The sequence below is a fragment of the Miniopterus schreibersii genome (assembly GCF_964146895.1).
Source record: "Miniopterus schreibersii genome assembly, chromosome: 12".
NCBI lineage: Eukaryota > Metazoa > Chordata > Mammalia > Chiroptera > Miniopteridae > Miniopterus > Miniopterus schreibersii.
The window spans coordinates 36,086,656-36,299,698 of NC_138112.1; the positions used below are offsets into that span (position 1 = coordinate 36,086,656).

At 39.3% G+C, this 213,043-nt stretch overlaps 1 protein-coding gene and 1 pseudogene across 4 annotated transcripts; both read left to right on the plus strand.

Moving 5' to 3' along the window:
• The first annotated feature begins 41,798 nt into the window (after positions 1-41,798).
• Positions 41,799-212,362, plus strand: FCHSD2 (FCH and double SH3 domains 2). 3 transcript variants are annotated; one of them, XM_081152977.1, is made up of 21 exons: positions 41,799-42,266; positions 43,988-44,085; positions 74,107-74,152; positions 119,825-119,901; positions 127,937-128,081; positions 136,468-136,601; positions 140,521-140,575; positions 141,417-141,545; positions 170,626-170,748; positions 177,017-177,112; positions 181,762-181,878; positions 184,253-184,357; positions 189,167-189,328; positions 197,942-198,076; positions 204,068-204,151; positions 204,272-204,449; positions 204,749-204,969; positions 205,967-206,096; positions 206,238-206,320; positions 208,168-208,287; positions 211,235-212,362. In XM_081152977.1, exons 1-20 carry the CDS (start codon positions 42,246-42,248, stop codon positions 208,249-208,251), a joined length of 2,223 nt encoding a protein of 740 aa, XP_081009103.1. In that variant the 5' UTR covers positions 41,799-42,245; the 3' UTR covers positions 208,252-208,287; positions 211,235-212,362. The 3 variants fall into 3 exon arrangements, with proteins under 3 accessions (XP_081009103.1, XP_081009104.1, XP_081009102.1); XM_081152978.1 differs by lacking the exon at positions 211,235-212,362 and adding an exon at positions 178,376-178,447 and having other exon boundaries at positions 208,168-210,319; XM_081152976.1 differs by lacking the exon at positions 211,235-212,362 and having other exon boundaries at positions 208,168-210,319.
• Positions 177,194-180,534, plus strand: LOC308564593 (large ribosomal subunit protein eL32 pseudogene; annotated as a pseudogene). Its single transcript has one exon. The product of its transcript is annotated as a large ribosomal subunit protein eL32 pseudogene (transcript).
• Positions 212,363-213,043: the final 681 nt, after the last annotated feature.

The window sequence follows — 213,043 nt, forward strand, 5'->3', positions numbered from 1 at the left end:
TGCATTTTCCTTTCCTCTTGCCAGGTCAGCTTTAAGACCTATTCCCTGGGGGACAGAGTGGGGATGGAAGCAGAAAGGCACTGATGCCCCTGCTTGACCTCCACAGACCTCTCTGCGTTTCTACCCAGCCCTGGAACCCAGGGGACACCAGGAGACCAGGGCTCCATCACTAGCTTGTGACTCTGGCCAAGACCTTGGCCCCTCTGCCTTTTTCCAAGGTGCTGAGCTAGAGCATTTTAAGTTCCTGAGCTTCCTGATCTCTGTGACTTCTGGGTTTCCATGGGATTTGGTTTGTTTGTCTGCAGAGGCTGAAAGCAGGACCAGTTCTCATTCCATCCTGCTGGTCACCACTAGGGGGTGCTCTCTAAGCAGTGGAGATGGTGGCCAGGGGTTAAGGATTCTAGTTTTATCTGTTGCAGCCAGAATTGAGGCTGGCCTGGTCCACTCTCCAACTGACTCCAACTGATCGCAACACTGAGTGGCTGGGAACTGACCCAGATTGAGCTGAAGCAGCTGTCAACACAGCCCTAAAATTAGCCTCAACAGGAGTAGGGAGGGGACACTGGCCCGGGCTTGAAGCTCCCACAGCATTGAGGGACTGAGCCCACACCTCACCCAAGGCAGGAAAGGTCAGCCCGAATTCTGCCAGTGAGCCTGCCATGGTGCTGAGTAGGAGAATCACAAGTGGATATGAACACATTTCAGTAGGGGGATTGAAGGAAGGCGCCACCTGCCAGTTGCTTCAGCCCTGAAGTGGCTCCCAGCCCCCAGCTGGTCAGAGGCCTGGGAAGGACCAGGGAGGACTTTGCTATTTATACTCTTCTAGAACAGGGTCGAGGGGGCCAGCCTGTCCTTCCAAAGCTGAGTTGGATAACCTTACACCTTGGCCCCACTCCCAAGCACAGAGGAGGAGACAGGAGGTATAGCAGCCTCTTATGAGAGTAGGTTGGAGATATGGGGACAGACCCAGGGCCAGCGCCCTCCCACTCAGGGAAAGCAGCTCTGCCCACTTCCCTCCCCCTCCTATCTGCCTTAGAGCTCTGAGGATCTTCCTAAATGCAGATTCTGATTCAGAAGGTCTAAGGTAGGATGTGGGAGAGATTCTTCACGGTTCTAACAAGGTCCTAGATTGGTGTGCAGACCACATGTTAATCATGAATCTTCCTTCCCAGCCAGCCTGGGTGGACCCCCCAACAAGGCTCCCTATCTTCTGTCCCACAGGTATTCCCCAACCCCACCAGGAGAGTTGGCACAGGCGCCTTGGCACATTATAGAGCATGGGCACATAGGTGTCCATGGCAATCCTTGTGGCCCTGTGTATATTGCATGTGGTTTGTTACATGTATAGGGAATGCACAAAGATGCACATGTACAATAGTAATGAAAGTAGCTACATTTTTAAAAATAGCTAAACTTTATTGAACACCCTGGCCAGGCAAAGTACTAACAATGTTACGTATAATATCTAATTTAATTCCCATAACAACTCTAATGAGGTGAGAAAATTGAAACTCACGGAAGTTAAGTGACTTGCTCAAGATCACATGCCTGATAAGTGGCCATCAGAGCTGCTGGTCAGGGCTGGGTGACACGTGCACCCATCTTGGTGCATGTGAGCTTGGGGGCACGTGTGCATGGGTATGGGTGAGTGAAAAGCAGCAGCAAGGATGAGTATGTGAGGGAGGAGCTGTGCACAAGGACTCAGAGGATGTGCAGGAAGCAGGTGGGGAGAAGGCCCAAGATAAAGGCATGTGTCAGACCAGCCTGGGCTTGAATCCTCACACTGCGGGGCTGAGCTCTGACTTCCTTCTCTGTGAAATGAGTGTAAAATTGGTGCTTCACAGGGGCTGTTGCTGTGAGAAAGAAATGTGATAGTGCATACAAAGTGGCTTGCCCATGGCCAGCCTGACATAAAGTAGATGTTCAGGATGTGAGCTTGTCCTTTCCTCCCCTCTTGGCTGAACTGCTTGGCCATCTGGGAGTGGCTTTTGGCCTGGCTGGTTGCAGCCAGTTTACTGGTTAAGAGGAGGCATCTGGGGAGGGCCAGGGACAAGCAGGGGCAAGGCCAGTAGGGTGGTGTTAGAGTCACAGAGGAAAGGGTAATCCAGGGAGAGACAGGCATCCAGGCTCAGAGCCTGGCCCACTGCCCCTTTGGTTTGGCCCAGACAGGAGAGGCTGCAAGACTAGAGATGCCCCCAATTCAGGAGAGGCCCTCTGCCCCTTGACTCAGCCTTCAGCTATGCCAGACACATCAGCCCTCATGGTTCTCTGCAGACTGTGCCCACTGGGGACCAAATCTCCTCTGGGCTGGGCTGGACGTCAGTTAGGCTGGGTCTTTGGAAGTTCCTGGTGACTAATTTTCTCTTCCTTGACCCATGACCCTAACCTTGCTGCTGGAGCTGGGATGTCCCTGACACTGCCCACACCTGGGTGGCTCCCAGCGTGGGCAGCTGTGAGGCATCAGTAGGCAGACCCCTTACCTACCAAGCAGGTGTGCTGCCTGAGGCCCTCCCAGGGTAATGAGCTGCCTCCTGTAGGTCTCTGTAAAATGTGGAAAGTTGCCTTAATGGGCATTCATCTCTTCTGGGACCCAGAGTGAAGGGACACTCAGATGGAACCCCTGGGATACTCAGAAGCAGGTGCTGCAGAGCGGAGCCCAAGACACACTGCGGATGAGAGCAAGCTAAAGGTGGGAGAACAGATTACAGCACTGGTAAGTCCAGATAGCTCACTGCATTCACCTCCTTCATTTCCACGCGAGGCTCCTAAGGCCAAGCGAGGGCCATCACCAGGCCAAGGGCACCCAGAGAAGGTGCACAACCCACCCCAGCCACTCACCCAGGTTGCAGGTGGTAGAGCTTCCCCAGGAAGCTGTGAATGACTCAGGTTCTGGCGCCCTCGTGTGGCACTAAGGAAGAAAGACAGGGGTGTGTGGCGGTTTGGAAAACCGGTTCCTTGGGTGGAGTGATTCCAGTGCGCCGAGGCATCCCTCCTGGGTGATAGGAGGAGGGTCCTCGCCAGGGACACAGTCCCTGCCCCTGCTGATCACAATCCAGTATATGCCTCCCCACCAGGCTGGGAGCCTCCGCACAGCAGGATGGGGCCTGTTCCATCTCATCCCTCGGGTGTGCCAGGAACGCATTGTGAGGGTTTGAGGAAGTGGTTTGAATTGAGTTTACTTTAGTATAAATGGAAGGAAACAGCATGGAATGTAGACAGAGATTTATGCACAAGAATGTTCATCAAATTCATGTCTGTAAAGGCAAAAATTATGCTAATAATTATTGAAGAGGGTGAAGGCTACAAGGGTTTGTTATATTATTCAATTCATTTTTTAGTGTGTTTGAAATGTTTTGAAACAAAGGAGTTAATAGAAAACATAAAGGTCCAACAATAGAAATCTAAATAAATTATGATGCAGCTGTGCAAAGGAATAATATCTAGAGACATTCAAAATGCTCTCATGGAGTTCTTTTATGTTTAATCATAACAGTTTTATTGACACATAAATCACATAACATAATTTACCCACTTAAAGTGTACAATCCAATGATTTTTAGTATATTCACAAAGTTTTGTAATTATCACCATAATCAATTTTAAAAGTTTCTTCACCACAATGAAAACCACTACCAGTCACTCCTCATTTGTTCCCAAACCTCACCCTCCCCACAACCCAGTCCACAAATCTACTTTCTATCTCTAATAGATTTGTTTATTCTGGATATTTAATAAAAATGAAATCATATAATATGTGGTCTTTTGTGTCTGACTTTTATCACTTAGCATAACATTTTCCAGGTTTATTCATGTTGTAACGTGTATCAGTACTGCATTCCTTTTTATGGCTGAGTAATATTCCATTGTATAGATATACCACATTTGTTTAACCATGTATTAGTTGATGGACATTCAGGTTGTTTTAATTTGAAGGCTATTATGAATAATATTGATAATAAAATTCATGTACAAGTTTTTGTGTGGATATGTTTTCATTTCTCTTAAATATATGCCTAAGAATAAAATTGCTAGACCATGTAACCCTATGCTTAACTATTTGAGGAACTGCCAGACTGTTTTCCAAAGGGACTGCACTACTTTACATTCCCACCAGCAGTGTACAGGGTTCAAGTTTCTCCACATCTTGGCCACATTTATTATCATCCATCTTGCCATCCTAGTGGGTGTGGCCCATGTAATCTCTAATGACATAGAAAATGTCCCTGGTATAATGTTAGATTGTTTAAAAAACTAAAAACAGGCTTTAGAAATGTTTATACAGTGTGATCTCAACAGTATAAAATATATCTACAAAAATTATGCTAAAATAATCTATTAAAGTGTTAACATAGTTATCTGTGGACAATTTGGGGTGATTTTTATTCTTTCCTAAATTTTTGACAAAGTGAACATATATTGAAAAGAAAAAACCCACAGTATTGTGAAAAAAGGTAAGAGAAAATCAATAAATGTTAGAAAGAGAGAGAATGCAAATAAATTAAAACATTAAAATGTATTGAATGAAGTGATTAAGCACCAGGGTGCAGGACCTTGGAGTGGGGGGTCTGAGTGGGGATGGGAGAGGTAAAAGAATCAGGCCACTGATTCCAGGGTACGGGGTGTCCAGATGAAGAACCTCATCCTCACCGGGAATCAGGGAAGGTTCATGCAGGAGACAACCTTGCTGGCTAGACTCTGAAGCAAGAGGCAGATTTAGACTCATGGAGATGGGGGGTAGGTTGCAGGTTCCAGGTACATCAGACACAGGCCGGACCTCTGTGCGCACCGCCCACTGGGGTCGCAGACGAGGCCTCCAGTGTCTCTATAGGCAGAGTCAGTGGCCCGAGCAGGCCTTGCTCTGCCCTAATTTGGGTAACTGACCTTGCCCAGTGTGCCGAAGATGAGCTTCCTAATCTGTAAAATGGCCAGGATAACCTCCCTTGGGCATTGTGTCATGAGCATTAACTGAAATAGGAGCGTGAAGTAGCCTCCAGCACTGGCTAGGCCCACAACAGGTGAGTGATTTGCTGCAAGAAAAGAGGGAGAGGCAAAGGTGACTCTATGGACTATGGACGGGATGATGTGGGTGGAGGTTTGAGGGGAGGGACCTCTAGCTGGGCCTTGAAGGAGGGAAGGTGGATTGGCTGACATTTCAGGCAAAAGCAACTGGAATCCTGAGTTCCCAGCAGGAGGCAAAGGGTTAAAGAAGAGGCAGGACTGGGGGTGAGGGTGTTGGAGGGAGGGATGCCAAGTCCTTTCACAATACAGTTTACCACATGTTATCTACTTTTACCAGCTAAGCCCAGAGAAGCCAGAACTGGCTCAAGGTCACATAGGGAGATCCAGGCCTCCCAGTTGAGGGCTCTTCTGCAGAAAGTTGTCCCAGTATTGGGGTGGGGGTGGGGGCTGCAGTGGGAATCCGGGGTTTGCATCTGAGCCCTGTGGGTCTTCCCCTCCCACCTCTCCTACATGTGGCCCCCCCAAGGGACCCTAGAGTTAGAATAAAGGGAGGAGGCAGTTTTATTTTCTTCTTTACTCCTCTGTTTTTTCCAAGCTCTCCACACTGGGCAAGTGTTGCCTTTGTCACCATAGTAAGTGTCACATGCTACCATTGCTGCTTTTTAAAGAACATTTCCAGGACAGCTTACTTAGACTTTACAAAAAGTCGGTGTTACAAAATTCTGCTACTTAGTGCCAAATGTTCCTAGGGGGAAACCTATCCAGGGAGATAAAGCATATATGGCAAAATGTTAACAATTGTGGCACTCCAGGAGAAGGATATGTGTATGTGGGCGTTCACGGCACTACTCTTTCAACTTTCCTGTAAACTCGAAAAGTTTAAAAAAGTGCTTGGGAGGGAAGGCAAGATAGAAAATCCTATGCACAATGTGAACCCAAAATTAGAAGGAAGGAACAAAGCACAAAGAAAGAAAATCTTTGTGACCTTGAGTTAAACAAAGACTTTATAGCTACAATAACAGAAGCGTGATCTATAAGTGAAAAATACTGATAAATAGGATTTCATCAAAATTAAGAACTTCTGCTCTTTGGAAGATACTGTTAGGAGAATGCAAACACAAACCTCAAATGGGAGAAACTATTGCAAATTACACAGCCAAGAAAGAAATTGTATTCAGAACAACTGCAAAATAAAATAAAATAAAATAAAATAATAAAATAAAATAAAATAAAAATATATATATACATACATATTTGTATATATAAATATAAAGAACTCTGCCCTGGCCGGATGGTCCAGTTGGTTGTAGCTCCACCCCTGACACCAAAAGGTTTCAGGTTTGGTCCCTGGTCAGGGTTCAGATGGGAGGCAACCAATCGCTGTTTCTCTCTCACATGGTATTTCTCTCTCTCTCTCTGTTTCTCCCTTCAGCTCTCTAAACATATTTCCTAGTGAAGATTAAAACAAACAAACAAACAAAAACCCCACAATGAGCTGCCGCTACACACCCGTGAGAACGGCTGAAACGGAAAGGACTGACCATGTCGCGCCCCAGTGAGGACAGGGAGCATTAGGGCTCTCACACCGCTGGTGGGAATGTAATATGGTACAACCACTTTGGGAAACAGCTTAGCAATTTTTTGAAAAGTCAAACAAAAACCTACCAATAACCCAGCTGTTCCACTTCTTGGTATTTACTAAAGAGAAATAAATAAAAGCATATGTCCAAACAAAGACTTAAGTTCAAATATTCAAAGCAACTTCATTTGCAGTAACCCTAAACTGGAAATAACCCAAATTTCCATCACCAAAAGCTTAGTCAACAAAAGAAAAAATATATAGCCCTGGCCTAGTAGCTCAGTTGTGGGTTGGGTCCCTGGTCAGGGCATATACAAGAATCAACCAATGATGCATAAATAGGTAGAACAACAAATTGATTCTCTCTCTCTCTCTCTCTCTCTCTCTCTCACTCTTCCTTTCTCTAAATATGTCCTCAGCTGAGGATTAAAAAAAAAAAGGGGGCAAGAGATCTAACTAGACATTATTCTAAAGAAAATGGAAAATAAACAGACAAAAAATGAACAACAAATACAAGAAGATATCCTTGACATCATAGTCATCGAGGAAACCCAAATGAAAACCACGTGAGGCATCACATCCTTCCCTCAAGAATGGCCGTAATAAAAAGTCAGATATTGGCTGCAAGGATGTGTAGAAATCAGTCCTCATAGATGGCTGGCTGGAATGTGAAATGGTGCGATTACTCTGTAAACACAGCAGTTTCTCAGACAGTTAAATGCAGAGTTACCGTGACTCACCATTCTTGGATATCCACCCATGAGAAATTAAGTTGTATGTCCACAAAAAACTTGAACACAAATGTTTATAGCAGCATCATTCATAAAAGCCAACAGGTAGAAGCAACCCAAGTGTCCATCAACTGATGAATGGATAAACAAAATGTGGTGTATCTAAAAAGAAACGAAGAACTGATACACTCTTCCCCTCTGGAAGGGCTGTGCTCAGGGGCATGGGCAATGGGGAGAAGCCGCCTTAACTGGCATCAACCCGTGCCAGCAAGGCGCTAATATGTGGCTTTGTGTGCATTTTCTCATTTAAGCCTCACCACATCCCACGAGGTAGGCGCTATTATTAGTCCCATTTTATAATTGAGGAACCTGAGACCAGAGTTCAGTAACTGCTTGGAGGTCCTTCTCTTGGTCAAAGGGCTGCGCCTGGGCTCCCTATTGGCCAGAGAGGTCATAGGATTTTGTCCCTAGGATCAGCAGAGGTGGGCCTCTGAGCAGCACAGGGCCACGAGGAGAGGAATTACCATCACCTACCCCAGTCTTGGGGAAGGAGGGAGGCTCCAGGAATCAGGATCTCTAATGGGTAGCCTGACCTGAGGATGGGGTTGAAGTTTGAGGCAGGGGCCCTGCAGCATGGGGGGGACTGTATCAGCCACACATACCCGAGGCTATGGCCTTTCTGTTCTCATATTCTGGCACTTCTTCCCTCTCCTGTCACCCTCCAGCTTGCACACATACGCCCATGCCTTTGCACAGGTATGTTCCCTGGGTATGGAATGCCCTTTGCTCACAAGGCAAATTACTATCATTTTCCAAGACCCAGCTCCAAGGGTCTCTCCCTGGCTCCCACCTCCACTTCACCCCTCTCCATTAGATCATAATTGATTCTTTGACGATCCCCAGGACCCAGCCAGGACCTGGCCCAAAAGATAGTCAATGAAAATTATGGTGATGGTAATTCCTCTCCTCGTGGCCCTGTGGTGCTCAGAGGCCCACCTCTGCGCTGGACTTTCTGCTGTTGCAGTCCCTTCACCACTGGGGCCAGAATCTCTTCTCTATCCCAGCACCTACCACTGGGCAGCACAGAGGTCCCTTAGTGAGTGAAGGCTGACGGCGCCATTCCCAGTGAGGTTCCTGTTCCCCCGATTGGGCCCCAGGTGGCACTGTCAGCCCAGGCAAGGGCTGCAGAGCCCTAAGCCCCAGAGCCTTTGGCTCTAGTGCAGCCTGGCACGCAGATAAGCAGCAGATTGTCAAACCCTCAAATTCCAGAACTGCTTTCACTCATCCCATCCAGTGTGTCCACGCCTGATTTAAAAGCTCAGGGTGTCAGGGCTGGACTGGCAGTGGGGATTCCCCCTGGCCAGCAGATGCAGAGAACAGCGATCCTTGCAGGGCCACACAGAGGAACCAAGAGAGCCCAGGCCTCCTGATAGGTCTGGGGACGTGAGCAACCTCCCAGCAGCAGTCACTTCACCCAGACTCTGCCACAGTTGGCTGTATGATAGGCCAGCCCCTTTCCCTCTCTGAGTCCAAAGCCTGCTGCCTCCTGGCGGTATTGAGAGCGGAAAAAATGGCTGGAGTGCTGGGTTCTGGTCCTGGTGTGCAGCGCTGGCTTGTGCCCACCCCCCTGAGCCCCAGAGACCCTGGCTGTGAAACGGGGGCTGGACCCAAGAGCTTTGAGCTGTAGGAGTCCAGGATACCCAGTGGGCAAGAAAGGCCTGGGTGTGGGCGGTCGCCTTGGCCAAGATCGGCTGCTCGAGGAGCTGCCAGACGGGAAGCATTTTTCAGGAACCGGAAGGGCTGGCAGAGCCCAGGGCCAGGCTGAGCAACCACAATAGACCCTTGTGTGGAGGTTTAGTTTGGACCCACCCGCAGTCCTGGTCCCTGGGCTGGGGTGGGCCCTGCTTCCTGATCTGCAGCCAGACCCAGCTCCCAGACAGCCCATCCTAGGCCCAGAGACAGGAGTGGGAGATGGGAACCTAGTCTGGCTCCAGAGTGACACCTACCAGCTTGTCACCAGTGTCTGAATTTCCACCACCAGACTTCCTGGAATCCACTTGCCTAACTGACCTCACACAGAACAAGAAAGCCATCTTCCCAACCAGACAGGAGCCCCGGGAGGGCAGGTCTTGCCCTCTTCAAGCCAACTAAGGGAGCTCAGGATAGACTGTGGGCCAGTCTGGTTCGTGTAGAATGAAGATCCCTGGCTTGGGAGCATTGGGGGGACCTCGGCTCCAATCCTGGCTGAGTATTTATGTCCCCCACTGCAAATGAAAGGGCAGGAGGATTGGTCATATTCATTTGAAGGGACCCAAATGCTGGTGAGAGGACCTTCAAAAGCATCTGGTCCACCCTCTACCTTGGGAACAACTCCACCCAAACCAGACAGGCTCCCCCCACTCCCCCCTCCTCCTGCAGGTTCCTGATCACACTTGTTCCTGGAGTCCTGCCTGAGGGTCTGAGCTGCCCTCAAGACGCCCTTTAGACACCCCTGTGGGCTTTGCACTGTTTTCCCTTCTCTGGGTATCCATGGTCTTGTATCCATCACTCCTTGCAGCACAGGATCCTGCCTGCCAAATGCTCATCACAGCAACAGCTGCTGGGAGCCCTGCCGTGACCAGGCTCCCCAGGTGACACTTCACATCAGCCATATCTGTGGGGTCCAGTAAACTGTCCTAAGCATGAAAAGATATAATGCATTGAAGTGGCTGTATGTAAACTGTAAAGCATTATAACAACTATGAATTGCTAATATTTATATTTACAAAACCCCGTACTTGGATCAAATTTTAAAAGGTTTAGGGTCTGAGATAATAGGAACACAATGGGATGTGGCCACCACAAAGACAGACTTGATGGCTGGCTGCATTAGCAGAGGCATAGAGCCTAGAATGTGGGAGGTGACCAACCAGCTCTTCTCTGTAGCTTTGTGCTCGTTTCTCAGGAATGGCTTCGACACTGATGTCCCTGCCTAAGTAAAGTAGTTTCAGACCCAGAGCAAAGAAGAGGCAGAATAACTGTCCTCCCAGCTAACCAGGGCCACCAGGGCCACAGGACAGCTGACTTTGGGCACTCAAGGAGACAGTGGGGATGTCCCAGGAGGCTGGTTTCAGCTCAGAGTGAGAAAGGCAATGCTAGCAGAAGTGGCTGCTTCTAGAGATAGGTAATGAGAGCAGGGTTGGATGAGCCCAATTGGGAAATCTATGGAGAGGATTCCTCTCCTGCTGGGGTGGACTAGCAGCTTGGGAGGCCCCTCCAGGTTAGAGCTGTGGGAGAGTCTAAGATCCTGAACCAGCCTAAGAATCCTAGCTTCTGAGGCCAATGGTGCCTTGGCCCCAAGCCATTTTGTAGTATCTTAGCAACACCAGAGCCAAGACATCAGCTCTGTTTGTTTTGTGTGGCTTTGTTACAGGGTGTGGATCAATACACCTTTAAAAATAAAACCTGTCAGCAGGAGGCCAGGTCCTGCTGTTCCAAGGTCATTTCTGTTGATCTTTGCCATAGGTACAGTTGGAACCTGGGCAGTGCCTGGAGTTTGCCCTGACTTCTCCCTCCCCCCATGTCCTTTTATTGTCAGCCCTGGGTGCCAAACCCAACCTAGCCTGGGTAAGGACAAGAGCACAGGCTTTGGAAGTGGACAGAACTAAGCTTAAGTTTCTGCACTGCAGTCTACTAGCTGTGTGCCTTGAGCAAGTTACTTTGCCTCTCTGAACCTCTGTTCTCTAATTTGTTAAACATGTATATGAACATCACCTTCAAGACTGTGGAGATTGGAAAGAATGTGTGTCAAGGACGTGGCACATAACAGATGCTCAGTAAACTTGAGCTCCTTTCTCCTTGCAGTTTCTTCTCCTTGGGAGACATTGGTACAGTGAGAAGCCCTGGGCTGGAGTCAGGACACCTGGTCTGGTGAGTGGGCAAGTCCTTGTTCCTCTCTGATACTCATTTCATTATCTGAGAAATAAGGCAGGGGCACCAGATGGTCTCTCTAGGGGCCCTTCCCTTTCCCCAGCCTCAGAAAGAGAGCACTGCCTACTGGGTTTGACTTGCCTGAGTATGGGAAGGAAATGCTCCTGCCCAGGAGGCAGGACCCTAGGAAGGCTGGATCCTGTCCTCACATGCCCTCTTCCCTCCAGACCTTGGTCTTCTCTTCAGTGTAATGGATTGGATGCCATGGGCTCGTTAGCCCCTTTGGATCTGATGACCCAAGGTCCAGGGATCCCCATGGGGTAGGGCGAGGTCCAGGCAGGCTCTCTGTCCATGGGTACCTCATTCATCCACCCACCTATAGCAATATTCTAGAATTCTGGGTTCTTTGTGGTAGAATCCATCTGCATCTAGCCTCGTGGTCTTACCTTCCACGTGTCATCTAAGACCCTGTGAGTGACCGAGACTCCTACCCTACAGTTCCCTTCTCCATGCTCAGTGTTTCATGTGCCTTCAAATCTCTCTAGGCCATCTTCCCTGAAATCATGGGGTTTCTGCCGAGAGGGAATTATCTTGACTCCTTCCTACTCATCTCACAAGAATAAAAAGAATGTCCCTTGAGAAAAGGTCCCCAAGTACTGGGGCAAACAAGCACACTGCCTGCATTCCCACTGTCACAGAAATGTCCCTCTCCCTGAAGCTCTGCAGAAATTCCTGTTCTAGGTAGGGCTATAGGCCCAGAAGACTTTAGTACTTTGCATGTCCTTGGAGAAGCAGCCAGAGCACTTGAGAGAGTCCTGTACTTTGGTGTCACGAGCCCTAGCATTTGAGGTGAGAATAGGCCTGCTGGGTTGGTCTGATTCCAGACAGCTAGCAAATGGCAAGTTCACAGCATCACACCCATTTTGTGGGCTATAAAGATAGGTCACCTAGGATAGTGAGAGGCCCTCACACCTGCTGGGAGCCAAGACCCTGCTTAGGGTCACCATGGGGCTATCATGGGACCCTGCGCAGATACAACCCTCCAGCAGGAAGAGGGCTGCCCAGGTTGGGAGGCCTGGGTCACCCTGCTGGGCCCTTGGCAGGACCCTGCTGCTTCCTGGATCTGAGTCTTCTCCTGGAGAGGCAGCCAGAGTTATCGTTCCCACTGGGATGGCTGTCTGTGTTGGCAGCCCTGTCACCAAATTGGCAAGGCCTGGTTAAGTAGCCCCCTCACCCTTCCCCTGAGGCTGGGGGCCTCCTCTGGCCACCTGCAGTCCAAAGCCCTGTTTCTTATGGACTAGCTGACCACATTGTGCATTACAGGCAGCATAGTCCCCAGCCCGAGTGCTCCTAGGGGAAGGAGACTGAGTCAGCTTCATCCCCACAGCTTATTTTAGGGCTTGGCACAAAACAGATACTAAGTCGTTTCTCCCATCTCTGCCCTGTGTTGAGTCCTCCCAGCACTGACCCATAAAGGCCCTAGCAGGGACCTCTTTCCAACAGAAACAAAGAGGCCTTGGAGTAGGCAGTCCTCAGCTACAAGTGATGAAATGTTAACGTTAGCTTTGGGGCAGATCCTGAAGGGGAAGTAGGGCCCATGGAGTGGGATGCAAAGAGCCCTGTGCAGTCCACCCCCCTGCCCCCAATCCCTCTGCTTATGGTCACAGCCCACTCTCTGCACGGATCCTGGGCTCCAGTCCACCCAGGCAGACTACCTGTGAACTGCCAGATTTCAAAGTAGCCCATCTCAGTGCCAGGTCTCTCCCTATTTTTTCAGATCTCTTCATGCCCTTCTCCCTGGAGACCCTCCAGGCTCCACAGTCCATTGACTGTGGGACACGGAAATGACTGTTTCTCTCCGAGTTTTCCAGCACTCTCAGTTTTTTCTGCTTATCAACTCACCTGGCCCCAGAGTTATTGGTGCTATTTGTCTTAGTTGTCTCAAGAGGCTGCTCTGAGACAGATACCAGCCTCTGCGGCCTCTGTTTCATCGTCTATAAAATGGAAACAGTGATCCCTTCCCTCCCAGGTTAATGTAAGGATTAAATAAAATTAGTCTGATCAGAACCTAGTACAGTCACCTCAGTTGTCCACACATGAGGCAGGAGGTAAGGCAGAACCAATCTGCACTAAAGATGCAGGGACCGCAGGGCTGGGGTTCTCAGCCCTGTAGAAAAGCTCCACTGAGCAACTAAACAACTCACCTTGCCTCCTGGGCACAGGGAGGAGTGGCCCAGGGATATGCAAGGCCAAGAGGAGAGGGCAGGCATATTATAACATCTCCAGTTATGGGCGGAGCAAAGATTGCTAACCTCCACTGGGCACTAGTTATGTGCCCAGCCCTCTGCTGAGGGCATCACAGACTCCATCTCATCCATGCACGGCTGGTTCATGGGACCTGGAGGAGCTGTGGCTGGCACTTGGCTCTTTCCACTGCCCCTACCCTGGGCCAGTGATGCCATGAAACCTAGAGGCAGATGAGTGTTTATTTGTAATCCCACATGTGGTGCTCCTCCACACAGTAAGTGACTACACCATGAGAAACAGACCTTTTAAAAAATAAACTTAATTTTGGAATAATTTTAAAGTTATAGAAAAGTTGCAAAAATAGTAGAGATCCCATATACACCTTACCCAGTTTCCTCCGTTGTTCACATCTTCTGTTTCAATGGTACGTTTAACACAAGTAAGAAATTGATGTTGATAATTACTATTAACTACACTCCAGACTTTATTTGGGTTTCACCATTTATTTTTACTTTTTAATAATATCTTCCTTTGTCCCAGGATCCCACCCAGGGTACCACATTGCTTTTCAGTCATCATGTCTCCTTACTCTGGTCTCTAACGAGAAACTAACTTTTTAACTGATGATTTTCATATGGGAAACAGGAGAGGATTTTTTGTGTGGTTTCTTTCATTTTCACGTTCACAATTTCAGTTCAGAAAATCCCCGTCAAACATGACTTTGTTCCCTGAAGCAGCCTACTCATGGTGACACCCCTCACCCAGGACTCCCCTCAAGAGCTCTCACCCATCTCGTGTCTCTCCTTCCCCCCTTTTTCTTACTGCGGGGATATTTCATTCTGCCCTGCCACACCTACTCGCCACTTAACTTTGTCTTTAAATATGTCAATGGCTATTGTTCTGGGAGTTATAAAACACCAGAAATTTTAGTTTTAGTCCTACTTCCCTCCCAGGGCAGAAACCTTACTCTGTTAGAGTAGCGAATGGGAAAAATCCCCAATGCAACATTTCCCCCAAATGCATCCCCTCTTCCCTCTTCTCTGCAGTTCCCACATCCCTTTGGGGAATCCTGTGGGTCCAGGGATGCCAACTCCAGGGGCGGAAATATCACCTAAGCTTGACCAATCAGCACAGTCTATCCCTTGGCCACAGTGATTGGTTCAGAAGTGGCCTTGCCACCCAAGACGGTCCAGTCAGAGTGAATCTCAGGACTTTTGCAGGCATTCTGGTTCACAGACGCTCTCTTGCTCAGGTTGTGGCCGTTTTATCACTGCAACAGGCCGTTAAGGAGTTTCAACATGTTGAGGTAGACACATGAATCAATTCTGGGTCTTTTTTTCTCCTTGGTCACTCCTTTAGTATTTCCTCTTTTTAAATATTATAGGTAGTGTTAGATGGGCCAGGTAGAGAAACCCAGGTACAGAAACTTACCAGAGCAGGAAGCCCTGGATGCCTAGCAAAAGGCAAAACTGGGAAAACAAGAACCTTGTCCCCAGGGTAACCTGTCCTCCCCAGCATATTGCTGGTCATGCATTTAGACCCCCTGAGCAGTGCCTCCCTAAAGATAACATCTAGGCCTCAGTTGTATTTCAGCTCCAGGCCCAGAAAAGCAGGGAAACCAGACAGGTGGCTCCCTGGCTGCCTCAGGACCAGACCCTGAAAGAGCACACCTGGAAAGCTGATGAATATTCTATTGAGACCCTCCCCTGAGACCTCCCCTCAGATTGCCACCTGAAAGAAAGAGATAAATAAGCTCAGGACAAAGGACCCAGTGCATGCTCTCCAGCAGGAGAGACCCCAACGCCATTCCCTTACATCTTCTTCCCTCCCAGGGGACCCCACGAGACTTGCAACCAGGGAGCAATGGGCAGCGGCAGCTCATCCGGGGCTAACCGCCTAAACCTGTCTCCAAGACCCCCTTCTCTCTCTCTCAAAGCAGCCCAGCCTCGGCTCTCCTGTTGCCTCTTGAATGCTCTTCCTTGTTCCACTGTCCGATATTTTTGCTACCATCATGGACCCAATACCCTTTGGCTCAGTGCTGTGTGGCCCTTCCCTTTGGATATCCCCACTCCCTTTTCCTCAAATAAATTTAATTTTTCTCTATTCACCTGTCTGAGATGGCTATTTAGCCTACCCATGCACCACTACCAACCTTAACCTTTCAGGTAGAGTTCATATAACTTTCTAGTCTTGTTGAGTTATTAAAACTTAGACCAGTCTAGTTTAAAGCTTCAATTTCCTATTCAATTCATAACAATCCTCGTCCGAGCTAGAACTGTGACTAGCGGGGCTTGGTGTGGGGTTGGACCATGGTATGCCCAGGACACATTCTGCTCCCTTTTCTGGTCACTAGCTCCTGGGGATGGGGAGGAAACTTGGCAAGATCTCCTGCCAGCCGACTTCACTCTGCAGTGGACAGGAGTCCCTAGACTGACTGGTTCGGTCTGCCTCGGTGGCCTGTGATGTGGTGGTCTCCACAGAGGGGATAAGTATGGTTTCTTGGGTGCTGTTCAGCTCTACCTGGGACCCCTCATTGCCAAGAAGTCCTGCAGGTAGGGGCCTCCTGGCCTTACTTTGTCCCCACCATCTGTCTGTCCTCAGCCCCTCTCCAAATTGAGGGTCTCACTGGCTGCTGGTTGGCTCTCTGATTCCTGCCCCTCCTCTGACCTTCATGTTCTTTCATGTGGAGCCATGGGAAGTATGAGGAACTGGGAGTGGTAGTCCCATTTTCCTCCCAGGGCCACCATATTCTGGTCCTGACAAGCTTGCTGACATAGGCCCTTCCTTGGGCCTCCTACCCACTCTCTATGCTCACAAACACCCCCTGTCTCACAGGAACATGGCCCAGGACCTCTGTGCCCACAGCCCTGCTTTTTCACCAGATTATTCCAGCAGCAGCACCAGGATGAGCCTGCAGGGTTCCAGCTCAGTGACTGTCCAGTGGAGAAGCTCCTCTCCTTCTGCAGGCACCCCCAATCTCTTCAAGGGAGCCTCTCGGGTGCCTCCATTCTCTTGCCACCCCCATACACACACACTTAACTTTGATGGGAGAGAGAAACGGTGATTTGGAGCCACTGTTGGTTGAAATGTGGAAGTATTGGCATTAACAGGGGCCTGGCTGGCTGGCAGAATTTTCAGCCTGAACCCTCTCTCTCACTCCTTCTACCCTCAGAGACCAAGCTCAAGTCCCCACATCTTTGACCTCCCCCAGCACTAGGTAGGTCCCTGTGTGCCTCAGCTCCGAGCACCTCATCTCCTCCGGTATAGGTGGAAAAACAATGTATTTACTGAGCTTCCTCAGAGGTACATCTTCCACAAGGTGGCCTTCCTGGTCAGGGTGAAAATAAATGCTGGAGTGTTTCAAATTCAAGAATCCTTGGCGTTTGTTAGTTTGCCCTTCAATCTGACCAGCAAGTACAGCAAATGCCAATCCCCCTGGGTACCAGACTGTTCCCCAGTGGAAGAGAGGGTGCCCAGTGCTTTAGCCTGAGCTTCAGGCTGCCTCTGAAGAACTTCCTAGTAGTTGCTGGCCTCCTGCCTGCCCCAGCCCCATGTCTCCTGCCAGGGACTCAGACTCAGGAGGCTGAGTGTATCTGTACCCCATCTGCCTCCCCAGTGGGTACTGGCTCTTCCAGCCAGAGCTCTGCCATTTCTTCTTGTTCTCTGAGAACTGCCCCACTCACCTCCCCCTCTTCCTCCTCCCACTTAGTTAACAGGGAGAATTTCAGGGACAGTATTATCCAGGGCACCAACAAGCAACAGATGGCCCACTCAACTGAAAGTGGAAGGAGGTGGTTTTATTTATCAAAGGACTATTTACAAAGTGTAGGGGAATCTCAAGTGCAGTAATATCACTGGAGCTAGTAGCAGCAGGGATGTCACCACCTCTAGGCCTGAATGGCCGAGGGTGGGGGGAGGGGAGCCGTTACTGGAGCCTGGAATGACAGAGCCTTTTGGAGTCAGCCTCACTGAGTGGAGAAGTGACCTTTAGTTGAGGAACAGAGCCAGCCACCACAAGAAGGGAGCCAAGGGAATAAATACCCTGTCCTCACTCTCGTCCCTTCCTCTCTGGTCTCCAGCTGGGACTCTCCATTGGCCAACCTGATGCCAGAAGCACTTAATTAATCCTGTTAATTAAATCTACAATGGTCAGCTTCCTAGGACAGGGTAGAAAATGGAAGGTAACCACATAGGGAATCCAGTCTCCAGGGAATTCTGCTTTTTCTCGGTAAGATTTCCCCATCAGCTGTACCCATGGTTATCTTTTCTAGCAGGACCAGATTCTCCAAGCTGTGCCCAAGCATATCTTGTCCTAAGGTTCATGGCTCATAGTAAAGACCTCAGAGCACTTATCTCCTTCCTGTTATCTCTAAGTCATATGAATCCTGGCACCTCCTCTCGCCACTGCTTATCCCTTTGAGTGGCACTGCTCATTCCTGCACAGAGACAGAGGCATTCATTTGCAGCTTTGAATTCATGTTTGATTCCTGCTGCCAGAGCCTAAAACGTCTTAGTTTTTCCCCACTTCTCTCCCTCTTTCCTACCACCAACCTGTCTCATTCTTCTCTTGTTCCTAGCGCTACACGTCCTGCAATCATCTCTCCTTTCTGGTAACATGTGGCCTTGACCAGAGGTTTCAGTGCTGTCTGGTAGCCAGCTCCACAAAGCAGCCCCAGCTCCAGGAAATCCTGTCTCCGAAGCTAAGGCTAAAAGGGGAAGGAGTGGGGGCCCAAATCAGCCGAGGGTATCTGCCCCAGTCCACCTCGCTCCTTCCTGGAGACACTCTAGTTTCTTAATAAATCATGTGTCCTTCAAGGCTGAATTAAGCATCAATTCCCAGCCTGGGTTCACACAAGGAAGTCTGGGCTTGTTGCTGCGTTGGGTTTTTTTTTTTTACAACAGTCCCCTGAGCTGACTTCACAGGGTGCGTGTCTCCATTTCTCACTGCCTGCTGTTTTGCCATTCCCGTATCTGGTATCAGTGCCTCGATTTCCTTTGGGAGATTTTCCTGCCTGCACTGTCAGTTCAAGGAGTTTGTGTGTGGCTGACCCACCCTCCCAACTCCAGGGCTGCATAAATAGCCAGTTGATCCCATGAGACTTGGTCCTGGAACTTTCCTCAGAAGTATTGGGAAGGTAAGCCCTTTCCAGTAGGGCTGAGCTCTTGGAGGCATATTGCCACCACAAGGGGAGAGTAAACTGAGAGAGAAGCCAACACAGAGGAAAGCAGAGTGGTGAGATAGAGACAAATTCCTGGTGACTTGACTTGTGTACCTGGATCTAGCCATTCCTGAAGCTAGCTAGATCTACTCCTGGGCTTCACATTTATGTGAGCCAATAATTCTGCACTCTCCTCTCATGTTTTGGGGTTTTGTTTATTTGATTTGTTTAATACATTAGAGATGAATTTCCATGACTTGCTATCAAAATGATCCTGATTAATACAGCTAAAAAAAAAAAAAATCCATTCTTGGTCAGGCAAGAAAACTAACCTCACAGTCACAACTTCCCTCAGGCATTGAGATATATATATTCCCAGGCCATTTCTGCCTGGGCTAGATCAGCCTGCACTTGCACTTTGGCAGTGATGGGAGGGAGGGTTTTTGTTTTGTGTTTTTAATTGTGGTAAGAACATTCAACATGAGATTTACCCTCTTGAGAAAATTTCAAGTGCGCAACACTAGAGGTACAATGTTGTATGTTTGGTTCTTTACTTAGGGTAATGATTGAAACCCAGAGTCAGCTGAGAATTGAACTTCCCATCAAAAACCCTGGGCAAGGTCCCAAAATGCAGTTCAGGTGTGTCCGCCCTCCCACCACAGCCCCCACTCACTTCTCTCGCCAAGGAGCACTTCTCTTTCCTGTCAACCACAAGGGCTTAGCGAGAAACGGTCATTGTATTAATATTTCTATCTAGAGATGGAATTGGGTTCTACATCAAACAGCCCACAGCAGTTCTCTCTCCCCTGAAGTGACCCCAGGCCCCTCTCCTCTCCAGGGCCTCCCCTACCCCACTTTCTTGCCCCCTCTTTTTTGTAGCAGAAATAGCTCTGGGCTTCTCTTCTGTAATCTATTGTAGGAAAGTCTATCACCCTGAACAAGACTTTTTTAGCAAACCAAATCCCCTCGAGCTACTTGGATGTAGCTTCCTTAGAAGTCATGGGGGAAGGGAAGTTACGCATTTTCTGAAACAACTAATTTTTTTTCCTGTCATGTGCTGTTAATTCTTCAGAATCCAATATATAACCCGCTAGTAAATCACCCTCTAACTAGAGATCAGTTTCTGCAGGGCACCTAGAGTCCTTTTAAGAAATTATTTTTCTGCTTAAGTTGGTCAGTGTGTTTCTGTCACTTGCTCCCACGACCTTGCTGAGGTAGTTGGTCACTTCCTTCCCTCAGCCTCTGCTTTCTAATGGGTTGACTCCAGCACCTACCCACTCCCTTCTCTCTGTCCTCCTGCCTCATCTCCTTCAATGGCTTAGCTCCCTCCTCCGATCTCCACAGGAAAAATGGCTGGCCCACCCAATCCCTTGTTGCCCCATTTGGGCAGAGCTTTGTGCCAGCCCATCTCTGAAGTCTCAGCAAATCCATGTGCGGGTTGCCCTTGAGGCGCTCAACTATAGTCAAGGGAGATGGGGGCATGTGGAACAGGGTGAAAGGAGACCCCTTCAGAAAAATGGCAGGCATCAAAGACACTTGGGGTTTGGTATGTTCAGAACTGAAGGTGACTGTTCCCTTACCTCAGAGCTGTTCACATCACACTTGGAATGTGGCCTCCCATTCCAACCCCCAAACCAGGAGAGTGCCCTAGACTGAATGAGACCTGCCTGACCAGAAGAGAGAGACTGGAACTGGGAACATACCCACAGGGCCAGGTGAGGGAAAGAGGGAGTCCAGAGGACATAATCTTTAGCTTTACCTGCTGACAAGGGGAGCTGAATTGTTCTGGGTGGCCTGGAAGGCAGCACCAGAAGCAGATATGAATGTTTCAAGGGGCGGTCCCACAACAGTCCACGCAGCCTTTGAAGACAGTGAGCTTTCCATTGTTAGAGGTGTTTAATAAAGCCTGGGTGACTATTTGGCAAGGTCTGCAATGGAGAGGATTCCTACAAGATTGAATTGGTTGAACCAGATGGACTTTGAGGTCTCTTCCAGGCCTGACCTTTGATATTTGAAATACTTAGTTGAAAGAATGAAAACTGAATGACAACTTAGTGCTTTGTTGGTTGAATGAAGGTTGATTTGTTTAAAAAAAGTGAATAAATGAAGGAAATTAACTGGTTCTCCAATAAATACAAGATGTTTGAGTGAATGAAGACTGGTTCATTTATTGATTTGTCAAATGAAGATTGATTGGTTGGTTACAAGAATGATTTAGAAATATAGGTATTGGATGAGTAGACAGGTTGAATGGTTTGATGACTAATAGGATTCAATTCCTTGGTTCCTGCCCTATTCTCTTATCTTGCCCTTTATCCTACTTGTCTTTCTTTTCCCTCCAAATCTATTAAAAAAAGAAATGTTTTCCACACCCAGTGGAAAACTTTGCAGGCTAAAGATTCCTTTGGCATAAATCAGGATTTCACCTTAGGCAAATTTGGTTGCGTAGTCTCGTGCCCATTGTGACTTGTCTAACCTGCCTCAGGACTGATGGGAGATCTGCATTTTTAACTTCTTGGCCAGGGGAGTGGAACTGAAGGTCACAGCCGGGGCTGGGCCTTGTTTGGCCCTGAGCCCTGGGCCTCATCTGGGCTCCCTCACATGTAGGCAGAAAATGCTATCTTCTCTGTGGTTTAGCAGAGGGTGCCTATTTGGCAAGAAAATATTTTCCCAAACTTTCAAGGTGCCTAAAATTCCACCAATAGAATCACACCTTCTTTGCACAACGGAGCCGAAAGACTGTTGAAGTGATACATTCCAGCAACCTATTGTTCAGCTTGTTGTGTTTTGGAGTAAAATGTAAGTGGAATCAGGGATGGGATGTTTGTGAAACTCTATTGGCTAGATTACCCAACTATTACCCGAAACTCCTTAGGTCAATTTGATCTGTCATCTGAGCTCAGTCTCTCTAAAGAGGTTCAGAGGACTCTGGGCACAGGCTGGATATGTTTTGATAAGCAGAGTGAACAGGAAATAACCTGAGCACTTAAGTACTATCTTGGGCTGTAGACCTAGGCAAGGGGGCATGATGGAATCCTGGAGATGTGGAGCAATGGGGGAGCTCTTGAAGGGTAGCTGTTTAGCAGAGTGCCTATTCACAGGGAATCGAAGTAAGGAAAGAGGCCCAGAGACTTTCTCTTCCGCTTCCCAGGGTTGTCTTGAGCTGGCCTGGGTGCAGAAAGGGATAATATACTTGTCTCCCCCTCACCATCCAAACTGCATGTAACTGGCATGGTCACTCTACCAGCTTAGGGTACAAATTATGGTCACATATTTCCCCCATTGATTGTGTGAGCTCCCACAATAACTTATCAAGAGAAAGTCCAAACTGCCCCTCTGGAGGCCTTTTCTCCCACCTCATGACTGCTCAAAATCCTTGGACACTAGTTCATTTCAACCGAAGTCACTGCTGAGCACCAGCCTTGTTCCTCTTTACTGCTCAGAGCCCTAGCAGCTATGAAAACATGACTCCAAAGTCTCAGTTCTCATTCACACTCCTGAGCTCAGGCAAATCTCTCCAGGAGGAAAGGCCAAAGGGGCTTCTGGGTCCTCAGCTGCAGAGTTAAGCCTGGTTATCAGTTCAAGGCTCTTTTCCCACACCATTGAGCTCCCCTGGGGACCCAGGGGTCCTTTCCCACTGACCAGTGGAGCTCACCGGGGATTGTTATCTTGGGAGAGCGTGAAATAATTTTGAACCTCACAAGGGAAGGGTCTTCCATTTGTACCCTGGGAGCTCCTTTGTCTCTTGCAAGTATGTTACCCTCCTCCCCAGCTCTGCATCCCATTGATCTTGGGAGAGGCAGCACTTGTCAGCCCACAGAGAGTCCTGTTTTGTTCTGCCAAGGCCTGTTTAAATCTGATAACCTCAAGTGACTACAAAAGCAGAGAGGGCCTCCCCCAAGGTGGCCATCTAAGTCTTCTCCTAAAGACAGAGAGTGAAAAGATTCCTGCCACTGTTACACTTGGCCTCTTCCAGTTAGTACCCCAAAAGGGAAGTGACTTCAGTGACCATGAGTCAGGGTCATTTTACATTGTGCTGCCAGGTCTTTCAAAAAGAACTCAGGGACCTCTGGGTGGGACAGGACAGGAAAGGAGAGACCAAAAGAAAGTACCTCACACATGAGTGCCTCGCCCCTGCCCCCCAGCCTCTCTCTCCTCCAGTTAATCACTGCCAACTTCTCACTCAGGCTTCATGTAGCCTTTGGGCAACGTTTCCTTTGATAAAAGGACTCTGAAGCTAAAAATAAGTTGTGGTTTTCATTTTTTTTAACTTAAAAAAATTTTTAAACTATGTCTTTATTGATTTCAGAGAGAAGAAGGGAGAGAGAGAGGGAAAGAGTTAGAAACATCAATGATGAGAGAGAGTCACTGATCGGCTGCCTCTTGCACGCCCCCAGCAGGGGATCGACTCCGCAACCTGGACATATACCCGGACTGGGAATTGAACCTCAATCTCAACTGCTGAGCTACTCCGGCTGGGCATGTTGTGGTTTTTAAAAAGAAAAAAAAAAATCCAGGCCAAGCCCTGGCCAGTGTGACTCAGTTGGTTGGGCATCATCTTGGACACCAAGGGGTTGCTGGTTTGATTCCCAGTCAGGATGCCTGCCCGGGTTGCAGCTCAATCTCCTGTGGGGTCGTGCAGGAGGCGGCCGATCAATGTTCTGCTCTCACATCTATGTTTCTCTCTCCCTCTCCCTTCCTTTCTCTTTAAAAAATGAATTAAAAATCATTTTTTAAAAATCCAGCCCAACCACAGTAAGATACCACTTCACATTCATTAATAAACAGGAAATAATATGTGTCCCTAGCCTGTGGCCCTAGGAGAAATTGGAACCCTTGTGTATTGCTGGTGGGAATGTAAAATGGTGCAGCCACTATGAAAACAGCTTGGTGGTTCCTCAAGAAGTTAAACATAGAATTACCATATGATCCAGCAATTTCACTTCTAGGTACATACCCAAAAGAATTGAAAGCAGAGACACAAACAGATACTTGTATATCCATGTTCATATCAGCATTATTCATAGTTGCCAAAAGGTGGAAACTACTCAAATGTCCATAAACAGATGAATGGATAAACAATATATGTTATTTCCATATAATGGCATACTGTTCAGCCTTAAAAAGGAATGAAGTTCCATCCTACAGCATGGATGAGCCTTAAAAACATTACTCTATGTGAAATAAGCCAGACCAAAAAAGGGGAAATACTGGATGATTCTACTTATGTGAGGTACCTGGAATAGGCAAATTCACGGAGATAGAAAGTAGAATAAGAGGGTACCAGCGACTAGGGGGAAGAGGAATGGGGAGTCACTGTCATTGTTTGTTTCTGTTTGGGATGATGGAAAATTTTAGAAATAGATCATGATGATGGTTGCACAACATTGTGAATGTACTTAATGCCGCTGAATTATACACCTGAAAATGGTTAAAATGGTAAATTTTATGTCTATATAGTGTTGTTTTGTTTTGTTTTTACTATAAAACAAAACATATTCTGGCCAACCTTCTTTGCTTAGAACAAAATTTTGGTAGCCCTGCCTCAGCTCAAAGGCCCTCCCTGTCCACAGGCATGATTTCTGAAGGCACAAAACAGCCTGCACCCTCAGTCCCATCAGCTTTACTTGGGCAGTGATATTTCTTTCTTACTCTGTGGCTGTGAGATTAGATGTAATGAGAGATATTGGAGCACCCAGCCCAAACCCTGCACACAAGAATGATTTCTTCCACTTCATCCTGCCTACACATGGTCCTGAGTGGAGGGGCCCTTAGGTTCCACAGAGTCCACTGCTTCATTGTACAGATGGGGAAACTAAGGCCCAGAGAGGGGGCATGACCTGCCCAAAGCCACACACTTTCCTGACTTACAGCCTAGAGCTCTCTTCCTGGGCTGGGGTGCTGAGAACTGACCACCTTGGGGCTGGGCAGTGTTTCTCTGGGAGCGATGATCTATGACCCCTGGACTCTGAAGGCTCCTCAGCTGGGCCTGGGTGGGGAGCAAGTACTGAGAGCGTGAATGATCCCAGAGGCAGCCGCCCTCCCCCAGCACTTCCCTAGCCATGCTCCCTCCCTTGGCATCCTCCTCCCTCCATTCTGCCCTCTCCTTCCATCTGACTGTGCCCCCACCCACCTCTCTAGCTGGTATCCCCAGGAGACCCCTTCAGGTACAGGATCGCAAGACAAATTGATGGATCAGGACAGTAGGGTGCCCAGATTAGTATATACAGTCCACAGACTGTCGAGTACAAGCAAAGTCTGCCCAAGGTGCTGGTGAAAACAGCCTTGGAGGGCAGCTATGCCTGGGGCCCAAGGTCAGGGGCCCAGAGGACAGGCATTTCCTCCTACATCATCTGCTTATCCAGGCCTAAAATTCCCTGGCTAAGGGACAGAGCTTCGGACCTTTCCCCAGCGCCAGGCAGTGTGGCATCGACCTATGATCCACAAGATCTTGGTTTGATTCCGGGTCAGGGCACGTGCCCAGGCTGTGGGCTCAGTCCTCAGTTGGCAGCGTGCAGGAGGCAGCCGATCAATGACTCTCTCATCATTGATGTTTCTCTCTCTCTCTCCCTCTCCCTTCCCCTCTCTGAAATCAATAAAGATATATTTTTTAAAAAGAAAAAAAAGGAAACCTTTCCCCAGCAAAGTGAGAGAGATTTAACAAAAACCCACTCCCAGCCCCAGAGGACAAACAGCAAGTTTACACTACAGCAATCTGATGAAAAGCAGTGCCCAGCACAGAGCTGATTTCAGAAAAGTTTTGTTAAATTACAAAGCTGTTAGAATGTCATCTCCGCAGTGTCTAAATTCACATAGGCAGCAGGGAGTCTGAGGGAGGGAGGGAGGGAGGGAGGGAAAACTTTTACAGTGGATCAGTGCAGACAGATATCAATACAGATCATGGCTGGGGGGGGGGGGGAGGGGGAGGGAGATGAAGCCCTGACCCTGCCTGGGGTGGGGGATCTTGGAGGGCTTCCTGACAGAGGCTACTTCTAATTTGAAACCTAAGCCATCTATGAGAATTGGGCAGGCCCAAGGGGTAGGAGTTGGAGGAAGGTGGTCTAGTCAGAGTGTGTAGCTCTGGCACTGCCTGGGGACCCCTGTGTCCTGAGGCCCCAGTGTGAACTGAGATGGGGAGGGTATAAGAGAGGGTGGCTCTAAATCCCTTGAGGGAGGGGTGGGTGGGGTGGGATGGGGGAGCCTTAAAGGGGAATTCCACACAGGTGAGGGCTAGGCTCCCTCACCTAGAAGGAGCCCTGGATATGGACCTCCCAGGGTTAAGTCTCAGCTGACAGCCTGGCTGGTTGTAAGAGTTTTTTGGGCTGGTGGCTTTCTTCCTGATGACCTCTAACCCACCTCGGACTTTATCTCTGCCTGCCACCCATCCTCCTGGAGGCTCCACTTCTCCGCCCGTGTCTCTACCTACCAGTCCAGTGCAGCACTGGCCTCAGATGGAGTTGGGATGGGGGGAAGGCTGTGGGGATAAGAGGATAACTCATCAGGGTTTGGAATCCTGCCGTGTGAGAGTCAGAAGGGATCATGGGGATTGTCTAACACTAACTAACCATTTTACAAATGAAGAAACCTAGACCCAGATCTAGACTCAGGAAGGGAGTTATCCAAGGCTGTTCAGTGAGCTCGGAGCAGAGACAAAATTAGAACCCAGGCATTGTGACCCCAACTGAGAGCCTTATTTCTCTGCCCAGGATCTGGTAGGAAGGAAATAAGCATTTTAGCTGGAGCAGTGAGTTTCAAAATTGATAAGTCAGCTTGAGACGCTGCACTAAAATTAAATATGGTCACTTGAGCAGATTCTTGGGAACCAGTTTGCTGATAAAGCCAGACACGAGCACAGGCACTTTGAGCAGCCTCTTTTATAAGACACTTTGCATTCTAGCCAAGCCAGAATATTCTCATATTAATTTCTTTAGATTATTATTAAAGCGAAGCTACAACATTTAAAAATTCAGGTAGACAGTGGGGAGAAAAGGGACATCTGTAATATTTTGAACAATAAAAATTCAGGTAGAGAATTTTAGGACACTCATGACTGAGGCTGGAAACCCTCAGGAAACTGAGGAGCCTGGTTTGAGAAATGCTGGTCTGGAAGAATAGACAGGCCTGGGGAGGAGGTGGGGACAGGCCAAGTCGAAGCTGCAGAGCCAGTGGTAATGGAGCTCAGTGTGGGGATGGACTCCTGCCCTTTGCCCAGCCCTAGTCCTCTCCCTGTGACAGGTAGGCTTAGGAGCATACTTCTTGTGGTTTTGACCAAGTGGAAATCTGAAGGTTTCAGGCAGAGGTCAGAGTCCTTCCTTAGGCCTGCCTCCCTGAGGGATCCTGGGTCCCTTTCTGGGTCTGGGTCTTCATTCGTAATAAGATGGAGTGTACTTGCCTGGAGGGATTGGTAGGGATGGGGTGGGCACAGGAGCACCCATTCATGAGAGCTGCCCCTACAAACTGGGCAGTTTTTCTGGTAGTTGATAGGACTAGAACTGAACAGATCATCTTACCCTTTACTCCTATTCTGAGACATCGTCTTTCTGAAATAATGCAAGAAGAAAAGACATGGCTCTGGGAAAGGCTGATAATCACCCTTTAGTTATAACCCAGAGTTTGCCCCCCTCCCACACCCACCCTGTGCTGGCAGCTTGCATTTTTGTCCGTAGATAATCATCTGGTCCTTGTAGTGGCCCTGGGAAATCAACAGCCTCCCTGCCCCTTCCCAAGCTCCCTCAGACCCATATGTTTTCCTTTGCCGAAGAGATCTCAAGGTGTTATCACTGTCTGTGTTTCCATACCTGCCCCGCTCCCAGGGTTACCTCCTTTCTTATTAATTTTTTTTTAAATTGATTTGAGAGGGAGAAAGACAGAGAGAGACAGAGAGAGAGAGAAACATTGATTTGTTGCTTCACTTATTTATGCATTCATTGGTTAATTCTTGTATGTGCCCTGACCCTGGATGGAACCCCCAACTTTGGCTTATTGGGACAAAGGTCCAACCAACTGAGCTACCTGCTCAGGGTCATCTCCTTTCTATTCTGTATCCTAAGGCCCAGCAGTTCACCTGGACCACTGAAAGTACCCAAATAGCTAGCTGAGGGAATCAGTGGAGCCTCTCACTGAGGCTCTGTAACAGCTCTGCCCGTGACTAACCAGAAGGAAGCAGATCCAGTGGCAAGTCAGGGAAACCAGAGCTTGTACACACTAGTCCTAAGCATTGCCCTCTGGGGAAAAGGAAGACCAGCTGACCTTAGCTAAGTAAGAGCTAGGACTGGGGCCACCTTTTTTAGTTCACCCTCCACTGGCCTCCCAGCTTCTTTGGCTCAGCAACGCCCAAGATTCCTGGCATGTCTGCCTCTGGCCTTCTAAAAATACCCTGGCTGTCCAATGCCTCCCAGATGTCTGAGCGCTGAGTCTATGATTTCCTTGCTGGTAATGGGTCAGCCCTGACATGGGCAACCAGGGGTGGGTGGCTCAAGTAGCTCGAGCCACTTCCTCTGCCTCCCACTACCCGGCCTCCCAGAAGCTTAGCCCAGCCCCACCTCCTAACCCCTGCATGGCAAGTGGGGATAGAGGCCTGACTGCCTGAACTGAGAGACCACAGAGATCGTTGAATCCATCTTGGAAAAGATGGAATAGTTGAAGTCCAAGGACTTGTCCAGGGCACACTGAGCTCCTCCCCCAGCTGACTCCCAGGACTCTGCTCATGCTTGCTGCTGCTCCATTCCTCAATGCTGCCTGGAGTTCATGTCTGTGAGCCAGATCTGACTTCCCCATTCCAGCTATAAACTCCTGACAGCAGTGATGGAGAGGAGCTCTGTGATCCCCCCGGTGCCTGGAAGAGTGTCTAATCCAGAGCACGTGTCAGTAAATGTTGATCAGATTAAAAAATGCAGTGACAGCCACGGCTGTGCAAAAAGCCCTGGGCTGGGGACAGAACCTCTAGGTTCTAGTCCAGGGCTTGCCATTGTGATACTGTTTGCCCTCAGCAATTGCTCTGGCTGAGCCCCATTTTAATGAGAGATGAATGAGATGGTATCCAAGGGCTGGGTCAGCCCTGCTGTCCTGAAGCCGTGAGCTGCTGGCCTGTAGCGTATTCCTGTCCCTTCCTCTGCTCCACTGTGTGTGGGCGAGATGGCATGTCTTGCTGGTTCCACCCAGCTCCAGGCTCTCAGCTTCTGCTCCTCCCTCATGCCTCTGACCATCCCACCTCTGGTCCCAGCCCCCAAGGCCCAGCTCTTCCAGTGGTGCCATCCTCTGACTCCACTGCTAGATGCCTAGGAGTGAATATCCCACTCCACCTTCGCATACTAACCATGTGATTTGGGTGAGGCATTGACCTTCTCTGGGCCTCAGTTTTATCACCTCTACAATGGAGATAATAAGGCCACCTTAGAGGAACGTTAGGAGGAGCAAAGGAGATTTTACATCTCAGATTTTAGTTAGCAAATCTCCTCCTGCCGAAAGTCTTCCTTGATTTCCCAGAATGGTTCTCCAGTTGTATCCTTTCCTCCCCCCACACCATGTCCACAGTGCATGGTCATTGTCTCTCTATGTATCTATATGCATCTATGAATTAGGGTTGTGCAGGGGTTCACGAGGCCAGGAGTCCCCAGGGCCCAGTACAGTCTTCACAGGTGAAATGCATGGGAAGTTTGTTGACCAACAAAGTGAGTGAATAAAGCCTGGGGGGAAAGGCAAGTATGGTGCAGAAGTCAGGGAGTCTGGTCTAGGAGGGGCCTTCTTGATAGTGGGCTCTGATGGTAGGAATATAGAGAGTTCCTTGGAGCCCTCCTCTCACTTCTGTGGTGAACTCATCCTTCAAGATCCTGGGAAACATGTTCTTCTCTGAGAATCCTGGTCACTTTCTCTCCTGGGCCCACAACATACTCCACTGTAGGATTTCTTTACATGTGTGTCTCCCTCCTCGGATGGTGAGTTCTCTGAAGGCAAAATCCCATTGTATCTTATATACCAAACACTGGGTTCAGGGGAAAACTAGATGGAGAAAATGATTTCTAAATCTAACTTAGGGTTGAATTGTCTGATCTTTCTTTTTTTTTTTAAATTTTATTTTTCAATTATAGTTTATAATCAATATTATTTTGTATTAGTTTCAGGTGTACAGCATAGTGGTTAGAAAATCATATACTTTACAGAGTGGTTCCCCAATATTTCAAGTACCCACCTGGCACAGTACATAGTTATTAGAATATTATTGACTGTATTTCCTATGCTGTACTTTACATGCCTGTGACTGTTTTGTTACTACCAATTTGTACTTCTGAGTCCCTTCACCTTTTTTACCCAGCGCTCAAATGCCCTCCTCTCTGGCAACCATCAGTCTGATCTCTGTATATATGAGTCTGTTTCTATTGTGTTTGTTTATTTTGAGATTATTCTTGTATATGGTTTAAAGAGGTTGTATAGTTTCATATTTTTGTGGGTATCTGTCCAATTTTCCCAACACCATTTATTGAATAGACTACCTTTAACCCATTGTATGTTCTTGCGTCCTTTGCCATATATTAATTGACAATAGAGGCTTGGGTTTATTTCTGAGCTCTCTATTATGTCCCGTTGATCTATGTGTCTATTTTTAGCCAGAACCATGCTGTTTTGATTATGATAGCCTTGTAGTATAGTTTGATATCAGGTTGTGTGATCCCTCCAACTTTGTTCTTCTTTCTCAAGACTGCTGTGGCTCTTCAGGGTCTTTTGTGGTTCCATATAAATTTTTAGATTTGTTCTAGTTCTATGAAAAATTTCACTGGTATTTTGATAGGAATTGTGTTGAATCTATAGATTGCTTTAGGTAGTATGGGCATTTCAATGACGTTAATTCTTCCTATACAACAGCACAGTATATGCTTCCATTTATTTGTATCTTCTTTTATTTCTTTCTTCAGTGTCTTATAATTTTCTGAGTACAGGTCTTTTACCTCCTTGGTTATATTTGTTCCTAGGTATTTTATTTTATTTTTTGATGCAGCTGTAAATGGGATTATTTTCTTAGTTTCTCTTTCTGATACGACTGCCTGATCTTTAATGCCCTTCTCAGCCTTGAGAATATTAAGTTACCAAAGTTAGAGGAGTGGAGGGGCAAGCTATTGTCTTCCTCCTTCCAGAGGAACCCTCCAAGCATGTGTGGGGTAAGTGTGAGCTGGTGATTGATAAAGAGTGCCTGACAGTTTTTCTCTGCTGAGGAAGGGCCACAGAAACCAGACTTTAGGCATACAAGGTCCCTGGATACCCTGAAGTTGTTCCTCAAGCCCTTGATCTGAGCCCATTTACTTATATTTTACACATCAGTTTTATGTTCTTGGTGATCTGGTTATAAATAATTTAAAGGTTAATCGGCAGCCAGGTTGGGGTGAGAATTGCTTTTGCAGGCAGGCAGGCTGGCACCCACTGAGGCAGCAGAGAGAAGCACCTGATGGGCTGGTAGAAGGGAGATAGAAAAACAAAACAATATTACACGGGTAAAGTACTTCAGAGCAACACAGACTGTGACCACTTAGTTCAGGGTCAGGCCTCTCTACTAATAAATGCCCCTGAGTACTTCACTGAATTTTTGCTCTGGGAAAATCCTATTTTGACCTCAGTCTCCCCATCTGTAAAGTGAACAGGTTCCATCAAGGGCTCTGAGAGTTTATGGTTATGTAAGAGTTTCCTCATGTGAGGCCTTTCACCCCCCCAACTATTCGGGTCAAATGAGGTTTCGTTAAGGTCAAGACTTCAATCTCCCGGGATTTGGGATAATTAGGCTTTCTTGCTACAAACCCCCAAGGGTGAAGACTATCTTGGGCTATCTGGGCTGGGCTCCCAAGAGGAAATAAAACTGCCCAGAAGCTGGAACAGAGACTGTGGCCCTTGTTCTGGTTGCTGCCTATGGAAGGGGTGAAAAGGAAGCCAGGCTTTGAGTGAAACGGAAGTGCCTGAAGTCTGACAGTTGTTCTCAGCACTCTGCAGCCGGGGGAAGTAAAACTGTCTGGGCGTCTGGCAACTTCCACCCTGAAAGCCCATGGGACAGCAACAGGTGTGGCCTGGTACAGGCCTGCTCTCTGGTCCAGAGCTGTGGCCCTGGCTAAGGGAGGTCCCTGGAGAGTAGGCTGGCTCAAGGACTTGAGGGAGAACAGAGGGAAAAGCTGGTTCATGACCTTGGGCAAATCTCTGTGCCTCTTTGGGCCTAGTTTCCCCACTTGCAAAAATGGAGTTTGGGTTAAATTTGCCTGTGCCACAAGGATTTCTGGAATGGTGGGCACTGGAGATAGAAAGACAATTTGGTGACAAGGAACCTAGCCTGTTATCTTGCTGACAAGGTACTCACAGCCTGATGGGAGATAGATACAGAATTATGGGATAATCATAATTGTTAATGCATGTATAGGTGCTGAAATCTCTCCACAGAAAGCACTTAGTCTTGCCCGGGGGCTCAGGGAGAGTTTCAGAGAAGGTTAAGTGACTTGCCCAAGGCCACAGAGCTAAAAACCAGTCCAGCTGGGCCAAAGACTGAAAAAGAAGGGGAGTTCAGAAAAAGACATAACTAAATAGAAGTCTAATCAGCTTGTGCTTAGTGCTGTCATCAAGATCTAAACAAGGTTGTGGAGACTCCGAGGCAGGTGGATTTATTCTGACCTGGAGGCAGGAGGAAGGCTCTACAGAAGCAGGCGTTCTGAGCTGGGGTTTGAAAGATGAATATGATTTTATCAGGCAGAGAAAATAGGGAAAGGCTGAAGGCAGAGGGAATGGCATATTCAGAAGTATGAAGTTGCTAAAAGAACCTAACGAGTTCTGGAAAAGTGCACATATGTGTTGTGTTTGGAACAAAGGACACCTAAAATGGTGAGACTGAGAGATGAGGTCAGGTAGGCCAGTAGGAGTCATGCAGTGAAGGGCCTAGAATGTCACTTTAAAAGCTTGGGCTTAATTTGTAGAACAGGGAGAGCCATAGAAGTTTCTTGAGCAGAGGAGTGCATGGTCAAAATGGCACATTAGAAGGCTTGCTCTAGCTGCTAGGAGTACAGAAGCTAGGACAGAGCTGAGTTGGGGAAGAGGCAGGAACGATGGCCAGGAGGTGGTGACAGAGGATGAGGGTACATACCTAGGTCAGTGTCAGGCCCAACTTCTGTCAAGAAATTGAAACTTGCCCGGCCGGGCATGGCTCAGCCATTGAGCATTGACCTAGGATCCAGGAGGTCAGGGTTCAATTCCCAATCTGGGCACATGCAGGGTTGTGGGCTCGATCCCTAGTAGGGGGCTTGCAAGAGGCAGCCAATCAATTACTCTCTCATCATTGATGTTTCTCTCTCTCTCTCCCCCTCTCCCTTCTTCTCTCTGAAATCAATAAAAGATATATTTTTTTTAAAAAAAAAAGAAAAAAGAAATTGAAACTTTAGGAGCCTACAGAGGTATGGAGAAAACGAGAATTGAAACCTAGACACTGCTATGGCTCTGGTCTGGGCAGGTGCAGTTAGCTAGGGAAGTGAAAAGGTTGGGGTGACTGACAGCCCTCAGGCAGGAGCCCTGTTCCAGGAGAGGGCAGGGTGAGGGGCATGTTCTGAGGGAGGCCAAGGGGCAGCCAGCTACTGACAGTTGTGTGCCCCACCAAGTCCCTGCCCCTGGCTCCTGCCCTCTGGGATCCCACTTCCTTCTGCCAACCCTTTGCTGAACTCTCTCCTAAAGTAAGCTTTTCTTTTCTCTCCTTTCTGCTTATCCAGCACCCCATGGTTTCTCATCAGGCCCTGTCCAGCCCTCCAGGGAGCCTGCCCTGAGCAGCGAATATTCCTGCTTTCCGTGGCTCTGCCACCTACCCTGCCCGAGTGGTGGCATGACCATGTTCTGTCTTGAGGCTCGTCTTGTTCTGAGGTCTTGGCTTACCACACGAATCACTGTTACATTGCTGTAGGTGCCCTTCTCTCATCTGACTCTGCGCACAAGAGTACTTTGGGAGTGACTATAAGTCATAATCAGATCTGGGGTTCCCCAAAGAGGCCAGACTGCGAATGCCTGCCCAAGAGCAGGGGCATGGGAAAGATGTTCATGAACCAGGCTCACTGATTCTTTATCCTGGGGAAAGTCTTGACCTGATTGAGCCAAATAGGCAAGATCCAGGTTGAGGGTCCTATATTAGTCAGAAGGCTGGAAGAAAATAATTCAACGCCAACCATTCAAATGAAGAGACTTAATGACAGGACTACTGTTTTGAGGTATGGGCAGGTTAAGGGAACAAACAAAAAGATGGTGAGGCACCTACTCGGCACCCAGAGACTGGAGCTGAAGGAGGGGCGGGAATCATGTTACTGGAGCCCACTGAGAGGTAGGGCTGCCTGGCAGGAATGGGATCAAGGAGGAAATGGGGAAGGCACCAAAGCAGGGAGGGAGCAGGAGAAATAGCCCAACCTCTTCTCTCACCCTCAGTCTCCTGTTGTTCCTCATTGTCCAAACTCAAGTGGAAGTCAGTTGGCAAGGGGGCCTTGGTGATGCAGCCAATAGTGGCCACCTCTTAGGGTACAGTGAATGGCTGAAAGTCTGGGTGGGGGTGCAAATAGAGACTAACCATCGTCAGATATGCCTGAAAAACTGTCACCCAGAAAGCATCTGGATGATGCTTATGGCCTTGACCCAGTTATTTCTCCATGATCAGTGCTGGGCTGAAGATTTTTCTGGCTGCCCCAGAGAGAAAAGACCAAGCTTCACCTTTACATTCATTTTGCTACCATCTAGAAAGCACTGTCTAATCTTGATAGTTGTAGAACTAGAGAATGACAGGGCCATGTGGGCCTCAAGGGTAACCATCCCAAATACACAGTAATTGAGGCCTGGAGAGTGAGAGCTGGGCCCAAGGTCACAGGGCCAACGTAAGATGACATTGGAGAGATAATCAGTATCTAGATTACGCAGTTAAGGCCACATAACTAGAAAGCAGCAGAGCCAAAATTCAAATTAGTCAGTCTGACTTCAAATTTGACCCAAACTCTTAACCAAGACTGTAAGTTGAGTGACCCATATACGAGGAAAGGCACTGGAGTTAGTGTGACCCAACTCAAGGTGCCTTGTCCTTTAGACTGGTCCATATCCCCTTTATGGTGCATGCATTCACAAGTCTCCCCCTGGGAGGAGCAGCAGTGAGGTCACAGGCCCAGTGCAGTGTGTGAGGACAGAGGACTGAATATGAACAGACGACAGGCCCCTGCAGCCCTCAGGCACGCCCTCCCTTACGATGCTGTATTGGGCCTTCTGTTCTGCGATCTGACTGCCCACATTTAACGTTCCACAGCTGGTAAACCTCTGGGTCTTCAGGTTTTCAAATCCACCCATCCATCAGGCCTCATCCTAGGTCCAGGGGATACAGTGACAAATAAGATAGTGTCCCAGAGATCTATGGAGATGGGGAGCACTAATAGGTGAGATAGGCAATGTGTATTACAGAGCATGACAAACACCATAAAGAAGGACCACTTTTAAATGTTAAAGCAACCCTGGCTGGATTGGCTCAGTGGTTAGAGCATCAGCCCGCAGGCTGAAGGGCCCTGTGTTCAATTCTTTGCAGGCTTGATCCCCAGCACCCCATGTAGGAGGCAACCAATCAATGTGTCTCTCTCACACTGATGTTCTCTCCCTCTCCCTCTCCCTCTCCCTCTCCCTCTCCCTCTCCCTCTCCCTCTCCCTCTCCCTCTCCCTCTCCCTCTCCCTCTCCCTCTCCCTCTCCCTCTCCCTCTCCCTCTCCCTCTCCCTCTCCCCCTCCCCCTCCCCCTCCCCCTCCCCCTTCCACTCTCTCTGAAAAGCAATGGAAAAAAGTATCCTCAGGTGAGGATTAAAAAAATAATAATAATAAATTTTAGAGCAAACATCTAAGTGGGACACCCAAGGCATAGTCCGCTTTTGCAGGCTCATTTTCCAGGATTCACTACTCAGACTATTCCCAAACGTGGCTTAGGCCCACCCAACCTGTGGTTTTGTTCTCACTGTTTCCCTCCTGGGACTACCTACCTTCCATATATCAAGGCCCACTTCTAGTGCTGTGGTAATCATTTGCTCAATTAAACCTTGGCCACCCAGTTCCCAGGAGGAAGGTGAGTCCAGAAACTATTATAAAGTGGGTAACTTCTGGAATAGGACCATCTGGGTTCAAATCCTGCTTCTTACTATGTGATCATGGTCAAGTTACTTAACCTCTCTGAGCCTCAGTCTCTACACCCGTAATGTCGGGATACTCGGGTGTTGTGAAAATCAACCGGTTAACACAATGAAAGCCCTCAGAGCTGTGCTTGGTACTCCATAAGCATGCAAGAAATGTTAGCTATTGTTTTTAAAGCTATTATTAGGAGCCAGCCTGATGCACTGGTAAACAACTCCTCACACCCAAGCAGAGCTGGTGAAGACACATGCTGGCTCAAGACATAGCCACCCTTGGAGACAGGGCAGGGTGGAGAATTGTAACCCCATTATAAGTTGAGTGGAGGCTCCATGGAGGCAGGGGCATTCGTTCACTTAATAATTATTTGGGGGGCAATTTCTATGAGGCAGGTACCTCCTCTCTTTCTACATCAAACTTACTGAATCCTCAAAGGAGGGGCTGAAGGCCCTATGTTTTAAACAAGCATCCCTAGGTGGTTCTCAGCTCAGGCAAGTCTGAAAAGATGCTTGGATCCTAGAATTCTAGGGCGAGTATCTTGCAATATTCCAAGTTGGGACCTGGGTTTTATGAGGGATACCATCTTTGGTGGCAGATTTGCATAGAAGTTAGCAGCACAGATCCTGGAGCCTGATTAATTGGGTACAAACCTCAGTTTGCTACTTATTGGCTGTGTAACCCTAGGGTAAAATGGGGCTAATAGTATACCTACAACCAAGTTGTTGTAAGAATTAAATTAATTATTTGTGTGAAGTGCTGACACATAGTAACTATTATAAAGTATGAGCTATTATCATTACTCTGCCCAGTCTAGACAAGCATCAGAGAGAAGGCGGGGGTGGTGGATTTGCTGCTTTTTACCCCAGGATTGGCTCTGACTACAGAGCTGGCGGCGCCTGTCTCTTCAGGGAGATTTACCACCTGCTCCCTTCTGCTGGAAGAGCTTTCCCGAGCCAGGGAATTCCCTCCCATAGCGACTAATAGCAGCTCCCAGCATTCTGATGCCACGTGCTCTGCCCGCTGCAGCACAGTGAGAATCAGATCATATCTTGGGCAGAGGCTGGACTGAGAAAACAGACAAGTTTTGGTGTTGGAGGTGTCCCTTCAGGAGGACCGAAAATGAGGGGCCACCTTTGGCTGCGGGTGGTGCTCAGATCGCCCAGGTCACAGGACATGAGTGTGTGGATGTGCCGCAGACAGGGGAAGGGTGGGTGCATAGGAAGGAGAGGCAGGATGCCAGGGCATCTGCCAGCCCTCAGGACGCTCATTTTGGCCCACTGCCCTCCCACGGCAGGGAGCAGGCAAGTGTTTTGTTTTGGCATTAACTGGGCAGGCTGTGGGAAAATAGGCAGCAGGCTTCCTAAGCTGAGTGTGCCTGCTTCCTTCACAGGCCTGAGCACAATGGTTACAGAGCTGCCACCTCCCTGTCCTGCTGTCCCTTCCCCACAACTCCATCTCCCTCCCCTGGTCCCTGATTGACCCCCCACCCTCAGCTCAGCCTGGAGGGTCCTTTTCATGGAGGAGCTCAAAGAAGGGTGGCATCCCCTTTGCCAACTTCCAGGCTGGGTTTTGGAGAAACTCCCTGGTGTTACAGATGAGGAACTGAAGGCTGAAGGAGGGCTGGGACTTCCCAGGGCCTCACAGTGAGTCAGGGGCAAAACCTGGGACTGTAGTTGGGCTCAACCTCTTCCCATGGGAATTCCTCTTTTTGTGTTTTATTTTTTTAAATTCACAAACAAAAGCAGAACAAAATGAAGAGAAACTGAAGGAAAACATATGCACACACAAAGGAAAAACTCACATGTGTGGGCCAGCACAGTTGCAGGCATTTCATACAAACATTCCCATTTAATTCCCACTACAATCCTGCAAAAAATCATTATTCTCCTTTTATGGACAAGGGAACTCAGTTGAAGAGATTTTAGGACTCAGTCAAGAACCCAAAGTTAGGCAGAGGAGAAATAGGACACCTAACTTAGGAGTGTCTGACCCCAAATCCCCGAGATGTCACCCTTCCACCCAAACCTGACTGTTTTACCCATCCGTCCGAGTTCCACAGAGCTGTAACCACAGTGCAGCTCCCAGGGGAAATGCCCTCGTCGGCGTCCCACGTAGGCGGTCAATTGCTCAGCCTTTTCTGATATGTCCCATGATGGGCAGTCACTTGCTCACGTAGCTCCTCAGTCCTTTATAGATCATGTTCCTGTTACTTCATTTATCCCGCACCACCCCCAGAGGGAAGACAGGACAATATCTGATTTACCAAAGGTCACACTCAGCAAGCACCTGGCAAAGATAGAACTAGAACTTTGGTTTCCTGCCTCCTGATGTTGAAACCATGTGACTGCTGCCTCCTGGGACTGGCTGCCCTTTCATCCCCACCCCACGTTGTAACACTCCCTGACAAGGGTGCCAGCTGACCAGATAATTCCCTGTCCCAGTGCCTGCCTTTCAAGGACTCATCTCTGGTCTTAGACCCCTGCTACCACCTGGTGGAATTGGGGGCCCTACGAATCGCCTGGCCTTATGTGCCCTTGATTCACTGCTGTGACCTTTGGTCCATGTGTTGAGATTGGGAGCTCCTGGAATGCAGGGCCTGGGCCTCATCCCAGAAACCTGCTTATAACTGAGCCCAGAATAAGGGGCTTGTTGAGAGACGTCAGATGGAATTCAAGGTCTAGTTCTGCCATAGACTCACTTTGTGTCCTAGGGAGAGCCCCTGTCCTCTTCTGGTGGCCACCAGTCTTGAAGCCTCATTCCAGTGGGCTGTGACTCTCTGTCTTGAGAGCTGACTATTGGCGGAGACTGGCATACTCCCACACCAGGCTGACCGTGCTGAGGGGATTAGTTCAGGCAGGAGCAAAGGCTCTTCTGTGTGGGGGGGGGGATGAGGGGGGGGAGGTGACTAGGCTAGAAAGGAGGTGAACGGGAATAGGGTCAACAGACTGCATTGTTTGCAGCGGCATCCGCAGCTTGGCTCCGTGGGGTACAGCCAGGGAATAGCTGTGCCAATGTGAGCGGGGGATAATGACAGAGCAGGAAAGGAAGTAGGCTATGAGCAAGGCTATGAACCCCAGCTGCAGGAAGGGTAGGGTGGGTGCCTTGGTGCAGTATGGGCAGATGGGATGGTGGCCACCTTTTCTGGAGAGAGATTTGCATGGAGTGCATGTGGGTACCCTCTGGACTGGGGTGGAGGGCGGTTCATGTTCTAGTTATGTTCAAAGGCTGCTGCACACTGGTTTCTCTTGGGAGCCCTGTGGAATACTGGAATAGGTAGGTTATTATCCAATGCTCGCTCACATACCTCCTCCAGGCCAGCTTTCAATCCTGGCTATGACTTAAACTTAGAATCACATACCTTCTGGGAGACGGCATGGCAGTACATGTGCTGGAGGGAGAGCACAGCTTCAGAGCCAGAGGGAGCCAGGGGCCACCCCTGGCTCTTCTGTCCTAGCTATGTGACCTTGGGCAGGTCATTTCACTCCTGAGCCTCAGTCTGTCAAATCTGTGAAATGGGTCATAAATATCATGAGGGGTTGTTGTCAGGGTTAGAAAAAATGTAAATGACATGCCTAGTTCAATTCCTGGAACATGGAAGAGGCAACATAAATGGTAGCTGTTACTAATTCCTTCCCAGGCTAAGAATCCCATCTGTGGCCTCCTTAAGGAAGGGAGTCAGCACCTCTTTGCACAGCCCCAGGGATAGGGAGCTCATCTCCTCTAGGGGCAGCTTTGCCTGGAAAACCTCCTTCCCTAGATGCAGCTGAGATCAGTCCCAGTTCTGTCTCTGGGGCCACAGCGTATGCTGCTCTGTGGCCATGGGACAGCTCTGTGGCATCTCCCCCAAAGAATTTTAAGAGATCTTACTGGTAACATGGTGCTTGCCCAAGTTTCAGGAGCAAGGCTCTGGAAGTGCCTAGCCTGGTTCAAAGGGGTATATTTTAATTAATTAATTTATTGATTGACTTGAGAGAGAGAGCGAGACAGAGACAGACAGACATCGATTTGCTGTTCCACTTATTTATACATTCATTGGTTGATTCTTGTATGTGCTCTGACTAAGGATGGAGCCCACAACCTTGGCGTATCAGGATGACGCTCTAACCACCTGAGCTACCCGGCCAAGGCAAAGGGGTATATTTTAATCAGGCTTGCACAAAGCACAGAACCCCTTTCTCCCTCCCTGTGAGTTTAGAACATATGGATTTTACCCTCCCAAATCTGCTTTCTTTCCTGGGTGAACTCTCCCAATTCATTTGAAATTCTCCACAGAAGCAGATGAGAGAACTGGGCTCTGGTCCCAAATCTATCACATCAGGGAAAGTCATTTATTTTCACTGAGTCTCCAGTTCTCCATTTGTAAAATGAAAAAAAAATAATACTATCTCATAGGATTATAGTGAAGACTAGCTTGAAAAGGTAACATGAAAATATGGGGTTTGGAAAAGGCACTTGGTAACTATCAAACGTATTTTTTTAAATCACATTTTTGGAAAAAACAGTTAGTAGGTAAGCCCACCTTGTGTTTCCCCTTAGCTTTTTATAACATCTCCAAAGGAAATTATTCCAGAAAGTCAATGCCATTCCTGGTTTCGGAATAATGAAAAATTAGGTGGAGGATGCCCTCCTAAATTCATAAACTGAAGCCCCAAGGTTTGACTTAATCTGTGAAGAGCCTACTAAGTTCCAGGCTCATTCACTTACCTTATTCTGCAGTTGGGACCAAGGCCCAGAGAAGGCCTGCCAGATCAGTGGTAGAGGCTGGATCCCAAGTCTCCCAACATCTAGCACCTTTATACCCCGATTGCTTACTGCCAGAGGAGGGAGGTGAAGGGAGGATAGTCTCTGGGCCAGACTAGATACACCCAGGACTAAGATTCAGCAAATCTTTGTGAACCACCTTAGGAGTAAGGACCCCAAGGAAAGCTGGTACCCCTACCCCTAGATGATCTGGACAGAGCAGGAAGGTTGGGGTGGGGGTGGGGGGGTCTGCCTGGATCAGCATCCACATTGGCAGATGAAGAAGCCTGAGTTCACCCAGCCAGTTAGGAGCAGGCAGAGTAGACTGGCACCAGGTCCTGACTCCCAGACAAGGTCTTCCTTTGCCTTTGTTGCTTTCTCTACTTTTCCTCATGGTTATCATCTGCATCTGTTTCTTTATAACCCAAAGGGCCCTTCGTGATGCAGAGATTCTAGTCCTACTGTGTGACCTTTAGAAAGTCTTCAGTCCTCTATGGGCCACAGCCTCCCCGGATCTGTGAAATGGGGGCCCTGGCCTTAAGAACCTCACTGTTCCCTTCCAGCACAGAGTTCATGCTCTCTAGCTTGAATGCCCTGTAGCAGAGAGCCGTTTTTTTTTTTCTTTGCAGGGCATCTAGACCCCTGGCCCCAGGAACAGGCACCTGCGGCCCACTGCGAAAGGGCTAGTTCTTGCTCGCTCCCTTCGTGCCTATCCGCCCGGCCCATTCGCTCGGCAGAGAGGAGTGCTGGAGGACCCAGAAGCAGCAGAAACAGCTCTCCTACTGTCACAGTCATACTGCCCCCTCCTCACTGTAAAAACTTCACTACAAGCGTCCACGCCCCCCCGTCCCGCACAAACACTGCAGCTGCAAAAGCCAGCGGGAGGCGGGGGTGGCTTGTGCGCGTGCGTCGGCGCGGGGCCCTCGGTCGCCCACGTGCGCGCCCCCGATCGAAGGTGCGCGCGGCGGCGGGCTGGCGGGAAAGCGCGCGGGAAGCCCCCAGCTGGCTCCCAATGTGGGGGAGGGAAGACTGGAGGCGTTTGGAGCGTGCCACTATCGGAGAGGATTGGGGGGGATTTTCGTGCTCTGCTAGCGTTTCCGCCCCTCCTCTTTGCGGACAGATCCGTTAGTTTCCCCCGTCCCGCCAAGGTACCGAGCCCCGCGCTGCGGCCACGCTCCTTCCCAGCTGCCTGGCCCGGCCCTTCCAACCCGGCTCTAGCCTGAGCTGTCCCCTCAGCCGCCGGAGCGGGGCGCTGCGCCGCTCGGTGGGGCCGGAAATTCCCGCGGCCTGAGTGGAGGAGCCGGAGCCGAGAGCGTGGCGCCGCCTTTCCCCTCCCCGCGCCGGGCGGGGGCTTCGGGCCCAGCGAGGGCCGGGCTCCGTGAGTTGGGGCGGAGGGGGCCGCGTCTGCGGGGAGCTCCGGAGCCGGCGGCGGGCGGGGAGCCGCGCGACACGGCCGCTCCTCGAGAGCTGCTCGGCGAGCTGGAAGACCCTGCGCCCCAGCTCCCGGGCCCCCGCCCCCTCGCGGTCTCCGCCTCCTTCGCGCACACACACCCCGGGCCGCTAGAGCCCCGGGCCTTCCCGGCGCTCCTCCTCCTCTTTACTCTCGCCCGAGACCCGGGTCCTCCAGCCGCCTGCTGGCCTTGCTCCCTCCGGCGCTAGTCGCGGTTCTCAAGCTCTCCTTTCATACACGCGCTTGCTGGGCCGGTCCCTCTTCTCGGCCCTTCTCCTTTCCCTTGTCCTAGCTAACGCCGCAGTCGGGGGAGGATTGATGTCCCTTCAGCATCATGCAGCCGCCGCCGAGGAAGGTGAGGGTGCAGAAGGGAGGCTTTGGGGCTTTGGGGGGGATGCGTCCAAGGAACGTGGCTGGGGCGACCGCTGCGACCCCTCCCCCTTTCCGCAACGGGCCGTGACCGCTGTAGCCTCTGGCGTGTCACCGAGTTGCTGCCGGTTCCGGACCGGTGAGGTGCCTTTCTGACCAAAGGGCGGCCGGGGTTCGTCCCCTCCACCGCGCGGTAGACCCCCAGACATCTCACAAGAGTTTCGGGTGCACATTTGTATGTGTGCGCGCGCATGGCAGTGCTGCTAGCTGCAAAGTGCATTCTCGGGGCTGCACCGAGGGGAGGCGAGGGAGCCCCTGCAGCTTTGCAGAGCCTTGTGCTGCTTGTGTGATTGTTTAGTCTGCACCAGGTTTGAGCCCTCGAGCCGCTTGTCGCCACCCTCGTCCATTTGCAAATTTGCGGGGAATTGGTTTCCATTCTAGCCTTAAGGTTTGGCCTGCTTTTCCCACGGGGCGGGAGGAAAAGAAGTTGGAATAGTCATCGACCCCATCCTAGAGGAAAACAAGAAATTAAGCATTGACCAGTCTTGCCTTTCTCACCCCTACCCTCCCTTCCTGTCCCGTAGTGCACGAGAAGGCGGTGGTCGTGCCCCCAGGAGAAGGAGAACCCGGCAGTGCGTGGCGTGTATCGGGATCTGGGCTTGGGGTGGGAGTGACGGGTGCCCGGGCTTGTCCGCAGCTTCCCCGCTGCGCCCCTTGGAGAACTGTTTCACTGCCCCCTTCAGCTTTCCCAGAGGCTGAGGTTGTGTTCTTGTCTTTTTAATCTTGAGCGCTGGGTGGAGGAGGCTGTTCTGTCCTCTCCTCGTGGGCAAACATTTGCCGAATGCCTCGCTCGTCTGCTTCGTGTTCATTCTTTCTTTCTTAATCTGGGTTTCTCCAGTTTTGAGGCTTTTTCCCCTTCATACGTGTATCCCCCCCTCCGGTTAGCCCAGCTGCGGCGGTGGGGATTCCAGGCCCACTGGACCTGGAGCCCTGGGGTGCCGGCCTGGCGGGCGAGGCACTGGCCAGCTTGCATTTGCTGTTCTAGCTGTTTGAAGTGGAGCCGCCACAGGAACCGCCTTGCTGGGGTGTCTTAAAAGCGCTGCATATACTAGAAGGTCACTTTTGCTTTCTCCTTTGTGAGGAAGAGATTGTGATTTGATGTGCTGTCAGCGAGTGGAGGGCATCATCCTGAGACAGTGTGTCTTCTCGCAGCCATTTGGAATAATTTATGTAGTCGATTCAAGCATATAATTTCATTATTGTGTACATTTCGGTCATTAGATATTAGGCATTCTGATGCTCCCTTCTTCCCGCTCCACTCTGCTCACCTCTCCTGGTGGTTAATGTCTTCGAATGCTTTTTGGAAGAAATAGAAGAAAGACTCTTTTCAAACTTTAAGAAGACCTAGATATGTACTTGAGCTTGTGCGTGAAGTAGGATGATTGGCAGTTTATTTTGCACCTCTTTAATCTGTAATTTTTATATTTGCGTACTTATATTTAGCCTCTGTTTCAGGTGATTTGGCTAGTTTTTTCATTAAATGTCTTCAGTAAACAAAATTAGGTGGCTAATAATGGATTTCTGGTCTTTAGGGGAGAGGTGAGCAAGAGTTACATATTCTGACAAGTATTTAGTATTTTAAGTAGTTTTGTTGTTGTTGTTGGTAAAGTTACAGTAAGGCCTTCATAAATATATGATATATTTTAGGTGAAAGTTACACAAGAACTGAAAAACATTCAAGTTGAGCAGATGACAAAACTTCAAGCCAAACATCAAGCAGAATGTGATTTGCTTGAAGATATGAGGTAAGGTTATAGTAAATAGTTTGAGAACTTCTATATCTCTGTTTCAAAGAACCTTTTAGTTACCAAGCCCGAGGAACTGATGATGGAATTTCCTTTTGGATTTCCTGCTTTAAGGCTGTTAGAGCTTTGACTCAGCTAGAAATTATAACTGGAACTAACACAATACAAACATTTTTTCTTTTAGTGGGGGAACCTATAACGTACACATACTCTTATGAAAAAGTTTATCTGTCAAAATATAATCACTGAAGTAGAAATACTTATTTAAATAATGTTTCTACTGAATTGTAACATTTATTGACCTTAACAGTTTCACACAGATTTTTAGACTAACGCCTCTGGTTAATGGTTAATATCTGGCGGTGAGCCAGTCAACCTCAGATGATTATATCCTAGCATTATCTGTTAGAACATGACAAATACCACTTTGCCTTTGAACATTAAATTTAGTGGGAAATGTGTTTATCATATTTTATCACTAAAGTTCCCTGTATTCATAATCAAGGTAACGTTGAATTTAATAGATAAAACATTGTGGCAGCATTGTGGAAATGAGTATCTTTCTTTGTAGAGGAAAGCGTAACTCATTTTATTGAAAGAAACACCACAATCCTATAATACAAACCTACATTTTAACCAACATACCTTGGTAAAGGATAGAAGATGATTTGCATGTTGAAACAAGAGGCTGCAATTCTTATTCCCCTTTAGTAATACGTTTATCAAAATGGAATTGGCTCTGTAAGCCTCATTAGTTGCCGATTTTTCCTATGGTGTACAACTTCATATTGGTTTCATGAAAAATATTAACTATATGCTGTAATAATAAAATTGTATGTGTTTGGATAGCTGAATTGTTTATAGCTCAAAGATTTTAATTTAAAGAGTGCCTTTTCCCTCTCCCATATTTAATCTATTAGGTGCTATTTATGAGTGTTTCTACTATATGCCTGTATTTTCAGGGTTTCTAACTAAGCCATATAAATTTAGTCTCTTCCAGTCTTGGATGTACCAAGATCATTGTTTTTTTAATTCTGTATTTGTCTCCTTTACTTTTCTTGTGACCACAGGGATCTTTTTAGACTTAAATAATTCCTGTACAAGATACCTGAAACTCTTTATATGGTTAAAAACTTAAAGTATTTAATATCTATTAAATGAACTAAGGTATTTTAGTAGAAATCTCTAGATGAAGAAAGTAAAAAATTTTCAGAAGCAGTTCAGGAAGGCAAAATTAGTGTGTAAGTGAAGATACTCTTTGGGTTTTGGAAGGTCAATGGTCATTAAGTCCTGTTGAGTATATCTTATAAAGACTTCTTGCTTGCATTCTTTTATTTTTTTCCTTCATTGCGTATACCATGGTACGGATACACAATCACTGTTAAATTGATGTAGGTTGTTGTTCATGGCTGCTGTTCACATTTTACTTGCATTATTGCAATAATATCCTAATTATTGCAATAGTGTTCTCATATCTTCCAGCACCCCCATCCCTCCTTTTAAGTCCGTCTTCCACATTGTCACCAGTTAGCTTTTGAAAAACATGCTTATTATATATCAGGTTCTCTGTGGTTGTCTGGATAAAGACCAAACACCTTGTCATAGCATATATGGTTTTCTGCAACCCAGCTGCAAGCTTCCTTTCCTGACTTAATTACTACCATTTCATGCCCATGTACCCTTCCTCCTTAATCCCCCTGCCCTGGCCACTCAGGACTTCTGGTTATCTAATTGTGTTCTATACATTCATGCCCTCATTGTGGTGTTCTCTGCCTGTCAATACCCTTCCTCCCACTTTTTTACCTGGCAAGTTCTGGTTACCATTAAGTTTGTAAGTTTGTTGTTCTCCGTGATCTCAAAAGAATTTTGATTTTGTACATGCTTTTGGCTTTCCCCCTCATATGGATTCCTTAAAGGCAGGGTATAAGTTACTCATTTTGTATCTTTGTACTCTTTATTTAGGCTGGCAGAATTGTTAAATGTAACTGCACCACTTTTTTTTTTTTTTTTTTTTTAGAGAGAGGAAGGGAGAGAGAGAGAGTGAGAGAAAGAGAAACATAGATGTGAGAGAGAAACATTGATCAGTGCCTCCCATACCCGCCCAGACCAGGAATCAAACCTGCAGCCTGGATATGTGCCCTGACTGGGAACTGAACCCACCACCTTTTGGTGTATGGGACAGTGCTCCATTAACTGAGCCACACTGGCCAGGCCTGCACCTTACTTGTTTTTAAGTGAGATATTTTATAAGCTCCATTCGTAGGGGCTATAGTTGTATTTGTTGAGCTTGTGTTATACTTTGATTCACGTGAGCACTTTAAAATGTACTGTGCTATTTGATGTAGAGTATGTCTGCATTTGTATATAATGTATAAACACAGAGATTGTTGGTGCTCCAAGGATTAATGTATTCTACATTATTTTGAAGGAGTCAGTGTGTTCTTTCGTATTAATAGGATGAATTCCTTCACTCCTATGTAGTTGTGAGCAGAACACTGTATTACTTCCTAAAATACGAGTTTAGGTTTCTGTGTGCCTTTTTTTTTCGATGATAATACTGAATTGGAAGGTGAAAATTGCCTACTCTTGGTATTCATGATAACTTTAGTTACTTGAGGAGGGAGTTGGTCTGGCTTTTCTGATCTGTTGTAGCAGGTGGAATGACACTTTAAAAATTCATTAGAAATCTCTGAACTGGGCTTTTCATATGTATTATGCTGTAAAGGATCTTGCTTGCTTTTCCTTTTTTGAGGCCCCCACCTCCCTCCACCCCCAGACCCCATAGACAGCACTCATTCTAACCCATGGCCCCCCAAATAGTGTTATACTCAATTTAAGTTAGTATGAATTCACTCAAAAAGGTGCAAATAACTTTTTATTCTTAATGTAAAGAAATTAGTAGTAGAAAAGTTTTTATGACTTTAAAAAAAAGTTTTAAAAAAAAGACAAAAAAAGACCACAATACATTAAACTGTAAATAGGAGAATTTTATGCTTGGTTATTGCTAGTTCCCACCCCTCTCCCCTCTACACATCTTCTGGAATTTTGAAGGGAGGAAACCAATTATGATCATTTTTTCCTTTGCTCTCTTCCCCTTCTTCAGTTCGTTTGTTTCAGGGACGCATTTGGAAGCTAGTGTGTTGGGAGTAAAGTATTAGAAGGAGAGATAACTCATTTGTTGTTAATCAGGAACATTCCATGGTTTGGCGAGATTATTTTTTTGAAGTGTTTCCTGTTGACTTTTGCCGTCAGCAGTAGACAAGTACACTTCACTCTTTTTAATTTATTAATTTTCCCTCTCTCTGCTTTCTAAGGCCACTTAGAAGTAAGTTTCTAAATACTGTAGCCTATGTGTTGTTAGTATTATGTTTTCCGTGTTGTTTATTCCTATGATGTGCTACGTAGTCAGTAAAGAAAGTTCTTTGCAACCACCCACAGTGTGAAGAACTACCTTTGTAGCAGACATTTTAAGGCATCAGTATATAATATGGAAAAATCATGGCATTTTAGAGTCAGGTGGATACTATCACACTTGTTGATTTTTGTAGATGAAAATGGAAACTGAGGCACAGTGAAATGAAGTGAATCATGTTAAGGAGACCCTAAGATGTTTCTCCTAATTTCTAGACTAGTGCACTTATCTGTATTTCCCCAAGCTTTTAACCGAGGAACTCATCATGGGTTTCATTTTTTGGAACATTTTGCCTATCAAGTACATGTTAACTAATAGTTTGTTTTCCTGTTCTTTTACTTTTCATACATTAAGTTGTTAGTCAGCTTTGCATCAGTATTTTAAAACTACTAACATGAAACCAGTCAAAGGCAAAGATACCTAAAACTTTACCTCAGAGAAGGCTGAGTATATGGTTTCTCTCAGATGTTCTGAAAAAATGAAACTGGCTCAAGAAGCACCTGTTCTTCCTTTGATGACACCTGGAGGTCTAGTGACCTCAAGTAAGGAATTACTATACTATCTGATACTTTCTCTAAACTGTAGTTTCATGGGAGTCACTGGGGATTGGATTCTGAAGTCTGTTTATGGATGCTCTGAGACTTTTATGTCTAGAAAGGAACCTTAAAGGTAATCTGATCCAGAGGAATTTTTAAAAACAGGTTTACCAAAGAACTTATATGCATATATGCATTACCCATGGACACAGACAATAGGGAGGTAAAGGCCTGGGATGGGGTGGGAGCCAGATGGAGGGGGGGAATGGGGTGGGGGGGAAATGAGGGGCACATCTGTAATACTCTCAACAATAAAGATTAAAAAAATAAATTAACAAAAATAGGTTTATTGAGATATAATTCACATACTACACAATTAACCCATTTAGTATATTCATCGGGTTGTACAACCATCATCACACTTGAATTTTAGAACATTTTTGTGCTTCCTAAAAGAAACTCTGTACCTATTAGCTGTCACTTCCCATCACCTTCTCCAGCCTTAAGCAATTACTTGCTTTCTATATAGAAATGGAATCTGTATAAATGGAATCAGACAACATGTGGTCTTTTGTGACTGGCTTTTAGTTAGCATAATGTTTTCAAGGTTCATTCATTTTATAACATCAGTAATTTATTCCTTTCTATTGCCAAATATTCCATTATATGCATATACCACAATTTATTAATCTATTCATTAATCGATGGATTGGCTATTATTAATAATGCTTCTTTGAACATTCATGTACAAATTTTTGTGTGGACTGTTTTTATCTTGGGTATATACCTAGTGGTGGAATTGCTGGTTGATATAGTAATTCTGTGTTTAACTTTGTGAGGAACTTTCAAACTGTTTTCCAAAGTGGCTGTACCATTTTATATTCCCACTAGCAGTAATGTATGAAGGTTCCAGTTTCTCCACATCTCTGCCAATGCTTGTTGTCTATCTTTTGATTATAGCTTTTCTAGTGTATTTGAATGGTATCATAATGTGGCTTTGATTTGTATTTCTCTAAGAGCTTATGATTTTGAGCAGTTTTTCATGTGCTTATTAGCCATTTGTATATCTTCTTGGGAGAAATGTTTATTCAAATCCTTTGCCCAATTTTTAATTGAGTTATTGTTTTCTTATTGAATTGTGAGAGTTCTTTATATATATAAATAGATATATAATCAGCTTCATGATTCGCATATATATGCAGTATTTGCAGTATTTGCTGAGGTGATTTTTATGTGCACTAAATTTTGAGAACCACTGAAGTGGTGGAAAGAAGGACTTTGAAAGTAGACCAGAGATTAAAACCCATCTCTGCCACTTATTAGCTGGGTAATCTTGGACAAGTTACTAAGGTTCTCTGAGCCTCATATTTCATGTATATAAAACAAGATTAATGCCTACCTTTTTGCTTTTCTATAAGAGTTAAATGAGATACATGAAATGCCCAATGTGGTAGGTATTCAGCATTAGTAACTACTATTGTTAGTGGAAATTGAAGGCTGGGAAGGATGTTGTCTGTTTAACAAAGGATGTTACTGTTTAATTAATTCTAAGAGCAGCACTATTTTATATTCTTACTCTTCTGAAATCCAGATACTTCTTACAATTGCTTTTGGTCATGATGCAGTCATCATTGTCGCTTCATGAATAGAACTTACAGAATAGGTATCAGCAGGCTTGGAAGAAAATCCCAGAGATAATGATGGGAATACAGATCTTGGATCACCTGGGTTTTGGGTGGCACAGATTATGATACTGTGTGGAGCCCGCGCTTGTGTGGCTTAGTTGAGCGTTGTCCTGCGCACCAAAAGGTCACCAGTTTGATTCCCGGTCAGGGCACATGACCAGATTGCAGGCTCAGATGATCGATGTCCCTCCCTCCCTCCCTCCCTCCCTCCCTCCCTCCCTCCCTCCCTCCCTCCCTCCCTCCCTCCCTCCCTCCCTCCCTCCCTCCCTCCCTCCCTCCCTCTCTAAAGTCAATTTAAAAAAAACCTCATCAAACCATTTTATATTGTGTGGAAAAACATGGGTATCAATGACTGATTCAGAAGAGTTCAAGTTTAAATGTGACCAGTTTATGCACCAGTTTATTTTGTTTATCTTTTTTAAATTACACACAAGAGTAATACATGCTAAAAATCTAAGTTTAAGAGAGTTCTTTTAATAAGTATAAATTAAAACGGTAAGTATTAGGGCATTCTGTCAATTTCATTGGCAGCATTTTTCCATAGTGGAACGTAATGTGCTTTTCAACCAGTGGTGTTTTAGATATGATAAAAACTGGAAGCAGCCCTGGCTGGTTTGGCTCAGTGGTTAGAGCATCAGCCTGCGGACCGAAAGGTCCCAGGTTAGATTCCAGCCAAGGGCATGTACCTTGGTTGCAGGCTCGATCCCCAGCCCTGGTTGGGGCATGTTGGGGGAGGCAACCAATTGATGTGTCTCTTTCACATCTATGTTTCTCTCTCTCTCTCTCTCCCACTCTCCCTGAAAAGCAAGGAAAAAATATCCTTGGATGAGTATTAAAAAAACAAAAACAACAACAAAACTGGAAGCAGCAGATCAGGTACTAAACTCTGGTCTTTTTTTCATTTATTCAGCAATCATTGCTTCTCAGTCCTACTGTTCTTTCATATTAAAACTTAAAAATGATGCAAGTCATGAAATAGAGAATTTTTTAAAAACAGGGCTACAAAGAAAAGATCAATGAGGACCATAAATGTTTCTTTGAGAGAGAGGAAAAATAATGATTACCTGATTTTAAAATTAAAAGATAAACATGGAACTTCAACTGATTAAATGAATTTAAAATATAAATATATACTTCCACATTATGGTCAGTTATGGAGGAGACTAAGAATAGGAGATACAAACTAGGCAGAGGAAGAAATAGGGAAAGAGAGTTTGAGAGGGTCTAGTTAATAAAACTTTTTGTCACAGACCACTGCTTGCTTAAATTGCAAGAGTCAGTGTTTTAATAATACCTCTTCCTATTGCTGTTTAATGATTTATGAGCTCATAAACCATTGTTTATAGATCCTTATGTACTCCTAAAATTTGAAGATTTTGTTCTGGGTGGGATAGCTTTGGTAGCCTAGTGTGGGGAGAAGTTGTTTTATGATTTATAGACTTGAATGGAGATACTTTCAGGAGCCAGATGGAATTAAATTAGGGACTAATAGTGAAAGTTACCCACCACTTGGGTTAAGAATAGAAGAGTTGAAGAATTTTTGTGTGCACCCTTCCTTGATTTGGTCTTTTTAGCCACACCCAGGTATATAAGTAAGAGAGATGGTGAAGGTAATCTGTGTGGTAGGGTAGCTCTGATGTACTGCAACTAACACTAGCTTAGAGGCATACAACCTGGTTGAATTCTAGTTCTTAATCTCTTACTAACTGTGTGATTTTCGCCACAAGTCACCATAAGTCACGTAAATTTGTCTGAGCTTCATGTTTCTCAGCAGCATAATGGTAATAATTATAATACCTTATGGGATTATTTTGATAATTAAACGCAGTAATGCATTTAAAAGCTCTCTTGCATAGTGTGTGGAACATAATAGATGCTCCGTAACTGCATGTGGACGGTAATTTTGTTAAGTAATTGTGAACAACAGTTCCGAAATTACGGTCTGTGTCTTGTCATCCCCTAAAGAGTTAACCTGTGGATTAAAAAATGTAATGGACCTCAAAGATAAACTGTTCAAGTAATTCTAAAGAATTTTCTTCACCAAGTTCAGCTGTCCTAGGTACCTTCCATCTCTGTGTGTGGGTAATGATTTTTCTCAATACTACTGGATGGGTTCTGCAACTCCAAACATGCTATTCTCACGCAACAATGTTAGGTGGAAGAAGAGGAGGGAAGGACAGTTTCTCATGAAAATTTTCTCTCCCTTTCTCCCCTCCTTCTTTCCTTCTATTAGGGAAGACAATTTCTACCAGAAATTATCCCAATAGACTTTACTTTATATCTCATTGGCTGAGTTTGCTTCAGATGCCCATGCATGCCTAGCTGCAAAAGAGGCTGGGAATGTGATTATCTTCTTGTAGAGGTGGTCTTTGCCAGCAAGAAATAGGTATTGGTTACTAGTAATATGGCTTTTGCCACATTATTGTTTTGCTGTGTTTGCCACAGGTGCCCATTTCTAATTTTCTCCTAGTATTGTCCGTAAAAGTGTAAAAAATGTGTTGGGGTTAGATTGTGAAAAATATAGCTAGAATTCCAGTTGTCCCAGACAGACTGGGAATAAGGAACTCTTTAGGAACCATTGTATGCCCTCCTCTCAACTACTTCTGAATTAAATGTCTTAGGTCAGGAGTAGGTTTTTGTATTGCCATAGGTAATGGGTCAACAGGCCAGGGTTCTCTTAAAATTCTCCTCTTAGGAATACAGGAGTGGTTAAATATCTTGCCACTTTTGGTCTTCTGATAACTTGGAGAAATGGTGGTCTAAGGGCCCTCCAGGTAGTTGTATTTTTGCTGAATTCCTTTTACTTCTCAGGTGAAAGCATTAATACGTAGTGAAGTGGCTAATCTGAAAGCAAGGAAGGACAAATAAAGAACTAAACATATTCCTGGTGAATAATTTGCCCCTTAATTGAGGATTGGCAATTCAGTCTTGAAAGTATAAAGTATAAAGCCGTTTACCTGAGAAGGCCTGTGGTGGTAAGTCAGTGTTTTTCTTTGTAAATTCTTCGAATGTTCACTGGAATCCCACAGATGCTGTTCTGTTTTGTTTGTGTCAGTCTTCAGGAATGATCTGCTGCATAAGCAGGAGTTAGTTTCTAAGTCTGGTTTGTGCTGTTGGCTCTACAGTGATTAATTTGGGAACTAGGCACAGAAACTTGTAACCCTCTGCTTTGTTCCATTGCGGCAGATTTCCTGTCATGTGCTGGTCAGGACTAACTTAACAGAACTTTGCTGATATTTTTATTTCATTTTATTGTGTCCTCGAAATATCCCTTGGTCATGCTTCATTTTAACATTCCATTTGATCTCCTTTTTGGCATTCATGTACGAGTGTCTTGTCATCCAGATGTTTTCTGTTTTGCAAACTTTGCAGTAATCCCAATTCAAAAAGAAAATGTTATTTCTGGTGTTATAAAAAGTGTTACCATGTCTGTGGTCCCACAGGAAACAATAGGGAATATATGTCCCTCAATTATATTTTAGCGGTATTTGTCCCCCCATTGATGGCTGGAGAATGGGGGTGAGAGACAGAGACTTTTTATTATATACTTTTTTTGGTATGTTTTGAATTTTTGAACTATGTTAATATTACCTACTCTAAAAACTAAAATGAAATGATTTCACATTGGTGACATTTTATTGCACATCTGTTAACATAGCACATTGTAAAAGTTCATATTAGTTGATGCTAAAATGTCATTTTAGATTTTTAATTAGTTTTTAGTGAAGTTATTTTTATTATTAATAGGCTTTACAGTCTAGTTCTAATATATACAAGTATTAAGAATACTTGATTTAGCCCTGGCCAGTTTGGTTTAGTGGTTAGAGTGGCAGACCTCAGACTAAAGGGTCCTGGGTTCAATTCCGGCCAAGGGTACATACCTCGCCCTGGCCCTGGTCTGGGCGCATGCAGGAGGCAACCAATGGATGTGACTCTCTCATACCGATGTTTCTTTCTCTCTTCCTTCTACACTCTCTGAAAAGCAGTGGAAATTGCTTTGGAAAAAAAACGATATAAATCCTCTGGTGAGGATTAAAAAAAAGGAATACTTGATTTACAAACTTCTCTTCATAAAATGACTGGTCTCCAGCTGGTTGTAGCTTGGAGTTGGGGAAATAGGCTGTGTATGCTACTGCGTTCCTTTCCTTCTGTATTGTGGAATTGTTTTGTCCCCAAACAGGCAGACTTTTAAGGTGGTTAGATTCCTATTCAGTCTCAAATTTTATTTTATCTAACTTTATCCAAAGGTTTTACATCATAGTCAGTTGAAGTATTTTTCTATGGTAAAATGTATTTTGCATTATTAGCCAACTTGCTCCATGGGGAACTGTTTTGTCTGTTTTACTATAGAGGTATTTTATATAATAGTTTTCTCAGCTATATTGAGCTAATTGAATATTTTTAGTATTCTGTTTTCAACTTTTGCATTTTTAGCTCTACCTCTTTCTGTTTTTTATGTGGTTCTAGTTGTTACACCATGCATCTTTAATTTATCACTGTATACTTGGAGTTAATATTATACCACTCTACAAAGAAGCTTACAACAGTTCAATTACTCCATCCCAGACTTTGTGCTGCATACTTTATAAACCTTATAATACAATGTTAGTTGTGCTTTAAACACAGTTACCTTTTAAAGAGATTAAGACAAGGGAAAAAGTCTTATGTTTACCAATTTTAGCTCTCTTCTTTCCTTCCCGAGACCAACACATAGTTTTGAGTTTCAATCTGGTATCATTTCCTTTTGGGCTGAAGAACTTCCTTCAGTGTTTCTAGTGCAGTTCTGCTGTGATAATTCTCTTAGCTTTCACTTATCCTAAAGTGTCTTTACTTCACCCTTATTTTTGGAAGATAATTTTTGCTGGATATAGAATTCTGGGTTGACAGTTGGCCACTCCATTGTCTTCTGGCCTTCATTGTTTCTGATGGAAGTTAGCTATTATTTATTTATTTGTTCTCTTCTGTGTAATGTGCCTTTCCCCCATCTTTAACAGCTTTTTTCTCATTATCTTTGGTTTTCTGAACTTTGAATGTGATGTGACCAATGTGGTATCTTTGTAATTATCTTGCATGGAGTTTACTAAGGTTTTTGGATCCATAGGTGATGTTTTTCAACAAAAATTGGAAATTTTAGGGCCATTATCTCTTCAAATATTTTTTTCTTCCCTATTCTCTGTTCTTTGCTTTTTAGACTCTAATTACACATATGTTAAACTGATGATAATCTGTGTTCTTCAGACTGGATAATTTCTGTTGATCTCTCTTCTGGCTCTTTGGTTCTTTCTTCTGTAGTTTTCAATCTACTTTTTTGTTGTTGTTAATCCTCACCTGAGGATTTTTTTTCCATTGATTTTTAGAGGGTGCAAAGAAGGGAGTGGGAGAGAGAGAGACATTGATATGACTCACATCGATTGGTTGCCTCCTGCACATGCCCCTACTGGGGCAGAAGAATGAACCTGTAACCTAGGTACGTGTCCTTGACTGGGAATCGAACCCGTGACCCTTCGATTTTCGGGCTGATGCTTTAACCACTGAGCCACACCAGCCAGGGTAGTTTTCAATCTACTTTTAAGCCCATCCAGTATAGTTTGCATTTCTGATCTTGTACCTTTAAGTTCTAGAATATTTATAATATTTATAAAAGCTGTTTTAAAGTTCTTACCTGCTGTTTCCAGCATTGCGGTCGTGCCATGGTTGGTTTGTATTGAATGCTTCTATGATTATGGGTCATGTTTTCCTGCTTATTTGCATGTCTAGTAATTTTTTATTAATTGGACATTGTGGATGACACATTATAGGAAGTCTCTATTGTATTGTCTTTCTTTAAAGAGTGTTGAATTTTGGGATTTCAACTAAAAGTCTGAGCGCCCAGGGTGTGCAGCCATGTCTCCACCCTGGCGGAACTGGAATTCCAGTGTTTTGCAGCTGAGTGCAGCTTCTGGTATTTGTTCAGCTCTCAGGCCCGCACCAGTGACTCTACTATGCTTCATGGAGTCTCACCTTGGATTATGTGTAGCTCAGTACTCAGACAAGGGTGGTTAAGGAACTCCCATGAAGATTTCTGGGGCCTGCCCTTTTGCATTGTTGCTTTCTTTCTAGCATCCTGCCCTATCGATTCTAGTCCACTCCAGTATTCTAGAACTCGGATCTCTGCATCTCAGTTCAGTGAGACCATCATGCTTGGCTCAGGCTCCACTTCCGTTTGATATTGTTGGGAAAGTGTCCCAGGCAGAAAGCTGGAGCGACCATGGTTCACACCTCATGTGCTGCTAGCTGTTTCATACCTGAAAAGAGTAGAGTTATGTATTGTATCTAATTTTACAGATATTACTTGAGGAGAGCTAGTCTGGTATCAGTTACTTCATCGTGGCTAAAAATGGAAATACTTCTCAGATGTATTGGAGGAAGATATTTAACTGTCCTTAAGTACATAAGTAAGATTATGTATTTATACATATTTAATATCTATGTAATCTTAATCCTCTTCTTTTGGATATGTGAGTTTGAATATTCCATATCTAAATGTATGTATACTGTGGCACAGGAATTTTCTTAACAGCTTTATTAAGATATAATTCTATACCATGTAATTCACTCATTTAAAGTTTATAATTCAGTGGCTTTTGGTATATTCATAGAGTTGTGCATCCATTACCACACCAATTTTATAACATTTACATTACAAAAAAACAACAACACCCACACCCCTTACCTTTCCCTCTCTTTTTGTTTTCCCAGCCCTGGGCAACCACTAATCTACTTTCTATAGATTTAGTTGTTCTGGACATTTCATATAAATGGAATTGTACAATATGTGGTCTGTTGTGACTGGGTTCTTTCATTTAGCATAATGTTGGCAAGATTTGTTAATGTAGCATATATTAGTACTTCATTCCTTTTTATTGCTAAATAATATTCCATTGTTTGGATAAATCATATTTTATTAATCCATTTGTCAGTTGATGGATGTTTGGATTGTTTCATTTTTGGCTGTTGTGCATAACACTTCTATGAACATTCATGTATAAATTTTTTTTTATGTACATGTGTTTTCATTTCTCTTGGGTATGTGCCTAAGAGTAGAATTGCTGAGTAATCTGTTAACTCTTTGTTGAACTATTCTAGCAACTGCCAGACTCTTTTGCAAAGAGACTACTATATTATGTTCCCACCAGCAATGAATGACGGTTCTGATTTCTTCATATCCTTGTCAGCACTTGCTTTTGACCATTAATTATATGTCAAAGCCTCCCAGCAACTATGCATAATATTATTATTATTATCTCTATTTTATAAATGAGAAGACTGAAGCTCAGAGTGGTCAAGTGACTTGCCCTAGATCATAGAACTAAAAAATGGAAGAACTGGGTTTGAACCTGGGTTTATGTTTGACTTAAAAATTTAAGTTCTTTCTCTCATTGAGAACTATCTCTACAGCTATAGCAGTTGAAATCAAGTGAAATTTTCATAGTATTCCAAGCAGTGAGAGAGCCTGTGTAGCTATTTTCTCATCCTTTATTAGATCTTGGCAGGAATCCACTGAACCTAGAACATATTTTCCCTGTTTTGTTTTTAAATACGTTTTTATTGATTTTAGAGAGAAGGGAAAGGAGAGGGAGAGAGAAACATCAATCAGCTGCCCCCTGCACGCCTTCTGCTGGGGATCAAGCCCGCAACCCGGGCATGTGTTCTGACTAGGAATTGAACTGGTGACCTCTTGGTTCATAAGTCAGTGCTCAACCGCTGAGCCACACCAGCCGGGCTCTTCTCCCTGGTTTTGATAGCTTGTGCTGTACTCAGTTTTCTCTAAAGTGGAAGACAGGTGTCTTTCACTCAGGATTATTTTAAATAATTGGGGGCATATCATTTTCAATGCCTACCATATCCAGACATTGTGGATGGAGTATAGTATCTTGCTTCAAGAATGCTACTTAGAGTAGATACCAAAGAAGAGGTGTAAGACTCAGTGCTTTGCAGATCTTTTAGTCTGGCTCATTAGTACAGGAGTGGAAGATCATTGTTTGGAGTTTCATGTTTTTTCAGATCCAGGATTGGTGAAGGATTGTGTGAAACACTGAAACTGTAGGGATCTTTTGGCTCTTCTGATAGTTATATCTGGGGTTTGGTTTGATATTGAGATATTTTCATAGTTGAAAATGCCTTTGTGCACTAGCCAGTTTTGCTCAGTGATTAGAGCGTTGGCCCTCGGACTGAAAGGTCCCAGGTTCTATTCCGGCCAAGGGCATGCACCTCTGTTGCAGGCTTGATCCCTGACCCCAATCTGGGCGCCTGTGGGAGGCAACCAATCAATATCTCTCACATCGATGTTTTTCTCCTTCCCTCTCTGTCTCTCTCTGTCTCCCCCCCTTCCACTCTCTGAAAAGCAATGTTGCCTGTCTTTTTTGTTGTAAGTTAAGACCAGACAGTTTTGTGGTGACTGAGTGGAAGATACAAAGTTTCTGAAAAGAACTAAAGTCTTGTTTTGTAGCCAGGTTGTTGTTTTTTGTTTTTATTTTTATAGCTACCTAATTATATTTATTTTCAGCTTTTTGGCAATGTACATAAAATAAAAATACTCCACAAGTAGCTTAGAATCAGCTCATATTGGGTGGTAGAAATATATATAATATCATGATACTTTATATTAATTAGTAAATTTACTTTAATAGAAAAAAATTCTTTACATGTTTGAAACCAATAGGTTACAAAAGTTGTTGAAATGCTTCTTACCTAGAATATAAATTGCTGTTAGCCCATTAAATTGTTTCATTTTGTATAGCTATATGCATGAAAACATATTCTCCTATGGAGACATAATAATCCTAAATTTGCTTTCAGGAAAATAACCAGATTTTCAAAGTTCCATTAGTTTATAAAAAAATATAAAAGAGTAATAATAACAAATCGTAAAACTTTGAAAGACAGATATCACATGATCTCACTTATATGTGGAATCTAAAGAACATAATAAACTGATGAACAAAAAAGATTCAGTGACATAGAAGCATGGAACAGACTGATGAATCTCAGAGGGAAGGTGGGGAGAGGTTAACCAAAGAATTTATATGTGTATATGCATAACCCATGGACACAGACAATAGTGTGGTGAAGGCCTGGGGCAGGGAGTGGGTACATGGTGGAAGGGAAAAAAGGGGACATCTGCAATATTTTCAACAATAAAGATAAATTTTAAAAAATTAAAAATTAAAAAAAATTTTTTAATGGTTTTGACTATGACCTATTTTGTTACTTTGTCTTTTGTCCCTGATCTAGGTCTAGTCTTTATATGTTAGTATACATGTATTGAAATTAATTTTTCAAACCTCCTACCTGTTATACATCTGTATCAGTTTAAGGAAGGAGAAAGCAAGGAAAAAGACCTCAGTGTTTAATTTTATGTGAGTAGCTGCCAGGCGGAAGTCTGTGAAGGATTTGTGATATGTCTTTTAAATGTACAGTGTAATTCATGATAAGGAGTATGATGTATCTTGTAGTAAATATGTTTAAAGACAAATCATATAGTAAAAAATTGTTAACATTTATTTGTATCCTACAGAAATGGCAAACATTTTCATTTGATTAAAATGTTTGATATGCGTTGTCTGCCATGATCTGGAAGGAATGTGTGTTCCACTTTAATAAAAGATTACCTGACTAATGAATATCTCCCACTCTTTTTCTGGCAAAGAAAACTTGGCGTTTTAAATTAGATCTTAAAATGATATATCATAGATGAAAACATTGAAAGTCATGGTGTTCAAAGGTGAACTTGATTATGGAACCCCTGACAAGATGATTTGGCAACTTGATTAATGTTGATAAATCTTAATGGAAATTAATTCTTTTACGGTCATGCCCCATATAATGACATTTGGGTCAATGCCAGACTGCATATACAAAGATGGCCCTATAAGATTATAAAGAGCTGAAAAATTTCTATTGCTAAGTGATGTTGTAATGTTGTGGCACAACACATTGCTTACGTGTTTAGAATGATGCTGTGTAAACAAACCTGCACTGCCAATCATATAAAAGTATAGCACATATAATTATGTACAGTACCTAATACTTGACAATGATAATAAACAACTGTGTTACATGCTTATGTATTTACTATACTATACTTTTAATCTTTATTTTAGACTGTAATCTTTCTACTTATAAAAAAAATTTGTTGTAAAACAGTATGCTGTATTACACACAGCTGCCTCATATATCGTGTGTTTACCACATCTCTTGATTGCATCATTTTCTCTTGTGCTTGATTAAATCTTGTGTTATTCGGTACAGTAACATGCTGTACAGGCTTGTAGCCTAGGAGCAATGGGCTATACCATATAGCCTGGGTGTATAGTAGGCTATACTATCTAGATTTGTGCAAGTGCACTTAATGATGTTCAAACAACTATGAAATTGCCTAACGGCGCATTACTCAGAATATGTTCGTGTTGTTAAGGGGGTGCATGACAGTATTTAAAAATTCAGTTTTAGTTGGGGTTGTTTAACCCCTTTTTTCCTCAGGTCCTTTTTTTTGGTCTGTGCAATGTTATCAACACTTTTGAAAAATAAGAGGACATACTAATCTTCTATCATGCAGTTTTTACTAAAATGACCTGAAATTACTTAAAGAATGTAATGTTAAAAAAAGCATTTGAAGCCCTGGTTGGTTTGGCTCAGTGGTTAGAGCGCTAGCCCACGGACTGAAGGGTCCTGGGTTCGATTCCAGCCAAGGGCATGTGCCTCAGTTGCAGGCTCGATCCCTGGCCCCAGTCTAGGGTGCATGCAGGAGGCAGCCAATGGATGTGTCTGTCTCACATCAATGTTTCCATCTCTTCCTCCCTCCCTCCCTCCCTCCCTCCCTCCCTCCCTCCCTCCCTCCCTCCCTTCCTCTCTCTCTCTCTCTCCCCCTCTCCCCCCCCCCTTCCTTCCACTTTCTCTGAAAGAGCAATGGAAAAAATATCCTTGGGTGAGGATTTTTTAAAAAAGGCATTTGATGATTTCTTGTGACTCTCTTCATCTTAGGGTCTCTTCATAACAAATTTGGACTTCACTTTTTTTGTGATAAAATTATCTCTTTTCAGGTAACTCAGTTTGATGACATTTTTTAAATTTTTGGTGCATCAGGAGCTGAAAGGAAAATAAGATTAAAGGTGACTAATTAAAACAAGTTGGTCAACACTTGTAACTAGAAAATGGCAGCTCTATTTATTTATTTATTTATTTTTAAAATAAAGGGATTTTTAAGTCCTCACTGGAGGGTATATATATTTTAGTTGATTTTAGAGATAGAGGAAGGGGGAGAGAGAGAAACATCTATGTGAAAGAGCAACATGGATCAGTTGCCTCCCAAATGGGCCCCAACTGGGGATTGAATCCTCAACCTAGATATGTCCCCTGACCGGAAATCGAACCCACAACCTTTTGGTGTACCAGTAGACACTCCAACCATCTGAGCCCACCCGGCTAGGGCAGAGCAGCTTTGTTCAGACTGCATTTGATAAGTTTGAGAGGTGATGCTCCCCAACTACTTTGAAACCACTTTGGTGTTGGGAAGTGTGGAGTGGGGGAGGGAGCTGGGGAAGGATGGTTACATGAAGAGGTAGATCATAGAGCTTTTTCAAATTCCTGAATATTGCCGTCACAATGTAATGACACTGTCTTCGAAGTATTTTGAAATCCCAGAATTAAACATAGCTTATTCAAATGTAAGCGCCAACAATGCATTGTATTAGTAAGAGTCAACTGTGAATTTTACAATATTCCAGATGCTTAGGTCCTACTCTTAAGATTCAGAGTTGGTAGCTTTGGGGAATGGCCTGGACACTTAGTCCATATCTTGGCTATTGTGAATAATGGTACAATGAAAATGGGTGTGCAAGTATCTCTTAAAGATGGTGATTTCATTTCCTTCAGATATATACCCAGAAGTGGGATTACTGAATCATGTTCTATTTTTAATTTTTGAGGAATCTGCATACTGTATTCTATAATGGCCCTACCAGTTTACATTCCCACCAACAGTGCACATTGGTCAACACTTACTTCGTGTCATTTAAATAATAGCCATTCTAATAGATGTGAAGTAATATCTCATTGTGGTTTTGATTTGTATTTTCTGCATAATTAGTGATGTTGAGCTCCTTTTCATGTACCTGTTGGCCATTGTATATCTTCTTTGGAAAGCTGCCTTTATAGGCTTTCTGTCCATCATTAATAGGATAATTTTTTTTTTAAAAATATGTCTTTATTATTTCAGAGAGAGGAAGGGAGAGGGAGAGAGAGATAGAAACATCAATGATGAGAGAGAAACATCATCAATCAGCTGCCTCCTGCACACCCCCTACTGGGGATCGAGCCTGCAACTGGACATGTGCTTTGACAGAGAATCAAACTTTGATCTCCTGGATCATATAGGTCGATGCTCAACTGCTGAGTCATGCTGGCTGGGCAGGATACATTTTAAAAAAAAAAAATTTTTTTTGCTATATATTTTGGATATTAACCTCCTGCAAATATTTTCTCCCAGTCCATAGGTTGTCTTTTCATTTTGTTGATTGTTTCTTTTGCTATGCTGAAGTTTGATGTGGTCCCACTTATTTGTTTTTGTTTTTGTTGCTTGTGCTTTTAAAGTATCATACCCAAATAATTGTCACCAAGATCAGTGTCAAGGAGCTTTTGCCCTGTTTTTTTCTAGGACTTTTACTGTTTAAGGTCCTACATGTAAGTCTTTAATTCATTTCAAGTTAATTTTTTGTGTGTGATACAAGATAGGGCTCCAGCCTGGCCAGTGTGGCTCAGTTGAGTGTCACCGGTTCGATTCCCAGTCAGGGCACATGCCTGGGTTGCAGGCTCCATTCCCAGTAGGGGGTGTGCAGGAGGCAGCTGATTGATGATATTTCTCTCTCATCAATGTTTCTATCTCTCTATCCCTCTCCCTTTCTCTCTCTAAAATCAATCAAAACATACTTTAAAAAAGAGATAGGGCTCCAATTTCATTCTTTTGTATGTGAATATTTAGTTTTCTCAACACCATTTATTGAAGAGACTATCCTTTCCCTCCTGAGTATTCTTGGCTCCCTTGTTAGATATTAGTTGACTGTATATGCGTGGGTTTATTTCTGGGCTCTTTATTCTGCTTTGTGGGTCTATATGACCTCTTTTATGCCAGTATCATACTGTTTTGATTACAATAGTTTTGTAGTTTAGATTGACATTATAATTCTATTTGGAAGTGGTATTTGCTTCCTTTGTTTTTTGATTATTTAAGTTTTAAAAATTCATTTGAAATGTTTGGTTACATATTTCATCTGCTCCACAGAAGCATTTTTCTCACAAGCATCCTTTGGCTGCTACGTTTTTCCTGTTCTGTTTTTTCTTTTTAAAATTTTATATTTGTAGAAATTCTGTTCCTGCTGCCTTTTCAGTTATTTCTTTTTGAATGAAGAGGATTTTGGGGGGAGTACCAGAAGTAGGTATCTCAGCGTAAGCTATTGTCTTCCAAATTTACAGTAATTTTCTTTATTAGTAGGATTGAGTGTATGAATTTACTTCTCCTTAGCCAGAGAAGATTGCATGCTGCAGTGCCCTTCATAGTGCAGTTGTCTCACTATCGTTTTGCCACACTAGCAGCCTGATTTCTGCCAACATAGCTTGTTCGTGTGATTCTTTAATACTTTCTCCTCTACTTCTTCCTCCACCAGCCCATGTCCCCTGTTTTTGTTGTTACAAATGTGGTTGACAGTTTATACCTCAGGAAGTGCACTTGAAGAAATGTACTCTTTCCACTCGCTTTGCATTTTGGAGCTTCATGCCTTATATTTACCCTCATTTTTCAGTTCACTTGTCTCCCTTTTGGCCTATATTCCACTTATATTTTATGTTTCCTAGTTTTATTGGTGATCATGTTTGCATTTATGTTTTTTGTTGCTTTTGTGTAATTTCTGAGAGGAGGAGGGAGATTCTAACTTTGCTCTGTCATCTAAGAGCAGAAGTACTTAAAATGTATTTTTTTGTTAGTGCTTTGCATATTCGTTTAGTCAAAATATTTAAACTGGATTAAATTTTATAATTATAAACTGTAGAATGTTATATTTTCACTTACTTACCAAGTACTTCTCTAGTATTTACTGTGTGCCAAGTCTGTTCTAAGTGCTTTGCAAATATGGACTCATTTAATCCTTGTAATAATACTGCAGGGTAGGTGTTCTTTTTATTCCCATTTAATCGGTAGGAAACTGAAGCACAGTGAGGAAAATTAACTTGCCCAAGGTTACCTAATTAATAGGAAATAAGAACACTTGCTACTTTTCATTCTGGAACTCTAGCATTTGTGGTTCTTGGCATCCTCTGTTTATACCTCATGCTAATGAATCCCTTGAGAGCAGAATCCATCTGTGTCTCATTTCATCTTTATAGTCCCAGTACATATTTAGAAGAATATCTGTAATTCAGAAGATACTTAAATAATGTTGTTGGTGAATTAATATTCTTTATTAGGAGCCAAATAATTGCTTCTCTGCCAGATTTAACATAGCTTCAGTTGTTCATTCTACTTGCCTTGTTTAAGAAAAAATATTTGTTTTCTCATGTTATCATTTTAATGCTATTGCCATATTTGCTGTAATAATACTTTTATAAATAGCCATTGTATTTCAGAACAAAATTATAAAAGTTTCTTGTTATCCTATGCACCAAGGGGTCACTAGTTCAATTCCAGGTCAGGGCATATGCCCAGGTTGTGGGCTCGATACCCAGTAAGACGCATGCAGGAGACAGTCGATCTGTGTTTCTCATCGATGTTTCTGTCTCTCTCCCTCTTGCTCTAAAACCCATAAAAACATATTTTAAAAAATTATAAAAGTTTCTTTATGAAAGAGTTTCAATGTGCTGATAATATAAGCACTAGTTCCCTTACCCCAGTTTGCTGTCCATGCTAAAAATTTTATTTTTTATATTTTAATATTAGTTATATTTAAACAGTATCATTTGTAAAATAACCAAGGTCAGCTAATTCAAGGTGGTCATCTTGTAGTTCATTTATTTTTATTGCTGAGTTTTGTTTCACTGTAGAATATATCACCATTTGTTGATCTGTTACTCCACTGATGGACACCTGGACTGTTTCCTGTTTTTGCCTATTAATGAATAATGCTATAAATATTTTCATCAAGTGTTTTTATGGCATATGTTTTCATTTCTCTTGGTCAGTGTCTGGCGTTAGAATTGCTATGTCAAGATAGTTTGTTGATAAAGAAACTTTCAAACCTGTAGAGAATTTTTATAAGAGTTTATTTGAGCCAAACTGACAGCATGCTGGGAAGCAAGATCTCAGATGCTGTGGAGAACTACTGTGGTTTCTTTTATACATTTGGAATTAAGGGGGGCAGTCTAAGGACAATTACATGAAATTGGGAGAAAGCAAGGTGGGGAAATCTATGATTGGATTACAGGTTAGCAAGATTATGTGCTCCCTTGAGGGTTGTTACTCCTCTGAGGGGTCTGTAAAAGAGGCATTTCAAGGTTGTATTAACGTAGATACGCAAGAACAATGGACAGGGCTTGATTAGTTGAAGATAAACCTTTTATAAGCCTGGAGTGTGACTAGTGCCCACCATGCATGACCTGCCCAGTTAGGAATTTATGATCAGGTCACCCTGTGAGGTTACTTTTGGTTAGATTTATCAAAGACACCCCCCTTTTTAATCCATGAGTTATATAAGAAATAACCAAATTTTTTTTTCTTAAAGTAGTTGTTTCATATTACATTCTTACCTACAACATGTTAGAGTTTCATTGCTTTATATCCTCACCGATATATATATATATATATATCTATATATACACACACACACACACACACACACAGACACAGACATGCATATATATATATATATTTATCAGTCTTCTTCATGTTAACCATTCTCGTGGGTGTGTTTATTTTAATTTTTAACATTCATCATTGTGGTTATTGATATCCTATCTCCAATACCACCATTAATAATTTGATCATTAGGTATTCTGCTTATCCTGGTAATGAATTACAGAGTTTGGGAGTCCCCAAGACAACTCTCACTTCTGACACCAACTTTAAGTATGGAGGTTGCCAAGACCATCCTCATTTCTGACATGAGTGGTAAAATTGGGGGTCCCCCAAACCACCCTCGGATTTGATAGTTTGTTAGAAGGGCTCAAAGGACTCACTGAAAGTTTGCTTAAGATGATGGTTTATTGCTCAGCCAGGCGTGGCTCAGTGGTTGAGCATCGACCTAGGATCCAGGAGATTGCGGTTTGATTCCTGGTCGGGGCATTGCTGGCACTGCGGGTTCCATCCCCAGTCGGCATACAGGAGGCAGCCGATCAATGACAACTCTCATCGTTGATGTTTCTCTCTCTCTCTCTCCTCTTCCTCTCCCTTCCTCTCTCTCTGAAATCAATAAAGATATATTTTTTAAAAAAGATTATGGTTTATTATAATGAATGGATATATTTAAAAATCAGCCAGGGGAAGAGGTGTGGTTCCAGTAAGATTGACTGCACATTCGCTTGCCTTAGTCTCCAGCTCCTTCTGAGATATCCCAACCTCCATTCTCCCCTGCCTCCCTGTCCCCCAAAAGATCATATTGTTAGTAGACTATATGGCATGGCCTAAGGTCTGAGGTAAACAAAAACACTGTTATCAGGCATGACATTCCAAAGATTTAGAGATTAACCTGCCAGAAGCCAAGGGCAAAAGCCTCTCTTTGGGCAAGGTTAATCCTTTACTATGTACACTTATTTACCCTCCTTGGTTTTTAAAGCTCATGTACACAAATGGTTGTGTTAACTGATACAATTTGTGACCAAGGTCAAGAAACTTAACTGGTTCTATTGGATATAGATTGTGATCCTGATTCCGCCTATCCCAGAAGCTAACCTGCTGAGCCATTTAATTCAAACTTAAAGGAGTCTGAAATATGATTGTGTCATTTCTGTTCATTCATTCATTCATTCATTGACTCAGCAAACATTGAATATCTGCAGTGTTCAGGCATATAAATAAAAAGTACATGTAAATACAAAGCACACTCAGGGAACTTCATAGTCAATTTACAATTACAGTAGTTGAAGCAGGTGCTGTGTTATAGATGCTTAAGGACCTCAGAATGGGTGTTTAAATCACTAGTGGAATTCAGGAAGACTCCTCAGGGGAGGTCATGCATAAACTAAGTTTTGAAGAGTGAGGAAGATTTAGGGCAAATAATAGGGGAAGGGAATTTCAAGCAAAAAGGACCATATTTACTAGAGTATAAAAACATGAGCCTACTGGTTCTTTTAAGAAAGCTGTGCCTGGGGTGTTGGTTTACAGAGTTGAAGTCACATTAGCAGTTAAGTCCTGATGGTCAACAGCCTCTTCTGTCATGTTAAAGACATTTAGATTTTTACTCTGGGAGTGATTTCTGGAAGCCATTTCAGAAGTGTAGCTGGAGAGTGGTTTGATCAGATTGGTATTAGGAAAATTATTTGAAACATTAGATTTTATTAAAGAATTAATTGTTGCAGGGATTTATTCTTACTCTGTTCTGTATGCTATAAAATTTATATATTTTTTCACATAAGTGGGTGAGTTGACTGAAAATTAATGCTTTTATTTGTTTTAAATTTTTATTATTTTTTTTAAATCCTCACCCAAGGAGATTTTTTCCATTGCTTTTCAGAGAGAGTGGGAGGGAGGGGTGGGGGGGAGAGAGAGAGAGAGAGAGAGAAACATTGATGTGAGGGAGACACATCGATTGATTGCCTCCTGCTCGTGCCTGACAGGAGCCAGAAATTGAGCCAGCAACCAAGGTACATGCCCTTGGCCGGAATCGAACCCGGGACCCTTCAGTTCTCAGGCCAATGCTCTCACTGAGCCAAACCAGCTAGGACTGAAAATTAGTGCTTTTATATCTTTGTTTATAATTATAGAAATAATAGGTTATTAGAAAAAACATTGAATAAAAAAATAAGTATCATGACCCCTTCCCTTAACAATAAAATTTTGGCATATATTCTTTGAGTATCCTGCCCCCAATATGTACTTTCCTGGTATTTGTGAGTGTATGCAGGTCTTCTACCATTATTACCAGTTCCTTTCTTCATATGGAGCCATTTAGCCCTGTTTCATGTTAAGTATTTCAGGGAATTCTATCACAGTGATTCCTAAGGGGATCACAGTAGGCATTTTTGTATGGAACAGTTTTTCATTTGAGGAACAATTGTAATTGAGAAGTATTGTAATTATCATTTCAATTTTAGTATATGTGCTGCTGAAATGAGCACAGTAATTATCATCCAGCATATACATGTAAAACATTTTAATAAGAAAAGATAGTATGCTATATACATTATTCTGTAACTTTACTATTTAACATTGCATCTTCCTATTAACTTATCCCAATACCATTTACTAAATAATCCATCTTTGCCCCTTTGACTTGAATTGTCATCTTTATCAATTAATAAATTTTTATATGTATTTGTATTTTTGACCTATGTTTTGATTATCTCTCTGTTTACTCATGTTCTGTTACCAAGCTGTTTAAATTGCTGTTGCTTTTAAAATTATTTTTTACTATCTGGTAAGGGTAGATCTTTTTATGTATTTTTTTCAGAATGTTTGTAGCTATTCTTATATGTTTATTTTTCCATATGAATTTTATACTCCTAGTTAAAAGAAAAATACTTTTGGAATAATGGCAAACTTATCTCAACTCTCCAACCCTTGACAATCACTAATCTACTTTCTGTCTCTCTGGATTTGCCTATTCTGGACACTTTTTATAAATGGAATCATATAACATGTGGTCTTTTATACCTGGATTCCTTCACTGAGCATAGTGTTCTTGAGGTTCATATTGTAGCATGTATCAGTACTTCATTCCTTTTTACAGTTATATCATGTGAATATGCCACAATGTGTTTATCTGTTCATAAGTTGATGGACATTTGGGTTGTTTTTGCTTTTTTTTGGTGTGATGAATAATGTTGCTATGAACATTCCTTTACAGGTTTTATGTAGACATATGTTGTAAGTGTTCGTGGGTATACAGTAGTTGCCCCTTACCTGTCGTTTCGCTTTCCACGGTTTTAGTTAATCGCTGTCAACTGTGTCCAAAAATAGTAAGTGAAAAACTCCAGAAATAAGCAATTTATGTTTGAAATTGCATGCCATTCTGAGCAGCATGTTGAAATCTTCCACATTACTGCTCTGTCCCACCCAGGTCATGAATCATCCTTTTGTCCAGCATATTCACACGTATATACTACCTGCCCATTCGTCACTTAGTAGCAGACTGTCATGATATCACAGTGCTTGTGTTTAAATAATCCTTATTTTACTTAATGACCCCAAAGAGCAAGAGTAGTGGTTCTGGCAATTCGGTTATACCAAAGAGAAGCCGTAAATTGCTTCCTTAAGTGAAAAGGTATGTATTTATAGGAAAAAACACAGTGTATATAGGATTTGGTACTATGGACAGTTTTAGACTTCCACTGGGGTCTTGAAATGTGTTATCTGTAGACTACTGTATACCTAGGAATAGAATTGCTGGGTCATAGGTAACTCCTATGTTTAACCTTTTGAGGAATTCCCAGACTGTTTTCCAAAGCAACTGCACCATTTTGCATTCCCTTCAGCACCATATGAGTTCTAATTTCTCCACATCCTTGCCAACACTTGTTCTTGTCCATCTGTTTAATTATAGCACCCATTAATATTTTAAAAGAGGTTTTATGAGAAGCTGATGGTGAATTTTAACAAATTCTTTGCGTCTTATATGAAGATTATCAGAAGATTTTTTTGTTCTGCTCTCTTCATATGGTGAATCATAATTTATTTCCTAATATTGATGATGTTGATTTTGAGCAGTTGTCATCTTGGATTTGTTTTTTCTTTAGAACAGAAAATTCTTAGTAGACATGTAATTGTTTAATAACAAATAAAAATTCCATTGAGAATTTTAAAATTAGTTGCTAGGCATGCTCAGAGTAAGAGTTAGTTCCCATTTTCTTGCAGACTTCACTTATTTCATTCTTATTTCAAGATGACTTACTTAAGATTAAAAGGGTGCTAAATAAATAGTTTAAATATATACTTTTATTTTTTGTAAAATATTAAAAATACCATCTTCTTCAAAATATAGGTAAATTTTCAGTTTGTTTTTTTTAATGGTGAAAGTGTGAGCTAATTCATTTTAGTTCCTTTTGCCTGAGTATTTACATTGGGTGGGGAGATAACATATTTGGTAGCACTAGTCATAATAATTTCTAAGTCCAATTTTAATTTTACTTTTAAAAAAATTTTTATTTAAAAATATATCTTTATTGATTTCAGAGAGAGGAAGGGAGAGGGGGAGAGAGAAATAGAAACATCAATGATTAGAGAGTCATTGATCGTCTGCCTCCTGCACGCCCCCTGCTGGGGATGGAGCGCGCAACCTGGGCATGTGCCCTGACCCGCAATCGAACCGCCATCTCCTGTTCATAGGTCGATGCTGAACCGCTGAGCCACTCCCGGCCAGGCTTAATTTTTACTTTTAAAAACTAAATTTATTGGGGGTAACATTGGTTCATAACATTATGTAAGTTTCAGGTATACAACTTGATAATATATCATCTGTATATTTCGTTATGCTCTCAGCACCCAAATTCTGGTTTCCTTCCGTCACCAGATATCTGCCCCCTTTGCCTTCTTCATCCTCCCCCCCTTCCCCTCTGGTGACCACCGTACAGTTGTCTGTGTCTGTGAGTTTTTTGCTTTATTTGTTCATTTGTTGCTTTTTTATGTCCTGCATATGGGTGAAATCACATGGTTCTTGTCCTTTTCCATCTGACTTATTTCACTTAGCATGATGCCCTCAAGCTCCAGTCCCTTTTATATGTGTACCACGTCGTCTTTACCCAGGCATTGGTCGAAGGACACTTAGGTTTTTTTCATGTCTTGGCTCTTGTGAATAATGCAACAGTGAACATGCGGGTACATATAGCTTTATAAATGTTTTCAAATTTTTCAGGTAGGTACCCAGAAGAGCCATTGCTGGGTCATATAATAGCTCTATTCTTAATTTTTTGAGGAACCTCCATGCTGTTTTCCATAGAAGCTGCACCAATTTACGTTACCCCCCCCCCCAGGCGTACGAGGGTTCCCTTTAATCCACATCCTCTTAGACACTTGTTAGTTCCTGTTTTATTGATAACAGCCATTCTAAGGGGTGTCGGGTATCTCATTGTGGCTTTGATTTGCATTTCCCTTACAGCTAGTGAACTTGAGCATCTTTTCATGTATCTGTTGGCCATCTGTATCTCTTCTTGTGAAAAGCATTTCTTCAGGTCCTCTGCTCATGTTTAATTAGATTTTTTGTTGTTGAGTTGTATGAGTTCTTTATATATTTTGGGTATTAGCCCCTTATTGGAGGTGTGCTTTGCAAATATCTTCTTCCCTTCAATTGGTTGCTTTTTGTTTTGTTGGTAGTTTCTTTTGCTGTGTAGAATCTTTTAGTTTGAAGTAGGCTCATTTACTTATTTTTGCTTTTACTTCCCTTGCCTTTGGGGTCAAGTTCACAAAAACCAATTCCTCTGAAACCAAGGTCCATAAGTTTAATACCTATGCTTTCTTCTCTCTGTTTTATTGTTTTAAGTTTTATATTCAAGTATTTATTTTGAGTTAATTTTTGTGTATGGTGTCAGCAGTCTAGTTTCATTCTTTTGTATATGGTTCATCTCTGATGAACATAGATGTAAAAATCCTAAGCAAAATATTAGCAAATCAAATATAACAATACATTAAAAAGATAATACATCATGATCAAGTGGGGTGCATTCCAGGGATGCAAGGATTGTTCAGCATACACCAACCAATGTCTATGCACCACTCTAACAAAATAAAAGATAAAAATCATATGATCATATAAATAGATACAGAAAAAGCATTTGACAAGATACAACATCCATTTATGATTAAAACACTCAACAAAATGGGTATAGAAGGAAATTACCTCAACATGGTAAAGGTCATATATGACAAATCCTCAGCTAACATCATACCCAATGGTGCAGAACTGAAAGCTTTTACTCTAAGATCACAAGGATCTTAGAGTAAAAGACAAGGATGCCCCCTCGCCCCACTGTTAGTAGAGTACTGCAAGTCCTCGGCAGAGCAGCCAGGCTAGGGAATGAAATGAAACAAAAGGCATCCAAATTGGAAATGAAGAAGTAAAACTGACTATATGCACATGACATGATTCTATATAAGGAAAACCTTTAAGACTCCACCAAAAGACTAAGAAACAATAAAAATACAGAAAGTTGCAGGATACAAAATCAATATGCAAAAATGTGTTGTGTACCTATACACTAACAATAAAATATCAGAAAAGGAAGTGAAGTAATCAGTCCCATTTATAATCTCAACAAAAAGGATAAAATAGGAGTAAACTTAACAAAGAAAGTAAAGGATCTGTACATTGAAAACTACAAGACATTGTTGAAAGAAATTGAAGAAGACACACAGAAATGGAAAGATGTTTTGTGTTCATAGATTGGAATAATTAATGTTGTTAAAAGAGTACCTAAATCCAATTTTAGTAAAGCAACATAGGTATGAAAAGGTGTGAGCATATGCTTCTGAGTGTTCATTAATTTAAAAATAAGGACTATATAGTTTTCAAACACAATACAAATTCTTACTAAAACATCAGAAAATATAGAAAGCAAGATCAAGAGAAGAAAGTGAAAGCCTGTAATCCCACTGCCCAGAGAAAATTTTTAATACTGTTTTCCTATGTGCATGGTACGATGCTTTTAACCACTGAACACACCGGCCAGTGCTTTTTGCCTTTTTAAGGCTAAATATGTAATTATTCACCCAAAACAAATTTAGTAACATCTTAAATGGTTGTATTTCTTACATAAGAAATGAATAGCCATTTTGGTAAATTTAAATAATTGTTAAAGTGGGAATTTTGGCTTATTGCCTTTTTTTCTATTCCAGCTCTTTTCTTTATGTATTTTCACTTTTTACTCTGATATCTCTGCCTTGATGAAGTGCTTTTAAGAGCACACGTGTCTGGTGCAGCTGGCATGGCTCAGTGGTTGAGCATCAACCTGTGACCCAGGAGATCACCCTTTGATCCCAGGTCAGGGCACATGCCCAGGTTGCGTTGTGGGCTCAATCCCCAGCAGGGAGCATGCAGGAGGCAGCCAGTCAGACTTGCTGTCATCATTGATGTTTCTCCCTCTCTCTCCCTCTCCCCTCCTCTCTCTGAAATCAATAAAAAAATATATATTTTTTAAAAAGCACACATATCTGGCATCTGTAGAAAAGTCTTTAAACTCAGACTATTCAAGGTAAATTGTCCATATTATTATATTTCATGGACTCTACTTTGCCTATGGTTTATAAGGTACACTGTTATTTCATTACTGTTAAGATAGAAGAAAATACTACCAATCATTATTAAAATATGAATCGTAATAGAATCAATATTAAAATGTGAAAAGTGTTTACCATAGAATCTATGAAACATGCCTGTATGGAAAGTGTGCTCCCACCCTACCACAACATGTAGTAGCCATGTACTTTGTTTTGTAAATCTTGTAAAGACTGGAAAGAGCCCTGGCCGGTTTGGCTCAGCGGTTAGAGCGTCTGCCTGTGGACTGAAGGGTCCTGGGTTCGGTTCCGGCCAAGGGCACGTACCTCGGTCGCAGGCTCGATCTCCAGCTCCGGTTGGAGGAGAAAACCATTTGATGTGTGAGAGTCTCTCACTTTGATGCCCTCCCCCCCCAACTCTCTCTGAAAAAGCAATGGAAAAAATGTCCCTGGGTGAGGATTTTTAAAAAAAACACTGAAAAGAAGGAAATGATTTGACTATTTTTTCGTGATGAGAAGCTGATCAGAATTTGATTTTAACCTTATTTACTGTAGTTTCCTCTACATTGGTTAAGTTAGTAGATATTTTTAGTGCCTACTATGCACTAGTCATTTTAACGATAGTGGCTAACATTTATATAGCATTTATTATGTGCTAGGTACTGTTTTGAGCACTTTATATATTTTAATTAACTAAATTTTACGTTATTCCTGAAAGGTGGGTATAGTTACTATCCCTATTTTACCAAAGAGGAAACAGAGCCACAGAGAAGTCAAGTGACTTGACCAAGGTCATACAGCTAGTAAGTGGTGGAGCTAGGATTTGAATGTGGATTGTCTGACTCCAGAGTCTATTATGTCAGCAGTATTCCTAGGCACGTAAGATGAATGAAAATCGTCCTTTCCCTTAACACAGCTTACCAGGCAATATTTGAGAGTGTGTTGATAAATTTACATGAAATTATTATAATACTTTTGGTAATGAATTTTTGTTTGTGTTTTTAGGACATTCAGTCAGAAGAAGGCTGCTATTGAAAGAGAGTATGCACAGGTAAGCTTGGAAATGGAGGCCCCCATCCTAGGTATCCCTGTTCTTTATAAGGTATAAGGGCAGGTGTGTTGGAGAGAAGCCTTGGTATTCATTCCTGCGTTCCCCTTTTCTGCTTATTTCTGGCTAACTCACTTGGATTCCCTTTTTTCCTTCATTTGAATCTTCAGATGAGGAGCTAAGTTGTTTCTTACTACAAAGTAGATCATGAACCTTTTGGATGAAGATAATATTTTTAAAGTATTTACACATATTAATAATAATGAATGCATTTATTTATTCTCCCTTATTATCCTGTTCTCTGCAACTTTATGAAAGGTTAATTGTTGTTTTGTTCCATCAGGCATCTATTTCTTATTAGGTCCTTGTTGATAGAGAGTGGTATGCTTTCAGTGGATGGTATGGCACAGAAAATTTAAGCATTTTTTTTCCTCTTATTTTAATTAGAATCTTATTTGTTCCCAGACAGCCAAATATGCCCCAAAATATTATGTTGATATATCATTTAATGGATATGTAAGAATTAATAACTTCCTTGTACAAAAAACAGTTTAACATATTTGGAAATTTTGGCCCTTGTAAGCAATTATTTTCTATGTGGAGTAGAATTCTAAAATTGATCACCCCTCCAAAAAAAATATGATCTTCCCTTCAAAAAAATTATAAAAGTAGTATTTATAGCAAAAGTTAAAAATACAGGAGAATGTTAGAAGGAAAAGTTAACATCCAGGAAATGCTCTACATGCTAACCACTATTGCTACTGCTGCTATTGATATTCTTACTATAAAGAATAAAATTGGGCCTGGCCAGGTGTGGCTCAGTGGTTGAGCATTGGCCTAGGATCCAGGAGGTCGTGGTTCGATTCTAGGTTAGGGCACATGCCTGGGTTGTGGCTCGATTCCCAGTCGGGGGCCTGCAGGAGGCAGCCAGTCGATGTCTCTCTCATCATTGATGTTTCTATCTCTCTCTCTCCCTCCCCCTTCCTCTCCCTGAAATCAATAAAGATATATTAAAAAAAAAAATTAAACTGGGACATGATTTTTTTTGTACCTTGTCAAGTTTTGGCTTTAGTTTTATTCTAATTTCATTGTAGTTAACCAGGTAGCTGTCTGTCTGTATTTTATTTAATAGTCTTGGGAGACAATTAGCTATTCCTTGAAAGCTAGCTAGACTAATTAATTATAGTCATTAGTTATTGAGCGCTTATTATATATCAGATGCTTTATATAATGAATAGTATCAGTTCTAATATTATTCTGAACCTTTACTCTATGCATATATAATAAATAATAGTAATGATAGCTAACATTTATTGAATCCTTACATTGTACCAGGTGCTTTGCTGATTATTTGCATATTTATCTCAATAAAACTGTGAAATCAGGATAGTTATTATGCCCTTTACAAATATGTTTCGTAGGGATCAAAGTATATGATCTGCTTTTAAAGTTTAATATATAAAGGGAAACTATTTATATGATCTATTCTTCTGTAACATGATTTAAAGTTTTAATACTTAAATAAGTAGGACAGATTAGTGATTAAAATTATAAAATAGTACATAAAATTGTATGAAAAGTAGTAGTCCTCTGCCCTACTACCAGTCTCCTTGCTCAAAGAAAATGTTAAAAGAAATTAAAGTGTTCCAGTGTCTCTCTGCTTGGGACAGTAGAACACATTTATAGAGAGCCAGTTTGCTGACTCTTCTTGTTATTTGTCATTGTTGCCTTTTAGATTATTTGTCTTAGTTCTTATTATTCATTATTTTCACAATTTATTTTTCAGTTTATTTCTTGAGGATATAGACAAAGCTACCTCTACCCTCTTCTTTGGTTGGCAAAACAGTGTTTTCACTTCTTGTCAGTAGTAGAAAAACCCTAAAATTGACACATTCTTTCTGTGGATGTTGCCAGTACGCACTGATATGTCAGGCTCATTATTTGCAATCCCTATCTGAGGACCTACCCTTGTTGGTGACAGTGTGTGCTCACAGAGGACAACTGCACTATTTAAATAATTTCTTTTTCTTCTCTGGCTCAGTATAGAGTTGAAAATTTTTAAATTGAAATATAACATATACAGTAAGATGGGAATTCTTGAGTATACTGTTTGATAAAACTTTTATGAAGCAAACAGTCAAGTAACTACTACCCAGATTCAGATATAGAACATTACCCTGGACTCCAGAAGCAGTCATTATTCATACCGTCCAGTGTAACCAGTGCACTGACTTTTATCAGAGTAGTTGTTATCTTTGGATTTCTGGCTACCGTTTTTTAATTGAAAAGGAATGGTATCGTGTAGTGTGTATTCTTCTGTGTTTGATTTTTTTTATCCAGTATTATGTTTTTGAGCTTCATACATGTTGTTACATGTAGGAATGGTTCGCCCTTTTCATTACTCTATCGTATCCGCTGAATGAATATATCACAGTTTGTTTTTCCAGTTTACTGATAATTAAAATTTGAGTTGTTTTCAGTTGTGGATGATTTTTACTAATGCTTCTAAGCAAAGGTTTCATACATTTCTTTTGATGGACATATGGATGTATTTCTGATAGGTATGCACCTAGAACAACTGCTGGGCCATTGGATGTAAATATCTTTGTTCCACTTTAGCTGATACAGCCAGGTTTTCAAAATGGTTGGTACCAGTTTACACTCTCAACAGCAATGTATGAAAGTTCTAGTTACTGCATATCTTTGTTAACACTTGATATTCTCTAAAATGAAAAAGAGTGACATTTTGATGAGTGTATAGTCGTATCTCATTTTCTTATTTAAATAAGTTTTTAAAAATTAACGTATAGCATGCATACAGAAAAGTATGCAGATCCTAAGTGTACAGCTCCATGAATTTTCAAAGTGAACACACCCATGTAACTAGTACCCAGGTCAAGAAATAAAATATTAACCCTGCCCCACAAATTCCTTTTGTTCCCTGGCCATTAGTGCCCTCGCTCTCAGAAAGATATCCATTATACTGACCTTTTACAAACAGCCTTATTAAGATATATTTGATATACAATAAACTGAACAACTTACAATTTGTTAAGTTTTGACGTGTGTATACCTGTGAAACTGTCATTGCAGTCAAGGTAATGAACATGTGTATAACCTCCCAAAGTTTCCTCATGTCCCATTTATAATCCCTTCCTCCCACTCACCCCCCTTCATTCCCTTTCCCCATCATCCTCAGTCAACCACTCATCTACTTTCATCATTATAGAGTAGTTTGCATTATTTAGAATTTTAATTTAATTCTATATAAATGGAGTCATACTGTATGTACTCTGTCTTGTCTGGCTTCTTTCATGCAGCATAATTATTTTGCAATTTATCTATGTTGTGTCTATCAGTAGTTCATTTCTTTTTATTGCTGAATAGTATTCTATTGTATAGATATAGCACAATTTATCTTTTCACCTGCTTGGTGGACATTTGAGTTGTTTCTATTTTTTGGTTATTATAAATAAAACTGCTATGAACAGCTGTCTGTGTGTGGACAGATGGTTTAATTTCTCTTGGGTAACTGTCTGGTTCATTTTTAACTTCTTAAGTAATTTCCAAACTGTTTTCCAGGAGGTTGTACTATTTTACGTTCCCACCAACAGTATATAACTGAGAGTACCAGTTGCTCTATATCTTCCCTAAGACTGGATATAGTTAGTCTTTTCAATTTTAGATATTTTAATAGATTCATAGTGGTATTCATAGTGGTTTTAATATGTTTATCTAAAAACCTGATGATATTAAGCATTATTTTCATGTGCTTATTTACTGTCCGTCCATATTCTTCGGTGAAGTGTTTGTTCAAATCATTTCCTGATTTTTAAAAGTTGAGTGGTTTAAAAAAATTTTTATTGTGAAAAAGTTTCAAGCCTATGTGAAAGTAGAAGGATTTAGCTCTGGCTGGGTAGCTCAGTTGGTTAGAGCATCATCCCCATATGCCAAGATTACAGGTTTGATTTCTGGTCAGGGCACATACAAGAAGCAACCAAGGAATGCATAAATAAGTGGAACAACACATCAGTGTTTCTCTTTATCCTTTCCCCCCACCCCTACCCCCACCCCCCAAAAAAAGAAAGTAGAAGGGATTAGAGCAATGAATTCTTGTTAGCCATTACCCAGTTTCAGTTGTTACTAATACATTACGAAACTTGTTTCATTTATAGCTCCCCACTGGCTATCTTCTTGGTTACTTTTTACAAATACTTTTGTGAGGCATAATATATATACCTTTAAAGATTTATCCATTTTAATGTTTAATTAAATTATTTTTAGTGAATTTATAGACTGATGCAGCCATCAGAACAATCCAGTCATAGAACATTTCCATCAACCCAGTGAGTTTCTTGTACCTGTTTGCACTCAGTCTTTGTTGCCTGAGGCCAACCATCAGCTTTATATCTCTATAAATTTTCTGGACTTGCCATAAAAATGTACTCTTACGGTATATAGTCTTATCTGGCTTCTTTGACTTAGCAAACATTTTTGAAGTTCATACATGTTTTATCATGTATCAACAATTTATTCCTTTTTATTGGTGAGTAGTATTTCGTGGTACAAGTATGTATTAAATTTTCTTTACTCATGCACTAATTGATGGATATTTGGATTGTTTCTATGTTTAGCTATTATGTATAATGCTACATGTAGACATTCACATAGTCTTTATTTAGACATATGTTCATATAATCTTGAGTATATATACCTACGGTTAGAATTATCAGGTCATTAGGTAAGTTTATGTTTAATTTTTAAAGAAATGGCAAAACTGTTTTTCAAATTGGCTGTACAATTTTGATTCTCACCATCAAGATATGAAGGTTCTAGTTCACCTTCTCTTCTATATCGTCATTGAAATAACTGCATATTACAGTTTGGGGTAATTATATTTAGTTTTATTTGGTATAAATCATTTATTTAATATTTTGTTGGGTATTTAGATTGTTTCTAGTTTTACTTTTTTACATAACAAATGTTTATTTTTTTAAATGTAAAAGCCTATATATTCTTAACTGTTAACTTTATGTTCATTTTAAAATCAACTGAAAATGGGAGCATTGTCATTATTTTGAGAATTTCCTTTAGAGGGTGTGCTGGTTGTTAAATTGAAAGTATGTGAAACATGTTTGTTACCAACATAATAATAATATTTGATAACAACGTTATAAGCTTTTTTGGGGGGGGGAGTTCCATAGGCTTGGCTATTATTTGTCATTGGTACATCATCTAAATAGTCAAGACTATTCAAATACCTCAAAAGAAATGGAATCACAATTTATATGAGCAACTGCTGTGAACTTTTTATTTCCCCTGTCAATTTTATCGATTTTAAAATGGTCTTTAAAAAATATGGTGTTTGTGTTTTGGTTCCCTTTTAATATTTTTGTCTGGTGGTTCATCTCAGGAGCTCAGTCATGTGAATGTTGATGTTTCTTTACTTAGACCATAAGATGAATGGGAATCTATGCTCTGGAAAAGCTTGCTACATTTAATATTTTTATAAAGTACTATTTTAAAATCAGAAGTTTATTTTAAGATAGACCAGTTTTCATGCGTTGAGAATATTTATTGAGCACTCTTCTAGGTACAGTGACTATAGCAGTGCCCAAAGAGAAAGAAAAAGGCCTAGCACTCATAGAGTTTATATTCTATCGTTGTATGTTGTCTTTCAGTTAAATATATTAACTTCTTTCTCTTCAGAGCCACTGATGGCATTATAGCCAGTTGGAGAAAATGACCCTTATAGAATTATTGCTAGTGGTGTATGTTGTCATCCTCTATACAAAGGATTGATCGGCCAAAGAGATTGAGTATTATTTGTGAAATTTAGAGAGCATACAGTTGAGCCATCCCAATAGAAAAATATTATAAAGGAAAAGAATTCGAGTGGGATTGTTCATATGACAGCAATTTGAAAAGCAGTACCTTAAGCACATGCAGAGTAAACTTGTAATACTTTTTAGGGGAATGTCAGAAGAAAGAAAATAATATTATATAATAATATTAAGTAATATTATATAATATTATATACACTTGAGTGGATTTGAGCCCTGAACTTTTCAAGTTGCTTGGTACTTTCAATTTCCTATAAGAGTATTAATGTTTATTTTTAAGCATAATTTGTGAAATTCACTTTGTAATTCTCCAGAAATAACAGATGTGTTGCTATCTATTTGTACAGACAGAACAAATGAATCTCTGAAAGTACAGAAGCTATATATGCATCACTAAACAACATTAAATATTAGGGTCAAATCAACTCCGGCTTTTGACTGTAGTTAGCTAACCACTGAAGTGTTGGTAAAATCATTTGCAATACTCAAGCTGAAATTGCTAACGGCAAGTTCTGTGTATTAATATACTTCCTGTAGTCTTTGGCAGAATGCTGCTAGTGAAGGAAGCATACAAAAGGTTACTGTGGCTGGGGAGAAAGAGCAGGAAAAGACTGTGGACTTTAAGGGCGGCTCCTTGCCTGGGGACAAACAGCAAACACGGGCAACCTGTCAAATAGCCTGTGGTATCACACTCTTGCACTTAAAATTTTTGCTATTTTTATTATTTTAAGAAATAAATTTATAAAGAATTGAGCATACCACCCATAAAGTTAGTGTTATGTGTATGAGGTGAGGTTCTTTTTTGGTAAATTTCATCAGCATAGAAGTTTAAAGTGTAACTTAATTTAGCTTTTTGCAGTTAGCTCCCTGGCCATTGATATTAAAGAAGCATCGGTAAACTTACTAGAAATGGTGGACTGTATACTTGGAGCTTTCTGTCCTGCCAGTCTCATCATGTAGAACAATAAGGACAACTATCTTGAGAGAAAATTGAGGGTTATTTTCTGCCTTCATGTTGATAATTATTTTTAAAAATTATTTTATTTTTGTGTGCCTCAGCTTGCAATAACGGTTAGAAATACATTTGGAGAGAAGAGTAGACTAATTTTTTTCTCCCAAAATACTTGAAATAGTTTTTAAATTTAAAAAAATTTATAAACTATATTAAAAGAAGAAATGCTGACTATGAGTAAATGTTCGTATTCTTGGGCATATAAATTTGCTAGCAAATTTTGTCTTTCCATAGCTGTCCTGTAGCACACCTGAAGTGAGTGAAAGGTAGTTCTTGCTTATGCTGCTCCCGTTCTTTTCCTCCCCAGATATCATTTGTATTAATGAATTTAGTCTTAGGCCAGGATGAAACAGGGAGTAAAAACATAGGGGAGAATTCAAAGTAGAGCTGTGGTTTTGAACCTTTTTTTATGCTAACGTACCTCCCCTTACCTTTTCTTTTTACACAGGACACACTGGTCTACACATGTCTTCATTCACTAGTTGAGTTTGGGTCCCCTGTGCCAACCATTGATGAACAACCATGATTTTTTTTTTAATACTTTCCTGTCTCAAATCTCTCTATATAAGTTTCAGTTTATCTTGTGTACTCTTAACTTTCTCTAGGTTAAACAACATATATGAGATGTTTTGTGTTGGACACTATTCTGAGCCCTTTACATGCTTTAACTCATTTGTGATTTTGCAATAACCCTTTGGGGTAATAACTCTTATTTTCATTTTACAGCTGTGCAAGTAAAGTAACTTGCTCAGAATCTTTTGTCCTCTGCTCCTTCCTTCCCTTCCCTTCAAATAATCTAGTTCTGGGCACATTTTGAAAGAGACATTGACAACTAAAGGGCATCCAGAAGAAGAGGACCACAGATCTGGAAATCATGCTCTTTGTGAAAATGGTTGAAGGGACTGCAGATTTTCAACATCCTGCATTATAATTGCGTGTTTGCATGTGAATTGAATATGACTAATTTCTTTTAACTCTGAAGTGTAGAACTAGGAACAAAGAGTAGAGAGATCAAGATGACAAAAGATGTTTTCTAGTTCGAGCAGATCCAGAATGGAAGGAACTGTGTCTTCCAAAAGTGTTGAAGTAAAGTAATTGGTAGATCTTTATGTACTATATTCTTCTCCTTAAAAGTTTGTATTTAATTCTCCTCACTGCTTATAATATTATATGACAGATAAAACATGTGGAAAGGCTTTTCCTGTCTGAAGGTTGCCAATTTGCAACCTCTGATTTAATTGTTCTAGGTTTTATTTTTGAATCAACCTGAATTCTGAGTTTTGGGACCACAATATTTTCAGTCAGCAGAACTGCTTTCACTGAGGTAATGCTTAGACATCAGAGAGTCACCATTCACTTAGTAATTTGTTCAATCTTAATCTTTTAAAAATTCAACATCATTCAGCTATCAAGCACCTACTTCATAGCTGGCATGATGATAGGTGCTGGGGATGTGAAGAGTCTGAATGGTGTGTGTGTGTGTGTGTGTGTGTGTTTTCAGGAGGTTGGAATATAAACTGGTTAGTACTGGGATGTTATCAAGAAATACAGGGAGTGGTGTGAGGTGAAGCTGAGGAACAGACAGGAGCTATGTCATGTAAGAGCCTTATAAGAAATAACCTGGTGAAATAGACTGCATTTATTGTAGGGATATTTTTGTGGATATTGCCTATCCAATCATTAACAGACCATTTATTATATGAAGGTTAGGAACATCTTTGTTTATCCCATGCCTTCTCCTTGGGACAGTGCAGTTCTTATTACTGATAACTTTCCCTTTTTGCTTTAACCACCTGGAAGTTCATTCTGAGAAACTGTAGCCTTTGTATCTATATTCTAACTTTTTACCTGGTCTTTATTATTTTGTTTAATTTTCTTTGATTCTGTTTTTTTTTTTTTTTGTACATTTGTATATACTACTGTATTATACATAGTCTGATAAGCCATTTTAGATTCTTTGCAGAATAAAATTGTTGACCAATAAAGATCTGAGGTTATAAAACAAGTTAGACATTTATTTGGGGTCATAAAGGATTTGATTCTGGGAGACATAGATTCAGGGGAAAACCTGAATTGTGTTCTGAGGAAGACAAAGAAAGCTAGATGTTACAAAGGCAAAAACCACAAGTTGTAACAAAAGAAACTTCTCCTTTTGGCTGTTTAACATGGTGTGATGACTAGTTCAGGTCTGGGTGGTAAGACTCTGGTGTAACAGAGTTGCAGGATGTGCTTCTATGGCAGACATGAAAGTTCAAAAGTTAAAACCTCATTTAGATCCTCTATGCAAATGAAGGATACTAGCTAATGAAACAGATTGGCTCCTTGCAGTATGAAAAGTGCAGATGATCTGGTTGCCACCATGAGGAGGAAGTTAAAGTTAAGGTCTTACAGCTAGTTCAAAAGTTCATAGGTGGAATGAGCATAAGACAAACCTCTTCATGACCTCCTGGCTCCATTTTAGTTCCCTTGACATAAATGACTGTATTATGGCAATTTCTATTCACAAAACTAAGACAATTAACTTTACTCTTTGTTGAGGAGTGCTGTATTGTATATATGCACTTATAAAGAGTATAAAGCTTGAATTAAAAGGTAGAGCAAGTATCCCTGTACTGTAGAATAATCATTTTTTGTTTTTGCTTTAGAGTATCTGAACCTTCTTCCTAAGTATGGGCAACTTACCATTTATGAATCTAGGTGTTTCATTTACCTGTTAGGAATCCAGAGTCATTTGTCAGTCTGAGTCTACTCAGTTCTGGGGAAATTTCAGTTCTTTCTATAAATATTGCTTCTTCATTTTTCTTTCTATCCATTTAACTTTCATGTCTGTTAGTTACTCTTTTACATTTTTTATTCTTTGTTCTCTGTGCTGCATTCTAGATGAATTATCCAATTTGAACTTCCAATTCATCAGTTCTCTGTTCAGCTGTGTCTATTTACCTGTTGCTTTTTAGTGACCATATTATTTTTTTTCAGGATTTCTGATTTTAGTTCTTTTTAGATATAAATGTGTTATATACATACATATGTGTATATGTGTACATACATATGTGTGTATGGTTTCGTGACTTAAATTTAAGTCTTTTATTCATTTTGAGTTCATTCTTGTGTATGGTGTAAGTTGGTGGTCTGGTTTCATTTTTTTTCTTGTACCTGTCCAATTTTCCCACCACCATTTGTTAGATTGTCTTTACTCCATTGTGTGCTCTTGCCTCCTTTATCAAATGTTAATTGACCATAGAGGGGTGGGCTGATTTCTGGGCTCTGTGTTGTGTTCCATTGGTCTATATGCCTGTTCTTATGCCAGGGTCAAGTTGTTTTGATTACAGTGGCCTTGTAGTGATTACAGTGGCCTTGATATCCGGTATCGTGATAATTCCAACTTTGTTCTTCTTTCTCAAGATTGCTGCAGCTATTTGGAGTCTTTTTTGGTCCATATAAAATTTTGGAATATTTTTTCTAGTTCTGTGAAATATGCTATTGGTATTTTAATAGAAATTGCATCGAATCTATAGATTGTTTTGGGTAGTATAAACATCACTGTATGGGAGAATATATTCACCAATGATACATCTAATAAGGTGTTAATTTTTAAAACATATAAGGAACTTATACAATTCAACACCAGGATAACAGACTATCCAATTAAAAAATGAGTAAAGGTCCTAAATAGACAGTTCTCCAAAGAGGACATGCAGATGGCCAATAGACATATGAAAAGGTGCTCAATGTCACTAATCATCAGAGAAATGCAAATTAAAACCACAAAAGATATCACCTCACACCTGTCAGAATGACTATCACCAAGAAATCGCCAAACAAGTGTTGGCGAGGGTGTGGAGACAAGGGAACCCTCATACACTGTTGGTGGGAATGCAGATTGGTACAGCCACCGTGGAAAGCAGTATGGAGTTCCTCAAAAAATTAAAAGTGGAACTGCCTCATGACCCAGTAATTACACTTCTGGGATTGTATCCAAAGAAACCTGAAATATTAATCTGAAAGAATATATGTATTATTTCCATTGCAGCATTACTTACAATAGCCAAGATTTGGAAGCAGTAGATGAGTGGTTAAAAAAAACCTGTGGTACATTTATACAATGGAATACTGCTCGGCTGTGAAAAAGAAGGAAATCTTACCCTTTGTGATAGCATGGATGAGCATGGAGAGTATTATACTAAGTGAAATAAGCCAGTCAGAAAAAAAATAAGTACCATATGATTTTACTTATATGTGGAATCTAACGAACAAAATAAACTAACAAACAAAATAGAAACAAACTCATAGGTAGAGTACAGACTGACATATGTCTGAGGGGAGGAGGATTGCAGTGTTGGGTAAAAAAGGTGAAGCACTTAAGCAAAAAACTCCACAAAAACAACAAATAAACTTGTAGACACAGACAACGTTATGGTAATTACCGGAGGAAGGGAAGGAGAGTGGGAGGAGGTAGAAGAGGGTATAGGGGAGATAAATGGTGGTAGAAGGAGACTGATTTGGGGTAGTGAACACATAATACAATATACAGATGATATATTATAGAATTGTACACCTGAAACCTGTACAATTTTATTAACCAATATCACCCCAATTAATTAATAAGTAAAAAGGACATGGTTACTATCTCAGAATGTCTTAATCTAATGGAGAAATAGACCTATAAACAAATACAGCTAGCTCACCTGATTTTGCCTAGAATTATTCAGTATTAAATAAACGCACACTTAATGGTCTTCATTAGAACACCACTTCATAGTATTGCCCATGTGAGAGAAACTTCTGCACTTTAAGTCATTAGTTCAGGTGAGTTTGAATCTGGGGTTCATATCTGAAGTTACTTTTTTCTGTTAATATGTAATGTCATTTACAATCAACAATCACATAGGTCTCTTGTTTGTTGTATCTGAGAATCAGTTGTTCTGTAGTAGGACTGCCTATCTCTTTGATGCACTCCCTATAACATGCCAGAGTGAATTTTGGATAAGCCACATAGACTGTATTTCATTCATTCATTCATTCATTCATTCATTCATTCATTCATTCATTCGTCTTTTAATCCTCACCCAAGGATATGTCTTTATTGATTTTAGAGAGAGTTAGGGAGAGAGAAGGAGAGAAACATCAATGCGAGAGAGAAACTGATTGGTTGCCTGCCATATGCACCCTGACTAGGGATTGAACCAGCAAGCTAGGTATGTTCCCTGACCGGGAGTTGAACTTGCAACCTTTTGGTGTACAGGCGATGCTCCAGCCAACTGAGCCACCCAGCCAGGGCTAGACTGTATTTTAAACCAGCAGGTCCCAACCATAACTTCCAATTGAATAAAACCCTTTATTGTGATGTATGGGAAAATGTAATGAACAGAAATTTTATTTTATAAGCCAACATTACTCTAGCTTAACATTTTTTCCTAATTCTCTAAGTTAGCTTGCTTCATGACTTTTCTGAGAAAGGAGGAGGTGATCTAATGCTTTTACTTTAAAAGAGGTAACCATTAACAACAACTATCCAGGAAATGTTCCGTGATAACATCCACACCTCACTTCCCCATCTATAAATATGTCCATACAGGATAATATTTCCCTCATGATTTATGTCTAGTTCTTAGAATATCTGGCACATCGTAAGTGCTTAAATAACATTTGATGCATGAAATGAAGAATTTTTTTTCATGTCTACTGTGTTGGAAATTAAATTTCAGAGTGGGAAGCATTAAAATGTTATTTTTAAGCTGAGAAAGTGGTATTGCTAGAAGGAAGTCGAAGCACGTTTTTTCACCAATAATTGAGAGCCACAAGTAGCTCATGTAGTGTAAATTACTCCTGTATATTCTCAGAAATGAATCATTATGAAGTTTACATTTAAATAGTTTGCAAAAACTTTATATATTTCTGGTAGTAGGATTAAACCTTTATATCCATTTAATGACATTTATTTCAATTTTCAAAGCATCTTATATATACATGTATGTATCATTTAGCAGAATTATACCTTAAGTCTCCATACACTAATAAATGTAAAACAAACATTATTGATTCAAGGAACAGGCATTTTTAGTGGATTGTTATTAGTGTTATTAACTGTTAATGAACGGTTATTAGTTCAAATAATCTTTTTAGTTACTTAAACACTGAAACTCAGTGAATTGTTGAATATGAGCATATGCTTTCTTAAGTCAGTTTTTCAGGATAGATGCAAAGATAAATAAAACTTAATTCTTATCATCAAAGGGTTTATAACCAAATAGGATAAATTAATGTGTAAATGAGTATAATGTAAACAAAATGAAGTTATATGCAGCAAGATTATAAGCAGAGAGAAATAATCCATGCTAATAGTGAATGATCAGGGAAGACTGGGTAAGGCATTCGATATCAATTACTGTTGGAATAAGATAGCCAGTTCTTAAACACGGAGGCTTCCTTTATCCTGGTTGACTCAGCTTTTAAACACTGAGGCCAATTTTTAATTTTTTTTATTTCAAAAGCTTGACTATTTGCTAAAATGGGTCTCTGGGGGATAAGAATTTTCTAAATGGGCAGTATTGCCTGATGGTTAAGAATATGGTGTGAATCCCAGCTCATCCACTTGACTGTGTAACCTTGGGCATTTTACTTAACTAGTCTGTGCTTCAGTTTACTAGTCTGTAAAATGAAATAATAATACCATGTAGGGTTGTTAATTGTCTTTATTATTAGAGTAGGCTTTGTCATGGATAGACAACTTATAGCAGAATAAATGGATGGAATTCTAAGATGAACAAGACATTGTGTGTGTATATGTGTGTGAGAAAGAGAATGAATGTGAATGCGTGCACTAAAATCCAGTTGTAGTGCAGTAAAATCAGAACTATACTGAAAATAGGAGCAGGGGAAACAGTATTTTAGAGCACATTTTTAATCTGGGATTTTTATATTATGTCCCAGGTTTCAGGAAGAGAACAAATGCTTCTTTGCTACCAAAGATTTTTTTTAGAGAACATTGGCTTTTAGGTTTGGAACAATTCTGGAATTCTGAGGTTTCTAAAAGCCTGGATGCCAGGTGTCTAAATGTCTTCTCTGCTTTTAAAAATATTTTCTCTGACTCTTAAAAAAATTATTAGTGCAGAATTAATGACATCCCCCCTTATTCTATTTATTTTTCCATTATTTGTGTGATTTTAACTAGTTCTCTGTATTTCTGTTTTTGTAATTCATATCATGTAATCTGTTCTTGTGAATAAAATTGAGCACATTCCAAATTCTTTTTTTGTACCCAAGTATATTGTACTCAGTCAATTCTTCAGCTGATGTCATACTGAACAGATGTTAAAATATTAATATAATAATTTAAAAAATTTTTTAATATACTCTTGTTCCCATATATATATATATATTCAAATATCTATCAAAGTTGAAAGAATATGACAGTTAACACCCTTATATCCACCTACATTCTACCATTATCATTTGGTTTACTTTATTATATATATATCCTCCTATTGATTGTCATTTATTAATCTGTTTTGTGTGCATTTCAAAATAAATTGCAGATATCAGAAACCTTTCCTCTAAATACCTCAAGTATACTTTGTTTGAAAGGTTTATTTTCTCCCATCTTTACTTCATTCAGAGTTGATGTTTTAATACTTTTTCTTCTCCATTTATGTGCTTTATTTTAATTTTGGACTGAACCCACTGTGGTTAATTCTGTTACTAAGCATTCTTGTTGTTAATGCTCACAAGTAAATCTACTTTCTTTTTGGTTTGTATGTTTTTTTTAAAGGTACTTATAGTCCTTTCACCTAATTTTTGAAAGTATTTTATGGCTTAATATAATTGTAGCATTTTCCCCCTACAGTTTGCAATACTTTAGAATATGATTGCTGTTATGTGTATTGAAGAAAAATTCCTCTATACCATTAGATATTCCAAGCATCACTTACTTTTAACCTATGTATAAGGCCTCAACTAGGTTATGAACTGTTTGTAGCCAGGAATTATATATATCATAATTCCTGTGGCACATAGCTTCTTAAAAGGAAGAACCAAAACACTTGTTGATATATAGACTCTTTGAAATCAATGCTCAAAATATTTTGGGCACTATTTATTGCTATAAAGTTGAAAGTTTAAAAACAAATGCCAACATAGTTTTCAGCAGCTTTCGAGAATTTGTATTCATTTTATATATACGATTTATATTATAATGGAATTTTAAAAATCCTAATAGGAAATTATTCGAGAGGTATGTAATATTTAGGCATTGTTCTCAGATTAACAGGATATCCTTCTATTTTATAGGCTTTGCATTTCCAGCCCATGAAAGAATATAATGACCTACTCTGAGCATATGTTTTTACAAAAATAATTTTATTATTTTAAAATAATTAAACCATGAACATTGAATTAGATAACCATTATAGATTTAACATGTTATTTTAAGATTGGATTCCAAATAGCAAATAAAATCCAAAGCACGTCAAACTAAAATGATCTTCCCTACCATTTTCATTGTAGCTTTTTGAAATCTCTATAGGATAATGGTTTTTTAAAGTGTTGAAAGTGCAGTTAGATAAAAATTAGAGTCAGAGAAGATCCTTTTTCTCTGCTCCATACATGTTGTGCATGCACATGTGTGTGCGTGCTCTCATACACATGCACACACACCCCTATAGTTGGAACTCTTGTTATGTGTCTGGCTTGGAGATTCTTTTGGGTCTTCCAGATTTAGTGCTTCTTCTCCTATCTGGATCAGATTGTGATTCTTTTACATCAAAATTAGACCTGCAAATTAGAAATCTGGATACCACAAGACAGAGACCACGTAAAGGCGTTTACATGCCCTTAATTCCCTGTTAATGATAATACCTAAAAATGTCTAAACTTCAGTTTTCCAGCCCTCTGCCGGCAGGTAGAAATATTATCTTAAGAGTCCTGAGCTCCAGTGATGCCTCTTTTTTTTTTAATGATTGGGGGAGGAAAATAGGCCTTCCCAACGTTATGCTAAGCCACCTAGAGCAAAGGTTGGCAATCATTTTTTGTAAAGGACCAAATAGTAAATATCTGAGGCATTGAGGACCATATGGTCTCTGCTACAGTGACTCAACTTTGCTGTTGTATAGTGAAAGCAGCCATAGACAGTTGGTAAACTAATGGATGCGATGTGTTCCAGTCAAACTTCATTTAGAGAAATAGACAGTAGATATATAATTTGCCAACCTGTACACTAGAGCTTCTTGAAATACCTGTTGTGAGGACTTTCTTCTTTCTAGTAATTTGTGGATGGATGCTTTCATAAAGTACGATAAAAATGAATTACTGGAAAAATGAAATTTAAAAACATAAAATACAAGGTTAAAATTTTATATAGAATGGATAGCAAACTACAGTTCAACAAATACAATTAAAACAGTCATATGTAAGGAAAAAGAAAAGAATTAGAAAAACTAAATATTGTTACTTGAAATTCTTTTCTAGCCTATTAATATATAGAGTTGTTATTACAGTCATAACTTTTTTGTCATTCTATAGTACTAACTACACACAAAGTTGAGTGAAATTGCAACTCCAATTTATTAGATGTCTGTATGTGCACTTTAAACACTGTATATATCAATAAAAAATTTAATGTGACGAATAAATTTGCTTCTTGATGTTAATTTATCTGATCTAGGTTGGATTAACAACAGTGCTACTGACAGGAGATGATGTATATCTAAATTATTTCTATGTTTCAACAACATTCAGAATAAAGAAACCAGACTCACAGAGGTATATTGATGAGAATTGGAGAAGAGATTTAAAAGGAATTTCAGCAAACTCATGATATTCATTTCTAACTTTTCCCAAACTGAAGCAATTGATTTTTTCTTTTCAGAATTCGTTTTTCAATCTTTTATTAGTAGTGAGTATTAACAATATATCCTATAGAATTATAGTGACATTTAAATTGCCTTTCAATTGAAAAAATGAATTCTGGATTCATAAATTTCCAATATGTGGATATTCTTTTGATGGGAAAAAGATTGAAAATGTTCTATAAAATTTGTAAGGTGTTTAGTGATAATCTTTAAACAAATGTACAACTTCATTGAGAATTATTGTTAAATTATGAACCATGTCATAAGTATCTGTAGAAACTCTGATCTTTTATACTATTAACTTACTTTTTTGCTTTGATCTTATTGGCCATTGAGGAACATTTGTATGCCTTCCTTACATGGGAGTATGAAGACCATTAAACATATGTAAGACAAGTAAGTCTGGCTGTGCAGTTCACATGTTTAGAACATTGGTACCAATTCTTTTTTTTTTAACTTGTAGAAACACAAAGAGTTTATTTCATTGTTCATTTTCAACAGAACATTTCTCCTTGATATCAGTATATGATCAGATTCCATATTATCAATCAATGAGAATACTCTCTAATGTATTGCATTAACCTTTAAGTACATTATCTATGTCACTAAGCATACTGTTTAGACAGGTGACTTTAAAAAAATCCTAGCAAGAGTTTCTCAGTGAGAGAAAGCAGTGCATTGATTTACACTCCGGAGTAAAATTTTTATTTTTTTTAACCCTCTTCTGAGGATATTTTTTTCCATTGCTTTTCAGAGAGAGTGGAAGGGAGAAAGAGAAAGAGAGAGAAACATCCATGTGAGAGAGACACATCGATTGGTTGCCTCCCGCACACGCTCTGACCAGGGCCGGGATGGAGCCTGCAACCAAAGTATGTGCCCTTGGCTGGAATCGAACCCGGGACCCTTCATCCGCGGGCCAACGCTTTGACCAAACTGGCTAGGGCTGGAGTAAAATTCTTAATCTGGATAACTGTCCAGAATATATTTCTGTCATTACATTTGCACTGTCAGAATATACTATTACACGAAATTTAAACTCCAAATCACATTTGCTTACTATCCATAATCCTTCATAGATTTATACAGTTCAGAGTTAGTTATGTTTGGCAATGAAGCTGGAAAAAAAAAAATCTTTCACAATGCAATCATATTCAAATCACACATATACTAAAGGAATTGCCATATTTTCTTTGCATTTGTGAAGGTTCAATAAAAAACACTTTGCTAGGTTTTTGTGTTCTATAAATTAATTTTTTCATATTATTGGCCAGTTCCTGAATGTGTCAGACTATGCTATCATTAGAAATTGGTTCTTTGTTGCAGATTCACTGAATATTTTCAAGCAAACATCTTTAATGGAATGTTTCCCTAATGTCAAGATATATGGGGTTTTGTTTGTTTGTTTGTTTTTTAGTTTTAGTATCCTGAAGAGCTACTGTATAAGAAGCTTAGAAAGCACTGTTTATATGTGAAAGAAGGAACATCTGCTTTTCTTGGCTTTGTAATTTAATACTCCTCATTTTCAAATTTTTGTTTGTTTGTTTTGAACTTATTTCTTTGTTTTCTATATAAATGCCACTTCAGTTATGAAAACACACTGAGGCTTAAGCACTTCACTGTCAGTTATACATAAAGTAAAATTAGAATGAACTTTTGGTCTTCCATGTTTTCAAATAACTTCCATTGTTATCATTTGATTTACTACTCCTGTCTCATTCAGAGAAGGTGTATCTTTCCTTGTCCAAAAGACCTGTGAAGCGTTTTGCTCTCTGTAAATTAGAGGTGAAAATACCTATTTACTTACCTAATTTAATGGAAAATATTAAATGATAAATTACAGGCAGATTAAAATTTTAAATGATTATAAAACGACAAATGAGAATAAATGTTTACACTTTCTCAGATTGTTTTACCTATTGCCTTAGTTTGGCATTGACAAACTAATCAATGCCAAATTGCTATAAAAGTATCTATTTTCCCCGCCTTTAATTTCTGTACTTAATCCTATTGTGGACCAGTAACAATTAGTTTGAAGACCTTTGATCTAGAGATTACTGGGAGCCATTGGGGGATGTTCTGACTTTTGTATTACTTTTCCTAGGGTAGAAATTCTGGGTCTTTGTGAAACCCAATTATAACTTTCTTTTGCCTTTTTTGAGATACATTAGAATAAATTTCTTCCCATGTCTATGCATGGAAACGTAATATCCAACAAACATAAAGGGACTTTAAGCAGGCAGTTTGCATGTGCTCCTGTTGTCTCCCTGTGTAGACATGAAAAGCTTGCTTAAGGACTGTGGTCCTAGTCAATGTTAATGTCTTATTAGTTCACTTTGATACCGAAAAATCATTAAGGTGTGGTGCCTAGGTTCCTATGTCCATTTTATGATTAGTCAGTGTCCTGTCATAATGGGACCTGTTCAAGAGCTTTCTATGTTTAGCAGCTCTCTCTCAAATCAATTTTAATGAAGGTGACTATTTCATATTTGCTTATGGCAATCTTGTTTCTGTATATTGTTTATAAATATGTGCATACATATGTATATGATATCTCAATATATATAAAAATGTCTTTTTTGTTCCACCTATTTCTGTATATCATTGAATTGCTTTAATGCCTTTTAATGGGACCTCAGAGCTAGAAGTGGTATAAAGATTGTGTGTTCCAACCCTTTTTACATTCATTCTTTTTAATATAGAGGAGTGGTTGGCAAGCTATTGCCATTTGGCCTGACACTTGTTTTTGTAAGTAAAGTTTTACTGAACCATAGTCACACTCATTTGTTTACATGTTACCTATGGCTGCTTTCTTGCTACTTTGGCAGATTTGACACAGGGAGCATATGGCCTGCAAAGCCAAAAAATATTTACTCTCTGGCACTTTCCAGTAAAAATTTGCCAACCACTACAGGCGTTGCAGCCGCTTTCTGAATTCAGTGATCATAATTCCACTCTCTTTCAAGACATTCATCTTTTAGTTAGAAAGTTCCTATTTATATTGAGCAAAAATCTTCCCCTTGAAGTAACCTTCATGGATACATGATAGTCTTAGGAATCTGAAGACAACTTTTATGCTTGTTCTTATCTCTTTCTGCAGATCTAGGTCCCATTCCCAGTCTTTCTGGTCCTAAAACTCTGTAGTTTATTCAGTTTGTACTTGAATGACCTGTGAGGTTCAGTTTTAAACCTTTTATAGATCTCATTTTCTGTCATTATTCCTCAGATACTGATACTGAAATCACAACCCAATTTAATAATCCTGTAAGTGTGATTGGCTCAGAGAAGAGGAGACTGTTTCTTCTGTGTTTTTATTTCTTTAATTTTACTAGTGCATTTCATATATACTGGTCACTCAGTGATGTAATTACTTCTGTTAATATAGGCTAAGTTGCATTATCTTTTTAGGTAGCTTAAACTTGAAACCACTAAGTCTTTTATATTGCCATTAAATCGGATATTCTCCATCCTGTACTGTACCCATGGCAGGACTTTTACTCCATTGAGATTTCTTCGTATTGAGTCCACTGTGCCAGTATATTGAGAACGTTTTGCATGTTGATTCTGTCATTCACACATTTACTGTTTCTCTTAGCTCTTAGTCATGTGAGAATTTGATAGTAATGAGTTATTTGATCAACACTTTGCTATGCTTGCATGTTCATTATTGAACACAAATGAAGTTTTTCTGGGAACTTCTCTTGGAGTTTATGGTACATTGAGCTCATCCACTAATCATTCCTCACTCTTTCCCTTGGGATGAAATACACACCCCTGGCTCACTGACTTTGGACTTGGTCATATGGCTTACTTGGGCTAATAGAATGGAGGTGGAAGTGACAGTAGGCCATTTTTGAGATGAGGCTTTAAAAGGCCTAGCAAGTTTCTTTCCTCTCCCTTGTACTTCTGCCATTTACCACAAGAAGAGCTTGCCCCAGGAAGCTACTGCCCCTTCATACTAGTACCCAGAATGAAATATAAATGAAAGAAAACTGAACTTGACCCACAGCGTGGAGCAGAGATGCCCCAGTCAACCTGAGTTCATGAGTAAGAAATTAGCACTTAATGTAAGCCACTGGCATTTTTAGAGTTGTTTGTTATGCAGCATTAATTCAGCAATAGCAATGCATACATACTTAACCAAGCCATTCTGTTTGTGGGGAATCATCTTTGAAATGACTATTACCTGTAAAAATAACAAAAATATGCTGATAATAGGCTGTCATGAACCCTGGGTAAAAGATCAGAGGTAAATTTTGGGTCATGTATATGCTGAGGTGTGTGGCACAGGATGAGGTGAGAGATCGTCTTTGATGAAAGAAACTACAATTACTAAACTGAATACACAGGTATATCCTGCTGCTCTAGCCATGCCGAGATGCTTTGGGTCAGTTCTTTACTTTTTGCAGTTTGACTTGCTGCCAAGTTTTCCTACTTCTTTCTATTATGTTTTTCTGTTCTTCCTCATGTCCTGGGATTTTTTTTCCCTCTACTTCTTACTCTTTTGGAAATAGCTCATATTTTCACAGGCTATATGTACTATGTAAAGAAATAACAGAATAATACCATTGGGATTCTAATTCTGGGTCTACCAGTTGTTAACATAGTCACTCTAAATAAGTTACTTAAACCATTTTCTCTTCCACATAGTTGGGTTAATAAGTAACTAACAGTTGCTGCTAAGCTGAAATGAGGTGACATTATCCATGTCATTTGTGTGTACAGTCATTTAGCAAATACTGAGTGAATTCTGAGAGATGCCAGTGCTTTGCATGTTATGGCATTTTGAAAACCATAGTCCTATAAAGTACTCATTGGTATCACATTGATGCCAAGTGAAAAGAAAAGAGAGTTCCATTTCTATTTATAGAAGAAGGAAGGTACATAAATATTTGCCACTAGAAATCTTGGAACAGTTTTATAGATAAGTTTTATGTTACATCATGGCTTAATACTTTATTTCAGGACTTTCTGTATTATCTTTGGCAGTGAACATGTATTCTCAATGACTGGAATTTTTTGTTGTATATGAAGATAAGAATTCAAGGCGGAATATAAGATTGCTTGTGTTCTGTTTTCTCTTCTAGTTACATTTATTCAGAAAATAAATTCAAGTATATATCATGTCATTTAATATGGACAACTGAATTCTTATAACCTTGGATAAAATACAGTAAAAACAATGAAGCTAACAACTTTTCTGTCACATTATTTGGGTACATGTCAGACATTTTGACTGTGTTTCGTAAGAATTTTTTTAAATTTAAAAACTATGGTTTTAATAATTCAAATAATACAGACATATATAAGGTAAAATTAATTGACTTTTTAAATTTATTTTCAAATTCACCATCTTATGTTTGGTATGAATCTTTTCCTTTTATGTGTGCTCATTTAATATGTGGGTTTTTTATCCTATATAAATAGAATCATACTTAAACTTATTCTACACTGTATCTTTCATACTTAATAGTATTTTTATCATTGATATTTTTCTCAAGTGAATAAAGATCTCAGTTTTATTTGTAGCATCATAGTTCATATTATGGGTGTAAATTATTTAACATCCACATTGATATAAATTATTAAAAACAACTGCAATGAACATTTTTGTTTATCTTGTTATACTTATGCTTTTATTTTAATAATTCTGAAAATGACATCCCTGCAGAAAAGCATATGTGCATTAAAATTTGTAATAGATACTACTAGGTTAAACAATTACAAACATTTTTTTCTAATGGGTAAAAAATTTAAATGTTATAGCAATTTATACTTGCATTGATGATTTACGGTAGTGCCCCCCTTTACGTTCAGGGCGTATGTTCCAAGACCCCCAGTGGATTCCTGAAACTGTAGATACAGAACTCTATGCATACTACATTTTTTCCTATACAGTAGCCCGCCCCCCTGCATCTGTGGTTTCATTTTTTGTGGTTTCAGTTACCTGCAGTCAACTGTAATCTGAAAGTATTAAATGGAAAACTGCAGAAATAAACAGTTCTTAAGTTTTAAATTGCACACCATTCTGAGTAGCATGGTGAAACCTCATGCCACCGTGCTCCATCCCTTCCAGGGTTTGAATCATCCTTTGTCTCGTGTATCCATGCTGTGTACACCACCCGCCTGTTCGTCACGTAGTGGCCATCTGGTTATCAGATTCACTGTCATGGTATCACAGTGCTTGTGTTCCAGTGACCCTTATTGTACCTCATAATGGCCCCAAAACATTAAGAGTAGTGATGCTGGCAATTCACATATGCCAAAGAGAAGCTGTGAAATGCTTCCTTTGAGTGAAAAGGTACGTATGTATAGGAAAAATAAAAAATGTGTATATAGCGAGTTTGGTCCTATCTGCGGTTTCATGCATTCACTGGGGGTCTTGGACCATGTCCCCCGTAGACAAGGGGAACTACTGTACATACATACCTATGATAAAGTTTATAAATTAGGCACAGTAAGAGATTGACAACAATAACTAATAATAAAATTGAATAAATAAATATACCGTAATAAAAGTTACGTGAATGTGATATCTCTCCGTAAAACTAGTGCGAATTTCTTTTCCCTTCACAATTTCACAGATAGAAAATTCATTCTTACCATAGAGCTCAGCAGTGTCAGCATATGATTTTTTTTCTTTCCTTTTCGAGTCGAGAACTTTTGCCTTTTTATTAAAGGAAGCACTTTATGTCTCTCTTTGACAATCCGAATTGCCAGCATCACTACTCTTGAGCTTTGGGACCATTATTAAGTAAAATAAGGGTTACTTTAACACAAGCACTGCAGTACCTCAGAAGTTGATCTGATAACCTAGATGACTGCTAAGTGACTAATGGGTGGGTAAGAGTAACTGAAACTGTCGAACGTGAAACAGTGGATAAGGGAGGACTACTGTACAGGAGAATCTGGTGCATCTCACCCTTACCAGGAGTAGATATTGTCAGTCATTAACTTTTTTGCCAGGCTGGATCAGAAATAATATCTAATTCTAAGTTTCATTTTTCTGAATACAGTGTCTGTGCATATTATAATGTTTGTAGCTATTTGCAAAGCACTTTGCTGTATTTGCTATTCACTTACTCTTTTTATTGGTTGTTTTCTTTTTAAAATCAATTCATAGGGACTTCTCAAAAGTTCTTACAGAAATAAAGGCAAGAGGCCTTTTTTACTTCTCATCTTTTGTTTTAGAATATTTTTATATAAACATACTAGAAAACTAATGAATTATTTTTGTATATATATGTGCATTGTTTTATATACAGTATTTACCCACCATTTGCCTAATTTTAATGTATATGTCTAACATGCTTAACCTCTAAAAGACAGAGTTTGAATTCTGTTACTATAGACTGGTAAAATCTTGGAATTAAGATTTGGAAGTGACTTTGGAAATATTGTTTGTAAAGTGTTTTTTTTTAATTTAATGAATTCAACAATTATACTAGAGTCAACAGTTATAGAGTTTTATGGTTAAGTTTAAAAATGAAGTGATACTTATTCAGTATTTGTGTCCCAGTCACTGTGTTAGGCATTTTGTAGACTCAATTTAATACAATCTCTGGTTGACTTTTGAGGTATTACATTGCTTGTGTTGTATATCCATGTGTTGGACTTGAGGAAATTTGTAACAGGAGATATCCTGTTTGTAATTGGAGATATCCATTGTAACTCTTATTCAGATGAGCAGCCTCAGCTCCTAAAAAGCAATTGATTTTCTTGAGCAAGTAGTGCTGAAGCTCAAATGTCTTGGCCAGGCTGGATTCTTTCCACCATCCTCCACAGTAGTTGTTCTATCCTTAATTTTGCACAGTGTAAGGAAAACTGGAACTTGGGGGTAATTTTAAGCTAATAACAGTGAAAAGTATGTCTGTACTATGCTTGTAATGGATTTTACTTAATAGGATGAGAAACTTAATATTTACTTCATATTTTTTGAAAGACAATCTGGGTTTTTTCTTGAAATGTATTAGAAGAAAGGAATAATTTGACCATCTAAATTTAAATGTTTTATTTTAAATCTTAATTTTAAAAATTGTCTTTATGGATTTTTTAACCTAAAAATTACCTTGTATATATATGAAGAAAAATTAATATGTGCCTAGGTGAATTATAGTTGATATAGAAAATGTCCTACTTAGAAACTGTAGGAGCACCATGTTCCTATTGTTGGAAAAGGAATAGTAGAGAATTCAGGGCCTTCTAGAACACTTGTATGGTTGTGCCCTTGATAAGCTAAGGTTCAGCAGGACATTGAAATCTCGTCCTGGCTTTTCTGGGCAAACTGAATGCCTTATAGTCCCCTTGGAGGTGGAGTTATGTCCTCCCTGAGGAAGGGGTGCCTTTTCCTAACATATCTTCTAAAGTTGTCTCCAAACCATACAAAGGTGACATGCAGGATAGTTGCAGGCCCTGAATGTGTCGATAATAATAAATTTGGAAACATAAAAAAATTACTGGTAACTTTCATTGGTGAATGCCCTGAGTTCATCAGGATAGGCTCATTGCTTTAACCAACAACCAGAAAAATCTCTGAGGCTTAAAAGAAATTTATTTTTCATTCACTTAACACTTTATTGCAAAAATTTGTTGAATGGCTTTCATGTGATGAGTTAATGATTTAGGCACCTTTAATCTTGAGCTCCAAGGTTCTTAGGGCTCACATCTTCTGCATTCTAGTTAGCAGAAGGGGAAAAAGGAAAGGATTACACATGGGAGGCCAGACCTGAGTGTAGTACACGTTACTTCTCACATCCCATTGGCCAAAACTTATCAATGTGTATGCCTTGAAGAAGAGGAAAACATGGGTACCAGTAAAGTTACCAGTTTCTGATACGTTTGATTGAAAAAAATACAGAAATACTTTTTTTAATCTGAAAATATTATTTATCTATCTATACTGTGTTCATTGGGTCAGTGTTTTAAGAGAACAATGAAAGTTGTATGTAATTTAGCTGATTAATTCCTTTAATTACATAAACGGTTGGTGGATCTGGTAACGAAGAGAGGAAGGAGCAATTAAACAAATAGAAATTTTAATTATATATTACTTGGCAGGTTGCCCAGAAAACTGGATAGAGTGCTGAATACTTGCTCATGAAAACTAATAATATTTGTGTTCACAACTGAATAGAGCCTTTTAGTGGAATTTGATGTGTTAAGTCTTAATCTGCTGTACCTTTTTAAAGGTTTATGATACTAGCCTATATTCTTAAATTTCTCTAATGTTATTACAAGGTGATCTTTTAAAGTGATTCATGTGATCTTGTGATTTGGTACTCTTACGGTAGTTATCTTCTGAGTTAATTAAGCTCTGACTGAGTGCCTACCATGTATATACCAATGGAAGAGAGGAAATGGGAAAATACTATAATTAGGAAATAGGGTTCTTCCCATTTAGCATTTTAGTATAAATGTATATGCATAACTTTATATATTCCATCTAAGCTCTAATGATTTGATGGTCCAGTCATTTACAATCAGGAATTTTTTTAAATTGTGAAACGTAATAGAAGTAATTTTTAAATGCCAGCAATAGAAATGTACATTAAATATATAATTATGAAGCAAATCCCCATGTAACTGCCATTTAAGTAAAAAAATAGAAAATTTCCAGCACCCTGGAAACTCTTGTGTCTTTTTTAAAAAAATTCTATCCTCTTTATTTGCCTCCAGAGGGAACTGCTATTCGGATATGATAATCATTGCTTTTCTTTATAGCTGTGAATGCTTCCTTTCAGAATATAATGTAGTTAACCCCATTTTCAAACTTTAAGTGGAATCACAGTGAATGTATTCTTTGAGTCTTAAGTCATTCATCATGTATATAAGATTCAAGCTGTTATTTTATGTTGCTATAATTTGTTTCTTTTCATTGCTGCATAGTTTTCTATTGTGTGTATAAACCACAATTTATCCATTCTATTAATAGACATTTGAGTTGTTTTCATTTATTGCTTTTTATAAAAAATGTTGCTGTGATCATTTACATACCTGTCTCCTGTTGCACATATGTATGAGTTATTCTAGGTCATGTATTATGAGTGGAACTGCTGAATCATAGGGTTAAATGTATCTTAAATTTTACTAGATAATTTCCCATAGTGGTTGTATGCTATACCAGGGATGTATCAGAGTTCCCATATCATAAATCATCAGCATGCTTAATCTTGTCAGATTAGGTATTTGCCAGTCTGGTGGGTGTGACATGAAATCTTACTGTTTTTATTTGCATTTCCCTTATTAATGAGATTGAAAACCTTTATTTATTTATTTATTTTTTTACTATTTGGTTATATCCTCTTTTATGAAGACCTTCTTCAAGTACTTAACCCTTTCCCCATTAATTTTTATTTCTTTTTCATATTTATAGTAGTTCTGTATATATTTGAAATAAAAGACTTGGTAACATGAGTTAAAATATCTTCTTCCACTGTGTGGACTGTGGTTTTATCTTTTTAATTCACTCTTGGATAAGTTGTCAAAAACTATGAAGGGTCTGAGATTTTATCCTATTTGCAAGCTAAGATGTTTTTGGGTGTTGGAAGAAGAAACAAGACTCCTGTTCAGACACAAAAGCCTTTATTACTCATGGCAATGGCAATGGCAGTAGCCAAAGGGACAGCATTTGGTTGCTGGTTCCCTAAGCCCCAATTTTCATAGGCAATGCAAAGAGCACCAAATGCCATAGTGGGCTGCACTATAGGAGAGGAACCCCTAACTTAGGGAACCACAATCTTTTTAAATGGACAGGAAACAAATCTGACCATTCTCCTCGAGAGAACCATTATCTTTATTGCTGGATAGTAACCAAACCTGCCAAAAGGGAAACAGTATTTCTGTCCTTCAGTGCTGTTTGTTATACAGACATCTTTGAAGAGATAGTTTAGAATAAAATCAGTCATTGCCTCTGGTTACAAGACATGTAGAAATATAAGAGACCCATGGTCCCTTTTGATAAAAAGAGGCACCTTTTAATAAGCAGAAGCTATTTATTTAATATAGTTGAATTTATTAATATTTTGCTTTATGGTTATTTTTCATTACATAAAAGGTATTCTCCAATATTGTTTTCCAAAAGCTTTATAGTATATTTAGATATAGATAGTATTTTAGATTCATAATTTATCTGGAATTGATTTAGTATATAGTATGAAGTAGAAGTCTAGTTTCATTTTTCCCCATATAGATACCCAATTATGCTAGCATCACTTATTGAAGTTGGCTCTTTTATAAAATTTGTATTGATCTGCAGAGCCACTTTTGTCATATATTGTCCATATAGCTGTGCGTCTCTTGCTAAGATATTTTTTTTCCGTTTTATTGTATTGATCTTTCATTCTTGTACTAATACTGTACTATCTTAATTCATACAGCTTTCTGATAAATTTTAATATCTGGTATAGCAAGTCCTTTCATATTCTTCGTTTGGCAATTCTTGGCCCTTTACACTTTCATACAAATTTTAAAATCATTTGACAAGTTTTGCCAAAAGACCAGTTGGGATTTTGATTGAGATTACATTTATTTATAGATCAGTTGGAAGGAACTGACAGCTCCATAATGAGATGTCCACTCAATTCACTTTGCATGTCTCTCCATCTTTAATGCTATTCTTTAATGTCTGTCTTTAAGTAAAAATTTTATAATTTTCTCAATAGAGAATGTGAGCATTTTTGTTAAGTTTAATCCTAGGTACTTAATATATTTTTTAATGCTATAAGAACACAATCTCTTATCTCAGACCCTTCAGGGTAGATGTATTTCAGAATTCAAAACTTGGATTTTAGCAAAGTTATGCAGTGCATATGCCATATATTATATCTCCCACAATGTCTGGAACATGAAAACTATAAATAGGCTTATCTCAGTTCAGAGCAGGTGTTGCTGTCCAGTGAATTACAGATAAACTTTGTCCTCATTTCATATTTTGGACTTGTGGACCTTTATTATAATTGACATATTTTAAGATATTTACATTTTAACTTCTGATCATGTATAGAATTTTGAATTTGGATTTAGTAGTCTGCTAGACATTTTAAATTCTAATAATTTATCTTTAAAATTTTCCCTATGCATAATCATGCTATCTGAGAATAATAGCAGTTTTGTTTCTCCAATTCTTATAACGACAGCCCTCACTTTGCATGCTCGTGCAGGATTGTGCAAAGCCAAAACTGTGCAAAGTGATCTTAAAGGAAAAATTATGATTGTTCTGTGACTTTAAAACAATTTCTGTCAAATTTTTATTGTCATTTATAAATGTAAAAAGTAATAAAAAATAGTAAAACTAGTATTTAGTATGTATACTTAATTTGAAACATTGGAAACTATGAGACTTAAATGTTTTATTTCTTTGTAAAATATTCATTAAAATAGTTTGAACAGATTGGATGCCAGAGGCAGGGGGTTGGGAGTAGGCAAAATGGGTGAAGAGAGTCCAAAGGTTCAAACTTACAGGTATAGAATAAATCACAGGGATGTAATGTACAGCATGGCAACTGTAGTTAATAAAATTGTATTGTGTATTTGAAAGCTGCCAAGACAGTAAATCTTAAAACTTCTCATAAGAAAAAAAATTCTATAACTTTTGGTGACAGATATTAATTAGACTTATTGCGATTATTTCACAGTATATACAAATATTGAATCAGTAAAAAAAATAGTTTAAGCAGTTCGTTTTACACCAAAATTAGGATGAAGGTAGAGTGATTTCCCATAAACTACCTACCCCCCACACAATCATAGTCTCCCACATTATCAACATCCCCCACCAGAGTGGTACCTTTGTTTAAATTGATGAACCTACACTGACACATCAAAATCACCTAAAGTGTATGGTTTACATTAGGGTTCACTTTTGGTGTATACCCAGTGAGTTTGGGCATATGTATAATTACATCCACCCATCATTATTATATATAGTTTCACTGCACTAAAAATCCTCTGTGCTCTGCCTGCTCTCCCTCCCCCCTGACCCCAGGGATCACTGATCTTTTTGCTGTCTCCATAGTTCAGCCTTTTCCAAATGCTATATACAGTGGTACCTCGGTTTTCAAATGTAATCCGTTCCGGAGACCGTTCAGGTTCTGAGACATTCAAACACCGAGGGATGAACAGCCAACAGCTAGGCCTCAGGATCTTGCCCTCAGTGGAGGCCATGCGGCATGTTCCACTTCCGAGGCGTGTTCAAAAACCGAAGCATTTAATTCCGGGTTTATGTAAACCAAAATGTTCATCAACGGAGACATTCAAAAACCAAGGTACCACTGTAATTGGATTCATTCAGTATGTAGCCTTTTCACATTGGCTTTTTCACTTAGTAATAGGCGTTTCCTCCATGTCTTTTCATGGCTTGATAGATCATTTCTTTTTACCACTTAATATTATTCTGTTGTCTGCCTGTACCACAGTTTATCTATTCCCCTACTGATGGACATCTTGGTTTCTTCCAAGTTTTGGCAATTATGAATGAAGCCGATGTAAACATCCATGTGCAAGCTTTTGTGTGGACATATTTTCAGCTCCTTTGGGTAAAAACCAAGGAGTGTGATTGATTACTGTATCTTATGGGAAGGGCTGCACCATTTTGCATTCCCACAAGCAGTGTATGAGAGATTGTGTTGGTTCGTGCATTCACCAGCATTTGGTTTTGTCAGTGTTACACATTTTGGCTATTCTAAAAGGTGAATAGTGGTATCTCTTCATTTTAATTTGCATTTCCCTAATGACATGGTGTGGAGCATCTTATAAACTGCTTCTTTGCATTTGTTTATCTTCTCCGGTGAGGTGTTTGGTAAGGTCTTTTGTAAATAAGGTTGTTTGTTTTCTTATTGAGTCTTAAGAGTTCGAGGTATATTTTGGTTATCAGTGCTTTATTAGTGTGTTTTGCAAATATTTCTCCCAGTCTGTGATTTGCCTTATCTCTTGACATTGTATTTCACAGAGCACAAGTTTTTAATTTTAATGAAGTCTCTCTTGTCAGTTGTTTCTTTCATGGATTTCATGTTATATATAAAAAGTCATCATCGTACTCAAGGTCACCTGGGTTTTCTCCTGTGTTATCTTGTAGGAATTCTGTAGTCTTGCATTTTCCATGTAGGTCTAGATTTTCTTCCCTCCCTCCCTCCCTCCTTCCCTCCCTTCCTCCCTCCCTCCCTCCCTCCCCTCTCTTTTCCTTCCCTTCCTCTTCCCTTTCCCCTTCCCTTCCCCTTCCCTTTTCCTTTCATGTGGATATCCAGTTGTTCCAGCACCATTGGTTGAAAAGATTTTCTTTGCTCTATTGTTTTGCATTGCTCCTTCATCAAAGATCATTTGACTGTATTTATGTGGCAGTATTTCTGGACTCTCTCTTCTATAGCGTTGATCTGTTTTTTCCTTCACCAGTAATACCTCATTATCTTAATAAATGTAGCTTTATATTAAGTCTTAAAGTCCAGTAGTGTCAGCCCTCCAACTTTGTTCTACTCTGTCAATATGTGTTGACTATTCTGGGCCTTTTGCCTCTTCATATAAACTTTAGAATCAGTTGTTTTAAATTCTCACTTTGATTTTTTTTTGCAGAGATGAATGAAATTTATGAGTCAGAACCTATATTTTATCACACTTTTTCAATATTTTATAAAAATAGACCCAAATGTCCTAACCCCAAAAGTTTACAAAAAGGTTCTCAGCAGACATATGGGTACATAAAACAAACTTGTGTTTGTACAGGTTAAGCATAGAGATGAGTCAATTAACTAAATACTAATTCTCAATTTGATAATTCCATCATCTCTGCCATGTCTGATTCTGATGCTAGCTCTGTCTCTTCCAGTGTATTTTTTGCCTCTTATTAAGAGGCAACTGCTATAAATAGGAACTGCTATTAAAAGGAACTGCTATAATTAGGCCTTTAGTAATGTGGTGGTAAGGTGTAGGGAGGGGAAGCGTTGTATAGTCCTGTGATTAGGTCTCAGTCTTTTAATAAGCATATACCCTGGGTCTGTAAACTTTCTCAGTGTTTTTCAGGGTGTTTTCCTCCTCCCTTAGGTGGGAAGAGATGGCTAGGTATTTCCTTTCTCCCACATGGAAGGGTGGAGCTGACTGGAATTGGGTATTTCCCTTTCCCCAGGTCAGTTAGGCTTTACTCAGCAGGTTAGGGTTTGGTTAACTAGTGTCTCCTGAGGGCAGCTTGTTAAGAACAGAGTGCTCTTGCATAATACTCAAAATGGTTCCTTTTGCCCTCCCCCTGCTGGGAGAAGGAGGGTTATTTGTTTGTTTCTGATGTTACTGTGGGAACCTGGTTGAGCTCCTGGAGGTAATTCTCACAATATTGTGGGGTTCCCCCTATGACTGTGCCCCCCTGGATGTTTAATTTGGACTTGTTCACATAGAGCCTCCTGCAGTTTGTCAGTTACAATTCTTGTTTTCCTACCCTGGCGCTGGTTTCCAAGGAGGTTTCTGCTCTTGAGTCTCTGCACTAGTTAAGTTGCCTTTCTCCCCTCCAGTCTTGGGGGCACAGGTTTGCCCTGTTTCCTCCCTCCCCTCTTACATCTCCAAGAAGAGTTGTTGATTTTTCAGTCTCTTGAGCTTTTTACTTGTTGTTAGGATGAAGTGGTGACTTACAAGCTCCTTACATGCGGAACCAGAAACTGGAAGCTGCACCCTAGGGTCAGTGATTGCCTTTCTCTGTCATACGACTTGGTGAATTGTTATTCTCTTTTCCATATTTGTGTTAGCTTCCAGCTTTACCCTGAAGTATCTCTGAGAGTTCCTGTAATGTAAGTTTTTGTTTGTTTTTTGCCAGCAGCATTCATCTGGGGTAATTCCTCCCTTTTCATTACACTCACTTTATTCATTTATGTCAATATGTTTACCTTCAACCTCTGGCTGCATATCCACAGTCTTTAAAACGGCAGTGTTATCAATATTCTCAAAGTTAGCTATTTCTTCTATAGCTACATTTATATTTGGTTAGAATTTCTCTCCAGCATTATCACTTTTTGTTTTTTTGCTGCACTTTCAACTTTGTTGGCTAAATCGCTCTTTTGATTGTACATTTTTCTGAATTGTCATGTGGGTTTATCACTGTAAGACAAAGAGGCAGAGTAGTTACATCTTTATTGTCTCTGTGTGAACTGAATAACAGATGCATAGTGATCAATCACTGACAGACTTTGAAAGAAGTAAAGTGATTGGTCACTGATCATGATATACATCTGTTATTTGCAGTGATTTGTGGACCAAAGAGCTAGCAGTAAAGTCTGTACTTTATACAGTTGCTCACGTTTTAATATGAGTAACTAAAATTCAAACTGTGTTGTTGGGAGAGTGAATTAAGCTGTAAGTAACTGAAATTTATGCATATTGGAACCATGCAAAGTGAGGACTGCCTGCCCCTTTTTTATTTCTTTTTCTAGCTTTATCTCACTGTCAGGGACCTCCAGTACAGTGTTAAATGCAACATCCTTGTCTTGTTCCTGACCTCAAAGAAGATCTTTTAATTTTTCATCAATTACTATGATGCTTGCTGTATACAGTTTGTTATATATCAGCTTATAGTGTTCCCTTAGTTTGCATACTGTTTTCAGGGTTCGTCCATATTACAGCATGTACTTCATTCCTTTATATTGATAAATAACATTCCATTAACTGGATATACCACATTTTATTTATCCATTCATCAGTTGAGGACATTTGGGTTGTTTTAACTTTGGGGCTGTTATTAAGAATGCCGCTATAGCCCAGCGGGGCGTGGCTCAGCGGTTGAGCATCGACAGGCGATTGCGGTTTGATTCCCGCTCAGGGCACATGCCCGGGTTGCAGGCTCGATCCCCAGTCAGGGGCGTGCAGGAGGCAGCTGATCAATGACTCTCTCATCATTGATGTTTCAACTCTTTTTCTCCCTCTCCCTTCCTCTCTCTGAAATTATTAAAGATATATTTTTTTTAAAAAAGAATGCTGCTATAAACTTTCATGTACAAGTTTTTAAGTGAACATATGTTTTCAGTTCTCTTGAATATACAATTAGGAGTGGAATTGCTTAGGCCATTTGGTAAGTTTGTTTAACATTTTTGGGAACTGCCAAACTATTTTCCAAAGTGTCTACACCATTTATATTTTCACCAGCAATGTATAAGGGTTCCACTTTCTCTATATTGTTCCTTTTTTTTTTTTACTTTAGCAATTCTGGTGAGATGGTAGGAAATGTTTTGAACAGTAAACATAGTCTACCACATTCAACTTGTATGTACCTACTCTATACCTGCATCAGAATGTACTGAAAACATTTTAAAAGAATGAAGTATTTCTGTCACTAGAGTGTAAGTTTCTTGAATATAGAGACTATGACTTATTCACTTGTTTGAATTTAGGGCCAAGGAATGAATGATTGAATGAATGAGTGTATTAAAGTAAGGATATGATAAATGCTGTAAGAAACATAAGGAAAACACTTTGTGTGGGTTTACCACAAGGAATAATAATTTCAAAACTGGAGCTAAGTCATTTTTAAGAGTTTTGAATATGAACGTGTGTCATGGGCAGGGGGGTTTATATTAACTAAATGTCGTATCTGTAATGCTATTGAGGTGAAAGAAATCTACTTGTGTTTGGTTTAACTTTAACAAGTACATGAATTCTTAATAAACATTTAAAAATTCATAATGTCTTATTTTAAAATAATATATTTGACATCTATGAAGAATATCCTAATCTCTCTTTCTAAGCATTTCAGATAAATTCTCCCTTAAATAGCATAACATGATTTCTAGAAGCTATTGAGTGCTGTATAGATAGATGAAGTAATAGCATCTTAGCCTTTTACTAAATAAAGCAGGTAATGTCCCATTGTCTAACAGAGAAGGGAATTAAGGGGTGAGTAGGACAAGAGAGGTAAGAAAAAGGAAAAAATACTGTTTTTTGAATCCTGTAGAATAAAAAAATCCAGCAGCGGTAATATTTGAAATAACTTTAATTCCAGAGAGAATTGTAAAATCAGGTGTTAGAGCAGGAAACTTAAAAACTGCTAGTTAGAAACTAAGGAAGCTGATGACTTTATTCAAAATAAAAAACAAAGCCCTGGCCAGTGTGACTCAGTTGGTTGGGCATTGTCCCATGCACCAAAAGGATACTGGTTTGATTCCGTCGGGGCACATGCCGGGGTTGCGGGCTTGATCCCCAGTAGGGGGCGGGCAGGAGGCAGCCTGTAGATGTTCTGCTCTCACATCAGAGTTTCCCTTTCTCCCTCTTCCTTCCTCTCTCTCTCTCAAAATAAAAAATTAAAAACAGAAAACAAAAAACTTTGATGAGATAACATTAATTAATAAATGCTAGGGAACAGTGTTCCCTTGTCAGTGTTGTGCTTCAAACCTGATGGGTTTGTCTTCAGCCTCTTTCCTTATGCCCCTGGATGAAAAAGAAAAATGCTTTACATATATGGAGTAAGAATGGTTCTTATCCCAGCTTTGCCAGAGAATATTTGTTTCATACTTACAAGATGTAGTGGTCAAAGTTAATGCATTACTGTATGTATCTTACTGGCAAGGGAAGGTTTAACTATCAGAGGAGACTTGGTACTGTTCAGAAGGCAGACCCGCCTAGCAAGGAGAGCTTGGGGAAGAGCAAGGAATAAGCTGTATATGGTGTTTAAGAAATATACTCAAACACAAACACACATATGCACCCAGACTGACACCACCCCCACCCCACCCCAGTATGTAGCCTTCTTTCATTTAGTAAATATGCATTTAGAGTTCCTCCAGGTCTTTTCATGATGTGTGTTTGTGTGTGTTTGTATATCTCACACATATTGTAGTTGTGCCCTTAATGAAAACACTCTGCTTCCAGGAAAAAAAACCTGCTTGTTTTTCCACATGACTGCGGAACAATTATAGCTTCTAGGAGCCCTTCTCCTGTTCCTGGGAAAAAAGCTGGGTTGGTTGGTATTTGCATAATCGTCTTTAGGGCTATTGTGGGCGGGTTTGGGCTGCTGACACAGAGCTACAGACTGGCCACCTGTCCAGAACAAATGAACTCGGCCTTTGTGCAACATTATTATCTGTTTCTCCACAGTGTTATTTCTGAGTAATGAATAATTTGATTAAATATTATAAAACTATTTAGGAGATGTTTGTGTTGAACTCAAATCTTCCATTTTGGGGAGAGAGAAATTTTCTGCCTATTCCACTGGCACAACTATGTATTTCCATGTCTCCTCTGGCATAGTTTTTTATCTGCTTTTGTGAAATTATCCTCATGAATATTAATTAGGAATTGGAGAATTTAAAAAGAAACTTCAAAATGATTTGTAGTCATCCTTCTATAAGTTATAAATTAAATGTCTGTTTTCTAGGAGTCCATTTCACTTATGTAGAATAATTAATTAAATTTTTAAAGTCAGCAAAAGAAGAAGAAATGTCTAAGGTCTTGAAATAAACACTACCAGCCCTACTTTACTCATTATCTTTGATGATTAACCTCATTACTCATTTAGGAAGTTTTTGCCCCAATAATGCACACTGCTATGTTAACTAATTTTGTTAGTCATCTACATTCAGCCTGTAATAGGAAATTTCTCAGTTTTTAAAAACTTACATGTGAGCAGTGTTGGTATTTCTTTTACATAGTCACCAACTGAATTGAATTTTCATGTTAGAATTAACTTGTAGTTGCTAGACCCTGTAATCATACTATATAAGAAAAGTCTTGCCTTGGCTGGTTTGGCTCAGTGGTTAGAGCATCAGTCCGTGGACTGAAGGGTTCCAGGTTCGAGTCCAGCCAAGAGCATATACCTCGGTTGCATGCTTGATCCCTGGCCCTCATTGGGGTGCGTGTGGGAGGCAACCAATCAATGCCTCTCTCACACCAATGTTTCTTTCTCTCTCTCTCTCTCTCTCCCCCACCCTCTCTGAAAAACAATGGAAAAAATACCCTCGAGTGAGGATTAAAAAAAAGAAAGAAAAAAGAAAAGTCTCAATATCAAATAACTGGTCTGTAATTAGTAAGCATTTTTTAAAATTACTTACCAGAGTTATTTTTGGGCAAAACTTACATAGTTATGACAGTGATCACTTCTCTTAGTTCTCATTAAATATATATTAATGAATGAAAAATTAAATACTGCGAGGAGACATTATTGAGTACCTATAGTATATACATCAGGTGCTGTGTATATGTTATTTTCTTTGATTACCATAACTATCTTTTGGGGTAGGTGGTATTAATGTTTTTTTAATCTACTTTAATTTTTTAGCAGTTTTAGGTTTACAGTAATTTTGAGGAGAAAGTATAGAGTTCCCATATATCCTCTCTCCTCACATACATATCCTCCCCGACTATCAGCCTGCACCAGGGTGGTACATTTGTTACAGCCAGTGAACCTACATCTGCACATCACTATCACTCAAAGTGTTTTTGGCAAATGTATAATGACGTGTGTTCAGCATTATTGTATCATTCAGAATAGGTTTAAAAATCACTTTTTAAAGAACACTTTAAAAATCTCCTGTGCTTCCCTGTTTGTTTCTTCCCCCCACCTCACCCCTGGATACCACTGATCTCTTTACTGTCTGTAGTTTTTGCCTTTTCCAGATGTTGTATAGCTGGAATCACACAGCATGTAGCCTTTTGGACCAGCTTCTTTCACACAGTAAAATGCATTTAATTATCCTCCATGTCTTTTCATGACTTGATAACTCATTTCTTTTTAAGTGCTGAATAATATTCCATTGTCGGGATGTGCTGCAGTTTATTTATCTATTCACCTCCTGAAGTATATTATCTTTATTTTATAGATGATGAGACAAAAGGTGAGATCAAGTAACCTGCCCCTGTTCACATATGTAATATATGTCACGTCTGAGACCAAAGCCCGTGATTTAATCAGTGGTCTCTACAGTAGGTTGTTCACACTATTGGGGGTGTACAAAATGATCATATATACATGAAGGGGTTTTTAACAGCACTCTGTGTGCTGTACTGTCCAGCAGTTTTCATCTGATTAAGCTGATTTACAGATGATATTCTCTGATTTAAAATAAACTATTTTGAGACAACTAAGAGTCAAACACATGAAATTATTTGCTTGCTGATTTGATACATTCCAGTTTCTGCTTTGAAGAAGGAACTGCTTTTACAGCTGTCTCTAAGCTCAAGTGGGCAGTTTAATTATGCTGACTAATCTAACACTTTTCTTATTTAAAAATAACTACTAGCTTGCTCCCCCCCATTAAAACCTTCATATCAGAGAGGTATGCATGTCATACAAATAGGTATAATTAATCTAAGCCTTGAAATGTAACTTTAACCAAAAAAATTGTGATGTTTAGTGACTTTTTAATGTTCTAAATAAGCTAAAAATATACATTTTGCTCTAAAAATTGATAAGCCATAATTTGTTTTCTAATTGATAATGTTTAAATATTATAAAATAAACTCCACCAAATTCAGTTTTGCCAACAAATAATATTAATCTTTATTAGAAGATAACTATAACACACAGTGAAAAAATATGTTGCTTTTCTTACTAATAGCTTCCAGCAATTTGGAAAGAAAAATTCACAAAATGTAGGGGAAAAGAAAAAAACATTCATAAAAGTGTAACCATCATTTCTTGGTTAAACAATCTAGATGTGCAAAATGGAAAAATGAAATAATAGAGGTAAGCTAAGTCAATGCCTTTTAATTAGTAGGGCTTTCTCTTAATTAAAGCTTGCATATAAATTCCTTTGGGAATAAATGGAGGGACTCTATAGGAGAAAACAAGACTGGAGGGGGGGAAATCATTGAAGTAAATTTGAAAATGATTATATAACAGGCATTTAATATTTAACATTGGGTAGATTTGACCTTGTGGCTCCTGAAGGGAATATACCTTTTATTAAACAAACTTCTAGGTTATATACTCACATTGGCAACAGCATTATATAAACTGGATATTTAACATTTCCTCTCTGTTTAAAGTCCAACTGGACTTACATACTTTCTCTTATGAAATTGTCATACTGTTCAGTGGAGAACTAAGCGTATTTCAGGCAGATGACTTTTATGTCTCTTATGTATGTTAAAGGCAACACTGTGTTTTGTGTAAGCATAGTGAATTAACAAGATGATACATCCCTGTTCCAAGGAAATACCTTTTTAAATGTGTTTTTATGATTCTATTAGAAACATTATGATATAATGGTGCTTTTTTTTTTTTTTTTAAATGAGTAAAAGAAAGACATTGGAGAATCTTTCTTAAAGAGAATAACTTTATGTAAAACAGCTTTGAGAGTAAATATCTCCTGGACACAAAAAAGAATTCACTGTGTAAGTGTCAGCATAAGCTTCAAAGAACAAGTTGGGTGCTTACAAGTAAAAATTTACTCCGCCAACCCATCTCCCACATTTCCCCTACTATTTTTTACATCACCATTTTTTATTTTATTTTTTTACTTAAGTTATGCCAAACCCTTCTTCCTTTCTCAGTTGGTCAAATTCCTATTTGTTCTTTCAAATCTAGTTCGAATGTACTTAAGTTTATTGATTTGCCTGACATATCTCACTTAGGAGAGATAGTGGCTTTTCCTTTTTTCTTATACTTCTGCTAAACCTAGTATTGTTTGAATTATAATCCAACAACCCTTGTAATTTATAGGCTACCGGTATATTTGTCCCTGGGGGAGATACCATCATTCATCCAGTTGTATAAGGTCAAAATGCAAAGGGTCTTTTCTGTTGTCTTCTCCCTTTTCCATAACTAGACCATGAACAATCATATCAGTTTTCCCTGCTACATATTTTTGTAAACAGTCTAGTTCTCTCTGTCTCAGTGCCTCCATCACAGTTGAAGATGTTTTTTCTACCAGAATACTGCAATAGTCTTCTTTGGATCTAAAGAGTCACTTGTAGATAGCACATAGTTGGATCATGTTTTTTTTTAATCCATTCTGCCAGTTTCTTTTGATTGGAGAGTTTAATCCATTTACATTTTGCATCAATGTCTCTTGTGTTGAGTTTTTACAGTGAAATGTTTTAATTTTCTTATTTCCTTTTGTGTACATATTTTATAGCTTTTTTCTTTGTGGGTACATTTAACATTCTGAAGTTGTGACACTCTAATTTGAATTTATACCAGTTTAACTTCAGAAACATAAAAAAATTCTACTCCTGTACAGTTTCCTCTCCACCCTTGTTATTTATTGATGTCACAGAATTACATCTTTGTACGTTGCATGTCTAAAAATGAACAAAAAATTGGTTTTTTAATAATGCGACAGAATGTGAATTTACATACCAAAGCTATCTTTTGCAGTCTTTCAGACTAACAATTTTTTTTAAAAAGTGTTAGTCTCTTAAATAATGTAGAAAAAAAGTGGAGTTATAGACCACTTTTCTGATACTGCTAGCTTTTATAATTGCCCATATATTTACTTTTAGTGAGATCTTTCTTTCTTCTTACAACTTCAGGTTATGTCTAGTTTCCTTTTTTTAACCCTGCATTTCTTACAGAACAGGTCTAGTGGTCACAAACTCAGCTTTTGTTTATCTGGTAATACCTTTATTTCTCCCTCACTTTTGAAGGGTAGTTTTGCTGGATGTAGTATTCTTTGATTTGTATGTTTTTTTTGTTAATCCTCACCTGAGAATATTTTTTTTCATTGCTTTTTCAGAGAGAGTAGAAGGGAGGGAGGAAGGGGGAGAGAGAGAAACGTTGATGTGAGAGACACATTGACCAATTGCCTCCCGCATGTACCCCGAACCCACAACCGAGATACATGACCTTCACAGGGAATCGAACCAGAGACCCTTTGGTGAGCAGGCCTGCACTCTAACCACTGAGCCACACTGGCCAGGGCGGCTATAGTATTCTTAATTGACAGTTTCTTTCTTTTAGCACTTTGAATATTTGGACCCACTGTCTTCTGCCCTCCCATGATTCTGTTGCGAAAACAGCTGATAACCTTATTGGTGAGCCCTTGTGTGGTGATTTACTTCTCTCTTGCTGCTTTCAGGGTTTTCTCTTTGTCTTTAGTTTTTGACAGATTGATTTTAATGTGTCTCACTGTAGGTCAATGAGTTCACCCTACTTGGACTTCGTTGAGCTTCTTGGCTGTTTATATTCTTGTCTTTTGTCAAATTTGAGACATTTTTGATCATTATTTTTGCATATAATCTCTCTGTCTCTTCCTCTCTCTCTTCAACTCTAGCACTCCCTTGGTGTGTATGTTGGTCCATTTGATGGTGTCCCAAAGGCTCCTTAGGCTCTGTTTACTTTTCTTCGGTGGAGAATAGGGGTGCAACAATGGTTGCCCACCTCTCTGTCTCCACTTCCTTGATCAGAAGCAGCGATTGACAGTCGGAGCACAGATCCCTAATATTTGGAGGACAGGGTCTTTATTGCTCACCCTACATGCAGGCTGCTCTAAGAACTAGTGCTGCCTACCGCTGGACTGGGAGGTGGACTATTGAGTTAAGTACAGCAATAGGCCAAAATTAACTTCTTCAGAGTTCCATAACAGTTATATAAGACAGAGTCTGCCATTGAGTCTATTGTCTGCATTAGGATATAGATTGCGGGTGCTTCCAACCCCACCATCTTCCCTGGATCTTCTCATGCACTAGTCATCTAATTGGGGATATAATTCAGAGACAGGCAAGTGGAAGAGATACAAAGGGCAATGAAAAGTATTTCAAAACGTGCCTTAAGGGTGGGGTTGACATTTTCTATTACTATTAAAGTAACTTAGGAATAATAAAGACAATCATTGTATAATTTACATCAGTTTGAGTAGTATCCGATTTATGCAGTAGACTTGTTAATTTTTAAACTCATTTGCATAATGTTTGGAATTTCATGACAAAAAGTTATAGTATATAACACCATTTCCTATAATTTTGTGGAGCCATCTGTATGTTGGGAAGAAATGGGTACAGAATAACCTGTGGGAGAGCCATGGAGCACGCTCCTACTTAGCTTGCTGTGGTAAGTGGTCAAAAGGTTAAGCCCTCAGTCCGTTTCCCAGTGTCTACTGAATAGTGGCTTTCTGTGTGTTGCTTCACTTGTTAGAGCAACATTGAGAGATAAAACAAAGCAAGTCTTACATCAGACACTGATGGCTTTTTAAAACGTTGGAATGGGATGTTATTGGATGTTCCAAAGACTGTATTGATAGTAACTTTTTATGGAAACTGCTGCTTCAGAGTAAACTGTATTTGGAAATGAAATCAATATTATACACCAGTGATGTTCAGGTAAATATGAATACATATTACATGTCTAGTCCACCAGTTTTAGAGAGTAATATTGCGGGCTGAGGGAGTGATATATTTTCTTTTTTAAAAGAACAACAGTTTAAAACAGCCATACCTTTTTTCCCCTTAGACATTTAATTGGGATATATTTTCTTTCTGTATAAATAAACCTTTTATTTATAAGATATAGCTTTAAGCATAACATAAAAGGGAAACCAATTAAGTATAGAATGCTTTCCAAGGCATTAAATGTTATTTAGGACTTTTCCTATAATGGCCATGGAGTATTTCTTGAGTTTCCATGCAGATGAGATCTTGAACAGCTGCAAGGAACACACAGAAGTCATGATTCCTGCCTCTGTGAACTAACTTGAATAAAGTCTTTCATCTAAAGATCTCACTGTTTGTCTATTTCATGAATCCCTCATCTCATCTCTGAAGGGCTCATTCAGTTTAATACAGTTCAACTTTGTGGTGTAGAGCTCAAGAAATCACTGTTGTGACTTATAATGCACAAAAAAGATAAAGTAACTTAAGAATTCTTTAAAGATTAGATAAAATCACTCTAAAATGGTGGAGTTTTGTTTTTGCTTTTGCTTTTTTGCAAAGACTTAGAATAACTAGGGATTCTAATTCAAATATAACTAGTTATGTGATCTTAAGTAAATCCTGTATCCTCTTAGTGTGAAATTTCTCTGGTTATAACAAAGCCTAACAGAGTTCAGAGGAATAAATGTTTTGAAATGCTTGTTAAGTTCATTTGTTTTATTTAACTCAGTCCTGCTCATAATCAGAGGCTCATATCATATCTCATGTTCTGTATGAAGTGTTTGTTCACAACAACTTTAGCAGTGATTAAACTGAAAAAATCATTACCATATCATTTAGATGCAATTTGTTAAGTAAATATCAGGTGACCTTTCATTTGTGAACTTATATCATATATGCTGTATATTTGTCAGTAACCCATGTGTTACCTCCCATTTTACACTGTATACTTCTTATTCTTGTCTACATATTATGAGTTCTTCACAAAAATTAATGTGTAGTGCTAAGTATGGAATAAACCTCTGGGATTTTTTTCCATTGCTTTGGAATATACATATGTGTTCTCTTCCAATAGTGGAGAAGTTCAAATTTGACTCTAATTTTACTAAGGAAGTTATTATATTAAAAGCACCTGGTCATAATCTTAGAAATCTGATACAGTGCCATCATCGTGCCCCTGCCCCCCTTGATCATATGAAAATTAGGATCCAGGGAAACTTTGATTCAAGCATTTCTAACAGAGAATGACAAAACACAAAAGGAGTTTGGATATTATCCATTAGAAATGAAATAATGTAGGTGGCATTTATTCATGCAAACAGTGAATATTATTGCCGTCAACTAAGTTAGGCTCTTTGTTGCTGTAGCCTGGAGACAATGATTTTAAAAAAAGACAAGATTCCTATCCGATGGAGTTTATAGTCAGTAAACAGACAAAAACCTGGTGTACTAGACACGTAATATGTATTTATGTTTATCTGAGCATCACTGATATATCATGTTGATTTAAACCAGACAATGACAGTGTAATAAGCATTGTGAATGATTAGGGTGGTGTATGAGAGAGAGTAACTGGCTAAAAGGTGAGCTATTTCTTGTACAGTGTTTAAAAAAGGCCTCTTAGAGAAAAGATACAAAGATCCAAAGGATAAGGAAGTGCCTACATTGTGGTCTCTAAATGTGGTTTCTCCCAGAAAGGACTCTGAATTGGTTGGGAAACTAGTTTACTGAAGATCTGGAATAGGAACTGCAAAAGAAAACAAAGAAACTATCAAAGTCTGATGGGGTCATGATGTGGGAGCCAACTTGGAGGGACTCCCACTGACCACAGATGTAACAATTAGGACATGAAAAGAATAGTGACTGCAATTAATGGAAACACATCTCTTACTCAAAATATATGAGTTTATAGTGTTACTTTAAAAATTCATTGTTCACCTTAGGACCAAAACTGGACAATCAAATATTTATCTTGCCTTTCCTCTGAGATAATCAAATTCTTCAAGGAAAGAGAGTTCTTTAAAAAGAATTCCAGCTAGTGAATGCAGAAGGAATGATAAACTATTCTATTTTAATGAAATAAAATACCCAGGCAATGTAACTTATCACGTTATCGTATATACTTTTGAATATTTTGTGTTAGAAATTTTTAAAATCATTTTAAAGGAAGGGCAGTGAGAATTCAGTGGGTAGAAATGGGAGCGGTGGAAAGATGTTTCCCACAAATAGGAACAGTATGAACAAGGTGGGGAAGTGGAAAAAAAATACTGTACATATCCAGGGAAGACTTAGTAATTGGCTTCCCCAAAGTGCAAGGTATGTAAGTGGTAGTATTGTGGACATGCAGTTATATGTGAGCTCTCAGAATTCAGTCCCTGGACGTAGTGAAACCAAACTATTGCCAAGTTCAGGAGGAACTTGAGCTTCAAAGGAGCTTCTCTACAGTTCCTGCTACCCTTTGGCTCATCGAAATGATAAACAGAAGCATTCAACAATGGATTTAATGAGGTCAAATTGATTTGGCAGCAGACCTAAGTAGAAAGGTACCATATAGAGAGAGCAGCATTAATTTTACTTGGGCAACCTCTGCTTAAAGTATGCAACCTATTAATGTGATTGTTCTTCATCTCAGCATTTTATTTATTCTTTTTAAAGTTGTTTGTATAGAGATAAGCATCCCAAAGTTAATGATTTCTAATCCATTACATTAGGCCCTGGTATAGTGTTAGAGCACCACATATGTTTCTGTCTAAAGGTAATACGTTCTGTATTTAGAGTGAGTAGTTTAATCTCACTTGCCAACAAAATAGTCTTCTCAGTTCAAATCCTGATACCCACCCTACCTGTTATAGATGAATATTCTGTTTTGTTCAGGTTCATGTTGTCTTGATAACAGTAATTGGGTATATTTCTTTGTAAAACTACTTTTTTCATTTGAAGTGATTTGTGCCATGGTATTATTTAAAAAGCAAAAGCCTTTAAAATGTGTCTTGAACAGTATTGGTATGGAATAACACCAAGGTTTATTCATTGATTTTATAAGCCAGTGTGCATCTATCTGCTCCAGAATTGGCTGCTGGAATTTAGAATTGCAATACATGTCACAGCAGAGGAATGGTGGGAAATTGAGATGTGAAGCTGTGTAATCCGAGCTTTGTGAAGGTGGACAGCTCTGCTCCCTGTGATATACCAGAGCTAGTTTGTTTTAATGTCTGGTGAAGTAAAAAAACATATCAAGCCCAGCTGGGTGTGGCTCAGCGGTTGAGCATAGACCTAGGATCCAGGACATCGCAGTTTGATTCCCGGTCAGGGCACATGCCTGGGTTGCGGGCTCGATCCCCAGTCAGGGGCATGCAGGAGGCAGTCCCCTCTCTCATGGTTGATGTTTCTATCTCTCTCCCTCTCCTTCTCTCTCTCCCTCTGCCTCTCCCTTCCTCTCCCTGAAATCAGTAAAGATATATTTAAAAGAAAAAAAGCATATCAGTTTTCAGTTTTCTCATCCTCCTACTCACCCTTTTCCTAAAAATAGAGACAAGTGAAGACTGTGGCAATAATAAAATAAGTTACAGTGTTCTACCATTCAATATTGATTCTTTACTTTAGAATTAAATTTGTATTTAGAAAGATGGGATTTGCTGAGTACTGTATTTTAGGAAAAGAGTCTCCTTTATGGCACAATACTTATTTTATTAAAAAAATATATTTTTTTAAACAGGGTATCCAGAAGTTGGCTAGTCAATATCTGAAGAGAGATTGGCCTGGAATAAAAGCTGATGATCGGAATGATTACAGGTAACTTAATTAAGTAGTTCTTGCCTGTTTCCTTTAAAAATGGTTTCACTGAGAGCCATGCCACATATAAATAATGTAGACTCCAATTTTTTTAAAAAATTGCTTCTCTTTTCTATTCTGTTTTTAGACATAGTTTCAAAATTATCAAAAAATGTTAATGTTTCGCAACATATATAGATAATCTATATAAAATAGATAATTTTATGTCTTAGACCAAGATTACATTTGTTTAATTAATACCCATATATAGAATTTAAGAGAGTAGATGACAGTGAAACACATTATTTCCTCAGCAACCAAAGATGAAACACATTCCAACAATAATGAAACAAGATTGAAATAATGAAGCAAGATTGTAGTGTTCTACCATGATCATTGATTCATTTCAAAACAAATTCTAATTTTGGAAAAGTGGGATTTTGTGAACCTAGAGGAAAAGAATTTCTAAGTTTGTTTGTTTATGAATTAAATATAGGGTATCTAGAAATTCGCTAGTCAGTATCCCACATACACATTTTAAAGAAGGTAGATGACAATGGAATGTAAATTCTGTCTTCAGATATCTTTAAAATATTTGTAATTTTGTTTAGAAGTTAATATCTTTGTTGAGGTTAATTTGGAAGTACTTATAGGTGTTTGTGCTCAAGACTTAGTGCTGAGGCAACCACAAGTCAAAAACATATTTCAGAGGTTGCTATCTGGTTGGAGTTAAGACTGAGCCCATGAAACAATAGCAGAGAACCCAGGGTAATTAAGAACTCGTATTGAAGTGTGTGGTTGGGAGTCTGTATATGAAATCATCAGATAATTATCTAATCAGATAGTTTCTTAATGGGGCTAGAAAACTGAAAGTACAGGAGAAACCCTAATAGTTCTTCACAATTGCAGGAATGACTGATAACTTGGAAGGTAGCATGATACTATAAATAATAGTTCCATATAGTTGCCATATAGAATAATAAAGGAAAACAGGAAAATAAACAAAAATAGAGATTTTCTTGTGGACTTTCCATTACCTACAAAACAACCCCACGAGGTACATATAAATTATATTCTTTTTATATACTAGGAAACTAAGTCTCAGGTTATATGCATTACTCAAGGTCACACTGCTATTTAAACACACAGTCATTTATTCATTCATTCTTTATCCATGAGATAGACATGAAATATCTACCATATGCTAGCTGTGGAAGTAGACTTTAGGATTAGACTAGAGGATATGGTGCCTGTCCATAGGAGCATGCAGGAAGTAGCCACTATGAACAGCTGCAGTATTTTAGTAGTATAGGTGCATTGCAACTGCAGAGGAAACCTAGGCTGCTAGAGCTGAGTCTTAAAGGATGTCCAGGAGTTTGCCAGGGTTGTGCAAAAGGAATTCTAAGCAGGAGTAATTCCTTAAAGGCACGGAGGCATGAGAAAATACAAATGTTAGATAACAATAAGCAGTTCAGTGTGGCTGATGTGAAGTGTATGAGAGGAGTCATGGGAGGGTACATAGATAGGCATCTTGAAGGACTCTGCATATCACAGTTTCTTTTTTTACTCAGAAGATAATGGAAGCATTGAAGAATTTCCACAAGAGGCATAACTCGTTCAACTGCACTTAGTAATGGTATGAAAGTGGATTAGAGGGATGTGAGGAAGAATTCAGAAGGAATAGAATTGCAGGAATTTAATCCCTCATCTCTTATTTGAATCATGAAAATTACAGTAAACTAGGTTATGGGGAAGATTTCAGAGATATTTAGAAAACTGAAGCTAGAGGATTTGTGATTGATTTGGCAGGGTTTTGGTTTTTTTTGTCAAATTTGTTCTGAGACAAACTATAAATGATTTTCTATAACTACCAAACTATAAAATAGTTTTCTCAGTATCTAAAATAGCTCTTGGAAATAGAAAGTACTTGATCAATATCTGCTGACTGAAAAATGAAGTAGAGGGAGGAAGAGGACGTCTATAGAATGACTCCTAGGGTTTTTAACTGAGGCAACTGGGAGGACGGTGGTACCATTGTGAAAAAAGACAGATCAGGATTGAGGGTGAGAATGGCAATTGCCAGTTTTCCTGTTTGTTTATTATGAGTTTATTTTCATTCTAGTCATTTTAAATTTCCCTTTTAACTTTTTAAAATACTTATATTTTTATTTGTATTTGTAGTTTAAAAATGCTTATCCAAGAAATGCATGTTCGTAGCATGTGCAACAGAGTATAAAGTGCAGCCCTGCTTCTCCCAAGCTTCTTCCACTCACATTTCTACTCCCCCAGAGTAGTTGCTGCTGAAAGCATGTGGTCTCTTCTTCCATATTTTCCTGTGTGATGCATACATGAACATACAGAGTTTTGCTGTTTTTAACAGGACTGGAATCATTATATACGTATGTTTCTGTAACTCCCCCCTGCTCACACACTCACTTAAGGAGTAGTTTAGGCCTCCTTTTGTGTCAGTACATTCAGGTCCTGCATGCTTTTTAATGGCTGTGTTAGTGCCATAAGTATGAATAAATTGTAGTTTTGTTGTCCATTTCTCTGTTGGTGGTTATTTAGTTTATTACTATTGCAAATAATGCTGCAGTGGATAACTTGTGTATGTACATAGTTATGTCTTTGTGGACTATGAAAGTACTTATAAGGTAAATTTGTAGAAGGGAAATGCTGGATTAAAGGGTTTATATATTTAAAATGTTGGTATTGCAATTAACCTTCATAAACTCTGTCAGTATACAGGATTGGGCAAAAGTAGGTTTACAGTGTGAGTATGTAAAACACCAAGTTTATTTTGTATTATTATTTGTAATTACTGTATTGTTTTTCTATATGAACAACTGTAAGCCTACTTTTGCTCCACCCTATATTTTACATTTCTTCTAATTTGATTTGAAATTGCCCACTTGTTTTCATTTTTTGCCAACAGAGCATGCAGTAAGTCTTTTAAATTTTTCACCACCTGGCCCTGGCTGGTGTGGCTCAGTTGCTTGTGTGTCATCCCCTGCACTACAAGGTTATTGGTTTGATTCCCCGTCAGTGCACATGCCGGGGTTCTGGCCCCAATCCCCGGTAGGGGGTGTGCAGGAGGCAGCCCATCAATGCTACACTCTCACATCATTGTTTCTCTCCTCTCTCTAAAAATCAATAAACTATTTAAAAATATATTTTAAATTTTTTTGCCAGTTTGATAATACATGCACCATTCAATGCCATTAAACCACCCCCATTTGCCTAGAACCTGAACTTCTGTAACTCTATTTTTTCTTGGACGTTCTTTTAACTCTTTGAGGACAGGTTTACATTTTTCTTTGTCTGTGCAGGCTGCTATAACGAAATTCCAGAGACTGCATGGCTTATAAATGACAGAAATTTATTTCTCACAGTTCTGTGCGCTGGAAGTCCGAGACCAGGATACCAGCATGGTCTGGTTCTGGTGAAGTCCCTTTTCTGAGGTGCAGACTTCCCAACTTCTGGTTGTGTCCTCACATGGGGGAAAGGGTTTGGGAGCTTTGTGGGGTCTCTTTTATAAAGGCACTAATCTGCTTTATGACCTAGTCACCTCCCAAAAGCCTTACCTCCCAAAACTATCACCTTGGGGGTTAGGATTTACACGTGAATTTTTCAGGAAAGAGATGACACAAACATTCAAAGCATAGCAAGTCTTTTTTATGTAAATGTTTGTTAAAGTTCCCCCAGTTCTCTAGTGACTGTTTTAAGTACTTTTATCTATACCCCTCTCTTTAAATATTGCCTATAAACTGTAATGATCATATACTTTATTAACTCTTCATCTTGGGAACCAAAGAGTCAGCTGCCTCCAACTTTCACTTCTTTCTAGATCTCATCATTGTTTTTTTAAGACTGTTAAGTTGCTGCTTCTCTGCTTGTGATCTCTCCCTTTCACGGTTTCATTTGCTGCAATACCACCAAATATCTGTATGTCTTTGTAAAACAGGCCTACTGTTGTTCCCCTCCTTGAAAATCTTCTGTTGTTTCTCCTTAACCAATAGGATGAAATTTAAAAAGAACTTTTTCTGATGATATGCAAAGCCGTGAAGAAACCTGGCTCCAAATTACCTTCCTGTCCTCATCTCTGGCTGTTTTTCCTTCTTTCATCCTTGGTTCCCAACCCTTGGGCACCTCAGGCTGCAGCTGTACTGTAGCTCTCATCACACCTCCCCTGGGCTGCAGTCAGTCACCCTCCCTGCCTTTACTTGCTACCCAGGCTCAGGATACTCTCCCTGCCTACCAACAACGCTTGAACGCTTACTTATTAAACACCATGCTTTTTCCTTGTTTCAATTGCTGTATAAATTAATCTTAGATTATGAACTTAGCACGTTTCTAGAGTCTTCTTGATGTGTGGTGCTATATTTCTGAGGCTAGGTTTGAGACAAGAGGAGAAAGTAGAAAGTAGCTATCTAGAGGAAGTGAGAGAATAAGTGGACTAGGGGGGTGCAGGAGGTGGCTGGGTAGTAGCAGTAATGTGCTACTAGAATGTAATGACATCAGTTTAAAATGAGACCAGGCGGTGTGATTATGCTTTTCTCAGCAACGTTCTGCTGCACAGACATTGGTATGATATAAACAGAATTTTAGATTTAACCTGTGTCAGAACTGGCAGATTATAACGATGAAAAGAAAGGGGGGCAAGGGCAATAAGAGTGTACATAAGGGAGTGGTTATAATGGTGGACCATGAAGCCAGGCAGCATAGGAGCTGGGAAAGATCATGGCAGGTTTGAGACTGGGAAGGGGGTATCAAATGGATTGTGGGGGTTCTGATAGGGCTGAATAATTGTTAGTCAGAATCCTAAAGGGAATGAGAGGAAACAGGAGGTATTGGTCAGAGAACAGATGATTAAATTGGAATTAGAGCAGAGGGGTAGTTATTGGTAATGGCAAAATCCAGGTAATGACTATGGAGGTGCTATTTACAGGTGGATAGCCTTAGAAAAATTTCACAACCTTTCTGAGTCTTACTTTTCTCCTCTGCAAAATGGAGATAATGCCTATCTTACAAAGTTGTCATGAGGATTAAATGATTTGATAAATGTAAAATATATGACATAGTGCCTAGCATGTGATAGGTTCTTAAACGAATTTCTTTATTTTGTAATTTTGAGCTTCATTTCCTGACCTGAGCAGAATAGCAAAATACCTTTCCTTACGCTTCAAAATTACTTATATGAAGCCTAGTGAAATAAAAATTTTTTTAAATCACTCTACAGTCAAAATGGAAAACACCACTAGCATAGGAACTACCGCTATTATATTAACAAGAAGTACTTCTCTTTTATTTATTTATTTATTATCATTTTTTAAATTTATCTTTATTGTTGAAAGTATTACAGATATCTCCCCTTTTTTCCCCATTGATCCCCTCCATCCCGCATCCCCCACCAGGCCTTCACCACACTGTTGTCTAAGAAGTACTTCTCTCTTACAATTCTGCTGTTGTTACTGTCTATTCATCTAAAAGAATCTGTGTGCCACATCATTTGCATTTAATTGTTAAAATAGCCCTCTGAGTTACATGGTGCAGGTATTTTTGTTATTTCTTCATTTGTCAGTTGAGGAAGTGAAAGTATAGTGAAATGTGTTATATATGATTTATTGGTTAAACTAGAACTTGAACCCAGGTCTTCTGACTAATAACTGAATTCTGTGTTTTTCATGGTATCTCATTGTTAAGGATATGATTGGCTGCTATAGATCTGCTAATCTCTAAAGATCTCTTTTTAAACTCTATAATGAAAAGATCTTTTTTATTGTACAGTCCTCATTTTATAGTATTATGAAATGAATTTATACATTCATCCATTCATTCCCTTTTTTTATTCCTCACATAATTATTGTAACCTTTCTAAATGTTAGGCCATATTTTATGTTCTAGAAATACAATAGTGAGAAAGAAATATACCCCTGCCTTCATGAAATCTTCACTATAGTGAGGACAGACTTTAAATAATTATATAACACTATTTATAACTGAAGGAAAAGTGCTCAAGCCATGTGAACGAATAACAGAGAGGGACTTGATTGAGCCTGTGGGTTGGCTTGGTGGTCATCATAAAAGACTTCCCTAAAGAAGTTGCATTTAAGCTGAGATGTGAAGGATGAACAGCAGTCAACTGGCGTTTTTCAGTGGGTTGGTCTGCCATAAGAATTTTTAAGACATGCAATACCTGACTGTTATTTAGTCAGGGGCACTGACTTCTTTTCCCTTAGAGTGTCAAATATAAAAATGACAGCAGCCAACACAATAGCTATCCAGTGTAAATGAATCAAAATTATACCTATTTTTTTGTCAGATCAGCAAAAAATATATGTTTTCTCATTATTATGATGATTTTAAAATGTATTTTAATATAAATTAATAGATTACAAAGCATAGTACTGAGTTCTTTTCCTCAGTGCATTCTTTGAGAAAATCAGTTATTTGGACTGCTTAGGAGGGCCTATGTGAATTCACATCCTAGATTCCACTGGTTGTCATATAGTAAGGCCTGGAGAACATTAATTTTGCTGTTCTTAAGTCCGTCAGTGCTTTTATGCTGATAGTTTTTGCTGGCACACCGCAGTGAATTTTTTTAACGAAGGGAAGATGATAGTCCTCTGTTTAAATAAATTAATATTTCCATCTAAACGGATTCATTTGACATATTACAAAAACTATTTTTTTTTAAATATATCTTTATTGATTTCAGAGAGAGGAAGGGAGAAGGAAAGAGATAGAAACTTCAATGATGAGAGAGTCATTGATCAGCTGCCTCCTGCACGCCCCCTACTGGGGATCTAGCCCGCAACCCAGGCATGTGCCCTTACTGGGAATCGAACCGGGATCTCCTGGATCATAGGTTGATGTTCAATCACTGAGCTACGCCGGCTGGGCCAAAAACTAATTCTTTATACAAACTAATCATTTCCTTGGTTGAAAAATAGTTTCAAGTTTTTTGAGTTCTAAGTAGGATGAGGACCCAGCTAATTTTTCTTTGTTTTTACATTGTCATCCATTGACCCCCATCTAGCATTTTATGTAGCACATGGTCCTGTACATCACTATAGTAAAAACTCCATGTGACACAAGAAAGGAAATCTTAGATGAACATTATAATCTGTCAGTGCAGGTATCTCATTTTAAAAAACAAAGAACCATCTATTGTTGTGATAAGTTATAAAATATGTTTATAACTAGTGTAGGGGCATACTAGAACTGGCTAAGGCATTTAGCACAGCAGAAGAAAAAATTTGAAAAGGAAGTTGGCCACAAAAAAACCCACAGGTGAATAATTCTTTGACTTTACTAAGAGATTGCTGAGCACATTTTTCAAGCAAAGGTGATGGGATTTGCTTGGAATAACTCCAAACCACACTGTGTTGCTTGCTGGCTGAGCATTATTACAACAGAGAAATAGATGTAGAGCAATGATACCATAGACTTCTCTTGTCAGACAAATAGATTTTTCCAGCACATAAGCAGTTGTTCATGGTCCCCACCCCTACTCCAGCCACATCAGTTTGTGTAAGAGAGTAATACGATGTAGCTCAAATAGAATGCGCTTTAGAGGTACCCGACTTTAATCTGTATCAGTACTGCCACATTCTTGTGTGAGTTAATTCTCTAAATCACTCTGAGCCTCAGTTAATTCATCTATAAAATTAAGAAAATACCTTGTTGAAATAATGATACTTGATATTCATAATGATGACCCTAAGACAGTGAAAGGCCCAAACAGTCTGAATTGTTCACTGATTTTTATAGTGTTAGCTTTGTTTAGAATTTTAATCCTTGTATCACTTTACGACAGTAACCTAAATAGCTAATTAATCAAAACAGCCAATTGCTAAGCAATAGAAATAAAGTATATGCCATGTTTCTACTTACATATGCTAAAAAATATTGCTACCATAAACCAGTATAAATACACTTTTAACTATAAAGGCAATATTCATTCTATTTGTCAGTGTTAGCCTATGAGCAAAAGGTTAGCCAACTTTTTCTTTCTTTTCCCTACCTAATACTTTCTGTCCCTCTTTGAACTTAGGAGCATGTATCCTGTTTGGAAATCTTTTCTCGAGGGAACAATGCAGGTAGCCCAGTCTCGGATCAATATATGTGAAAATTATAAAAACTTCATTTCTGAGCCTGCAAGGACAGTGAGAAGCTTAAAAGAACAGCAACTAAAAAGGGTATTGTTTCTATTTGTTCTTTTCTTATATGCATTTTAATATCTCAGTGTTACATTTGCAATCCACAAGATTACATTAAATTGCATTTAATACTTGGAGCTTTTCTACTTGGTCACAAGTGATTCTGATTTCAACATGGGTTTTCTGATTACAACATGTGCTCTCTCTACTGTACTTTATTAATTGATTAATTTTCAACTTAGCTCAAGTAAATAGATATTAGTTTCACAATATTGGTATAATTTGGTGTATATTAAAATAGTTACAATGTTATTAATCATACTGAGTCTTAAAAAAATTCATCATAGCTTCAACTTGAGCCATTTTGCATAATGATTTAAAGGAAGTTGACACATTTTGACAGAATATAAAATCATTACCAAAAATGATGTATTCTAAAGTTTATTTATATAGGTTATGTAAAAGTAAAAGTTTTGAAATAGATCTTTATTTATGCAGAAATTAAAAATTCACAGAAAAATCATTATTAAATGTGATTTTTATGAAAAGTTTGCTATTGGAAGTAGGTGATTGAATTGTGTCATTTTTGGAAATAGAGTTACAAAAATAGAGATTATCATGACACCTAATAAGTAATTAAAATTTTCTTATGGAAGTATTAATACTTTAAAAAATATTAAGGTAATTATTTAAGAAAATAATATTTCAGAAGCCATCAGTATTTTTATTCTAATTGTCATTTGAATTTTTAGAACTTTTGTACAATCAAAAACCAAAAAAAACTAATCTTCCTTTTTGTCAAAGATGATTTTAGTAGCATAAAATTAATGTTAAGTGTATGTTGTGTTTATATAAGATTTTAATCTCTTTTGAGCACTCAGATAACATCAGTTGGTTTTAATGTACTTGTATTAAGAATGCTTTTGTTTTATCTTTGATCAAATACCGTTTTCAAAACACGTGGTGAATAAATTATATGACTACTGACCAAACAGTGCTTTCAATTTGGAAGAAAATATTTTGTGTGTGTATATATATCCGTCTATGCATGCTGAGAGAAGACAGAAAATTAATACTAGTGTAACTTCCTAACTGGAAATACCGAGTGTCAGGTAGCCAGTGCATTCACCAGATCTAACTGAACTACTGGAATGTTTCACATTTTTCACTATGAGTATTTTGAAAGAGTTTACCTTGTATACTTTTTTCTTCCATTGGTAGAGTAGTCTCTGACTTGAATTTAACCAACATTCCTGAGCAAAGAATGCTTGGTGAGATTTGACAAGCTCTTGTATTTGAATTAACTTGTTTTATATTATTGCCGATAATGATGTTTATGTTCCATCTAAACAGTTGTTAAACATTAGGTACATATTGGGCATAACTGTCAGGACTCCAAAATTACAAATGACACAAACCTACTTCAAACTGGTTTAAGCCAAGAAGAAAATGTATTAGCTTATAAATTTCAACATGGATGAAATCCAGGCAGCAGTGTATCCAGGTGCTCAAATGATATTAGAATTCAATTTTCCCCCCCAGCCATTAGCTCTGCTTTTTCCAATGGCTTCATTCTTTAGCAACTCTCCATATGGTGGCCCCCAAAGTACCAGATTTGCAAATCTTATAGCTAGCCATTCCATGTTTTTCATTTCCCCAGTACCAACAAAACTACCAGAATTTAAACTCATTGGATTATGTTGGGTGACAGCCTACCCACCCCAGTCAGGAGTTACAGTCCTCATGCAGACTACATGGAATAAAAATGGGGAAAGAGATTCTCCAAAGGAAAATGGAGATGGCTTCTCAAAGAAACAGCAAGCAGAAGCAACAGATGACCCCTGCAATTGGCTTCTCCAGTTGTACTTCCCAGACTTTATGACAGACTAACTCCATATAGGATCAACTAAATCATCTACGTATTCTTTTTCATTTTCTTTTCAGACTCTACCTCCTTTTGGAGGGTTTCTTCTGAATTACTCTTTTTAAAAAACATTTTATTGTGATAAGAACGCTTAACATGAGATCTACCCTCATAACAGATTTTTAAATGTACAATACAGTATTATCGTCTATAGACAGTGTCGTACAGGTGATCTCTAGAACTTACTCATTTTGTACAACTGAAATTTTATACCTGTTGTTTATTAGCAACTCCCTCTTTCCTCTTCCCCCAGCCCCTGCCAACCATTTTTCTCTTCTTTGCTTCCATAAGTTTGACTATTAGATACTTCATGTAGCCCAGCCGGGCATTTCTCAGCGGTTGAGCATCGACCTAGGATCCAGGAGATTGTGGTTCGATTCCCGGTCAGGGCACATGCCCGGGTTGCGGGCTCGATCCCCAGCCAGGGGCGTGCAGGAGGCAGCCGATCAGACTCTCTCATCATTGATGTTTCAACTCTCTCTCCCCCTCTCCCTTCCTCTCTCTGAAATCAATAAAGATACATTTTTAAAAAATAGATACTTCATGTATATGTATTTGTCCTTCTGTGACTGGCTCATTTTACAACATGTCTTCTAGGTTCCTCCGTGTTGCATATTGTAGGATTTTCTTTTTTTTAATCCTTACATAAGGATATTTTTTCCATTGCTTTTCAGAGGGAGTGGAAGGGGGAGAGAGAGAGAAGAGAGAAAGAAACATCAATGTGAGAGAGACACATCAATGGTTGCCTCCCACACATGCCTGGACCCAGGCCCGGTGATGGAGCCTGCAACTGAGATACGTGCCCTTGGCCAGAATTGAAACCGACACCCTTCAGTCCACGGGCCGATGCTCTAACCACTGAGCCAAACCGGCCAGGGTGGATTTTCTTCTTTTTTAAGGCTGAATAATATTTCATTGTATGTATATGCCACATTTTACGCATTCATGTGTTGATGGACATTTCGGTTGTTTCCATATTTTGGTTTTTGTGAATAGTGCTTCATTGAACATGGGGGTATCTAGTATCTCTTCTAGATCCTGATTTCAGTTCTTTTGGGTAAATACCCAGAATTGGGATTGCTGGATCATACGTTAGTTCCTTTTTTAATTTTTTGAGTAACTGCCGTACTGTTTTTTATATCAGCTGCACCATCTTGCATTCCTACCAACAGTACTCAAGGGTTCCAATTTCTCTACAACCTTGTCAACATTTACTGTCTTTTTGTATTATTTATTATTAATTTTTTTAGGGGGGGGTAGAGAGAAAGAAGAGAGAAACATCGATGTGAGACATATATTCATCAGTTGGCTTTCATATACACTCCAGCCAGGGATCGAACCTGCAACCTGGTTATGTACCCTGCCTGGAAATCGGACCTAAGACCTTCCAGTGCACTGGACAATGTTCCAACTGAGCACACTGGTCAGGGTGTCTTTTATTTTTTTAAATAATCATTCTAACAGGTGTGAGGTAGTATCTCATTGTGGTTTTAATTTACATTTTCATGATGATTAGTGATGTACAATCTTACAGTGTTATTATCAGTTTTCTTCACTATTAGCCTTTCAGCTACTTTTTTGTACTGGATTTCTTCAAGTTTCACCCCACATGTGCTATTTAGAAGTCAACTGATAACTCAGGGAGACAGCGTACAGATTTTTGGGTTGGCTTCTCTGTAGTACTCTAATTTCCAGATCTTAGCCCCTCAATTCCCAACTCTTTCAGCATTCTCAAGACTCCAACCTCTGTTTCCACTGTCTAGTAAGAATGCCACTTTCTGTTTATATACTATTCTTTGTGCCATAATTACCCAAACGCCCTAGGGAAAAAAGACAAATTGAATATAGAGCTTACCTAACTGTGCTTTCCTGGTTTTTAACCACCACACATAGATGTGGGACCAGTCCTTTTGACATCTCCACCCCTTCTACCAGTCTTGATGTGGCTTTTTCTTTATATCCTTAGATATAGGACTTCTGTTCAGCTAGATTTCAGGCATTCTGAATGATGGTGGTTCTGTAATTTAGTTGTAATTTTGATGTACTTGTAGGAGGTTCCCAGTACCATGTTTACCTCCGCCTCCATCTTGCCTGGAACTCCTTATATTTCTATACAACCTTTATGCTTATTTTTTTATTTCTGAGTGAATTTTTCACTTATTCTGCTTTATTTAATCATACCTCTGTTTAATCATACCACTAAATCTGCAATAAAAGTTAACTTCTTTTAAGTTACTTTCTTAGGGTAAATTTCCAAGATATGACTACTGGGTCAGAGAATCTACTAGTTTGTAGGACTTTGATGTATTGGTCCAAGTTACTTTTATTTTTATTCCTGCCTTCAGGTTATTAGCAAGTCTGTCCTATCTATCCATCTGTCTATCTCTCTGTACTATTTCTGTGTCATACTCAGAGATTATACTTTCAATTTCTTCACTAGGATCTGAATTATAATATCCAAGTTTGTCATTTTGTATGATCCCTTAGCCTTAATGTAAACTTATACACTCATTTCTGTGTCTGCTCAGTGCTGATAACTCTTGGAGAAGAGCTGGGCATATATCACACACCAAGGCTTTTCTTAACATGGGCATTAGTAAGCTGCTTTTTAAGTATATAAGTTAGTCCACCCCAGAAAAGTGTATTCCCACAGAAGAAACTTATTTTAAAAGTTGGAAGAAAAATCCTAGGTAATCTTTTCCTTTGCAAATAAAGTTTGATGACTTTTTAAAATAAATACTTTGGCATTTTGCTACATGGAGAGCACGTTCTTTTGAAGAAGAATTTTAATTACTCTGACGCGGAATAGTTCACTTGGGTGATGGAGAACATTTGGTTGTAGGTCACTGAATGCTAGGGAAGAAAGAATCACAGGAGATATCTTCAGTGTAAACATAGGCTGTCTCTAATAGTTTGATAAATAGTATCTTAGAAACTTATGCAAAGGGGGAAAAGCAATTAGGAATAGAATCAACCAGAGTTTTATAAGATTTTGTAGAATCTTTTTAAAGATATGAGCTATCACAAAATGCATCTGATTATGGTATATATGAAAAATAGCCTTTTATTTACTTTTAAAATTAAATTTATTGGGATGACATTGTTTAATAATATTTATGAAGTTTCAGGTGTATGTTTCTATAGTGCATCATCTGTATATTGCATTGTGTGCTCAGCACCCAAAGTCTAGTCTCCTTCCGTCACCATGTATCTGCCCCCCTTTGCCCTCTTCACCCACCTCCCACCCTCTTCCCCTCTGGTGACCACTATACTGTTGTCTGTCTGTGAGTTTGTTTTGTTTGTTCATTTGTTGCTTGCTTTTGTATCCCACATGTGAGTGAAATCACATGGTTCTTGTCCGTTTCTGTCTGACTTGTTTTGCTTAGCATGATACTCTCAAGTCCATCCATGTTGTCTCAGATGGCAACATTTCACCCTTTCCTATGGCTGAGTGCATCTCGTTACATGTGTACCACGTCCGGTTTGTCCAGTCATCCATCGAAGGACACTTAGGTTGTTTCCATGTGTTGGCTGCTGTGAATAATGCTGCATTGAACATAGGGGTACATATATCTTTACAAATAAACGTCTTCAAATTTTTCATAGATACCCAAAAGAGGGATTGCTGGGTCATATGGTAACTCTAATAGCCTTTTATAGATGAAAATGAATTAAGTAATCTCCATAAGGTGTTTGGCTACCCATGACTAAGGAGAGCTGCATTGTTCTTCAAAGGGTCAGGATGTAAGGAGTGAGTGGGTGTGTGTGTGTGTGTGTGTGTGTGTGTGTGTGTGCTCGCGCGTGCTCCTATGTGCTCGTGTACGTGTACCCGTGGTGTTCACTTTGTGTGAGTATACTGAGACCCTATCCAAATGGTTTCCAGTCCCGTGGAAAACTTTTGCCCTACTATGTTTAGTTTCCCCTCAAACTACTCAAATTAGCAGACCCTGTCTTTACATATGTATCACCACAAGACTCTTGGGCTTCCCTTCATTGATTAGTTTTTCTGAAGCCAAGCTTGTTTTGGATGAACATTATGGATATAGATGGCTTACACCTGATTCCTCTTTCAAATAATTGATCTAATTTTCCCATTAAACAAGTTGTATCTTCCAGACCATGCTCCATTTTGGGTTCTTAATATCTTAGTGTAGCCATGGAGCACTGTCTCAGCTCTTCACACCTGCAGATGTGGCGTTATTGGGATGTTTATCACTTCTCTATGGGATTGTCAGGTTGTCATGGTATTATTTATTAAATAAGAGGTTTGTATATGATAAGGACTATTAAAAATTAAGAAGAAAGGTTTTTCTGCAAGGTAAAAGCTTACTGTTTGTCTTTACAATGAAATATTATTCAGCCATAAAAAGAAATGAAGAATTAATACCTGATATAACAGATGAATCCTGACAATATTACACTAAGTGAAAGAAGTGAGACATAAAAGGCCACATTATATATAGACTCCATTTATATGATGTCCAGAAAAGGAAATTCATAGAGATAGAAAGTAGATTTGTGGTTGCCAGGGGCTATGGATAGGGGAAAGTGGGGGGTGGCTGCTAATGGGTATGGGGTTTCTTTTTTGGTCGATAAAAATGTTCTGGAATTAGATAGTGGTAATGGTTTTACATTCTTGTGACTGTATTAAAAAACACTGAATTGTACACTTGAAAAAGGTGAATTTTGTGTTAAGTGAATGATATGTCAATCTTTTTAAAGCTCACTATTTTAAGATAAAGTATCTCTTTAAAGATACTGTTATATTGTTTATACTTTAGAGATACTGTTTTTTTGAGACCTTAAAAACATGGTTATCACAAAACTGGAGTGCATACTGTAATGGGTTACATGGTAAATGATTGCATTACTTCCTCACTGTATGACTTTGGGTAAATTAACCTCTTCGAGTCTGTATCCTCGTCTTAAAATGGAACTAATAATATGAATACTTTTATCATAGTCATTTCAAGTACTAATTGTAATAATACCTATAAAGTGCTAGTAAGCACTGTGCCTGTGCGACGCCCACAGGGAATCTCCTTAAATGTAACTGAGCACTCAGACTCTCATGATTACCACAGGCCACATCTGGCATGAGGTTTACTTAGAAGGACATTAGGACAGGGAACACAGTTAACCAGCAGGGTGGCATCCAACATTAGTAGAATTAGTTCCTCCACCAGTGTATACCTCAGTCTACACAGCCAACTAGAGTTACTCTGATCCCCAGGTGACATGTCTGGAGTGAGGGAATGAGACTCACGTGTGCATGGGTAGCCACAGGCTCTAAAGGAGACTGAAATCTTTTATTACAGCTCTACAGATAGAGCTTCCAAGGTCCCTGTAAGGGACATGTTCAGACACAGGAATCACCGTAGTTTCATTTCCAGTTTCTCCCAATTGATGCAATTTACCAGTAAGGGTTCATAAGCATTTGACACTGTGTCTTCATCAGGTTTCCATTGAAACACAGACCTAAAGCTCTAGTTTTCATGCAGACAGGAAAGAGGTGGGGTTTTTTTAACCCTTTATTCACAGCCTGACAATTATTAAGTACTCAATAAATGCGCCCCTGGGAAACCTTCCAGATCTCTCACTTCTTATAAAGCAGTACCTTTCTTAACACCTAACAGTTTCTGGGAAAGCCTATCCGGTATGTCACATGGCTGAGTTTAAGTTTATTCATGCCTTATCCTTGCTCTCCTGATGTCTTTGCTCTACCCCACACTGCTCCGCCTGGCACAGTAGTCCCTCAACAGTGTCTCTTCCTGCTTTGCTAAGCCTTTGTCAGTCTCCACCAACCACTGACTATGCTGTTCTGGGGTCACAAGATTTTTGATGGGGGCTACCCTGAACTGACCTCAGGCTGTTGAAACTTTTCTGTGGTTTGTTTCAGATTAGGGAAAATTATTCCCCTTTGTGTATCCAAAAAGGGTCCCAAAGTAGTGTTACTTTGGCCCTAATGTATTACAAGAGTTTATTGTTTAAAATTTCTTGGAGTTATGTCTGTCCTTTCCAGAATGTACATGTGTATCCAAAAAGTTGAGGACAGTTTTGAATAGTAATTACTACAGTGGTACCCAGGTTTGTTTCTTCTCTCCTTTATCTTGGGTTTATCATGTCAGACTTCTCAGATTTCACTCCTAGAGGTGAATTCTTCCGTAGCCTTTGCACCATCGGTTCCCCAAACATACAGAGACTTTTTCAAGATTATGAAGAAACACAGAATTGCTTTATTCTTCTGCCTTAATTGTCATGATAGGCACCAACAGTAAGAGCATTTACATTGTTGCTCTGCTTATGCCTTACCTTAATATCAGTCATCAGCATTCAAGGGGTTTTTTTCTCAGAACAAAGTTGTTCAGCAAACTGTGGCACTGTATCATACATTACTTGATGGGTTTCCATTCTGAGGGCATAGTGCATAGTCCTAAGGACAAACTCATTTCTGTAAGCCTGAAAACTAAAATCATAATAATTGCACTTTGTATTTTACAGTGTGTGGACCAGTTGACAAAGATCCAAACTGAATTACAAGAGACAGTGAAAGATTTAGCTAAAGGCAAAAAGAAGTACTTTGAGACTGAACAGATGGCTCAAGCAGTGCGAGAAAAAGCTGACATCGAGGCAAAGTATGTTTTAGCATTTCTGAAAAAGTGATTATGCAAATAAGTGTTATTTTTGCCAATAATTTGTTTTCTGTTAATACTGGATATAGACTCATTCTTAGGTTATGTTGATTTCCCTGACCTATAAATGTTACGTACTTTAGATCAAAATTTTCTTTTATATTAGCTGATTTTATTTAAAATAATACAGCCAAATGAGAAGATTTAGTCAGTCAGTTTTTACATTAAATTGAATTCTCTGAAGAAGACAAATGAACATTGGATTGAAAGTTTAGCAAAAGTTAAGTTGCTGTAGTGTCTGAATATCAGAGTTTAAGAGCCTTGTTTTTCTCAAGCTAGACTCTGTAAGTCAATTGTAGTTGGAAATCCCTGGTCCTCAGCATGCCATTGAGACACCATGGACACATCACATAAACAAGGACACTGACCTCAGTGTAGGAACCCTGCGCCAGGCACAGTTTTTCTCTTATGTGAAATTCTAGTATATATATAGGGTGTCCCCCCCAAATGTATACACACAGTTTGAATAATAATAATTATAAAGGCGGTGTTTATTAAAATATGTTTCTTTTTCAAAATTAAGCTACCAGCTGTTAAAGTGTGTATACATTTTTTTATTTTTTGGAACACCCTGTACTTTTTTTTATGTCTGTCTGCTTTAGCAGCTGTGTGAATTTTACTTTGTATTTACAAATTCTTTATTTTGAGAATACTTAGGAAAAGAAGGAACTGATGATTGGTAATAAAAAGAGCTAATAAAGCAAGCAGTAGAGTAGAGATTTCTATAATGACAACTTGAGAAAAAATAAACTTGTGTTATAGGATGGGACTTTGAAGAGGTCTGTCAGGAGAGCTAAGACTCCCATTTAGTGAGCTCACTGATGCAAAATCTAGGAGTCTGAAATCAGAAAGGCTGTGAACAATTGTATAGACTAGCAAGGTGTGGGGGGTTTCTTCCCAATATGCTTTTTATCTGCAAGAAATTAAGAAATCTCCTAAGTATCTTATGAAAATTTAAGGACTCTTGGGAAGTTTATTTAGTACCAAGGGATGGTAATTGAATATTCATGAAGTATTTAGTGTTACTGGGAAATATATTTACTACTTACTGCTCCCTAATTTAGTTTATTGTCTTTACTATTTTATTTTTGTGAGCATACAATATTTCCTTTAGAGAGAATGAACCCATCTTCCCAGTAAAACCCAAAGTTTTTTAGATCAGGTAATCTCCATCAGGAATATCCCATTATGGTGGGTTTTAGGAACTTGTTTGTTAAAACTCTCGGGGATTCTAGAAGAGAGTGGACAGATTTGTAGAACATACAGAAATACCCACGTTAGCCAGGGCCTACAGGGTAAAAATGAGGCAGGGTTGTTCCTGTGAAGTGTGAATTTGACAGGGTCAAATTATCACAGATGCTGATCACAAGGAACTGTCTTCTATTATGGCCCAAATTCAAAGGGGATACAAGTTAGACATTTTAGCCTGGCCAGGCTTAGCTCAGTGGTTGAGCGTCAACCTAGGATCCAGGTGATCGGGGTTTGATTCCGGGTCAGGGCATATGCCCGGGTTGCGGGCTCGATCCTCTGTCAGGGGCATGCAGGAGGCAGCCGATCAGTGACTCTCTCATCATTGATGTTTCTATCTCTCTCTCTCCCTCTCCTTTACTCTCTCTGAAATCAATAAAGATATATTTTTAAGATATATTTTTTAAAACACTAAAAAAAAGTTAGACATTTTAATTCAGTGTGTAACTTTTCTGGAAAATTAGTTCAAGTACAGGGTAAGAAGTGCCTTTTCATCTTTGCTCACTCACTAATTGTTTATTGAATAATTTACTTTATATTGGGTGCTACGGGTACAGAGAGGAGTTAAGAGTAAGTTTTGTGCCCTGAAGAAATTTAAAGCCTAGAATTAAAGACAAATGTATTTAAAAGTGACTTTATGATTTGTTTATTCACAGTGAACTTAAGGAAATTAAGTGCCTGTAGTCACTTACCTAGTAACTGATTTATTTACAGTAGTTGTATGTTAATCCGTAAGCATGGAAAATATATTAATTTTGCCTAATGTAAAAGGAAACCTTTATAGAAGAAGGGATGTTTGGACAGCCTTGGGGAATGACTATGATTTTTCTAAGTAGAGATGAGAAGGAAGATCAGGAAAGGGGACATGAAAACCGGACTACCTACAGTTTTGCTAGATGATTTGACCAAGGGTGAGATGTATACGTTAGGAGAGATGTGTACTTAGAAGGAACAGGGATATACCATTTGAAGGCAAAGATGCGTTCCATTTGGGATATGAAGGCTCTACAAAACCCATGGACACTGGTGTGAATGTATTTGGTAGGGAGTCATACAGCTCATTCTCAAGGGAGAATCTGGGCCCAGTGGTCTCACTTTGGGGGTTAATTGCCTTTCAGATGATAGGTTATAGAGATGAAATCATATATAAAATAAGATGGGAGGTTGAATTTGGAACCCTACATAATATTAACATTTGGAAGGTGGTTGAGGAAGAGTTCATTATTTGTATATATCTTATTCTAGATAATAATCTTTGAGGACAGGGACTGTATTATTCTATCCATTACTAATACCTACTTTAGTACTGCACAAGAATTATATGAGGATTCACAAATGAAGCAGAAGCCAGAAACTTAAAACCTTATATTGGAAAATCCAGGTGCAGCTCAGACTATTTGGATAATGGCTACAAAAAAGGAGAATTGAGAACACCCCCAAACAGTCTTTCTTAACCCAGAACAGACCCTATCAAATTTTAAAGTCTGTGGCCTTTGCTTTTCTAGATCAAAGTGAATACGAATCTAATTAATAAAAACAAAAACCCCATGAAGTATGACTATGAGCAAGGTAGAAAACAGCAGGAATATCTCAGATCCCCGATTTTTTTAACAGTGGGGAGGTAATTGGGATGCATATGTGTACATCCTGAATGTTTCTCTCGTTAGAAAGGTGAGAGGCTGGTTTTGCTATCCTCACATTTGTTCTGCAGACTGCCTTACTCTGTGGTCTGCGACTTTACTTCATATTATGGCATAGCTGCCAGCACATGCGTTGAATTCTCTTCTCCCATGGCAACCACCATGACACTGCAGTCAAGACAAACATTGCAGAGTCAAAATTCACAGGTCGCGGGAGTGTTGATTGTTCCCTAGCAGTTGTCTGTTGACTTTCTTCTTATGGTTATCTCTGGTTGTTTGGGTAAAGCCAACATATTTTTACTACTGATTGTTAGATTATGGTTCCCCTCCCATACTGAAAGGGAAATATCAGACCAGATTGGGAGAAAATAAAGTAGAACAAAATCATATAGGCCAGAGAGTTGAGGGACTTTCTCGTTGTGTTCCAAATACTATATTCAGAGTGGAGAGGGCACACAGGCAGGCACCCAAACAAGAACTTTTAATGGGAGAAATAATGGAATTAAGGACTTTCTAGAGCCTGGTCAGTATCATATTGTAGATTGCACACTGGCATTGTTGCAACCACTGCCCTAAAAGCCTGCTAATCTTTGCCTCCATAGGTTGGTCATCCAAGGGCTTTAAGCTTCCTTGCAGGAACTAAAGTGGGTATAATTGTATGATATGGGAATAACCTATAGTTTGATGACTCTTGTTTATCATCAAATACCAATATATTGGATTTGTCTAACTGATTTTTTTGTCATTCAGGATATTTTTATTATATTAATCTCAATATTTCCTCTCTCATCATCATATTACATTCTTCCTGTAGGAAAATAATCATTGATCTTGGTTTTCCATTTTTTTAGTTCTCCTTTAGAATAGTGTTGTGGAAAAGGGTAACTTTAGGAAAAATTAGTAATTATAACATTTAATCATCTTATGATATAATTTGATAGTTTGATTAACCATACCTTTCTATTTTATGACAGATCTAAACTTAGTCTTTTTCAGTCAAGAATCAGTTTACAGAAGGCAAGTGTAAAGGTGAGTTTTTGAAAACTATGTTTCACAATTGAGAAACCTTATCTTCAAAAAAAAATAAAAGAATTGGGTCTTTTGATGGTGGAGGTCAATTATTTTCAACTAATTTAAAAAAGCATTTTAAAGTCATTAACTTAGGGAAGAACTTTCCTTCCCAGTTCTTTGGGGGGTTGCGGCAGGGGAGTTCACCCAGGTGTCAATGGTTTGGACAGTGCTTGCTTCTCAAGATTGCTTTATAGATAGGATTCTGTACTTGATCTGCTTAATCCATGGGCTTTAGAAAGCCCTATAAAATTCACTTCGTTGAGATTTACACCATGAGCAGAAATTCTGGGCCAGCTACAAGTGGTTTTTTCCTGTGAGACTCTCAGGCATGAAGTACCTGATATGGTAAGCTTAGTGGCCTGGCTTTGGCTGCCAGGTTCCCAACGAGCATGCAGTTCTTTTGGCATGTTAGTAGTATTGAATTTTTTAAAACCATTTTCTAGCTCCAACAGGTTTGAAGATGAGGATAAGGTACTTAATTTGGGAACTTTTATTTTTCCATTTGGATAAAATGAACAAAATACTTTGAAGTTCTCTAAAAATCTTTGGAAGTATGTAAGTGTAAATAACAAATATTTGAAAACTCTCTTGCCATGTATAACAGTTCTAGTCACTGTTTATTTAATTCCTCAATAGTGTTAAATGCATAAATAGTTTTATATGCATAGAAATGTTTCTCAACGTGCTTACCTTTACTCTTATTGAGGAGCCATTAATTGCCAACGAAGAGAGATATTCTCATATGTTTTGCAGTGTAATATCAGTTTGCACTGATTTTTTTTCTTTTATTATGTTTTAGTTAAAAGCCCGGCGATCTGAATGTAATTCCAAAGCTACCCACGCAAGGAATGATTATCTTCTTACATTAGCAGCAGCAAATGCGCATCAGGATCGCTACTATCAAACAGATTTAGTTAACATTATGAAGGTAACACAGTCTTAATATCTGTGGTAATTTTGTTTCATTAAAGATAAAAATAACTGATGAATTTGATGTTTAGTACATGGGATTGAGTCTGTAGAAGAGCATCCAGGCTACTTTGCATTTTGTTGGAATATACTTAGTATTGTTTGGGTAACCTCCGTTTCAGGTAATTCTGAATTAAGTTTTAGTGTAAGAAAATATTTAAAGCCAAATCACAGTAAAGGATCGTATTATTCCCTAGCAGTGGCAGGTATTTACTGTATAGGGGTTATTAACATACAAGATAAGATTATTTTTTAAAAGCTTATATTTTTAAAAATTCTATAACTTTTCATTGATAGGTAAACTTGAACATTAATATTTTACGATTTGAGCCCAGCCGGCGTGGCTCAGCGGTTGAACATAGACCTATGATCCAGGAAATAGAGGTTTGATTCCTGGTCAGGGCACATATGCAGGTTGCAGGCTCGAACCCCAGTAGGGGGCATATATATATATTATGATTTGAGGTGCCTATGGAAAAACAAGAAAAAATGTCTAGTAGTTACGTTACAATACCTCTTCCCTGGGTATCACTCTGAAATGTAGACTGATTGGATTACAGTTTCTTGTATGCCCACACTCGATCTTGGTCTTTCCTTTTTATATACTATATGTATCTTTGACTTTCACTGTCATTAAGCAAAGAGGGTGGAAGAGACGAAAACCTTTTTAACCTGCTGCTGGGTTTCCCCTTGTTGCTGGTGGACAAGTTCTGCTTTGAATGACATCTCATTCTCTTGTCTTTTCAAGAACCGAAACATTTACTTATTCATTCTCTCATATTTTCAGTCCATTCCTCTCAAGTGCATTGTACTTAATGACTATCAAATACATCACTTTTATTGAATTGCTTGCTTTATGAATCAGAGGTGTTGGGAATGGGCATGCAACAGGAGTGGGCGCTCTTTTTCTTACAGTGGCTCTGGGACAGACAAACTCTGTCCAGAAACCATAAGTTCTTTCCTTGAAAGTAGAGACAGAACATTTCATGGGACCTTCAGGGAAAAATGGGAATGGTAGAGGGAGTCAAACTGGACTAAGAAGTATCCCATTGGAGATTTTTGTATTTCCTTTTTGTCCACTGTCTGAAATACCCTTTTCCTAGCTTCTATCCTGTTCTGACTTCTGCTGGTTAGAATACAGGTGGCGAGAGAGACGAGGGATTGTTTTGAACTTTGCATATTATTTTCCAATAAAATGTTGAACCTAGAGGTTTAGACATTTTAGTATCTTATTGGCTGTTTTAGTATCTTATATAGTGCTTTAGACTTACAAGAACCAACTGGCGACTTGGCCTTCCATTATAACACAGTTTCAAACAACCCGTTTATTAAAGATTTTTAGTACAGGTTTCACTTAAGATTGTGATTTCCTATATCCTTTTACTATTAAATCAAAGTTGTTAACTATATATTTTTCTTCTTTGAATACTTTAAAGTGACCATTATATTACTTAAGCAAAAAACAAAATCTTAATTTTTTAAAAATTGAATGTACAGGCAAAAACACACACACTATGTATGGCCTTTGATAAACCAGGAAAGGTACAGTATTATTTTAGGGACCTGCTCTCTGCCCCCCAAAAAAGAAGTTAATGAGCCTGGTCTGCTCTTATGCATGTATTTGATCAACATTTGGGTAGGTCATGCTTCAGAGTACTCATTTCATGAAATATAGGGTACAAATGATAAAAATAGAGGCAGGAGTTCTTATTCCTAAAAAATAAAGTGTGTCTTAATTTTCATGTTGTGCATGTTAATTCATTTTCTTTCTTTGCTAATTCTATAGTCTACAGTATTGGAAAACTCCCATTAATCATGCTGTTAGCTACTTAGTAAGTTTCTATCATTGAATTGACAATGGAGTGGCTGGCCCTTTAGTGCCTTTCTTGGAAATCTCTAGTTTTTGAATTGTTGCTAAGGTTATAATGCCCTAGCTAGAATCTTTTTTTTTTAAATCCTCACACAAGGATATTTTGTTTTCCCCATTGCTTTTCAGAGAGAGTGGAAGGCGGGGGAGAGAGAGGGGCATCCATTGCCTCCTGCATGTGCCCCTACCGGGGCCAGGGATTGAGCCTGCAACCAAGGCACGTGCCCTTGGCTAGAATTGAACCCGGGACCCTTCAGTCCCCGGGGCCGATGCTCTAACCACTGGGCAAAACCAGCTAGGGTGCTAGAATCTTTTAAAAAAATTATGTGAATAGCTTGGAAGCCCAAGATTTGATTCATTGATTTAATCATACACATTTAATAGTCACTTGTAGTGTGGTAGTTACTGGGCTAGACTTTGGGAAGAAGCAAAGATGAGGAAGACATTCCTTATCCTCAAAGAGCTCAATCTGGTGAGAGAGAGAAATGATTGCAAATCAGAATAATCAAATCACTTACTGCTAGAGGACCATGGTTAGTAATAATAATAGCTTTTTTATATATATATATAATGCTTGCTATCACCCTGGAATTATCCTAATCACTTTAGGCATATTATCCTTTTCTCGTTTTCCTGATTAGAGTTCATAGTTCATTATTTAAATAACACTCTAGCCTATAAGTGAAATGAAATGAAATCCCAACTCTGGATGAACTCAGATAACCCCTTTTTCTGTATCTGCATCTAAGTAGCCAAATACTACTGAAGAAAATCTTTCTTTCTTTTTTTTTTTTTACCAATTACAGTACTTTTTTCCTTTTTTTAAAATCTTTATTGTTGAAAATATTACAGATGTCCCCTTTTTACCCCCATTGATCCCTTCCATCCCGCATCCACCCCACCCCCAGGCCTTCCCCATACCAACGTCTGTGTCCTTGGGTTATGCTTATAAACATATCAGTTCTTTGATTAACCTCCCCATCCGCTTTCCCATCCCCACCTTCCCTCTGAGATCCTTCAGTCTGTTCCATGCTTCTGTGTCTCTGTATCTATTTTGTTCATCAGTTTATTTTGTTTATTACATTCCACATATGAGTGAGATCATGTGATGTTTGTCTTTCTCTGGCTGGCTTATTTCGCTTAGCATAACACTCTCCAGTTCCCTCCATGTTGCCCCAAAGGGTAAGAGATCCTTCTTTTTGACAGCTGCATAGTATTCCATGGTGTAAATGTCCCACAGCTTTTTTATCCACTCATCTACTGATGGGCACTTGGGCTGTTTCCAGATCTTAGCTATTATAAATTACGCTTCTATGAACATAGGGGTGCATAAGTTCTTTCTGATTGGTGTTTTGGGTTTCTTAGGATATATTCCTAGAAGTGGTATCACTGGGTCAAATGGTGGGTCAATTTTAAATTTTTTTAGGATCCTCCATACTGCTTTCCACAGTGATTGCACTAAGTCTGAATTCCCACCATCAGTGTACTAGGGTTCCCTTTTCTCTGCACCCTCACCAGCCAGCACTTATTCGTTGATTTGTTGATGGCAGCCATTCTGACAGGTGTGAGGTGATACATCATTGTGGTTTTAATTTGCATCTCTGATGATTCGTGACTTTGAGCATTTTTTCACATGTCTGTTGGCCATCTGTATGTCCTCTGTGGAGAAGTGTCTATTTAGGTCCTTTGCCCATTTTTAATTGGATTGTTTGTCTTCCTTTTGTTAAGTTGTATGAGTTTCTTATATATTTTGGATATTAACCCTTTATCAGATGTGTCATTGGCAAATATGTTTTCCCATACAGTGGGCTTCCTTTTCAATTTGTTGATGGTTTCTTTTGCTGTGCAGAAGCTTTTTATTTTGGTGTAGTCCCATTTGTTTATTTTCTCCTTTGTTTTCTTGCCCTAGAAGATGTATCAGCAAACATATTGCTATGAGAGATGTCTGAGATTTTGCTGCCTCTGTTTTCTTCTTGGATTTTTATGGTTTCATGTCTTACATTTAAGTCTTTTATCCATTTTGAGTTTATTTTTGTATATGGTTGAAGAAAATCTTTCAGCAGCAAAGGCATGATCTAAATTAATGTGGAACCCTTTTCAAATGGACCCTTAACCCTGCTCAGATTTCCTTCTGTATTTCCCTGGTTAACTTTCCCTCCTATTTTTAACAATTTTTTCAACTTTTTTCCTTCTCCACAAACCTCAAACGTACCCTTTTTCTTTCACATTTAGCAAGTGGTCTGTCTTCCTAATTTACAGAGAAAACAGATGGCATTAAAAGGAAATTCCATTATTGTCTCATTACCTGCCTTCATCTGTGTTCAAGACTTCAAGGAGTCTCAATGGCAGTCATCCCTCCTTTCCAAAGATGATCTCCGCACCTTGGCTTTGGATAATATCTCACCCCCTGCTGCTTTCTCAGAATCAAAACAATTGATAATTCTATTTTCTCATCTTTCTTGGACATTTTATTCCTAGGTTAACAGTTGATGGGAACTTAGCGATGATGGCTGTCGTTATGTCTGTCTTCTGTGTTACACCTCTCTATCTGGACTAATTGCCCTATTATATCCAGTGCAGTGCAGTTATTCTGAGATCTTCCTTTGCTTCTCTCCCATGCTGGCTCTCCCGTTACTGTATCATATGTCGTCTTTTCTCTTGGTTTACTCTGTTCTTGGGAATATCTCCTTCAGTACCTTCATGAGAGAGTGAACATGGGAGCTAAGTTTTTTGAGATACTATGTTTATGAAAATGTCATTATTCTGTGCTAATTCTTGGGTATAGAATTAAAGGTTGAAAAACATTTTTATTCAAATGTTGACGTCAATACGCTATTGTTTTCTTGTTTCCTATGTAGGAATTGAGAACCCAAAGCTGTGATTCTTGGTTCTTTGTATCTGATCTAGTTGTGTGTTTTTTTTAGACACAAACTATTTTCAGTATGCCTTTTGATTCTTGAATTAATTCTTCCTTTTTGCTTTCTCTTTCTGAAACTCCTGTTATTAAGATGTTGGATATCCTGTGCACTTCTTTTTTCTCTTATTTTCCTTCTTTGTCATTATGCTCTACTGTCTGGGAGACTCCACCTTTATAGTGCAACTCTTAGTAAGTGTTCAGGTTTTTTCAGCATGGTGTTAATATCCAATTGTTTCTTTTCATTCCTTGAATATTCCTTTTATATAGCAGATTTTTGTGCTTTATCTTCTCTTTTTAATTCTGATGGTATCAATAGTAGGATTTATTTTAAAGTTTTCTTCTCCCTGCATAGTCTCTGTTTTAGACTGTTTTTAATAACTTTGAGCTTCACTGTAGGGTGGTCGGTGGAGCTCTGTAGGGGAATCCCTAATGTCAGTATCCTTAAATCTCTCCTCTTAGGCTGGTCAAACTCCCTCTTCGATCCCTTCATTACTTCTTCAGGTCTCTTGTTTTGCCTCTGAGGAAGACTCCCATGGCCTCCTTAACCTGGTTATATCTCCCACACAGTCTGATCGTCTCATAAAATTGAAGCACTTAACAGAGTTGTAGTTTTATGTGTATCTGTGTGATTATGTGATAAATGCCTTATCTCCCTCTTAACTATACATTCCATGAGGATGATAATTGCGTCTTGCGTCACTTGAGACTTCATCCTTGCTACCTCATACAGTGTGTGTTAAATGTCTATAAATTAATATTATTGAATGAATGAATGAATGAATGAATGAATGAATGAATGAACAACCAGTCTTATTTTAATCTTCACAGGATGAATTATTCCCATTTTACAAATGAGATTATGACGAAGCCCAGATTAAACTCTGGCAGGTCTCTGCCATCAGAGCCAAAGTCATTAGCTCTTTATATGAACTGGGTTGTTAGACCTATTAATAGTTACTCTGTTAGAAATTTAAACAGAAATCTTTAAGACACAAGAATACACAAGTGCAGATTTCATTAGCTGTTAGACCGATTGCATTATCACACATTATCAAGCCCTGTGGAAAACTGTCTTATACTTGTGAGTGAATAGGGCTGAAAAAGGCAGGTAATGTCTTAGTATTATCATGAAAATAATTTTGATTTTACAGACCCTTAAAAGGATCTCAGAGTCCCCTCGTGGTCCCTTGATTTCACCTTGAGAACTTCTGCCTTATACTAAATAACATTTTTACTGCCTTCAGTCAGAAGAAACTCTGAGACTAAAATTGAAGGTCTATAATGGAATATTTCAGTGGAATGCTTAGGTTTCAGTAAATCTATAGGAGCAGCAGATTAAATATAAATATATATGGATGGAGATATATATATATATATATATATATATATATATATATTAATCTGGGGAGTTTCTAAATGGATGAGATACTTTACAGGATGTAGAGATGAAGCAGATGCAACTTTGTCCCTCAAAGAGCTTAGTCTTTTAGGGAGAAACAACATTTATAGATCAAGTTGAAATACAGAGCAGAAAGTGATAAGTGACATGCTCTGTGTCTCAGTAATGAACTAAACTGAACTCACCATGGCAATTTATAAATTAAGTTCATAATTCCATGAACTATGCTTGACTACTTGTGATTCTCTTGGCATAAGTATAGGGGGAAATTACAGCAAATTTAGAGATCTTTATTTTGTATTTTGCTTAGGTGGTATATTTGATAATTTACTCTGAAAGAGTTGGGGAAAATAGAGAGCAGGGAGTATTGCTGTCATCAAGTGAGTTCAGATTCAGTTTTCAAAAGTGTTCATTTCTGAACTTAAAACAGCACTAAATACAGAGAAATACTAAGAAGAGACCTGGATTTGATATGTTTATATAACAGCTAAGAATTAGGGAGGGCAGAAACCTCTTTTTTTAAAAAATCGATTTTAGAGAGAGAGAAACATCTATCAGTTGCCTCCTGCACGTACCCCGACCAGGGATTGAACCTGCAGCCAGGGCATGTGCCCTGTCTGGGAATCCAACCCTTGACCTTTCAGTGCACAGGACATCGCTCAAGGAACTGAACCACACCAGTTGGGGCAGAGACCACATTTTTTTAACCGAACATTAAAAAAGAAAAAGCAAGGTCAAAAGTTAGTATTAAAGATGGAAAGCATTAGGTGTGAGCAGTGCTAACGCAGCCTCAGATGTACAATAGATACCTCGCCACCCCTAGGTCGCCATATATCTATTTACCCCACTTTGCAACCAACCAATAGTACTTTAGATCAAAGGTAGGAAAGCGCGGTGAGTGACAGGTGTGCCTTTCTCTCTAACCACAATTTACTCTTTTTAGCCTCAGCCCCAAATTTCTGGTTCAGCCTTCTTATATCTTGAGAAGTATTTTTATCACAGCCTTTCTTTACCTTCATCCTTACTGTTAAGAGGGTGTTTTAAACCATATATTTTTTTTATAATTCTCTCTCCTTATCCTATAACTTTCCCCCACGTCTACTCCCGACATTATCAAGGCAGAGAGAACTTTTTGGTGAGTTACAGAATGGGTGCTATTTTACTAGAAATCTTTGTAACTTTAAAAGAAGTGGGTATGGCAAATAGGTTTCAGTTTATGTGCCAGTTGTAATACATTATTAGTGACTTCCTGGAATACTGGGCCAAGAATTATGAGAAGAATTTTATATATATATATGTATCTGTATTTGAAATATGTAGTTTCTATTTATCTGTGCTTTAAAATATATCTTCCTTAAAGTTAGACTGAGGTCAATGCATTGTAATATCTGAGGTATCTCGATGACACTAAAAAAAAAAAAAAAAAATCCCTAGAAACATAGAATCAGAAGAACTTGAAGTGTAGTTCTGCCTCTATCAGTCAACATTTGACTTACATAATCTGTCTGGATCTCACTTGACCAGTGTTTCACATACAATAGTAAATACTTTTATTGCTCCTTTTAGTAAACACACAGAAAGCTATTAGGAACACATGCTTTGAAATGGCCATCTTTGCAGTGTATTGAAGCCAGGCCCACCTTGTGTGGAGACTCATCATTTAGTGTGGCACCTGACCAACTGTTAATATCAGAATGGTCCGAGCCTTCCTGATGAACAAAGACTGCAGAGTATATGAAGTGGAAGAGAAAGAGTAACAGCTGAACTAGAATCAAAATTTCTGAAATGGGTGAAGACTCTTAGAGACCATCTAGGCCTGCAGATCTCAGTGAGCTGTAGTGCTCCACCTGCTCACCCTCAAGATTCTGATATGTAGAGAGACTCATGGGACACACACAAAGCACAAAGTATTAATACTAATGAACATGTTTCATATTTTTAGGTGTGTCAAAGCAGGATAGTAATTGAGAAACTGACCTTCGGAAACAAGTCAGTTATTTTGACACACTAGAATGTTTTATTCTGAAACAAGATTCTGGATTTTTTTTTCTTTCAATTAAAAGAATTATTCCTTGGGGAATTTGGTTAAAGTAGATGATAATTTTTTCTTAAATCTGATCCATTTTAAGTGACCATAGATAAAACTTAGAGAGGAGATAAGAGACCTTTCTCTGAATATGGGTTTTTAATAAAAGGAGAAAGTAGAATTGGTAGACTTGGGCTAGAAACTGGTGCTTCAGTGTGGGAAAATATTGGTTATAATGATACCCAGTCATTAGATTTTTCCATGGTGTTTACATGAAGTTCAGCAACTGTTTTAGAACTTATTATTTTTGCACTCTGCTCCTTAGCAAGGTTCATCTATGACTTGACTTAAAGCAAGCCATCTTTTCTCTTTGTAAAGTGGGAAAATCCATTGCCCAAATCTGTAAGATTAGAGCAGAGTAGTTTAAAGAAGTTAAATGGTAAAATGTGGTAAGATATGTGTGTGTGGATATATACATATATAGAAAAATGAATATATGTATACATTTATCACTCACTAAAAATGAAAAAATTAATTTTTATTAACTGTTATGTAAAATAATTTGTTTTAATATAATTCTAAACTTATAGAAAAATTGCAAGAATAATACAAAATCAAATATCCCTTTACCTGGATTCCCCAGTTAACATTTATTAATTTGCTTCCTCTCCCTTTTTAATGTATATGTGTATATGTGTATATATGTATGTGTTTATGTGTGTGTGTATCCATTGTCACTATTTTTTTCTGATCGATTTGAGAGTAAATTTAGACATAATGCCCCATCACTTCTAAATACTCCAGAATTTATGTCGCCCCAATAAGGCTATTCTCCTACCTAACCTTTCCAAACCTATAGCCATCCAAATCAGAAAATCAACATCAGTGCAACACTACCATCCAGTCCACAGACACAATCCAAATTTTACCAGCTGTTCCAACAGTCTTTCTCTTTTTTTTTTTAAATTACAATTGACATACAATAGTATATTAATTTTGGGTATACAACATATTGATTAGACATTTATATAACTTACAAAGTGACTACCCCAGTATGTCTAGTATTCATCTGACACCGTACATTTCTGACTTGAGATCCAGTCCAGGATCATTTGTTCCTATTTAGTTGTCATTTCTCTTTAGTCTCCTTCAGCCTGAAAGAGTTTTTCCATTTTTTCCTGTCTTTTATGACTGACAGTTTTAAAGAGCATTTGATCCTGTAGGCTGTCTCTCAGGCTGGGTTTGTCCAGTATTGCTACATGTCCAGTCTCAGGTCACGCATTCTTGGCAGAGATACCTCAGAAATGACGCTGTGCTCTTCTCAGTACATTTTATCAAGAGGCACATGACGTCAATTTGTCCTGCCACCGCACTGGTGATGTTATTCTTAATCACTCAGTTTGGTGTCTGCTAGGTTTTTTCCACTGTAAAGTCATCGCTCTTTCCTATGCAGTGGTAAGTGTTTGGGGGAAAGGAAGGCTGTACCAGTGTCCTGTGCCTTATCAGCCCTCTGCCCGCAAGCCTTAGCGTACTTTCACGGAATCCTTTATGATGGCTGCCAAATGGTGAAATATTTTCATCACTCCTTCGTTGTCATTCTACCATAAGGAATAAGTTTTTATTCTTCCCTACTTATTGATTCATTTATTTATATCGTCATGGTCATAGATTTTTATTTTATTTACTGGATTGAAATTTGTTGCTTTTACTTTTTATTATTACGCTCGAATTGCTTCGTATTTGACCAGTAGGAGTCCCTTCATACTGGCTCCTGTCCTTCACATATGTCCCCATCATTCTCTGAGCGTTTCCTCTCTGGTGCAATATGTTCCAGGCTTATCACTTACTTTCCTTACCCCAATTCTGGAATAAAAATTTTCTCAAGAATCCCCGTTTCATTTTAATGGAAGATAATATTTACAAACTGATAGCTGGGCACTTGATATGCTCATTGCTGCTGGGTATTATTGCTTCTCGTCTCACTCAGTGGACAGACCTAGGAAATCTGTGTGTGTGTGTATGTGTGTGTGTGTAGCTATATTTCTGTATCCGTGTGTGTACAAACACAAATGCACATTGAGATGTCCATTTCCAATCCAATACCTCAGGATTCTTTCTAGCTTTCCCTTTTTTATATTTGCATGTAAATGCCTTCTTTGACAGTGAGAAATTTGGCTTCCAGTATCCTCAATATATTTACTTATTTGCTCAACCTCTTTGTATATTACTCATGTCCTGACTACTCTGACCACCTATTCAGCCTTTGATTTTTCCCTCTCAAACTTACTACTCTTGAATCTTCCCAATCTCAGTAATGGCAACTACATCCTTGCAATTGCTCAGGAGAGAAAAAGGCCTTAGTGTCATCCTTGTCACCCCCTCTCCAAACCCCACATTCATCACATCAAGTAAATTTCTTCATCTCTACCTTTAAGTAGAACCATTTTCCCACACCTCCACTACCACTATTTTAAAGCAAGCCACCATTATTATCTCATACATGTACTTTAACAAGAATCTCCTAATGAACTCTCTGCTTCCAGCCTTCCCTTCAATGTCGTTCTCCACATAATAGCCAAAACTATACTTTTAGAATGTAAATCTCAGATTATGTCATTCCATTGCTTAAAACCTTCTGGTAGCTTCTCTTTTCACTCAGTTTAAAATTCAGAATTCTTATCAAGGTCTATCACTTTTCTCTCATTTTAGTTCTGCCATATCAGTCTTCTTACCATTCTACAACAATCATACTCTCACCTCAGGACCTTTGCCCTTGCTATTTCCTCAACAAGCTGTTCCCCTAGATATCCACATGACTCACCACTCCCTTACTTCAGGTCCTTGTTAAACGTGACTTTATCACTAAGGCTTTTCCTGACTACAAAATATAAGATGACATCCTTTGTTTATGTTTATTGTATTTATTACAACCAGACATTATATTTAAGAGCAGGGGTTTTGGTCTATTTTTTTTTTCCATGCAGTATCCCCATCACCCAAAATAATATCTGACAAATAGTTGATTTTTGATAAACATTTGTTGAATGACTTTTTGTACATTCATCTCTGATACATCCATTTGGGTGATATATTAGTGACATCTATTTTATATAGCTATAAATTAGATGGATGTTTTGCTTGTTTTACAAGGAAATTAGTGTCAAATAAGCTATTACCTGGCCTTAAAAGAGAGTTCATGTTCAGATTATAAATGTTTCAGAAAACAGAATTAGGATTAGAGCCATTTTGAAAAAGAACCTATTAGTGGAATTGATGAGAGGTATGCCAATCACCCGCTATGTTTCGGAGATCTGGAATTTACCTTAGCATCTTAGTTTCTAGTGCTTGGCAGACCCTCTCAAGATCATTTCTCAAAGAGTGTCCTTCTGACCCAAAACTGTTAGGCATATTTTCTGGCATTTTTTTAATATCTAATACCATATTTAATTTTCTGTTGGAGTACAGTAACTTCATAAGTACCTCTTATTCTTCCTAATTCCAGTAAAAAAATTTTTGAAAGTTGAAGTTTATTAGAAACTAGTAGAGGAGTAGTTCTATTTCCTTCTAGGTAAGCTGAGGATCTAGAGAGGGTGAACTGTTAACCTGAAGGAAAAGCAGGTAATTCTATCAAGAAAGCCTTCCTAGGACTAACACTGTTTTTTTCATGAATTGTGTATGCAAGTGGTTGGCATATAGTGAGTGTACTTCTAAGTATTCACTTCTCGCCTGGCCGGGCGTGGCTCAGCGGTTGAGCATTGACCTAGAATCCAGGAGATCGGGGTTTGATTCCCGGTCAGGGCACATGCCCGAGTTGCGGGCTAGGGAGCCGATCAATGACTCTCCCATCACTGATGTTTCTATCTCTCTCTCTCCCCCTCCTTTCCTCTCTCTGAAATCAATAAAGATATACTTTTTAAAAAAAAAGTATTCACTTCTCTTTCTACCTTCCCTGCTCTTCCACTGATTAACACAACTTAATGTCTTATTTATGTTAATAAACTCTTAGGTATGTTAACCAAATTTTTTTACCAAAATAGTTAAAGTTGGTGACCACAACTAAACAAAAAGTGTGGAATTGTTTTTGCTCTAAAAATACTGAAGGCTAATAATTAGATTAGTGTTTTCCCTTATAGACCTTATATATCTTTCTGGCATTAAAATAGAGAAGAGAGAGTTACTTCACCTGAGTGATCAAGCAGGACCAATCTAAATGAAAGCTGTAGGGAGTTTCCAGGCATTAAGGTCATGGGTGCTCTTCCTTCCTAATTTTATCTTCCTTTGGTAGGACATGCAGCCATACCATGAAGATTTGGGGATTTTTTTAGTTCTTGCCAAAAATAAACATGCTCTAAACATGTGCCTGTTAGAGGGCCAACAACGTGTGGGTTCTGAAAGTTATCTTTTAAGTGAATGAAAGAGTATGTTTGTTATACTATTCTTGTCAACTGGAATTTTCCCTAAGCTTTATGGGGTAAGAACTTTATCTGCTATATTGAACTCTGGCCTCATTTCCTCTGCAAGCATGATTGATTTCAGCCACATATTAAGAACTTGTAAACAAACTCTGAAAAGCCAGACTTCAAATCAGTGGGAAAATAACAGATTATAAAGGCAATGATGTTGAAGCTCTCTAGAAAAAGTTTGATCCCTATGTTATACCAGGTCAAGTTATAGATTTGTTAAAGATAAATGTAACAGAAAAACATGAAAACATATTTATCTGATCTTAGCATGGGGAGGAGATTTTTAAGTATTCTCGCAGAGGTAAACACTATGGGAATATGGTGATAGATTTGACAGTCCCAAATTTTAAAAATGTATAATGCAATAATAACAACAGCTAACATGTATTAAACTAAGTGTCAAACCTTGTAGTAAGTGCTTTACATATAAGTCAGAGTGCCAAGATTGAGAAGCTTTGCCCTAGAACTGCACGATCTGTAACCCTGGTCTGCTTTTCATGTTATCACAATCACCTGATGTTTTGCCGTGGTATAGTGAGCATTGCCAGCTTCCCAGTCTGCAGCGTCTGTTTTCTCACTTTTTGCTACTCAGCTGCTTAGCAAATGCCACCTATGTTAGTTTTGTTGTTGTTACAGCAACATCTCACTGCAAAATACTTACTCTGATAATAATTCTGTATTAATTAGGATAAAGGCTAAACAACTAAAATGGAGAAACCCAAAATGTAATGGCTCACAAAAGATAGACATTAATTATTTCTCATGTACTAGGTCAGGGTAGATAGGTAGGTTCTACCTCATCAAATTATTCGAGTACCCAGGTGGCAAAGGGACATCCACCACTTTGTCTCATCACCAGCTTGGCTAAACCTGGGTCATTGACTCGATTAAGTTTTAACCAGACAGTAAGAGGAAAGAGAGCATGGAAAAGACATCCATTCTCTTAAGATCAGGTCCTGAAAGTGGCATTATATGACTTCTGCTCACATTGTATTAGAGGGACGTAGTCATATGGCCATACCTAACAGCAGAGGGAGCTAGGATGTACAGTCCTACCATGTGCCCAGGAAGAAAGGGAGAACAGGTTTTGGTGGGCAACAAATAGTTTTCACTATCTGTGCTGCCTCTAAATGTCTGATAAGGTAGATGACAACATGTGAGTTAAAGTGCTCTTAAAATCAGTAAGAAAAATAAAAACATTCTTAAAAAAAGGGAAAAACAAATTTAGTTTAAAAAAGAGAAATACACCCTTGCATATACAGTCAACTAATATTTGACAAGGGAGCCAAAAATACTCAAGGGGGAAAAGATAGTCTCTTAAATAAATGGTGTTGGGGAAACTGGATAGCCATATGCCAAAGAATGAAATTGGACCTCTACCTTATACCCCTCACAAAAATTAACTCTAAATGGGTTAAAGACTTAAACATAAGACCTGAAACCATAAAACTTCTAACATTGGTCTTGGCAGTGGTTTTTTGGATATGCACCAAAAGCACAAGCAACGAAAACAAATAGTGGGAATACTTCAAACTAAAAAGCTGCTGCTCGGCAAAAGAAAGCACTCAGTGTGACGACAGGGCAGCCTATGGCGTGGGAGAGAACACGTTCAAATTATCTAATAAGGGCTTACTGCCCAGAATATAGAAAGAACTCATATAAGTCAATAGCAAAATAAATGAAATGAAAATCAAACGACCCAATTGAAAAGTGGGCAGAGGAACTGAATAGACATTTTTCCAAGGAAGACATACAGATGGTCAGAAGGTACATGAAACGTTGCCCAGCGTTTCTAATCATTAGGGAAATGCACATCAAAACCACAGTGAGGTCTCACCTCACACTTGTTAGAATGGCTGTCATCAAAAAGGTGAGAGATAAGTGTTGGTTAGGATGTGAAGAAAAGGGAACCATTGTGCACCGTTGGTGAGAATGTAAATTTGGTATAGCCACTGTGGAAAACAGTATGGAGCTGCCTCCAAAAATTAGAAATGCCGTATGACCCAGCCATCCTACTTGTAGGTATATATCCAAAGGAAATGAAAACAGGATCTCAAAGAGATACCTGTACCCCCATGTTCATTGCAGCATTATTTACAATAGGCAAGATGTGGAAACAACCTATGTGTCTATCGATGGGTGAATGGATAAAGAAAATATAATATATATATATATATATATATATATATACACACAATGGGATATTACTCAGCCATGAGAGAGAAGGAAATCCTGCCATTTGTGAAAAGTTGGATGAACTTTGAGGGCATTATGTGGAGTGAAATAAGTCAGACAGAGAAAGACAAATACTGTATGATACTGCTTACATGTGGAATCTAAAAAAGCTGAACTCGTATAAACAGAGTAGAATGTTGGCCTAGAGGGTGGTAAAAATAGAAAAATATAGGTCAGAGTGTACACACTTCCAGTTACAAGACGAAGGAATCTTGGGGAGCTAATGTACAGCATGGTGGTTATAGCTAATAATACTGTATTATATACTTGAAAGTTGCTAAGGGTAGACCTTAAATGTTCTCATCGCAAAAAATGAATGGTAAATGTGTGGCAGGAGGAAGTGTTAGTTAATGCTATGGTGGTAATCATTTTACAATAGATAGATGTGTCAAGTGAATATGTTGTACACCTGAAACTTATACAGTGTTACATGTCAATTATATTTCAGAATAGTTGGGGGGCGGAGGGGATATAAAAGGCTAGCGACAGTACATCTGTGGTCATTTGAGTTTTGACAAGGGTGGCAAGACCAGTCAATGAAGGAAAGAATAGTCTTTCAACAAATGTGCTGGGACAGCTGGATATCCATATGCAAAAAAGTGAAGTTGGACTTCTTCCTCTCACCATCTATAAAAATTTGTTCAAAATGAATCAAAGACTTGCCCGGCCAGGCGTGGCTCAGTGGTTGAGCTTTGACCTGGGATCCAAGTGATCGGGGTTCGATTCCCGGTCAGGGCACATGCCCAGGTTGTGGGCTCGATCAATGACCCTATCATCATTGATGTTTCTGTCTCTCTCTCTCCCTCTCCTTTCCTCTCTCTGAAATCAATAAAGATATATTTTTTTTAAAAAAAAAGAATCAAAGACTTAAATGTAAGAGCTAACATTATAAAATTATTAGAAGAAAACATGGGAACAAATCTTCATGAGCTTGGGATTTGACAATGGATTCTTAGATGGGACAGCAAAAGCACAAGCAGCAAAAGGAAAAGTAGCGAAATTAGACTTCATCAAAACTAAAACTTTTCTGCATCAAAGGACTCTATAAAGAAAGTGAAAATACAACCCATAGAATTGGAGAAAATATTCGTAAATCTTATCTCTGGTAAGATTCTAGTATCCAGAATATATAATGAACTCTTACAACTAAACAACAAAACGACAAACAGCTCAATTAGAAAAATGAGCAAAGGACTTGAATAGACATTTCTCTGGAGATAATACAAATGATTAATATGCACATGAAAACATGCTCACCATCCTTAGTCACTAGGGAAATGCTATAAAAACTACAGTGAGATACCACTTCACACCCACTAGGATGGCTATAATAAAAATAAAATGAATAGCAGAGCATTCTATAGCAAAGTTTTAGTAGAGCCAATACCCTTTTGCTCTAATTTTTAAAAAGATAGATGTTCTATTTGATTACTAAAGTACGAGAAGAAAATTTGCAACATACAGAGAAACCCAAAGATAAAGTTAAAATGACTCTAACTTAACTATGCAGCAGCAAACCATTCTTCCTGTCATTTTGGCATATCCTTCTCATCTTTTCTATGTATATAGTATTGCATAAACATACTTCAAAATTGGTATTTTGCTTACATAAGTGCTTGCTTTTTTCACATAAAATACATTGTGAACTATTCCTGCCTTTAAATATTACTTGAAAATGTGATTTTAATGACCACGTAGTACTTGATTATATTAATATGCCAGTAATTTTCTTGTTCCCTTTTTCCGCTTTCATAAATCTGTAGTAAATATTATTATTATTATTTTTTTAAATCCTCACCTGAGGATATTTTTTCCATTGCTTTTCAGAGAGAGTGGAAGGGGGAGAAAGAGAGAGAGAAACATCGATGTGAGAGAGACACATCGATTGGTTGCCTCCCACATGAGTCCCAACGAGGGCCGGGGATTGAGCCGGCAACCGAGGTATGTGACCTTGGTCGGAATCGAACCCCAGATCCTTCAGCCCAGGGGCCAGCGCTCTAACCACTGAGCCAGACCGGGTAGGGCTGTAATGAAGATTCTTTTATACAAATCTTTGTATACCTCTTTGATAATTTTCTTAAGATTTTAAAAAATTCATCCTCTGGTCAAAACAAAGATTTCTTAATACTTTCTATGTAGACTCATTACCTTCTAGAAAGATTACATCAATTTATACTCCTAAAAGCAATATATGACAGTACCTATTTCCTGGCACCCTTATCAGAAATGGGTTTTATAATAAGTATGAGCAATAATTTGGATGAATGTGTGATAATTTAGTATTTTAATTTATTTACTAATAAGTTGAACATTTTCATTTTGTACTATTTATACAACTCTTTTGACTAGTTTCAAGTTGAAGAAAAGTATGGATCATTAAAATTACAAGCCAGTTAATGCTGAAGATAGTAATGACGTATTAATAGAGCTGGAGCCTATATTTTATACCAAGCAAACTGATATCCAATGTAATTTATTAAGTACTTACATCCTCTTAGATACTATTTTAGACATGAGGGAGACAGTACTGTTAGCAAACATTTTTATTTCAGGCTACTCATGCATTCATAATTTAACAAATATTTACTGGGTGCCTTCTATGTGCCATTTACTGAAGACACAATAGTGAACAAGATCCACATGGCCTCTGGCCCCCTAAAGGGGAATAAAAATAGAAAAATAACCTTATTCATTCATTAACTATTTATTACTTGCCACACATTGTACTAACCTCATTATATATATTATTTTCCTTAATAGGAAAATGATATTTAGAAACTGCATTTTAGAGACATGCGTGTGTCTGATCAAACCTGTGTGCATCAACTGAAATACTAACATGCTTTGTAAAAGGCCTTTTTGTATCGAAAGTATGGTCATTTGTGATAAGCATAGAATGTGGACGCATACAGACAAAGTCTCATTCCATCTGAATATTGTTGGAGACTTTCATTCTTTAAAATCTTGGTAGTGATGAGTTTTAAAGGCTAAGGATGATGACAAAGCTGATTCCCACTTAGGGCTAAAATTTATTTGTCCTGCTTCTATGAAATCAGAGCTAAGAATCATCTGTGTGAGGCCTAAATGCCTTTTCAGTTTGGCTTTGTTTGTGCTTTCTACAGAGAGGCTATAGGGCTGTCACACAAAACGCTAGGGGCTCCTGCCAGGAGACTGAATAAGCAGTCCGCAGATGTTGCTGAAGAAGCTCCCTGGAACTTGACTGCTCGCTTACAGAGTCACCCACCATCTCATAGATTTCCCATAAGCCAGGAAGTTTTCTTTAAAAGATTAAAATCTAGCAGAAACTGTAATATTTTTACCGAACAGGCAACTTTTTAAAATCTGAATAAACTTCAATAACTTTTTAAAGAAAATTAAGTTGTTGGTACCATTAAACTTGGGAATAAGAAAGTAGAAACTTAATTTTTGTCTTATGATTTTAAAAGCATTATTTAATTAGAAAGGTACAATCTATTGAAGCTACAGTCTTACTAAGTAGGGGGAAAATGTTTAGTTTTAACTTCTTTTAGAAAGGGAATTATTGTCATTGCTGCTGAGAAAGGAATCCTGTCTTTCCTGACCTTCCTTCCTTCCTGAATGTCCTCAGCTAATGTTTTTTCTGTGATTCAAATACTGCTGAGCACAGCAGAGGTTGCTGAAATTGACTTCAGTATGAATATGTGAGTATTTACAATAAGAAAAGCCAAATTCTTTCTTCTCAGACTTTGTACTTGAAAGCTTTGATATTCTGAATAACTGTATGCCCCAAAAAGTACAATTTAGCTACTATATTAAAATTTGCAAATATCCTGCTTTACATGTTAATTCAGAGGCCATTTTTATTAAGTGTAAAGAAGAAAACTTCTGTGGCTCTTACCCTTACTATATTTTCTAGAAACTATTTATAATTTTAAGTCTGCTTTAAGGTGCATTTAAAACCCTATTAATTGATTTATTAGGAAAAGAAAAATAATCAAAATGATAAACTACACTTAGACAAGCTTTGATAAGTACTGATTTCAGTAGTTAAGAACTGAGCCATTCTCTTAAAAATTGTGACTAATGTAATCTTTAAGGACTTTCAGATGCACTCTCAAGGCATCATTCCCTCTGGAAAATCTTCCTTCAACCTCCCTGTTTGTCTAGGTGCCTCTCTTATGGCACCCTGTGTATTTAAAACCCTCATATTACATGCTTGTCTCCAATACTTAGCCAAATTCTTTATGGTTAAGTACTCAATCTTACTAATAAATACACATATAAACACAGACTCAACCCTTAGCCTCGTTCTTGGCACAGAGTTGGTTCTCAAGAAAGATTTTATTGAATTGAGCCATTGAATAATTTATTATTATGTCTATGACAGGTTTCTTTTGTCATAGTATTCCAAATCGCATAGAAAATTCAGGTGCAAAGAAATTTAGCTGTCACATGTGAGTATACCATATGCCTAAGATTATTCCTGTCAGAGGCTGTCTTGGGGCCGTGAAGGATCAGACCATATTCAGTGCAACCACCAATTATAGTTCAGGAAAGAGTAATGGAAACATCTAAGGGCAGCAGACTATTTTCTTTCCATGAATGGTCCCATATACCCAAGAACTATGTATTAAAGTCCTCCCAAAAATTTCAGTGTAAGGAACTTTCATGTTGCCAACATCAGGGATATTACTTCCTGAACTAAAACTAAGGCTTTACATTCTTCATACTAAATACTTTCTAGTACTTCAATACTTTAATGTAAAAACTGCACACAAAAGATGCTTTTTAAATAAAAACAAAAAATTTAACTTATTAAATTATGTGACTTTAGCAAAGTTAAACTGCTTTATAGTTCAGGTTTTTTGTTGATTTTTTTTGATGATGAGTTTTAGGTATGATCACAGAATCAGTTGACATTGCGAATAAGCAGAACCTTGTTTCTAATGTATGCTTAGGTAATGGTAACTAAAACCATTTCCCTATTTTCAAGGCAAAAAATAGTTTTATTCTTTTTGTTCTCCTTTGATATTTCTCCCTTTAGTTATTTCACTCTTCGTTTTAAAATGTTAACTGCATGATACTCAATCACATTTCCACTTTAAGTTGTTAGAGATAGTTTAGCAAATAAAAATAAGTAACTGCAAAAAATAACTAAATAACACAGACAAAAGATGAATATGGGGAAATTCTAGGTCTAAATTGGAATGCCCCAAATGCTCCCGAAATAGGACTGTTTGCAGCAGTCCTATTTGCTGTCTGATATGTATGTTTTTATGGTTTATATATCTAAAGATTCTCCCAGAAACCCTTACGGTTCCTCCATCAGCCTTTTGGCCTTTGAGTTCTGCTTCCGGCCATGCAACTGTGCCCATATTACTACTACCTATTGGTCATCAGGACCACAACTGAGAAAGAGCCTCTCTTTGCTATTGGAGTGGTACAGGTGGTGAGCAGAAATCTGCTATTTAACTAAGCAGCAGGCACACCCTTCAAAACAGTACTGTGGTAGAATGAAACACTGGGACAGTGATGAAGCTTTACCTTGAGTAATCTAGGACCCTCTTTTTCATGGGCAAAAATTACTATGGGCTCTTAGATTATTTGATTAAAATGTTATTTAAATATGCACAAACAAGACTAGGTAAAAACTTACACTTAAATGTTTTATACAAGTATGAAACCAAAATAATTTTTTAAATACAAACCTATAAAATCAATAAAATTCATATTGACAATATGAATTAAATATGATAGTTGATAATGATTAGTGAATCCTAAATTGCTGCTTGAAATATGAATTATGGTATTGTCTCGATGCTGTTTAGAGTTCTCAGTGACCATACTAACATATACTTACAACTTTTTTCTCTCGCCACCCTTTTTGCTTTGTTAGTATAGCATTCACTGATGTCATTTGGTCTCCAGGCGTTGCAACTATGTTATTTGCATTTTAAGTTTAAGATCTATTATCAGCCCTAGCTGGTTTGGTTCAATGGTTACAGCATCGGCCTGCAGACTGAAGGGCCCTAGGTTCGATTCCAGCCAAGGGCACATACCTCAGTTGCAGGCTCGGTCCCAGCCCCGATCAGGGCTTCCTCTTTTGACTCTATCAAATCAGGAATTTAAAGATCAGGAAGGTTCAGAGTTTTCCCAGAGTGAAATTGCTAGTGAGTGGTAGAACTGGTATTTGCATGCAGGAGTAGATGGTTCCAGGCTTTCTATTGAACCATGTGCTTTAGGGTTGTAACCTAAATATCAAGGTGGTTTTAACACACTCACAACCAGATGATACATGCTAGTAAATAACTCTAGAAGACAGTGCAGACTGTATAGAAAAGCAGTATTGTGTTTTCCTTTCCTGGCTTTGTAATTCACAGACAGAAACTTTCTTGTTTCCTCTTGCTTAGAACCTGAAGTAACGCAGTCCTTTTAAAATAAAACAAAGTATAAAATTAGGTGATGTGTTTTAATTTTACTTTATATCAGTTGATAAATTAAGCCATGTGTTAAGATATTTACAATGATGCAGATGTAGTCTAGTACTTGCTTTGATCTCTTTGAATTTCTAAAAATCTACTTTCTCTTTGCATGGGGTCTTCTCAGAAAGATAAACAAATGCAGGCAGGCAATCATTGTTTTCTCCATCCACAAGGGAGGACTGTAGAATTTCATGATTTGGTTTTAAGATAGTTCATATTTATCATCTTAATATTTATATCCTTGACGCTTACAAAAGACTATTTTAGAATGCCCATTGCTCTCAGAGAAAGAAGAGTTTGCATTTCCAGGCTGCTTTAAGGAAATTCAAGAGATTTTGACATAAGCGTGATGGCAAAATCCATGCCCTTCCAGGGCCTAAATAAGGAGGCCACTGTTTAAAGTTCTCCCTTAAGGGGAAGTTGCATCAAATACATAGAAAGATGACACATTTTCTTCTTCCTAACTCCTAATTCATTATAATTTTTCTCTTCAGAGAAGTTCCAAGGAATTTACACTTTCCTGTAAAATAAATGTTTAGTTCGCGGAACATCCTAGAATTACAAGTTTCTGAATTGGTCTTTACGATATCCCAATTCTATTATTATTATTATTATTATTATTATTATTATTTTACTATTTTGAGTATTTACTATTGAGTTTGGGTTCCAACCTCAACTTATTTTAGAGATCAAGTTGATCAAATGAGTAAAGAAGACAGAGATGATATATATAAGGGAGTGTGTGGTTTATAGGTCCCAGAAAAGAATGTGGCGGATTAAAGGCATTCACATGCAGTTTTTTCAAAAACACTGCTAGACCTTTAAAGCATATTGCTGCTCAAAGGCCCCATGGTTTCTCAGTTTAGATATTACAGACTTTTTCCCCTAGCAGTTTGTATCAAATAATAATTTTTTTAAGTGACTGTTTTAATGGACATTTGGATGAGTTACCTATCAAATTTTTCATGGAGGAGACCACCAAGGAGCTCATATAGCCAGATCTGCTCATATTTGTATAAACCTTGAAAGAAAATTATTCTCCTGACATTTCTGAGGATATATGCGAATTCTAGTGTATCGTTGATTATAAAATTTATGGCTTTTCACACAGATTTCTATAGGAATTGAAGTCTGTGCACATCCGCTCACTTGAAATTGAATAAACAAGTATACTTAGGGCACATTCTTGTGCTCATACAAATGCTGGACAGGGCTCAGGTGCATCTTCACCACGTATATCCTTGTCAAACTGTTATAGTTGTGACACTTTCATCATTTATTGTAAGCTTTAAGTACTTTTTACCTTACTTTAAATTTATAAGAAATACATGTAGCTTTTGGATTGTGTTTCAGCTTTGAAATAAAAATTGTCTACTTTAAGCATTTAGATTTGTTTAATTGAAGAGAACCAGTAATAGTAAGGTAAGCTACTGGATTATTATTCATGACAGTTAATTACCTATAAGAAATAATGTAGATAGTAGGGCTCATATAAGCTACAATTATCATCTAAAACTTTTACTAAGGAATCTCTTAATTACAAATAAGAAAGACTTAACTCTAAGTAGCTTGAGCAAAATGGGAATTTGTTGGGTCAGGTAAACAAATCACAGAAAGGACAAGGTAGTACTTGTTCAGAAACCACCCAATCCTAAAATGTTCACTGTCCCTCGCCTCTGCCCCATTCCACTCGGCCAAAATTCTTATCACTGCTTTTCTTTGTAAGTTGGTTTAAGTCTCTCCTACTTCAGATAGATTTTCTCTACTCGGTGGAAAGAACAGCCATTTGGAGGGAAGAATAAGCCATTTTGGACTCATCTTTCATCTGCCATCCCAGGGATGGCCAAATTTAGGTCAAGTGCCCACCTCTGCCCAGGAATAGTGTTCTGTCTTGCATACCAGCATGGCCCTCAAGTTCACCCTTGTGGTCAAGAGAGCGGGATCTGTTGGTAGAAGGAGAAAGTGTGCAGAGTCACATATGTTTTATGTCTTGGGATTCCACATAAAAAGATGTCACTGCTAAAAATATTCTAAACTTCTACATTGGACAAAGTTTTGTGAGAATAGCTTTTTCTCTAGCTTGTATAAAACTTGACCAATGTTACATAACACCAGTAGGCTTACTTTTCAGTCATGGGAGTCAAGTGTGAGCTTATTCATTTTTTTTAAAACATGAATTCTGGTTGGCATATTATTTGTTAAACAGAGCAGATATTCATAAGCAAAACCAGTATGCACACCCTATACTCAACACAGAAGACACAACGGTAAACAGATGGGCATGATCCCTCCCTTCATGGAACTTAACAAACCAAAGCAGAGACAGGCATCACCAGTGCAGGATTATATGCTGTGATTAGGAGTTATACAGCAAAAAGACAAGAGGGATGTCCAGAATAGATAATGGCTGAGTGAAGATCTTAAGGATAAGAGTTAGCTAAACCAAAAAGGAGAAGGTAGAGAGTAGTCAAGAAAGAGGAAAAGCCTGTGTGAAAACTCCGAGGTCAAAAGTAATGTTGGAGGAACTAAAAGATGTGCACTGTAGAGAAAGTGTAATGGGGGGGGGGGGCAATAAGTGAAGAAGCTGAAGAGCTAAGCCAAGTCTAGATCATGACACCATGAATTTTTTTTTTACTTTATCTTAAATGTAATAGGTAGCCAATGAACATTGTTGAGCAGTCAAGTAAAATACGCACTTTAGAAGCATCTTCTAGCCACGATATAGAAATGGTTGGCAAGAGGGAGAGCTGGATACAGGGAACAGGACCTGGCTGTAACAATCCAGATGAGACAGGATGGCAGGAAGGTAGTCACTGTGGAGATTAGGAGGAAGGGTTGGGTTTGATCAGTATTTAAGAAATAGAATCAGGATTTAGTAATTAACTGGGTGATGTCGGGGGAAAGGCAGAGGGGAAAGTAAACCTTTAGTTCCTAGGGTCTGACATAGGCAGGTGAGTGGACAGTGGCATTGCACACTGAGCTAGGAGCACATACAAAAAGCAGTTGGAAAAGAGAGTGGTTCAGTCTAAGAGGAAGTTTAATATGTAGGTGAGAAAGTCAGAGGAGGGAAATAGTGTCTGGTCAAAATCTAAGTCAGTCTGAATAATTACATATTTTTTCACCAGAGTAAAGCTGACCCAATTAAGATAAAATGAATTTTCTAATTCCCTTCAGTGCTCCCCTCTTGTACAGTTGGGGGCCTGTTTTTGTAGTTTCCATTCTTCTCAGTTCAGTTCAGTTCAGATCATTTATTGCAGGTTTCTCTGATAAGGTTAGGGATAAAGGGAAGAAGCGAGTGCTCCCTACTCTCAAGGAACTAATATAATAGTCTGTTGGGGAAATCAGACATATATAAATGGTTTCAATATGCAATTTAGAAACGTCCTCCTAGCTGCAGTATAGAAATGGGTCAGCAGGAGGGACAACAGATCTCTGTGGTAATCCAGATGACACAGGTACTAAGTACTGTGATAGACAGTGATAAATACTCTGTGATAATATGGTGGAGGAGTTTGTAAAAAGCATTTTCAAGCTGTCTTCTTTGATTCCCAGTATTTCATTCTATTTTAGGGGACTTCTTTTCTAATTATTGGCTTTTTAGTCAAAGTTCATATAAATATTTATGCAACCTGCCTTCTAATCAACAAACCATGTTGAGATAATACTACCCAGAATTGCTTTGAACTTCATCTCTAGGCACCACAACTGGTTCAAACAATTGCATTTCACTTGAGGCAGGGGGCTGGAGCCAATCATAGGGTAATCATGTACTTCCTGCGCTTTCATCCAGCAGGTTCTTAATTTTCATACCTCCTGCTTTAACTAGTGTGCTGTGCACACTAGCAATAATCCGCATAGACCAGAAGGCCTTTAGCTATCTTATTCTTACCTACCAGAAAAATTGTCACATGTTCAGGTCAATGCATCCTGCAACCCTGCAAATGTGATCATTAAAATTCAGGGAATTCAGTGTGCTGAATAGGATAAAAGGAACATTTTAAGATTAATCTGACTGTTGAAGAGTCTTCCCCACCTCCCACCTAATGAAGTTTCATTAAGCCTTACTTGGGTTGCTGAAGCCAAGAGAAGCCTTTACTGGTACATGGTGACTAATGGTACCTTTTCTCTTAACTGAAATGTGTTAGATGTAGCTTGCCTGTGAGGTAACTAATTCATGGCATATTTGTTGCTATATTAAGCTCTAGCATAAAGCATTCATTTATTCTATAAATATTTTTGAGTATCTGCTATCTGCCAGGCACTGCGCCTGAGTAAGATTCAATCTATAACTTGCAATACTACACATTCATTATACAGAAGGTTGAATCACTAGGAGGAACTGGCTGAGTCAGTTTTGCAAAGCATTTGGAACATGGTAAGCCTTTAGTAAATGTCAGTTGCCTGTGTTAGCCTTCATTATTACTGCTTGAGTGGGAGAGAAGAGGCAGAAAGACATTCTAGGTCAAGAGTAACTTAACTGGAAACATGAAAGTGAATGTCATTGTCCCAAATGGCTCAGTGTGACTGGTATGTAGAGTACAGTACAGACAACAGTGGTGAGAGATGGTGCTAATGTGGTAATTTGGGACTAGATTTTAAAGGACCTTAGATACCAAATAAAGAATTTTGACTTTTCCAAATGTTCAGTGGGAGCTGTTGGGGGGGAAAAATTGGTAGTGTCACTTTTTTTTTTTTTCCTACTCTGGTGTTCAGATTTTCTTTTTACTTTTTTATGGAAAATTTTCAACATACACTGTAGTAAAAAGAGTTGTATAATGACTCCCATGATCTCATTACCCAGCTTTAACAATTACCAATATGTGGCCAGTCCAGTACAGATTTTTAAGCAAGGCAGAAAGGGAGATGAACATTGTGCCACTTTCACTACCTTATTAGTCTTCACAATATCCTGTGATAAAACGAGTGAAATGGTGAAATAAGTGGAAGTTCTAGGATTCTAACCCACATCCAACTTACTTCAGAACTCAAGTTCTTTCCCTTTCTGCGTCATGCTTCCTCTATAATTCTGAAGTAGAGCATGTTGAAAATAGCGGCTGATCTGCCTACCTGCTCAGGATAGTAGATTTCTCTGCCTCCAGCCTCTTTGCTTCTGCATGGTCACAAGGATCTAGGTCTATACAAACTCTCAACTTAATCAGCTAAAATGACTGTGTAGTCCAGTGGCTCTCAAATTATGGTCTCAAGACCAGCAGCAAGTTGTTAGAAAATACAGATTATCAGGTGACACCCCCACCTACTAAATCAGAAACTCTAGAGCTGGGAGTTCATAATGCCGTATATTGCCATTTGCTGACTTTAAATAAAATACTCCAGTGATTTCCTGCAAACACAAGTTTATGACCATCTCCCATGAGCATTTCTAAGGCAAAAACTTCATACCAGAAGAAGTTATACGTTCCTTTTTTAGCAAATTCATGAAAGGCATGTCCTAAGGCAAGAATTTTTATTCAGACTTAATACCAGGAGTCTCTCTGGGGCTATTACATAACTACGCTGAAAGGAATCTTAAGGAATTCGCGCTGCCGATATTTAAAGTGCATGATGGTGCCATCTAGTGGTGTAAGCACCATAGAACACGCGTGCGGCTTTAACTCAAGGCTCTGGGGACAGAATTTGTATATTTTTTAAAAATCAGCTTTATAATAAAAGTTTAATGGAATAGCCAGACACGATGATAAAGAATTTCTTTACTATAAAACCTCCATTGTGACACCAAGACACAAGTAACAAAATTGATAATGGCTAAGTTAGACGTCATCAAAATAAAAAACCTTTGCGTATTAAATACGCTGTTGAGAAAGTGAAACGATGGCTCACCAGATGGGAGAATATATTAGAAAATCATGTGCCTGATAAGATACATGTATCCAAATGTACAAATAGCATTCAAATATATAAAGAACTCTTACAATTCATCAACAAAAAGACCAAACAACTCAATTAACAAAAGAGAAAAGGACTTGAATAGACGTTTTTCTAAAGATGATATACCAATGGCAAAGAAACACATGAAAAAATGGTCAATGTTATTAGTTATTAGTGAAATGCGGGTTAAAACCATAGTGAGACACCACTAGGATGGTGTGAGTAATTTTTAAAAACAAAATAACAAGTGTTAATGAGGATGTGGAGAAATTGGAACTTTCATACATTGCTAGTGAGGATGTAAAGTGCCAGCGGCCATGGTAGAAAACAGTTCGGCAATTCCTGACGTAGAATTACCATAGGACCCAGCAATTTCGCTACTATATACGCAGAAAAAATTGGAAACAGGTGTCCAAACAAAAACATGTACACAAATTATCATATCAGCATTATCTATGATAGCCCAAAGTGGAAACAACTCAAATGTCCACCCACTAGTGAATGAATAAATAAAATACGGTGTCTCCAGACAGTGGAATATTACTCAGCCATAAAAAGAGTTACTAATACATTGATGAACCTTGAAAACATTATGCTAAGTCACAGAGGCAGGCATAAAAGGCCACATATTATATGATTCCATTTATATGAAATGTCCAGAATAGTCAAATCTGTACAGATAGAAAGTAGATTAGTGGTTGCCAGAGGTTAGGGGAAAGGGGGGAAGAGAGAATGGGGGTGACCACTTAATGGGTATGGGATTTCTTTTAGGGTGATGCAGATGTCTCGAAGTTAGATAGTAGTAGTGGTTGGACAATATTGTGAATGCACTAAAATCCACTGAATTTAGTTATTTAAAATAGTTTAAATGGTGACTTTTGTGGTATGTGGATTTTACCTCAGTTTTTAAGAAAACTTTCATTGATTGGCAAGACTCTAGAACCTTTTTTGATTATTGATATATTTTTCTGTAGTTGTTGCTAGTATGTATGTATTCTATTTGTTCCTTTTTTTTTTTTTACCTAAAATTATTTGATACATACTTTTCCATCTATACAGTTTCCACAGTTTTTATTTTGCTGGCTGTATATATTTTAGTCATTATATACATCATAGCTTAATCATTTCTCACATATTTGGTGGTTTTCTCTCCTTTTTTTTTTCTCTTCAGTTTTAAAGAGTCCTGTTCTATGCTTAAACAAATAAAAGTGTTTAAAACTCTTCATAGACATTACACTGATGTTTCTTTCCCAAAACTGAAATTGAGCCACTTTTCCTTTTTTTTTTTTACTATTTCAATTACGTTTTTTCTCTGACTGCTCTGTAGTAAGAATATGCTAATTTATAATCCTACCAATAATGGACGAGGGAAAATGGAGGAGATTAATGTTTATTGAGTGTCTATTCCAGGCACTGTGCCTAGAGGCTTTCGTACCCATTATTTCATTTAGCTTCCACACCTATTCCACTAAAGTGACAACAGAATTGACACAGCCAATAGCAGAGAAGCAAAGGTCAGAACCCAAGCATTTTGTCTCCAAGTTTTGTCTTTCCACAGCTTTACCAATATTAGATTTTGCCTTTCTTAGTTTCTACTTAATTAGAGAGATTCAACATTTTCCCAAATGATTATTTACTGTTTATATTTACTCTTACATAATAATCTGTATCTTTTGTTAATTTACTGTTAATAGGTTTTTAAACTGAACTTACCTTGTAGACAGGAGGCGTTATGTGTCAAAGCTTTATCATAATTTTTTGGTTTTGCTTTTTCATCTTTTACAGGCTCTTGATGGAAATGTGTATGATCATCTGAAGGATTATTTAATAGCTTTCAGCCGGACTGAGCTAGAAGCATGTCAAGCTGTGCAGAACACATTCCAGTTTTTATTAGAAACCTCCGGCAAGGTAACTTACCTTTAGTGCAGTATGTGATGTCCATTTTAAAATCTAAAAGATTTTTAAATACAAACTAAATGAAGAGACCAATGATATTAGAAGAATGCTTTAAAGACAAATTTCCTGTAAACAGTATTGCTTCTAACAAAGTTGGAGGGTATCGAGTTCTCTTTGAAGAGTTGACACAAAGGTGGAAAGGGGTAGAGATGATCCGGTCTGGCTCAAAACAGTCTATTGCCATGTACATTGCTTTTGAGGAGAATGGTTTAAAGAGTTTTATCTTCCACTCAAATTTTGAATGCATTCAACACATTCATATGGGGAAACAAGGTCATGTGTCAGTGCAAAGAATAATAAAAGGGCACTAAGGGGGAAATAGCATTTTATAATCAATAAAGGAATGAATACTATAATATCCTATTTTTTTAAAAAACAAGACCTTACCTCTAAATGCTGTCATTCTTTTTTAAATTTTTATTTTATTTTAGTGATTTTTAGAGAGGAAAAGAGAGAGACAGACAGACAGACAGACTTTGGTGGGAGGCAAAAACAGCAAGCCCTGGCCAGTGTGGCTAAGTTGGCTAGAGCCTTATCTGGTACACTGGAAGGTGGAGGATTCAATTTTCAGTCAGGGAATATACCCCGGTTTCGGGTTCAATCCTTGGTTGCGGCACATTCGAGAGGCAGCCGATCGATGTTTCTCTCTCACATCCATGTTTCTCTCTCTCTCTCTCTCTCTCTCTCTCTCTCTTTCTCAAATCATTTTAAAAATATATAAAATTTGTAGAGAGAGAAACATCGATTGGCCACCTTCCACACACACCTCAACTGGGGATTGAACCTGGGTATGTGTGCCCTGCCCAGGAATCGAACCTGCCACCTCTGGGTGTACAGGACAAGCTCCAACCAACTGAGCCACTCCATCCAGGGCACTGTCATTCTTTGATAATAATCTTTTCCTTCAAAAATATTGAGATTCACTAACTTAGCTGACATGTCACATTATGTACAGATTAAAATTTCTTGCAGTAGAGAAACTGGCCTTTGGAAGATAAATTGTTCCTGTGATTAGTACTTGTTTCTTTCTGATAAATTAAGTAGTACATAGTCAATGTTTCCTAACTGAGTGCATGCATTTGTCAAAATATATTCATTTTATAACTGTTGTTTTAAAAGAAACAGTTCAGCCATGACTGGGTTGCTCCATTGGTTAGAGCATCACCTGATAGCCATATCCATTTGGGTCTCTGGTCAGGGCACATACAAGAATCGACCAATTGCCTGGCCAGACATGGCTCAGCGGTTGAGCATCGACCTAGGATCTAGGCGATTGGGGTTCGATTCCCGGTCAGGGCACATGCCCGGGTTGCGGGCTAGGCAGCCAGTCAATGACTTTCTCATCATTGATGTTTCTATCTCTCTCTCCCTCTCTTTTCCTCTCTCTGAAATCAATAAAGATATATCTTTTTTTTTAAAAAGAATCGACCAATTAATGCATAAATTGGTGGAACAACAGATCAGAGTTTCTCTCCCTTCCTCTCTCTCAAATCAATAATTTTTTTTAATTTAAATAAAAATAAAAGAGCCAGTTCAATTCTATTTTTTGACAAGGAGGGTGGGAACTGGCTCATACCATAAGAAATTGTTTGGAAAAAATCGGAATTTATCTCATGGGATAATGTCCAAAGATAGGAAGAAAAGGAGCACAGACTCTTCTTCCTGAATGCTTCCTTTTATATTTATTCTTGTTTTCCGTGTACCATCGCTTCAATTCTATTTCAAGAAAAACATTTAAAATGTTAAGTTGATGTGGAACTATAAAGATCACTAGTCTGTTGCTTTGAAACCCTGTCCTATTTCTATTTTCCTATATTCTCCCCCACCCCCAGGGTCCAATAAAAGATATAAAAGGGATGATATATAGAAAGAAGAATGGATGGATGGATGGATGGATGGATGGATGGATGGATGATAGATAGATAGATAGATAGATAGATAGATGATAGATAGATAGATAGTTATGTGGAAGTTGGCATTATCTTGCTTATTTTATAAAGAGGAAAACAGACTCGGAGTTTATATGGCTTGCCTGAGGTCACACACTCACACATAGTATTTTCCATGCTCTACTACTATACTATTTCCTTTCTTTAGCTTATATTATTTACATAGAAAGTGAATTAAAAATGTATAAACTGATTTGGGCACATAAAGAGATAAGCTTTTATTTTCCTCTGCGTTCACTCATATGAGTATCTTGTTCCCCAGGGATAAGGAATGAATGAGATGCGCTTCTGTTTAGATTGAGAGCGGTAGTAATAAAAACTTCGTAAGAATGATCTAGCTGGGGGTATGCCCTTTTGTTCCAAGTACCAGAAAAGCTCACATCTACCAAAGCTTTATTCCATGTACTTTTCTGTTATGAAGAGCTATTTATGCTGCTCTTGTTATACTGCTGAAAGCCACCCAGTGATAACCCAAGAAGAGTTTTAAAAGTCCTTAGGTTTTTATTCTACATCATTATTACTTTGTCTTTTGGAGAGAAAATCCATTTTTCCCACACATCTAAATTGTAACTATACATATTCAGAAGATATTTTGGGGTTATTGATAGTGACACACTATAAATGTTATGGCACTCTATATCTTTCATCCCCTGAAGGGAAACAGCTAGCCCTAGGAGCTTTTGTTTAATTTTAATTATTTATGAAGCTTGCTTTTCTCCTTAATATTTTATGAAATGCTTTGTATATATAACTGAAGCAGATGCTGTCATAGATATTTTCTCTAGAATAGTAACCTCTAAAGATAGTTCTGCTGGCCTTTCTAGTTTGTTTATGTGTGATCGCTTTCTGTCTGCTTAAGGAAACTCCTTCAGGAAACCAATTGATAATGTAGCTCTTTTAACAATTCAGAAAGTAACAGTGTCATTCTATATTTCTTTGAAAATTAAATTGTCTAGTATTGCCATTCTTAATACCTTGAAGACTAACCAAAAAAGTAAAGCTAATCAAAGGAAGGGGGAAAACTACACGATCATTTCAAAAGACACAGGAAAAGCATTTGACAAAATGCAATACTCTTTTATAATAAAAACACTCAGCAAGTTAGGAATAGAAGGGAACTTCCTTAACATGTAAAGGACATTTAGGAAAAACTTACAGCTAATATCATACTCATTGGTGAAAGCTTTCCCCGCTAATACCAGGAACAAGACAAGGGATGCCCACTTTTACTATTGCTACTCACCATTGTTCTGGAGGTCTTTGAGCACTTAGGCAAGAAGAAATAGAAGGCATCCAGATTGAAAAGGAAGAAGGAAAATTATCTGTGTTTGTAGGTGACATGATTTTTATAGAAAATCTTGTAGAATCCACACAAAAAAGTATTAGAGCTAATAACCGAATTCAGCAAAAGTAGCAAGTACAGGATCAAAACACAGAAATCAGTTGTGTTTCTATTCTCCATTAATAAATGAACCAAAAGAAAATTAAGAAAACAATTCTAACTATAGTAACATCTGGAAAATAAAATACCTAAAAAAAATTTAACCCAGAGCATGAAAGACTTGAACATTGAAAACTACAAAATATTGCTGAAATCAAAGAAGACCAAAATAAGTAGAAATAATAAATGTTTATGGATTAGAAGATTTTTATATCACTCATATTGTAATATTCCCTAAAGCAGTCTACAGATTCAATAATGCAATCCCTGTCAAAATTCCAATGACCTTTTTTTTCTTTTCCAGAATTTCAAAACTCACTGCACAGTTATGGTAATCAGGATAGTGTGGTACTGGCATAAGGAAAGATATATAGACCAATGAAATTGAATTGAGATTCCAGAAATAAACCAAAACATTTATGGCCAGTTGATTTTTGGCAAGGTTGCCAAGGCCATTTGGTGAAGACTAGCCTTTTCATCAAAAGTTGCTGGGACAACAGGATAGAAAGCAAGGAAACTATCAAAAACTACTAAATTGTATAAAGAGGACACAGGATGAGATATTGCTAGCCAAAGATGGGATAGTTGCAGCCTCAATTATGATACCTGCAGTGGATTAAAACACATTGAAAAAAATTTTAATGTCTTTATTGATTTCAGAGACAGGACGAGAGAGAGAAGAGAGAGGAGAGAGAGAGGGAGAGAGAGAAGAGAGAGGGGAGGAAGAGAGAGAGAGAGAGAAGAGAAACATCAATGATGAGAGAGTCATTGGCTGGCTGCCTGCTGCACGCCCCCGACTGGGGGATCGAGCCCACAACCCAGGCATGTGCCCTGACCAGGAATCGATCCCCGATCTGGATCCTAGGTCAATGCTCAACTACTGAGCCACGCTGGCCAGGCCATCAAATATTTTTATTTTTTTTATCCTCACTCGAGGATATTTTTTCCATTGCTTTTCAGAGAGAGTGGAAAGGAGAGAGGGAGAAAGAAACATCGATGTGAGAGAGACACATTGGTTGGTTGCCTCCCACATGCACCCCAACCAGGGCTGGGGATCGAGCCCCTGAGGTATGTGCCCTTGGCTGGAATCGAACCCAGGACTCTTCAGTCCGCAGGCCGACACTAACCACTGAGCCAAACTGGCTAGGGCCCATTGAATATTTTTAAATCTTAAACTTTATAATTGTAATTTATTAAAGCTTAATTGGTCATTCATTGGAGGTTGCTAGGGGAGAAACTCAATTTGAGAACTAGATAATAAAGGGAAAGAGTTAAGCATTTATCCTGCCTTATACAAACTGTACCTCAAGGTAACTAAATAATTGGCTTGTATAGTTTCTCTTAAGCTACTCTAGCTTAAACTGGAATCCAGGAAAAGAACAAAACACATTACCCTTTGAGAATATGTTTATTCAGCCAGCCTTCCCTGACCAAATTCTCCCAACCACTCCTCCCTGCACCCCACCGCTTCAGTCTGGATTAACGATCATCTTTTGTTTTCTCCTAGTACCCTCTACATACTTCCATAGTGTATTTTAATTGTGTAACCTGTTTGGGTGTCCTAGTTTCCAGATTTTATATTCCTTGAAGATACGAATTTTGGTTATCTTTATTCTTTTACATACACCCCCTCACCCCCACATTTAACATCGGGCCTGGTAAGCTCTCAATAAGTGGTTATTGAATGGGGGGCAGGGGAGCAGCAGAGAAACAACTGGGATTTTACTGGTAAACAAAGTGCAAAAATACACCTCCACTTTCTATGTCTCCTCAGTGAACCCTTGTCCCAGGACTACTAAGGTATAGCTGCAGAGCTGCTTTAAGCTGATTTTGTCTTCCTCTGGCAGAGGCACTAATGAGCCGTAATATACTGCCAATGAGATGAGCAGAGTAAGCGGTGTGGCAAAACGGGTTTCTGCACAGCCAAATGTTGCTGATTTCCGTTCTTTCCCAGAGCAAATAATGCAATAAATTCTTTTCAGGTTGCTATCTTTCTGTGCTATTTCTTTTGCTACTTCCTGTGTATCAGAACTCCCCTTCTATATAAATTCCCTTCTAGTCTGGCTCCTTGGTGTGCTTTAAAATGGTAATTATACTGTAACCTCTTAGAAAAGGTGGCAAGAAGTACGGTAAAAACACTATTTTGTGCTGTGGATGAGGTTACCCATAGCAATGGATGGCAATCTCCATAAAACAGACTGTAAGAGACCTACAACTGAGTGAAGGAAATGAAGGGACTAAGAAGCACAAATCAGTAGTTGTAAAGTCGTCAGGGAAGTAAGTAAGGCGTAGGAAATACAGTCAGTAACACTGCAATAACTATGTATGGGGCCAGTACTGGAAATATCGACGGGGACACTATGTAAAGTATATGATTGTCTAACCACTAAGCTGTACATCTGAAACCAGTACAAAATAATATTGAGAAAAAAGACCCAGAAAACTTTAGAACTGGGAAAGACTTAAGAGACTAATGTCCTCCCCTATTCACATGCGCACAAAAACACACACACATTAAGAAGAACAGCTTTTTGGATAATAGCTATCTTCTTGTTGTCTTAAAATATTGTATATTGTCTATTATCAATATCTGGACGAGTTTCTAAAGTAGTACTTTCCAAATTTAGATTCTTGAGAAAATAGGACATGTGAGTAACTACGGTTATCTAAAATGAAAAAAAAGTGTAATTATCATTTCTTTCTGACCGTGTAGTGTTGGATGATTTCTCGTTTTTGGAAAGCCCAGCAGAATAAATCTTAAACTTTAAAATGTAATTACTAGTCATTTTAACCTTATTAAGTACTTAAATGTATTTTCTTTTCTCTGTAGGTGGTACGGGATTATAATCTTCAGCTGTTTTTACAAGAAAATGCTGTTTTTCACAAACCCCAGCCCTTCCAGTTCCAGCCTTGTGACAGTGATACTGTAAGGGAATTCCAGGTTTTCATTTCATTAGTTTTTAAGCTATATTCATGCTCTAATAACTGTTATCCTTGAAATAGACAGACAGAAAAAAGCTGAGTATGTCATTAATTTTATAACAAACTGAGGATGCAGAGAAACTATGACATTTCTTCTTTGTAAAACGTGACTAACACACCTAGGATCTTTATGCTAACAACTTTCAACTAAATTGGGTTAAATTATAGGATGAGTTACTGCTGAATACTGAACTAAGAAGAAAAACTATTCAATAAAGGGGTGTTTTTTTCCATTCAAATATAAATTATACTTTCTATCCATGAAATTCCTTGCATATATACCCTTTCAAAGAAACCAGTGGTTAAATTTTGACCAGGATATAATTAATAAATAGAATAATGAATATATGCAATATTTTATTGGTTTTGTACAAAAGTATAGGCCCTTTATAATGTCTTTCAGATTTCTTAGAATGTTAAAGTATTAACACAGATTCCAAATTGCCAATTTTTAAAAAGCAAACATTAATCATCCATTTTTATTCTTGAGTTTACTCTATGAAAAATGCCATTTTTAAATTTTTAACAAACCACAAAAGCTAATTTGATAACCAAAAAAAAAATAATAACTTCTACAAGATGAGAAATCCCCTGTCCAGCATATATCTATGTGCCCGCATTTCTAGCACATGATCTCAATGTAGGCAGGCCATGACGGGAGTCAGATTACATCGGTAAGTTCTGTTGGTAAACCTAGAATCAAAACCAGGGGAATTTATGATATCAGAGTTTAATGGTATCATTGCTAGAGATATCTTCATTACTTTTCTTACTAAAATTTAAGTAGCCCTATTAGTGGCTATATAAAGAAATATAGGGGAAAAGGCATCTTTCTTTAGATTATAGCTATTGCCGTTTATAGTAGGATGCGGTGTTTAAATAAATCAGCTTTTGCTTAATGATTCTGTGACATTGTTCTATAATTTGACTTCTTTGAAGCCTGGGAGGGATGAAGCAGAGCATTAGAAGATACAGAGTATGGACAGGCTTGCCAAGCTTGACTTAAAATTGTGACTAATTTGAGATTATTTTATCTTTGCCCATTTTCCTCAGAAAATCAGAATAATAATGACACTCATCTCACTTGTCCTAACTGCAACCCTAAGTCCTTTTTTGACACTGCACTAAATGTTCTTAGCTGTGTCCCTATTTGCCTTAAAATTCTAACTATGCTGTTTTCTGTCCTTGTGCAATCTTTACTGGGCAGAGTTTAAAAGCCGCCCAACTGGTGGATATTGAGCTTTCCCCTGTCAGTGCTCTGAGAATGACCATAGCTGAGGTATATGCGGGTGTCAAGGGTGGGAGCGACGGGATGTGTGGGTTTGCATGTTAATGAAGGGTGGGACCTGCTGTTGGGAGGAAAGTTACATATATGTGTATAAGGGACCACTGAATGCTTAAGATGGGGCGTTCCATTTTCCCTTATAAATTGGGGATTTTCTTTCCTGTTTATAGGGAAAAGGTTGAGCTTCTCATTTTTCATCTTGTTTGAAGCACCCTAGTTTTCCTCAACAGGAGTGCTGAAAAGAACCTTAGAGCTGATGTTTGCTTTATTACAAGGGAAACTGAAACCTAGAAAGGAAAAGAGACTTGTCCAGAGCCATACAGTGAATTAGTGGCACATTACTGTCCTGACTGGAATTTTAATGTTCTTTCTGCATGCTGCTCTGTTTTCTGAGAAGAAGAAATGGGGAGCAATTAATTTTTTCATAATGGAAAAAGATAAATGCCCATATTTTTATAAAAATCATCCCAGATTGTCAGCCATTGAAAAAGTACTTAGAATAATCATTTTTTAAAAATACTTTTGTGTGTACTTCTTGTTTTGTTGTAAATTAAGTATTCTTACTGCCCACAAAGAATAAAATCCCAAATAATTATTTTTACTCAGTTTGGACTGTTATTGTTCTTCTCTGTGAGCATGGAGCTGTTGTTTACTTGCTTTCTGGTTTCCTCATGGAGCTGGTAGCACTAAGCCTGCCTGGAGTGCAGAGTACCAGTCAGTGCTCATTAACTCACACTTCCTGCCGGGTGACTGTAGGACATGCAGGAAGGACTAACCGCTCTATTCTGTTATTTCTGTTGTATTTCTGAAATTGCTGTTGTTCCTATCCTATTTTGAAGCACATTTCAACTTAACAGACACTGAGCCTATGGACTATTGCCTGTCTGCAACATGACACATTTTAGACCTATTTTAGACCTATTTACCTGTTCCTAAAACTTTGTTCAGTAATAAAATTAAATTTCTCCATCAGTTGCCTCCTTTCTCATCTACTCTACTCCCTACAAGTTCATTATCTTTAAGATCTTTCAGTATACCTTCGATCTTTTTTATTCATTTTTTGTGTAATCAAGAACCTAGGTATTATTTGGATTTTTAAATTTTATGTTTAAAATAATTTTCAGTTGGGTCTTTAACATTAACAAACCGTTTTGGATACTTAATATATGTAGTAGATACTGTAAGAGAACATTTGAGATAGACTTCATTTCATCCTAATAACCTCCATGAGACAGGTGACATTTTCACCAATTTTCAGATGTAACTAAGCTTCAGATTAGTTAATATACCCAAGATCATACAGCTAGTATATGGCATAGAGAGGATTAAAACTCAGTCTAACTGGCTTAAAAACCTATACATGGGCTCTTCAGAATACCCGTTACTAACTGTGTACATCAGATTCCTCTGGCTAATGTAGATTGCATTTGTATCAGCATCCAAGGTTTAACATTTTAAACCCTGAACTTCTGAGGACAGATAGAAATTTAAATTCCTAGCTCATTTAGCAAAGCAAAATATAATAATAACATTGGTTTCCAGATTCCTAGTGGCTAAAGAATGATTCAGAATATTAAGTGTAGCTTTTCTCGGCGCTGCCTACGGAGGTGGCAGCCATCTCCTATCTGGCACCATGGCTGCCCTCAGACCCCTTGTGAAACCCAAGATTGTCAAAAAGAGGACCAAGAAGTTCATCCGGCACCAGTCAGACCGATATGTCAAAATTAAGCGTAACTGGCGGAAACCCAGAGGCATTGACAATAGGGTGCGCAGAAGATTCAAGGGCCAGATCTTGATGCCCAACATTGGTTATGGGAGCAACAAGAAAACAAAGCACATGCTGCCCAGTGGCTTTTGGAAGTTTCTGGTCCACAATGTCAAGGAGCTTGAAGTGCTGCTGATGTGCAACAAATCTTACTGTGCTGAGATTGCTCACAACGTCTCAAAGAACCGCAAAGCCATTGTGGAAAGAGCAGCCCAGCTGGCCATCAGAGTCACCAATCCCAATGCCAGACTGCGCAGCGAAGAAAATGAATAGACAGATTGTGTACACATTGTATTTGTGTTAATAAAACTATAAAATTCTAAAAAAAAAAAAAAAAGAATAATATTAAGTGTAATTGTAAAGTTGATTAGATTTGGATTTTGATTCTTTTGCTCTTTCAATTCCATTTTTTATGTAATCTAGCTTTAGATTATATAGATATTAACTGAAATGTCTGCACAGAGTAAAAGTTTTTCATCCTTGCCTACTATCTCAACAAAAATATTAAATTTTTGATCAAATTTATCAAATTCTACTTATCCTACCAATGTTGAGCTATGTGACCTTGCAAAAGCCAGTTTTCTAAGATCTTCCTACTCTAAAATATTGCTTCTTTTTGTATTGAAATTCTCTTTAGATAATTCATAGTTAAGAAATTTTTTCCTAATTATTTTAGTAAAGATTTTTTTTCATGAATCCTTAAGAGTTTAAAGAAAGTTAAAAGAGTTTAGTGGTTCAGAGTTCTGAGTTTGTAATCGGATTTGTGTAATAAGAGTTGTAACATTTAATATCTGATAAACACTGGAAATTTTACTTAATCTCTCTGAGCTTTGGTTTATGACCCATCTCATAAGGTTGTTATAAAGTAGTATGTGAAATACTTTCCACAGTGCCTTGAACAGTAGGGGTTAACTATTACTATTGTTTATTTAGATTTTGCAGTTTGTTCTTTGTGAAATATAATCCCAGCATTTTAGGACTAGGAGAAACCCTTGGGGATCATTTGATCTAGCACCGCTATCTTCCATATGACGTGAAAGTCCAGAGGAAGGGTAAAAGCTAGTTTGAGGTTTGGTGGTAAGTTAGTGATGGACCTGAAACTAAATCAAACCCAATACTTCCAGGGGGGAGAGAGCTTGAATTGCTGTTATTGTTTCTTTTCACTCTATCCAATGAACCTTTCTTTAATCCCACTGAACTATTGAATTGTTTCCATTTCTACCTGTGCAGCTATTTTAGTGCCGTAGTAGGCTGGCATGAATCCTTTTTCTTTCTTTGCTTAGCTAGCTTTCTTCACACTCCAAATGGATCAATCCACCGTATTAGAGATGAAGCTTTAATGTTCAGCGATGTAAGACAAAAACCTATGGTTATTTATGGTTTCAGACTGTCCTCTTTGTCTTCTGTTAATGTCCCATAGTAATGGAGTACCTCTCATGTTTTGAGTGCTGATTAAGTGAAGGCCCTCCGATCTACCTACAAAATGGTTTTGATTTCAGTAAGAATAACAGCACTTTTTTCTCTGTTCTCTCTTGTGTTGTAGAGCCGACAATTAGAATCAGAAACTGGGACCACAGAGGAGCACAGTCTAAACAAGGAGGCTCGGAAATGGGCCACACGTGTGGCACGTGAGCACAAAAACATTGTTCACCAGCAACGGGCAAGTATAATAGAGTTTTAGGCTCCATTTAGCTTAAGCCAAATATCTAACCAATTTAAAGAGTTGAGTTTTATTAATGTGAAGAATATCCTATATTTCTTTTATAATTTCTCAGAACTCAGTTACTGCTCTCAGCTATCTAGTTAGCTCGGAAACTCCTTGAAGGCCTCTAGCAGCAACACAGTAACTCATCTGTTCACCACAAAATTGCCTAAGAAAGGCAATGTATTATAGTCTCTTAGGCTATGGAAGAGGCATAAACCTGTTGAATTTGGCTTTCCATCCCCAAGACACATTTCTTGAAGACACAATTATAGATTCCATGAAAATGTATCTTTAAGATTAAACTAAATAGATGTTGCGATATTGGTGTCAGAATAGACTTATAGGTGAATGGAACAAAATAGTCTGGAAATGGGCACACACGTATACGGTCAATTAATTTTTAACAAAAGTGCAACAAACTCGTAAAAATGCTAAATAAATTTTAATAGAAATGAATCTAGCTGTGTTTTAAGCACATGACTAATTAGGGTGTAAGGACGATTCAGCATTAGATAATTTAGCAATGTAATAAACTACACTTATAGAATAAAGATGAACAATTCTGTGATAATTTTCTTAGTTGTCCAAGAAAAGCATGTGATAAAATTTAGTATCCCTTAGTCGGTAAAAAAGAAAATAAAATTCCTAGCCAGCTGAATGAAACCTTTTTCACCCTGACGAGGATATATTGAAATTTACAGTAAACATTATACTCAATGGTTGTATTTGTTTTCTATAGCTGCCATAACAAATTACCACAAACTTAGTGACTTAAAACAATATAAATTTATTATCTCACAGTTCTGGAGGTCAGAAGTTTTAGTGGGCTTAGCTGGTTTTTCAGCTCTGGCTCTAACAAGGCCAAAGTCAAGACATCAGCCAAGCTGGCTTCTGGGGGAGAATTTGCTTCCAAACTCATGCAGTTTGTTGTCAAAATCTAGTTCCTTATAACTGTAAGACTGAGTTCCATGTTTCCTCCCTGGCTATTAGCTGGGGGATACACTTAGCTACTAAAGGGCAATCTCTCTGGTCCTTGTGCGTGGGCTTCTATATCTCAGTTTGGAATCTCGCTGACTTCCCTTTTGGCTCATCTCACTTCACCCAGAGAAAGTTCTCTGCTTGTAAGGGGTCATGTGATTAGATTGGGCTCACTCAGATAATTCAGGATAATCTCCCTATTTTAAGGCCTAGAACTCTAATATATCTGCAAATTATCTTACATATGCACAGTTCCAGGGATTAGGATGTAGACATCTTTGGAGGCCTTTCTGCCTGCTACAGTGATAATATAAGAAAACAGTACCCGTCATCACCACTACTTTTCAGTGTCATAAGATAATTTAGTCAGTTTATTAATGAGTGAAGAATAAGGTGTTTAGCCCGGCCGCCATTCCCCATCAGGACACATGCCTGGGTTGTGGGCTCAAACCCTAGTAGGGGGCGTGCAGGAGGCAGCCGATCAATGACTCTCATCATTGATGTTTCTATCTCTCTCTCTCCCTCTTCCTCTCTCTGAAATCAATAAAGATATATTTTTTTTTTAAAAAAAATGTACAATTTCCACTTACGTGTTTTATCTTAAATAAATATTCCCATATGTATTCAAGAAGTCATTGACTAGGTTGTTTGTACAGTACTATTTAAAATAATGAGAAATTTGCAAACTCAACTAGCAGTAGATCAAGAGTAAATAAAGCATGGTACAGTTAAATTATTGAATCTATGGATTAATTAGAGTAGGAAGTCAGTCTATTTTTAAAAACAAAAAGGTTTCTTAAACACATTGAGAGGATAGATGTCATTTAATTATTTTTTTAAACAAACTGCAAGTATGTAGGAAACACATAAGAAATGGTTTGAAAAAAATACATGTAAATTGATGGGACAGTGGTTATCTTGGGGAGTCAGATACATGGTGGGGTGTGCAGGTATAACAGAGTTTTTGCCATTTTTTGTTAGTTGTTGTGCAACAATACTTCATATTTTTGTAGTTTTTAAAAATTAAAGGTATGCATATCAAAATGTGCAGTCCAGATAAGGTTTACAGATTGTGCCAATGTAAATTTCCTGGTTTTTATATTGTACTGTACTTCTGCACATTGTTGCCATTTGGGGAAGCTGAAGGAAGGGACTCTGTTTTACTTTTGCAGCTTCTTTGGGGTCTGTAATTATTTCAGGTTGTTGTTTTTTTAATTAACAAATAAAAACTGAAAAAAATTAAAGGTTAAAAAATTAATCATTGCCATTCCTTACTAAAGTCTTTTAAATTATCTAAATACTCTAATCACTTAAGAAAAATCAATCATTTTCTTTCTGTTTTCTTTAATAGGTTCTAGATGATCTGGAATGTCATGGAGCTGCAGTATCAGAACAAAGCCGAGCAGAGCTGGAACAGAAAATAGATGAAGCTAGAGAAAATATTCGTAAAGCAGAGGTGAGGTGTGGTAGCTCATTTTGGCATTTTGCCCAGCTCCATCAGTGTCTCAGCTATGATATGTACCTTTAGAATTCAGTTTCTAAACACTGATTATTTTGAAAGTGATTCACCATCTTCATCTGTATCAAGAGTATTATTTTGATAACTGCTTCATACGAGGTGGTACACACAACAAAAAGACACTAAACCCGCTAAGAAGAGTTTACAGTCATGAAACACTAAATAAAAAAAGAAGTCACAATGAAGATACTAATTTTAAAGTTTCACAAGGCACGTAATAAATCAATCAGATTAATGATATAGAAATTTATATATATGCCATAACCGGTTTGGCTCAGTGGTTAGAGCCTCAGCCCATGGACTGAAGGGTCCCAGGTTTGATTCCGGCCAAGGGCACGTACCTTGGTTGCAGGCTCAATCCCCAGCCCCAGTCGGCGCTCGAGCAGGAGGTAACCAACCGATGTGTCTCTCTCACATCAATGTTTCTCTCTCTCTCTCCCTCTCTCTCCCCCCCTCTCCCCCCCCCCCCCACTCTCTCTGAAAAGCAGTGGGAAAAATATCCTGGAGTGAGGATTAAAGAGAAATTTATATATATAAGTTCAGAGCCCAGAAAAGTCACTCTTATATGGAAGGTTCTCTGGAATCTTGGATCTAGAGGCATAAGCTGAAGGAGAAGACATGGTTAAACAGACAAGACCAAAAAAAATGTTACATCAGCCCTGGCCAGTGTGGCTCAGTTGGAGCATTGTCCCATACACTGAAAGGTTGCGGGTTTGATTCCAGGTCTGGGTACATACCCAGGTTATGGGTTCAGTCCCTGGTTGGGGCATGTACATGAGGCAACCAGTTGATGCTTCTCACATTAATATTTCTCCTTTTCTCTCTCCTCCTCTTTCTCCCCCTTCCTTCCTAAAATCAATAAACATATCCTTGAGTGAGGAAAAAGAAAAGTTGCAACAGTAAATTTTAATTTGGGGTTGTGAGGGTTGTCATAGGACCCTTTGAGTGTTGTATGAAAGTGTAAAGCCCTCTCTCCCACCAAAAATAAAGGAACATTTTATGTACAGTGTCCAGAAGTTCATGTACCCTAGGCTAATATTCCCTGAACTGAAGGGGGAGAGGTTAAGATAGAAAGAAAGAAGTCACTTGAAAAGGAGGAAGACATAGGATATAGTTTGGCAGTTAGATCTGATTGGAATGGAGGATTTTTGTAAGGAAATTTGGTAGACAGTAAATAAATTAATTGTGGTTAGGACCAGTTCATGGAGGACCTGTGCACACTTGGGCCTAGTTATCTACCCAGTGCGCCATGGAAGGGATGTGGAAGTAGACATTTTAAAAAGACCAAGGCTGGCCAGCGTGGCTCAGCAGTTGAGCACTGACCTATGATCCAGGAGATGGGGTTCCATTCCCAGTCAGGGCACATGCCCAGGCTGCAGGCTTGATTCACCGTAGGGAGCGTGCAGGAGGCAGCCGATAGATGACTCTCTCTCATCGTTAATATTCCTGTCTCTCCTTTCCTCTCTCTGCAATCAATAAAAAAAAATATTAAAAAAAAAAAAAAAAGGCTGAGCCTGTCCAGCCCTCAAGGACAATCTGTTCTTGTTAGGAAGGCATAAAGCATGCCAAAGATAACTAAGACTGTAAAGCATAAGTGCCAAGGAGCAGTGGTCCACAGAAGCATACTTAACACTTAAGAAACCCAGAAGAAACAGGACACTGTGGGAGGAGTTGTTAGGGCAGGAAACACTGAAGAAGTAGGACTTAAGATGGGTATTGACAGATCACTAGTATTTAATTAGTCTGAAAAAAAGGGATAGCACAGATTTATGCCATGCAACCTCAAAAGGCAGAACTTGAACCAAAACAAGAAGGTAGGAAGGAGGCAGATCTGAGCTTGGTATTGGGAAATACTTTCTAACGATCAGATCTTCCCAATGACAAAATAAGCTCCTCTGGGATATTGCACAGAGCAGCTTTACAATTCTGGGCAAACATCTCTCTGGGAGTCTATACAAGGAATTCTTGCATTGGTTAAGAGTTAATCTAAACCAGTGATTTTCATATACTCCCTCGGGATTCAAGAGGTTTTGAGGACATGTTCCAATGGTGGGGGCGAGGGTGTGGTGGAAAGGTAGCATAGGCAAACAGAAAATACAGGAATGTTTCTGGCAGCACCGCATGGAAGTGATCTGAACCAGAAACAGCTTGCCATCTGCCTGGTCTAGAGAAGCCCTAATAACCACAGCTCACCTTTTTTCCTGGCAAGTGATCTGCAGCCCCCATAGTGAAGAGGGCAGGGTATATAATAAATAGCCATTTTCCTCTCTGAATTCAGGGTCAGGGCTAAACCACTACCCTAGTGTGCTGGCCAAGTACTATTGGCAGGTCCTCCTAGTTTGAGAAACATTGGCTTATGTAGAAGAGCTTTTCTTGTTTGTTTCTTCAGACTCTGGGTGAAGCCAGTTTCAGAGCCATGGTAGAACAGGACGAGTCTCAGAAGTTTTCTGAAGGGTGTGTTCTCTCTTGTATTTTCCATTTCCAGACTCCATCCATGGTGTCACCGTCTGCCACCCTAGCTCCACCAAACCACCCAGCAGTGAGGTAGTGGGTATCAGTCACACAAAGTCTGCATTTAGGCTGAATGACCTGTTATTTCCGTGAATTTGCTAAACTACCCTATGTGTGTTAGCATAAAGGTAAAAATATGAAGTGAGATTCCCACAAAAGAATGTCTCCTCTCTCCCAATACCAGTTTTTAAGTCTGCGTTCTCAAAAATAATTTTCTTACCAAAATATGGAACATGCTAAAACCCATGATGCCAGGTTCATTATCTCAGTTTTGAATGTCTGTGAAATGTAGCTAATCTTGCTGTCTTAACATGATCTCACTTGATTTCCATTTATCAGATACAGAGAATAACCCAGCTAAAATTAGATGGCAGCTATATAGGTAGTGCTGGGGTAGTACTTAGAGGATTGTCCTAATGAAGTTTTTGGATAGACTACACCACAAGAACCTTCAGAGGAATTGACAATAATGGCTTTATTGGATTCCCTTCTTTCTTCTGCTTACATATCATTTGCTTTGGATTTTCTCTTTTCATTTAATAGTTATTTACTTGATTTATTATAAATACCTGTACAAAACTGAGAAAGCTGGTTAAAATGTTATTATATCCTTCGTGTTTGGTTTTTAACTCCTATTAACATGAGTGTTATCCCCCCTTGTTGGTTCATCTGCTTTATCCAGTGTTTTCTACATTGTGTTTTTGTTCTGTGCTGCTAATTAGAATAAAAATCCTTGTGGTGCTCAGTAAGAGATTAAAGAAACTTTTTCCAGTCATAAGAAATTGAAAACATAAATGGCCTGTACTTTTCCAAACAGGAGTTATATAGTAATTAATTAATTATTGGCTGGTTAATTTGGGAGCAAATTCACTAATTGATTAGTTTGACAAATACTTTATGAGTACCTGCTCAGTGCCAGATACAGATGAGTATTTTAGACATACAGCAATGAACAAATTATTGTTATTATTATGACCTCTATGGTGGTCACAGAATATTTGTACTAGATATGCTACTGTTTATGGCCACTGTCTAATTCAAGAATTGAAATGAGGCAATAGCTGCTTAAATTAGACTTTAATAACAATCTTCCTAACCTTCTATTTAGGTATTTGAATTTTTGAAATTACTTTGTCACAAAAACACACACACACATTCTTCATCTGATATATCATACCTATTTTAAAAGTAGCTTGCCAAGAATTTTTAAATCCATCTTTTTGGAGGTGGTACATGACATGTTGTTCCAGAACACAATTATATTTATGTTTAAATTGCACCTTTTATTTGGCTTGAGGGCAGTTCTCTCTTATGATAGTGAAATGTTTAACACAAAGAGGAGAAAGTTAATGTAAGAAGTTAAAGATACCCAGAAATGTTTAGTAACTCACATTTGGTGTAAGGTCTGCAGGAGGAACTGTAAACTGTATGATTCTTTCTCCAAGATATTCTATGATCTGAAGGTACATTTGAAAGCCAAAGTACATAGTATCAAGTGAATTAACAAAACAAAAAAATCATTTATTGTTATATGAACACATTTTCAAAGACAACCATTTTCTCTTAAAATATCATTTCATAAGGTTCTGTTATACTCTAGGAATTCAAAATTACTAAGTCATTGAAGCGTGCACAGGTCCCAGCCTGTCTGTGGTTTGAGGTTGCTGTCCACCTCATAAAGCAAAGCAGAGGGTTTGTCTTCTGAGAAGACAGAGTCTTCTTTTTCTCTGGAAAAGCCTCCTACATAGTTGGCTTTGGCCTCTTCCATGACTAGGAAAGCAGGGATTGAGGCCTCGTGAGCCTGGGTTTTCAGTTGAGGTAGAGAAAGGACAGTGGTTACAACCAGAAAGTCCAGAGTGGGATGTAGTTACCTCCAGAACACATTAGTGTTTGACAGTCATAGAAGTGGATTCTTTAATAATGAAATAATAATAATATAGCCCCTCTCCCCAAAAAATTACTATGTCATCCTTATACCTCAGTAACTCAAAGCGGTAAGACCCTTGCCATAATGTTCTGATAAGTCTAAAAATTTTCATTGCATAGAATCCAAGGCCTTGTTACTACAAGGTTAATGAAATGCTGCCTCTCTCCATTTGAAAAATTAACTCTGCTAAGGTAGAATTGCTAGTGAATATCAATATTGTTCTAATTAATAAGTCAGAAATAACTTTAAAGTAGTCTATTTGAGAGGGAAAATGACTTGACTTTCTACCGTTTCCTTGGTTTTCTTAGATAATTAAGTTGAAAGCTGAAGCCCGGCTGGACCTGCTCAAGCAGATCGGTGTTTCTGTGGACACGTGGCTAAAGAGTGCAATGAACCAAGTAATGGAAGAACTGGAAAATGAGCGGTGGGCCCGCCTTCCTGCGGTGACCAATAATGGCACTTTACACTCGGTACGGTTTCTCCTCTTGGATATGACAGGCTAACTTTCATTGAAGGATGATATTCTTGGCCAAACCTGATGATGGCCACAATTTTAAAGAAAAAATAATGCTTTTGCTTCTGGTTTTTTTTCTTTAACCTATCCTAATTGAGTTAAACTTTAGTATGAGAAAGAAAGGTGTCGGGGTGGGGGGAATCATGCTTTTTAAAGATGTTCAGTGAAGCCCTAGCTGCTTTGGCTCAGGATTTAGAGCATCGGCCCGGGGACTGAAGGGTCCTGGGTTCAATTCTGGCCAAAGGCACATACCTTGGTTGCAGGCTCGATCCCCGGTCCCAGTCGGGGTGGTGTGGGAGGCAACCAATCGGAAAAAATATCCTCGGGTGAGGATAAAAATAAGTAAATAAATAAGTAAAGGTGTTCAGTGAAGAATATATTATCACTAGTTGGTTTATCAGTGCTGATTTGCCATCTTCATTATCCCATTCATGAAGTAGATTTGCCTGGAAATAGAAGAATAAAAATTTTAATCTAGGGTTTCTGAAGTTCTCACAAGTCTTTTCTAGTGTAAATGAAAATAAACATCCAGAGAGTTGGAAACAATATTAAAGGAGGGAAAGGAACACTCTTAATCTGTGGCTCAGTCTTTTCAATTCACAAGGTCTTTCACACTCTGGTCACAGAACCTGTAACCAGGGAGATGGTATCTTACAAACAAGGCCAGAACTCAAGCTTAAGTTTTCAAGTCCAGGGCTCTGTCCACTCCAGTATCATCCAGTTAAACCTTAGTTTTTCATGTTGGAGATCTGGGTCACAGAAAAGTTCAGTGAGTTTCCTGATATTATATGGGTGAGTAGAATGATGCCTAGCTGGTCAGACTAAAGTAATCTCTACTGCTACCTCCCCTCCCATTACTCTCTCTCTCTGTTTATTTCCTTGTGGCATTTATTACTGTCTATATTTATCTTCTTAATTTGTTTTCCTTTGTTTATTATCTGTCTTTCTCTCTAGAATGTAATCTCCATGCTGCCTGGTTCACTGCTGTGCACAGCAAAGTGCCTGGCACATAATAGGTACTCAATAAACATCTGTTGGAGGAAGAAGTGAATGAATAGATGGGCAGAAGGAGGGAATAGTGGCAAACTAAAACCTAAAATTCTAATCTTCCAACTTCCCACTATATTCTTAGTGCCCCTTCAGTGCTTGTGCCCTTCAGATTACAAAAGGCATCCTTGCTTGAGAAATTAGCCAACATTTAAGAACATTCCTAGAAGTGTTGTCAATTTTTTAACATAACATTCTGCTTGCGCTTTTAAAAAGGATTGCGTGTGGATGTGCATTTTAAGGAAAAACAATCTATTGACGTTTTGTTTTTATTTCACTATTAATGGTACCCATCTGGGGAAAATAAACACACATCGCCCACTTGACTTTGACGTTAGAAGAGCTTGCATCTTTTAAAAGTCAGATTCCCATCTACTTCAAGTTATTCTTTTGTACAGGAGCTCTGATGACAGCAAACTCCAGGCACAGACTTGCTTTTGGCTTCTTCGGCAGCACTGTTGGCAGCCAGTCAAACCCATGCTGTTCCTTGGACTAGCACCTTTTCTAACTAAATCAACTGGGCTTGCACTTATCGCCTAACTGCTTGCTTCCTGAGCAAATCAGAGATGAACAAGACTTGGTCTCTCTCCTCAAAGAGCTGACAAACTAATAGAGCAGACAGGCTTTTATAGATCTTAGTGATACATGGCAGTTGTGTGACTGAGGTACTGTATGGCATATTCAGAATTGCTTACTCTTAACTCATCTGCACACCTTGAAAAAAGTCAGTTCTCTCTGGGTTTCAGAGAGAAAGTTAGGTTAAATAAATCTAAGATCCCCTCCAACTCCAGATTTTGTTAAAGGGTATCAGTAAAGCTCAATATGAGCTAGAAAAATAGGAAAGAAGTTCACCCAAGAAGGGAATGTCATTTGAGGTATTCCTTGAAGAATTTTAACAGATGATTAAAAAGGACTTCTGAGTGTGAAGGAAGGAAATACAGATGTGCCTAGTACAGTGCCTGGCAGTGAGTAGTACAGTCTGGCAGTGAGTGTTGATTAAGCTGAGTATTTTTGAGAACTGTTCAAAGACATCAGCTCATCTAGAGACATACCATATCCTCTGTGAAAGGAGCATGTTGCAGTTCCATTCTTTCCTCTAGTCAGTCTTATTGGAGCTTGTGTCTTCCCACTTTCAGCTGAGGGATATATTTTGTGGAAGCTCTACTAAAAATATAAATAAGGGAGAGAAGTAGGCACAAAGTAGCTTAATGAAGCCTCAATATTTATTTAACCTGCTTTCAAATGACTGCACTAAAATTACTCAGAGGGAGTTATCTCTTTGCACTGACAGCTAGCTGGCTAGGAGCATAAATCAGAAATACATAGTCTGGGGACCAAATTATTTCTTCCATTATAGATGCCAACAAAAACATTAGTCATCAAGTTTAGAATTCCCTTCCATCTGGAAAACATGGCTAATACTGCTGTTAGACACCAACAGTGTAAAGTTAAAGTGCCTTATACAAGGTAAATGTGATGAAGATATACAGTCTCTTTACCTTATAGAATAAAGAAGGAACTAGACTTAGTTGGGTATTAATTCTTTTCCTCTGTATTATGCTATAGTACAGAATATAGGATTGGGAAGAAAAAAAGACAAAGAATTATAGAATATAACAACATTTTTTAAAAAGGAAAGCATTCACCCTGGCCGGTGGCTCAGTTGATTGTAGGATCGTCCCATACACCAAAATATGGGTGTGATTCCTGGTCAGGGCACATACCTAGGTTGTGGGTTTGATCCCGGTCATGGTGCATTTGGAGGCAACTGATGTTTCTCTCTCACATTGATGTTTCTCCCTCCCTCCCTCCCTTCCTCCCCCCTCCCTCCCTCCCTAAAATCAAACATATCCTCCAGTGAGTATGAAAAGAAAAAATTAAAAGAGCAGCCGACTGATACAGTTATTCAGTTGATGGTTTACCAGATCCTGCACCGGCTTCATGTGATTGGTTTGCTGCCAGTGACCCAGCCAGCCTTCACTCATCCCTCCCTTCTCTTGTTTTTCTGCCTTATCTTATTCAAAAACCCAGTTTACAGCCTAATTTTGAAGTTATATTAATTTTAGAATAGAAAAAGATAACCAAACTATAAAAAAATTTAGAAAGTGCAATAGAGAAGAAAGTGACCTAAAGCTCTATCCTAATCACACCATTAGCAACTTAATGTAATTCCTTCCTCTTCTTTTTTTAAAGATAATGTTAGTTTTGTATATTTTTCTATCTAACATTCCATATTGATGAATGGTCTTCATAACTATCCTTTTTGTGTCTGTATAGTATTCCACCAGGAAAGTGTACTGTAATTCATTTAACTAACTGTTTCTTATTTAGATTCAGGTTCCATATTTAGATTGCCTCCAGATAGTCTAAATAATACTCTAAAAAAAAATTGTATACCTAGTTCTTTTTTTCATGCTGGAGCGTTTTTTCTGTAATAAGGCCACATGGCTGCCCAGCCAGTGTGGTTCAGTGGTTGAGCATCATCCCATGTACCAGGAGGTCATCAGTTCAATTCCTGGTCAGGGCACATGCCTGGGTTTCAGGCTCGATCCCCAGCAAGGGGGCGTGCAGAAGGCAGCCAATCCATGTTGAGGTCTCTCATCAATGTCTCTATCTCTCTCTCCCTCTTCCTTCCTCTCCCTCTAAAATTAATAAAAAACTTTTTTTTTTTAAAGGCCACATGGCTGCCTGGCCAGGCGTGGCTCAGCGGTTGAGCATCGACCTAGGATCCTGGTCAGGGCACATGCCCAGGCTGTGGGCTGGATCCCTAGTCAGGGGCATGCAGGAGGCAGCCAATCAATGACTCTGTCATCATTGATGTTTCTGTCTCTCTCTCCCTTCCTCTCTCTGAAATCAATAAAGATATATTTTAAAAAATAAATAAAAAGGCCACGTGGCTATGGAGAGAGAATAGATGAGTGCAAGAGAGGGCAAGAACAAAAAAGGGGCAAATAAGAGAGGGGGAACTTCTTGTCTGGGATTTTAACTAAGATTTCATACCCTCTAGCCAATCCATTTGTTTCCCATGCTAGACTCACAGGCAGACATCTTCCATATGTCACCCCAACTTCACTGTGCATGCACCCATCTCCCCCTTTGTTCCGGCTCTTCCCCCAGTGATCTCCAGGGAGAAAGGATAGATGGTTCCCAGGGGTGAAGCTGTAGCTTCCTGGTGAAGCTGCCTAGATGACCGTGCTTATAATGTCTGGCCTCTCCTTTGCTCTCTTCCTATTATTAATAGTAACTAGCTAATTATGATAATATTATAGCAGGTATATATTTAACATTTTAAGAAACTGCCAAACTGTTTTCCAGAGTAGTTGTACCATTTTACATTCCCATCAATAGGGTACTGGCCACCCTGGCCGGTGTGTCTCAGTGGTTAGCGCATCAGCCCAGGCTCTCAAGTGTCTAGGGTTCGATTCCTGGTCAAGGGCACATACCTGGGTTTCAGGTTCGATCCCGGCCCTGGTCAGGGCACATGCGAGAGGCAACCAATCAATGTACCTCTCTCACATTGATGTCTCTCTCTCTCTCTCTCTCTCCCCCCTTTCCACTCTCTCTAAAAATCAATGGAAAAAAATACCCTCTGATGAGGATTAACAAAACAGACACAGAATAGGATACTGGTGGTCCAATTGTTCCACATCCTTGCCAACACATTCTAATAGGTATTCAGCAGTATATCATTATAGTTTTAATTTGCATTTCATTAATAATGTTGAGCATCTTTTCATATGAATGAGTATTGTCTTCATTATAGAAATAACGTTGAGAAGTTAAATAATTTTCCCGAGGTCACACAGCAAGTAAATGGCATAGTCCGCACTCACACCCATGTGTGTTGGACCTGGAGGATCCTTTGCTTCCTGGTTCGTTGCAGTACCTAAAGCTGACAGAGCCCTTTCAGAGGTTATTTTGCCAAGTACAAGACGTTGGCTACTGAAACCTACTCAAAAAGGTTCTTATCTGCCCTTGCAATAAGAGTAAGCATTTTACAATATCAAAGAAAGGAAGAATATTAGTACAGCTCGAAAAAATAGTTGTGATTAAAGTTCTGTCAGGTGTTAGGAAGGAAAGGGGTAAGAGAGCAGCTGTTACGAAACAGCAGTGCACAGCACATGGCAGTGACCCCTACTGCTGTTGCTGCAACCTCTCGTTCCCGTTCATGAGAATCAGAAAACAAACTCAGAATATAAAGGGGAAGGAAGGAATGTTCAGTATCAAACAACATTGCCAAGATAAAATGCTTTGGATTGTTCCCAGTGCCAAAGCACGGTACATACTAACATTCCATATATATTTTTGGAAACTTGTTCTACCCACACTAGCTTTCATTTTAGTTTTTATAGATGTATGGGTGTTTTGTTTTGCTTTGTTTTTTGTAATGCCAACAGTTTTTTTTAAATGTCTATAACCTTTGCTCAACTATGAAAGCAATTTCTAGCATATGATACTCATCTTTTATGACACAGTGCCCTGTTGGGAAACAGTGGAATCATAAGCCTGAGGTGATTTGAAAGGTCAAGATTTGAGACTATTTTGTCATTGACCTGACTGACCATAGATGAATTATTTGTAAGGTGAGGTACACAATTACCTCACTCAGTTGTGGAGATTTTCAATAGTAGTTATAAATGAGAATATGCAGGGATTTTGAAATAGAGGCAATAAAGGTGATGGAAAATATGCACCATTTAGTCTTCTGAAAACCCCTCCCCACCACACAGAAAATTCTGTAGAATTTTGTTAGAGAAATAGCAGTTAAGAGGTGAGTCAGTTTTAAAATGTTAGTGATAATTACTCAAGAGAAATAACTTTAATTTATTAAAAAGTAGAACTCGAAAATATAGGCAGCCTCTACTTTTTGACTCATTGAATCCCAGGAATCCTCTCGCCTTCTGCAGTGACCTCTTCCGTACTCAGCTTCCCTGTGCACTTAGCATTTAGGTGTGGTCGTTTTCCACTCTAGGTTGGGAGCTCCTGCAAACCATGCATGGCGTCCTTCATTTCATATCTAAGAGCCAAGCATAGTGTTAATGTATAGTAGGTATTTGATATTTTAATTAATTGTACCATGATGCCCAGTTCTGACTGCTCATTCCTTATACCCTTAACGTGTAAACATTGGTGCCTGTGGATGTTTGAACAGGGGGAAACGTAGCCAAATAAGTGCTTATATGTAGCTACAAAGAAACCTTTAAGCCTGGTTTTGTGTCTTCTTTATTGGATTTTTAGTTTAAAAAGTAAAACATGCTTCTAATACTTCAGACAGACAGGTGTATATAGGAAACAGGTCAGTCCCTCTTCTCTCCAGTCATCATTCTTCTTACTCTACCTCCCCCTGTCAGATAGTTTTGCTCATATGAATATTATTTGTATTTCAATACCATGGACAGTACTCTAGGCAAATATATTTTTTTACATTCAATACCATTTTAATTAATATATGCCTTTTAGCTGTGGTGGGTAATATACATTTAAACTTAGTTAAAAAAATATTTTCCTTGTGCTGTATTTCAAAAGGAAAAGTGCCCCTTTTTGTGGTAAAATATACATGACATAAAATTGACATTGACCATTGAAACCATTTTAAGTGTATAGTTTAGTCGCATTAAGTACAGTCACGTGGCTCTGCAACCATAGCCATCACCCATCTCCGGAACTCTTCATCTTACAAAAGAAAAACTCTGTACCCATTAAACTCCCCATTCCTTGAACCCCCAATTTCTGGCCGCCAACATTCTACGTTCTGTCTCTGTGAATTTGACTATTCTAGGTACCTCATATAAGTAGAATCATATAGTATTTATCTTTTTGTAACTCGCTTATTTCACTTAACATCCTCGAGGTTCACCCATATTGTAGCATGTGTCAGAATTTCCTTCCTTTTTAAGGCTGAATAATACTCTCTTGTATGTATTTAACGTATTCTGTTCATCCGTTCATCTTGGGTTGCTTCCACCTTTTGGCTGTTATGAATAATGCTGCTGTTAACATTGCTGTACAAATATCTATTCAAGTCCCCGCTTTCAAATTCTTTGGGGTGTATATACATAGAAGCGAAGTTGCTGCGTCTTATGGTGATTCTGTGTTAGACTTTTTGAGGACCTGCCATACCGTTTTCTGCAGCAGCTCCACCATTTTACATTCCTACCAGCAGTAACACAAGTGTTCCAATTCCTCCACTTATCTCCACTTATTTCCTCTCTTTTGATAATAGCCATCCTAATGGGTGTGAAGTGATATGTTAGTTTTCAACTTGCATTTCCCCAGTGGTTAGTGATGTTGAACATTGTTTCATGTGCTTATTGCTCACTTGGGTATCTTCTTTGGAGAAATGTTTATTCAAGTCCTTTATCCATTTTGGGTCTTTTGTTTTAATTTAATTATATTTTTTAATCTTTATTGTTGAGAGTATTACAAATGTCCCCCCTTTTTTGTTGAGTTTTAGGCATTCTTTATATATCCTGGATATTAATCCCTTATCAGATACATGATATGCAAATATTTTCTCCCATTCTGTAGGTTGCCATTTACTCTTGTCCTTTGATGCACAGAAGTTTTTTATTTGATCAAGTCCAGTTTATCTATTTTTTTCTTTTGTTGTGTGTACTTTTGGTGTCATATCCAAGAAATCATTGCCAAATCCAGTGTCATGAACCTTTTCCCCTGTGCTTTCTTCTAGGAGTTTTATAGTTTAGCTCTTATGTTTAGGTCTTTGATCCATTTGAGTTAATTTTTATAAGGTAAGGGTCTAACTTCACTCTTTTATGTAGATATCTAGTTTTCCCAGTACCATTTGTAGAAAAAACTGTACTTTCCCCATTGAATAGTGTTGGGACCCTTGTTGAAAATCATTTAATTATATATGGGAGGGTTTATTTCTGAGCCTTCTATTCCCTAAATCATTTTTAATGGGTGTTACTGATCTATAATATGTACACATCATAGTTTATTTAAACATTCTTCTATTGATGGCTATATAGATTGTATTCAGGCTTTTGCCACTACATGCAGTATTGCAGTAATCTGATACGTTTATTTCTCCATAGTGAATTTACAGAAGTGAAATTGCTAGGCCAAGTGGTGTGTTTAGTTTCTAATTTCAGTAGGCAGGTTATTTTTTTTTACAGGATGTATCAATTTATGTTTTCATCAGCCGTACATGAAAGCCTATTTCTCCACATCCTTGGTAGCATTTAGAAATCTTTTTAATGTTTCCCAATATGACCGGTTTAAAATGGTAAGAGGTCTTTATTAGTCGATATTTAACAGTGAAAAGTAAAAGGATACTAATAAATATATCTTGTATATTTGAAAGACATTTACTCTTGATTTTAAAAAGAAAATAACCTCTGTCCTTTCATAACATGAAAAATGCAAGTGAAAACAGATACTTATTTCTATATGCAGTTGAATATGTTAATATTTTTAAATAATCAGGTTTTAAGTGTTTCTCTTGCTTTCAACCATTTTCTTGAAGTAAGCAAGCTAGCCAGTGGCTTCCCATTTTTCCTAGCTTAATGCAGACACCGAAAGAGAAGAAGGAGAAGAGTTTGAAGACAACATGGATGTTTTTGATGACAGCAGTTCCAGTCCTTCTGGCACCTTAAGAAATTACCCACTCACCTGCAAAGTTGTTTATTCCTACAAGGTTTGTATTTCTCTAACATATTGCTCATATTAAATTGTAACAACTCTGAAGATACATGTAACTGTATCTGCCCAGCCTCTCAGACTGTGCTTAACATAAAATTGTTAATATTAGAGGCAACGTAACATAGTGATGAGGGGTCTAGGCTCTGACATAGGACTGCCTGGGTTAAAATCCTGCCTCAGCCTCTTAAGGAGCTATATGACCACACTAGTTCCTTAGTCTCTGTGAGCCTCAATTTTCTTATCTATATTATGGGGATATATTATAAGGCTAGTTTGAGATGAAATAACACCTAGCACCATGCCCGGCATCTGGTAGATTTTCAGTATATAGAACTCTTACTCTTATTTTCAGTTGCCTACTTAACACAAGATTCTCTATTAGGATGATCCTCAAATTGATATTAAAAGAGAATTGTTTTACAAAGCAGTTTTGTTCATCTTTACCTTTCCTAATCTCAGTATAACCACCTCTTGTTTCCATATAAAGCAGGTACCTAGATAAATAGATGCCAGAATTTCCAAACCTGGTTTAGTATAATAGTTCTCCGTCTCCTTCACCCCTGCCCCGCTGGCACATTAAGTTTTTACTCATACAAAGTGGACTGAGTTTCAGTTCCCCGTGTCCTCCCTGTCCCTCATTACCCTCATCCAGTCCATCAGCCAGCCCTGTTGAGTCCACTTTCAAAATGTATCCTGAGTCCATTCCCTTTTCTCCATCTTGGTCTAGGCCATTGCTTTGATTACAGTAAATGGAAAAAAACAAAAAGCACAAAGACCTCATAATTGGTATCCTCCTTCATACTTGCCTCCCAAAACCATTTTCCACTCTGCAGCCAGAATTATCTTTAACACATAAAGGAGATTATTTTATCCCCTGCCTAATACCCTTTTTAGCTTTCCATCACACTTAGAAAATCAGGCTCTTCACCGGGGTCTAATGTCAGGTTGATCTGCCCCCCAGTCTCCTTAGCTTCACGTCAGACGCTCCCCCTCCTGACCCACTCACTCCACGGCAGCCACTCTGGCTGTCTTTCAGTCGTCAGAGGCACCAGGCTCCCTCCTGACTTGACAGCTTTGCACTTGCTGTTCCTCTACCTAGAACTGTCTTTTCCCAAATCTTGTTTGGCTGCTCACTGCTATTCATTGAGGCTCAGCTCAAATAGTGCCTCCTCAGATCTCCCCGACCATCTAAATACATAACTAACTTCTCAGTCACTACTCTCTGTCCCTTTGCCCTTTGCCCTCTTTTATCCACTATATTACGCTTGTCATCAGCTAAACGTAAGCTTTTTTATTTTCATGTTTCTCTGCCTGGCTCCCCACTAAAGGTTCCTGGAAGCAGAAATCTTGTCTGTGTCCGTATACCTTGTCTATGTGTCTTCAGCACGTAGAACAGTGCCTGGCACATAGTAGGTACTCAGTAATAATTGTGGAATGAATAAATGATATAAGAACGGCATGAACAAATGAATCCCCCTCTGGCTCCCGTGCTGATGGAAACCCACTGCTTAAAGGGCAACAACAGAGGCAGGGCCTGAGAGCCTTCAGCTATCATATGGGGCGGTCTCACTCCCACCATTCCCATCCCCGGCTGGCCAAAAGTTAGCAGTATTTACTCCTCGATATCAGTGGTTTCCAGACCTTTTAGTTCAGCATCCTTACATTACATACTTAAATTAAAAATACTCCCTTTTTTCTAAAAGAGTTGGGTTTGGGTTTTCTTTTTCAATGTAAACTGTTTAGGTAATCTTTTAAAAATTTGAAGTAATCTCCTGAGATGTTTGGAGAGTCGTTAATAGGGTATTACTAAGCTGGCTTAGGGAATGCTTCCCTCCCCATCTCACCTCTCATTGTATTTACTTTGAAGTTTCAGAATTAAAATTTAAGACCCTGAAGTGTAGAAGGGTCCTAGGTGTCTGAGTGATTACAAACATCTCACATTCATCCAACATTCCCTCTGTTGGCATATCCCAGACATGTCCCCAAGGTAAACCAGACTATAAAAACCTGTGTAATCAGTTAATCATTGAACATTTATTGTGTGCCCCCTTTGGGATGCAAGAATGAATGTGACACAATCCCTGTCCCCCAGATAGTCTGAGAGGAATAAATATTAAATTGAAAAAATAGAATATGCATGAAAACATAGTGGAGGTAAAACTGCTAATTCTTCATGTGATGGTTGGGAGAAATTTTACAGACGAGGTGGCATTTAAATTAGTTCATGAATAAGATCTTTCTAGATACAGTTAGAAGGTAGGGAAGGGAAGGAGCCTTCTAAGCCAAGAGAACAGTAGATGCCGACGCAGTTTGATGAGCGTAAGGGTGTTTGGGAAGTTCAGTGGTGCATGAGCGTCAGGTGTGGGAACAGAGCAGCTGGAAGTAAAGATGTTTGCTCTCAGATAGCAAAGGCCTTATAGACCAGACTGAAGTTTGCCTTTTATCCTGTCTGGGAGGAGCCATTTGATGTCTTAAAATCCAATTGGACTTTTAAGAAGGTAACTCTGGTCCTGATATAAATACTACAGAAGATAGATTAAAATAGAGAGTGATTAACTGTAAGCCTACTAGTGGTTCCTGTAGTCCAGACCAGCAAAAGAGGCCTGGATTAATCTTGTGAAAATAAAGGAAAGCTCTATTTAAAGACCAGATTCAAAAGTCTTAAAAATGCTCATAACTTTTGACTCTACTAGCATACATCCTAAGGAAATGACCCACAATATAGAAAAATGTTTTGGATTAAAATGTTCTTTCATCATAATACTATTTTATAATAGCTTAAAATTGGTAATCCAAAAAGGGAATAGTTAAATAAGTTAACTATTCATATAATGTAACAATAACAAAATATTATGAAGATAATTGAAAATTACAATAGTGAGACTTTTTTATGTAAGAAGAAATGCTATGTTATGTCAAAAGAAGTAAGACACCAAATTGTATGCACCTTAACATCTCATTAAGCATATTTCCAGCTTTTCTACAATGACATACATTACTTTTATTTTCAGGGGAAAAGCATATTGTTTTAAAAGAAAACAGGAACTTTAGAGAGAGAGTGGGGATAATTGAGGGCATGGCTGCTTCTGGAATTCTGGCTATCACTGGATATTAGGATTCAGATGGCAGTGTGAGACCGTGTCTTTATTAATAACCATTTACTGACCACTTGCTGTCGTTGGTTGCGGTGAGAATAATTACCTTCCCTGCCTTAAGTAAGTCATTCTAGCAGTAAGCCCACAATGGCAGACAGCTAACTAGAGTGCCGTGGTAGTCAGTGTTAAAGGGATGTGCAGAGCCTTACGAGAACGGGGAGGAAGCAGCAGCCAGCTCCTGTGGGTAGTCTGGGAAAACATGAGCTGAGCCTCAAATCGTGAGTAATAATAGTAGCTGCCATTTAGGAAGCACTGTGTGCCTGGCACCATCAATATATTTTGTCTAATCCCTATAAGGAAGATATTATCAACCAACCCATTAATTCAACAAATATGACTTGAGCCCCTTCCATGTACCTAGAGAACTAGGCTCTAGGATATAGCATTGATCAGCACAGATAAAAATCTCTGCCGTCGTGGGTGGAGCTTACATTCTAATAGGAATAAAAAGAAAACTGAGGCTCAGAGAGGTCTTATGGTCACTTGCCATAGAAACAGACTGAGGTTGGACGTGATCACTCAGTAATCTAAATCCATTCACTGGATGGGAAAGAGGCAGAAGGGCCTGCTGGAAAGAAGGACCAGCCTGATATAAAGCATAGAGGCAAGGAAGATGTGTGTTCAGAGAACAGGGACTAGGTGCTGGGGCCGGAGCATCAAGAGACCATGGGAACCAGGCTCCGGAAGGTCTTGAGGGTCTTGAGTGCTGTGCAAAGGACCTGACCTTGTCAAGTGGAAGAATTGGTCACTGCTTGGGGATGGTATGATCAAGATAGTGTCTGCTTATATAACATTGTTGGACAACTTGAATGGACCTCTATGACTTTTTTACAAGGACAGCAATATATTAGTCTTTTTTTTATTGATTGACTTTTTTATTTTTTTTTTTGAGAGAGAGAAACATTGATTTGTTGTTCCACTTATTTATGCATTCACTGGTTAATTTTTTTTATTTTTATTTTTTTGAGAGGGTTGGGGAGAGAGAGAAACACTGATGTGGGAGAGACACATCCATCAGTTACCCCCTGCACATGCCTCAAGCAGGGACCAAACCTGCAGCCTAGGCATATGCCCTGACTGGGAATCGAACCCGAGACCTTCTGGTGGTACAGGACAGTGCTCCAGCTAACTGAGCCGTGCCGGCCAGGGCTATTGATTGATTCTTGTTTGTGTCCTGGCTGGGGATCGAACCCTCAGCCTTGGCATATCAGGACGATGCTCAGACAGCTGAGCTACCTGGCCAGGGGACAGCAATATATTTAAAGGTGTTCTTATCCCTCCTGCTTGGCTCTCTCACACATTGAAGTCTGGTTGTATTGATATTTTTTAAGTCTTGCCATGGAATTAGGAAAAAGATCTTTGTTATATAGGTGCCTTTTGCTGGTATTTTGAAGGCATAATGTGGTTTCAGATTAGCAAAGAAATCCCATTGGAAAAGCTGTCAAGAACCAGTGAGGCCGGCCGGAGTGGCTCAGGTGGTTGTCGGCTCCATTCCCAGTCAGGGCACATACCTGGGTTGCGGGTCTGATCCTCACTTGGGGCACATATAAAAGGCAACTGATCCATGTTTCTCTCTCACATCGACGTTCCTCTCTCTCTAAGCATGTCCTCAAGTGAGGATTAAAAAAAAAAAAAAGAACCAGTGAGCTTTTTCTCCTCATATTTTGAGATCAGAGGTAATTTACTTAACATTCTGGTCCTGGAGTAATATTTCTGTGATTGGTCAGTCATTTTCAGTACTACTATTCTGTCTCAAGCAACGTCCAGAATCTGGGTTTGATTAAATGTTTTAATACACATGAAATGGAAATGAGTCTTAGGAAAGTGACCCATTTTTTTGCCATTTTTGCTTGTGTAACTTGGAGATAATTCACACTTTGAGGCTGAGATCTGAAAAACTAGATGGTCTCAGGTGGTAGTTTTAACTGATCTTGGGACTTGAGGGAAGCTTTTAAGATTGTTCCCTAGAGAGCCAGAAGATGCCAGCAGCCCCCTCCCTACGTACGGGTGACAGACAAGTCTCTCTCCAACCCCTCTGCAGAGCCCCTGAGGGTTTGCCCTCAGGTTCTACGGCCTCAAGGGCAGTATCTGGGTGGCTGGTGCTCGTGAACTCCTGCTGTCAGGGAGAATAAAGCCGGCACAGTTAGCAGCTCGTGCAGAAGCACCTGAGTGGATCAGCCCAGTCTCCACAGTTAAGTTGGAGCATAATAAATCCAAATTTTGACAAATCTCAATCATTTCCTTTCCTACAACTTTCTTCTCTTGGCTACAGTTTGCCAGTGATTCCAGATGAATTCTAGGCACCGCTCAGGCTATCATCCAATCCATGTACATAGCTCCTTGCATTTCACAGCATGCACCTCCACAGTGGCCCTCTGGTTCTAATTCAGTGCTTTCTCCTTTGCCTGTGCTTCCCAAATCATCATGGCTCTGTGTTTATTCATCCCACATTGACTCCCCAATCCTCCTGAGAAGGGCAGGATTGTCATTTTTGAAGAAATGGAGGCATCAAGAAGTTGAATAACTCATCAGTAGATGCAGGTGCTGGAGCCGGAGCCCTGCTCCCCTTCCGCAGACTGCAGTGTTCACTGAGCCTCATTGCCTCTTCAGGACTCCGTTTCTCCAGTTTTGGTTGTGGCTTTATTTTGTATCATTTTTTTTTTAAATAAAACTTCATCTCATTATGATAGTTTTACAACACTTAAATTTTTATGTTCAATACGTTTTCAAAATCATTTCAATATTTTGATCCACAGTTTTTGTTATGATCAGCTCACATCTGCTCTTTATCTAACTTTTTTAATTTTGTCCATGACCATCCTACATTGCAGGCTTCTCAACCAGATGAGTTGACCATTGAGGAGCATGAGGTGTTAGAAGTGATTGAAGATGGAGATATGGAAGACTGGGTAAAGGTATATTCCTTTGCTCATATCGCCCTTTCTTGTGCCATTTTCAGGAGTGTGTTTCGGTTCTTGTTATGCCCTGTCCAGACTGTGTGTGCAAACCTGTTTTGTCACATGTCTTTTACTCAGGCTCGAAATAAAGTTGGTCAAGTGGGGTATGTACCAGAAAAGTACCTCCAGTTTCCCACCTCGAACAGTCTGCTGAGCATGCTGCAGTCCCTGGCTGCCTTGGACAGTCGGTCACACACATCCAGCAATTCCACGGAGGCCGAGCTCGTTTCAGGCAGCCTCAACGGAGATGCCAGTGGTAAAGACTGAAACAAGGCACTCTTTATCTGATCTCATTTGGCCTAAACTGTATTTCCCTGGAGTCAGCCTTCAGTAGATTTCGCAACTCCATTCCTATTCTATAATATTTTTCCTTTATTTAGTCACTTTTATCCTTTACAGTAGAACCCTAAAGTTGATCTTCAGTGGGTAAAAAATTACAGCTTTACTCTTACTCTGTACAATGCTCTCGGTTGTCGCATGAGCGAGCATAGCGGGGGTCACAAGTTACCTGGCTGTCATTGTTCTCACTGCATTTTTCTCTCCTTGCTACCCTAGTCTGTTTCGTGAAAGCACTTTATGACTATGAAGGTCAGACAGATGATGAATTATCTTTCCCGGAGGGAGCAATCATCCGAATCTTGAACAAAGAGAACCAGGATGATGATGGCTTTTGGGAAGGGGAATTCAGCGGGCGGATTGGAGTTTTCCCATCAGTGCTGGTGGAAGAACTTGCAGCCTCAGAAAATGGTGACACTCCAGGGATGAGAGACATTCAGGTATGTGAGAAAGCTGAGTTAAAATATTTAAAGGAAATGACTCCCAAGGGGTCTGTGGACCCATGCAGAAGTGGGCTTTGGTCTCAGCCTCACCCTCACCACTCCAGCCCTGTTGCCAGGTTTCTGCAAAACCGAGTTTGGGAAAGCAGGGACTCCTCGGTCAGGCTCTGTGTAATGGCTGTGTTACACCTCTCCTCTCCCATATTCTGTTCTCTGAATCTGTAAACCAAAAACTGAATTGTATGTGACATACAAAAGAATGGTTTGGAAGAGAAACAGAAACAGACCAGAGAGGGAATGTATTGTCTCTGGTTAGTTTATGTAGTAAAAGTATTAGCTTGCTCTTTGTCTCCCTCACTGTAGAGCCTCCTGCCCAGCCCAGGTTGTGGCGTCCATTTCAGAGAATTGATGAGCCTGCCAGAGCCCCGGTACACTCGTGGCCCTAAGCTTAGCTAATTATAGCAGAACTTGCCTTTACAGGAGACCCCTAATTCAGATCTGTCACAGCAAGCCCAGCAGGTCCAGGACCATAAGGAACATGTTTTGTTTGTGTGGTATTGTCACCACTTAGCCTGACATTTATAAAACCTGGGGAAGTCAGAAACTCAGCCAGTTATTTTATTTTTCACACACACACACACACACACACACACAAAATACAACTTGTTCCCTTTTTTGTTCTTCACTGAATTTACCGAATTGACTAATTTGGCATGTTTTCAATAGAACTTTAGAGAATGGTTTGACTTGATAACTGTTTAAGATGAACTATAATCAGTAGTATAATGAGATTTGTAAGAGGAAAAAGTTAAATGCAACACAAAATTGAGCTTTGGGGTGGTTAGTTCAGGCTCATGTGCTTCTAATGAGTCTGGTAAAAAAATGTCAACGGTCATAACTCAGCTCCAGAGAAAAGTAACTAGTCTGAAGTAGTCAGGAAAGCCAGTTAGCCCGGCCTTCCTGAGGTGATTACTCTGTAACCCCTTCCCTCCGGCAGATCTCTCCATCGCCCAAGCCGCCCGGCGCCCTGCCTCCACTGCCGCTGTACGACCAGCCTCCCAGCAGCCCCTACCCCAGCCCGGACAAGAGGAGCTCCCAGTACTTCCCCCGCTCTCCCTCAGCAACCGGTAAGGGTCCTCCTGACGCTGGTCAAAGTGGCTTTTCATTCAGAAATCCACTTGTTCACCTGAAAAGCAAACAGACTCGCGTTAGCATTTTCATTGCTCAGCTACACAAATAAAATGAGCTGCTTTGGTTCCCTCCCTTAGAAAACAGCGTCCAGGCGGAATCGCCAGGGTTCTCACAGGCACCGAGGCATACTCCCGAGACTGCATATGGCAAGCTGCGACCTGTAAGTCTCTTAGCGGGCAGGACTGTGGAATGCACAGTTCTTCCAAACTGAACATTAGAAGTTAACGTCTCCCCGTGTTGTTACTAATTCCCCCATGCGAGGTGGGATGGGTTTGGGAAGGTAAAAGAGCTCTTGAAAAGCAAGAGGATAAAAATCCACACAGCCTGGGAGATCCGGTCTACACTGGCACTTTCTTCTGAGTCACGATGACATTCAGGATGATAGCTGTGAAAGTATTTAAATTGTAACAAGCTCTGTGAGCATTAAAGTGGTCTAATTTGTGAAACAGAGCACTTTTTTTTTCAGCAAGCATTTACTGAGAACCTATTCTCCAGGCTTATAGTTGCACCTGTGAGGGACACTGAGATGAAATAAAACATACTTCATGCCCTTTGAGGTTTGAGAGCTTCTGTTCTCAAAGAGAATCTACTCTTAAATAATCACCTCTGCTTAACTTCTCACCCCCTGCCTGCCACCACCCCCACCTCACTGTGAAGCAGCTCTTCCCAGGCCATGACTTTCACCTGCTAACCCAGTGCCTACTTTGCAGTTTTATTTTCCTGGACCCCTTTATCAGCATTTGACAGTATTCCTTGGACCACTCATTTCCTTTGGCTTTGTTGAGTGGCTTGTAAAGGACTTGGTTCTTTATCCTAAATGTGATAGGAAGTCAATTGTAAGGTTGTAAGCAGGACAGTGATATGACTGCATTTTTAAAACAAACATTACTATGCCAGCTAAGTGGGGAATGAATGGAAGGTGACTTAATGGACATGGGGAGCCATTAGGAAGCTGGAGAAGTGGTCTAAGCAGAACGGGCCAATAGCATATGGACTGGTGGGAAGCAGCAGCGGAGAAAAGTGGGCCAGTGTGTTGCACAACCCTTTCTTTCCTGGTTCACTTTCTGCCTCTCTGCCCTTCCTGCTGATGTTTCTTTGGGTTCTGTCCATGGACTACTTCTCCTGAAATCATTAAACTGATGCTCCTTGTGTAATCTCATCTACTGCCACGGCTTTAACAACTGTTTATTTACTGACAACTCCCAGATTTATAACTGCCACTCCGATCTCTTCCCTGAGCTTCAGACTTGTGGGCATCTCAGTGTGTATGTACCAAACCCCCAGAACTCAGCAAAAATGAGTTAATTGTCCTCTCTACCAATGCTCTGGTCTTCCCACAAATAGTCATCACCAAGTCCTGCCATGTTTACCTTGGAGACAGCTGTCAATCTTTCCACTTCTCTACTCCTCACTGCCAGTGCCAGTTCAGGCTAACCGCAGCTCTCATTCAGATGACTACAGACATCTACTAAATTGTCATCTTATCTATACCTTTGCCCACCTCCGCTCTTTTCTCCAAACTGTTACCTAACATCTTTTTACATATCTGATAATGCTGTTTAAAATTAACCAAGGACTCCTCTCTGCCTACAGAACAAAGCTCAGATTTCATGGCTTAACCCCACTCTACTTCTTTAGTGTTCTCTCTTGCAACTCTCCTTCCAAGACATACTCCAAGGTTTTCAGTTCTCCAAGCGTTGCTCTCTCTTACTCCCAACTCCAGGCCTGTGCTATGGATGCAGCTTTTAGGGCCTCAGTCACTCTTGTGCCCATGAGGCTTTCAGCCTAGGCAAGAACCTGGTTCTGTGGATTTCACATGTAATCCAGAATAACTCCTCCTCGATGTGGGAAAGAGTGAAAATTAGGTTGAAAGCACATGCTCAGAACATTTCTGAGGCCCCTGGGGGACCATGTCCTTGGATAAATGACTGGTTGAGGTTTGGATGCTTCATTCAGGTACTGAATCCAGAAGCTGACTGACAATTTGTGTAATTGTTTCCTGCTCAGGTCCGGGCAGCTCCCCCTCCGCCTACACAGAACCACCGAAGGCCAGCAGAGAAGATCGAGGATGTGGAAATCACACTGGTGTGATGATGGGTTTGCCCGTCTGTTACTGCTACAATCAAGGTCAGGCTTGGAGTTTGGCCAGTCTTGTTTTTTAGGCACCTTTGCATGATGATGACTCTTGAACAGAGCGAAAACCAGGAGGATTATATGTGACTGGTTGGCCTGGTGGACTCCTCCCACATGTTGAATATTTTGTGCCTTTTTTTGTTGCCATTTTCTATGTCATCTCTCCTACCATAGCACAAATTCTAGCGGGCCCTCGAAACAGAGGGACAGCCCTTGTGCCTAACAGTGGTCCATTTTTATATGAGACTCAAGACCAGGCCTCGTTCAGGGCACAGTCACAGAGAAACTGATCATGTGCACTCGTACAGTATATTACTGTGGCCACAGGATGTGGCAGAGATTCTCATCTTCAAGTGGCTTTTGCTTATCTGATTAAGTTTAATCAGATCATGTTGGCTACATGAGGAAGCAGAAGGAGGGATTTTGGGGGAGGCTGGCTCCTCCCTGCAGTTAGTCCCCAGACTGAGAAAGTGGAACCTTATTGGAAACAAGTGGACTGACCTGAGTCTAGCGCCAATTGCATTAATGCACATCTCTTCCACAACTAACAGATTTAAAACAATAACAGTGTCTTTTGTATTAATATTTATGCCATTCATTTAGTATTAGTGGAGCTAATATGGAGGGGCTGAACTAGCAGCCAAATCTTGTCCATCACATAGAATAGTAGAAAGGAGGCTGCAGCTAAGGCAGAAATGGAGCTTCCAGATCTGAAATGAGCCGATTTAATGTTCTTTTTGTATCTGGGTATTTTTCATCTTAATTTTTGCAGCACATACTCTTCTGACCAGTATCCTTAGGCTCTGAATGTCTAGGTAAATCGGGGACACATACTTGCCTTGTTGAGCTGCTCTACTGGAGAGCCCCAGCATCGTTTTACTCCCAAGCCAGTGTACTGGCCCTGCCAGCCAGGTTGTGACTGGTCCAGCCCAGCGGTCACCCCCAACAGAAAATGCAGCTTCCCAGGTCCCACTGACCTGACATTTCCTTGGGAGGAAGAACCTGTGGCTCGTGGAGGAAACCAGCTTCCTATGAAAAAAGGACTAAAGGATTGCACATCCCGCACAAGTGCAAATTGATGAGAAAAGACAAGTTCTCTGCATCGTAGGGAGAGCCAGGGTAACATCCTCCACGGGCCGGCCAGCCCACGGAGCAGGTGTCCCAGAGCAGGCCTCTGCTGGCTCTCTACTTCCTATGGAAGACAGGGAGTGTGTTACCTAGGGACTAAGGGATATTTGCCAGTTGCTTTTTTTTTTTTTTTTTTAAGAAGTCAAATTTGCAGGATTTAATCTAAAAGATTTATTATGCTTTGAAAACTCCTAAGACTCTAGAAACTTGAAATGCTCGCCAAATGTCCCCATGGGATTTTTTTAAGGTCATAGCTGAAGAAATTTTCAATTAGTCATTTGATCATTTCAGCGACAATACCCATTGATGAATCTTCTCCGTGATTTGGGGTTTTTTTGTTTCTTTTTTTGTTTTTGTTGTTGTTTCTGCATTTCTTAACTAGTTGATCTATTTGAGGTCTTTTTGTGTTATCAAACTTATTCTTAAGTTTAAAAAATAAATTAAAAGGGTGGTTTTTTAAAAAAGATTTTAAAGTTTGCCTACACGTTAAACATCTTCAAAGCACTTTAAAAATCTTCAAAGTGCTTAAATAAGGCAGTTCTTGCCACCCAGTCTTGTATTCTCTCTTTATTTAGCCAAATTGTCCTTGAATCTGGGTTTTCCACATTCTCAGAGGGTTATTTGAAATTTTGTTATATTTTAAATATTTTTTGGAAGAGCTGCTAATTTTATTTTTAAAAAACGAACTTATAAAAATAAGCCTCCTTTTTAAGAAGAACCCCTCCTTCCAGGACATGTAACCCAGCATCCCAGCGCACAGGGCCGGGCTCAGAGGGAGCACCTCTGTGCAAATGTGCTTTCTTTACGTAAAGTGGCTGTAAAAAGTTTGTATTTATTATGTATAAAATGTTGAATAATAAAAAAATGGAATTAAGTTTTCTAAGTTTACTTATAAAAAGATTTGGGTACACAGACTTTTCCAAATAGACAGTGTTTCTTATAAAGAGATACTCTTAGGCTCTCCTTTAACCATACAACAGATACAAAGAGGGGGAAGTAAATTAATACATGGGACAAACAGTCCCTGATGCCACCCACCTGCCAGGTATAACATTCTGGACCCTAGAGATAGTAATAAATAAGCTGTGGCCTTTGCTTTCAAGATTCTTTTCAGGGTGGGGGGACAGGTACATACATGACAGTACCGTGTGACATGTGCTGGGAGGGGAGGACAGTGTGCTGAGGGAGCTGAGCATGGAGCTCTGATTCTGCAGCTGGAGGGACAAGAGGAAGGTCACTGAAGTCCCCTCGGAGGATGTAACCACTGGCTTCTAGGAAGTGGGAATTCTGGACTCCGCAGCCCTTTCCTCAACCTCCACCCTAAGGAGTAATGAGTCAAGCAGAGTGTATACTGGTCCCAGGCGTGGATGGATTCCTGGTTAAAGGCTGAATCCCTCTGGCTCCCAGCCAGCCACACTGAGGACCAGGACTCGGCATGTTTGGGGAGAGACCCCACAGCTCTCCTTTCCAGAACTGCACACATGTGATATGTATTCTGGATATTTTCTGGGCATAAAACTCATATGTATATACATTGCCTTTTTATATAAATGGGATTGTATAATACATTTCGGTTTACCTTATTCTTTTTGAAGGCTACATTATATTCCATTGTCTGAGCATAATTTAAACATTCGTATAGTGATGAGTGTTAAGGCTGTATCCATGCATTTGCTATTAGAAAGTTGAAATTAACATCTTTGTGTATAATTCTTCATCAGTTTGTTCCAGTAAAAATAATTGGGCAGATTTCTAAATATGTAATTTGAGAGTCAAAACAGTATTGTGTGTGTTTAATTTTTAATTTTTTTAGATTTTGCCAAATTGGCCTCCAAAATGATTGCGTCCATTGACACTCCCACGGTGACAACATGGACTTTGGAGTCAGAAGGTCTGAGTGAAATCCTGGCTCCCACTTGGCAGCTGTGGGAACTGAACCTCAACATGCTCATTGGACACCTGAGAGTAATACTGTGGATCCAAGAAGGACACACAAAGTGAGCAGCACAGGGTGGTCACCACAAACATTCCTCGTTAACCTCTTCCACATTCGGAGTCCTCTCCTTCAGAACCAGGGCCCTTGCTACTCCTCCAACCTCATAGTAACACAGGGTTGCCATGAGGTCCAAGGGAAGGAGCATGTGTGAAGTGCTTTACCATAAATATGAGGATTGTCAGTGCACATGAAATATAGTTTCCATCTTCTGCCTTCTGCTGCTAATGAAAGCTGCTCACATTTGAGACTGCTATTGGCATCAAAGGTTCAGTCTGTAACCCAGGAACAGAGTTAAGCTAATGGCCCCACCCCAATGTCATAGCTACATTTTGGCTTCCTTCATCATGGGAACTAACTGTAATGCGGTCAAGTCCCATTCACAGCCTATCACCTAGATCCCTTTCCTCTCTGACCTTCCACCTCAGCCCACATCCACAAGCCAGAGAAGCAAGAGAGAAGATGTTATCTGGCCTTAAATCTGCCACCATTCAATGGATGATGACCTTTCCCTATGAGCTGCCACATCCCCAGCTTTAAAAGAAGTAAAATCAGATGACTTCCAAGGACTTACGCAACTCATGTGTGCCAGATAATTCACTTTCTAGACGCAGAGTGAGAACATCACACAGAAAGGTTGCAGTATTTGAGAACAGATTAACACACACAGATTTCTCGGGATGGCCAGAAATTGGAAAGGAAACCCAAGCCACTGGACTGTGCCCTTGGACAAAGCAAACCCTCATCTTCCAGGTTGTGATCACATCCCAGGCTCCACTGTTCGCTCGCTGCCCAAGGAACCCAGCTGCAGCTTTGGGTGTGGGGCCAGTAACTGCCTAACCTTCTCTGAGTGGCCTTATGACAATTTGGCTGCTCTCTTTGCTTTTATTTTGCTCATTATGAAGTTGTTCTTTATGACAAAAATATAACCAAGTTACAAAAATGTTAGTTCAGGGGAGAATTAATCATTTGTCCCTGAATCCTACAACTTGACACAATCAGTATGTTTCTTCCTAGCCTCTCCCCGTGTTTGCTGTGTTACTGCTTGATCTGCCAAGAATCCTGTGAATGACAAAGAGCATCTTGTTCCTGGACCAGTTTCCTGGTCCCACTGGCCAAAGAACAGTGTATTCCTGCTGTCTGTTTCGGGAATATTTTCCTGGAATGTGATCCTGAAACAGAACAGAAGGGAACCCACATCCCTTCCACACTGTGCTGAACACCTAAGCATCCTTTCATTCTCATCACCCTCTCGCTCCTGAGAGGCAGGGAAGAGCGGCCAGGCATCCTGGTTTCAAGGCTCTGGGCCGCCCCAATGAGCTGTGAACTTAGGCTCAGCCCTTCACCTTTCTGAGACTTGCTTTCCTCACCTGTGAAGTGAGAATAAAAAGGTAATGCAGACTTCCTAAGATCCAGGAGGATCAAATAAGATGATGTACAGATAAGCTGAAAATAATTTTGACTGGTGGATGTGCGCCCAGAAAAAGAAAAAGCCTGTACTGATGTGGTCTGTCCGAGTCTCGGGTGGGTTGGTGCCCAGTGCCGTCAGGATTCCTCCAGAGAACATCTCAGAGGCCAGGACTACCGCTCTGCTACTGCTATTTGTTCTGTCAGCAAACTTACTGCTCC

Excerpts from the sequence above, each read along its gene's own strand:
- FCHSD2 (XM_081152978.1), top strand. The coding sequence starts at position 42,246 with ATGCAGCCGCCGCCGAGGAAG. Across the intron at positions 140,576-141,416 it reads TACAGAAGGCAAGTGTAAAG|TTAAAAGCCCGGCGATCTGA; the intron begins GTGAGTTTTTGA and ends ATTATGTTTTAG. Across the intron at positions 206,097-206,237 it reads CCGCTCTCCCTCAGCAACCG|AAAACAGCGTCCAGGCGGAA; the intron begins GTAAGGGTCCTC and ends TCCCTCCCTTAG.